The 270112-nt window shown below is 45.8% G+C and overlaps 1 long non-coding RNA gene across 2 annotated transcripts; it reads right to left on the bottom strand.

Annotated features, from left to right (window-relative positions):
* Window positions 1-27887: 27887 nt before the first annotated feature.
* On the bottom strand, window positions 27888-263160 carry LOC144668715 (uncharacterized). 2 transcript variants are annotated; one of them, XR_013573544.1, is made up of 3 exons: window positions 263084-263160; window positions 28978-29109; window positions 27888-28168 (listed from the first exon to the last, which is right to left on the bottom strand). It is a non-coding gene; the product is annotated as an uncharacterized LOC144668715 (long non-coding RNA). The 2 variants fall into 2 exon arrangements; XR_013573543.1 differs by lacking the exon at window positions 263084-263160 and adding an exon at window positions 75508-75593.
* Between the last annotated feature and the right edge of the window lie 6952 nt (window positions 263161-270112).

Genomic DNA, 270112 nt, shown 5'->3' with positions numbered 1-270112 from the left:
GTACCCCTCCTCCCAGCCTGCTTCCTGGGGCTCTGTCAAACCCCTGGTCAGAGTTAATGTTAAAGTTGATGACCATTCATCAGAAGTGGAAGATGTTAGAGCTTTAAGAATAAAGGGGATGGTCTGTGATAAAGGGGGAATCAGTTCCCCATCCTCCACCCAGTCGCATATCTCTCCTATAGTTCCCTTCTCCACCTCCTTTCTCCTGGCTCCACACCAGCTTGAAATCTGTTTGACATCTGACCTGTTCTAGTTCTGATTGGAGGACACTGACCTAAAGCCCTAAATGTGTCTCTCTCGGTCCACAGAGGCTGCCTGACCTGCTGAGTAATTCCAGAACTTTCTGTTTTTATGCTAATTGATGGGGTGAAATTTTGGTTGGGTGGCCGGGTGGACACGCGCCCAACCCGCTCGAGTGTGAAATGACGAGCGTAGACGCTGGCCGGGCGTGCGGACGCCAACGCACAGCTCCGTGATAGTGCGGTTAGAGGATGTGCCCCGCAGTTGGCAGTGTGCCCGCTGACAGTTAAAAGGCCTGTTAAGGCCGTTAAATAATCAATTAAGCTCAATTTCTCGCTGCCGGTTCCAACCTAACGGTTGTCCGGCAAGCGAAAAGGCCAAGCGGCCTTGACATTTTTTTTGCAAACCTCATCCACGGGCGGGACGAGGTTTCCGAAAGCCAATAAAAATAAACTAGATGTTTCACTATTGAATTAATAACATGTCCCTGTTCACGCGACAGAGTCAGAGTCACACGAGGGGACGTGTTTTATTACATTTTTATTTTCTTTTTCTCATACATCTCTTCGTCTCCCTGAGGCAGCTCCGTTCCCCAGGGAGATTTGGCAGTGCTCGCTCGCACTGGGCCGGCGCTCGCTCCTCCCGCCTCCCACACAGACAGCGCTCGGTGCTGCTGCTCGCGTTTCACGCTGGGCGGGTCTTAATTGGCCCACCGGTGTGAAATCGCGGTGTGGTACCGATCACGGGCAGGGGTCAGCTCCCCGACCACCCACGTCCACCCCCGTCCACCCCCGACCACCCCCGTCCACCCCCGACCACCCCCGTCCACCCCCGTCCACCCCCGACCACCCCTGTCCACCCCCCGACCACACCCGACCACCCCCCGTCCACCCCCGACCACCCCCCGCCCCATATGGGTTTGCCCATATTTACTTACCCTCGCCCTCTGTAATGACGATTTGCAGAAACGGGTAGACCTGATCGAGGTGTACAAGATTATGAGGGGCATGGACAGGGTGGATAGGGAGCAGCTGTTCCCCTTAGTTGAAGGGTCAGTCACAAGGGGACATAAGTTCAAGGTGAGGGGCAGCAGGTTTAGGGGGGATGTGAGGAAAAACTTTTTTACCCAGAGGCTGGTGACGGTCTGGAATGCACTGCCTGGGAGGGTGGTGGAGGCGGGTTGCCTCACATCCTTTAACAAGCACCTGGATGAGCACTTGGCACATCATAACATTCAAGGCTATGGGCCAAGTGCTGGTAAATGGGATTAGGTAGGTAGGTCAGGTGTTTCTCACGTGTCGGTGCAGACTCGATGGGCCGAAGGGCCTCTTCTGCACTGTGTGATTCTGTGATTCTATGAAATCTTCCTCCAAATCCTTCGCTGTCCCCTCAGCCTGTACTGCTTCCTCTGCAAATACACCAATCTTGTGTAGATTCTCAGAGCTTGTAGAATTGACAGGGGTCCAAGCCTTGACTCCCACCCCCCACCCCTGCAGAACTCCACTCAACGCCTTTCCCCTGCCCTTCAATCCACCCCACGCTTGTTTCCTATTCGTCAGCCAAATTCATTTCCAGTCCGGTAAGCTTAATTCCCAGGGCTTTCAGTTTAATTAGAAGTCTTTCATGCAGAACCTGGTCAAAAGCCATTTCGGGTCTGCAGAGTTTGCTGGCTCTCTATTTCTGAGAATTGCTGGTTGCAGGAATGATGTCTGTCTGCAGTCAATGGCGCTCACCTACTGTAAATGCCACTCAGCTTTGCTAAGTTGAGTAACAATGTCACATCTGTCGGCCGCTCATTTAATATTTCTTATTCTCCTCCTCAGTTAAATGCTTTCAGGTCTTTGGGTGCAGAGATTTCCGGCTTCTAAGCTAAAAAATATTGTAGCTCGTAAAAAACATACGGAGTGAGCATCAGAGATATGTCGTGGTTTCTCAAGTCTATCCTGATGTTGGCAACCGTGCTGTGCTTTGGCACAATGATTATGTGCTACAACCTCCGAGCTCCTCAGTGTCGGATTTGTGGGGCACCCCAAGGAGGTGCTGGGGAATCCCCATTGGAGGTTCCCAGGTAAGGATTTGCACAGCAATTGCCCAGAAATGCACACTTCCTCTGGACTATTGCCCTGCACTGGGAACCATTTGAAAATGTGATTTAAATCGCAAACTTAGGATGGTTTTGACTTTGTACACAAATAGTTACCCAGAAAAAGTTGGAAGAATTAAAAACCTCTTCTAACTTCTGGAAAGACCAAGACCAACACCCCAACAACACTCTCCGCACCCCCTGACTCACTCTCAACCCCTGACTAACCCCACCCCCCCCCCATGGTATTCTCCACCCCCCCGACCCCCCATGGGAATCCCAACCCCCTGTGGGCCCACAGGCCCCCCCATTACAGCCTGACCCTGCCCCCCATACCCTACCCGTCTCAACCCACCCCATTGCCGGTCTGACCCCCTCAATTGATCCCAGCGTCTTCCCCTGAGGTCCGACCCATCTCCCATCCCCAATCCTCAAACCCCACCCCTCCCGAGGTCTGACCCATCTCCCAACCCCAATCCCCAACCCCCACCCCTCCCGAGGTCTGACCCATCTCCCAACCCCAATCCCCAAACCCCACACCTCCTGAGGTCTGACCCATCTCCCAACCCCAATCCCCAAACCCCACCCCTCCCGAGGTCCAACCCAACCCCCAACCCCAATTCCCAACCCCCACCCCTCCCGAGGTCTGACCCATCTCCCAACCCCAATCCCCAAACCCCACACCTCCTGAGGTCTGACCCATCTCCCAACCCCAATCCCCAACCCCCACCCCTCCCGAGGTCTGACCCATCTCCCAACCCCAATCCCCAAACCCCACCCCTCCCGAGGTCCAACCCAACCCCCAACCCCAATTCCCAACCCCCACCCCTCCCGAGGTCTGACCCATCTCCCAACCCCAATCCCCAAACCCCACACCTCCTGAGGTCTGACCCATCTCCCAACCCCAATCCCCAACCCCCACCCCTCCCGAGGTCTGACCCATCTCCCAACCCCAATCCCCAAACCCCACACCTCCTGAGGTCCGACCCACCACCCAACCCCAATCCACAAACCCCACCCATCCCGAGGTCCAACCCAACCCCCAACCCCAATTCCCAACCCCCACCCCTCCCGAGGTCCAACCCATTCCTCAACCCCCACCCACTCCGAGGTCCGACCCCTCTACCCAAACCCCCACCTGAAGGCCCAACTGCCCCGGCCTCTGACCCTCCCCCTCCAACACCCTCCACCCTCCCCCAGAAGTCTGAGTGGCGACTTCACCAATTTCTAGAGTAACTCTTTGGCTGTTCCACATCGTTACTTTAGGAACAGTGGTATTTTATGTATTGATAAGAAGGACTTCACCAGTAGAGTGTTACAACCACAGGGTGCTGTCTGCCAGCTGGAAAATGATCAGCCCAGTTTCGATTGAACTCTCCAAGCATGAATTAATGGAGAAATATTTAACAGGGAGCTGGGCAATTGGGAGTAATTGCTTTACTCTTTTGGGGAAAAAAAGTATTTACATAGTGACTTTCATGGTGTCAGTCCCAAAGCACTTAACGGCTGATGAAGCAATTTGGAAGTATAGTCACTGTTATAATGCAGGCAGTTTGCACACCACAAGCTCCCACAAACAGCAATGTGATAATTGTTGTGTTATGGGTTTGTTTGATATCTCAATGATAAGATCTTGAGACTTGTATATTTAAACATGAGCCTTTTATTGTTAATCTTTAACTATTTACATATCCCAGTTAATGTCATGCATGGTGCTGCTTTCTCTATGCAGGCTGCTTCTAGAGTGTTCTTTCTAGACTGTTCTCTCAGTCTATTACCATGTGACTCTATAGATCATACCATGGGTGGTGCTATTCTCCTGCCCCACATTAACCCTTGCTCTGCCGAGAACCTTTACATTACAGTGGCCTGCAGGCACACGCAACATCATACAGCGTCCCCCTTTCTTCTCAAAAGAATAGAGTATAGCAATACAACATTTACTGGCCATCCCTTCTACCCCACCTCATGTAAATTCAGATGGTCTTGAGGCTTGACAGTTCTTTGACATCTCGCTGTGTCACGTTTGGAGGAATGGCAGCAGCTCTATACGTTTCTGGCACTTGATTGCCTCCCTTTGATTCACTTTTTGCATTCCCTTGAGTTGCATTTCTCTTTATTAACCACCTATCCACTTTTTTCAGACACTGTGGGTTTGTCCCGTTCCTTCCGAAGGGAATGTGTTCGTTCCTAGATCGGGCTTAAATTCTCTTTTTCCGTGGTGGTGGCCATTTTCTTGCTGGACCTAAACGTTTGACAAATGGAACCTTCATTTCCACTTCTTTCACACCTTCAGCCAAACATGTGTTTGCTGTTTGATTTTCAAATCATTTTGCAAGCTTATGAATCTTTTCATTCAGCTCACAACGACACTGAGTTGTCTTTTTCTTCTTTGCCTGTAGCTTGGGAGGTTCTCCGGCTTTTCCTTTCAATGCCTCCTCATTTTCATCCAGTTGCTTCTTCAGCTCTTCGGTCTGTTTCCTGTAGCTTTTGGCTTTCTCCTGGATTACAGAACATTGCTGAGTTTTCTCTGCCAACTGGTTCTTTAGTTTGTTCAGAATGACATTAAATTCATTTTGCTTCTTTTCATAACTTTCCAGAAGAATAAACTTTGTCCTGAGGGAACCTTGTATTGTGTAAAGAACCTTCAACAGATTTTCCTTTTCTTTGTCAAGCTTGCTTGCTTCATTTTGAGTTTTCCTGTAATTCAATAGAATCTCCTCAAGTTTCTTCCACTGTTCATCTATTCTGTTGATTAAGACAGTAATCATTTCTTCACATTGCTGAATGGTTACGCATTGCTTTTGCATTTGATCTTGAAGGGCAATCAACCGGTCTTTCAACTGTTTATTTCCTTATTGGCCTCTTACCAACTCACTCTGGGCTTTAGAGCATCATTTTGTTCCTATTGATAGTTCCAATGCAGCTGTCTCTGAAATAATCTTCAACGTCCTTTTCAGCTTTTGCTTTTCCATGGCTACATATTGATTCTTCAAGGAGTCTTTGAGGGTTGCAACTTTGTGTGCCTTTTCTGTGTGATGTTTTGCTTGGCAGTACATTTGGTTGAGTTTTCCAAACTCCTGCTTTGATTTGCCAACTGTGGACTGGGGGTCATTGTTGCCTCCTGGTACCTTTGTGTCATCTCTGAAATTTGTTTGTTCAGATCTTGAACAGCTTGGCTCATTGAAGACTTCAATTTATTGTGCTTTTTCAAAGGTATATACTCAGCTTGAATCTTGCGCTTCAAGCCTACCAGTTCAGCTCTGATGCAAACATTTTCCTGTAGGACAGCTTCATTTTGAAAAAGCTCTATTTTTAAGCTGCTTCTCAGCCATTTCACTTTTCTGCACTAAACACTTCAGCTCATGCATTTCATTGCATTGACATGGTCAGCAACCATCTTGTGGTTTATTTGAATATTGTCTCTTTCACTCTGGGGTCTTCTGTCCCCCTTTCACTGGGGCCTTTCGTTGCCCTCTCCCTGAGGTATTCTTGTTGTCCCCTCTCTGGGGTCTTTGTGTTGCCCTCTCTCTGGGGTCCCGTATTGCCCTTGGTGCTTTATTGGAGATGTGCTAGAATTTCTTTGAGGATCTGTGCTGTCTACAACTCGGAGCTTAAAATAGCAAAGTCTTTTAATATATCACTAAATGTTGTTAAGTATTGATCTATACATTGACTGTGGACTACTTCACCGGAAAATGAAGCAAACAGGAATAAAAACTTATCAACCTGTACTTCTGATTTCTTATTTAATCCTGTAATCCTCCTGTAAATTAAAAAATTGTCTTCTCCAAGGCTTCCACTGTTGTGTCTGGTTTAGCTGTTTCCTTATCCAAAATGCATCTGGCTCTTTGAATTTTTCTCTCCGTGGCTGTTTTTCTTTTTGTAGCAGTTACAGCTTTAAATGTCATTGCCCCTTTAAAGCTCGCTGTGCAGTAACTGCTTTTTTCACTCAGGCTGCCTCCAGCTGTCAATTTTCCTGCACTTTTTCGGGTTCGACAGGCTTCTTGTGATTGTGGCTGGTTTTTAAAAAAACTTTTTAAAGAAAATACTGCAGCAGTTTCTGCCTCTTTTTCTTTTTCTTTAACTCTTCAGGAACTTTTAAAACAGCAGCAATTCGTTCCTCTGTACAAGAAGCCAGGGGGACCTGAGTGAAAAGGGATCCCTTTCTCTTAAACTCTACAGGCTTTTTCCTTTTTTATTGCTATGTTCTGCAGGTTTTTCTCTTAACTCTGACAGCTGATTTTTATTTAACTTATTTCTTTTAACTTCAGAGCGGCATGGCCACCACTGTTGTAATCTACTGAGCCGCTGGGATTGTTGTGTACTCTATAATGTAGGTACAGCTTCTATTTTGTAATTTTTGCTTACCATCTTGTGAACTAACCAGGTTCTTTGACTCTGCATCACTCAGGGCCTTGCAATTTTTGTATTTTTGCTCACCATCTTGTGAACTGACCAGTCTTATTTTTGAAGAATTGCTGCTGTGTAAATGTTGATGTATATTTACTGGTATTTGTGATGGAATGAAACATTTCCAAATCCTTCCCACTTGCTCCTATCATTCCCCACTGTCTTCAGATCAGCTAAGAGAAGGGTGTGTTTGAATATGTGTATCACTCATGCAGTTTTGTATTTTTGCTCACCATATTGTGAATTGACCAGCATTCCTCATACTGCAGGGTCTTGCAACTTTTTGTGTTTTTGCTCACCAGTCATTGTGATCCGACCATTTTTTTTTTTTCTTTTTTACTCTGTGTCTCTCAGGGGTTTGCAATGGACTTCCACTCACTCTGGTAGATTCTTCAACTGCAAAGTCTGTATTGAAGCTTCTTCAAGAGTTTCTTCAATTTTTCTTCTTAGGCGCATGTCGCTCTGGTCAGGCTTCAGAGTTTTTCATATCTTGGGATTCTCTCCTGGGCTTATCATTTAAATGCCACCTTTCATATCACCACTGGTCACCATGTTGTGTTATGGGTTCATTTGATGTCTCAATGTTGAGATCTTGAGACTTGTATGTTTAAACATGAACCGTTTATTGATAATCTTAAACTATGTACAGATCCCAGTTAATGTCATATATGGTGCTGCTAACTCCATGTAGGCTTTTTCTAGAGTGTTCTTTCTAGACTGTTCTCTCAGCCTATTACCATGTTACTCTATACATCATACCATGTGCAGTGCTATTTTCCAGTCCTATGTTAACCCTTGCTCTGCCATGAACCGTTACATGACAATGGCATGCAGGCACACACAATGACTAGATAATTTGTTTTAGTGATGTCAAGTGAGGGGATAAATATTGTCTGGGACATTGGGGGAACTCCCCTATTCAATAAGATCCCATGACACTATTTAGGAGAGGAGAACCTGGTCATTATTACGTTGTTATTTGTGGGAGTTTGCTGTGCGCAAATTGGCCACCCGGTTTTCAAAATACACCATTGGCTGCAAAGCACTTTGAGTCATCTGGTGGTCATGAAAAGTGCTATATAAATGCAAGTCCTTCTTTTTGCTTTATTTTTTAGACCCCTGATATTAGGCTTCAGACTCATGGGTCTTTACTCCCTCCAGAATTGGAATATCTCTCGATTTTTGGCTACTAGAACTGACTGCTGAAGTTAAGGCGCAGTCTGAACATTTTGCGTTCCTGATCGATCAGTGACAGAGCCGGACGTACCATTACCTCGTCGGTATTTACAGTACGATGCTGAGTCGGTTATTTCAACCCGCTTGTCCTCACCTTGCTTTTACACCTGATGGTTACTGGTTATGAAAACACGGCAACCCCATGGAGAGAATTTTTGTGTCACTGCACTCTGAGAAACGGAGACCACAATTATGCGACCGATGAAGTATTGATGGAATACCGAGGCGCCATTCATTTCAATTTTCATCCTTCCAGCAGAACCATCACCTTGAACCCCGTAAATCAGGATCAGATGATACAATTGGAACTCTGATGCCATGCTCCTCTGCCCGCTTAACTCTTGCCAGTTCTCACTCCTGCCCACCAACCATGGACAGGCTGGTCAGGAGTCAGGTTTATCCAGCAACAATCAATGTGATCCTTCACTGAAGTTAAGGGAAAGGTTGAATGAAGCTTTAGGAGATATTTTGATAGCAAGCCCTCTGGCGCATCTTAAAGGCATTCAAAATTAATGTGGTTACTGCTGGAGATTCTACATCATGTTGTTTGCTGTTCTACAGTGCTGGTTCCTTTTATTCCTGATCCTAATACTCCTGCCCTTTCGATGCCTCTCGACACCCCCCCGTGATTAGCTACCTCACCTGATCTCCTGCCTATCGGCCAGTTGATGGGGAGCATGTTTTGCCCTGCTCACATTGTAATGAGGACCCGGGGCTAAAGTTGATTAGGTCCCACACTGATTCCAACTGGGCGTGTAAACTCAGCGCACCTGATTTACCTGCAACACATGAGTCGTTCCCCTCTCTGCCACACCATGAATTCTTCTGCCCCCTCCAACAACTCACTGCTTGTTGCTTGGAGATTTAAGCAGGGTTTCTTATATAACACGGACACTACAAATGGCATCTTCCCATGGCACAGCACTGACACAGTCACTGTGAACATTCTGCTACATAGGGACAGCACTTCTTTAAAGAAATAAGATGTGAAACGGTTTGCCTATTTTTGGGTGATGTGAAAGATTCTGGGGAGGTAGTTCTCCTTGTGCTCTGGTCAACAATCTCTCCTCAACCAGAATCAACCCGAGAGAGATTAGCCAGCACAAAGTGGGTTACCAAACCTGCTTACGCAACAACAGTCATTATACTTCACAGTAAGTCAAGGTAGGTGAAGGGTTTTCCAGCTGCAACTGAGAGAAGTGATCAATTAAAGTCTTTCAAGTGCATTTTATCCAAAAGGCAAACTCTCCTCAGCTTGGCTTTCTGCAACTTTTATTTTCCTCCATGCATTGTTTAATCAAGACAAGGAGTTGTTGGCTTCAAAGAGACGGCTGCGTGATGTGGGAGTTTGTGTCTGGCTGTCTGACATGTGCAGTGAGTACAATGCCAGGGAAGCTCTCTCATGTTGAAGGCAATGTAGCAGTGTAGGTGGCCCCAAGGAGGGCAGCAGCAGTCTCTGCTTCCCAACACCACACCTTCACTGCCCTCTGTACCGTGCCACTGTTTGGATATGTAACCAGGCAACAGGCTGAACAAACAGTGCACCTGGCAGTTTTAAACAGGAAACGTCTACACATGAAACGTTAAAAAGCTTGACTCATTCACACACAGGCAGACTTGGCCAAGCTGACAACTGGTGCTGACCCACGAAGCCTCTGACTGGGGGCGAGCTGGCTTCACGGGCGTCACTCCAATCGAGGGTCACCCTGACATTTGACCAAAGATGAACCCAGCCCCCCCCTGATTTATCCTGGATTGGTGTCTGTCAGCGTGCACTGATACACGGTCTGCCTGAGCAAGCTTAGCAAAGTTAATTCTTCACAGTGAGTTGTGTATGTGCTTTCCCTGACTCGCTCCCTGTGCTGTGACTGTGGCAGGTGGCAAGACCTCCAGGTACATGTGCTGCAGGGAGCTGGGGGCTGACAGACAGCGGGCACGTGCCCGACCCGCTCAAGGGTAAAATGGCGTGAGGTGACGTCGGGTAAGCGTTCCGACATTGTCACGCACTTGCGCGATAATTCAGTTGGCGGGCACGTGCTGGAGTGCACCCTCTGACAATTAAAAGGCCTATTAGCAATGTCATTGAATTAAATTTTTCGCTGCCCGTCCGACCTTACGGTTGGCGGGTGGGCGAAAAGGCCAAGCGGCCTTTGCATTTTTTGTGCCACTTCATTCACGGGCGGGATGAGGTTTCAATCTGTCCTTAAAAATTTCATCCTAATTTCTAACCTGACAGAGTCACACGAGCAAGGACATGTTTGTTCATACATTTTTAAAAATCTTTATTTTTAATTTTCGAAACTCTTCGTCTCCCCCGAGGCGACTCAGGGAAGCTTTTCCTGCGCGAACTTCTTGCGCTTTCGCCCTCCCCGACATGGGCGGCGCTGAGCGCCGCTGTGCACGCTTCACGCTGGGCAGGCCTTAACCGGCCAGCACGAAATCGCGGTCCGGCCCCGATATCGGGTGGCGGCCTGCTTCCCGAATGCCCCCCACCCCCCAGCCAAGCCCGCCTGACCCGTGGGCTCCTTTGTCCCCCCTTCTCCCATCCCCCAATCACACAACAAAATTGCTCTGCAAAAGAACCTCAGCTGCCCCCCTGTCTGAAGGAAGGGAAAATGTGGCCTTTTCCTTCCATTGTCCTCCTCCTGCAGCCTCAGAGTGAAGCCAGCACACGCTAGTCTCGTGGGTGACATTTCTTTAGAGCATTGGAAGCACTCGGGGCGCGGAGCTAAAGACAGATATATATTTCAACCGTGTTTATAAATAGCAATCAGCTCTTAAATGAGCCGGGCATTCCACAAAACCTCCACTTTTTGCATCCAAAGTGATTTAATTTTATCGCAGCTGCCAGTCTCTTAAAGGGGCAACACCCTTAGGGAACTCCAGTCCTGTGTGGCAGAAAACCCACGATGACACCATTCCTTTAAGTGAGCTTTGTTATGGCTAAGGGAGGAGGGGGAATATATGACCCCACCCCCCCCACCACCCCCCACCCATGATATCACCCCGAGTCTGACTGTAAGAGGTTTTCTTCTGAATTGAGAAGGATGAAGGTATTCACTCAATGTCTGTGTTTAACCGTTTAATACTGATTGCAGAGAAACGGGTCTTGGCAGGCTTTCTTGAGTTTCAAGATAAAAAGTGGTAAAAGTCCACCTTGGTAAAGATAGCAAAATATTTCAAAAGGTTATCCCGCGTGTCTCAACCTTTCGCAACGCACAGACAAACCCACACAAGTATGTAAAATTCACATGTCAACCTGTCATCGGTTACTTGCTTAGCCAAATTAAAGTTCAATGCTCAAAGGTAAAAAAAATGAGAATTCACTGTTTATGAGTCCTTTGCTGGTCACTGTGACTGTGGCAGAAGTTATTCCAGGTTCCCTTTAGATTCCAAGAGTTGAGTTGAAGCCCATGTGACTGCAATTGATGAAGACAATTTCCTTTTAAAAAACATAATCTGTCTCTTCCAGAAGTCGATGATTTTTGCACCTGAGGCTCCTTTCGATGGAAATTCACAATCTTTGTGCTGCATTTTTCAAACTGTAAGAGATAAGGCCTTGACTTGAGAGAAGATGGAGGGTATTACTGCCCCTGTGCCCCTGTCTTTAGCAGTTAGAGTTTTCAAAATAGTTGCTTCAGTCACATGATCTCTCTCCCTCTCCCCATAACAATTTCAGAGGGGTTTGTTTATCTGATATCTAAACCAGCAGTTGCTTTTGTTTCATGGCACTAGACGACTAAACTCTGTAATGTTCCAACCATTAACCCCCCCAAATGAGTCATTATCCATCTTGATCAGATAGGAAAACATCTTTCATTTAATTATGGTTTGAGCAGAATTTCTGACTCTGCTGGAGAGGTGGTCTTACAGATGCAATTGTTATATTCAGTATATTTCAGTAAATCTTTTTGAAGTGATTCTTGACATCCTCAGGTGTGAAATTCCAGAGATGGACATGTTGTGGGGTGTCTGAATTGTATTCTACATTGGAACTTTCCAGAAGCTGCTCAACTTGCGATACCAGATCTCAGGTGACTTGTGGCAGCCATCTTTAGTTGGTGACTTTTCTTATTTTTAAAAAGTCCTTTTGAAACAGTTCAACATATGTTTGGTCAGCTGATGAAATTACAGGCTGATACTACAAGTCACATCAACGTGATATCTTTCAACCACAGTTTATAAAAAAGGAATAGAAAGCCCGAGGGAAGCTGCAGCGAAGTGTTTACATAATGGTTTCATATGGAGGAGTGGGATTGCTGATAACCTGAGTTGGCAGTTATGTTTTCAGCATGGCAGTCCTCTGCTTGAACTATGGCAGTTAGTAGGGTTTAGGATATGTCAATGGGGTTGGGGGGGTCGCTAGGTGGGGGTCACTAGGTGAGGTTGGGGTGGCATAGTGCTAATGCCAAATGTCATCCTCGCCAATGAGGATGCAAAGGCCAATGGGATACCAACAGTGGTGTCACCTCATGTTAATGGTTACACCTTCTAATCAAGGTGTTCAAAACTCATGCAATATGGACACCAGGACATAAGCCTACACAGAACAGCGCAGGGGCTGTGAATGGACCGGGTAACAGCAGGGTATCGGCCTGCCAATGACAGGGCCAATGGGTCGTGCCAGATGCTGCTTCACTTCCATAGAATGAAGCAGTCACATCTAAGGAAAATAATCCATTGTTAATGGTTCAGCATGTAGGGTCAGTGTGTGGCTGAGCAATGATGCACCCTAAATTTAACTATTTTAGTGAAAAGCACATGAAACCCCACATGCAGTTTTCTTCCCAATGATTGCAATACCAATGGAAATGACCCAGGCAGGAATTTTCCTGTGGGATTCCTCATCCCTGCAGTCAGTCAGGAGCAGAGTGTGGGAAACAACACTCCCCTGTGACTTCCCCCTGATTGGCCTATTATTGGCAAGATGGTGGGCTCACCATCTAATTAAGGATGGTAGGTGGGCTCTCGAACCTGAAGGGCCAATCAGAGGCCTGTCAGCTTGAAAGCAGCAGCAAGATGCTTTGGAAGGTAACTAACTGAGAGGGGGCTTCAAAATGGAGGTGGCCATTCTCCAACGTTTTTCAAGTGTAAATTTAAAAAAAGTGGCTTTTGCAGCCAGGCCCCTGCTTTGGTGTGTGTGTGTTGGGAGGAGGGGGGGCGGGGGGGTGCTGCGGGGAGTCTTCTGCAGGGTGGCCTGTGGAAGTTGCTTAACCAGGCTGTCAGGGAGGGCCTCTAATCCTGCCTGGAGTACAGGCCTGCTCGTCTGGTGTTAGGAGGCTGCCTCCAGGCAGCTAAACCCTTCCCTGACACCTATGGGAACCTGAAGGACAACTGGAAAGCCCTAGTCAATCTCCTTTAATTGGCCTTAAGCGACCCTTATCAAACCTGATCGCAAACTCACTGGGGTTGGGAATAGAACTGGAGAAATGTCACACTGGCCACATTCCCGCCCCACCCCCTCCTCCCCAATTTTGTTTTTCTCCTCGTTGAGTTTACAGAAGTCGTGCAAAGGCCCAGCCTGACCCAGCAGACAATACCTTCAAGCAGCAACAACAGCCTCTCCAGATCCCAAAGGAAAAGCCTACATGGGGTGGCAGACAAAATGGACAATGACGATGATGACCAAGAGGCTGCGAGGCGTGGTGAGAACCCATTCCACACTGTCCAGATCACAGAACACAGAATGACAACAGTGGAGAATTTCTCCAGATTGGGGAACCTGCTGAGCATTTCGATGTGACCATCAAGTTATCAGATTTGCATCGAACCCGGCAGTCGTATCCCGGAGCCTTTACTTGTAGATGCTGCAGCCTCAGCGGTGCGCTCTTTAATGGCTTCCCCCAAATCATATCTCCTAGCCTGTGGGTGGTTTCTAGGACAAATCTCCTGCTGAATCAGTGGGTGTGAAAATACATAATTCCATGACATGGAATTATCCTGACAACAGGAGGGCCTGAGGCAATCCGGGTCCAGTGATTTACCAGTTGATCCAACACCTCCACAAAGACATTTAGGGGTTATTTTGACTTTGGCAGATGGAGTAAAACATCCAACAGCAATTCAGTGGCCTGGTATAAATCTCTCCCAATTTTCCCCTTCCTTCAGTATCTGGAAAAGAAAGGAACAGCTTTTCATTCATTCACAGGGTGCGTGCATCACTGGCATAGGCAACATCTCTTGCCCATCTCTAATTGCCATTAACTGAGCACTTCCTTGGCCATTATCAAGAACAGTTCAAAGTCAACCACATTGGTGTGAGTCTGGAATCACATAAAGACCAGACCAGGAAAGGACAGCAGCTTTCCTTCCCTATAGAGCATGAGCAAAGCAGGTTTTTTTTTAATGACATTCTGGTAGCTACACAATTACTGACACTAGCTTTTTATTCTAAATGTAGTTATTAACCAAATTTATGTCCCTCAGCTGCCATCTAGAAGGACAAGGGCAGCAGATACATTGGAACACCACCACCTGCAAGTTCCTCTCCAAGCCACTCACCATCCTGACTTGGAAATATATCACCTTCCCTTCACCGACACTGTGTCAATATCCTGGAACTCCTTCCCTAACAGCACTGTGGGTGTACCTGCACCACATGGACTGCAGCTGTTTAAGAGGCCAGCTCACCACCACCTTCTCAAGGGCCATTAGGGATGGGCAATAAATGCTGGCCTAGCCAGTGACATTCACATCCCATGAATGAATAAAAAATCTGAGATTTAAACTCATATCTCATACATCATTAGGCTGTGCTCTGGGTTATTAACCACTATGCTACACTGGCTTGCTTTTAATGCAATTCAATAATCCCTGCTACAAACAACACATGGATGGACATCTAATGGGGATCAGATCAGGCTGAGCAATGATGGCTGCCATGGATGAATAGCTTGCCAGCTGACACCATCCAGGGACACCATTTTAAAAATTCATTCATGGGATGTGGGCTTCGCTGGCTAGGCCAGCATTTATTGCCCATCCCTAGTTGCCCTTGAGAAGGTGGTGGTGAGCTGCCTTCTTGAACTGCTGCAGTCCATGTGGTGTAGGTACACCCACAGTGCTGTTAGGGAGGGAGTTCCAGGATTTTGACCCAGCGACAGTGAAGGAATGGCGATATATTTCCAAGTCAGGATGGTGAGTGGCTTGGATGGGAACTTCCAGGTGATGGTGTTCCCATGTGTCTGCTGCCCTTGTCCTTCTAGATGGTAGTGGTTGTGGGTTTGAAAGGTGCTGTCGAAGGAGCCTTGGTGAATTCCTGCAGTGCATCTTGTAGATGGTACACACTGCTGCTACTGTGCATCGGTGGTGGAGGGAGCGAATGTTTGTGGATGGGGTGCCAATCAAGTGGGCTGCTTTGTCCTGGATGGTGTCAAACTTCTTGAGTGTTGTGGGAGCTGCACTCATCCAGGCAAGTGGAGAGTATTCCATCCCACTCCTGACTTGTGCCTTGTAGATGGTGGACAGGCTTTGGGGAGTCAGGAGGTGGGTTGCTCCTCATTGAACGGTGACCATTTAGACAAGTTAGCGGTGCCCGTTAAATGACACTCCAGCAGGATTCAAGATCGTTATAAAGTGAGCAGAGAAAATTGTGGGGAAAAAAATAGCAATAACTGTGTTAAAGTGTGCCAAGTCATTCACAGAGTGATGTTGACCTTTAATTCATACCAGGTGCAATAGGGCAAAGCAAGAAAAGGCACGTTTCTGTTTTTTTTAAAAAAACCATCTCGTCTACTCATTCCAGAATTGACTGAACGCCTTCCCTTTGTGACTCATTTATTTTCTCTTCTTCTCCCTAACACCCAGGTTTCTTAAGCAAAAACAAACTGCCCTTCATCAAAAATGGCCCTCAGGAGGACTTCACTGTTCTAGTGTTCCTAACGGAGCCAGAACTTTAGGGGAACTTGCTAAGAAAGTGTCTCATGTTCAAATGGAGCAGTGGTCTGTAAAGGGCAGTGTGTGCAGGTTTGGAAGGAATTTTGTTCCACAGCTGCCAGTTAGGCCCCTCATTTGGAAAATTATTAATAATCTGTTCTGAGCTAAATCCATGGGTCTTCTCATTCTCAAGGTGTTGACACATTTCGAGGCTGTTGCCGTGGGCTGCGAGCTGCTACTGAGTGATTTGTGGTGCAGGTCACAGAACAAATGGTATAAGGTAAGATCAGGGCACAGAGGTAGACAACTGCTGAAAGTTCCTTTGGGAAACCGATTTCTAATGACTTCCTCTGAACAAGGGCCATCCTGCTGATTGATGGGCAAATGGACTGTCCAGTGTGAAAGTAGATCAGGTTGGTCACAAGTTTCTTGATTCCTGGTTGGTGCTGAGTTAGCTTTTGGAGATGGCACGGCTGCTACACTTGTGCTCAGTACCCTTAGCTGTGGAAGGCAGAGGGGATTTAAAAAGAAATCAATAGATCCAGGCAGGGTGGGGGTTAGGGAGTGTCCCATTTGTGGTACCTATCCAGTCACTGCACATACACAGTATATAAATGCACTATATACAAATTTTATCAAATCAACCCTACTCAAAACAGTGACACCATTATTTCTTTCCAATTGTTTCTCCCAATCTTTCAATATTTAAAAATATCAAATCTTGGCTACTATAATTTCTTTATAATCCCATCTCTGTTGCCCATTTCATCAGAAGATTGGAATAAAGGGAAGACTCAGTTGCCTGGTTGATACTCCAGTGCAGTTCAGAGCACAGAGTGCAGCACTGTCAGAAGCACAGAGTGCAGCACTGTCAGAAGCACAGAGTGCAGCACTGTCAGAGCACAGAGTGCAGCACTGTCAGAGCACAGAGTGCAGCACTGTCAGAAGCACAGAGTGCAGCACTGTCAGAGCACAGAGTGCAGCACTGTCAGAGCACAGAGTGCAGCACTGTCAGAGCACAGAGTGCAGCACTGTCAGAAGCACAGAGTGCAGCACTGTCAGAAGCACAGAGTGCAGCACTGTCAGAAGCACAGAGTGCAGCACTGTCAGAGCACAGAGTGCAGCACTGTCAGAAGCACAGAGTGCAGCACTGTCAGAAGCACAGAGTGCAGCACTGTCAGAAGCACAGAGTGCAGCACTGTCAGAAGCACAGAGTGCAGCACTGTCAGAAGCACAGAGTGCAGCACTGTCAGAAACACAGAGTGCAGCACTGTCAGAAACACAGAGTGCAGCACTGTCAGAAGCACAGAGTGCAGCACTGTCAGAAGCACAGAGTGCAGCACTGTCAGAAGCACAGAGTGCAGCACTGTCAGAGCACAGAGTGCAGCACTGTCAGAAGCACAGAGTGCAGCACTGTCAGAAGCACAGAGTGCAGCACTGTCAGAAGCACAGAGTGCAGCACTGTCAGAAGCACAGAGTGCAGCACTGTCAGAAACACAGAGTGCAGCACTGTCAGAAGCACAGAGTGCAGCACTGTCAGAAGCACAGAGTGCAGCACTGTCAGAGCACAGAGTGCAGCACTGTCAGAAACACAGAGTGCAGCACTGTCAGAAACACAGAGTGCAGCACTGTCAGAAGCACAGAGTGCAGCACTGTCAGAGCACAGAGTGCAGCACTGTCAGAAGCACAGAGTGCAGCACTGTCAGAAGCACAGAGTGCAGCACTGTCAGAAGCACAGAGTGCAGCACTGTCAGAAGCACAGAGTGCAGCACTGTCAGAAGCACAGAGTGCAGCACTGTCAGAAGCACTGTCCTTCAGGCTTTATTGGGACTCATGCCGGCAGTTACTGGCTGTTCAGATCAATGTTGCTGATCCCTGGATACCAGTTGAAGAGCAGCATGTCTATTGGTTCCTGGAGAACATTCCTTCTTCAGCTAATTGTGGCAACAATTCCATTGCCTAATCCTCCATGATTTTGTCCTTGCTATGTCCATAATCTTTTCAAGACCTACAACCCCCATGGCCTTTGGGCTCCTTGAATTCTGGTCTCTTGCGCACTCCCTGTTTTAATCGCTTCGCCATTGGTGGCTGTGCTTTCAGCTGCCCAAATCTAAGCCACTGCTTCCCAAAATTTTCCCACTGGGACCCTAATTTTAAGCTTTGAAGTTGCTGTAACCCCCTCAGTGGGAGCTCACTGAAATGTATAAAATTCCGACAGGGATGGACAGACTGGATGCAGGGATGATGTTTCCTCTGGTTCAGGGGTCTAGAACAAGGGGTCACGGTCTCAGGATGCGGGGTAGACCACTTAGGACCGAGATGAGGAGAAACTTCTTCACTCAGAGGGTGGCCTAACCCGTGGAATTCTCTACCACAGAGGGCTGTGGAGGCCAGATCACTGAATGTATTTAAGAAGGAAATAGATAGCTTTCTGGACTGTAAAGGTGTGAAGGGGAATGGGGGAGAGCGGGGGAGCATGGTGTTGAGTTAGAGGATCAGCCATGATCATATTGAATGGAGGAGCAGGCTCAAAGGGCCGAATGGCCCCTAATTTCTATGTTTTTATATGAGAGCGGGTTGGCTGGTGAGAAGAGTTTTTAATCCGCGCATATTTTAAAAAACTTACCTTTTCAGTTGGCTTTCTGGAACAGGAATCAGGCCTCAAGGATTGGCCAAGTAGGCCACACCTGCCATTAAAATAAACGCGGGGATTTAAAGGAGCCTTGCAGCTGCTAACATTCAGTCAGGTCTCTGCGATAGCCATTGCTGCTGCAGAGTTCGTGACCCCAGAATTAAATCTCGTGACCCCGCTGGGGGTCGTGGCCTCCAGTTTGAGAAGCCCTGTCCTAAGCTCTAGAATTCCCTCCCCAAACCCATCTACCTCTTTAAGGTAATCCTTAAAACCTATATCTTTGGCCAAGCGTTTGGTCATCTGCCCTAATTTATCCCTGTGCGGCTTGGTGTCAATTTTTGCCTAATAATGGTCCTGTGGAGTGCCTTGTGCTGTTTTTACTGTATTAAAGGCGCCACCTAAGTTGTTGTTGTTTCTGTTTGGGGGACAGCGTTGTGCGCAGAATCGCCGGCAGATTCGCCTACAGAAATCGTTCCGCTTCTAAATAAATCATGGAGTGCCCGACAACACTAGGCTTTCTTGCCACATCAAATTCAGCCTCTGGTTCTACAACATCAATGGGAGGGAAACACTTCTGGAAACATCGCCTGCATTGTGAAGGCTGGAGAGGGCAGTGAGAGGGCGAAAGCTTTTTCTCCTCACCTTGGAGAGGGCTGATGTTTGAAGCATTACTTAGGACGGCGAGGACCAAGGGTTTGACACAGTTAAAATGCCTGCAGAATGGTTTGAAATGCAATGGAGACAACCAATTCACAGGAGGGGAGAGGCTGGCTAGAAATAAAGTGCACTCAGGTTCAAACCTGCCCAGATAAAGCTGCAATATGGTACAGCTTTGAACAGCATTTCTAATGGAGAATTACTCACCAATCCTTTTAGCCACAACACTTCTGCTGCCAGTGAATGCCCAGTCGACCATCAGTTCTGGCATGGATGGCAGGAGCAGCAGACAGTACGCCCGCCAACAGTGTATACGCTCCTTAATTGCCAACTTGCAAGCGATGAAATTGCAGCAAATATCACAATGATCAGCGTTTAAGGGTTGATGAAGACACAAAGCAAAAAAAAAAACTTGATTCCAATCCAGAATTCTGAACCACACCCTCCCAGTTTAGGTTAAGATTCAAGCACGATATTTGCAGTACACTTACCCACGCTTGGAAAAGGCGCTTGCCTTGTTCCAGATTTTTAGAATATTGTGGGAGGAAAAGGTCACCTCTGAGTCATCGAAATGGTTTACAACAGAGACACACACACACAGTCAAGGACATGATGGAGTGATCCACTGAGGCGTTACTGTGTAAAACACAGGCCCTACAGCTGTAAACACTAATCAAATCTAAACATATCTGAAAATCAGAAGAAATATTCTGGGTTTATTTTAGGATAAATACACTATAAATACTGGAGACTCTTCAATACGTGCTGTCTGTTTTCACCAGGTCAAAAATCTAATTGTAAAGGAATGAATACTGAATGCTGTAAATCCCGATTGATCAAATGCTGAACAAACATGGCAAATAATTCATTTACAGTTTGATATTTTTCTTAAACCTGCAGTTTCCATAAACAACTGTCTTAGGAGCTAAGACTGGCATCTTAATTCTTTGCTGTGTAGGGGCTAACATAGTGTCTATTCAATTGACCCTGAATTTCAGTAAATCAGAAATGAAGGATGCACAGCCTAATCATCGCAACCTGTCTTTTCATTTTACAAATACTGGCTGATGTGTGTGTGTGTTTGTGTTTGTGTGTGTGTGTGTGTGTGTGTGTATTTTATTGGCATTTCCCCATTTGTATAAATTTTACCTACAACTAAATTCAGATAAATTGTCTTAACCTGCACACCTGGTTTAGTAGTGTGTTTTTTCTCACCTCTTCAATGCAGCTAACCATGTGTCTTGGTCCTCCACCTAACAATTATACGCCTGAGTAAGAGAAGCAGACACAAACCCCATATCAACACTGCTGGCAGAAACTATGGGCTGGATCTTACCCTCACCCCAGGGGCAGGTTGGTAGGTGGGAGTGGGGGGGGAATGGGGGAGAGGTGGCAGTGTGGGGCCCTAAAATTGCATGCCATGTCATGGGCGCCATTCCCAATCAGTCAATCGCTGCTAAGGGCCTCCTCCTACTGGAAAATTGCATGCAATAATTCCTGCTGCAATAACAAGTGTTTGTGATGATGGGCTGTCCTGACAAAGATGGGTCTACTTCCCCGCACACTGCGGCACACAGGCAATAATGATCTTAACACAGCAATAATTTTAGTAAATTTTCTCAAGGACAACGGACTAAACTGATTCAGAAACAAAGGGCAGGATTTTGCCCTTGGCGGGGGGTGGGTGGGGGAGGTCGAGAAGCTGATCGCTGCCCGCGATCGGGACAGAACCACGATTTCATGCCAGCGGGCCCATGAAGGCCTGCCCAGCATGAAACGCGAGTGGCAGCGCTGAGCGCTGAGCGCTGCCTGTGCGGGGGGTGAGGGGTAGCGGGCCGAGGGTGAATTTCGCGCATCAAGCGGGTGAGCGCTTCATAATCTCCCTGAGGCACAGAGCCGCCTCGGGGAGATGAAGAGATATGAAAGAAAAACAATAATAAAAATGTAATGAAACACGTCCCCTCATGTGGCTGTTGCCTGAGCAGGGACATGTTACTAATGAAAGATTAAGGTTTGTGTTTTATTTTTATTTGCTTTTGGAAACCTCATCCCGCCCGTGGATGAGGTTTCCAAAGCAATGCAGAGGCCGCTTGGCCTTCTCGCCGGCCCGCCAACCCGTTAGGTTGGAGGGGCAGCGAAACATTTAATTAACAGGCCCTTGAGTGGCCAGCGGGCACACTGCTGGCTCCAGTGAGCACCCGCCGACCGAGCTGTCGCGTGACCGCGCGTTGATGTCAGCGCGCTCAGCCAACATCAACGTGCGTCATTTCACACTCGGGCAGGGCGGGCGCATGGCCGCTTGCCGAGCGGAACCTTCTGCCCAAAGGATCCATGGGAAACACTTCAACTGAAGGTGGAAGATACGCCTGGTTCCTTCCCTGTCCTTTGCCCTCCCTCCTGCCCAACGTTCACAGGTCAAATGACCGGATCACTCACAGCTCATGTGGATTAAAGCTGAAGGAACCACATTTTCTGTAAACAGGTCTAGGAATGAGATTTTCTCATCCCCAGTTTCCAATTTCTATCCATTTTGTGTACTCTTGGCCCCTTTACACTGGGGAGCTGCCCAAGACCACGAGAATTCTAGTACAAAGTGTGACTGAATGTTCCGCATGTGATAAAGCTGACAGAAATACTTAAACATAACCAGGCTAGTCCATTTTATGCTTTCAATGAGCGTAGACAAAGATGAGAACCTGAAGCAATATTGATATTTTTTTCTCCGCACACTGACATCTTCGATATTTGACACATATTTAACATCCACCACCATATCAATAATGGCACAAAGTGTCGGCACTGTCACATTATCCATCAGCAGTACTTTAATCTGCCAACTTGCTTAGTGTTATTGTAGGCAGTACAGAAGAAGCTTCCTAATTGATTTTTTAAAAAATTCTTCAAACCAAAAGGAGCACCACAGAGTTTCAAATCAAAATGGATTTCAAATTTATTACATAATGGCATTCCTGCTCTGAAAAACAATATGGATTTTCTGTCACTCTTGCAATGGGGAGGAGGAACCAAGTGCCTTATGCAGACTGGAATATCAAGTAACTGCTTAGAATTAATGCACTGGGGATTTCAAAAGCAAATGGTACCAAAGACAGACTCCACTGGCTGCTGATGAGTGAAAAAAACAATCAGGTATTGGTGGCGGAATCTAATTGAAAGGTAGAAACAGAGAGCAATACCTTTCTCATTTATTCCCTACCAGATATCTTAAACATGTTAATAATCTCTTTAACAAATCGCTTTTAATGAGCTTAGGTCGCTCTCTGTTAACGAGTGGCCAATTTTCGCTTCCACATTACATCCTCAACAGCCGGCAGATTGCTAAATATTTCATTAGCATCCAAAAGCTCTAACGATGTTTAACCCTTCCCTCCCTGGAAAGTAACAAACCCCAACCACAGCTCTTGGGGCTGGAATCTTAGGGGGAAATGGGGCAAATCACCCTTTGTTCTCAGCAGAATAAGATCGTCCGGAGAGATGAATAGAATTTGTTTTGGGCAAATGTAAGTTTCTTTAGTCAAACTGGTAGCTCATGACAACGAGAAACGTAGAATTATCTATTGCTCTATATGTTCAAGTGCGAATTTGAAAAGTCACATTGTTAGTCTTAACACGGTGCTGATATTCATATATCTATCAGCCAATGCACAGGTTTCACCAGGGCCACTTTAAGTCATTCCTTTCACAGCTTATAGTGAAATAAACATCTGCAGTATTTACTTCATACCAGGGTAAATTGACTGCATCATCACACATGAACACAAGAGTAAGGAGCCGGAGTAGGCCATTCGGCCTTTTGTGCTTGCCCTGCCATTTGATAAGATCACGATTGATCTGATAGTGGCTTCAACTCCATTTTCCAGTCCATCCCCCATAACACTTGACTCCTTTGTTGATCAAAAATCTAAGTCAGCCTTGAATATTTTCAATGACCCAGCCTCCATTGCTCTCTAGAGAAGGGAATTCCACAGACTAATGACACTCTGAACAAAAACATTTCTCCTTATCTCAGCCTTTAAAAGGGAGATCCCTAATTTTTAAACTGTGCCCCCCCCTTTCTAAACTCCCCCACAAGGGGAAACAGCCTCTCAGCATCCACCCTGTTAGATCCCCTCATTCTAAATTCTAATGGGCATAGGGTCAACCTGCTCAACCTCTCCTCATAAGATAACCCCTCGTTCCAGTCAAATAAACCTCCTCTGAATTGCTTCTAAAGCAATGATGTCCTTTCTTAAATAAGGAGACCAAACTGTACACAGTATTCCAGACGCAGTTTAACTAAAGTCCTGTACAACTGTAGCATCACTTCCCCACTTTTATACTGATCCCCCTTTGCAATAAACATCAACACTCCGTTTGCCTTTCTAATCACCGGTTGTACTTGCATTCCAACTCTTTGTGAGGCATGTAACAGGACACCCAGATCCCTCTGTAACCACAGAGCTCTGCAGCCTCCCTCCATTTAAATAATCTATTGCTTTGCAATTCTCCCTGCCAAAGTGGACATTTTCACATTTTCCCACATTATGCACATTATGAGCGGAATATTGCGCTCGTTGGGTGGGTGTGCACCCAGCCCGAACGAGTGTAAAATAATGCGCTATGATGTCGGGGCGAGCGTCCCGACGCCATCGCGCACTCGGGCGATATTTCGGTCAGCAGGTGGGCGCAGGAGTCAGCTACGCGCTCGCCGACAATTAAGGCTCTTAACGAAGTAATTGACTCAAATTTTTCACTGCCTGTCCAGCCATTCGGTTGGTGGGCGGGCAAGAAGACCAAAAGACCAAGTGACCTTTGCATTTTTGGCGAAACCTCATCCACGGGCGGGATGAGCTTTCGACCAGTGATTAAAACAGAAAATCTTTTTGCGCTCACCTCCAACATGTCCCTGCTCATCTGACAGAGTCATATGTTTTTAAAACAATTTTAATATCTTATTTGGAAAATCTTCAACTCACTGAGGCAGCTCGGTGCCTCAGGGAACTTTTACTGCGCGCACTCGCGCACATGCGCTAATTTCGGCGCTCGTCCTCCTCCCGCCCTCATCCCGACAGCGCTGAGTGCTGCAGCGCACGCTCCACACTGGCTGCCCGTTAATTGGCCAGCCAGCATGAAACCGCAGGCCGGGGCCCGATCACCGGGAAATCCTGGCCTACATTTAGGGGGAGGTGGTGGCGTAGTGGCATTATTACAGTGGCATTATCACCAGACTAGCAGTCCAGAGACCCAGAGTGACACTCTGAGGATCTGGGTTCAAATCCCACCACAGAGATGGTGAAATTTGAATTAAAGGAAATCTGGAATTAAAAGTCCAAGGATGAACATGAAAACTTGTTGTAAAAACCCATCTGGTTCACTGATGCCCTTTAGGGAAGGAAATCTGCTGTCCTTTCCTGGTCTGGCCCACCAGGTTGTCTCAGAAGTGGCCTAGTGAGCCACTCAGTTCTCAAGGGCAGTTAGGGACAGGTGATAAACACTGGCCTAGCCATCCCATGAACCAATTTTTAAAAAAATACACCATTTGCCAAATTTTTGTCCACTCACTTAACCTATCCAAATCGCTTTGTAGATTCTTTGGGCAGAATTTTCTGCTCTGGTGGTGGGAGAGGAAAACCCGGCCCTTTATGTCCTCTTGACAACTTACTTTCCTCCTATTTTTGTGTCACCAGCAAATTTAGCTCCATTACGTTTGGTCTCTTCATCCAACTCATTGATATGGATTGTTGAGGCCTGATCCCTGTGGCACTCCACTAGTTACAGCTTGCCAACCTGAAAATGACTCAGTTACCCTTGCTCTCAGCGTCCTGTTAGCTAACCAACCATCTATCCACATTAAGTTCATAATAAACAAGAATAGACATGAGTCAGTGAAGTGAATTCATTGCATCATATGATGTGTTATTAAAATAAGTGTCCCTTGCAATGACACTAGGAGGAGCCTAGATTTGATCCCTAGTCTCTGTAGAGTATCTTAACGAGGATTATTACGTTCTCAGTTGTGCTATAATTAGCTTCAAAACAGACCACATGGGACTGAAGTGACCTACGGTTCTCATTCATGATCAGTCTCTGGTTGACCCGTCAGGAAAGTGTCCACATGTGGATGTAAATAGGTCTATAAAGGCAAAACTGGAGAGGATTGTTATTCCCCAAAATGAGTGCAGAATATTAGAGGGTAAATATAGTTTAATGGCACTTCCTCCTAGTGCAAATACGAAATCAGAGTCACCTTGATCGCCTCACACAACATCCTAGCACTGGGATCCGTTTCATTGGCTTTAAAGTGACGTGACTGAGGTTTTAGAAGTGATAAGTGGGGATAGATTCTGTTTGAGTGGATGAGTTACACAAGACAGACAAGGATAGGTGAACGAGGGGCCACCAGCGTTAGTCATGATAACATGGAGTTAGGTTAAATATCAGGAAGTATTTCTTTTCACAGAAAGCCAATGACCTTTGGAGTCAATTACCAGAATGAGTGGTCAGTATAGATTCACTGCAGACCATCAGTAGGTAGCTGGATGAGTGCATGGTCGAGGACATATCAAGTTATGGAAGGTGGTTGTAGTTTTTCTCATGAGTTACTGCAATTACTGCCTGCAGATTCCTTCAGGAAGTGTTGGACGATGGGGTAAGGGGCAGGGAGGTTGTTAGATCAGAGGGGAATTTCCCAGATTTTCAGAGGAGATTGTGTGATGGTGGTAATGGTGCATGCAGGCTGTACGCTTGTAGATCTTTTCCCATCCTTTTCCACAGGGCTTTAGACCAAAGTCTTCTGATGATTTGGTATCCACTTGGTGTAGGACTCCACCTGAGAGGGAAAGAGGCGTAGGAGAGAGTGGCAGAAGAACTGATAGAGATTTGACCTCTTTGATGTTTGGCCACTGAAGAGTCAGGTACAAAAGCCTAGGCTGGGGTTTTCTGGCTCCCGCTGTGTTGGAACCTGATCCAGCGGACGTGGTGGGACAACAAAAAGTCCCATTGACTTTCATTGAGACTGGAAAATCCCGGCCCTAATTTTGTTTTAAGATCCGCGCCCCCCGTGCTATCCCATTTGAATCCCCATCTCTCCCGAAGGTCTCTATTTGCCACCTCTGGGACAGGGCACCATTACTTCATTCAACAGGTAATTCTTAGATAAAACCAGAAAATGCTGAAAATACTTAGCAAGTCTGGCCACATTTGTGGAGAGAGAAACAGAGGGCGGAATTTAAAGTAGGTGGGGAGCTGGCAAGGCCTTTGCGTCGTCTCTTTTTGGGAAGGCCTGTGCATTAAGTGCCAACTGGGCATCAGTGGGCCTTCCCCAGGATTAAGGGTGCCAGGGGCGGAGGTTCAGCCCCCAAGAATGGGCCAGCTAGAGATTGGCAGGTCTTTCATTGCTCGGCAGCACCACTGTGGAGCTGGTGGCTGGGAAAGGTAGTGCAGCCATCCGAGCCTCAGCAGCTCTGAGGAACCCTGGCCACAGGTGAGTGGTGGTGAGAGGGGTTTGCGGGGGAGGAGGCGGTTGGGAGCAAGGGCAGGGGGGTTGGCTCTGAGTGGGCCCTGTCTCCTTGATAGTGTGTCCCTTGATCGGGCACCCAGTGCCTTTGAATGTGGGACCAGGAGGCCGACCAACAACCCTGGCAAGATTTGGTGTTTGGACTTCCCGCACGGTGAGTCCCCCACCCATCACTGGGTGAATATCAGGAGCAGTAGAATGAGGCCCTTTTGTGGCCATTAATTGCCCACTTAAGGGCCTCAATTGGCAGGGCTGGGTGGGGGGGAGGAAGGTTGTCCACGGGCCTTTCTGCCCCAAACTTAATTGGGGCAGAGGCAGAAGGAGGGGTGTTGTCCCCATGTGCCAACCCCCTGCCTGATTAAATGTCCCCCCTGCCACAGTGGAGGGCATTAGATTCTGCCCAGAGTCAATGCTTCAGGTCTGTGACCTTTCGTCACGACTGGGAAAAGTTGGAGATAAAGTCGGTTTTAAGCAAGTGAAAGTGGTGGGGGAGGGAGGCTGAGAAAAAGAACACGAGTGAAGATCTGTGTTGAAGAGGATGAAGGGCAGGAGAGATTCAATGACAAAGGTGTAAGGTCAAAGGGAATGGTAACGGGACAAGGAAAGGAACTAAAGCTGTGTCTAGAGGAGGTGTGAATGGCCGAATCCGGAATAGTTACTGTCTGAACACAAAGGAAAGACCGTGGTTGGATTTTCATCCTCAAGGCAGGTAACAGGAGTTAGGAAAATTCCCAGCTCACCCCATCCACCTTGAGAGTAAGTGTCAGGAAAGATGGGATTTTCATTGTGGGGGGTGGGGGCAGATGCAGGTTGTAGTCGGGCCAGGCGACACTGGAAAAATCCAAAGGCGACTCAGGGGCGACTGAGTGCTGGGGTGGGCTGTTTAAAACGCCTGCCCTGCTGCTGTGGGATTTTCCCCCAGTTATAATGAGAAAAGTAAAGCCCTCTAGCCCTTCACCCATCCCATGCCCCATCCATGCCACTTCATGCCCCTCCACCCACCCCTTATGGTCCCTTTTGCACCCAATGCCAAGGTATGCCCCCCAACCACCCATGGCCTCCTCATGCCACCCCCCCCTCCCCCTGCTAGGTTATGGTAGTTACATGCCCATTCACCTACTATACACTGTGTAGCAGTGAACCCTATAGTGACAATAGGATATGTAAAAATGCTTTAAGAACATTAATTGATAAATTTTCACTTTCTTAAAAAAAAATCTTTTTTTATTACAGGCAAACAAAAGCGTCAATAATCCAGACGCTTTAAAGTATCAATAGCTGAAACTGCAAGCACTTGAAGTCTATTTATTTTGTGTAAATAGACATTGTGAAATTGGCAGCCTAGATCAGACCAGCCCACACCCTTAAAAAGGAACTCCTGAAAATCAGAAACCCTGGGGAATGGGGTCAGGAATCCTGGAATGCCGTCCAGGCTGCCATTTTCACCCCTGCATGAGTCTCTCCGCAACGCCTTGAAAATCCAGCCCAATAAGAAAGAAACAAAAGACAAAGACCAAACCTGCAAACAAAATGGGGCAGAGATTACAATCTAAAATTGTTGAACTCAATGTTGAGACGAGAAGACTATAAAATGCCCAGTTGAAAGGTGAGGTGCTATTCCTCGAGTTAGTGTTCAGGTTTATTGGATCACTGCAGCCACACACCATCCTGACTACATCGCCATTCCTCCACTGTCGCTGGGTCAAAATCCTGGAACTCCGTCTCTAACAGCACTGTGGGTGTACCTACACCACATGGACTGCAGCGGTTCAAGAAGGCAGCTCACCACCACCTTCTCAAGGGGCAATTAGGGATGGGCAGTAAATGTGGGCTTAGCTAGTGATGCTCACATCGCATAAATGAATAACAAAAAAAATACTGAAATACCGGTCCGAAAGACTGCGCAGCTTTAACATGGAACAAGGTAAAGCTTAAGATGAGGCCTTACTGTACTGAGGCCCCGCCTACTCTTTCAGGTGGCCATAAAAGATCCCTGTTTTGAAAATGAGCACGGGAGTTCTCCACAGTGTTATGGCCAATATTTACCCCTCACTCAACATCACTGAAACGTATTACCCGGTCATTATCACGTTGCTGTTTGTGGGATCCTACTGTGTGCACATTGGCTGCTTTGTTTCCTATATTACACCAGTGGCTGTACCTCAAGAAAGCACTTCACTGGCTGCAAAGTGCTTTGGGATGCCCTGAGATTATGAAAGAGGCTAAATAAATGCCGTTTATTTATTTTGTTCCTTCCTTCTGTAGGCTACTGGGAGAACTTATACTCTTAGCAAGTAAAACAATAGAAGCGCAGGGTGGCATTTCTACCAGTCATGAATAATCACATCTTCTCCAGTTCTCTCCAAAGTGGCAATTTGCTGATCAGCAAAGTTTGGTGAACAGTGCAGGAATACTAAACGTGTCACACTCAGCTGCTGGAGATGGTTTCTGTAACCTCGCCTGAAGAGAAAAAACAATCTATAAATATTAAGTGCAAGAAAAAAGTAATCAGGATAATGTTTTTTTTGTGTGGGAGAAACCTTTCCCTGGCTGCAGGACAGCCCCTGTGAACAGAATGTGAAAACAATGAAATGAACTGGATCCTTCACCCTATCAATTTCAATCCTGAATTGGTGACACATTTTGGCCGTGGTGTTCCTCAGACAAAGGGGAACGGGCTCCCGATAGAAATGGAAAAGAGTGCGAGCACCGCTTGGCAGCAAGTGCTGCAATTTTGTGGGGATCTCCACACAAACACCGGAGCATCAACATGAACGTGAGGCACATCTTTGTCTGGAATATATGTTGCAGCAAGGTGACAATAACTGGGAGGAAACATTATTACTCCCGACAACTTCAGAAAAGACAAAAGTGGTCTTGATATTCATCGTCGAGGTCGATTGAAATTTCTCCTCCTTGTTTTCAAATCCCTCATTGGCCTCACCTCTCCCTATCTCCATAACCTACTCCAGCCCTACAACCCTCTGAGATCTCTGCACCCCCTCCAATTCAGGCCTCCAGCGCACACCCCTTATTGCTCCACTATTGATGGCCATGCCTTCAGCTGCCTAAACTCTGGAATTCCCTCCCTAAACCACACTGCCTCGCTGCCTCCTTTAAGATACTTTTTAATACCTTTTAAGCATTTTGTTGCCTGTTCTGGGGTCTCCTTTTGTGGTTTGGTATCAGATTTTGGTTTGATGATGCTCCTAAGAAGCACCTTAAAGGTTAAAAGAGGCGTGATGGGAAATGCCGGTTGTTGTTGAGACGGGACAGAAGAGCTGAGTCCACAGGAATTGCATCCAGACGAGCTCTCCACAGGCTGTGAGGCTGTAGGTGAGAGTCTGGGCCCTGGGAGTTGATTCGTGGCAACAGGGTCCTGCCTCTGCAAATGGAAATGGGATTTTTGCCTTGTTGTGGAATGGACGGGTGAAGCTGCCAGTGAAATCCCGGCAGTATAGTTGCATGGCTGCTGTCTGTAATATCACCATTACTTTACTACATTGCTGTACAAGATATGTATCATCGAGTCAATCCCCTAAAGTGAGAGCTGCTGTCAACCCGAACTCTCATTGTGTGTGTGGCTGCCTGTAAGGCCCATTCAATAACCCATGGATCAGTTTTTTTGGAAAGGAATTGTACAGTTTGCTGAAAGAATCCATTTGCAATGTCTGCGTCCTGACTGTAAATGTGGATGACTACACAGAGGCATTCCAGCGACAGCGTTTCACCACATCTCAGTGAGAAGGAATTTGCATTTATATAATGGCCTTCACAAACCTCGGGATGTTTCATTCCACTTTGTATATCCCATGAAATCGTTTTGTGGCGTCATCACTGTTCCAGCGCCAGGAAATGTGGCCTCCAATTTATGCACAGCAAGCTCCCACAAACAACAAAGCGATAATGACCAGCAAAGCTGTTTTCTGTGATGTGTGGCCTGTTGAGAGGGATAAATAGTGGTTAGGGCACTAGGGATAACTCGCCTGCTCTTCTTCACAAAGTGCTGTGGGCTCTTTTATGTCCACCTGTGAGGGCAGATAGAGCTTCAGTTTAATGTCGCATCCAAAGTTCTGCACCTCCAGAAGTGCAGCACTGCCTCAGTGTCACACTGGAGAGGCAGCATTAACTCATGTGCTTCCTTTAACAGCACCTTCCAAACCCACAACCACTACCAATTAGAAGGACAGCAGATACATGGGAACATCACCACCTGCAAGTTCCCCACCCAGCCACTCACCATCCTAACTTGGAAATATATCACCGTTCCTTCACCGTCGCTGGGTCAAAATCCTGGAACTCCCTCCCTAACAGCGCTGTGGGTGTACCTACACAGGGACTGCAGCGGCTCAAGAAGGCAGCTCACCACCACCTTCTCAAAGTGGTGGCCTAGCCAGCGACACCCACATCCTGTGAATGGAGAGGTCACAGGGTGGGACTGGAACCCTTGGCCCTCATGATGCAGAGGTGACAGTGCTGCCACTCAGCCATGACCACTGTCAAAAACACAGCGTTGCATCTGACTTGGCTTTCACCAGCTGATAGCATTTACTGCCCCCCACATGGCCAAATCAGCCAATGAAGGAATGGGTCCGATTCATGTCGATGTAAATTTCATGGCTGTTTTTCCAGGTCGGGGCAGGTTTGAGCCAGTCAGCCATATTGCAATGCTTTGCATGAGACCCGTGCTCTATCTTATCTCTTGGAAGTTGCAAAATGTGACACATTCAATGAATTGATACATCAGTGCTGCTATGTAAATAAGCATGGCAGTCATTTTGCACATAGGGACCCTGCCAGCCCCACTAGCCCACAGCCCACAGACCCTCCCACCCTCCACCTCACCTCACCAGCCCACTGGAGAAATGCACAACCTGACAAGGTATTGTGTCCTAGGGGTCAGGAATGACACTGGACACTAAAGGCATCAAGGGGTATGGGGAGAGCGTGGGAGTCTGGCATTGAGGTAGAATATCAGCCATGATCATATTGAATGGCAGAGCAGGCTCGAGGGGCCTGCTCCTATTATTTTGTGTTTCTATGACACAACTTACAACCCCGGCCTGTGTCCATTCAGCTGCAGTCACAATGTGGGGGTTCATAACCATTAGTCTGGGGAGTGGAGGGACAGTGGTTGCTGAAATTAACCAATTACTATGTCGACTGAGGACAGTAATAGGCCTGCCTGTGATGCTGCACACTGTTGAATAGCATGTTTATGGTCACAGTTGAAGTTCATATCTTAAAAAAAGGTTACCCGGGTAACACACATCCTGTGTGAAATCCTATCCACACCGTTAATATTTGCAGGACATTGTAGGAGATAACAGAGGAAAACTAAATGCATAAAAAGGAAAATCCACCCAACAGATACTCACTCAACATATGCACATATTAATGATCAGAATGGCTGCCAAACTATAGACACAACTTCAAAATGTTAGTCGTATTAAAAGGTGGAACGTCAGTCACTTCCTGTTCTTTTTGGACTGGGCAATTTACAGGCAACTTTCAGTTGCAAACCTCCCTGAACCCAGCAGTATTTAAACCCTGATTGACCACAATCCCCCTTAAAGGGACAAGCCTGAGTCTGTAAGGCCAGACCTTGCCAGCAGAATGAACAATTGCAATCAAGTCCCTTCCGTTATAAAGCATGGTGTTATCCACCTGAAAGCGATCAGGAGACCCGGTAACGTGCTTCCAAGCACTCCCGAGACAGCTTGGCCATCACTCGAAGAGCGCTGACGATTGTTGTTAGTGTGGACCTCTCGCCTATTTGTAGTAGAGCTGATCTGGAGACAACTTTCTAAGTGGACACATTAGGTTTATTTACAAAACAGCCAGCAGTAACTCCACGTGAGCTTTCAACTCCATCTCTACCTCTACACGGCCTGAGGAGGTAACCCGCGCTGCTGACACATTGGTTTACACAGATCACGTGACCTTACATAACAGGACTATTCTTAAAGGTACAGTCCAACATTTAACAAAACCCGTAATTACTACAACAGTGTACCCAGTGATCGAGGACGGCCGCTCTTGTCAGCTTATAGTGAAGAAACTGTTGCATTTTAAAGCACACCTGCTCAAGACACTTACACGATATAGGGATGTAACTCCGCATCGGAAACACTCATGATTACATAATGATACTTGGCAAACTATAGGAGGGCAATCAGCAGGTTTCACCTGAGTCATTTTTAGACAATTGCCCTCACTGGGAGATGTATTTCCACCAAAAGACCTTTCGTTCAGTTCGACTCATTCACTTTGGTTTTTGCCAAGGGCCTTAGGTTAAATCTACCTTAACAATATCATTATTAAGTCGGCAATTACACCCAAATTTGACTAGCAGAAGGACAAAACGGAACAGGTGCCGTGAGAAAATTTGCTGTACATCGATGCTCTGAATCACAGGCTCCACATGAAGTTTCAAATAAGAGGCAGTCATAAAACTGGGACCCCGTCATCCATTAAATTGTAACAGATAGAATATGGTGCAGCAGCGAGGCTGATACTGAGTATTCCCTGTCTCTGCGCAAAGATTCCTCCTCCAGCACCAAATGCCAAATGTTCCCTGAGTTTTAATTAAATCTTGCTGTTGACATTTTGTTATCTGCTGTTTGTGGTTGCTTTATATGTAGCCTGTGGTGACTATGTAAACCCAGCCCCACTGACAAGGTGCTGAATGTAATCTGCAAGCATGTAATTAAAAATACAAGTGGATAATGAAAAATCTATATAAACAGGCTAATGCTTACAATTGTTCTCATAGTATAGAGTTATGGACCAGGAGCTGTCATGAATGACCACTCCATTCCCTGGAACAAGATAATATTACTATTTGAAGAATGAACACTGCTCTCATTATTTCCTGTAGATATTGTAGCTTAGAAGGGTTAGAATTATATAAAGCAGAGATCAGGTCTTCATTCCATTAAGATAGAAAATGAAACGGCGACATTAACATGCTTGTGAGTGGAATTGGCTTTCAGCTCTTTTGACAAAACTCCACCTTGATGTTTCCTGCCGAATTGTTTGGGTTGGATTCTCATCCTCATGTTCACATCCCTCCATTGTCTCGCCCCTCTCTATCTTTGTAAAATCCTCCAGCCCCACAATCCTCAGATATCTGCACTCATCTCATTCTGGCCTCTTGTGCATCCCCGATTTTAATCGCTCCACCATTGGTGGCCGTGCCTTCAATTGCCCAGGCTCCAAGCTCTGGGGCACACTCCCTACACCCCTCTGCCTCTCTGCCTCCCTTTCCTCCTTTAAGATGCTCCTTAAAACCTACCTGTTTGACCAGTTGACCTATTACCTTGTGGCACGGTGTCATGCTTTGTCTTATCGTGCTCCTGTGAAATGCCTTGGCACTTTTTATTATATTTTTATAGCACCAATTTAATGTAAGTTGTTGTTGGTGCTATGCCATTAAATTGTTCTGATTTATTTACCTTCCCATGCGATTTAGTCTGACTTCTCCTGTCTAGTGGGACACAGTGATTGTGCTGCATAATTCACACAATTACACTACTATAAACACACACATGTGTGGAGAGCATACTCTCCCTTGTACTCGCATAAACCTTGAGCTCAGGCTCGAGCAACTGAAGGCAGTTCCTAGACGTCCAGGGCATGAGGAGCATCCTGGCACTCCCACAGGCATAGCAGGATATGGGTGTTCATCTGTCCCATCATTTTCCTTAAAAAAAACCCCATTCGAGCAAATTCAGTTCTATATTCACTGAGCTTGAGGAGCTATTGGAGTTTCTGGCAGGCATACAAGAGTCTAGAAATTTCCTTGAGTTTCAGAAGATGCTCACCCTGCACCTACAAAGGGTTCAGGAGTATAGTAAGGCCATCTGGTGGAGTGTGAAGAGGTAAGCGAGATGCAAGAACCCTTTGGGGAGCACAGCACTCTCAAAACAATCGAATACCAATGAGAGTGATGACACCTCGGGGGATTTAGAGAGAACCTGAGGGGCAAATGACTGCACAGGAGGACACAGAAATATTTTCCTTGTGATTGGACATTAGGCCTTCATGCATTGTGTCATGACAGTGGATCACAGCCCAAATTCTTATAGGCATATTGAACTTTTTGAGGAAGTCATATATGTTTTTTAAAAAGGGTGTACAAGCAAAAGCTGGCTGAGACCGTAAAGTAAACACTTTCTGGCAAATTCCTATGTGGATTACACTTGACAAACTAGCCCAGAGGACATGGGAATGTCGCACCTGAAGGATGTCAAGACCTACTTCAAACAGAAACACTTGAAAGGGAGAGATGCAATGCAAAAGGCTGAACTCTAATCTCCTGTGGTTATGGAGACAATGGAGACCGATTACCACATCTCAGCAGAAAACGCCTCCTGCTGAGTTATATCTCAGAATGTGGAAATGATCCGAGTTGAGAGGAAGCAGATACTGGGTGAAAGACTTGCTTGGTTTTCCATTCTAGGGATACACAAGAAAAGGGGTTTAAAAAGCCAGTTGCAAACCTGATCAGTGTGTTCTAGTTCTGGTATGCTAGTTCTGGTATGTTCTATGTTCTAGTTCTGGTATGCTAGTTCTGGTATGTTCTATGTTCTAGTTCTGGTATGCTGGTTCTTGTGCGCTAGTGTGTGCTGTGAAGGTCACCGCAGAAGAACAGCAACTAGGCATCCCCACAGCTGGCAGGTAAAAAAATCTCTTCTCTCTCTGTCGCTGGAAGCAAGTCACAAATCACAAGTCACAAGTCAGCAAAGCCACAATCAAAAAGGAAACAGGACAACTCCTTCAGCTAACCTGCAGAACCAAGTGTCTCCAAACCAACTGCTCAACTGCCAAAGACAGCTCTACCAGAATCACCCACCTCCATGGCCACAACGTTTTACCATCTACTCCTCACTGACAAACCAAAGACTGATTTGTGTATTTTTATTTAGCTTTTATTTTTTGACTCAACTTCTCATTTCTAATCTGTATGTATGTGTATTGCGCTTTTATTATTTTTCTTGGATTTTTAGTAACGAATAAACCTACTCTTTCTTTGACTCGAGAAAGTCTGGTTAAATTGGCTCCTTATAAATACAATTAGACTGGGAAAAGGTATCCAGGAGGGAAGGGGTGCTTTTTAAATTAGCCTTTTAAATTGAAGTAACTGAGGTGGTTGAATAAAAAAGGGGAGCCAGTTCATCCCTCCTCACCTGGGAGCAGAACAATCTGGAGGACCTCACCCAGGGACCAACCATAACAATTTTCATGCCCAGTAAAGGTGATTCATATTCATAAAGTTATACTTGGTCTGTGCTCAAATGGAAGCTTCTGGGACTGCCTTTTAGTTGTTTAAAATGGACACTGATGAAATGTTAAAATGGCTGCCAAAGGGGTCAGCTGACCTTTGTCTACTCAACACAGGTAATCAACTTCTAGAAAGTTATGAACTGAATAACCATGGGTGGAGGCCTCCTCCTGAAATGGACATAACCTTCAAAAACAGCTCCTCTGACATGTCCTCCTTCTTCCTTAACCGAGGTTTTCCATCCACGGTCGTTGACAGGGCCCTCAACCATGTCCGGCCCATATCCCGCGTATCCTCCCTCACGCCTTCTCCTCCTTCCCAGAAACATGATAGGGTCCCCCTTGTCCTCACTTATCACCCCACCAGCCTCCGCATTCAAAGGATCATCCTCCGCCATTTCCGCCAACTCCAGCATGATGCCACCACCAAACACATCTTCCCTTCACCCCCCCTGACGGCATTCCGTAGGGATCGTTCCCTCCGGGACACCCTGGTCCACTCCTCCATCACCCCCAACTCCTCAACCCCCACTTATGGCACCTCCCCATGCCCACACAGAAGATGCAACACCTGCCCCTTCACTTCCTCTCTCCTCACCGTCCAAGGGCCCAAACACTCCTTTCAAGTGAAGCAGCATTTCACTTGCATTTCCCCTAACTTAGTCTACTGCATTCGTTGCTCCCAATGCGGTCTCCTCTACATTGGAGAGACCAAATGCAAACTGGGTGACCGTTTTGCGGAACACCTGCGGTCTGTCCGCAAGAAAGACCCAAACCTCCCTGTCGCTTGCCATTTTAACACTCCACCCTGTTCTCTTGCCAACATGTCTGTCCTTGGCTTGCTGCATTGTTCCAGTGAAGCCCAACGCAAACTGGAGGAACAGCACCTCATCTTCCGACTAGGCACTTTACAGCCCTCCGGGCTGAATATTGAATTCAACAACTTTAGATCTTAAACTCCCCCTCCCCCCATCCCCACCCCGTTTCTTTCCCCCCCCGCTTTTTTTTCAATAGTTTATATAGATTCTTCTTTCCCCACCTATTTCCATTATTTTTAAATCTAAAACTAAAACCTTTAGTCTTTCCACCCCACCCCCACTAGAGCTGTACTTTGAATATCCTGTCTTCCATTCTTAATTAGCACTTTTCTCAGACGAATACCACCACCTTCAACACCTCTTTGACCCTTTTGTCTGTGACATCTTTTGATTATCTGCTCATCTCCACAATCACACCACACCCTCAATGTGTCTCTCCCCCACCCCCCCACCACCCACCTTAAACCAATTTATATTTCTCCCTTCTTCTAACTATGCTCCAGTTCTGCCGAAGGGCCATGAAGGCTCGAAACGTTAACTGATTTCTTCTCCACCGATGCTGCCAGACTTGCTGAGTTTTTCCAGGTAATTCTGTTTTTATCTCAACACAAATGTTGTCTGTGGAATTCATACTTGCCTTTGTTTAAAGCTTACTCAAAACACAGAGTCAGTGGACTCCTAGACTCTATGTCTTAAGGTATACGGTTCAACAAAGGAAAGCTGACAAGACCAGTTATCCACCAGTTAAGCATGAAAGGCCACCATCTATCTCCTATTGTATATTAATGGCCTTTTAGCTTGAAGCAATTCTGGGTGGACAGTGGCCATTGACCATGTGACTGAAACTGACTTCTGATACAGAGATCTTTTACTATTCCAAGACTGAGAAGAGACTGGGGCAGGCTGCAGAAGAACACCGACAAGACAACGGCTGTAGAGAAAGGCTGTACCATCTTTGCCTTTTAATGCCCATCAATCATCAACCTGTCTGAGAACCAGATTTTAAAATATCTGCAAATCACCAAGCATCCAAATACTAAACCTGTTTCAGTGTCAAAATTCACCTTGAGAACCAACCTCCTAGATATTCAACCACAAGAAACCTCGCAACTTGCTGTGATCCTTTCATTTTACAAGAACTCACTTCAACTTTAAATCATCGAAACTATTCACGAAACCAAAGTACTGCCACATGGGAGACCGGAAATCGTAAATCAGAGACTGAATTAACTGTAATCTGTAAAAGTGCACTTTCTTTATCTGTATCTGATTTTTGTGTTTATGTATGTGTTTGTGTGTGTGTGTATACGGCCGTATGTGTGACATTGTGTTAATTTGGGTTAAGCATGTGAGAATAAATAAACTTATTTATTTTAAACTCACAAAAGCTTTCTGCTGAAATATTTAATTGGAATACCAACTCTAAGGGTAAGAAGAGTCACACCTCTTTCCATACAAAACATACCGACTATGGTCAGTAAGAAACAAAATACATTCCGTCCGTAACAATAGTGTCCCTGATCACAGGAGGGGACTGGCTGACCTATTTCCAAGCTGCCCTCCAACTTCTCAAGAGGCACGGTTAACCTTTGCGTATGCCACCTTTCACCTCTCACTTATTGCTTTTGTGTCCTAAAGGTCCTGCATTTAAGAATCTGCTTTGTAAAACAAACATCAGAACAGTGGAACACCGAAAGGTAAGCAAGGTCCTGTAAAAGTGAAAGACATTGGATAAATATAACAAAACATCATTAAGTAGATTGCAAAACTGCCTCGTGAATGCAGTGGCCTAGAAATTTGCTCCCACAGCTCCCACTTAGTAAGCACTAAATGCCTAAATCTCCTGATATAAGAGGCAGGCACCACACATTCACTGTGAACTGGAAATGTGCTACCCGCAAGGATGGGTATTGGAAAGATGTTTCCTCTTAGTTTTGGGGGAGGACTAGAACTAGGGGGCACTGTTTAAAAAATAAGGTCTCTCCCAATTAAGATGGAGACGAGGAGGATTTTCTTCTCTGAGGGTTATTAGTCCGTGGAATCCTCTTCCCCAGAAAGAAATGGAGGCTGGGTCATTGAATTTATTCAAGGCTGAGTTAGATAGGTTCTTAATAGACGAGGGGGTCAAGGGTTAGGGAGGCAGACAGGAAAGTGGAGTTGAGGCCACAATCAGATCGGCCATGATCTTATCAAATGGCTGAACAGGCTCAAAGGGCCGAACGGCCTATCCCTGCTCCTAAGTCCTATGTTCCTATGCAATATTGATGTACGCAGATGCACTGGTGACTGGACTATACTAGCAGTGCAATACATGTGTAGAGTATCAGCAGAAATTGGCAGAGATATTGACGAGCACTTCAGTTCCCAATTTAGTAAAGAGAAGGGTGGCATGGAGCAGGTTAAATTCTGAACAAACGGTAAAAGTGAGATGAGAGATGTGAAAATAATTAAAAGGAAATGATTTGGGAAATGAGTTAAACCGGAGAAAAACAAATGGCCAGGAGCTGATGGGGTACAGGTCATCAACGTTCTCCTCAGGAATATTCCTTTACATTATTTCTTGCCTTGAATATAACTAAGAAAGGATATAAAAAACAAAGATAAACCTTTGTGCCCAAATGTACGATCTACAAGATAAAAACGAGCAACTGAAAGGAACAGTTATAAGAGTACAACCACTAAAGTACTGCAAATCAATCTTCAAGCAAAACTCTTAAGAAAACAGGCCAAATAGCTTCAAACTTGTCCTTGAAAATGTAAGAGGATCTGACATTATCTGATACAGCAGTTTAATTAGCTGGACATAGGCAGAAGGTACTTTTTTGGTCTAATAGAGGAATGGGATAATCAAATTCAGTGTATTATCACAATAGACATTGCGTGCTAAATGGATTTGTTTTGTAGCAGCGGACTACATTACTAGGGGCAAAATAAATCACATTGTTGAACATTACATTAGTATATGGAAAAGCTGATTAATATTATCTATAAATGAGCATCAGTTATGCTTCTGAACCTGAGTAAGAAATGCTATCCGATGACAAGCATTAAGGTTTGGCCTTTTCACAGATATTACTCGGGTAGTGGAAATTGTGAATCTGTGTATTTCCTTTCAAGACCTAAAATTTCAAACATCGCTGTTTTTCTTGTTGGAGGTCCTCCATTTTTGGAATGCCTGGGATTTTTCCAAGTTGGCAGGATCAGCCTCTGACAAAACAAGAGATAAATGAATAGTCAACTTGGACTTGCAAACCCTAATCTCCAAAAGATCCTAACATTGAACAAAGACAAATGAGTATCCAAGGGGGTTCCTACATAGAGATAAAAGCAAAAAACTGTAGATGCTGGAAATCCAAAACAAAAATAAAAATACCTGGAAAAACTCAGCAGGTCTGACAGCATCTGCGGAGAGGAACACAGTTAACGTTTCGAGTCCGAATGACTCTTCAACAGAACTAAGGAAAAATAGAAAAGAGGTGAAATATAAGCTGGTTTATGGGGAGGGGGTTTTGGACAGGTAGAGCTGGATAGAGGGCCAGTGATAGGTGGAGATAGCCAAAAGATGTCATAGACAAAAGGACAAAGTGGTGTTGGAGGTGGTGATATTATCTAAGAAATGTGCTAATGGTGACATTAAGGGTAGAAAGCAGGATGAGCAAGGTACAGATAGCCCTAGTGGGGGTGGGATGGGGGGAAGGGATTGAAATAGGCTAAAAGGTAGAGATAAAACAATGGATGGAAATACATTTAAAATAATGGAAATAGGTGGGAAAAGAAAAATCTATACAAATTATTGGAAAAAGGGGGGATCGGAAAGGGGGTGGGAATGGAGGAGAGAGTTCATGATCTAAAATTGTTGAACTCAATATTCAGTCCAGAAGGCTGTAAAGTGCCTAGTCGGAAGATGAGGTGCTGTTCCTCCAGTTTGCGTTGAGCTTCACTGGAACATTGCAGCAGGCCAAGGACGGACATGTGGGCAAGAGAGCAGGGTGGAGTGTTGAAATGGCAAGCGACAGGGAGGTCTGGGTAATGCTTGCGGACAGAATGCCCTCGGTCTCTCCAGAGCCTTATAAAGCCTCAGCAGCACATCCCTGCTTTTATATTCTATTCCTCTAGAAATAAATGCCAACATTGCATTTGCCTTCCTAACTACTGACTCAACCTGCAAGTTAACCTTAAGAGAATCCTTCCCCCCACCCCACCCTCACTAGGGCTATCTGTACCTTGCTCGTCCTGCTTTCTACCCTTAATGTCACCTATTACCACATTCCTTAGATAATATCACCACCTCCAACACCTCTTTGTCCTTTTGTCTGTGACATCTTTTGGTTATCTCCAGCTATCACTGGCCCTCTATCCAGCTCTACTTGTCCCACCCCCCCTTAAACCAGCTTATATTTCACCTCTTTTCTATTTTTCCTTAGTTCTGTTGAAGAGTCATACGGACTCGAAACGTTAACTGTGTTCCTCTCCGCAGATGCTGTCAGACCTGCTGAGTTTTTCCATCTATTTTTATTTTTATTTTGGGGTTCCTACATAGTCCGACAACTTGCCCTAAATTAGGTGAATGAAGATGGACAAAAAGTTCCTCCAGTTAAATATTGGGAAGACTGAAGCCGTTGGGCGGATTCATCCCAGGTTTGTACAAAGTGCGGTAGTGGGCGGGAAAAAAATCGCTTTGCCCGTCGGCCGCAATAGCGGGTTTTTGTGCAGTACCATCCCATTCCCGCCTCATTAATTATACAGCCACAGGAAACATGCCGCCTCACTGGTGGGCGGTCTCCGATTTGCCCACCACACCGTTACCTCACCGCCTCCTTGCGCGGGGTGCCATATTTAACCTGCAGCCGCGCACACCTTTCTCAATGTTGGCAGCCCAGGACTCCTCTGGTGAAGACATGGCCCCAAAAGCCAAGAATAGTGCAGTCTCCCCACCCCCATTCAGTGACGTATCCACGGGTTGCCTTTTGGATGCCATGTAGGCCTGCCATGATGTCCTCTAGCCCTGCTCCGGCCGCAGGAGGCCCATCACTCCAGCTTGGGAGGAGGTGGCAGAGGTGATCAGTGCCAATGCTGCACTCAAGAGGTCAGCTGTCCAGTGCAGAAACCGGATGAATGATCTTATTCATGCCGCCAGGGTAAGGCAACCTTTTCATCACTCTAAACTCACACACTCATAAGGACATCACACAGTCACTGGCATCAAGGGACATCACCACTCACTCTCTCACACACACACCCTTACATCTCCATCTGGCCTCATCTCCTCTGGAGGCTGCCTCCTCAGCCCTCACCATCTTGAAGCCACTTGCACAGGTCAACATGTGCCCCTCCACACATACCCCGGGATACCCCCCTTCTCCAGCACAGCCCTCACCCTGCAGCCTCTTCCCTTGCCTGAGGCCACTTCTCCCCCTTCCCCAAGCAAGCCCCAGCCCTGCAGCCATTGAAAAGCCACCTACATATGGCTGGTCTGGTAGATAGAGAACTGCCCATGAGACCCCCTAAAAGTGATGTGGTACTGCCAGTGAAGCCTGGCGCTGATGACTGCGAGTGCTGCCCGAAGCGAGGTAGGCAAACAAACCTCGAAGTTGCCAGTGAAGTGCAGTCTGCCAGGCCCACATTGCTTATGTACAGTTGTGAAACATGCTGTTGTGCCCAGATGATCCAGTGTGGGGGGATTATGCCAGTGAACAAGGCTTATAATTCGATGCAGATGTATTAAAATGACGTTTCTGGCGTCTGGTCTTGGGAAACATGGCCTGTCATTGCTGGGTGGAGCGGACGATCACAAACTGGTTTCACGACGGTATGATATGAAACCGATTTTTTGCCTTCTCGCCTCATTGTCCGCACAAGCCAATGGGGCTGGAAAATTCTGGCCATTGTTTTCAGTCCCTGTTCCATATTCCATTCCTAGCCACTAACTCCATCCCTGTCCCTGAGATTAAGCCAGTGCCTTCACAATCTTGGTGTCACATTAGATTCCTCGATGAGTTTTGACTATATGCATGTCATGAATAAAACGGCCTTTTTCCACCTCTGTAATATTGCCCACGTGAACTGTCTCACCTGATGCTGAAACCCTCATTCAGCCCTTTGTTAACTCCAGACTCAACTATTCCAACACATCCCTGGCTGCTCTCCGACATTCTACCCTCTGTAAACTTGAGGCCATTCAAAACTCTGCGGCCCATACCAAGTCTCACTCTCCTGTCACCCCTGTGCTCGCTGCTCTATATTGGTTCCTGGTAAAGCAATGCTTTGATTTTAAAATTCTAATCCTTGTTGTCAGATCCCTCCATGACCCCACCCCTCCCTATCTCTGCAACCTTCTCCAGCTCCACAACCTTCCAATATCCCAGCGCTCCCCTAATGCTGGCCTCTTGTTCACCCCCAGTTATAATCACTCCACCATTGGTGGCTGTGCTTTCAGTTGCCTAGGCCCCAAGCTCCGGAATATCCCCTCTACATCTCTCTGCCTCTTTACCTCGCTTTCCTCCCTTAAGACATTCCTTAAATCCTACCTTTTTGGCCAAGTTTTTGGTCATCTGCCCTAATGCCCTCTAATGTGGCTCAGTGTCACGCTTTATTTTATAATGAGCCTTTAGAATGTTTGACTAGGTCGAATGGTGCTATGTAAATGAATTGTTGTTGTTGTTGGAGGCAGCTATTGCCACCTGGAGCAAACTGGTATTTAAAAAGGAAGGAGCTTGCATTTATCCAACAGCTTATTACGCACATCAAAGCACTTTAACACCAATAGATTACTTTCGATGTAAAATTATTGTAGTTTTGTAGGAAAACGTAATAGTCAATTTATACACAGAAAGATTGCAAAAAAACATCCGTTGGTTGAGGGATAAATGTTGCCAGGAAAACTCCCCTGCTCTTCTTTGTATAGTCCTTGGGATATTTAACCTCTTGCTGAACATGTAGATGGGCCTCAGTTTAACATCTCATCCAAAAGAAGTCCCCACTATAGTGTTACAATCATCAGAGTATTCAGTATAATGTTATATTCACTAAGGTGGTACACTCACATGTAGTAATGTACTCACTATAATGTTGTTCACACTCTAATGCTCTCGACTACACCACACATCAGGTCAAATTCACTGATTTCAAAGTCCTACTGGGGAACTGCTCCCGATGGGAGGGCAGATCAGTGAATCAATGCTACGTTGTTGTAGCCCTGTCTCTCTGGCCTTTGCTGACATTCCCCGCTGAGTGTGAGATTGATGAATTTACCACACTGTTTACAGCAAATAGAGCATCTCCAGAACTGACCGTTGATGCAGTGTTGCAGAGACAGCTCTGTTTATAGTGCAGGATGGCTTCTACAGAAGCAGGCTCCACGTTATGGCCAAGCTTTTAAGCACACGTTTCTCCCGAAGCTGTAACTATCTTGGCCAAGGGTCCTCGTTCCCTGATAGCCAGACACAGTGGCACTTTCCAGCAGGGGTCACTGGATAGCAATGACGAACAGGATTCCTGGATGGTTGTTCCCTTCCTTGACCAGGGTTCCCAACTCTCTGGATTGCCCTGAAGGCTGGAACCCCCCCCAAGAATTAAAGTTCAATCTCCAGGGCACCGCTCTCAGCAACACTGGGGAAAATCAGAGTGGCATTAAAAAAATGGTATTTTAAAAAAAAAATTTATTTGAATACTTTTGTTCATTAGTTACAAGATATGGGAAATAAAGACTGTCTGACTGACAATTAAGAGTCATCAGTTGGGTAAGCGGCCCTTACTAAGCAATAACCTGCTCACTGACACTCAGTTTAGGTTCCACCAGGGCCTCTCAGCTCCTGACCTCATTACAGCCTTGGTTCAATCATGGACAAAAGGGCTGAACTCCAGAGGTGAGGTGAGAGTGACTGCCCTTGATATCATATTTGACTGAGTGTGGCATCAAGGAGCCCTAGCAAAACTGGAGTCAATGGGAATCTGGGAAAACTCTCCACTGGTTGGAGTCATACCTAGCACAAGGGAAAATACTGTGGTTGTTGGAGGTCAGTCATCTCAGTCGCAAGACATCACTGCAGGAATTCCTCAGATACTGAAGCAGTCCATGTCCAAATGCAGCAAGGCCTAGACAATATCTGACTTGGGCTGACAAGTGGCAAGTAACATTCGCACCACACAAGTGCCAGGTAATGACCATATCCAACAAGAGAAGATCTAACCATCTCCTCATGACATTCAATGGCATTACCATCACTGAATCTCCCACTATCAGCACCCTGGAGGTAACCATTGACCAGAAACCAAACTGGACCAGCCATATAAATACTGTGGCTACAAGAGCAGGTCAGGGACTGGAAATTCTTCAGGCAGTAACTCACCTCCTGACTCCCCAAAGCCTGTCCACCATCCACAAGGCACAAATCAGGAGTGTGATGGAATATTCCCCACTTGTCTGGATGAGTGCAGCTCCAACAACACTCAAGAAGCTTGACACCATCCAGGACAAAGCAGCCCGCTTGACTGGCACCCCATCCACAAACATTCACTCCCTCCACCACCGACGCACAGTAGCAGCAGTGTATACCATCTACAATAAACTCACCAAGGCTCCTTAGACAGCACTTTCCAAACCCACGACCTCTACCATCTAGAAGGGCAAGGGCAGCAGATAGATGGGAACACTACTGCCACCTGCAAGGGCTCCTCCAAGCCACTCACCATCCTGACTTGGACCATATCATCATTCACTGGGTTAAATCCTGGAACTCCCTCCCTAACAGTGCTGTGGGTATACCTACACCACATGGACTGCAGCGGTTCAAGAAGGCAGCTCACCACCAGCTTCTCAAGGGCAATTAGGGATGGGTAATAAATGCTGGCCCAGCCAGTGAAGCCCACATCCCACGAACTAATAGAAAAAAAGAAAAAAAATGTAGTGGCCCGAAAGAAACTGCAAGAATTTCACAGGCAGCCTTATGGCTGAATGATAGAATTTAACCTCATCGCATCCAAGGCCTAATCACTGGGACATCAGAACGAGGGCTGACTCAACTTGGCTGACATTGTGCAAAGAAACCTGAATGTGGGAATGTATTCCTCCAATAAGTACTTTGCAAACCAAGTGTAGAGTGGTTTCAGCAGCCCTTCTGGTAAATGCAAACTCTTGAACATTCGAATGATGGGAATACTGGAAGAATTTTTACAATTCAGAAGGATGAGGCAACAGTGCAGCCCAATTTAAAGCTACAGCTTCCTGAGACCTTCCAATTCGGATCTCTCGAGATCCCTGGCTTTCATCGCTCCACCACTGGCGGCCGTGCCTTCAGCTGCTGTGACCCTAAGCTCCGGAATCCCCTCCCTAAACCTTTCTGCCTCTCTACCTCCCCCTTCTCCTTGAAAACGCTCCTGAAAATCTACCTCTTTGACCAAGCTTTGACTTAAGCCCTGCCTTAATATCCCTTTATGAGGCCCAGTGTCAAGTTTTGTTTGGTAACGCTCCTGGGACATGGTACAATGTTAAAGGCACTGCATAAATGCAAGTTGTTGTTGTAAATTCTTGAAAATCCAATGGAAATAATGGTGGGGCAATTCTGGCCATCCAGAAAGAGGAGGGAGCCTGATTCAAAGGTCAATGAATGGCGGACGTCCTGTGATGTGAACCCAGCGGCGGGTTCATCCAGGCAGGACAATCCAGGAAGATGTCGGGGTTTGATGTCCGGCCTGTACTTGTGTCAGCTTATTTCAGTCAGGCCGGAGGGAGGGATGTGATCCCGTTGGTCTCAGTATGCCAGGCCAGGGAAGGGCAAAAGAGATCCCCAGGTTTGTACCTCTGACCATTGTGCAGTAACTCCTGCTGGAACACAAGGGAGTGCGAACATTGGCTGAGGCAGAGTTTTATCAAATTCAAATTTCACCATCTACCATGGTGGGATTGGAACCAGAGCATTACCTTGACTCACTAGAATATCAGTCTAAGCAACAATCCCACTATGCCACGGACTCCCCATTACCCTCTAAAATGCTGCATTCCAGCACAATGGTGATACTGTCTCTGCTTAGCGGGTGTACACACTCTGCTGCCTTAGCTCTTAGCCGATACGCAAGCCTTTCATCATGTTTTTATGTCTGGTGTTATTGAACTGAAAGAAATATGCAGTATTCATTAGCCCTTCATGTGCCAATGTGCGTGGTTTTACAAATTGTTAGATCCTGAGAGCAGATTCAACGCATTTTCCTTTAGTTCCCAACAATCTTCTACTTCGAATAGATTTTTTTTTTTATTTTAGAGACACCCCATGTAAAATTCAAAAGGATTGCACTCTTTCCTTTCAAGGCAATTTATAAAAACAAGCTTCACAGGAGCAGCAAAGTCATCTCTACCATCCCACAACCCCTGTAACAAGCTTGTGTATTATAAGAAATAAGAGCAGAAAAGGATGGAAATACTCAGCAGGTCAGGGAGAGTCTGTGGAAACAGATTTAATGGCCGGAATCGCCCATTCTGGAGTCTAAGTTCAGTGGCAGGCGCGAAGGTAAAGGTGATTTCTGCTCGGGTGGGGAGGGGGCTGTGCGTCCGTGAGGAGCTCGCCGATTCTTGTGGCGAGGGCAGACAGGAAGCCACCATCCCTGCCGTTACTTCTTGGGGTCGTAGGTCAGGGCGCCATATTGAAAGGGCACTTGGACAGCCAGCACTATCCCTTTCCACCTTTGCCTGGACACTGTCCCACCTTTCCCCGCCAACCCTTCCTTGGTCAGCCTCCACCCAACATGCACAGCCGCCATTGGGTGGAATTTTACCATCCCCCACCGAAGGCAATGGCATTTAGAATCGCTTGCTGCATCTTACAGCCCCACCCCCTCTGTCACGGAGCTGTGAAATTCCAGTCATTAACTCTTTCTGCTGCACAATGGCACAACAATGGGGTCTAGAACCCCCTTAGCCCATTATCACTGTTACATTGGAAAGTTCACTTTGATACAGGAGAGAGCTACCCCAAGATATTCATTTGTGGCTCGGTTGGCTGAGCATTGAATGCTCATGTCCCTGTGGTCCTCAGGGTACATTAAATGCAGGCGTACTGAAGGATTACTACATTACATGAGGTGCTGTCTTTTATTTGAGACATTGCAGTTTCCATGGCACCATTGGAAGAGGAGAAGAGTTCGCCTCTCACCTCACCAATATTTAATAAGGGATGTTCAATAGATGCATATGGATTTTTTTCAACAGTGTGTCTCCCAAGAAACTTATTGGAGAATAAAAAACTAGCCATAAAGTTGAAGGGGAAACCTCAGAGTGTGAATAGATGTTACTTGATTTGACAGGAAGAATTGCGTTCATGGATTCTGGTCAAGATCGGAATTGGAGAGCCCCAGGGCCCTTCTTTGGATATTTAAAATCAATGATTTGGGTGCAGAATATTAGAACACTTAGGGAGGAGGATGAAGGTGCAAATATTCAACTCCCAAACAGAAAATGACAGCAGCATTTGTGGTTTGCAAACAGGGATATTGCTGAGGACAGTAATCGGACTGGGTTCAGTTTTGGTGCAGCGGGTCTCAAGCATTGGCTGGTGTTTACAGACACCCCCTGAAGAAGGCGATGCAGCAGCAACTCACTGTTACTCACGGACGAAGCCGACCTCGGCAGGAGCACGCCACATCTGTGCAGTTGTGAGTGTGAATTTCTCATTTCTTGCTGGCAGGGAGCTGAATTTGGAGGGGGGCGAGCGGGGGCAGGGCCTGCTCACCGAGGTGTAAGACGACGCTGGGCGACATCGGGCGTGTGTCCTGACGTCACCGCGCGGCATTTGGATTTTCAGTTCGCCGGACTGTCAAAGGCCTATTTAGGCCATTTAAATCTCAATTAAAGTTATTAACTGAGCTGCCCGACCAACCTTAAGGTTGATGGGGGGCAGGTGAAGAGCCCAGGCGGCCTTCGCATTTTTCACGAAACCTCATCCACGGGCGGGATGGGGTTTCATGAAGGGCCTATAACTTAAATACATTTTTTCATGAATGTTCCTTGACATGTCCCAGCTCATGTGACACATGAAGGGATATGTCTTAAAATATTTTCTTTTCTTTATTTAAAATTTTAAACCTTAAACTAACCTCCCTGAGGTGCCTCTGTGCCTCAGGGAGATTCCTGCGCTCGTTTGCGCGCACGTGTGAAAGAGCGCACTCCTGACTCAGGGAATCCCCTCCCCTCCAGCCCGCACAGGGAAGCGCTCAGCACTTCTGGGCGAGCGTCACGCTGGGTGGGCCTTAACTGGCCCGCCCACGTAAAATGGCGGCGCGGCCCCGATCGGGAGGGGGGCGCCGATCAGGTTCACAGCTGCCTCCGCACAACCCCCTCGACAGGGGGAAGACTCTCCCCTTAATTCCGGTGAGGTGGCCCTTTAAGAAGCATGCACGACTTGCTAATGGATGCGAAGGGGCTTCCCCGCATTGTTGGTCCGAAAGCTCGAGTGGTCTTGAAAGTCCCAAGAACGTAATCGCTAAAATCCATCCCATCGCCGGGAAGCTGATTTTTGCCTCAAGCCGAATTGAGGTCCCCCCCCGCCCCCCCTGCCCGCCAAGCTCCCCACTGCTGGTGGGACCGGAAGATTCCGCCCCATGTCACAGGTCAATAATCTTTCATCCGAACTGGGGAGTAATATCTAAACCAAACGCCTGCAGCATCTCGAATTCTGATGCTAAGTCATTAACCAGAAACGTTGGGCTGGATTCCCCCCCACCTCCCCCCAACTCCCCCCGGGAATTGTGACTGTTTCCAGATCCGGTTAGTGCACCACCCGCCCCCGCGGTGAAACACTCCGTCTTTGGGATTTCCCACGGAGGTGCCCCTTTAACCAGCACGGAGACAGGTTTCCCTGTCCGGTCACAGGTGGGAGGTGGGCTCTCAAAGCCGGGGAGCCAGTCAGAGGCCTTGCAGCTGGGAGAAGCAGCGACCTGCGATTAGTGCTAACTATCGGAGAGGGCGCTTTGTCCGTCCTCAGCCAAACCCTAGCCTTCTCAGCGACGGGTCTCCTTTAAGTAAAATATGCTTCCTCAAGCCGCCGCTGTGGGAGCGGGAAGCCTGACCAGGGGACAGCCTGTGGCTATTCTCACACACAGGCAGGCACGTCTGGGGTGCTGGCCTTGGCCTTGGCCTGGCCTTGCTGCTGCTCGGTGTCCACCTCCTGCTGCATCAGGAAACTTTAGACGGTCTGGAAAATTCCAGTCGGCAACCATTCGTCGCCATTTAACAATGTTAATCGCCCCCACCCCCCGCCCCCCACCTCATGGGGGCAGGTAGCACTGCCAGCTGCAAACCAGCCTTGGCAAAAAATGGGCAGGATCAGGAGACTGGCGCACTGGTCAGTGCCCCTAGAGAGGGACTGGACTTCCCCAGGGGAGGGATTGTCTGACTTAAAAGGCAAGGGTGGTGTTGAAGAAGGCGGCTCACTCCTTCTCGAGGGCACTTAGGGATGGTCAATAAACGGTGACCTTGCCAGTGAAGCCCACATCGCGTGAATGCCTTATTTTTTTAAAAATTGTCGCGCTATTCTCACCGACATCACACTGGGATTTTCCAGCCCCACCCACCACCGGGATTGTCCAATCCCGCTAAAAAGAAAAATCAATGGACCTGTGGCCTGGCCGGAAAATCTAAGCCATGGACTTGTGTTGCTGCAGTGATTACCATACAAGGGCTATCATTCCCTTTTGAACAGCGTGCATTTAGCTCATCCTGGTGTGTTTCCAACTCTTGAAAAGATTGTGCAATATTCTAGTTAGCAGTTGCCCTGCTTCTAAATCAGCCCAAGTACAAGAAGATTGATGGTTCACAAATTGTATATTTATGGAACTGATTTACAATTCCAGCCAGCCACTGGTAAACAAATGAAGCTGAAGCTTAAAATGTTAGCCCATTATTGCATGCAACACCAGATTTATGTTTCTAATATTACAAAATTATAGCCTTCCTTTGATAATAGCTGTGTTAACAACAAAAAATGAAGAAGATGACAATAAATATGTTTCCTCTTTTGTCTGGTCTGCAGTCATTAAAATTAGATTAGCAGGATAAGGACAGGAACAATCCTTAAACTGTTTGCAAACCTAATGTGAAATGCCCAGCCTTGCAAATTATCATGTCTAATCACAAATACATGCTTCGCTGCTCCAGTAATTGTAGTTTTATTAGTCACATTCTTGTTGTGTCCTCATTAGCAGATAAAGCAATGGAAACGTGGGGATCACTGCAGTAACGGAGAGTCAGCAGTCGGCATTGTTGTGATGTGTTGCACATTCTCAATCCTCTTTGCTCAGTGCTACATATCACTGCAGGAGAAATAAAATACACACCCACACGTACACACACACTCACACACATACGCACCACACACACAGAAACACACACACACACAACACAAACACATACAGAACACACGCACATACACACACACACACACACAGAAACACATACACACACACACACACATGTGTGCAAAAACATACACACACAGAAACATACACACAGAAACACACACACACACATGTGTGCAAAAACATGCACACACAGAAACATACACACAGAAACACACACACACAACACAAACACACACAGAAACACATGCACATACACACACGCACACACAGAAACACACACGCATGCACACACACAGAAACACACGCACACACACACACAGAAACACACGCACACACGCACACACAGAAACACATGCACACACTCACACACAGAAACACACGCACACACTCACACACAGAAACACACGCACACACACACACAGAAACACACACGCATGCACACACACAGAAACACACACACACACACACACAGAAACACACACGCATGCACACACACAGAAACACACGCACACACTCAGAAACACACGCACATACTCACACACAGAAACACACACACACTCACACACAAACACCCACACACACACACAGAAACACACACGCATGCACACACACAGAAACACACGCACACACACACACAGAAACACACACACACGCACAGAAACACACACACACACACACACACACACAGAAACACACGCACACACACACAGAAACACACGCACACACACACACACAGAAACACACATGCATGCACACACACAGAAACACACACACGCACTCACACACAGAAACACACACACACACATGCACAGAAACACACACATGCACACATGCACAGAAACACACACATGCACTCACACACAGAAACACACACACACACGCGCACAGAAACACACACACATACACACGCACAGAAACACACACAAACACACTCACACACAGAAACAAACGCACACAGAACACACACACACAGAAACACACACACACACACGCACAGAAACACACACACACACACTCACACAGAAACACACACACGCACAGAAACACACGCACACACACACACAGAAACACACACACTCACACACAGAAACACACGCACACTCACACACAGAAACACACGCACACGCACACACACACACACAGAAACACACACAGACACACACACACACAGAAAGACATACACACACACACAGAAACACACGCACACACACAGAAACACATACGCACACACATAAACACACACACTCACACACAGAAACACACACACACACACAGAAACACACGCACACACTCACACACAGAAACACACACACACACAGAAACACACACTCACACACAGAAACAGACACACACGCACAGAAACACACACACACTCACACACAGAATCACACACACACACACAGAAACACACGCACACACACACGCACAGAAACTCACACACACACACACATACAGAAACACACACGCACAGAAACACACACACACACGCACAGAAACACACACACACACAGAAACACACACTCACACACAGAAACACACACACACGCACAGAAACACACACACGCTCACACACAGAAACACACACACACACACAGAAACACACACACACACACGCACAGAAACACACACACACACACACAGAAACACACACGCACAGAAACACACACACACACGTACAGAAACACACACACACAGAAACACACACACATGCACACACACAGAAACACACGCACATACACACACACACACAGAAACACATACACACACACACACATGTGTGCAAAAACATACACACACAGAAACATACACACAGAAACACACACACACACATGTGTGCAAAAACATGCACACACAGAAACATACACACAGAAACACACACGCACAACACAAACACACACAGAAACACATGCACATACACACACGCACACACAGAAACACACACGCATGCACACACACAGAAACACACGCACACACTCACACACAGAAACACACGCACACACGCACACACAGAAACACATGCACACACTCACACACAGAAACACACGCACACACTCACACACAGAAACACACGCACACACACACACAGAAACACACACGCATGCACACACACAGAAACACACACGCATGCACACACACAGAAACACACACGCATGCACACACACAGAAACACACGCACACACTCAGAAATACATGCACATACTCACACACAGAAACACACACACACTCACACACAAACACCCACACACACACACAGAAACACACACGCATGCACACACACAGAAACACACGCACACACACACACAGAAACACACACACACGCACAGAAACACACACACACACACACAGAAACACACGCACACACACACAGAAACACACACACACACACACACAGAAACACACATGCATGCACACACACAGAAACACACGCACACACACACACACACACAGAAACACACACACGCACTCACACACAGAAACACACACACACACATATGCACAGAAACACACACATGCACACATGCACAGAAACACACACATGCACTCACACACAGAAACACACACACACACGCGCACAGAAACACACACACATACACACGCACAGAAACACACACAAACACACTCACACACAGAAACACACGCACACAGAACACACACACACAGAAACACACACACACACGCACAGAAACACACACACACACACTCACACAGAAACACACACACGCACAGAAACACACGCACACACACACACAGAAACACACACACTCACACACAGAAACACACGCACACTCACACACAGAAACACATGCACACGCACACACACACACACACACACAGAAACACACACAGACACACACACAGAAAGACATACACACTCACACACAGAAACACACGCACACACACAGAAACACACACGCACACACATAAACACACACACTCACACACAGAAACACCCACACACACAGAAACACACGCACACACTCACACACAGAAACACACACACACACAGAAACACACACTCACACACAGAAACACACACACACACACAGAAACACACGCACACACACGCACAGAAACACACACACACTCACACACAGAAACACACACACACACACACAGAAACACACGCACACACACACGCACAGAAACACACACACACACACACACAGAAACACACACGCACAGAAACACACACACACGCACAGAAACACACACACACAGAAACACACACACATGCACACACATAGAAACACACGCACACACACTCACACAGAAACACACACGCATGCACACACACAGAAACACACGCACACACACACAGAAACACACACACACACTCACACACAGAAACACACGCACACACACAGAAACACACGCGCATGCACACACACAGAAACACACGCACACACACACACAGAAACACACACACACACGCACAGAAGCACACACACACACTCACACACAGAAACACACGCATACACACAAACACACACACACACACACAGAAACACACACGCATGCACACACACACACACAGAAATACACACACGCACTCACACAGAAACACACACAGAAACACACGCACAGAAACACACGCACACACACGCGCACAGAAACACACACACATACACACGCACAGAAACACACAGAAACACACGCACACACAGAAACACACGCACACACACACACAGAAACACACACGCATGCACACACACAGAAACACACACACACTCACAGAAACACACACACACACGCGCGCACAGAAACACACACACACACACGCACAAAAACACACACACACATACACACGCACAGAAACACAAGCACAGAAACACACACACAAACGCACAGAAACACACACACACACACACACAGAAACACACACACACAGACACACGCACAGAAACACACGCACACAGACACGCACAGAAACACACACACACATACACACGCACACACACACACGCACACACACACACGCACAGAAACACACGTATACACACACACTCACACACAGAAACACACACACGCACAGAAACACACGCACACACACACGCACAGAAACACACACACACACGCACAGAAACACACACACACATACACACACAGAAACACACACACACACACACGCACAGAAACACACACACACATACACACGCACAGAAACACATGCACACACACATGCACAGAAACACACACACTCACACACAGAAACACACACACACACACAGAAACACACACACTCACATACAGAAACACACACACGCACAGAAACACACGCACACACACACGCACAGAAACACACACACACACGCACAGAAACACACACACACATACACACACAGAAACACACACACACACACACGCACAGAAACACACACACACACACACACACAGAAACACATGCACACACACATGCACAGAAACACACACACTCACACACAGAAACACACACACACACACAGAAACACACGCACACACACTCACACACAGAAACACACACACTCACGCACTGAAACACACACACACATACACACGCACAGAAACACACGCACAGAAACACACACACGCACGCATGGAACCACGCACACACACACACACAGAAACACACACACATACACACGCACAGAAACACACACACACACACACGCACAGAAACACACACACACACGCATAGAAACACGCACACACACACGCACAGAAACAGACACACACACGCAGAAACACACACACACACACGCACAGAAACACACACACACACAGAAACACGCACACACATGCACAGAAACACACACAGAAACACACACTCACACACAGAAACACACACACACACAGAAACACACACACACACACAGAAACACACACACACAGAAACACACACACACACACACTTACACACAGAAACACACGCACACACACACACAGAAACACACACACACACACACACAGAAACACACACACACAGAAACACACACTCACACACAGAAACACACACACACACACACACAGAAACACACACACACACACACACAGAAACACACACACACAGAAACACACACTCACACACAGAAACACACACACACACAGAAACACACACACACAGAAACACACACTCACACACAGAAACACACACACACACACACTCACACACAGAAACACACACACACACACAAAAACACACGCACACACACACGCACAGAAACACACACACGCACAGAAACACACACACGCACAGAAACACACACACACACACACAGAAACACACACACACACAGAAACACACACTCACACAGAAACACACTCACACACACACAGAAACATACACACACTCTCACACAGAAACACACACACACACACAGAAACAAACACACTCACATACAGAAACACACACACACTATCACACAGAAACACACACACACGCACAGAAACACACACACTCACACACAGAAACACACGCACACTCACACACAGAAACACACGCACACACACACTCAAACACAGAAACACACTCACACACTCACACACAGAAACACACACACCCACACGCACAGAAACACACGCACACACATGCACAGAAACACACACACACACACAGAAACACACACACACACAGAATCTCACACACACACACACACAGAAACACACGCACACACACTCACAGAAACACACGCACACACATACACACACAGAAACACACGCACACACACACTCACACACAGAAACACACACACACACACACACACACACACAGAAACACACACACACACAAAAAAAAACTCACACACAGAAACACACACACACACACACACAGAAACACACACACACACACACACAGAAACACACACACACACACACAGAAACACACACACACACAGAAACACACACACACAGAAACACACACACACACACACACACACAGAAACACACACACACACACACAGAAACACACACACACACAGAAACACACACACACACAGAATCTCACACACACACACACACAGAAACACACGCACACACACTCACAGAAACACACGCACACACACACACACACACAGAATCTCACACACACACACACACAGAAACACACGCACACACACTCACAGAAACACACACACACACACACACACACAGAAACACACGCACACACACACTCACACACAGAAACACACGCACACACACACACACACAGAAACACACACACACAGAAACACACTCACACACAGAAACACACACACACAGAAACACACACACACACACACACAGAAACACACGCACACACACTCACAGAAACACACACACACACACACACACACAGAAACACACACACACACACACACACAGAAACACACGCACACACACTCACAGAAACACACGCACACACACACACACACAGAAACACACGCACACACACACTCACACACAGAAACACACGCACACACACACACACAGAAACACACACACACACAGAAACACACACACACACAGATACACACTCACACACAGAAACACACACACACACACACACAGAAACACACACACACACACACATGCACAGAAACACACACACACACACGCACAGAAACACACACACACACAGAAACACACACACACAGAAACACACACACACACAGAAACACACAGAAACACACACACAAACACAGAAACACACACACACACACAGAAACACACACACACACTCACACACAGAAACACACGCACACGCACAGAAACACACACACACATCCACACGCACAGAAACACACGCACACACACACACACAGAAACACACACACACATACACACACACACACATACACACACGCACAGAAACACACGCACACACAAACAGAAACACACGCACACACATACGCACAGAAACACACGCACACACACACGCACAGAAACACACACACACACACACACAGAAATACACACACACACACAGAAACACACGTACACACACACACAGAAACACACGCACACACACTCAAACACAGAAACACACACACACACACAGAAACACACACACACACAGAAACACACGCACACACACTCACAGAAACACACACACACACACAGAAACACACGCACACACACACACACACAGAAACACACGCACACACACGTGCACAAAAACACACACACACATACACACGCACAGAAGCACACACACACGCACAGAAACACATACACACATACACACACAGAAACTCACGCACACACACGCACAAAAATACACACACACAAACTCACACACTGAAACACACGCACACACACACACAGAAACACACGCACACACCCACTCAAACACAGAAACACACACACACACAGACAGAAACACACGCACACACACTCACACACAGAAACACACTCACACACAGAAACACACTCACACACAGAAACACACGCGCACACACACACACAGAAACACACACACACACACAGACAGAAACACACACACACATACACACGCACAGAAACACACGCACAGAAACACACACACACACGCATCGAACCAGGCACACACACAGACACAGAAACACACACACATACACACGCACAGAAACACACACACACACGCACAGAAACACACACACACACGCATAGAAACACGCACACACACACGCACAGAAACAGACACACACACGCAGAAACACACACACACACACGCACAGAAACACACACACACACAGAAACACGCACACACATGCACAGAAACACACACAGAAACACACACTCACACACAGAAACACACACACACACAGAAACACACACACACACACAGAAACACACACACACAGAAACACACACACACATACACACACAGAAGCACACCCGCACACAAGCACAGAAACACACACACACACTCACACACAGAAACACACACAGAAACACACACACACGCACAGAAACACACACACACATACACACGCACAGAAACACACGCACACAGACACGCACAGAAACACACGCACACACACCAGAAACACACATACACACATGCACAGAAACACACACACACATACACACACAGAAACACACACAGACACACACGCACAGAAACACACGCACACACACGCACAGAAACACACACACACACTCACACACAGAAACACACACACACACACACGCACAGAAACACACGCACACACACACCCAGAAACACACACACACACAGAAACACACACACACACACACGCACAGAAACACACGCACACACACACCCAGAAACACACACACACACTCACACACAGAAACACACGCACACACACACGCACAGAAACACACACACACATATACACACAGAAACACACACACACACGCACAGAAACACACACACACATACACACGCACAGAAACACACACACACAAACAGAAACACACGCACACACACACGCACAGAAACACACGCACAGAAACACACACACACACACACACACAGAAATACACACACACACACTCACACACAGAAACACACGCACACACACACACACACAGAAACACACGCACACACACACTCAAACACAGAAACACACACACACACTCACACACAGAAACACACACACCCACACGCACAGAAACACACGCACACACACTCTCAGAAACACACACACACACACTCAAACACAGAAACACACACACACACTCCCACACAGAAACACACACGCCCACACGCACAGAAACACACGCACACACACACACACAGAAACACACGCACACACACACTTACACACAGAAACACACGCACACACACACACAGAAACACACACACACACAGAAACACACACACACAGAAACACACACTCACACACAGAAACACACACACACATACACACACACAGAAACACACACACACACACACAAAAACACACGCACACACACGCACAGAAACACACACACGCACAGAAACACACACACACACAGAAACACACACAGAAACACACACACACGCACAGAAACACACACTCACACAGAAACACACTCACACACACACAGAAACATACACACACTCTCACACAGAAACACACACACACACACACAGAAACACACACACTCACATACAGAAACACACACACACTCTCACACAGAAACACACACACACGCACAGAAACACACACACTCACACACAGAAACACACACACACACACACACACAGAAACACACACACACACTCACACACAGAAACACACGCACACTCACACACAGAAACACATGCACACACACACTCAAACACAGAAACACACTCACACACTCACACACAGAAACACACACACCCACACGCACAGAAACACACGCACACACATGCACAGAAACACACACACACACACAGAAACACACACACACACAGAATCTCACACACACACACACACACGGAAACACACGCACACACACTCACAGAAACACACGCACACACATACACACACAGAAACACACGCACACACACACTCACACACAGAAACACACACACACACACACACACAGAAACACACACACACACAAAAAAAAACTCACACACAGAAACACACACACACACACACACAGAAACACACACACACACACACACAGAAACACACACACACACACAGAAACACACACACACACACACTTACACACAGAAACACACGCACACACACAGAAACACACACACACACACACAGAAACACACACACACACAGAAACACACACACACACACTTACACACAGAAACACACGCACACACACACACAGAAACACACACACACACACACAGAAACACACACACACAGAAACACACACTCACACACAGAAACACACACACACACACACTCACACACAGAAACACACACACACACACAAAAACACACGCACACACACGCACAGAAACACACACACGCACAGAAACACACACACGCACAGAAACACACACACACACACACAGAAACACACACACACACAGAAACACACACTCACACAGAAACACACTCACACACACACAGAAACATACACACACTCTCACACAGAAACACACACAGAAACACACACACTCACATACAGAAACACACACACACTCTCACACAGAAACACACACACACGCACAGAAACACACACACTCACACACAGAAACACACACACGCACACACACACACACAGAAACACACACACACACTCACACACAGAAACACACGCACACTCACACACAGAAACACACGCACACACACACTCAAACACAGAAACACACTCACACACTCACACACAGAAACACACACACCCACACGCACAGAAACACACGCACACACATGCACAGAAACACACACACACACACACAGAAACACACACACACAGAAACACACACACACACAGGCACAGAAACACACACACACACACAGAAACACACACACACACAGAATCTCACACACACACACACACACAGAAACACACGCACACACACTCACAGAAACACACGCACACACATACACACACAGAAACACACGCACACACACACTCACACACAGAAACACACACACACACACACACACACAGAAACACACACACAAAAAAGAAACTCACACACAGAAACACACACACACACACACAGAAACACACACACACACAGAAACACACACACACACACACAGAAACACACACACACACAGAAACACACACACACAGAAACACACACACACACACACACACACAGAAACACACACACACACACACAGAAACACACACACACACAGAAACACACACACACACACACAGAAACACACACACACACAGAAACACACACACACACAGAATCTCACACACACACACACACAGAAACACACGCACACACACTCACAGAAACACACACACACACAGAAACACACACACACAGAATCTCACACACACACACACACACAGAAACACACGCACACACACTCACAGAAACACACGCACACACACACACACACAGAAACACACGCACACACACACTCACACACAGAAACACACGCACACACACACACACACACACAGAAACACACACACACACACACACACACACAGAAACACACACACACACACACATGCACAGAAACACACACACACTCACACACAGAAACACACGCACACGCACAGAAACACACACACACATACACACGCACAGAAACACACGCACACACACACACACAGAAACACACACACACATACACACACACACACATACACACACGCACAGAAACACACGCACACACAAACAGAAACACACGCACACACATACGCACAGAAACACACGCACACACACACGCACAGAAACACACACACACACACACAGAAATACACACACACACACACAGAAACACACGTACACACACACACAGAAACACACGCACACACACTCAAACACAGAAACACACACACACACACAGAAACACACACACACACAGAAACACACGCACACACACTCACAGAAACACACACACACACACACAGAAACACACGCACACACACACACACAGAAACACACGCACACACACGTGCACAGAAACACACACACACATACACACACACAGAAGCACACACACACGCACAGAAACACATACACACATACACACACAGAAACTCACGCACACACACACGCACAGAAATACACACACACAAACTCACACACTGAAACACACGCACACACACACACAGAAACACACGCACACACCCACTCAAACACAGAAACACACACACACACAGACAGAAACACACGCACACACACTCACACACAGAAACACACACACACAGAAACACACTCACACACAGAAACACACGCGCACACACACACACAGAAACACACACACATACACACGCACAGAAACACACGCACAGAAACACACACACACACGCATAGAACCACGCACACACACAGACACAGAAACATACACACATACACACGCACAGAAACACACACACACACACGCACAGAAACACACACACACACGCATAGAAACACGCACACACACACGCACAGAAACAGACACACACACGCAGAAACACACACACACACACGCACAGAAACACACACACACACAGAAACACGCACACACATGCACAGAAACACACACAGAAACACACACTCACACACAGAAACACACACACACACACAGAAACACACACACACAGAAACACACACACACATACACACACAGAAGCACACCCGCACACAAGCACAGAAACACACACACACATACACACGCACAGAAACACACGCACACACTCACACACAGAAACACACACACACAGAAACACACACACACACACGCACAGAAACACACACACACATACACACGCACAGAAACACACGCACACAGACACGCACAGAAACACACGCACACACACCAGAAACACACACACACACATGCACAGAAACACACACACACATACACACACAGAAACACACACAGACACACACGCACAGAAACACACGCACACACACACGCACAGAAACACACACACACACTCACACACAGAAACACACACACACACACACGCACAGAAACACACGCACACACACACCCAGAAACACACACACACACAGAAACACACACACACACACACACGCACAGAAACACACGCACACACACACCCAGAAACACACACACACACTCACACACAGAAACACACGCACACACACACGCACAGAAACACACACACACATATACACACAGAAACACACACACACACGCACAGAAACACACACACACATACACACGCACAGAAACACACACACACAAACAGAAACACACGCACACACACACGCACAGAAACACACGCACAGAAACACACACACACAGAAATACACACACACACACTCACACACAGAAACACACGCACACACACACACAGAAACACACGCACACACACACTCAAACACAGAAACACACACACACACTCACACACAGAAACACACACACCCACACGCACAGAAACACACGTACACACACTCTCAGAAACACACACACACACACTCAAACACAGAAACACACACACACACTCCCACACAGAAACACACACGCCCACACGCACAGAAACACACGCACACACACACACAGAAACACACGCACACACACACTTACACACAGAAACACACGCACACACACACACAGAAACACACACACACACAGAAACACACACACACACACAGAAACACACACTCACACACAGAAACACACACACACATACACTCACACACAGAAACACACACACACACACACAAAAACACACGCACACACACGCACAGAAACACACACACGCACAGAAACACACACACGCACAGAAACACACACACATACACACACACACACACAGAAACACACACACACGCACAGAAACACACACTCACACAGAAACACACTCACACACACACAGAAACATACACATACTCTCACACAGAAACACACACACACACACAGAAACACACACACTCACATACAGAAACACACACACACTCTCACACAGAAACACACACACACGCACAGAAACACACACACTCACACACAGAAACACACACACTCACACACAGAAACACACGCGCACACACACACACACAGAAACACACACACACACAGAAACACACGCACACACACACGCACAGAAGCACACACACACGCACAGAAACACATACACACATACACACACAGAAACTCACGCACACACACACGCACAGAAATACACACACACAAACTCACACACTGAAACACACGCACACACACACACAGAAACACACGCACACACCCACTCAAACACAGAAACACACACACACACAGACAGAAACACACGCACACACACTCACACACAGAAACACACACACACAGAAACACACTCACACACAGAAACACACGCGCACACACACACACAGAAACACACACACATACACACGCACAGAAACACACGCACAGAAACACACACACACACGCATAGAACCACGCACACACACAGACACAGAAACACACACACATACACACGCACAGAAACACACACACACACACGCACAGAAACACACACACGCATAGAAACACGCACACACACACGCACAGAAACAGACACACACACGCAGAAACACACACACACACACACGCACAGAAACACACACACACACGCAGAAACACACACACACATGCACAGAAACACACACAGAAACACACACTCACACACAGAAACACACACACACACAGAAACACACACACACACACAGAAACACACACACACAGAAACACACACACACATACACACACAGAAGCACACCCGCACACAAGCACAGAAACACACACACACATACACACGCACAGAAACACACGCACACACTCACACACAGAAACACACACACACACACACACAGAAACACACACACACACACGCACAGAAACACACACACACATACACACGCACAGAAACACACGCACACAGACACGCACAGAAACACACGCACACACACCAGAAACACACACACACACATGCACAGAAACACACACACACATACACACACAGAAACACACACAGACACACACGCACAGAAACACACGCACACACACACGCACAGAAACACACACACACACTCACACACAGAAACACACACACACACACACGCACAGAAACACACGCACACACACACCCAGAAACACACACACACACAGAAACACACACACACACACACACGCACAGAAACACACGCACACACACACCCAGAAACACACACACACACTCACACACAGAAACACACGCACACACACACGCACAGAAACGCACACACACAGAAACACACACACACACGCACAGAAACACACACACACATACACACGCACAGAAACACACACACACAAACAGAAACACACGCACACACACACGCACAGAAACACACGCACAGAAACACACACACACACACACACACAGAAATACACACACACACACTCACACACAGAAACACACGCACACACACACACACAGAAACACACGCACACACACACTCAAACACAGAAACACACACACACACTCACACACAGAAACACACACACCCACACGCACAGAAACACACGTACACACACTCTCAGAAACACACACACACACACTCAAACACAGAAACACACACACACACTCCCACACAGAAACACACACGCCCACACGCACAGAAACACACGCACACACACACACAGAAACACACGCACACACACACTTACACACAGAAACACACGCACACACACACACAGAAACACACACACACACAGAAACACACACACACACACAGAAACACACACTCACACACAGAAACACACACACACATACACTCACACACAGAAACACACACACACACACACAAAAACACACGCACACACACGCACAGAAACACACACACGCACAGAAACACACACACGCACAGAAACACACACACACACACACACACACACAGAAACACACACACACGCACAGAAACACACACTCACACAGAAACACACTCACACACACACAGAAACATACACATACTCTCACACAGAAACACACACACACACACAGAAACACACACACTCACATACAGAAACACACACACACTCTCACACAGAAACACACACACACGCACAGAAACACACACACTCACACACAGAAACACACACACTCACACACAGAAACACACGCACACACACACACACAGAAACACACACACACACAGAAACACACGCACACACACACGCACAGAAGCACACACACACGCACAGAAACACATACACACATACACACACAGAAACTCACGCACACACACACGCACAGAAATACACACACACAAACTCACACACTGAAACACACGCACACACACACACAGAAACACACGCACACACCCACTCAAACACAGAAACACACACACACACAGACAGAAACACACGCACACACACTCACACACAGAAACACACACACACAGAAACACACTCACACACAGAAACACACGCGCACACACACACACAGAAACACACACACATACACACGCACAGAAACACACGCACAGAAACACACACACACACGCATAGAACCACGCACACACACAGACACAGAAACACACACACATACACACGCACAGAAACACACACACACACACGCACAGAAACACACACACGCATAGAAACACGCACACACACACGCACAGAAACAGACACACACACGCAGAAACACACACACACACACACGCACAGAAACACACACACACACGCAGAAACACACACACACATGCACAGAAACACACACAGAAACACACACTCACACACAGAAACACACACACACACAGAAACACACACACACACACAGAAACACACACACACAGAAACACACACACACATACACACACAGAAGCACACCCGCACACAAGCACAGAAACACACACACACATACACACGCACAGAAACACACGCACACACTCACACACAGAAACACACACACACACACACACAGAAACACACACACACACACGCACAGAAACACACACACACATACACACGCACAGAAACACACGCACACAGACACGCACAGAAACACACGCACACACACCAGAAACACACACACACACATGCACAGAAACACACACACACATACACACACAGAAACACACACAGACACACACGCACAGAAACACACGCACACACACACGCACAGAAACACACACACACACTCACACACAGAAACACACACACACACACACGCACAGAAACACACGCACACACACACCCAGAAACACACACACACACAGAAACACACGCGCACACACACACACAGAAACACACACACATACACACGCACAGAAACACACGCACAGAAACACACACACACACGCATAGAACCACGCACACACACAGACACAGAAACATACACACATACACACGCACAGAAACACACACACACACACGCACAGAAACACACACACACACGCATAGAAACACGCACACACACACGCACAGAAACAGACACACACACGCAGAAACACACACACACACACGCACAGAAACACACACACACACAGAAACACGCACACACATGCACAGAAACACACACAGAAACACACACTCACACACAGAAACACACACACACACACAGAAACACACACACACAGAAACACACACACACATACACACACAGAAGCACACCCGCACACAAGCACAGAAACACACACACACATACACACGCACAGAAACACACGCACACACTCACACACAGAAACACACACACACAGAAACACACACACACACACGCACAGAAACACACACACACATACACACGCACAGAAACACACGCACACAGACACGCACAGAAACACACGCACACACACCAGAAACACACACACACACATGCACAGAAACACACACACACATACACACACAGAAACACACACAGACACACACGCACAGAAACACACGCACACACACACGCACAGAAACACACACACACACTCACACACAGAAACACACACACACACACACGCACAGAAACACACGCACACACACACCCAGAAACACACACACACACAGAAACACACACACACACACACACGCACAGAAACACACGCACACACACACCCAGAAACACACACACACACTCACACACAGAAACACACGCACACACACACGCACAGAAACACACACACACATATACACACAGAAACACACACACACACGCACAGAAACACACACACACATACACACGCACAGAAACACACACACACAAACAGAAACACACGCACACACACACGCACAGAAACACACGCACAGAAACACACACACACAGAAATACACACACACACACTCACACACAGAAACACACGCACACACACACACAGAAACACACGCACACACACACTCAAACACAGAAACACACACACACACTCACACACAGAAACACACACACCCACACGCACAGAAACACACGTACACACACTCTCAGAAACACACACACACACACTCAAACACAGAAACACACACACACACTCCCACACAGAAACACACACGCCCACACGCACAGAAACACACGCACACACACACACAGAAACACACGCACACACACACTTACACACAGAAACACACGCACACACACACACAGAAACACACACACACACAGAAACACACACACACACACAGAAACACACACTCACACACAGAAACACACGCACACATACACTCACACACAGAAACACACACACACACACACAAAAACACACGCACACACACGCACAGAAACACACACACGCACAGAAACACACACACGCACAGAAACACACACACATACACACACACACACACAGAAACACACACACACGCACAGAAACACACACTCACACAGAAACACACTCACACACACACAGAAACATACACATACTCTCACACAGAAACACACACACACACACAGAAACACACACACTCACATACAGAAACACACACACACTCTCACACAGAAACACACACACACGCACAGAAACACACACACTCACACACAGAAACACACACACTCACACACAGAAACACACGCACACACACACACACACAGAAACACACACACACACAGAAACACACGCACACACACACGCACAGAAGCACACACACACGCACAGAAACACATACACACATACACACACAGAAACTCACGCACACACACACGCACAGAAATACACACACACAAACTCACACACTGAAACACACGCACACACACACACAGAAACACACGCACACACCCACTCAAACACAGAAACACACACACACACAGACAGAAACACACGCACACACACTCACACACAGAAACACACACACACAGAAACACACTCACACACAGAAACACACGCGCACACACACACACAGAAACACACACACATACACACGCACAGAAACACACGCACAGAAACACACACACACACGCATAGAACCACGCACACACACAGACACAGAAACACACACACATACACACGCACAGAAACACACACACACACACGCACAGAAACACACACACGCATAGAAACACGCACACACACACGCACAGAAACAGACACACACACGCAGAAACACACACACACACACACGCACAGAAACACACACACACACGCAGAAACACACACACACATGCACAGAAACACACACAGAAACACACACTCACACACAGAAACACACACACACACAGAAACACACACACACACACAGAAACACACACACACAGAAACACACACACACATACACACACAGAAGCACACCCGCACACAAGCACAGAAACACACACACACATACACACGCACAGAAACACACGCACACACTCACACACAGAAACACACACACACACACACACAGAAACACACACACACACACGCACAGAAACACACACACACATACACACGCACAGAAACACACGCACACAGACACGCACAGAAACACACGCACACACACCAGAAACACACACACACACATGCACAGAAACACACACACACATACACACACAGAAACACACACAGACACACACGCACAGAAACACACGCACACACACACGCACAGAAACACACACACACACTCACACACAGAAACACACACACACACACACGCACAGAAACACACGCACACACACACCCAGAAACACACACACACACAGAAACACACACACACACACACACGCACAGAAACACACGCACACACACACCCAGAAACACACACACACACTCACACACAGAAACACACGCACACACACACGCACAGAAACGCACACACACAGAAACACACACACACACGCACAGAAACACACACACACATACACACGCACAGAAACACACACACACAAACAGAAACACACGCACACACACACGCACAGAAACACACGCACAGAAACACACACACACACACACACACAGAAATACACACACACACACTCACACACAGAAACACACGCACACACACACACACAGAAACACACGCACACACACACTCAAACACAGAAACACACACACACACTCACACACAGAAACACACACACCCACACGCACAGAAACACACGTACACACACTCTCAGAAACACACACACACACACTCAAACACAGAAACACACACACACACTCCCACACAGAAACACACACGCCCACACGCACAGAAACACACGCACACACACACACAGAAACACACGCACACACACACTTACACACAGAAACACACGCACACACACACACAGAAACACACACACACACAGAAACACACACACACACACAGAAACACACACTCACACACAGAAACACACACACACATACACTCACACACAGAAACACACACACACACACACAAAAACACACGCACACACACGCACAGAAACACACACACGCACAGAAACACACACACGCACAGAAACACACACACACACACACACACACACAGAAACACACACACACGCACAGAAACACACACTCACACAGAAACACACTCACACACACACAGAAACATACACATACTCTCACACAGAAACACACACACACACACAGAAACACACACACTCACATACAGAAACACACACACACTCTCACACAGAAACACACACACACGCACAGAAACACACACACTCACACACAGAAACACACACACTCACACACAGAAACACACGCACACACACACACACAGAAACACACACACACACAGAAACACACGCACACACACACGCACAGAAGCACACACACACGCACAGAAACACATACACACATACACACACAGAAACTCACGCACACACACACGCACAGAAATACACACACACAAACTCACACACTGAAACACACGCACACACACACACAGAAACACACGCACACACCCACTCAAACACAGAAACACACACACACACAGACAGAAACACACGCACACACACTCACACACAGAAACACACACACACAGAAACACACTCACACACAGAAACACACGCGCACACACACACACAGAAACACACACACATACACACGCACAGAAACACACACACACACACGCACAGAAACACACACACACACGCATAGAAACACGCACACACACACGCACAGAAACAGACACACACACGCAGAAACACACACACACACACACGCACAGAAACACACACACACACAGAAACACACGCACACACACACGCACAGAAACACACACACACACACACACACAGAAACACGCACACGCACACAGAAACTCACACACACACCCACGCACAGAAACACACACACGCACAGAAACACACTCACACACACGCACAGAAACACACACACACACACCGAAATACACGCACACACTCACACATAGAAACACACACACACACGCACTCACAGAAACACACGCACACACTCACACACAGAAACACAGACACACACACACAGAAACACACACACACACACGCACAGAAACACACACACACACACACACACAGAAACACACACACACACTGACACACAGAAACACACGCACACTCACACACAGAAACACACGCACACACACACTCAAACACAGAAACACACTCACACACTCACACACAGAAACACACACACCCACACACACAGAAACACACGCACACACACGCACAGAAACACACACACACACACACACAGAAACACACACACACAGAAACACACACACACACACAGGCACAGAAACACACACACACAGAAACACACACACACACAGAATCTCACACACACACACACAGAAACACACGCACACACACTCACAGAAACACACGCACACACACACACACACAGAAACACACACACACACACACTCACACACAGAAACACACACACACACACACACACAGAAACACACACACACACACAGAAACACACTCACACACAGAAACACACACACACACACACACACACAGAAACACACACACACACACACACAGAAACACACACACACACACACACACACAGAAACACACACACAGAAACACACTCACACACAGAAACACACACACACACACACACACACACACAGAAACACACACACACACACACAGAAACACACACACACACAGAAACACACACACACACAGAATCTCGCACACACACACACACACAGAAACACATGCACACACACTCACAGAAACACACGCACACACACACACACACACAGAAACACACACACACACAGAAACACACACACACACAGAAACACACTCACACACAGAAACACACACACACACACACACACAGAAACACACACACACACACACATGCACAGAAACACACACACACACGCACAGAAACACACACACACAGAAACACACACACACACAGAAACACACACACACACAGAAACACACACACACACACAGAAACACACACACACACTCACACACAGAAACACACGCACACGCACAGAAACACACACACACATACACACGCACAGAAACACACGCACACACACACACACAGAAACACACACACACATACACACACACACACATACACACACGCACAGAAACACATGCACACACAAACAGAAACACACGCACACACATACGCACAGAAACACACGCACACACACACGCACAGAAACACACACACACACACACACACAGAAATACACACACACACACAGAAACACACGTACACACACACACAGAAACACACGCACACACACTCAAACACAGAAACACACACACACACACAGAAACACACACACGCACAGAAACACGCACACACACTCACAGAAACACACACACACACACAGAAACACACGCACACACACACACACACACAGAAACACACGCACACACACGCGCACAGTAACACACACACACATACACACGCACAGAAGCACACACACACGCACAGAAACACACACACACATACACACACAGAAACTCACGCACACACACACGCACAGAAATACACACACACAAACTCACACACTGAAACACAAGCACACACACACACAGAAACACACGCACACACCCACTCAAACACAGAAACACACACACACACAGACAGAAACACACGCACACACACTCACACACAGAAACACACTCACACACTGAAACACACTCACACAGAAACACACGCGCACACACACACACACAGAAACACACACACACAGAAACACACACACACACAGAAACACACGCACACACACACGCACAGAAACACACACACACATGCAGAGAAACACACACACACACTCTCACACAGAAACACACACACACACACAGAAACACACGCGCACTCACACGCACAGAAACACACACACACACTCACACACAGAAACACATACACACAGAAACACACACACACACACAGAAACACACACACACACACACACACACACAGAATCACACGCACACACGCACGCACAGAAACACACACACACACACACACAGAAACACACACACACACACAGAAACACACGCACACAGAAACACACACATGCACAGAAACACACACACACACACAGAAACACACACACACACACAGAAACACACGCACGCACACACACAGAAACACACACACACACACACACACAGAAACACACGCACACACACGCACAGAATCACACACACACACTCACACACAGAAACACACACACACACACAGAAACACATGCACACGCACACAGAAACACACACACATACGCACAGAAACACACACACACACGCACAGAAACACACACACACGCACAGAAACACACACACACACACAGAAACACACGCACACACTCACACACAGAAACACACACACACACACTCACAGAAACACACGCACACACTCACACACAGAAACACAGAAACACACACACACACAGAAATACACACACACACGCACAGAAACACACACACACACACAGAAACACACACACACACTCTCACACACAGAAACACACGCACACACACACACAGAAACACACACACACACAGAAACACACTCGCACACACACACACACAGAAACACACACACACACAGAAACACACGCAAACACACACGCATAGAAACACACACACACACACACAGAAACACACACACACACACACACACAGAAACACACGCACACACACAGGCACAGAAACATACACACACACACACACAGAAACACACACACACGCACAGAAACACACACACACACACAGAAACACACGCACACACACACGCACAGAAACAGACACACACACACAGAAACACACGCACACACTCACACACAGAAACACACGCACACACTCACACACAGAAACACACACACACAGAAACACACACACACAGAAACACACACACACACACAGAAACACACGCACACACACAGAAACACACACACACACGCACACACTCACACACACACACACACAGAAACACACACACACACACGCACACACGCACACATACACACACAGAAACACACACACACACACACACACAGAAACACACACACACACACACACGCACATGCAGAAAACCCACTTGGAACAATATCTCCTATTCATTTGAGCTGTCTTGAGCTGCTCCCAGCTCTCTCCTTGCCAGCAAGAACTAACTCAGTGTATCGGTTCCCCTTGCAAGCTGTCAAGACATCTGGGACTGCACACTGAAGATGGCAGCTTTGTTTTGGGTGCCTTTGAAATGCTGCAGTCAACCAAATGTCAGTAATGTAGACTTATATTTGGCACCTCTTTCCCAGTTCTCAGTTGCCAGCTCGCCAGACATCGGGCACTTATTTTTTAATTAATGTCAAACGAATTGCAGTTGGAGAGGGGAGAAAATTTGCATTGATTTTGATTCAATGAAGGAGAAGCATTATAGAATATAGAAAACACACTCTGTAACACTGCCTTTGACAGTCAGACAAGGAGTGTATTATTGAGTCTGCCATGTTATAGAAATCACGTTTTATGTAGTTTTTCTTATTAGTGCAGTAACCATAGATAGTGCATTACATCACAGGCTGTACAATACAATGGGGTTTAGTTAATAGAAATGTCTCTAAGATCTCACATTCCCCTTATTTAAAACCTGTCCCCATAGAAACCTTCTCCAAGCACTGTAGTATAAAATATTGTGGCTAAGGTGAACTCTAGAATACTGCACTTAAGATCAAAATTACTACCATAATATTGACCAAACATCATTTAAAAGAGTCTTAATAACATTAATCCTAACAATGTTCCTATTACCAAATGTCACTTGTTTAGAAATCATTAAAACATTTGAAATAACAAAATTAAAGCAAGGAAATTTCAACAGGGTCAACATTTTAATTCCGAATTTGACCCCAGATTTCATGTCACTTCTGCCAATCTCTTGGAGAGAGGGGATTATTTTCGAAATAAAACAATCATTAAAATATCATTCGAGTAGACTTCCCCATGAGGAATTAGAGTAGATTCAAGAGGGTCTATTCAATTAACATGAAATTCAACTTCCGTTTGTGGTAATGTTTTAACATCTTTCTTATAATGAAAGCGCAAGTAAGTACTTCATTAAGTTTCACAATGAATTCTTCAATCAGAACTTTTAAAAAGCTAACTGCTGGGGTTGGCTAGAACACCCCAGCCTCCACCTTCTCCCGCCCCAGTGATTTATTTGGCTAAGAAGTGAGTTGCTGAGATGAAGAGGATAACTTCTATTTATGTCTTCCCATTAATGTAGAAAAAAAAACTCTCCACAAGGCAAAGTAAGGTTTGATTATTCTTTCATGGGATGTAGGTGTTGCTGGCTGGCCACCTGGTTACCCACCCCTAATTGCCCTTGAGAAAGTGGTGGTGGTGGTGGCGGGGAGTGGCTTGCTAGGCCATTTAAGAGTCGACCACATTGCTGTGGGTCTAGAGTCACATATAGGCCAGGCCAGGTAAGGGTGGCAGATTTCCTTCCCTAAAAGGGCATTAGTGAACCAGATGGGCTTTTATATCAATCAGCAATGGTTTCATGGGCATCATCAGGTCTGCATGTCCAGAATTTTATTGATTGCAAATTTCACCACCTGCCATGGTGGGATTTGAACCTGGGCCCCTAAAGCATTAAACTGGGTCTCTGGAATACCAACCTAGCAACAACCCCACTATGCCACCACCTCCTCATTACTCTCAGCACTACCACATTACAGCACAATGGCGATATTGTCTCTGCTTAGAGCAACTACACACTCCACTGCCTCAGCACTTATGCAATCCACAAGCTGAGGATGTGGTATTCCCCAGGATGGCGCAGTATCATTCTGACATTTATTGTTTAGCCTCATATGTGGAGAATAATCATTTAGCCAATGTTCCAAAGGGCTGTGGCACCTGTGAACTGGAACATGGAGTTACGAGGAGTCTTCAGGAAAGGGCAAGGCAAGAGCAAACAAAGGGCAGGGATAGAACGAAGGAGAGAAGCAGTCTGACAGTTTAATTGGGAGGCCACCTGTGGTAAAATCGCCAAGTGCGAGCTTGGGACACACTTTTTTGCTCTAAATCAGGGTTCCGTGCAGCGTAATAAAATTCATCCCCTAGAATCCAGTGCTCCAACCCACCGAGATCACATTGAAGAAGTTGATTTTAAGAGCCCAAGGGAGGCTAAAGCATTGGGATGGACTGTGGGGAGGTGACACCTGCAATTATAACTGTCTGAATGGTCATTATATTGGGAAATGTGATTTTCACAGCCCTTTTTGTAAAATTCTGAAGTAAATAACTGCACATTGTGCCTGTCTACAGTTACAGAATTGTAATCTCTCTGGAGAGAAGCGACCTGTCTGGAGAAAATGGAAACCGGCTTGAGAGGGAACAGTTTTAATGAAATTGCTGATCTGTATCTCAGTTTAGAGTTTCTGCTTTTTGATCTTTTTAAAAAGTACACGTGAGGCTTTAGAAAACCAAATACCTTCCTTTCAGATTAAAGGAGTGGTGGGGAGGAGAAACAGCACAGAATAATCTAACCAAGTGTTCATTGAGACATTAATCTCATGCAGGGAGCAATTTTCAATCAAGGTGACAGAAATATTTGAAAAATCAGGCATGGGGCATCTAGAAAAACTCAAAAACATATGAAATAAGAGCAGGAGTGGGCCATTCAGCCCCTCGATCCTGCCCCACCTTTCCATGAGATCGTGGTTGGTTATCGACAGTCACCTTCTTCCACTATAATATTCCATATTCCATAATACCTCAACATCCAAAAATCTAGCAGCCTCCGTCTTGAATATATTCAGCGACTGAACATCCACAGCTCTCTGGGGTGGAGGATTCCAAAGGATCACAACACTCTCAGTTAAGAAATTTCTCCTCATCTCAGCCCTAAAGGGCTGGCACTTTATTCGAAGAATGTGACCCCTATTTCTAGATTCCCCAGCCAGGGGAAACATCCTCCCAGCATCCACACCGTCAAGGATTTTATACGTTTCATGAGATCACCTCTCATTCTTCTACATTCTGGGGATTATAGGCCTAGTCTACTCAACCTTTCCTCATAGGTCAATCCTCTCAACCAAGGAATCAGTCTACTGTGCTTTTTCCAATGTAAGCATATCCTTCTTTGTGTACTTTACTCCATGTGGGGTCTCAGAGGTGGTATGGGAGTGAAACAATGAACTGAGAATAGAGGAGAAGAAGAGAAAGACAGGCTTGCTTTTGTATGGCATCTTTCATGACTCTAGGGTGCCCCAAAAAGTCATTACAGCCAATGAATTACTTTCAAACTGTTGTAACGTGGAGAAAGGGGAAAATGTGTTTGATGGAGGGGGTGGGAGGATGGTGGGTTGGACAGTGGTATGGCCTCATTCTAGCGCCATGTTTTAAAACTAGTACCCAAAAAAGGCACAAAATCTGGAGTTGCGCCGAATGCAATTTGCACCTAAAATGTCACCACCTTTTGTATGGGCTCTGCCTGTATCCGGTGAATGATACTGGAGAAAACCAATGCAATCAGATGGAAACTCCATACTCCTCACTAATTCAATTGAGTCTTTTTATTTCCAAATCTCTCCACCCATGCTCTTGGTTCTCTGTCTGCTTAGAACTCCATAAAAACTGACTTGGCACAGATGTCATTTGAAACTAACAATTCATGACGTCTCCATTAATTTTATAAAGTCAGACGCGATGCCAATGCAGATGGCTTCAAAATCTCTTACTGAACTGGTAGCTGAGAGAGATCTAGTGCTTGTGGCAGATGAAGAAATCCAGCAAATATTCCTTTGTACACTGACGATGCAGTGAATATCTGCAAGTAGCTGGAAAGCCTGCTCATCATGAATCATGAGAGTTTGTGGGTTAAGCAATGCCTTTTCTATAAGTTACATCTCTGCCTGTATGTCAGGCTCCAGACAGCACTGAATCTGTGATCTAAGGGAAAGCAATTATAATTAGTTGGTATTGGCATCACTGCCATTTTAAGAATAACAATTTCTATTGCTCCTGTGTGCTGGCTATAATGTATGTTGGAGGTGTCAGGAGTGTAGTAGGGGAGGAGTAAGGCCAACATACAGTCTAATCTGGTATGTTCATGTTCCTCTGTCTCTTCCAGTTTTGAGGAGTTGGGGTTATTGGAGGCGGGGGATGGATTGTGGTGGGGTGCAGGCAGTACACATGCTACTGGTAACAGAAATGGATCTGTGCTTCCCTCATCACCTGGAGAGGTGATCCCAGTACATCATTTCCTGGACTTCAGACTATGTGTCAGTTTGATAGATTCACTGCACAGCCCAGTGTGGAACTACTCTGATAAAGCACAAAGACTCAGGACCTGTGCTGGGTGGGCTGCTCTCAAACCTTGTACACTAGGAGCACTGGGTTCGATCTCCATGCTGCTGGGTTAAGTAGAAGAGGGGTTCCTCTTCTCAATCCAATCGGATGAAGCCCTGCTCTGGGTGAACATCAGCTCGGGGCAGGAATGAGGTTGATTATGATGCAGCTAAACAGCCCTCCAAGGCTCACTGCCCGAATGTGGGCAATGCAAAATGGTCCCTTTGTGAGATGCCAGAGAGCAACCAACATTTGGGAACAGTTCCTCAACATGAGATTGCAACCTTAGGAGAGGAGGAGCGGAAACTGGGGGCAGAACCAAAAAAATAAAGATCCAAAACTGTCACATCTGTTGGGAAAGAAAGCTTGGATTTACTTTAAAATAATTGGGTTACTGCTGGTATTAATATAACAACACTTGGCAGTTCTAAGTATAACAATCTGAGAGTCAATGATATAATCCTTCAGTGTTAAGCCACGATGGGTAGTCACTCTATCCGATCTAGGACGTGGTTTGGGAACTACACCAGCACTAGCGTCTGTACAATCTGTTGTAATAATTTTCTTCTGTGAATCATTGCATGCAGCACCTATTCGAAGCAACCAGATACTGGTAAGGAAATACAAGATTGTAACCTCAACTCAGTGCGCATGACATTCACAAAGCCAACCTCTCTGATTAACCTTGGTTCTGTGTTAGGACTCTCGCCTCCAAGTCAGTTCGAGTATAAGCCACAGCCGAGAGGTTGAAGCACGTAATCCAGGCTGACATCTCAGTGCGGTACTGAGGGACTGCTGCACTGTCAGGAATACAGTCTTTCAGATGTGACGCTAAACTGAATTGCAGTCCGGTGGACATAAATTACCTTTGGCATTGTTTGTAAAGTCGAGGAATTCCTCTGGTGTCCTGACCAATATTTAAAGAAAGAAAATTTGAATATTGCTGAAGAGAGATATGTTGCCAAAGCCTTTTGTCTTGCTGAGCAATTCTGAATGTGCTAATAGCCAACTAAAGACCAATTTAAGATAATCAGTTGAACTCAGAACATGGTTCATTTGCCTTGCTAGAAGTGACAAGCTTTCATACGCAAGGACCCGTTCTCTGCAAACAAAAGGAATATGTTCAAGCCTTGTGCCTTTTTTGAATTACCTGGGAACTTGGGAGCCTTTCGTTCCCCATTGCTTTCTCAATGGCAAAGCCTCAGCCAATCAGAGTTGACTTCCCAACCAATCAGCACCCGTTTCACCTGCAGTATAAATTGCTGTGATCGTTTAAAATTTGGCTTTCCTGCTTTTGTCCTGATGAGTGCAAGACAAAAAGCTTTGGCAACATGTCTCTCTTTTCGGCAATATTAAATTAAAATTTGCATTTTTATAGTGCCTGTCACAAATTCCCATAGCGCTTTACAGCTGAAGAAGTCCTTTTGAAGTGTGCTCACTGTTATAGTTGATAAAAACAGATTATCTGGTCATTTGTCTTGTTATAGTTTGTGGGATCTTGCAATGCTCAAACTGACTTCTACACTGAAGATGCTTCAAAAATGCTTCATTGTCTGTAAAACTCATTGGGGTGTCCAGAGGTCACAAAAGGCGCTTTACAAATGCAAGTTTTTTTCATTATGATGGAGCCTTGTGACTCCCTCCTTTTGTCTATTTATGAAGCATGGCAGGAGGCATTACATCAGCAATAGGATCAGACTATCACCCTGTGGTGACTAATTAGGCTGCACAGCGTGCAGGGGAAATGAAAAAGTCTCTGATTTTTTTTCCTCTGGTTAAAAGCCTGGAAATTAAACTCAGCAGATTAAATACTGATGTTCCCAGACCCTGGTCAAAAGGGTCTGGTGCCTTGCGTTGATGCTGGCCCAGTCATGCTGAAGGCCTGTTGACATCCAAGGGACCGAGCGGACATGTCGCTAGAAACAAGGGCATCCATTTTACTGCAGAAGCCCCTGTTTATCGCACAACCCATCGTCTGCTGGAAGTCTCCTGTTACGTTGTTGGGTTTCTGACCCACTCAACTCATTTTCACATGAGGCCCCCTGTGCGTTTCGACATGTGGCCCCTCCGATCTGTGAAAAATGTTTGTTTTAAAACCCATTTCCTACTTTGGGCTACAGAACATGCGCTTTGACAACACGTCAACAAATTCGCAGCTCACATCACATCACTGAGCCAAGAGAATATAGGCATCAAGGATCAGGCCCACCAGCTATTGGTTCTCCCTCAACCATCAATTTTGCTTATTTGTACTCAAGGTGCTAGATGACTGTACAGAGACAATATCTGCATCACTGCCACATTAGGCAGGCTGGGGGTAGGTATTAGTTATAGATTTACACCTTGTCCTCACAACTCCAACTTCAGAGCTGCATTCTCTACTCAATGATAACACCTCTATTTCCCATATTTTAATTATCCTATGTGTGAACCTGTCTCCTTCTGCATGTGTCAGTACATTTATGCACGTGTTAGTGTGTGTCTGAGTGCATGGATGTGTTTGCGAGTGTGTGTGTGCATATTTATGTATGTGTGAGTGCGTGTGTGAGTGTGTGTGTGTATATGAGTTTGTGAAGGCAAGTATGTATATGTGAGTACGTGTGAGTGTATGATTGTGAGTATGGGAGCGTCTGTATGAGTGTGTGCGTATATGTATTTGTGTGTATGTATGTGTGTACACATATGTGTGTGTCTGTGTGGGTTTTTTTATTCATTCACGGGATTTAGGCTTCGCTGTCTAGGCCAGCATTTATTGCCCATTCCTAGTTGCCCTTGAGAAGGTGGTGGTGAGCTGCCTTCTTGAACCATGTGGTGTAGGTACACCCACAGTGCTGTTAGGGAGTTCCAGGATTTTGACCAGGTGACAGTGAAGGAACGGCGATATATTTCAAAGTCAGGATGGTGAGTGACTTGGAAGGGAACTTCCAGGTGGTGGTGTTCCCGTACATTTCCTCCCCTTGTCCTTCTAGATGGTAGTGACCATGGGTTTGGAAGGTGCTGTCGAAGGACCTTTGGTGAATTCCTGCAGTGCGTCTCGTAGATGGTACACACTGCTGCTACTGTGCATCGGTGGTGGAGGGAGTGAATGTTTGTGGATGTGGTGCCAATCAAGTGGGCTGCTTTGTCCTGGACAGTGTCAAACTTCTTGAGTGTTGTTGGAGCTGCACTTATCCAGACAAGTGGGGAGTATTCCATCACACTCCTGACTTGTGTCTTGTAGATGGTGGACAGGCTTTGGGGAGGCAGGAGGTGAGTTACTTGTGGCAGGATTCCTAGCCTCTGACCTGCTACCTGTGACCGTAGCCACAGCAGTTATATGGCTAGTCCAGTTCAGTTTCTGGTCAACACCCCAGGGTGTTGATAGTGGGGGATTCAGTGATGGTAATGCCATTGAACATCAAGGAGCGATGGTAGATTCTCCCTTATTGGAGATGGCCATTGCCTAGCACTTGTGCGGCACAAATGTTACTTGCCACTTGTCAGCCCAAGCCTGGATACTGTCCAGGTCTTGCTGCATTTGGACATGGACTGCTTTAGTATCTGAGGAGTCACGAATGGTGCTGAACATTGTGCAATCATCAGCAAACATCCCCACTTCTGACCTTATGATAGAAGGAAGGTCATTGATGAAGCAGCTGAAGATGGTTGGGCCGAGGACACTACCCTGAGGAACTCCTGCAGTGATGTCCTGGAGCTTAGATGATTGACCTCCAACAACCACAACCATCTTCCTTCGTGCTACGTATGACTCCAACCAGAGGAGAGCTTTCCCCCTGATTCCCATTGACTCCAGTTTTTCTAGGGCTCCTTGATGCCACACTCGGTCAAATGCTGCCTTGATATCAAAGACAGTCACTGTCACCTCACCTCAGGAGTTCAGCTCTTTTGTCCGTGTTTGAACCAAGGATGTAATGAGGTCAGAAGCTGAGTGGTCCTGGCAGAACCCAAACTGGGTGTCAGTGAGCAGGTTATTGCTAAGCAAGCGTCATTTGATAGCACTGTTGATGACCTCTTCCATTACTTTACTGATGATTGAGAGTAGACTGATGGGGTGGTAATTGGCCAGGTTGGATTTGTCCTGCTTTTTGTGTACAGGACATACCTGGGCAATTTTCCACATAGCCAGGTAGACGCCAGTGTTGTAGCTGTAGTGGAACAGCTTGGCTAGGGGTGCTGCAAGCTCTGGAGCACAAGTCTTCAGTACTATTGCCGGAATATTGTCAGGGCCCATAGCCTTTGCACTATCCAGCGCCATCAGCAATTTCTTGATATCACGTGGAGTGATTCAAATTGGCTGAAGCTTGGCACCTATGACGTTGGGGACCTCCAGAGGAGGCCGAGATGGATCATCAACTCGGTACTTTTGGTTGAACATTGTAGCAAATGTTTCAGATTTATCTTTTGCACTGATGTGCTGGGCTCCTCCATCATTGAGGATGGGGATATTTGGGGAGCTTCTCCCTTCAGTGAATTGTTTAATTGTCCACCATCATTCACGACTAGATGTGGCAGGACTGCAGAGCTTAGATCTGATCCGTTGGTTGTAGGATCGCTTAGCTCTATCTATCACTTGCTGCTTATGCTGTTTGGCAGGCAAGTAGTCCTGTGTTATAGCTTCACTGGGTTGACACCTCATTTTTAGGTATGCCTGGTGCTGCTCCTAGCATGCTGTCCTGCACTCATCATTGAACCAGGGTTGATCCCCTGGCTTGATGTTAATGGTAGAGCGAGGGATATGCTGGGCCATGAAGTACAATTCTGCTGCTGCTGATGGCCCACAGCGCCTCATTGACGCCCAGTCTTGAGTTGCTAGATCTGTTCGAAATCTATCCCATTTAGCACAGTGGAGGGTATTCTCAGTGTGAAAGCGGGCATTCATCTTCACAACAACTGTGTGGTGGTTATACCTACCGATACTGTCATGGACAGATGCATCTGCGGCAGGCAGGTTGGTGAGGATGAGGTCAAGTATGTTTTTCCTTCATGTTTTCCTTCTTCACCTGCCGCTGACCCAGTCTAGCAGCTATGTCCTTTAGGACTCAGCCAGCGCAGTCAGTAGTAGTGCTTCTGAGCCACTCTTGGTGATGGACAGTGAAGTCCCATACACAGAGTACCTTCGGGGCCCTTGCCCTTGCCACCCTCAGTGCTTCCTCCAAGTGGTGTTCAACATGGAGGAGCACTGATTCATCAGCTGAGGGAGGGCGGTACGTGGTAATCAGCAGGAGGTTTCCTTGCCCATGTTTGGCCTGATGCCATGAGACTATGCGGGGTCCCGAGTCAATGTTGAGGACTTCCAAGGGTGACTCCCTCCCGAGTGTATATCACTATGCCGCCACCTCTGCTGGGTATGTCCTGTCCATCCAATCACATGTAGGCCAGACCAAGTAAGGGCAACAGATCAGTGAACCAGATGGGTATTTTTTAGAACAATCGGCAATAGTTTCATGGTCATCATTAGTTTTTAATTCCAGATTTTTATTGAATTCAAATTCCACCATCTGAGACAGTCAGGGAAGCAGCAATTAACCCAAAATAAAAACGGAATTTGGAGGCATCCATGCAAGTAAACTTCAGAAATGCAAAGCTCTTGAAGATTTTTCAAAGTGTGACCTTCCAACAAGCTCCGAAGTGAAGATTATGGGCTGAATGTTCACTCCAGAGTCGGAGGCACAGAGTTGGGAGAATTCCCAACTCCACAAAACCCGACTTGGGAGAAAGTGCCCCGGGTATTTGGATTTTTGTTCTGGGGTGGGAGGTGGGTGTGGGCTGGAGTCGGGCCAGCCAACCCTGGAAACAGTGCAGAGCAGCCACAGGGGTTGTCAGGAGCCAAGGCCGGTTAGTTAAAAAGGCCCACCTCAGTCCATCCAGTTTTAATAAAAAGAGTGAAGCCCTCTCGCCCTCACATCCTCTCACTCCTCACACACTCTCAATGCCCCATCTATGCCCACTCATGCCCCCCTACCATCCTCATGGCTCCTCGTACCCTCCATGTCAACCTATGTCCCTCTATCCACACCCCGCCATGGCTCTATTTGGCCCCTATGCCATCTTAGTGCCAACCCTTGTCCCCACCCACTACCTTTTGCCCTTGCATCCTCCATATCAACTCACTTAGTATCCACCACAGACAGACCTCAGGTGCAATGAAATAAAGTAAAGTTCTAAGTATCTACTGATGCCTTCATTATTTAAAAAAAGTCATTTATAAAAAAAATTCAGTCCATTTAAATTCCTTCAAGCACTTAATCCCTTATAAAACAAACATTTCTTTCAAGCACTTAACTTCTTATTAAAACAAATATTTGTGTTCATAGCCCCACATCAAAGACTTTATAAATACTTGGAGGATCTGTCAATGCTGTGAACCTACAGCACCCCACACCCCACCACTGTGATAATGATAGGTCATGGAATCAGTCAGGCAGCACTAATCCTATAATGATAATCCTCAGGCTTATGTCAACAGACAGCTAGTGAAATTGCAAACACTGATTTTATTTCAACTGCAGGATTTTTTTTTAAATTAAAGAGCTTGGAGATTTAAATACCTTGACAGCTTGATGGTTCCACTGAGATTATCCACTTTCATGATTCCTTTTAATAATCCCAAAGGGCTACCTGGACCTCACCATAAAGGGTACCCTAACTCTTCAAATAAATGCGACAGCTTTAGGCCTTTTGCTGAAATGACTAAAGCCCACGAGTAATGTTTTGGACATCCCACTAACAAAAATTGCGCCTGTTTGAAAGTAGCAGCACTTTCACACGTGCAGCTGCCTCCTCCAACCACCGAGGTGCAAATTACAACTTGCCCCCGCTCCCCCCGCCAGTGTAAAAGGTGGGTGCCCGGGTTGGGGGGTGGGGGGTGGGTTGGGGTGGGGCGGGACTTCCAGGACTGGGGTTCCAGCACCATTTTGGCCCAGGCCTTCCAGGGTTGTGCAAACCCAGGCCCGATCTCTTAAAACATTTCAAATCCACAGATCTAGCTGATCTTGCATTTTGCCTCTGCCTATGAATTCCCTGGGCTGAACACCAGGACAGCGATCGACTGTTCCGAGCGCGAATTTTGCTTTAAATAAGCTCGCAGCCTTCTTCCTCCCCAGGCCCACACCATCTCTGAGGGGAACGCTGACAGTTATCGAAGGGAGAAAAAACAGGAGGCTCCTCACAAACCACTACGATGGGAAGTAGCTGCTGCTGTCCACACTTCATTCAGATCAACCAGACGGGTCTCAAAAACAACGAAGCAGTGAATCCAGGTACGACATGAAGTATCTCAGCCCTCCTGCCAGACATTAAAAGAAACCATTGTAACTGAACTCCAGCAGAATGTAACACAAGCCCTGTGATCTCCAGGCATTGTTGGCAGGGTCTGAATGTAGGTGCAATACCAAAATATTGTTGAAAGGAAATTCTTTCCACAGCCAACTTGATCGTACCTGCGTACATATTTCACATTCATCGCCACTGCCACTCATGCAGGGAGAAAATAAAGACAAGGGAGTCCTGGTGTTGGAGTGCATTGGAGTACCACCTCATTGTATTGAATGCGGGCTTTATGTCTGCTGTGTTTCATGTAGAAATTGCCTGTTCGTGGCTGAGCATGAGGTGAAGACAAGGGCTCAGAGTTTCCAATAGGTTGTGTTGGTTTTAATTCAGTGCAATTCTCCAGACGCCAGCTGAACCGGCGCAAATGATGGCGGAATTTCAGTACAAATTACACCCACAGCAAATAGAGTACCCGCAGTTTTCGTTTTGTCCTAGTTTAAAAAGCTGGGTGCTGACCCTGCCCACCCGAGAATGATTAATCACCCGGGCAAGTTTCCTGCTAACTGCACCTGTATGTAGGCCTTCTGAGAGCACTTTTAAAATTCAACTATTTTTTGGCACAAGGGCACTTTTTGAAAAAACATTTGAATATTAATTGTTTTTTTCAATTTACTGAGAATCTGACTACTCTACACCAATCTAATTAGCGAATAGTTCTGTATAGTTTTTACAAAGTTGGTTTCAGTTATTTCAGATTGGGTTACTCACAAGTAGTAGACCAGACACTCTGATCAACAATAGCTTTTTTTTCTGATAAACATGTTTTCAGCTGTGTTCATTAAACTGCACCAAAGTTATTACTCTTAAATCTATCAAAGAATATTTTTAAAGCAAATTTAAAAAAAAAAAACGATTACGCTCTAAAGTTCTGCCTGGTTGCTCTGGTTGATGACAGATTTTGCCTTGGGCTGTATGCTAATGAGTTTGAGTGGAAAAAAACACCTCAAAACAGACGCAATTTTGGGTGCAATCTGTGCCCAGGTCGGCGATTGCGTATGTCTTCAAGAGCGAGTCAAAAACTCTCACACAATGGCCGGTAAACACATTCAGAAGGAAGAAGAAAAATGCCAGGCATCATTGCTTACACTCACAGGTTAATTGTAAAGAGTGATGTGCAGCCAAACTGATCCAATATCATCTCCCCATCTTAATCAGTGCCATGTAGCACTTCAATTCATGTTATCGATCCATCACCGAGCTATAAATCAGAGAAATTTGCCACACAGAAGAAGGCCAGTCTGCCCGTACCGTTTGTTCAAACCTTTTGGTCAGGCAATCAAAGATGAATCTCTCTGGCCTGCTCTAATGCCCATAGCTCTGCATCTTCCTCAACATCTAAAATTGATTAATAGAAGATGAGACAACTGCTCCCTGTGGCAAAACGTTCCATATTTCAACAGTTCTCTGCCTAGAGGGGTTTCTCTTAACCATTTTCCCTTTCCATGCAGAGAGTTGTTAGGGCATATAAGGCCTAACCGTAAACAGTGATGGAAGAAAATCCTCAAGAGGGTTGATAGCAGAACTTGATAAATATTTGAAAGCAAAACATTTAGAAGGCTATGGAGAAACGGCAAGGGCTTAGTGGATAGTTACTTCAGAGAACCAGCGCAAATATGATGGGCTGAGTGGTCTCATTCCATGCTGTACAATACCATGAATCCCTGGTCGGTGAATTGGTAACATAGAGACACAATTCAGGATTGGAATAAAGAAGGAGGTTAAAGAGATTTTTCTTCTCTTATTAGAAATACTGTACCTCAGGTAACTATTGAAAAAAAAAATAACTATTGAAACAAAGACAATGTCAACTTTTTGGGAAGGACTAAATTCTTGAAGAAGAAAAATAAAAAGCCTGGAGAAGTGGAATTATAATCGGCTGTTCTAGCTTGGGAGGAGGAATGTGGTGGGAGGAGGGGATGGGAAGAGTGTTGAAGATGGGGGAGTGGGAAGCAGGGTGGGGGAGGAGTGATCGGATGTGAGTTGAGGGTTGGGAAGGGGGCTTACCAAGTGGGAGTGGAAGGGGTTAGGGTGGAGATGAAGAGTGGTGGATAGGTGGGAAGGGGACAGGAGAGGGTGGCTGGGAAATGGGATGGCTGGGGGAGGCGGGAGACATGGCAATTGGGTGGGGGTATGAGAAGTGGGTGGTTTGGGAAGATGAGAACTGGGAAGGGGGGTTGGAGGGGAAGGGAGGCGGAAAGGGAGTGAGGAGCCTTGCCCATCAGCAACACGGAGCAGAGACGCGGATGCGCGTGTACCTGGGAAGCCCCGTTGATGGTGAGACTCCACACTGGCAGCGCAAAATTAGAAAATGATTCCTTAAAAGTCAATTGTGGTTTGAAAGCTAAGCTGTTCCTGCATTGTCAAATACCATTAGCCATCATCCAACATAAACCTTGGGGATGTGGCCGCTCTTGCACCAGCGTGAGAATAATAATTGTGCAAATATGTGTGAAAAGGAACGGCTTGAGTCCCTGGAGTGCACTATATGGGCCCAGCTCTGTAACTAACGAATACAATGAGGCTGCTTCAGATGAATAAAGAGGCAACACCAGCAAAAGAAGTCCGGTCATCTCATCGACACTGGAACCATAAACTTTAGGTGCACAAATGCAATTAAATTTTAGAGACAGTCAAACACCTAATAAGTAGATACAACAATCAGAAAGGAAACATCAGTCTATCATTGGGTATGTTTTGCTCCTGAGAAAGTCATCAGAATTCACTCTGCAGACCTAATAAATAATGAATCATTCACACAAGTATAGGTTCAATGTCTTCTTTGCAGTTAGACTAAATCTTAATGTTGAAATATTTCAGCACAAGCTCCTTTCTGTTTTTTTTTGAGTTCCTGGATCTGTCCATCCTCCGCTCCCCAAGTTAACCCTTTCACACATCACTTCTGTTCTCAATTACCTCATGAACAAAGGAATCAATGTGACTGCTCGAGCTACTCTTACATTGACCCACCAGAGCACATTCTTCAATGAGATCAAGAGGATTCTTCTTCCACACTAGCTTTTCAACCCTCCACCAGATTTAGTGGTTTTGATGAGTGGACCTCTTAGTGATGATCATATAAAAAAGATAGTTTAGCTGAACATTCAAATTCCCCTTAGTTTGGAATGTGAGTTATCAACCTGTCCAATATTTTTGCTTTTTCTTCTTCAAGGTGCTGACCCCTTACTGTGATGCAGTTTTATGGATGTTGCTCTCCTTTCAGTATGTCACCCACTAGCCATATTCAATGGTGGGCTTTGGTAGTGTGTGTCAGGGCTATTGAACTGTCGGAGGACTCACCACCAATCCTTATTCAAAAGGCTACGCGTGCATTCCCAGCAGACGCTGGGGATATAAGGAGTGGCAACTGTGACCAATTCTTCCCTTTCTAACCCAAAGACCACGGAGGCCAAGTCACAAACCCCTCCAACCCAAGTCCAGTGTCCGCAACTCAACACTAACCAGGGTCGAAGATGGGAATGTCCCGGTCTCAGTTTGAATACTCAATGGACCAACTCACTGAGACACTGAAGAAAATCGTGTCCTGATTCTTTATCTGATTTTACATTATCCAAATGCAAATATCCCCACTGGTGCAAGGCTTAAGTCCCTGTTAATTCAGTTTGCAAACTGCAAACCCAAACAGCACAAAACTCCACCATATAACTCAATGCAGGAACTGATCCTCTCCAACAGCACAAAGTCAATCAATTGATTATTTTTAATGAAAACATTAATTCCGAGAATACTTGGAGATTTCTGGGTGTTACTGTGTCAAGTTAAATTATGTTTTCTAATCAGTGCAGAGCAGTTCTTTTGCAACATCCCCCATGAGCTATTGGCTGAAATTGCTGCAAAAAAGATGCTAGGTAGAGACCATTGTTTAGATTAAGGACTGGCAAGAATCCTATCGCCCCTGCTATTCAACAAAACTATATGCACGTAAACCGAATCCAATCCCAACATAACACCCAACCACTTCCCTGTGGACTTGAACACAAACTCTAGGTTGACACACCATTGCAGCACTGAGGGAGCACTGCACTGTCAGAGGTGCCACCTTTTGGATAAGATGTTAAACCATCTCCAGTCGGCATAAGGCAGTGCTTTGAAGAAGAGGAGGGGAGTTACTCCCAGTGGCCTGGCCAATGTTTATTCCTGAATCAATGCCATTAAAACAGATTATCCAATCATTATCACATTGCTGCTGGTGGGAGCTTGCTGTGTACAAATTGGCTTCCACGTTGCTAACAGTGACTATACTTTGAAGATAGTTCTCTGGCGGTAAAGCATTTTGGATGCCTATACAAACATATGAACAAGGAGCAGGAGTAGGCCATTCAGCCCCTCGAGACTGGTCTGTGATTTAATAAGATCATGACTGACCTGATAGTAACCTGAAATCTGCATCCTACCTACTCCTGATAACCTATCACCCTCTTGCTTACCAAGAATCTATCCACCTCTGCCTTAAAAATATTCAAAGACCCTGCTTCCACTGTCCTTTTAGCAAGAGAGTTCCAAAGATTCATGACCCTCTGAGTGAAAATCTTTTGCCTCATCTCTGTTTTAAATGGGCGACCCCTTATTTATAAACAGTGACCCCTGGTTCTAGTTTCTCCCACCAGAGGAAACATCCTCTCCACATCCACCCTGTCAAGCCCCCTCAGGATCTTATTGTCAAGAAGGTTACAATAATGTCAATAATGTTATTGGAAATTATTTCAAAACAGAGTTTAGTGGTGCCTGTGTCTATGCATGTGTGTGAGTTAATTGGATTAAAGCCAGCTGGTCCAGAGGCTTTGATGTACAGAAGAGAAGTAGGTTTGAAATGGTAATTAGATAAACATAGGGAGGTGATGTGTAAAAGGGGCAATTTGCATTTTAAAATAGACCATTCGAAAGAGCAGGTGAAATATTACACCAAACCAAGTGAAGCTCAGAAACAATGTGTTTATTTTTTTAAAAGCTTACCAGTAAAATGGGTATTATGAAAGGGTTTTATTGTTAGAAGGTTTAAAGTTAAAAAAATCCTTGTGACAATGAGAACTTTCATTCAAAGAGGAAAATATGTATAAAGGGAGAGTAGGCTGTTGGTAAAAGGAGGAGGGATTCTAGGATCTAAAGGCTCCAGCCTGTAAGCCTCAAGTCTGTCTGCAAGGACCCAGAGCTGAAAGAAACTCATTTTGAATGCCACTGTCCAAGGTGTGCTTTGCCAGGGGTCTGGTTAAATCTATGTGCTTTACTGTTGCTTTACCTGGGGTCTAACTGAGAGTCAGATTAATTAGGGGATTTTTGTAGTTATTGTAGTGGTAATTTTGTAGATGTATGTATGTGCTTACAATCTTTCTTGTATTAATAAATGTTTAATTTAGTTTTATAAAAAACTCTTGAGACTCAGTGGTCTTATTACTACTGAATTCAAAGCCTGCGTCTCGAAACATATAAATTGCAAAAATGGGTTATGACAGTTGTTTCAAGTTTCCCTCTGGGATTTGAGAACCTCAGCCTTTACCAATGGCTGTGTCATAATATCATATGTTTCAATCAAGTCGCCTCTTACTCTTCTAAACTCCAGCGGATACGAGCCTAACCTGTCTAACCTTTCCTTATAAGACAACCCACCCATTCCAGGTATTAGTCTGGTAAACCTTCGCTGAACTGCTCCCAATGCATTTACATCCTTTCGTAAATAAGGACCGTACACCCTGAAATCCTAAATGATACTGTAGAAATGCAGTCTTTCTTCTTGTACAGTTCCACTTGTTTACCTCTTCCATATTAACAAGGTGCCAGTTCACTGTTTCTGCATCCAAGACCTGGTAGCTGCCTGGGTGTGATGTGGTTAACAAGTTGAGATGACATCTTAAACCACAAGAGCAGGTTTTGAGGCAGTTTATAACAGCCACCTGAAGCTTCAGTTAAGATTACAGGCTGTAACTCACCCTAGTGACTCTTTTCATGTACATTCCCCACCACTTAAAACCTTCATGTTTAAAACCAAAGAATGATGGCCATTATTGATTTCAAAGTTGCCGGTTATAAAACTCTGTTTATTTGGTGCTAACTGACCAAGAGAGACTCTATTACCATTCCAATGAATTTGTGCCTTTTTCCAATAGCTTAGATGAAATCATTTGTTAAGTCTTTGCTGTCTGCAATAAAGTTAGGAATGTTCCAATGTACCATCATCTAAAACAGAATCATACAGCACAGAAGGAGGCCATTTGGTCCATTATGTCTGTGCCAGCTCACTCAAAGGGCCATCAATTCATCCCGTGCCACCTTTCTCCACAGCCCTGCAAATTATTGTTCTTTTAAAAATATATATCCTATTCCCATGAGCTCATGTGCTCTCATTCGGGTACTGGCAGGCTGAGGTTTTACACTTTCTTGTTTTTCTTGAGGATTCAGCTATCTTCATCACATGCTGCAAAGCGTGAATTTTAACCGTGCTGTCTGGTAACTGTAATTAAGGTGGCTTTTAAGTTATACCAGTCTACTGTGTAGTGGTGCACAAACTCATCTGTAATAAACCATGAGGGCTGTACTAAGAAATTCATGGGATAATATTCAGTTCTTTTGTATCCGTCCTTTTCGGTGACACTGGCCTGCTGATTTACAGCATGCTCCACATAGTGAAGATGCAAGAATATCCACACAACAATCCCCACAGGCTCTGGTGTATGAATCTAGATGGGGTGTGTCTCTGGTGTGGGGCTTTTAACTCTGAACTTTCTGATTCAGAATGGCTGAACAAGCTGAGACTAATCGTTGGTTACTGAAATGTAGCAGGTCCAGAGCAATTTATTAGCCTCTGCTTCGTTGGAATTTTTAAAAAATGAATGTAAACTGGTAGATTATTGCTTCTGAAATCACTGTCATAGTAGCTGTTCTCTTCGGTTATTACAGACTCTGTGGCTGACTGGCAAGGAAGTATTCAATGAACGGCATGACACTAGGAAGTTCTGAGGAACAAAGGGACCTTGGCGTGTGTGTCCATAGATCTCTGAAGGCGGAGGGGTATGTTAGTGGGGTGGTGAAAAAGGCATACTGGACACTTGCCTTTATCAATCGAGTCATAGATTACAAAAGTAGGGAGGTCATGTTGGAGTTGTATAGAACCTTGGTGAGGCCACAGCTGGAGTACTATGTGCAGTTCTGGTCGCCACATTATAGGAAGGATGTGATTGCACTGGAGGGGGTGCAGAGGAGATTCACCAGGATGTTGCTTGGGATGAAACATTTAAGTTATGAAGTGAGGTTGGATAGACTTGGGTTGTTTTTGTTGGAGCAGAGAAGACTGAGAGGTGACCTGATCGAGGTGTACAAGATTATGAGGGGAATGGACAGGGTGGATAGGGAGCAGCTGTTCCCCTTAGTTGAAGGGTCAGTCACGAGAGGACATAAGTTCAAGGTGAGGGGCAGGAGGTTTAGGGGGGATGTGAGGAAAAACCTTTTTACCCAGAGGGTGGTGACAGTCTGGAATGCACTGCCTGGGAGGGTGGTGGAGGCAGATTGCCTCACATCCTTTAAAAAGTACCTGGATGAGCACTTGGCATGTCATAATATTCAAGGCTATGGGTCAAGTGCTGGTAAATGGGATTAGGTAGGTAGGTCAGGTGTTTCTCACGTGTCAGTGCAGACGCGATGGGCCGAAGGATTCTGTGACTCTGTGACTTGTAGGAACAAAAGTCGGCCATTCAACCTTTTAGCGTTCAGTTAGATCCTGGCAGACCCGAGCCTCAACTCCATTTACCCACTTTGGTTCCTCATAACCTTCCCTAATAAAAAAAAATCCATCAGTCTCAGAGTTGGAATTTTTAATTGACCCAGTCACAGTGGCCTTTGGATGTTATGCTTCAACAAACATTAGTAAGGGAGGAGCTAGGAAATCATATTGTGTGGCCATTTAGACACGTTATATCAAATAATATTCAGCCTGGGGTGAATTATGCACTGAAACAAAATCCTACAGCTCTGGCAACTTACATAAATCTCCTCAGCTTGCTCCCTTAATTTATACTGCATTTGGACTGTGATTTTCTCTATAACGTGACACTGAGACTCAGTCTGTTCGAATTCTTGAAGAATGGCCCAGTACATACTGTACATCGCAACCAGCCCTCTTGCAACACCGATAGCATTGCCAAGACAACCAGCACACTCACAGTGTCCTGATGTGTACTCGGTTATTCCTCCAGTTTCCCTGGGAGTGAGCTTTTATGCTCTTTCAAGCGAGGGATGACACGGGCAGGCAACGGGACATTAACCCACTTTCACCAAGAGCTCAGTGGTGGGGCTGGACCGCAGTTTGGAGGCAGATTAAAGTTCCTGACGAAAGGTCGTTGACCTGAAAGTTTAACTCTGTTTCTCTCTTATCCGACACTGCCAGTATTGACAGTTGTTTTCCAGCATTTTCTGTTTTTTTTTCATCGGATTTATGTCATCAGCAGTATTTTGGTTTTGCTGAGAAGCTCTTAATGTAGTGTCTCAAAATAATGTGCATCGACCCCCACCCCCAGCCTAGGAGACATACCCCCCCCGGCAGCTCTGTTCCACAGCAGATCATTCCTGTTGCGTGAAGCCTCCTGTGATTGCCACGCAGCTTTGTGGCTTTGGTCTTGCAGGAACTTGGGTGGGGGGTGGAGGTGGGGTGGTAACTTGGTTTCAAATTCATTTCACCAAGGGACCTTACAAAATGCATAGCAGTAACCTGGGTTGGATTGAACGTCAGTTCCCAGAGGTGGAAGGGTAACTTGCTGACCCGCTGCAGCCGCCTTTAAATCTGTTCGAAATGTGAGAAACTTTTAATTGTTGGGAGGAGGATAAAGGCAACACTGTGAGATAACTCAAGGAATGAGTCTTCAGTGCACCGAGTCACAGATGCAGCACTGTTCCATTTAAACCCAGCCTCATTATATATTTACAAAGAAGGTGTTGCCTTTAAAAACGGTGAAAAACAGCAGCTGGCCACCAGCCAAGGGATGTGCTGAGATCAAGCAGCCTCTTGGCCTCCTCCAGTGTTCATACTGTGCTGCCACTAAACTCAAGTCAGCAGGGAGCCTCCTGATTCACACTGCAAAGCCCAATGCTGGTAAAGAAGTACTTGTATCTAAATAGCGCCTCTCATGACTTCAGGCCGTCCCTAAGCAGTTGCACTTTACAACCAATGAAATGCTTTTAAAGTGCGGTCGCTCTTCTAATTTCGGAAACACATTGATGGAGCTTTGCATTGTATCATTATTGTGACAGACTCCTGCTCCCAATCTCGGCTCAGCTGTCACAGAGTGAATCCTGCAGCTAATTTTAAACACAGCGACCTCTCACAAGCACCAACGTGACCATCGCCAAATAATTGGTTTGAGCTTTGGACAATTTTGGACAACTTCTATAACAAGCTTCCGATCCACAATGCTGAGGAATAAATACTGTTCAGGGCATCAGGGAGAACTGCCCCTGCTCTGGAGGCAGGGCCTTGGTTTTAACAATGGCAACTTGCATTTATATAGCACCTTTAACAGAATATGAATCATTGCACAAGAGCATTATTAGACCAAACTGACACTGAGCCACATAAAGAACAGTCAGTACTGGGAGCCCAAAGGTTGGTCAGAAAGGTAGGGCTTAAGGAGCAGGAGCTTTCAGAGCTAGAATACAGAGTTTTAGATGAGCTGAAGTTTACAGAGTGCACAAGGTTTGAGGCCAGTTGCAGGATCATGAGAATAGTTGATCTCGAAGTGGCAGCAGCATGAATGATGGCTTCAGCAGCTGAGGTATCCTCACTTCTCATTCGAAAGTGCTTTCAACAGTGCCGCACTCTACCTGTACGGCACTGGAGGAGTCAGCGTAGAATAAGGGGACGAGACTCGCCCCCATGGCCTTCTGACCCAGTGGCGAGATCTTTACCAATAAGGCCAACAGCTGGTCTGTGCGCTTGTCGATTCCACCCAGCACCATCTTGAATATTCAGTGCATTGCTTTGGAATCTGCAAGGGTATCATAAAATCCTGGGGTGCTATCTGTAACCTGCTTCAGATGTGGGAGCGTTCCTCACAGTCCTCGCAATGGGCTCATGCTTGTTGCATGTAGCAGCTCTGAAAACTGACACCCAATTTAGAAAGCTGAACAATGTAGCATCATAGACGTACAGAGCACCCTAGAATACCCCCCATAGACATACAGAGCACCCTAGAATACTCCCCATAGACATACAAAGCACCCTAGAATACTCCCCATAGACATACAGAGCACCCTAGAATACTCCCCATAGACATACAGAGCACCCTAGAATACTCCCCATGGACATACAGAGCACCCTAGAATACTCCCCATAGACATACAGAGCACCCTAGAATACTCCCCATGGACATACAGAGCACCCTAGAATACTCCCCATAGACATACAGAGCACCCTAGAATACTCCCCATGGACATAGAGCACCCTAGAATACTCCCCATAGACATACAGAGCACCCTAGAATACTCCCCATAGACATACAGAGCACCCTAGAATACTCCCCATGTACATACAGAGCACCCTAGAATACTCCCCATAGACATACAGAGCACCCTAGAATACTCCCCATAGACATACAGAGCACCCTAGAATACTCCCCATAGACATACAGAGCACCCTAGAATACTCCCCATAGACATAGAGCACCCTAGAATACTCCCCATAGACATAGAGCACCCTAGAATACTCCCCTAGGAACTGTGGGGTAGGTTCTCGAATTCCCACCCAAAGCATGACTGGTGTTGTGGAGCGGAAGCTTGTCCAAAGTTTAATTTTTATTGATTTCAATGGAGTAAAAATCAGTTGGTGGATGTGGAAAGGGGTTTCTATAACCAGCATCCAATTGGCAATGCCAGTTTTAGAGCCAGGAGTGGCACAAGTTGAAATTCTATCCCAGTGTTCTCCTTATCACGAACATTCAAACACTTCAGTTCTCCAAAGGTTTTAACGTTTCTTTTTCTCTTCTATTTGAATTCTTGGCTGGGGTTCCTCGTTTTTAGACCATAAGACCATAAAACATAGGAGCAGAAATTAGGCCATTCGGCCCATCGAGTCTGCTCCGCCATTCAATCATGGCTGGTAAGTTTCTCAACCCCATTCTCCCGCCATCTCCCTGTGACCTTTGATCCCCTTACCAATCAAGAACCTTTTCTTTCGTTGTTTTCAGAACAAGGGGGGTGGAGCCATGTACACAAACAGGGAGAACAAGACCTCGACAAGAGGGACACGAGCTGGTCATCGGTTTGTCACAGCTGCAATGGCACACCTCCACCACCAGATGGAGCATTGTAAGATCCAGAGAGTTCAGGTACCCATACCTGTTCCCATACCTGTTCCCACACATATTAAATACACTCTGAGGGAAGTTCCTTTTTGCATGAAATTACATAGATTATACAGCACAGAAATAGGCCATTTGGCCCCACTCATCTGTACTGTACTGATTTATACATCACTTAAGTCTTCACCCATACTAAATATATCAGTTTTTCAGTAAATCTTTCTAGCCCTTTTTCTCTCATGTACTCATCTAGTTTCCCCCCCCCAAAAGCATCTAAACTGTTCATCTCAACCAGTTTCTGTGTTAACAAGTCCCACATTCTATCCACTCTCTGAGCTAAGAATATTTTCTTATTTGAATTTATGAGGCCTAGTTTTGGATTCTCCCACAAGTAGAAAGTAGCCCCTCCACATCAAACTTCTCCAATCCATTCGCAACTTTAAAGACCTACATCAGGTCACCTCTGGGTCCTCGACAGTTTTTTTTTCCATCATTCTTTCACGGGATGTAGATGTGGCTGACAAGGCCAGCATTTGTTGCCCATCCCTAATTGCCCTTGAATTAAGAGTCAACCACATAGCTGTGGGTCTGGAGTCACATGTAGGCCAGACCAGGTAAGGATGGCAGATTTGCTTCCCTAAAAAGACATTAGCAAACCAAATGGGTTTTTAATGACAGTTGTCATGATCACCATTACTGAGACGAGCTTTGTATTCCAGGTTTTAAATTCCATCAACTGCTATAGTGGGATTGGAACCCATGTCCCCGTAGCATTAGCCAGGCTACTGGATTACTAGTTCAGTGACATTACCACTATGCGACCATCACCCTGTAAACTGAAAGATGAAAAGCCCCAGCCTGTTCAAACTTTCCTGATAGTTGTAATCTCTCAGTTCTGGCATCATCCTTTCTCCACTTTCTCCAGACACTTTATGTCGAACGTTATGGACACCAGACAGTGTGCATATTGTCCTGACTCTGCATGGGTAACAGCATGGCGCGTTCACTAGTATTTATTGAGTTGCACAAATCAGGAAAATGTGAAATATGTGCATGTTCGTTGCTATGTAGGTGCAGCAAGCCTGCCGTAGTGGCTTTATACAAATTTCCTCTAACTGTCGGTCATGATTTGCTGCAAACCAGGGCCTTTTGTCAGCTGAAATGTTGCTGCTATAACGTTGCATAATGTCCTGCAACGAGCTTAAAATCCCGACTGTTTAATGTAAAGGGAGCCAAGTGGTAGAGCACAGAAATAAATAAAGAACCTGCATTGATATTGAAACTTCTAAGACCTCAAGATGTCGCAAGAGGCTTTATAGCCAATTTGTGGTGTAGGGGAAGGCGGCAGCCAATTTGGGCTTGAACATCAACGTGATAATGACCAGATAATCGGTTTACGGTCTTGTGGCGCAGAGGGTGGTGTCCCTACCTCTAAGCCAGAGGCTCTGGATTCAAGGCCCACTTTGGGACTTGATGGCCAAGAGAGGTGTGTTTATAACATGGCCAAGCAGGTTAGCCTATAAATGCTCCTAACGTATGCCAATGGCAGGTGGTAAGAGTGAGGGAGATTCCTGGTCAGCTATGTGATGGAAAGAAGATTGGAGCCTGTACCATCGCTATCCATAGCTCCTGACTACAACATGCATGTTGCCACAGCAACTTGGACCCCCCCTGAGTGAACTGTAACACACCAGGTTGTGTCGCTAGTGGGATCAATGTTGGCCAGAACACTGGGGACAACTTCAACAGAGCATGACTGCTGAGCTAAACTCTACTTCCATGAGGACATCACTTCCCTGATAACAGGAATCCCCTGATTAGGTGTGGGTGAGAAAAGTGGGAAACTCTTCATGGATAACAATGGGAAACCATCAGTTCCATTCCTTTGTGCTTGACATGAGTAATTTGCCTGCTTGTGGCTCAAATTAAATGAATGCATTTACCTTGCCTCAACCTACTGCCCTGCAATGTGCTGCAGAGGTTGTAAGGGTATAGATTGAAAATGTGCAATATTCTTACATATTTTTCTGGTGCTGTTTCAAAACGTGGCCATTTTGGGCATCTTTGAGTGAATGAATTCAATACTCCCCAGACTGAGTTTAGCCTTGATCTATTCCATTGTAACCTAGCGCAAGTAGACCGTGGGTACTGCAAGCAGCAGATAAGCTCCAACTGTGCCTCAGCTGTATCTCACCTATACTCAGCTGATAACAAAGCTACGATGACAGAGCCTGGGTTACAAAGCCAGCCTGTTATAACACTTTCACTTATCCTGTTCCTCGTATCACTGAATCTGCTGCTCACAACCTTCCACTCAATGAGACAGATTATGCGAGGTATTCTGAAAATCCATTAAAAAAAAAACATTGGCTACAGTAGGACAGGTTAGATAGAGTTTTCTTTGCCTTGTTGTCATGAGGTTTCGCTCTTTACAGCATGCGGACTGTGGAAATGGCGCGGACAATCAATGGAATGCACTCCAGCATTCAACAGCGCCTCCCAGCCCTCAACCCTTAACATCACGAAGAACAAGTGCAGCAGTGTCACAACAACACCATGACCATCAACCTTCCCTCTTGGTCACACAGCCTCTTGCCTTCTATCATACTGGGACTTCCTACTGAACACGATCGTGACAGCATCGTTACCACAAAGACTGCAGCAATTCAAGAAGGCACTTGCCAATTCCTCCTCAATGTAATTTGGGATGGGCGATGAATGAGGCAATGCCAGTGTCAGTAGGCCCTGGGTTCAAGTCCCACTCCAAAGACTGCAGCAGACAACTAAGGCTGAGATTGATTGCCCTGCAGTGACAATTTTCAGATGAGACGCTAAACCGAGGCCCTGCCTGCTCCCCCTGGTGAAGGACACAGTGACAGTAATAGGAAAAGAACAGGTTGTCCTGGCCAATACTTATTCCACAAGCAACATCACCCAAGCAGATTCTCTGGTCATTTATCTCATGGTGGTTTGTGGGATCGCAATGTGTGCAAATTGGCTGCCACGTTTGTCTACGTTACAACAGTGACTTAAACTGAAAAGTAAGGAATTGACAGAGAAGGGTTTTGGGACATTTGGAAGTCATGAAAGGTGCTATATAAATGTACATTCTCTCTTTATCTAAGGGGTATGGATCCATGTTGGGGAGGGTAACAGCTTTCTGGAACTTTGCCTGGTGCTACCATTTGTCATTTGTCCTGTATGAGTTTAGGCAGCAAGTGTTGGCACACCATGGGAGCATCGCAACCAAATGCAATCTAGTTCTCTTCTAACATTGATGTATGTACATTTTCCAGCAACAATTGATGCATGGCAAGTAGGGATGCAAACACAGCTGCTTTTTTCTCACCCTAGCACAGGACACTGAGGTTAATACCCCTAGTACTCCCTGTCTACTCCCTAAGCAGCAAAGTCAGCCCGCATCAGATATTATGCCCATCCTTTCCTATTGGGTATAAGTGTCAAACTAAACTGCTAGAATAGTTAACCAGTATGTCTTATGCATAAAGAAGCATTAAAATGAAGAACAGTTGCATCATCAGCATGCAGCTATTTTCCTTTATGTTACAATCATCTAACGAAGGGGGGCTCTCCTCATTTGATCGCAACAGTTTTTTTTTAAAAAAGGATATGCTTGCTAATTCGGTGAATGTTTAACTGTTTATGTGCTGTGACTATAAAAGGCACAAACAGACAGGTTTCCTTGAATTTTTCTTCAAAGAGAATAGGATTCATTATACTTAACCTGGTCTAAGATAAATAATTAAATAAAACACACCTACTTTCACACACACACACACTCGAAGTTCACACAAATATATTAGAGTGGGAGCATAGATTAAGCAATTTAAAGCTTAGTAAAGTTAAGGGCGTATACGGTTCTTGCAGGCTGGGGACCATGGCTGCCTCCAGGCTGAACCTGGTGGTCCTGCTCAGTCAGCGTTGAGGCAATTTAAAGATGCTGACGGACGATTTATCTGTTCAGCTAAAGATAGCAGCTGTGGGGTTGAGTTCTTTTTAAAATCTCTGACTGTGGTACATGGAGAGTCAAAAACAGCAGAGAGGGTGTGCAACTTGCAAGTTGTCTACAGAAAGAGAGAGTGTTCTTGCTTCTTCAGGTCTCATTTGCTTGTGATGATCTGCAGGGAAATAGGTGCTTAAACACACAAATGATTAACTGGCTTGTCTCATGACCCCTTCTCTCCTCAAGTTCCCAATAACTCAAATATGGTCGTGGCTAGTGTATTCCAGTTGTAACTTGATAGAATCATGGCTAGGAATTCCTCTCTCATCGTCCTTTGTCTGATGTTCTGTAATTACATCTAATGCTGGTTTGCCCCACCCAGTTGAGTGCCCAGGTGATTGCCTGGATGCTTTGCTAATGAGTAGATATGGCTTATTCACATTCCCATAAAGTAATTGTCTTTGATGGGCTCTTGCAGATGGTTAGGCTCCACTTAATGGCCTTGGAATTGTAGAGGGGATAGTGATACAAATGTGCAACCATCTTTAACTGTGATTTCAAGCCCTTGGAATGTGGGTTCAGTTTTTTAAAACATTTAATTAATGGCTTCCAGCCAGTAACTTTGTAAAGTCATCTTTTCATAAAGCATGTTTTCATAACATTTACAATTATTGGACATCCCACCCCAGGGGCTTGAGTACAAAAATCAAGGCTGATGCTTCAGTGCTGTACAGTGCTGTCATTTGGATGAGATGTTAAATCAAGTTTCTATCTGCCTGTTCAGGTGGATGTAAAAGATCACGTGGTACTATTTCAAAGGAGAGTGGGGAAGTTTCCCCGGTGTCCTGACCAATATTAATCCTTTAATCAGTATCACAAAAACAGATCATCTGGTCATTGTCACATTGCTGTTTGTGGGAGCTTGCTGTGCACAAATTGGCTGTTGCATTTCCGATATTACAACAGTGGCTACACTTCAAAAAGTACATCTTTAGCTGTAAGCACTTAAAGACATCCAGTGGTCATGAAAAGTGCCACATAAGTACTAGTCTTTCTTTTCCTCTTTCAATCTGCGAATCACACGAATGTGATTCACCTTGACAGGAACAGATTGCACAGTTAGATATTGCTTGGACATCACTTACACATGGGTTACATCCGGTTGATCTCGTGTTCTGAAGCTGCCAAGGCTCAGGTTAACTGTGGTTTGTTGAAACCTGTTAAAAAATCTTCGGTATTCCTACAACAGGAACAGATCAAGCAGGGGAGATCGGAATGATACGTAAGCTTGAAGAATGTACAAACACTTGAGGGTAAGCTCAGAAATATCAGCCAACAGTCTCGCTTCTGCTTGCCATCCAGTGACCCCTGCAGAAGCACGTGCATGCAGACAATGGAAAGGGTGGGGGATAGCGGGGGTGTGGAGTAACAGGAACAAATTTGCCTGGGATAAGGCCCCCATATAGAATTGACAGCGAAGACTCACACGTGATGTATAAGAAAACAGGAGGGATGCCAGTATCTGTGAACGGGTACCCAACAAAACCAACATCTGTGAAAGGGTGCCCTACAATACCAGTATCTGTGAAAGGGTGCCCTACAAAACCAACATCTGTGAAAGGGTGCCCTACAATACCAGTATCTGTCAAAGGGAGCCCTGCAATACCAGTATCTGTGAAAGGGTACCCTACAATACCAGTATCTGTGAAAGGGTGACGTGCAATACCAGTATCTGTGAAAGGGTCCCCTACAATACCAGTATCTGTGAAAGGGTGTCCTACTATACAAGTATCTGTGAAAGGGTGTCCTAATATACAAGTACCTGTGAAAGGGTGTCCTACAATACCAGTATCTGTGAAAGGGTGCCCTACTATACAAGTACCTGTGAAAGGGTGTCCTACAATACCAGTATCTGTGAAAGGGTGCCCAACTATACCAGTACCTGTGAAAGGGTCCCCTAGAATACCAGTATCTGTGAAAGGGTGTCCTACTACACCAGTATCTGTGAAAGGGTGCCCTACTATAACAGTATCTGTGAAAGGGTGTCCTACAATACCAGTATCTGTGAAAGGGTGCCCTACTATAACAGTATCTGTGAAAGGGTGCCCCACAATACCAGTATCTGTGAAAGGGTGCCCGACAATACCAGTATCTGAGAAAGGGTGCCCTACTATAACAATATCTGTGAAAGGGTGCCCTACTATAACAGTATCTGTGAAAGGGTGCCCAACAATACCAATATCTGTGAAAGGGTGCCCGACAATACCAGTATCTCTGAAAGGGTGCCCTACTATAACAGTATCTGTGAAAGGGTGCCCTACTATAACAGTATCTGTGAAAGAGTGCCCTACATTACCAGTATCTGTGAAAGGGTGCCCTACAATACCAGTATCTGTGAAAGGGTGCCCTACTATAACAGTATCTGCGAAAGAGTGCCCTACTATACCAGTATCTGTAAAAGGGTACCCTATACGAGTATCTGTGAAAGGGTGCCCAAATTTACCAGTGTCTGTGACAGGGTGCCCAACAATACCAGTATCTGTGAAAGGGTGCCCTACTATACCAGTATCAGTGAAAGGGTGCCCTACAATACCAGTATCTGTGAAAGGGTGCCCTATTATACCAGTATCGGTGAAAGGGTGCCCTACTCTACCAGTATCTGTGAAAGGGTGCCCTACAATACCAGTATCTGTGAAAGGGTGCCCTACTCTACCAGTATCTGTGAAAGGGTACCCTAAAAAACCAACATCTGTGAAAGGGTGCCCTCCAATACCAGTATCTGTGAAAGGGAGCCCTGCAATACCAGTATCTGTGAAAGGGTGACGTGCAATACCAGTATCTGTGAAAGGGTGCCCTAGAATATCAATATCTGTGAAAGGGGGCCCTACAATACCAGTATCTGTGAAAGGGTCCCCTACAATACCAGTATCTGTGAAAGGGTGTCCTACTATGCAAGTACCTGTGAAAGGTTGTCCTACAATACCAGTATTTGTGAAAGGGTGTCCTACTATACCAGTACCTGTGAAAGGGTCCCCTACAATACCAGTATCTGTGAAAGGGTGCCCTACCATAACAGTATCTGTGAAAGGGTGTCCTACATTACCAGTATCTGTGAAAGGGTGCCCTACTATAACAGTATCTGTGAAAGTGTGCCCTACTATAACAGTATCTGTGAAAGGGTGCCCTGAAATACCAGTATCTGTGAAAGGGTGCCCTACAAAACCAACATCTGTGAAAGAGTGCCCTACTATACCAGTATCTGTGAAAGGGTAACCTACTATACCAGTATCTGCGAAAGGGTGCCCTACAATACCAATATCTGTGAAAGAGTGCCCTACTATACCAGTATCTGGGAAAGGGTACCATACTTTACCAGTATCTGTGAAAGGGTGACCTACAATACCAGTATCTGTGAAAGGGTGCCCTACTTTACCAGTATCTGTGAAAGGGTGCCCTACTATACCAGTATCTGTGAAAGGGTGCCCTACTATACCAGTATCTGTGAAAAGGTGCCCTACTTTACCAGTATCAGTGAAAGGGTGCCCTACTTTACCAGTATCAGTGAAAGGGTGCCCTACTATACCAGTATCTGTGAAAGGGTGCCCTACTTTACCAGTATCTGTGAAAGGGTGCCCTACTATACCAGTATCTGTGAAAGGGTGCCCTACTATACCAGTATCTGTGAAAGGGTGCCCTACTATACCAGTATCTGTGAAAGGGTGCCCTACTTTACCAGTATCTGTGAAAGGGTGCCCTACTATACCAGTATCTGTGAAAGGATGCCCGACTTTACCAGTATATGTGAATGGGTGCCCTACAATACCAGTATCTGTGAAAGGGTGCACTACTATACCAGTATCTGTGAAAGGGTGCACTACAATACCAGTATCTGTCAAAGGGTGCCCTACAATACCAGTATCTGTGAAAGGGTGTCCTACTTTACCAGTGTCTGTGAAAGGGTGCACTCCAATACCAGTATCTGTCAAAGGGTGCCCTACAATACCAGAATCTGTGACAAGGTGCACTACTATACCAGTATCTGTGAAAGGGTGCCCTACTATACCAGTATCTGTGAAAAGGTGCACTATTTTAACAGTATCTGTGAAAGGGTGCCCTATTATACCAGTATCTGTGAAAGGGTGCCCTACTATACCAGTATCTGTGAAAGGTGCCCTACAATACCAGTATCTGTGAAAGGTTGCCCAACTTTACCAGTATCTGTGAATGGGTGCCCTACATTAGCAGTATCTGTGAAAGGGTGTCCTCCTTTACCAGTGTCAGTGAAAGGGTGCCCTACTTTACCAGTATCTGTGAATGGGTGCCCTACAATAACAGTATCTGTGAAAGGGTGCCCTACAATACACGTTTCTGTGAAAGGGTGCCCTATTATACCGGTATCTGTGAAAGGGTGTCCTATTATACAACTATCTGTGAAAGGGTGCCCTACTTTACCATTATCAGTGAAAGGGTGCCCTACAAAACCAGTATCTGTGAAAGGGTGCCCTACAATACCAGTATCTGTGAAAGGGTGCCCTACAATACCAGTATCTGTGAAAGGGTGCCCTACAATACCAATATCTGTGAAAGGGTGCTCTACAATACCAGTATCTGTGAAAGGGTGCCCAACAATATCAGTATGTGTGAAAGGGTGCCCTACTATACCAGTATCTGTGAAAGGGTGTCCTACAAAACCAACAACTGTGAAAGGGTGCCCTACAATACCAGTATCTGTGAAATGGTGCCCTACTATACCAGTATCTGTGAAAGGGTGCCCTACTATACCAGTATCTGTGAAAGGGTGACATAGAAAACCAACATCTGTGAAAGGGTGCCCTACAATACCAGTATCTGTGAAAGGGTGCCCTACAAAACCAACATCTGTGAAAGCGAGCCCTACTTTACCAGTATCTGTGAATGGTTGCCCTACTTTAACAGTATCTGTGAATGGGTGCCCTACAATAACAGTATCTGTGAAAGGGGGCCCTACAATACCAGTATCTGTGAAAGGGTGCCCTACTATACCAGTATCTGTGAAAGGGTGCCCGATTATACAAGTATCTGTGAAAGGGTGCCCTACAATACCAGTATATGTGAAAGGGTGCCCTACTATACCAGTATCTGTGAAAGGGTGCCCTACTTTACCAATATCTGTGAAAGGGTGCCCTACGTTACCAGTATCTGTGAAAGGGTGCCCTACAATACCAGTATCTGTGAAAGGGTGCCCTACAATACCAGTATCTGTGAAAGGGTGCCCTACTATACCAGAATTTGGGAAAGGGTGCCCTACTATACCAGTATCTGTGAAAGGGTGCCCTACAAAACCAAAATCCGTGAAAGGGTGCCTTACAATACCAGTATCTGTGAAAGGGTGTCCTACAAGATCAATATCTGTGAAAGGGTGCCCTACAATACCAGTATCTGTGAAAGGGTGCCCTACAAGATCAATATCTGTGAAAGATTGCCCTACAATACCTGTATCTGTGAAAGAGTGCCCTACAAGATCAATATCTGTGAAAGGGTGCCCTACAATACCAGTATTTGTGAATGGGTGCCCTACAATAACAGTATCTGTAAAAGGGTGCCCTACAATACCAGTATCTGTGAATGGGTGCCCTACAATGCCAGTATCTGTGAAAGGGTGCCCTACTATACTAGAATCTGTCAAAGGGTGCCGGACAAAACCAACATCTGTGAAAGGGTGCCCTACAATACCAGTATCTGTGAAAGGGTGCCCTACAATACCAGTATCTGTGAAAGGGTGCCCCACTATACCAGTATCTTTGAAAGGGTGCCCTTCTATACCAGTATCTGTGAAAGGGTGCCCTACTTTACCAGTATCTGTGAAAGGATGCCCTTCTATACCAGTATCTGTGAAAGGGTGCCCTACTATACCAGTATTTGTGAAAGGGCGCCATGCTTTACCAGTATCTGTGAAAGGGTGCACTACTTTACCAGTGTCTGTCAAAGGGTGCCCTACAATACCAGTAGCTGTGAAAGGGTGCCCTACTATACCAGTATCTATGAAAGGGTGCCCAACTTTACAAGTATCTGTGAAAGGGTGCCCTGCAATAACAGTATCAGTGAAAGGGTGCCCTACAATACCAGTATCTGTGAAAGGGTGCCCTACTATAACAGTATCTGTGAAAGGGTGCCCTTCTATACCAGTATCTGTGAAAGGGTGCCTACTTTACCAGTATCTGTGAAAGGGTGCCCTACTATACCAGTATCTGTGAAAGGGTGCCCTACAATACCAGTATCTGTGAAAGGGTGCCCTACTTTACCAGTATCTGTGAAAGGGTGCCCTACTTTACCAGTATCGGTGAAAGGGTGCCCTACAATACCAGTAGCTGTGAAAGGGTGCCCTAATATACCAGTATCTGTGAAAGGGTCCCCTACTATACCAGTATCTGTGAAAGGGTGCCCTAGTTTACCATTATCGGTGAAAGGGTGCCCTACAATACCAGTAGCTGTGAAAGGGTGCCCTAATATTCCAGTATCTGTGAAAGGGTGCACTACTATACCAGTATCTGTGAAAGGGTGCCCTACTATACCAGTATCTATGAATGGGTGCCTTACTTTACCAGTATCTGTGAAAGGGTGCCCTACTATACCAGTATCTATGAAAGGGTGCCCAACTTTACCAGTATATGTGAAAGGGTGCCCTACAATAACAGTATCAGTGAAAGGGTGCCCTACAATACCAGTATCTGTGAAAGGGTGCCCTATCATACCAGTATCTGTGAAAGGCTGCCCTACAATAACAATATCTGTGAAAGGGTGCCCTACAATAACAGTATCTGTGAAAGGTTGCCCTACAATACCAGTATCTGTGAAAGGGTGCCCTAACCTACCAGTATCTGTGAAAGGATGCCCTACTCTACATTATCTGTGAAAGGGTGCCCTACTATACCAGTATCTCTGAAAGGGTGCCCAACAATACCAGTATCTATGAAAGGGTGCCCTACAATACCAGTATCTGTGAAAGGGTGCCCTACTTTACCAGAATCTGTGGAAGGGTGCCCTACTTTACCAGTATCTGTGAAAGGGTGCCCTATTATACAAGGGTCTGTGAAAGTGTGCCCTACTATACCAGTATCTGTGAAAGGGTGCCCTACTTTACCAGTATCTGTGAAAGGGTGCCCTACTTTACCAGAATCTGTGGAAGGGTGCCCTACTTTACCAGTATCTGTGAAAGGGTGCCCTATTATACAAGGGTCTGTGAAAGGGTGCCCTACTATACCAGTATCTGTGAAAGGGTGCCCTACTTTACCAGTATCTGTGAAAGGGTGCCCTACTTTACCAGTATCTGTGAAAAGGTGCCCTACTACACCAGTATCTGTGAAAGGGTGCCCTACTTTACCAGTATCTGTGAAAGGGTGCCCTACAATACCAGTATCTGTGAAAGGGTGACCTACTCTTCCAGTATCTGTGAAAGGGTGCCCTACTATACCAGTATCTGTGAAAGGGTGCCCTACTTTACCAGTATCTGTGAAAGGGTGCCCTAACCTACCAGTATCTGTGAAAGGATGCCCTACTATACCAGTACCTCTGAAAGGGTGCCCAACAATACCAGTATCTATGAAAGGGTGCCCTACAATACCAGTATCTGTGAAAGGGTGCCCTACTTTACCAGAATCTGTGGAAGGGTGCCCTAATCTACCAGTATCTGTGAAAGGGTGCCCTACTCTACCAGTATCTGTGAAAGGGTGCCCTACTCTACCAGCATCTGTGAAAGGGTGCCCTACTATACCAGTATCTGTGAAAGGGTGGCCTACAATACCACTATCTGTGAAAGGGTGCCCTACAATACCAGTATCTGTGAAAGAGTGCCCTATTATACCAGTATCTGTGAAAGGGTGCCCTACTCTACCAGTATCTGTGAAAGGGTGCCCTACTTTACCAGTATCTGTGAAAGGGTGCCCTACAATACCAGTATCTGTGAAAGGGTGCCCTACTTTAGCAGTATCTGTGAAAGGGTGCCCTACTCTACCAGTATCTGTGAAAGGGTGACCTACTCTTCCAGTATCTGTGAAAGGGTGCCCTACTATACCAGTATCTGTGAAAGGGTGCCCTACTTTACCAGTATCTGTCAAAGGGTGCCCTAACCTACCAGTATCTGTGAAAGGGTGCCCTACTATACCAGTATCTGTGAAAGGGTGGCCTACAATACCAGTATCTGTGAAAGGGTGCCCTACAATACCAGTATCTGTGAAAGGGTGCCCTATTATACCAGTATCTGTGAAAGGGTGCCCTACTCTACCAGTATCTGTGAAAGGGTGCCCTACTCTTCCAGTATCTGTGAAAGGGTGCCCTACTATACCAGTATATGTGAAAGGGTCCCCTACTTTACCAGTATCTGTGAAAGGGTGCCCTACTCTACCAGTATCTGTGAAAGGGTGCCCTACCATACCAGTATCTGTGAAAGGGTGCCCTACAATACCAGTATCTGTGAAAAGGTGCCCTACAATACCAGTATCTGTGAAAGGGTGCACTATTATACCAGTATCTGTGAAAGGGTGCCCTACTCTACCAGTATCTGTGAAAGGGTGCCCTACTCTACCAGTATCTCTGAAAGGTTGCCCTACAATACCAGTATCTGTGAAAGGGTGCCCTACTTTACCAGTATCTGTGAAAGGGTGCCCTGCTCTACCAGAATCTGTGCAAGGGTGCCCTACAAAACCAAAAGCTGTGAAAGGGTGCCCTACAATACCAATATCTGTGAAAGGGTGCCCTACAATACCAGTATCTGTGAAAGGGTGCTCTACAATACCAGTATCTGTGAAAGGGTGCCCAACAATACGAGTATGTGTGAAAGGGTGCCCTACTATACCAGAATCTGTGAAAGGGTGCCCTACAAAACCAACATCTGTGAAAGGGTGCCCTACAATACCAGTATCTGTGAAAGCGTTCCCTACTATACCATTATCTGTGAAAGGGTGCCCTACAATACCAGTACCTGTGAAAGGGTGCCCTACTATACCAGTATCTGTGAAAGGGTGCCCTACAATACCAACATCTGTGAAAGGGTGCCCTACAATACCAGTATCTGTGAAAGGCTGCCCTACAAAACCAACATCTGTGAAAGCGTGCCCTACTTTACCAGTATCTGTGAATGGTTGCCCTACTTTACCAGTATCTGTGAATGGGTGCTCTACAATAACGGTATCTGTGAAAGGATGCCCTACAATACCAGAATCTGTTGAAAGGGTGCCCGATTATACAAGTATCTGTGAAAGGGTGCCCAACAATACCAGTATCTGTGAAAGGGTGCCCTACTATACCAGTATCTGTTGAAAGGGTGCCCGATTATTCAAGTATCTGTGAAAGGGTGCCCTACAATACCAGTATCTGTGAAAGAGTGCCCTACTATACCAGTATCTGTGAAACGGTGCCCTACTATACCACTATCTGTAAAAGTGTGCCCTACTATACCAGTATCTGTTGAAATGGTGCCCGATTATACAAGTATCTGTGAAAGGGTGCCCTACAATACCAGTATCTGTGAAAGAGTGCCCTACTATACCAGTATCTGTGAAAGGGTGCCCTACTTTACAATTATCTGTGAAAGGGTGCCCTACAATACCAGTATATGTGAATTGGTGCCCTACAATAGCAGGATCTGTGAATGGGTGCCCTACAATAGCAGTATCTGTGCAAGGGTGCCCTACAATACCAGTATTTGTGAAAGGGTACCCTACAATACCAGTATCTGTGAAAGGGTGCCCTACTTTACCAGTATCTGTAAAAGGGTGCCCTACAAAACCACGATCTGTGAAAGGGTGCCCTACAATTCCAGAATCTGTGAAAGGGTGCCCTACTATACCAGTATCTGTTAAAGGGTGCCCTATACCAGTAGCTGTGAAAGGGTGCTCTACTATCCCAGTATCTGTGAAAGGGTGCCCTACTCTACCAGTATCTGTGAAAGGGTGCCCTAAACCAGTATCTGTGAAAGAGTGCCCAACTATACCAGTATCTGTGAAAGGGTGCCCTACTATACCAGTATCTGTGAAAGGGTGCCACACAATATCAATATCTGTGAAAGGGTGCCCTACAATACCAGTATCTGTGAAAGGGTGCCCTATAATACCAGGATCTGTGAAAGGGTGTCCTATTATACCAGTATCTGTGAAAGGGTGCCCTATTATACAAGTGTCTGTGAAATGGTGCCCTACTATACCAGGATCTGTGAAAGGGTGCCCTACTATACCAGTATCTGTGAAAGGGTGCCCTACTATACCAGTATCTGTGAAAGGGTGCCCTACTATACCAGTATCGGTGAAAGGATGCCCTACTTTGCCAGTATCTGTGAAAGGGTGCCCTAATTTACCAGTATCTGTGAAAGGGTGCCCTACTCTACCAGTATCTGTGAAAGGGTGCCCTACTATACCAGTATCTCTGAAAGGGTGCACTACAATACCAGTATCTGTGAAAGGGTGTCCTACGATACCAGTATCTGTGAAAGGGTGCCCTACTTTTCCAGTATCTGTGAAAGGGTGCCCTAATCTACCAGTATCTGTGAAAGGGTGCCCTACTATACCAGTATCTGTGAAAGAGTGCCCTACTTTACCAGTATCTGTGAAAGGGTGCCCTAATCTACCAGTATCTGTGAAAGGGTGCCCTACTCTACCAGTATCTGTGAAAGGGTGCCCTACTATACCAGTATCTCTGAAAGGGTGCCCTACAATACCAGTATCTGTGAAAGGGTGCCCTAATCTACCAGTATCTGTGAAAGGGTGCCCTACTCTACCAGTATCTGTGAAAGGGTGCCCTACTTTACCAGTATCTCTGAAAGGGTGCCCTACAATACCAGTATCTGTGAAAGGGTGCCCTACTTTACCAGTATCTGTGAAAGGGTGACCTACTCAATCAGATTCTGTGAAAGGGTGACCTACTCTTCCAGTATCTGTGAAAGGTTGCCCTACTATACCAGTATCGGTGAAAGGATGCCCTACTTTACCAGTATCTGTGAAAGGGTGCCCTAATCTACCAGTATCTGTGAAAGGGTGCCCTACTCTACCAGTATCTGTGAAAGGGTGCCCTACTGTACCAGTATCTCTGAAAGGGTGCCCTACAATACCAGAATCTGTGAAAGGGTGCCCTACGCTACCAGTATCTGTGAAAGCGTGCCCTACAATACCAGTATCTGTGAAAGGGTGCCCTACAATACCAGTGTCTGTGAAAGGATGCCCGATTATACCAGTATCTGTGAAAGGGTGCCCTACTCTACCGGTATCTTTGAAAGGGTGCCCAACCCTACCAGTATCTGTGAAAGAGTGCCCTACAATACCAGTATCTGTGAAAGGGTGCCCATACTTAAACAGTATCTGTGAAAGGGTGCCCTACTCTACCAGTATCTGTGAATGGGTGCCCTACAAAACCAACAGCTGTGAAAGGGTTCCCTTCAATACCAGTTTCTGTGAAAGGGTGCCCTACAATACCAGTATCTGTGAAAGAGTGCCCTACAATAACAGTATCTGTGAAAGGGTGCCCTACAATACCAGTATCTGTGAAAGGGTGCCCTGCAATACCAGTATTTGAGAAAGGGTGCCCACCAATACCAGTATTTGTGAAAGGGTGCCCTACAATATCAATATCTGTGAAAGGGTGCCCTACAATACCAGTATATGTGAATGGGTGCCCTACAATAGCAGTATCTGTGAAAGAGTGCCTAACAATACCAGTATTTGTGAAAGGGTGCCCTACTATTCCAGTATTTGTGAAAGGGTGCCCTACTATACCAGTATTTGTGAAAGGGTGCCCTACTATACCAGTATCTGTGAAAGGGTGCACTACAATACCAGTATCTGTGAAAGGGTGCCCTACTTTACCAGTATCTGTGAAACGGTGCCCTACTATACCAGTATTTGTGAAAGGGTGCCCTACTATACCAGTATTTGTGAAAGGGTGCCCTACAATACCAGTATCTGTGAAAGGGTGCCCTACTTTACCAGTATCTGTGAAAGGGTGCCCTACTATACCAGTATTTGTGAAAGGTTGCCCTACTATACCAGTATCTGTGAAAGGGTGCCCTACAATACCAGTATTTGTGAAATGGTGCCCTACTATACAAGTATCTGTGAAATGGTGCCCTACTTACCAGTATCTGTGAAAGGGTGCCCTACAAAACCACTATCTGTGAAAGGGTGCCCTACAATTCCGGTATCTGTGAAAGGATGCCCTACTATACCAGGATCTGTGAAAGGGTGCCCTACTATACCAGTATCTGTGAAAGGGTGCCCTACTTTACCAGTGTCTGTTAAATGGTGCCCAACATAACCAGTATCTGTGAAAGGGTGCCCTACAATACCAGTATCTGTGAAAGAGTGCCCTACAATATCAATATCTGTGAAAGGGAGCCCTACAATACCAGTATCTGTGAAAGGGTGCCCTACAATAACAGTATCTGTGAAATGGTGCCCTACAATACACGTTTCTGTGAAAGGGTGCCCTATTATACAAGTATCTGTGAAAGGGTGCCCTACTATACCAGTATCTGTGAAAGGGTGCCCTATTATACAACTCTCTGTGAAAGGGTGCCCTACTATACCAGTATCTGTGAAAGGGTGCCCTACTTTACCATTATCTGTGAAAGGGTGCCCTACAAAACCAGTATCTGTGAAAGGGTGCCCTACAATACCAGTATCTGTGAAAGTGTGCCCGTCAATACCAGTATCTGTAAAAGGGTGCCCTACAATACCAGTATCTGTGAAAGGGTGCTCTACAATACCAGTACCTGTGAAAGGGTGCCCTGCAATACCAGTATCTGTGAAAGGGTGCCCTACTATACCAGTATCTGTGAAAGGGTGCCCTACAGTACCAGTATCTGTGAAAGGGTGCTCTACAATACCAGTATCTGTGAAAGGGTGCCCTACTATACCAGTATCTGTGAAAGGGTGCTCTAATATACCTGTATCTGTGAAAGGGTGCCCTACAAAACCAACATCTGTGAAAGGGTGCACTACAATACCAGTATCTGTGAAAGGGTGCCCTACAATACCAGTATCTGTGAAAGGGTGCCCTACTAAACCAGTATCTGTGAAAGAGTGCCCTACTTTACCAGTATCTGTGAAAGGGTGCCCTACAAAACCAACATCTGTGAAAGGGTACCCTACAATACCAGTATCTGTGAAAGAGTGCACTACAATATCAATATCTGTGAAAGGGAGCCCTACAATACCATTATCTGTGAAAGGGTGCCCTACTAAACCAGTATCTGTGAAAGAGTGCCCTACAATACCAGTATCTGTGAAAGGGTGCCCTACAAAACCAACATCTGTGAAAGGGTGCCCTACAATACCAGTAACTTTGAAAGGGTGCCCTACAAAACCAACATCTGTGAAAGGGTGCCCTACAATACCAGTATCTGTGAAAGGGTGTCCTACTATACAAGTATCTGTGAAAGGGTGTCCTAATATACAAGTACCTGTGAAAGGGTGTCCTACAATACCAGTATCTATGAAAGGGTGCCCTACTATACAAGTACCTGTGAAAGGGTGTCCTACAATACCAGTATCTGTGAAAGGGTGCCCAACTATACCAGTACCTGTGAAAGGGTCCCCTAGAATACCAGTATCTGTGAAAGGGTGTCCTACTACACCAGTATCTGTGAAAGGGTGCCCTACTATAACAGTAACTGTGAAAGGGTGTCCTACAATACCAGTATCTGTGAAAGGGTGCCCTACTATAACAGTATCTGTGAAAGGGTGCCCCACAATACCAGTATCTGTGAAAGGGTGCCCGACAATACCAGTATCTGAGAACGGGTGCCCTACTATAACAATATCTGTGAAAGGGTGCCCTACTATAACAGTATCTGTGAAAGGGTGCCCAACAATACCAATATCTGTGAAAGGGTGCCCGACAATACCAGTATCTCTGAAAGGGTGCCCTACTATAACAGTATCTGTGAAAGGGTGCCCTACTATAACAGTATCTGTGAAAGAGTGCCCTACATTACCAGTATCTGTGAAAGGGTGCCCTACAATACCAGTATCTGTGAAAGGGTGCCCTACTATAACAGTATCTGCGAAAGAGTGCCCTACTATACCAGTATCTGTAAAAGGGTACCCTATACGAGTATCTGTGAAAGGGTGCCCAAATTTACCAGTGTCTGTGACAGGGTGCCCAACAATACCAGTATCTGTGAAAGAGTGCCCTACTATACCAGTATCAGTGAAAGGGTGCCCTACAATACCAGTATCTGTGAAAGGGTGCCCTATTATACCAGTATCGGTGAAAGGGTGCCCTACTCTACCAGTATCTGTGAAAGGGTGCCCTACAATACCAGTATCTGTGAAAGGGTGCCCTACTCTACCAGTATCTGTGAAAGGGTACCCTAAAAAACCAACATCTGTGAAAGGGTGCCCTCCAATACCAGTATCTGTGAAAGGGAGCCCTGCAATACCAGTATCTGTGAAAGGGTGACGTGCAATACCAGTATCTGTGAAAGGGTGCCCTAGAATATCAATATCTGTGAAAGGGGGCCCTACAATACCAGTATCTGTGAAAGGGTCCCCTACAATACCAGTATCTGTGAAAGGGTGTCCTACTATGCAAGTACCTGTGAAAGGTTGTCCTACAATACCAGTATTTGTGAAAGGGTGTCCTACTATACCAGTACCTGTGAAAGGGTCCCCTACAATACCAGTATCTGTGAAAGGGTGCCCTACCATAACAGTATCTGTGAAAGGGTGTCCTACATTACCAGTATCTGTGAAAGGGTGCCCTACTATAACAGTATCTGTGAAAGTGTGCCCTACTATAACAGTATCTGTGAAAGGGTGCCCTGAAATACCAGTATCTGTGAAAGGGTGCCCTACAAAACCAACATCTGTGAAAGAGTGCCCTACTATACCAGTATCTGTGAAAGGGTAACCTACTATACCAGTATCTGCGAAAGGGTGCCCTACAATACCAATATCTGTGAAAGAGTGCCCTACTATACCAGTATCTGGGAAAGGGTACCATACTTTACCAGTATCTGTGAAAGGGTGACCTACAATACCAGTATCTGTGAAAGGGTGCCCTACTTTACCAGTATCTGTGAAAGGGTGCCCTACTATACCAGTATCTGTGAAAGGGTGCCCTACTATACCAGTATCTGTGAAAAGGTGCCCTACTTTACCAGTATCAGTGAAAGGGTGCCCTACTTTACCAGTATCAGTGAAAGGGTGCCCTACTATACCAGTATCTGTGAAAGGGTGCCCTACTTTACCAGTATCTGTGAAAGGGTGCCCTACTATACCAGTATCTGTGAAAGGGTGCCCTACTATACCAGTATCTGTGAAAGGGTGCCCTACTATACCAGTATCTGTGAAAGGGTGCCCTACTTTACCAGTATCTGTGAAAGGGTGCCCTACTATACCAGTATCTGTGAAAGGATGCCCGACTTTACCAGTATATGTGAATGGGTGCCCTACAATACCAGTATCTGTGAAAGGGTGCACTACTATACCAGTATCTGTGAAAGGGTGCACTACAATACCAGTATCTGTCAAAGGGTGCCCTACAATACCAGTATCTGTGAAAGGGTGTCCTACTTTACCAGTGTCTGTGAAAGGGTGCACTCCAATACCAGTATCTGTCAAAGGGTGCCCTACAATACCAGAATCTGTGACAAGGTGCACTACTATACCAGTATCTGTGAAAGGGTGCCCTACTATACCAGTATCTGTGAAAAGGTGCACTATTTTAACAGTATCTGTGAAAGGGTGCCCTATTATACCAGTATCTGTGAAAGGGTGCCCTACTATATCAGTATCTGTGAAAGGTGCCCTACAATACCAGTATCTGTGAAAGGTTGCCCAACTTTACCAGTATCTGTGAATGGGTGCCCTACATTAGCAGTATCTGTGAAAGGGTGTCCTCCTTTACCAGTGTCAGTGAAAGGGTGCCCTACTTTACCAGTATCTGTGAATGGGTGCCCTACAATAACAGTATCTGTGAAAGGGTGCCCTACAATACACGTTTCTGTGAAAGGGTGCCCTATTATACCGGTATCTGTGAAAGGGTGTCCTATTATACAACTATCTGTGAAAGGGTGCCCTACTTTACCATTATCAGTGAAAGGGTGCCCTACAAAACCAGTATCTGTGAAAGGGTGCCCTACAATACCAGTATCTGTGAAAGGGTGCCCTACAATACCAGTATCTGTGAAAGGGTGCCCTACAATACCAATATCTGTGAAAGGGTGCTCTACAATACCAGTATCTGTGAAAGGGTGCCCAACAATATCAGTATGTGTGAAAGGGTGCCCTACTATACCAGTATCTGTGAAAGGGTGTCCTACAAAACCAACAACTGTGAAAGGGTGCCCTACAATACCAGTATCTGTGAAATGGTGCCCTACTATACCAGTATCTGTGAAAGGGTGCCCTACTATACCAGTATCTGTGAAAGGGTGACATAGAAAACCAACATCTGTGAAAGGGTGCCCTACAATACCAGTATCTGTGAAAGGGTGCCCTACAAAACCAACATCTGTGAAAGCGAGCCCTACTTTACCAGTATCTGTGAATGGTTGCCCTACTTTAACAGTATCTGTGAATGGGTGCCCTACAATAACAGTATCTGTGAAAGGGGGCCCTACAATACCAGTATCTGTGAAAGGGTGCCCTACTATACCAGTATCTGTGAAAGGGTGCCCGATTATACAAGTATCTGTGAAAGGGTGCCCTACAATACCAGTATATGTGAAAGGGTGCCCTACTATACCAGTATCTGTGAAAGGGTGCCCTACTTTACCAATATCTGTGAAAGGGTGCCCTACGTTACCAGTATCTGTGAAAGGGTGCCCTACAATACCAGTATCTGTGAAAGGGTGCCCTACAATACCAGTATCTGTGAAAGGGTGCCCTACTATACCAGAATTTGGGAAAGGGTGCCCTACTATACCAGTATCTGTGAAAGGGTGCCCTACAAAACCAAAATCCGTGAAAGGGTGCCCTACAATACCAGTATCTGTGAAAGGGTGTCCTACAAGATCAATATCTGTGAAAGGGTGCCCTACAATACCAGTATCTGTGAAAGGGTGCCCTACAAGATCAATATCTGTGAAAGATTGCCCTACAATACCTGTATCTGTGAAAGAGTGCCCTACAAGATCAATATCTGTGAAAGGGTGCCCTACAATACCAGTATTTGTGAATGGGTGCCCTACAATAACAGTATCTGTAAAAGGGTGCCCTACAATACCAGTATCTGTGAATGGGTGCCCTACAATGCCAGTATCTGTGAAAGGGTGCCCTACTATACTAGAATCTGTCAAAGGGTGCTGGACAAAACCAACATCTGTGAAAGGGTGCCCTACAATACCAGTATCTGTGAAAGGGTGCCCTACAATACCAGTATCTGTGAAAGGGTGCCCCACTATACCAGTATCTTTGAAAGGGTGCCCTTCTATACCAGTATCTGTGAAAGGGTGCCCTACTTTACCAGTATCTGTGAAAGGATGCCCTTCTATACCAGTATCTGTGAAAGGGTGCCCTACTATACCAGTATTTGTGAAAGGGCGCCATGCTTTACCAGTATCTGTGAAAGGGTGCACTACTTTACCAGTGTCTGTCAAAGGGTGCCCTACAATACCAGTAGCTGTGAAAGGGTGCCCTACTATACCAGTATCTATGAAAGGGTGCCCAACTTTACAAGTATCTGTGAAAGGGTGCCCTGCAATAACAGTATCAGTGAAAGGGTGCCCTACAATACCAGTATCTGTGAAAGGGTGCCCTACTATAACAGTATCTGTGAAAGGGTGCCCTTCTATACCAGTATCTGTGAAAGGGTGCCTACTTTACCAGTATCTGTGAAAGGGTGCCCTACTATACCAGTATCTGTGAAAGGGTGCCCTACAATACCAGTATCTGTGAAAGGGTGCCCTACTTTACCAGTATCTGTGAAAGGGTGCCCTACTTTACCAGTATCGGTGAAAGGGTGCCCTACAATACCAGTAGCTGTGAAAGGGTGCCCTAATATACCAGTATCTGTGAAAGGGTCCCCTACTATACCAGTATCTGTGAAAGGGTGCCCTAGTTTACCATTATCGGTGAAAGGGTGCCCTACAATACCAGTAGCTGTGAAAGGGTGCCCTAATATTCCAGTATCTGTGAAAGGGTGCACTACTATACCAGTATCTGTGAAAGGGTGCCCTACTATACCAGTATCTATGAATGGGTGCCTTACTTTACCAGTATCTGTGAAAGGGTGCCCTACTATACCAGTATCTATGAAAGGGTGCCCAACTTTACCAGTATATGTGAAAGGGTGCCCTACAATAACAGTATCAGTGAAAGGGTGCCCTACAATACCAGTATCTGTGAAAGGGTGCCCTATCATACCAGTATCTGTGAAAGGCTGCCCTACAATAACAATATCTGTGAAAGGGTGCCCTACAATAACAGTATCTGTGAAAGGTTGCCCTACAATACCAGTATCTGTGAAAGGGTGCCCTAACCTACCAGTATCTGTGAAAGGATGCCCTACTCTACATTATCTGTGAAAGGGTGCCCTACTATACCAGTATCTCTGAAAGGGTGCCCAACAATACCAGTATCTATGAAAGGGTGCCCTACAATACCAGTATCTGTGAAAGGGTGCCCTACTTTACCAGAATCTGTGGAAGGGTGCCCTACTTTACCAGTATCTGTGAAAGGGTGCCCTATTATACAAGGGTCTGTGAAAGTGTGCCCTACTATACCAGTATCTGTGAAAGGGTGCCCTACTTTACCAGTATCTGTGAAAGGGTGCCCTACTTTACCAGAATCTGTGGAAGCGTGCCCTACTTTACCAGTATCTGTGAAAGGGTGCCCTATTATACAAGGGTCTGTGAAAGGGTGCCCTACTATACCAGTATCTGTGAAAGGGTGCCCTACTTTACCAGTATCTGTGAAAAGGTGCCCTACTACACCAGTATCTGTGAAAGGGTGCCCTACTTTACCAGTATCTGTGAAAGGGTGCCCTACAATACCAGTATCTGTGAAAGGGTGACCTACTCTTCCAGTATCTGTGAAAGGGTGCCCTACTATAACAGTATCTGTGAAAGGGTGCCCTACTTTACCAGTATCTGTGAAAGGGTGCCCTAACCTACCAGTATCTGTGAAAGGATGCCCTACTATACCAGTACCTCTGAAAGGGTGCCCAACAATACCAGTATCTATGAAAGGGTGCCCTACAATACCAGTATCTGTGAAAGGGTGCCCTACTTTACCAGAATCTGTGGAAGGGTGCCCTAATCTACCAGTATCTGTGAAAGGGTGCCCTACTCTACCAGTATCTGTGAAAGGGTGCCCTACTCTACCAGCATCTGTGAAAGGGTGCCCTACTATACCAGTATCTGTGAAAGGGTGGCCTACAATACCACTATCTGTGAAAGGGTGCCCTACAATACCAGTATCTGTGAAAGGGTGCCCTATTATACCAGTATCTGTGAAAGGGTGCCCTACTCTACCAGTATCTGTGAAAGGGTGCCCTACTTTACCAGTATCTGTGAAAGGGTGCCCTACAATACCAGTATCTGTGAAAGGGTGCCCTACTTTAGCAGTATCTGTGAAAGGGTGCCCTACTCTACCAGTATCTGTGAAAGGGTGACCTACTCTTCCAGTATCTGTGAAAGGGTGCCCTACTATACCAGTATCTGTGAAAGGGTGCCCTACTTTACCAGTATCTGTCAAAGGGTGCCCTAACCTACCAGTATCTGTGAAAGGGTGCCCTACTATACCAGTATCTGTGAAAGGGTGGCCTACAATACCAGTATCTGTGAAAGGGTGCCCTACAATACCAGTATCTGTGAAAGGGTGCCCTATTATACCAGTATCTGTGAAAGGGTGCCCTACTCTACCAGTATCTGTGAAAGGGTGCCCTACTCTTCCAGTATCTGTGAAAGGGTGCCCTACTATACCAGTATATGTGAAAGGGTCCCCTACTTTACCAGTATCTGTGAAAGGGTGCCCTACTCTACCAGTATCTGTGAAAGGGTGCCCTACCATACCAGTATCTGTGAAAGGGTGCCCTACAATACCAGTATCTGTGAAAAGGTGCCCTACAATACCAGTATCTGTGAAAGGGTGCACTATTATACCAGTATCTGTGAAAGGGTGCCCTACTCTACCAGTATCTGTGAAAGGGTGCCCTACTCTACCAGTATCTCTGAAAGGTTGCCCTACAATACCAGTATCTGTGAAAGGGTGCCCTACTTTACCAGTATCTGTGAAAGGGTGCCCTGCTCTACCAGAATCTGTGAAAGGGTGCCCTACAAAACCAAAAGCAGTGAAAGGGTGCCCTACAATACCAATATCTGTGAAAGGGTGCCCTACAATACCAGTATCTGTGAAAGGGTGCTCTACAATACCAGTATCTGTGAAAGGGTGCCCAACAATACGAGTATGTGTGAAAGGGTGCCCTACTATACCAGAATCTGTGAAAGGGTGCCCTACAAAACCAACATCTGTGAAAGGGTGCCCTACAATACCAGTATCTGTGAAAGCGTTCCCTACTATACCATTATCTGTGAAAGGGTGCCCTACAATACCAGTACCTGTGAAAGGGTGCCCTACTATACCAGTATCTGTGAAAGGGTGCCCTACAATACCAACATCTGTGAAAGGGTGCCCTACAATACCAGTATCTGTGAAAGGCTGCCCTACAAAACCAACATCTGTGAAAGCGTGCCCTACTTTACCAGTATCTGTGAATGGTTGCCCTACTTTACCAGTATCTGTGAATGGGTGCTCTACAATAACGGTATCTGTGAAAGGATGCCCTACAATACCAGAATCTGTTGAAAGGGTGCCCGATTATACAAGTATCTGTGAAAGGGTGCCCAACAATACCAGTATCTGTGAAAGGGTGCCCTACTATACCAGTATCTGTTGAAAGGGTGCCCGATTATTCAAGTATCTGTGAAAGGGTGCCCTACAATACCAGTATCTGTGAAAGAGTGCCCTACTATACCAGTATCTGTGAAAGGGTGCCCTACTATACCACTATCTGTAAAAGTGTGCCCTACTATACCAGTATCTGTTGAAATGGTGCCCGATTATACAAGTATCTGTGAAAGGGTGCCCTACAATACCAGTATCTGTGAAAGAGTGCCCTACTATACCAGTATCTGTGAAAGGGTGCTCTACTTTACAATTATCTGTGAAAGGGTGCCCTACAATACCAGTATATGTGAATTGGTGCCCTACAATAGCAGGATCTGTGAATGGGTGCCCTACAATAGCAGTATCTGTGCAAGGGTGCCCTACAATACCAGTATTTGTGAAAGGGTACCCTACAATACCAGTATCTGTGAAAGGGTGCCCTACTTTACCAGTATCTGTAAAAGGGTGCCCTACAAAACCACGATCTGTGAAAGGGTGCCCTACAATTCCAGAATCTGTGAAAGGGTGCCCTACTATACCAGTATCTGTTAAAGGGTGCCCTATACCAGTATCTGTGAAAGGGTGCTCTACTATCCCAGTATCTGTGAAAGGGTGCCCTACTCTACCAGTATCTGTGAAAGGGTGCCCTAAACCAGTATCTGTGAAAGAGTGCCCAACTATACCAGTATCTGTGAAAGGGTGCCCTACTATACCAGTATCTGTGAAAGGGTGCCACACAATATCAATATCTGTGAAAGGGTGCCCTACAATACCAGTATCTGTGAAAGGGTGCCCTATAATACCAGGATCTGTGAAAGGGTGTCCTATTATACCAGTATCTGTGAAAGGGTGCCCTATTATACAAGTGTCTGTGAAATGGTGCCCTACTATACCAGGATCTGTGAAAGGGTGCCCTACTATACCAGTATCTGTGAAAGGGTGCCCTACTATACCAGTATCTGTGAAAGGGTGCCCTACTATACCAGTATCGGTGAAAGGATGCCCTACTTTGCCAGTATCTGTGAAAGGGTGCCCTAATTTACCAGTATCTGTGAAAGGGTGCCCTACTCTACCAGTATCTGTGAAAGGGTGCCCTACTATACCAGTATCTCTGAAAGGGTGCACTACAATACCAGTATCTGTGAAAGGGTGTCCTACGATACCAGTATCTGTGAAAGGGTGCCCTACTTTTCCAGTATCTGTGAAAGGGTGCCCTAATCTACCAGTATCTGTGAAAGGGTGCCCTACTATACCAGTATCTGTGAAAGAGTGCCCTACTTTACCAGTATCTGTGAAAGGGTGCCCTAATCTACCAGTATCTGTGAAAGGGTGCCCTACTCTACCAGTATCTGTGAAAGGGTGCCCTACTATACCAGTATCTCTGAAAGGGTGCCCTACAATACCAGTATCTGTGAAAGGGTGCCCTAATCTACCAGTATCTGTGAAAGGGTGCCCTACTCTACCAGTATCTGTGAAAGGGTGCCCTACTTTACCAGTATCTCTGAAAGGGTGCCCTACAATACCAGTATCTGTGAAAGGGTGCCCTACTTTACCAGTATCTGTGAAAGGGTGACCTACTCAATCAGATTCTGTGAAAGGGTGACCTACTCTTCCAGTATCTGTGAAAGGTTGCCCTACTATACCAGTATCGGTGAAAGGATGCCCTACTTTACCAGTATCTGTGAAAGGGTGCCCTAATCTACCAGTATCTGTGAAAGGGTGCCCTACTCTACCAGTATCTGTGAAAGGGTGCCCTACTATACCAGTATCTCTGAAAGGGTGCCCTACAATACCAAAATCTGTGAAAGGGTGCCCTACGCTACCAGTATCTGTGAAAGCGTGCCCTACAATACCAGTATCTGTGAAAGGGTGCCCTACAATGCCAGTGTCTGTGAAAGGATGCCCGATTATACCAGTATCTGTGAAAGGGTGCCCTACTCTACCGGTATCTTTGAAAGGGTGCCCAACCCTACCAGTATCTGTGAAAGAGTGCCCTACAATACCAGTATCTGTGAAAGGGTGCCCATACTTAAACAGTATCTGTGAAAGGGTGCCCTACTCTACCAGTATCTGTGAATGGGTGCCCTACAAAACCAACAGCTGTGAAAGGGTTCCCTTCAATACCAGTTTCTGTGAAAGGGTGCCCTACAATACCAGTATCTGTGAAAGAGTGCCCTACAATAACAGTATCTGTGAAAGGGTGCCCTACAATACCAGTATCTGTGAAAGGGTGCCCTGCAATACCAGTATTTGAGAAAGGGTGCCCACCAATACCAGTATTTGTGAAAGGGTGCCCTACAATATCAATATCTGTGAAAGGGTGCCCTACAATACCAGTATATGTGAATGGGTGCCCTACAATAGCAGTATCTGTGAAAGAGTGCCTAACAATACCAGTATTTGTGAAAGGGTGCCCTACTATTCCAGTATTTGTGAAAGGGTGCCCTACTATACCAGTATTTGTGAAAGGGTGCCCTACTATACCAGTATCTGTGAAAGGGTGCACTACAATACCAGTATCTGTGAAAGGGTGCCCTACTTTACCAGTATCTGTGAAACGGTGCCCTACTATACCAGTATTTGTGAAAGGGTGCCCTACTATACCAGTATTTGTGAAAGGGTGCCCTACAATACCAGTATCTGTGAAAGGGTGCCCTACTTTACCAGTATCTGTGAAAGGGTGCCCTACTATACCAGTATTTGTGAAAGGTTGCCCTACTATACCAGTATCTGTGAAAGGGTGCCCTACAATACCAGTATTTGTGAAATGGTGCCCTACTATACAAGTATCTGTGAAATGGTGCCCTACTTACCAGTATCTGTGAAAGGGTGCCCTACAAAACCACTATCTGTGAAAGGGTGCCCTACAATTCCGGTATCTGTGAAAGGATGCCCTACTATACCAGGATCTGTGAAAGGGTGCCCTACTATACCAGTATCTGTGAAAGGGTGCCCTACTTTACCAGTGTCTGTTAAATGGTGCCCAACATAACCAGTATCTGTGAAAGGGTGCCCTACAATACCAGTATCTGTGAAAGAGTGCCCTACAATATCAATATCTGTGAAAGGGAGCCCTACAATACCAGTATCTGTGAAAGGGTGCCCTACAATAACAGTATCTGTGAAATGGTGCCCTACAATACACGTTTCTGTGAAAGGGTGCCCTATTATACAAGTATCTGTGAAAGGGTGCCCTACTATACCAGTATCTGTGAAAGGGTGCCCTATTATACAACTCTCTGTGAAAGGGTGCCCTACTATACCAGTATCTGTGAAAGGGTGCCCTACTTTACCATTATCTGTGAAAGGGTGCCCTACAAAACCAGTATCTGTGAAAGGGTGCCCTACAATACCAGTATCTGTGAAAGTGTGCCCGTCAATACCAGTATCTGTAAAAGGGTGCCCTACAATACCAGTATCTGTGAAAGGGTGCTCTACAATACCAGTACCTGTGAAAGGGTGCCCTGCAATACCAGTATCTGTGAAAGGGTGCCCTACTATACCAGTATCTGTGAAAGGGTGCCCTACAGTACCAGTATCTGTGAAAGGGTGCTCTACAATACCAGTATCTGTGAAAGGGTGCCCTACTATACCAGTATCTGTGAAAGGGTGCTCTAATATACCTGTATCTGTGAAAGGGTGCCCTACAAAACCAACATCTGTGAAAGGGTGCACTACAATACCAGTATCTGTGAAAGGGTGCCCTACAATACCAGTATCTGTGAAAGGGTGCCCTACTAAACCAGTATCTGTGAAAGAGTGCCCTACTTTACCAGTATCTGTGAAAGGGTGCCCTACAAAACCAACATCTGTGAAAGGGTACCCTACAATACCAGTATCTGTGAAAGAGTGCACTACAATATCAATATCTGTGAAAGGGAGCCCTACAATACCATTATCTGTGAAAGGGTGCCCTACTAAACCAGTATCTGTGAAAGAGTGCCCTACAATACCAGTATCTGTGAAAGGGTGCCCTACAAAACCAACATCTGTGAAAGGGTGCCCTACAATACCAGTAACTTTGAAAGGGTGCCCTACAAAACCAACATCTGTGAAAGGGTGCCCTACAATACCAGTATCTGTGAAAGGGAACTCTACTTTACCATTATCTGTGAAAGGGTGCCCTACAATACCATTATCTGTGAAAGGGTGCCCTACAATACCAGTATATGTGAAAGGGTGCCCTACAAAACCAGTATCTGTGAAAGGGTGCCCTACAAAACCAACATCTGTGAAAGCGTGCCCTACTTTACCAGTATCTGTGAAAGGGTGCCCTACTTTACCAGAATATGTGAAAGGGTCCCCTACTATATCAGTATCTGTGAAAGGGTGTCCTACTTTACCAGTATCTGTGAAAGGGTGCCCTACAATACCAGTATCTGTGAAAGGGTGCCCTACTTTACCAGTATCTGTGAAAGGGTGCCCTACTATACCAGTATTTGTGAAAGGTTGCCCTACTATACCAGTATCTGTGAAAGGGTGCCCTACAATACCAGTATTTGTGAAATGGTGCCCTACTATACAAGTATCTGTGAAATGGTGCCCTACTTACCAGTATCTGTGAAAGGGTGCCCTACAAAACCACTATCTGTGAAAGGGTGCCCTACAATTCCGGTATCTGTGAAAGGATGCCCTACTATACCAGGATCTGTGAAAGGGTGCCCTACTATACCAGTATCTGTGAAAGGGTGCCCTACTTTACCAGTGTCTGTTAAATGGTGCCCAACATAACCAGTATCTGTGAAAGGGTGCCCTACAATACCAGTATCTGTGAAAGAGTGCCCTACAATATCAATATCTGTGAAAGGGAGCCCTACAATACCAGTATCTGTGAAAGGGTGCCCTACAATAACAGTATCTGTGAAATGGTGCCCTACAATACACGTTTCTGTGAAAGGGTGCCCTATTATACAAGTATCTGTGAAAGGGTGCCCTACTATACCAGTATCTGTGAAAGGGTGCCCTATTATACAACTCTCTGTGAAAGGGTGCCCTACTATACCAGTATCTGTGAAAGGGTGCCCTACTTTACCATTATCTGTGAAAGGGTGCCCTACAAAACCAGTATCTGTGAAAGGGTGCCCTACAATACCAGTATCTGTGAAAGTGTGCCCGTCAATACCAGTATCTGTAAAAGGGTGCCCTACAATACCAGTATCTGTGAAAGGGTGCTCTACAATACCAGTACCTGTGAAAGGGTGCCCTGCAATACCAGTATCTGTGAAAGGGTGCCCTACTATACCAGTATCTGTGAAAGGGTGCCCTACAGTACCAGTATCTGTGAAAGGGTGCTCTACAATACCAGTATCTGTGAAAGGGTGCCCTACTATACCAGTATCTGTGAAAGGGTGCTCTAATATACCTGTATCTGTGAAAGGGTGCCCTACAAAACCAACATCTGTGAAAGGGTGCACTACAATACCAGTATCTGTGAAAGGGTGCCCTACAATACCAGTATCTGTGAAAGGGTGCCCTACTAAACCAGTATCTGTGAAAGAGTGCCCTACTTTACCAGTATCTGTGAAAGGGTGCCCTACAAAACCAACATCTGTGAAAGGGTACCCTACAATACCAGTATCTGTGAAAGAGTGCACTACAATATCAATATCTGTGAAAGGGAGCCCTACAATACCATTATCTGTGAAAGGGTGCCCTACTAAACCAGTATCTGTGAAAGAGTGCCCTACAATACCAGTATCTGTGAAAGGGTGCCCTACAAAACCAACATCTGTGAAAGGGTGCCCTACAATACCTGTATCTGTGAAAGGGTGCCCTACAAAACCAACATCTGTGAAAGGGTGCACTACAATACCAGTATCTGTGAAAGGGTGCCCTACAATACCAGTATCTGTGAAAGGGTGCCCTACTAAACCAGTATCTGTGAAAGAGTGCCCTACTTTACCAGTATCTGTGAAAGGGTGCCCTACAAAACCAACATCTGTGAAAGGGTACCCTACAATACCAGTATCTGTGAAAGAGTGCACTACAATATCAATATCTGTGAAAGGGAGCCCTACAATACCATTATCTGTGAAAGGGTGCCCTACTAAACCAGTATCTGTGAAAGAGTGCCCTACAATACCAGTATCTGTGAAAGGGTGCCCTACAAAACCAACATCTGTGAAAGGGTGCCCTACAATACCAGTAACTTTGAAAGGGTGCCCTACAAAACCAACATCTGTGAAAGGGTGCCCTACATTACCAGTATCTGTGAAAGGGTGCACTTTTTTATCAGAATCTGTGAAAGGGTGCCCTACAATACCACCATCTGTGAGAGGTTGCCCTACTTTACGAGTATCTGTGAATGGGTGCCCAACAATACCAGTATCTGTGATAGGTTGTCCTCCTTTACCAGTGTCTGTGAAAGGGTGCCCTACTTTACCAGTATCTGTGAATGGGTGCCCTACAATAACAGTATCTGTGAAAGGGTGCCCTACAATACACGTTTCTGTGAAAGGGTGCCCTATTATACAAGTATCTGTGAAAGGGTGCCCTACTATACCAGTATCAGTGAAAGGGTGCCCTATTATAATACACGTTGTGAAAGGGTGCCCTACTATACCAGTATCTGTGAATGGGTGCCCTACTTTACCATTATCTGTGAAAGGGTGCCCTACAAAACCAGTATCTGTGAAAGAGTGCCCTACAATACCAGTATCTGTGAAAGGGTACCCGACAATACCAGTATCTGTGAAAGGGTGCCCTAAAATACCAGTATCTGTGAAAGGGTGCTCTACAATACCAGTATCTGTGAAAGGGTGCCCTACAATACCAGTAATTGTGAAAGGGTGCCCTACGATACCAGTATCTGTGAAAGGGTGCCCTACAATTCCAGTATCTGTGAAAGGGTGCCCTACAATTCCAGTATCTGTGAAAGGGTGCTCTACAAAACCAACATCTGTGAAAGGATGCCCTACAATACCAGTATCTGTTAAAGGGTGCCCTACAATATCAATATCTGTGAAAGGGTGCCCTACTTTACCAGTATCTGTGTAAGGGTGCCCTACAAAAACAACATCTGTGAAAGCGTGCCCTACTTTACCAGTATCTGTGAATGGGTGCCCTACTTTACCAGTATCTGTGAATGGGTGCCCTACAATACCAGTATCTGTGATAGGGTGCCCTACAATACCAGTGTCTGTGAAAGGGTGCCCTACTATCCCAGTATCTGTGAAAGAGTGCCCTACTATACCAGTATCTGTGAAAGGGAGCCCTACAATACCAGTATCAGTGAGAGGGTGCCCTACCATATCAATATCTGTGAAAGGGTGCCCTACAATACCAGTATCTGTGAAAGAGTGCCCTTCAAGATCAATATCAGTGAAAGGGTGCCCTTCTATACCAGTATATGTGAATGGGTGCCCTACAATACCACTATCTGTGAAAGGGTGCCCTACTTTACCAGTATCTGTGAATGGGTGCCCTACTATACCAGTATCTGTGAAAGGGTTCCCTACCATGCCAGTATCTATGAAAGGGTGCCCTACTTTACCAGTATCTGTGAAAGGGTGCCCTACAATACCAGTATCTGTGAAAGGGTGCCCTACTATTCCAGTATCTGTGAAAGGGTGCCCAACACTTCCACTATCTGTGAAAGGGTGCCCTACTATACCAGTATCTGTGAAAGGGTGCCCAACTTTACCAGTATCAGTGAAAGGGTGCCCTACTCTACCAGTATCTGTGAATGGGTGCCCTACTCTACCAGTATCTGTGAAAGGGTGCCCTACTATACCAGTATCTGTGAAAGGGTGCCCTACAATACCAGTATCTATGAAAGGGTGCCCTACAATACCAGTATCTGTGAAAGGGTGCACTACTTTACCAGTATCTGTGAAAGGGTGCGCTACTATACCACTATCTATGAAAGGGGGCCCTACTCTACAAGTATCTGTGAAAGGGTGCCCTACAATACCAGTATATATGAATGGGTGCCCTACACTAACAGTATCCGTGAAAGGGTGCCCTACAAAACCAACATCTGTGAAAGGGTGCCCTACTTTACCAGTATAAATGTGAAACTGTGCCCTGCAATACGAGTATTTGTGAAAGGGTGCCCTACTTTACCAGTATCTGCGAAAGGGTACCCTACAATACCAGTATCTGTAAAAGGGTACCCTATACCAGTATTTGTGCCCAAATTTACCAGTGTCTGTGACAGGGTGCCCAACAATATCAGTGTCTGTGAAAGGGTGCCCTACAATACCAGTATCTGTGAAAGTGTGTCCTACTATACCATTATCTCTGAAAGGGTGCCCTACAATACCAGTATCTGTGAAAGGGTGCCCTATTATACCAGTATCTGTGAAAGGGTGCACTAATTTTCCAGTATCTGTGAAAGGGTGCCCTACAATACCAGTATCTGTGAATGAGTGCCCGACAATATCAATATCTGTGAAGGGAGCCCTACAATACCAGTATCTGTGAAGGGAGCCCTACACTACCAGTATCTGCGAAAGGGTGCCCGACAATACCAGTATCTGTGAAAGAGTGCCCTACAAAACCAACATCTGTGAAAGGGTGCTCTACTTTACCAGTATAAATGTGAAAGGGTGCCCTACTATACCAGTTTCTGTGAAAGGGTGCCCTACTATATCAGTATCTGTGAAAGGGTGCCCTACTTTACCAGTATCTGTGAAAGGGTGCCCTCCTTTACCAGTATCTGTGAAAAGGTGCCCTACTATAACAGTATCTGTGAACGTGTGCCCCACCATACCAGTATCTGTGAAAGGGTGCCCTACTTTACCAGTATCTGTGAAAGGGTGCCCTACTTTACCAGTATCTGTGAAAGGGTGCCCTACTATACCAGTATGTGTGAAAGGGTGCCCTACTTTACCAGTATCTGTGAAAGTGTGCCCTACAAAACCAGTATCTGTGAAAGGGTGACCTACAATACCAGTATCTGTGAAAGGATGCCCTACAATACCAGTATCTGTCAAAGGGTGCCCTACAATACCAGTATCTGTGAAAGGGTGCCCTACTATAACAGTATCTGTGAAAGCGTGCCCTACTATACCAGTATCTGTGAAAGGGTGCCCTATACCAGTGTCTGTGAAAGGGTGCCCTACTATACCAGTATCTGAGAAAGGGTGCCCTACTATACCAGTATCTCTGAAAGGGTGCCTACTTTACCAGTGTCTGTAAATGGGTGCCCTACTTTACCAGTATCTGTGAAAGGGTGCCCTACAATACCAGTATCTGTGAAACGGTGCCCTACTATTCCAACATCTGTGAAAGCGTGCCCTACTATACCAGTGTCTGTGAAAGGGTGCCCTACAAAACTAACATCTGTGAAAGGGTGCCCTACAATACCAGTATCTTTCAAAGGATGCCCTACAATACCAGTATCTGTGAAAGGGTGCCCTGCAAGACCACCATCTGTGATAGGGTGCCCGACAATACCAGTATCTGTGAATGGGTGCCCTACTTTACCAGTATCTGTTGAAAGGGTGCCCTACTATACCAGTATCTGTGAAAGGGTGCCCTACAAAACCAACATCTGTGAAAGGGTGCCCTACAATACCAGTATCTGTGAAAGGGTGACCTATAATACCAGTATCTGTGAAAGGGTGCCCTACAATATCAATATCTGTGAAAGGGTGCCCTATAATAACAAGATCTGTGAAAGGGTGCTCTACTTTACCAGTATAAATGTGAAAGGGTGCCCTACTATACCAGTTTCTGTGAAAGGGTGCCCTACTTTACCAGTATCTGTGAAAGGGTGCCCTACTTTACCAGTATCTGTGAAAGGGTGCCCTACTATACCAGTATGTGTGAAAGGGTTCCCTACTTTACCAGTATCTGTGAAAGTGTGCCCTACTTTACCAGTATCTGTGAAAGGGTGCCCTACTATACCAGTATCTGTGAAAGGGTGCCCTACTTTACCAGTATCTGTGAAAAGGTGCCCTACTATACCAGTATCGGTGAAAGGGTGCCCTACTTTACCAGTATCTGTGAAAGGGTGCCCTACTTTACCAGTATCAGTGAAAGGGTGCCCTACAATACCAGTATGTGTGAAAGGGTTCCCTACTTTACCAGTATCTGTGAAAGTGTGCCCTACAAAACCAGTATCTGTGAAAGGGTGACCTACAATACCAGTATCTGTGAAAGGGTGCCCTACAAAGCAGTATCTGTGAAAGGGTGCCCTACAATACCAGTATCTGTGAAAGGGTGCCCTACTATAACAGTATCTGTGAAAGGGTGCCCTACTATACCAGTATCTGTGAAAGGGTGCGCTACAATATCAATATCTGTGAATGGGTGCCCTACAATACCAGTATCTGTGAAAGGGTGCCCAACAATACCAGTATCCGTGAAAGGGTGCCCTTCTATACCAGTATCTGTGACAGGGTGCCCTACTTTACCAGTGTCTGTGAAAGCGTGTCCTACTATACCAGTATCTGTGTAAGGGTGCCCTACTTTACCAGTATCTGTGAAAGGGTGCCCTCCTGTACCAGTGTCTGTGAAATGGTGCCCTACAATAACAATATCTGTGAAAGGGTGCCCTACAATACCAGTATACGTGAAAGGTTGCCCTACTATACCAGTATCAGTGAAAGGGTGCCCTACTATACCAGTATCTGTGAAAGGGTGCTCTACAATACCAGTATCTGTGAAAGGGTGCCCTACAATACCAGTAATTGTGAAAGGGTGCCCTACGATACCAGTATCTGTGAAAGGGTGCCCTACAATTCCAGTATCTGTGAAAGGGTGCCCTACAATTCCAGTATCTGTGAAAGGGTGCTCTACAAAACCAACATCTGTGAAAGGATGCCCTACAATACCAGTATCTGTTAAAGGGTGCCCTACAATATCAATATCTGTGAAAGGGTGCCCTACTTTACCAGTATCTGTGTAAGGGTGCCCTACAAAAACAACATCTGTGAAAGCGTGCCCTACTTTACCAGTATCTGTGAATGGGTGCCCTACTTTACCAGTATCTGTGAATGGGTGCCCTACAATACCAGTATCTGTGATAGGGTGCCCTACAATACCAGTGTCTGTGAAAGGGTGCCCTACTATCCCAGTATCTGTGAAAGAGTGCCCTACTATACCAGTATCTGTGAAAGGGAGCCCTACAATACCAGTATCAGTGAGAGGGTGCCCTACCATATCAATATCTGTGAAAGGGTGCCCTACAATACCAGTATCTGTGAAAGAGTGCCCTTCAAGATCAATATCAGTGAAAGGGTGCCCTTCTATACCAGTATATGTGAATGGGTGCCCTACAATACCACTATCTGTGAAAGGGTGCCCTACTTTACCAGTATCTGTGAATGGGTGCCCTACTATACCAGTATCTGTGAAAGGGTTCCCTACCATGCCAGTATCTATGAAAGGGTGCCCTACTTTACCAGTATCTGTGAAAGGGTGCCCTACAATACCAGTATCTGTGAAAGGGTGCCCTACTATTCCAGTATCTGTGAAAGGGTGCCCAACACTTCCACTATCTGTGAAAGGGTGCCCTACTATACCAGTATCTGTGAAAGGGTGCCCAACTTTACCAGTATCAGTGAAAGGGTGCCCTACTCTACCAGTATCTGTGAATGGGTGCCCTACTCTACCAGTATCTGTGAAAGGGTGCCCTACTATACCAGTATCTGTGAAAGGGTGCCCTACAATACCAGTATCTATGAAAGGGTGCCCTACAATACCAGTATCTGTGAAAGGGTGCACTACTTTACCAGTATCTGTGAAAGGGTGCGCTACTATACCACTATCTATGAAAGGGGGCCCTACTCTACAAGTATCTGTGAAAGGGTGCCCTACAATACCAGTATATATGAATGGGTGCCCTACACTAACAGTATCCGTGAAAGGGTGCCCTACAAAACCAACATCTGTGAAAGGGTGCCCTACTTTACCAGTATAAATGTGAAACTGTGCCCTGCAATACGAGTATTTGTGAAAGGGTGCCCTACTTTACCAGTATCTGCGAAAGGGTACCCTACAATACCAGTATCTGTAAAAGGGTACCCTATACCAGTATTTGTGCCCAAATTTACCAGTGTCTGTGACAGGGTGCCCAACAATATCAGTGTCTGTGAAAGGGTGCCCTACAATACCAGTATCTGTGAAAGTGTGTCCTACTATACCATTATCTCTGAAAGGGTGCCCTACAATACCAGTATCTGTGAAAGGGTGCCCTATTATACCAGTATCTGTGAAAGGGTGCACTAATTTTCCAGTATCTGTGAAAGGGTGCCCTACAATACCAGTATCTGTGAATGAGTGCCCGACAATATCAATATCTGTGAAGGGAGCCCTACAATACCAGTATCTGTGAAGGGAGCCCTACACTACCAGTATCTGCGAAAGGGTGCCCGACAATACCAGTATCTGTGAAAGAGTGCCCTACAAAACCAACATCTGTGAAAGGGTGCTCTACTTTACCAGTATAAATGTGAAAGGGTGCCCTACTATACCAGTTTCTGTGAAAGGGTGCCCTACTATATCAGTATCTGTGAAAGGGTGCCCTACTTTACCAGTATCTGTGAAAGGGTGCCCTCCTTTACCAGTATCTGTGAAAAGGTGCCCTACTATAACAGTATCTGTGAACGTGTGCCCCACCATACCAGTATCTGTGAAAGGGTGCCCTACTTTACCAGTATCTGTGAAAGGGTGCCCTACTTTACCAGTATCTGTGAAAGGGTGCCCTACTATACCAGTATGTGTGAAAGGGTGCCCTACTTTACCAGTATCTGTGAAAGTGTGCCCTACAAAACCAGTATCTGTGAAAGGGTGACCTACAATACCAGTATCTGTGAAAGGATGCCCTACAATACCAGTATCTGTCAAAGGGTGCCCTACAATACCAGTATCTGTGAAAGGGTGCCCTACTATAACAGTATCTGTGAAAGCGTGCCCTACTATACCAGTATCTGTGAAAGGGTGCCCTATACCAGTGTCTGTGAAAGGGTGCCCTACTATACCAGTATCTGAGAAAGGGTGCCCTACTATACCAGTATCTCTGAAAGGGTGCCTACTTTACCAGTGTCTGTAAATGGGTGCCCTACTTTACCAGTATCTGTGAAAGGGTGCCCTACAATACCAGTATCTGTGAAACGGTGCCCTACTATTCCAACATCTGTGAAAGCGTGCCCTACTATACCAGTGTCTGTGAAAGGGTGCCCTACAAAACTAACATCTGTGAAAGGGTGCCCTACAATACCAGTATCTTTCAAAGGATGCCCTACAATACCAGTATCTGTGAAAGGGTGCCCTGCAAGACCACCATCTGTGATAGGGTGCCCGACAATACCAGTATCTGTGAATGGGTGCCCTACTTTACCAGTATCTGTTGAAAGGGTGCCCTACTATACCAGTATCTGTGAAAGGGTGCCCTACAAAACCAACATCTGTGAAAGGGTGCCCTACAATACCAGTATCTGTGAAAGGGTGACCTATAATACCAGTATCTGTGAAAGGGTGCCCTACAATATCAATATCTGTGAAAGGGTGCCCTATAATAACAAGATCTGTGAAAGGGTGCTCTACTTTACCAGTATAAATGTGAAAGGGTGCCCTACTATACCAGTTTCTGTGAAAGGGTGCCCTACTTTACCAGTATCTGTGAAAGGGTGCCCTACTTTACCAGTATCTGTGAAAGGGTGCCCTACTATACCAGTATGTGTGAAAGGGTTCCCTACTTTACCAGTATCTGTGAAAGTGTGCCCTACTTTACCAGTATCTGTGAAAGGGTGCCCTACTATACCAGTATCTGTGAAAGGGTGCCCTACTTTACCAGTATCTGTGAAAAGGTGCCCTACTATACCAGTATCGGTGAAAGGGTGCCCTACTTTACCAGTATCTGTGAAAGGGTGCCCTACTTTACCAGTATCAGTGAAAGGGTGCCCTACAATACCAGTATGTGTGAAAGGGTTCCCTACTTTACCAGTATCTGTGAAAGTGTGCCCTACAAAACCAGTATCTGTGAAAGGGTGACCTACAATACCAGTATCTGTGAAAGGGTGCCCTACAAAGCAGTATCTGTGAAAGGGTACCCTACAATACCAGTATCTGTGAAAGGGTGCCCTACTATAACAGTATCTGTGAAAGGGTGCCCTACTATACCAGTATCTGTGAAAGGGTGCGCTACAATATCAATATCTGTGAATGGGTGCCCTACAATACCAGTATCTGTGACAGGGTGCCCTACTTTACCAGTGTCTGTGAAAGCGTGTCCTACTATACCAGTATCTGTGTAAGGGTGCCCTACTTTACCAGTATCTGTGAAAGGGTGCCCTCCTGTACCAGTGTCTGTGAAATGGTGCCCTACAATAACAATATCTGTGAAAGGGTGCCCTACAATACCAGTATACGTGAAAGGTTGCCCTACTATACCAGTATCAGTGAAAGGGTGCCCTACTATACCAGTATCTGTGAAAGGGTGCGCTACAATATCAATATCTGTGAATGGGTGCCCTACAATACCAGTATCTGTGAAAGGGTGCCCAACAATACCAGTATCCGTGAAAGGGTGCCCTTCTATACCAGTATCTGTGACAGGGTGCCCTACTTTACCAGTGTCTGCGAAAGCGTGTCCTACTATACCAGTATCTGTGTAAGGGTGCCCTACTTTACCAGTATCTGTGAAAGGGTGCCCTCCTGTACCAGTGTCTGTGAAATGGTGCCCTACAATAACAATATCTGTGAAAGGGTGCCCTACAATACCAGTATACGTGAAAGGTTGCCCTACTATACCAGTATCTGTGAAAGGGTGCCCTACTTTACCAGTGTCTGTGAAATGGTGCCCTACTATACCAGTATCTGTGAAAGGGTGCCCTACTTTACCAGAATCTGTGAAAGGGTACCCTACTAACCAGTATCGGTCAAAGGGTGCCCAACTATACCAGTATCTGTGAAACGGTGCACTACTTTACCATTATCGGTGAAAGGGTGCCCTACAATACCAGTATCTATGAAAGGGTCCCCTACTATACCAGTATCTATGAAAGGGTGCCCTAATATACCAGTATCTGTGAAAGGGTCCCCTACTATACCAGTATCTATGAAAGGGTCCCCTACTATAGCAGTATCTATGAAAGGGTGCCCTACAATACCAGTATCTGTGAAAGGGTGCCCTTCAATACCAGTAGCTGTGAAAAGGTCCCCTACTATACCAGTATCTATGAAAGGGTGCCCTACTTTACCAGTATCTGTGAAAGTGTGCCCTACTATACCAGTATCTGTGAAAGCGTGCCCTACTATACCAGTATCTGTGAAAGTGTGCCCTACTTTACCAGAATCTGTGAAAGGGTGCCCTGCAATACCAGTATCTGTGAAAGGGTGCCCTACTATACCAGTATCTGTGAAAGGGTGCCCTAATATACCAGTATCTGTGAAAGGGTCCCCTACTATACCAGTATCTGTGAAAGGGTGCCCTACTTTACCAGTATCTGTGAAAGGGTGCCCTACTATACCAGTATCTATGAATGGGTGCCCTACTTTACCAGTATCTGTGAACGGGTGCCCTACAATACCAGTAACTGTGCAAGGGTGCCCTACTTTACCAGTATCTGTGAAAGGGTGCCATACAATACCAGTATCTGTGACATGGTGCCCTACAATACCAGTATCTGTGAAAGGGTGCCCTACTACACCAGTATCTCTGAAAGGGTGCCCTACAATACCAGTATCTGTGAAAGGGTCCCCTACAATACCTGTATCTGTGAAAGGGTACCCTATACCAGTATCTGTGAAAGGGTGCCCTACTATACCAGTATCAGTGAAAGAGTGCCCTACTTTACCAGTGTCTGTGACAGCGTGCCCTACTTTACCAATATCTGTGAAAGTCTTCCCTACAATACCAGTATCTATGACAGGGTGCCCTACTATACCAGTATCTGTGAAAGGATGCCCTACTATACCAGTATCTGTGAAAGGGTTCCCTACTTTGCCAGTATCTGTGAAAGGGTGCCCTCCAATACCAGTATCTATGACAGGGAGCCCTATTTTACCAGTATCTGTGAAAGGGAGCCCTACTTTACCAGTATCTGTGAATGGGTGCCCTACTTTACCAGTATCTGTGAAAGGGTGCCCTACTTTACCAGTATCTGTGAAAGGGTGCCCTACAATACCAGTATCTATGACAGGGTGCCCTACTTTACCAGTATCTGTGAAAGGGAGCCCTACTTTACCAGTATCTGTGAATGGGTGCCCTACTTTATCAGTATCTGTGAAAGGGTGCCCTACTTTACCAGTATCTGTGAAAGGGTGCCCTACTGTACCAGTATCTGTGAAAGGGTGCCCTACTTTACCAGTATCTGTGAATGGGGGCCCTACTATACCAGTATCTGTGAAAGGGTGCCCTACTTTACCAGTATCTGTGAAAGGCTGCCTTACTATACCAGCATCTGTGAAAGGGTGCCCTACAATTCCAGTATCTGTGAAAGGGTGCCCTACTTTACCAGTATCTATGAAAGGGTGCCCTACAATACCAGTATCTGAGAAAGGGTGCCCTACTACACCAGTATCTGTGAAAGGGTGCCCTACTATACCAGTATCTGTGAAAGGGTGCCCTACAATAGCAGTATCCGTGAAAGGTTGCCCTACTATACCAGTATCTGTGAAAGGGTGCCCTACTTTACCAGTGTCTGTGAAATGGTGCCCTACTATACCAGTATCTGTGAAAGGGTGCCCTGCAATACCAGTATCTGTGAAAGTGTGCCCTACTATACCAGTATCGATCAAAGGGTGCCCAACTATACCAGTATCTGTGAAAGGGTGCCCTACTTTACCATTATCGGTGAAAGGGTGCCCTACAATACCAGGATCTATGAAAGGGTGCCCTAATATACCAGTATCTATGAAAGGGTCCCCTACTATACCCGTATCTATGAAAGGGTGCCCTACAATACCAGTATCTATGAAAGGGTGCCCTACTTTACCAGTATTTGTGAACGGGTGCCCTACAATACCAGTAACTGTGAAAGGGTGCCCTACTTTACCAGTATGTGTGAAAGGGTGCCCTACAATACCAGTATCTGTGAAATCGTGCCCTACAATAGCAGTATCTGTGAAAGGGTACCCTGTACCAGTATCTGTGAAAGGGTGCCCTACTATACCAGTGTCAGTGAAAGAGTGCCCTACTATACCAGTATCACTGAAAGAGTGCCCTACTATACCAGTATCAGTGAAAGAGTGCCCTACTATACCAGTATCTGTGAAAGGGTGCCCTACTATACCAGTATCTGTGAAAGGGTGCCCTACAATACCAATATCTGTGAAAGGGTGCCCTACTATACCAGTATCAGTTAAAGAGTGCCCTACTATACCAGTATCTGTGAAAGGGTGCCCTACTTTACCAGTATCTGTGAAAGGGTGCCCTACAATACCAGAATCTACGAAAGGATGCCCTACTATACCAGTATCTGTGAAAGGCTGACCTACTTTACCAGTATCTATGAAAGGGTGCCCTACTTTACCAGTATCTGTGAAAGGTTGCCCTACTTTACCAGTATCTGTGAAATGGTGCCCTACAATACCAGTATCTGTGAAAGGGTGCCCTACTACACCAGTATCTGTGAAAGGGTGCCCTACTATACCAGTATCTGTGAAAGGGTGCCCTACTTTACCAGTATCTGTGAAAGGGTGCCCTACTATACCTGTATCTGTGAAAGGGTGCCCTACTTTACCAGTATCTGTGAAAAGGTGCCCTACAATTCCAGTACCTGTGAAAGGGTGCCCTACTTTACTCGTGTCTGTGAAAGGGTGCCCTATACCAATATCTGTGAAAGGGTGCCCTACTATACCAGTATCTGTGAAAGGGTGCCCTACTTTACCAGTATCTGTGAAAGGGTGCCCTACTTTATTAGTGTCTGTGAATGGGTGCCCTATACCAGTATCTGTGAAACGCGGCCCTACAATACCAGTATCTGTGAAAGGGTGCCCTACAATACCAGTATTTGTGAAAGGGTGCCCTACAATACCAGTATCTGTGAAAGGGTGCCCTTCAATACCAGTATCTGTGAAAGGGTGCCCTACAATATCAATACCTGTGAAAGGGTGCCCTACCATACCAGTGTCTGTGAAAGGGTGCCCTACTATACCAGTATCTGTGAAAGGATGCCCTACCACACCAGTGTCTGTGAAAGGGTGCGCTACAATACCAGTGTCTGTGAAAGGGTGCCCTACTTTACCAGTATCTGTGAAAGGGTGCCCTACAATACCAGTATCTGTGAAATCGTGCCCTACAATAGCAGTATCTGTGAAAGGGTACCCTGTACCAGTATCTGTGAAAGGGTGCCCTACTATACCAGTATCTGTGAAAGGGTGCCATACAATACCAGTATCTGTGACATGGTGCCCTACAATACCAGTATCTGTGAAAGGGTGCCCTACTACACCAGTATCTCTGAAAGGGTGCCCTACAATACCAGTATCTGTGAAAGGGTCCCCTACAATACCTGTATCTGTGAAAGGGTACCCTATACCAGTATCTGTGAAAGGGTGCCCTACTATACCAGTATCAGTGAAAGAGTGCCCTACTTTACCAGTGTCTGTGACAGCGTGCCCTACTTTACCAATATCTGTGAAAGTCTTCCCTACAATACCAGTATCTATGACAGGGTGCCCTACTATACCAGTATCTGTGAAAGGATGCCCTACTATACCAGTATCTGTGAAAGGGTTCCCTACTTTGCCAGTGTCTGTGAAAGGGTGCCCTCCAATACCAGTATCTATGACAGGGAGCCCTATTTTACCAGTATCTGTGAAAGGGAGCCCTACTTTACCAGTATCTGTGAATGGGTGCCCTACTTTACCAGTATCTGTGAAAGGGTGCCCTACTTTACCAGTATCTGTGAAAGGGTGCCCTACAATACCAGTATCTATGACAGGGTGCCCTACTTTACCAGTATCTGTGAAAGGGAGCCCTACTTTACCAGTATCTGTGAATGGGTGCCCTACTTCATCAGTATCTGTGAAAGGGTGCCCTACTTTACCAGTATCTGTGAAAGGGTGCCCTACTGTACCAGTATCTGTGAAAGGGTGCCCTGCTTTACCAGTATCTGTGAATGGGGGCCCTACTATACCAGTATCTGTGAAAGGGTGCCCTACTTTACCAGTATCTGTGAAAGGCTGCCTTACTATACCAGCATCTGTGAAAGGGTGCCCTACAATTCCAGTATCTGTGAAAGGGTGCCCTACTTTACCAGTATCTATGAAAGGGTGCCCTACAATACCAGTATCTGTGAAAGGGTGCCCTACTACACCAGTATCTGTGAAAGGGTGCCCTACTATACCAGTATCTGTGAAAGGGTGCCCTACAATAGCAGTATCCGTGAAAGGTTGCCCTACTATACCAGTATCGATCAAAGGGTGCCCAACTATACCAGTATCTGTGAAAGGGTGCCCTACTTTACCATTATCGGTGAAAGGGTGCCCTACAATACCAGGATCTATGAAAGGGTGCCCTAATATACCAGTATCTATGAAAGGGTCCCCTACTATACCCGTATCTATGAAAGGGTGCCCTACAATACCAGTATCTATGAAAGGGTGCCCTACTTTACCAGTATCTGTGAACGGGTGCCCTACAATACCAGTAACTGTGAAAGGGTGCCCTACTTTACCAGTATCTGTGAAAGGGTGCCCTACTTTACCAGTATCTGTGAAAGGGTGCCCTACAATAGCAGTATCTGTGAAATCGTGCCCTACAATAGCAGTATCTGTGAAAGGGTGCCCTACTATACCAGTATCAGTGAAAGAGTGCCCTACTATACCAGTATCACTGAAAGAGTGCCCTACTATACCAGTATCAGTGAAAGAGTGCCCTACTATACCAGTATCTTTGAAAGGGTGCCCTACTATACCAGTATCTGTGAAAGGGTGCCCTACAATACCAATATCTGTGAAAGGGTGCCCTACTATACCAGTATCAGTTAAAGAGTGCCCTACTATACCAGTATCTGTGAAAGGGTGCCCTACTTTACCAGTATCTGTGAAAGGGTGCCCTACAATACCAGAATCTACGAAAGGATGCCCTACTATACCAGTATCTGTGAAAGGCTGACCTACTTTACCAGTATCTGTGAAAGGGTGCCCTACTTTACCAGTATCTGTGAAAGGTTGCCCTACTTTACCAGTATCTGTGAAATGGTGCCCTACAATACCAGTATCTGTGAAAGGGTGCCCTACTTTACCAGTATCTGTGAAAGGGTGCCCTACTATACCTGTATCTGTGAAAGGGTGCCCTACTTTACCAGTATCTGTGAAAAGGTGCCCTACAATTCCAGTACCTGTGAAAGGGTGCCCTACTTTACTCGTGTCTGTGAAAGGGTACCCTATACCAATATCTGTGAAAGGGTGCCCTACTATACCAGTATCTGTGAAAGGGTGCCCTACTTTACCAGTATCTGTGAAAGGGTGCCCTACTTTACTAGTGTCTGTGAATGGGTGCCCTATACCAGTATCTGTGAAAGGCGGCCCTACAATACCAGTATCTGTGAAAGGGTGCCCTACAATACCAGTATTTGTGAAAGGGTGCCCTACAATACCAGTATCTGTGAAAGGGTGCCCTTCAATACCAGTATCTGTGAAAGGGTGCCCTACAATATCAATACCTGTGAAAGGGTGCCCTACCATACCAGTGTCTGTGAAAGGGTGCCCTACTATACCAGTATCTGTGAAAGGATGCCCTACCACACCAGTGTCTGTGAAAGGGTGCGCTACAATACCAGTGTCTGTGAAAGGGTGCCCTACTTTACCAGTATCTGTGAAAGGGTGCCCTACAATACCAGTATCTGTGAAATCGTGCCCTACAATAGCAGTATCTGTGAAAGGGTACCCTGTACCAGTATCTGTGAAAGGGTGCCCTACTATACCAGTATCAGTGAAAGAGTGCCCTACTATACCAGTATCACTGAAAGAGTGCCCTACTATACCAGTATCAGTGAAAGAGTGCCCTACTATACCAGTATCTGTGAAAGGGTGCCCTACTATACCAGTATCTGTGAAAGGGTGCCCTACAATACCAGTATCTGTGAAAGGGTGCCCTACTATACCAGTATCAGTGAAAGAGTGCCCTACTATACCAGTATCTGTGAAAGGGTGCCCTACTTTACCAGTATCTGTGAAAGGGTGCCCTACAATACCAGAATCTACGAAAGGATGCCCTACTATACCAGTATCTGTGAAAGGCTGACCTACTTTACCAGTATCTATGAAAGGGTGCCCTACTTTACCAGTATCTGTGAAAGGTTGCCCTACTTTACCAGTATCTGTGAAATGGTGCCCCACAATACCAGTATCTGTGAAAGGGTGCCCTACTATACCAGTATCTGTGAAAGGGTGCCCTACTATACCAGTATCTGTGAAAGGGTGCCCTACTTTACCAGTATCTGTGAAAGGGTGCCCTACTATACCTGTATCTGTGAAAGGGTGCCCTACTTTACCAGTATCTGTGAAAGGGTGCCCTACAATACCAGTATCTGTGAAAAGGTGCCCTACAATTCCAGTACCTGTGAAAGGGTGCCCTACTTTACTAGTGTCTGTGAAAGGGTGCCCTATACCAATATCTGTGAAAGGGTGCCCTACTATACCAGTATCTGTGAAAGGGTGCCCTACTTTACCAGTATCTGTGAAAGGGTGCCCTACTTTACTAGTGTCTGTGAATGGGTGCCCTATACCAGTATCTGTGAAAGGGGGCCCTACAATACCAGTATCTGTGAAAGGGTGCCCTACAATACCAGTATTTGTGAAAGGGTGCCCTACAATACCAGTATATGTGAAAGGGTGCCCTTCAATACCAGTATCTGTGAAAGGGTGCCCTACAATATCAATACCTGTGAAAGGGTGCCCTACCATACCAGTGTCTGTGAAAGGGTGCCCTACTATACCAGTATCTGTGAAAGGATGCCCTACCACACCAGTGTCTGTGAAAGGGTGCGCTACAATACCAGTGTCTGTGAAAGGGTGCCCTACTTTACCAGTATCTGTGAAAGGGTGCCCTACTATACCAGTATCTGTGAAAGGGTGCCCTACCATACCAGTGCCTGTGAAAGGGTACCCTACTATGCCAGTATCTGTGAAAGGGTGCCCTACAATACCAGTATCTGTGAAAGGGTGCCCTACTTTACCAATATCTGTGAATGGGTGCCCTACAATACCAGTATCAGTGAAAGAGTGCCCTTCAATACCAGTATCTGTGAAAGGGTGCCCTACAATACCAGTATCTGTGAAAGTTTGCCCTACTATACCAGTATCTGTGAAAGGGTGCCCTACAATACCAGTATCTGTGAAAGGGTGCCCTACTTTACCAGTATCTGTGAAAGGGTGCCCTACCATACCAGTGCCTGTGATAGGGTACCCTACTATGCCAGTATCTGTGAAAGGGTGCCCTACTTTACCAGTATCTGTGAAAGGGTACCCTACAATACCAGTATCTGTGCAAGGGTGCCCTATACCAGTATCTGTGAAAGAGTGCCCTATACCAGTACCTTCAGGCAAGAAACGGACAGAATGCTGTTGTTAGAAAATGGGAGAAAAACTCTGATTTCCATTATATTTGGTGCCATGGACTTGACCGTGTGATGGGTTAACACAGCTCTGCAAAGCAACATCCAGCTTTCATCTGACATTTTGAAGTTATAAGTGGTGGGTTATTTGCATTTTCAGTCTCAATTCTGTGCGTTTACTTCAAGTGTTAACAGATGGATTAACACAAGATGTGTGTGTGTGCGTGTGTATACTATTTTGATTACGTTTGTATATATGGGTGATGTACACTTGCCTCCAAACTAATGGGAGTTTGGATTTGACAGATTATGGTCTCGCGATTCAGGAGCCATTCATCAATCCTTTAATTTGGGCCCAGACCAATGTTGGTGCCAACAACTGGTTTCACTGCTTGGCTTTGCCGAGCGCAGACTAAACTCATCAGCTCCTTGCATGTTTAGAGCCCTCACATAAATTAAACTGCACCATTCATGTCACAGACAATACAGAGTATTGTCCTCCAGAGGATTCCTGTGGAGTGCTGGTGGAGGGGGAGGGGTGGGTGGAGAGACAGGAATGTTTTAATTGCTTACTCTCAAGTGTCAGCCTTTTAAGTGCACTGTTTTTCAGCCCATTGGTTGCAGACCCAGCTGATGGTATTTGGGATTTGTAAATAGCCAATGATTTCCCAGATGACTAAAAGCTTAAGGGACATCCTGTAAAGTAAAAGAGCCTTAATGTTGGCATAAGGCAAATGACAGCGTACAGACCTTTGTTTTTATCCTTAGAAGCTGGTGGTTACAGTGCAAACTGTAATTTCTCAGGGAATACTTGAGCTAAAGTTAATGCTTTGTGCTATTGTATAAAATAACAGGGATTGAACATTTGTAGGCACTAATCAATATTTTACAGCAACCATCCACAGTTCAGGCAAATGCACTGAACAGGGGAATAGAATAACATATGATGAATTTATAATTATGAAAGTTAAGTAGGTTACATTTTAACTGCAAGGCTATTTTTCCCTTTAATTTTGGTGACAGACATCTCTGTCTCTTCTTGGACAGGAAGAGAAAGAAAGATTTGCATTTATACAGTGCCTTTCATAACCTCACGACATCGAAAAGCACTTTAGAGTCAATAATAACAAAAAGCTAAAAGCTACTGCGGATGCTGGAAATCCAAAACAAAAACAGAATTACCTGGAAAAACTCAGCAGGTCTGTATATATGGGTGACAGACGGATATATGAGTCCAGGAGGACTCGAAACGTCAACTGTTTTCTTCTCCACCGATGCTGCCAGACCTGCCGAGTTTTTCCAGGTAATTCTGTTTTTACTTTAGAGTCAATGATGTATGAAGTGTCGTCATTGTTTTAATGTAGAGGATGCAGCAGCCAATTTGTGTACAGTGAGCTCCCACAAACAATGCTGCTACAGATAAGCAGATAATCTATTTTTGTAATGTTGATCGAAGGATAAATACCAGTCAGGATACATAGGACTTAGGAGTAGGAGTAGGCCATTCAGCCCTTCGAGCCTGCTCTGCCATTCAATAAGTTAATGGCTGATCTGGTTGTGATCTCAACTTCACTTTCCTGCCTGCTCCCCTTAACCCTTGACTCCCTTGTCTATCAAAAATCTGTCTAACTCAGCCTTGAATAAATTCAATGACCCAGCCTCCACTGATCTCCGGGGAAGGGAATTCCATATTATAACGACCCTTTGAGAGAGAAAAAAACTTCTCCTCATCTCCGTCTTAAGCAGTAGACCTCTTATTCTTAAACAGTGTCCCCTGCTTTTAGACTCTCCCATGACTGGAAACATCCTCCCGGTATCTACCCTCTCAAACCCCGTCACAATCCTGCATATTTCGATAAGATCACCTCTCAGTCTTCTAAACTCCAATGGGTACAGGCCCAACTTGTTCATGCTTTCTTCATAAGATAAGACCCTCACCCCTGGAATTAGCCGAGTGAACTTTCTCTGAACGATTTCTAACGCAATTATATCTTTTTATAATAAGGAAACCAAAACTGTACACTGTATTCCAGATGTGGTATCACCAAGACCCTGTACAGTAGCAGTAAAACTTCCCTACTTTTATATTCCATTCGTCTTGCAACAAGCGCCAACATTCCATTTTGCCTTCCTGATCACTTGCTCTACCTGCATATTAACTTTTTGTGATTCATGTACCCAGCCTGTGGCGGCATGGAATCTTTTATGCCCACCTGTCATGAAAACATAAAAATTTTCACAATATTATTGTAAAAGTAGGTTAATAGGTGGGTTTGGATTAGTTTCTCGGTGTGAGGTTGTGTGTGTGTGTATGGGTTTTAATTGAATTGCAGACAGCTAGTCTGGAGCTTTTGAGTGATCAAAAGGGAAGCTAGGTTTGAAACGCTAAATACGTAAATGTGGCTGAAGTTTTAGAATGTGAGGTGTGAGGAACATTTGCATTTTTAGATAAACCAGAGTCGTGAATTTCAAAGAGATGATAAGCTGTTACACCAAGCCAACAGAGGCTAAGCCAAACAGTGTGTTTATTTTTCCCAAAGATTACTGATAATATGAGTGCTATGGAAGATTTATATAATGAGAAAGTAAAGTCGCAAAGACATGTTGGGACAATGGAATTTGCATTAAAAAGGGAGAAACCTGTATAAAGGAGGTGAGGTTATATGTAAGGAGAAGGCATTCTAAGATCTAACAGTGTGAAAAGCCTCCAGCCTCTATGCATCAAGCTGCTATCTACAGGAACTGAAGCTAAGAAACCTCACTGTGAATATCTCTGTCCAGGGTGTGTGCTTTGCCTGGGTCTGTTCAAATCCATGTTGTTTTACTGTTGCCCTAATGAAGGTGTAACTGGGAGTCAGATTAATCAGGGAAGCTAGGAGTTATCAAAGTGATAATTTGTAGACTGATATATGTGCTTAAAATCATTTATTTTATTAATAAATGTTTAATTTAGTTTTGTAAAAAAACCTCTAAGGCTCAGTGCGCTTACGACTAAATTCAGGGCACACATCTCGAAATTAAAAATACAAATTGCAGAAACAGTTGTGGCAGCTGTTTCAAGTTTCCCTCAGGGATTTGAGCAGCTCAGCATTTACCATCTGCTGTGCCATAACACCACCTCAGGGGTCAGATGTGGCCTCAGTTCATCACCAACAATATAGAACTCCCTCAGTACCACACTGAAACGTCAGCCTAGATTTTGCACTCAAGTCTCTGGAGTGAGCTTTGAACCCCCAGCCTCCTGGTGTCAGGAAGTGAGAGTGGTATCAACAGAGTCATGGCTGACACTTGGAAACAACAAAGGTTAAATGTCACACAAAGGCTCCTTGAACTCCAAGGAGCAACTCTTGCAAGAAAGCACATTACCATTAACCACGCCAAGCACTTCCAATTGGTTTTCCTTTCATTTTGAATTCGAAGAGCCTGATTTTGGTGAGTTGATTCCTGGTTGTTTTGCCTCAAAATCTGATTTCCGCAGATTAATCTAATAACAAACTAATAACATTGAAGCAGAGACTCAAGTTCCTGAAGTCCCAATCCAACTCAATATAAAAGCAGCTTGAGGCTGAATTAGATGGTTTTAAGGTGTGGACCTAAACAGGCAAAAGTTGTGTGCAATATCTTACTATTCATTAGATTTGGCCCCCAACTATCTAAATGGAGAGATATCCTATGTTGGCTTCAGACTCAATCACACACTTCACCCAGTTTAGTTTGCTTTTTGAATGTTTTCATTGTGACTTAAGGTGCCTCCTGAACCCTTGCTCAGTCACATAGCGGATTACATAGGATTTATGTAGGGTATACAGTACAGGAACAAGGCGATTCAGCCCCACCAGCCCATGCCAATGTTTAATGCTCCACCTCTAGCTTCCTCCTATCTTTTCTCTACTGAATCTATCATTGTAACCATCTATTCCCTTCCCCGTCATGGGCTAGCTTGTCGGCTTCCCCTGAAATGTATCTAGACTATTCACTTTACCCACTCCCTGTGGCAGTGAGCTCCACAAGGAATTCCTTCTGAATTCCCTATTGGATTTCTTGGTGACTCTCTCATATTGATGGCCTGTAGTTATGCTCTTCCCCACAAGTGGAAATCTTCTCTCTGTATCCATTCTGTTCAAATGCGGAATTGTGACAATCTCATATTGGCGTTTTGGAATACCTAACTTGACCCCCTCCAAAGTGTTGCACCCTGCACTTTCATCAATGGCTTCAGCTTCTAAAAATGTGACAAAGTACAATTTCTTCAAGTTTGGGTACCAGGTATTCAAGTCTACCACATTTCTACAGCGACAGTTTTTGCTAATTGCGTTTCTGAAAATATTCGAGAACGGTAATTACTTCTCAATTCTGCAGCCCGACGAGAAATCACTCGCCAGATGTTATCTTTTCGCCTCCCTCCTCTTTGCTTTCCCTTTAGGCTACAGGGTGCGTACGATGTTGTGAAGAATGCAGTTGTGGAAGTGCCCCTCATACAGGAAGCCTTTTACTCTCTACCCCTGCATCAAAATGCTGCTGATGACAAAGCTAAACAGCTCCCATATCAGTGCGATTCGGGTGCCTGGGTGGCTAGTTTGGCTCGGTCTGGATGTGGGGTTGCCAACTCTCCGGGATTGTCCTGGAGTCTCCAGCAATGAATCTCCTGAATACTGAGTGAACCCAGGACATAAATCATCGGGAGATTCCTTTTTATTTTTAAAAAAAACTTACTTTTTATTTTCTTAGCTTATCAATTATGAAAATAATGAAGAAAGGTTAAAAAAAATTTGCTCATCAGAATGATTGGATGTGGGAGGCTAGCTGACAAAACCTCCAGGAATAGGTTCAACTAGAGTTGGCAACTGCAGCTGTAGGTGACATGACAATCCGATCAAATCAGAAATGTATGTTACCGGGCAGGATTTTGCCCTTGGTGGGGGGACTACGCGATGACGTTGGGACGCGCGCCATGTTACGCTTGGCTGGGTCGGGTGTGTGCCCACCCCACCGAGCTCAATATTCTGCCCACTGTTTCTGGTTTGTTTCAAGCTTCCCCAGACATCAGAAAAGGTCTTTCACCCAACTTCATCCATAGATTACTGTCTATGAAGAGAATTGTGCTTGTGCATAGTCACATCCAGAGTGTCCTGGCGATTGCTAAATTTAGCCTACAGCATAAGTGGGTTGATTCAGAAGTTGTTCAGCAATACAGGGGCAATGGACCTCAATTCCCATGGGAACACATATTTCCCATCTTTGCTGTATTTGTGTTAATTAATGATGGATGTCCATTAGGTATCGTGCAATGAACTCATGGCGAAACTGGATCCGAGGCTACTGAGCTTATTTAACTTTTAAACCTTAAAAGACATAAGAGAGACAACCTTAGCGTCATCCATCATGTTTACCTTTGACTTGAGGAGAAAGAAGAATAGCCCAAGTGCATCATGTCAGACTGTTTGCTGGGCACTCCGGGGAACAAAGAGTATTAATGACTACAGATCTTCTTTATCTGGACCTTGAAAACATTCCATATCTATACTATGTCATGGTGTGTGTTTTGTACATTGCAAGGGTTAAGCAAGTCTTAGCAGGAAGTTCAATAAAAACTTGGAAGTGGGAAAAATATCAATTGATATCAGGGCAGTGTAGGGGAATGGGTGTGGATTTCTCCAAAGTGGAGTTAGACTGACAATTGGGATAGGCTGAATGGCCTCCTTCTGTGCATGATTCTATAAATAGACTGAGTCACGTGACCAGCGTTCAGGGTACAGGTAACTATCAATGGAAATGAATGAATGACATTGTTATCCAGCAAGTTACAATAATAATGGTTAGTTTTGGATTCATGGACTACGTTCTGAAAAGGCAAATACTCCAAATTCTGGACTTTGAAATAAAAAAGCTAATCTGCATCTCTAGGGGTCCAGGTAGTCAGTGGGTTGGGTATGTAGCCTTCATCAAACCTTTAAAAGCAGAGACAGGCGGGAATATAAATGGGAACAGAAAAGAACCAGGGAAGGGAAAACCCATTTTTTGATTTCTGATCAAGGTTAGAACCCAGAAATACCAGCCAATAATTAAAATTTATTGTCTGTCCCATCTCCACCATTTGAGTGACCTGACACAAACACAGCGATGATCAATATCATTAAAATGGTGCCAGCACTCATGATCCCTGGTGACCTGAGGTCAAGCAAGGTACCACAGAAATCCCCCCACTCCCATTTTTTTTCGCATAAGGATATCCTTCATAGCTGCCTGCTCCATTCACACTTATTTCTTCACTTGGGAAGGTGGATGGTTAGGGACATTGTCAAACCAAGACCAGCTATGTGATTAGCTGCTGAAAGATACAATTCTGTGCATCCAAAGTGGTTTCATCAACTTCAGTTCATTGTACCTCTCATCAGTACTGTACTGCTCATCAGTAAAGTACTTCAATTCACAGCGCCGTGGAAAGCGGATTACATCGAGCAAAAACATGACTTTACCTGATGATCGAGAGGCAACAACATATTTCTCCAGGAGTACAGGAACAGTGACGGCCAGTTAACCTCTCAAAGCCTGGTCTGCCGTTTAATGTGATTGTGGATGATCTGTGAAACTCCATATATCTGGCTTTGTCCAATATCTCCCAATATTTTTGGTTAACAGAAATCTATCAATCTCAGTTGTAAATTTAACAATTGACTTCACATCAATTACCATTTGTGGAAGAGAGTGCTGGCCTTCTACCACCCTTTGTGTGTAGAAATGTTTCTTAATTTCACCATTGAAAGGCCTGACTCCAATATTTAGACCATATCCCCAAGCCTAGATTTCCCAACCAGCAGAGATAGTTTCTATCGTCCCTATCAGTTACCCCTTAATATTTTAACAGCTTCAATCAAATCACCCCTTAATCTCCTAAATTAGGGAACACAACCCTAGTTTGTGCAATTTGATTGAAAACCTACACTTGAGTTGCCAAATATGAATATAGCACCAATCAAAACACAAAATATTGTAAATAGACAATACCCCACAGATCTAAGCTGTATTATTGGCTGTTTTGTTGTTCAGTTTAAGAGGCTTCTGAACAAAATCTATCAGTTGACTCAAGTACCCAATCTAATTAATCTATGAGATAAATAAATGCAGCTGTAATATAATGGTGCGAACTGAAATGAAAGTTGCTGTAACCCCAGAGGCTGCCCTCTTGTCAGAGGGAGACGACTGGTGGTGAGTTTAACCTGAGGGTCACCGGACCTCAGGCGAGGGGTGAGGTTGAGAAGGCCTCATGGACGACCTCTGCCGGTATGGGGATTGAACCCATACTGTTCGCATCACTCTGTTGACAAGCTAAGGTTTGCCTTGTGCAGGTGACAAGAGTTATTTTCATTGAAACGCACTGGGAATTGGGCCAGACCCTGGTAGCATGAAGATCAAAGGCATGTGATGAGGACTCTGCAGGAGGGGGCAGCTACAGGCATTTTCCAAAGCTAAGGTATAAACGTTCTGCAGGGGAATTGAAAGAAAGAGCTTGCATTCATCTAGCCTCTCTTAGGACCGCGGGATGTCACAAAGCTCTTCAGAGCCAGAGAAGCGCTTTTGAAATGCAGTTACTGTTGCAATGTAGCCGCCAATTTGCAAGTTCCCACAAAATGAGATAAATGACCAGATAATATGTTCTTTGTTGGTGTAGGGTGAGGGCTGAATGTTGGCTGAGGGATAAACCAAGCAAACCCAGCAGCCAATCTGCATGCAACAAAGTGGCTGAAAGATACACTTTGACCAAGACACCAGCTTTGCATGAATATGCCACAAGCTTTGAATGTGCAATGAGCAGGCAGATTGGGCTTCATTTTAATACAGCACACCCTCTTACTGCACCAAGACTATGTGCTCAAACTTGCTAGAGTGGGAACCCAACTCATGATCTACTGCCCCAGAGGTATGAGCCCTCCCAGTGAGCTAAGCTGACATCTAACTGAGGACACGTTTTTACTTTAATATCTTGTCTTTTGATTCATCACTAAAACCATCTATTTTCGCCTCCTTAATAATGTTTGACTCTGCCCTGCCTCAACTCATCTGCTGCTGAAACACTCATCCCTGGTGTTGTTGCCTCTAGACTCAAGTATTCCAGCAAACTCCTGGCCTGCCTCCCAGGCTCTGTCCTCTGTAAACTTGAGATCATCCAAAATGTTGTTGCCCATCTCCTAATTCGCAACAACCCATCACTCCTGTGCTCACTGACCTACCTTGGCTCCCGATTAAGCAACAACTTGATTTTAAAATTCTCATCCTGTTTTCAAATCCTCCACAGCCTCGCCCCGTCCGTGTCTCTATAATTCTCCCCCACCAAAGTCGCATAGCTCTATGAGATATCTATGCTCATCTGTTTCTGGCATCCTGAGCATCCCTGTTTTTCATCATTCCACCATCTGTGGTTCTGCCTTCAGCTGCCAAAAGCCCATCTCTAGATTGTCTCCCTAAACTGCTTCACCTCACTACCTCTCTCTCCTCCTTTAAGACCCTCCTTAAAACCAACCTCTTTGACCAAGCTTGTGTCCATCTGCCCTAATATCTCCTTATGTTGTTAATACGCAGCAGATGATATGTGCCAGGTGGATTGAATCCACGAAGGAAACTCGATCTCACTATCACAACGGTTTTGCAATTTGTATTTATTTCAAGATACGTCCCCTGAATTCCGTAGTCACAAGTCCACCAAGACTTTAGAGACTTTTTTAAAAACTAAAATTAAAATATTTATTCACAAAAGAAAAGATTTCAAGCATATGCATAGAACTACAAATTACTACTATAATAACTCCTAAAATCCATACTTAACCTGATTCCCAGTTACACCCTGTTTAAGGCAACAGTCCAAATATAGATATTCTAGATTTTAAACAGATTCAGAAAATTAACACAATACCTTTGGCAGTGGAATTCAAAATGTCTCTCTCCAGCTTCTGTTTCTGTAGACAGCAGGTTTATGCACAAATGCTGGCAGCTTCACACACTTCTGTTAGGTCTTACAATGTCTTCTCCTGACACATGGGGCAGAACTTTGCCCTTGGTGGGCAGGCTCTGCGGGGTTGGTCAGGGGCAGTTGGGAAGCTGACTGCTGTCCGCGATCGGTACCGCACTGCGATTTCATGCTGCTGGGTCAATTAAGGCGCGAAACGCAAGCGGCAGTGCTGAGCGCTGCTTGTGCGGGCGAGGGGGGGTGGTGGCGTGGGGAGTGCGAGCTGGCCAAGTGCAAACTTCACACATGTGCATGAGCGAGCGCTGCATCATCTCCCTGAGGCACGGCGCTACTTCAGGGAGATGGAGAGATATAAAAAAATTAATAATAAAGAAAATAAAAATGTAATAACTTTGTCACATGAGCGGGGACATGTTATTAGTGAAAAGTTAAAGTTTTTATTTTATTTTTATTTGCTTTTGGAAACCTCATCCCAGCCATTGATGAGGTTTCCAAAGAAATGCAGAGGCCGCATGGCCTTTTCGCCTGCCCGCCTTCAGTTAGTCTGGACGGGCAGCAAAAAATTTAGTTAATTAATAACTTAGTGGCCTTAACAGGCCTTTTAATTGCCGGCGGGCGCGCTGCTGGCTCTGCTGCATGCCCGCCGACCGAACTATCGTGCGACTGCGCGCTGACATCAGCACGCTTGGCCAACGTCACCGCTCATCATCTCACACTTGAGTGGGTCAGGTGTGCGCCCGCTCACAGAGTGAGAATTTCTGCCCATAGCCTTATTCTCCTTTATATAGGTTTCTCCCTTTTAATATGTAAATTCCATTGTTTCCATATGTCTTTGAAACTTTACCTTTCTTATACCATAAATCTTTTCATGTTGCTACTATTCTCATTAACCTCTTTGAAATTCAAATCCCCCTTCATCTATCTGAAAATGCAAATTCCCTTTGTACCTCACATGGTAAGACGCCAACCATGTTTGCTCATTAGCATGTTAAAGACACTTCTACACCTTACTTCTTTTGATAACTTCAACTTGCAGTCTGTCTAGCTACAAAATGTATTTAAACCACACAGACAGTCAGAACAACACAAATCCCCATAAACCTAACTTACAATAAACCAAAAAAAATTATGAAAGTTATTATACTCTCATGGCAATGTGGCTGGGTGTCAAATATTGCTTTATAACGCACTTTGGCTGTTTTATTACATTAAAGGTACTATATAAATGCAAGTTGTTGTTATTGGTCAATGATTCCTTCTCTCCTAAACATGGTCCTGTTCCACCAGCACCAACAGCCCTCTTACGCCTTACCTGAATGGTTATGCTTTAAACATTAGCCTATACACTGAGAGCGGGAACGTTGTATAAAATCATGTGCACATTAACACGTTGACATGGGGCCTCATTTCTTTTTAAACTGTCCTCCATTTTAGTCATTGAAATCTGAATAATAACCTGAACTATTTGTAAAAACAAAAAGCTCTTAAGATCATTAGGAATAGGAGCAGGAGTAGGCCATTTGGCCCATCGAGTCTGCTCTGCCATTCAATATGATCATGGCTGATCTAACTATGGCCTTAACCTTGATTCCCCTTGTCCATCAAAAATCGGTTTAACTCAGTCTTGAACGTATTCAAAATTTATCCCCCAACCAGCTGAAAATAGAAGAATCTAAGACGTGGGATGCGCTGCCTGAAGGTGTGACGGAGGCAGATTCAAGTGTAGCTTTTAAAAGGGAATTGGACCTCTCCTTAAAACAGGGGGAGAAAACATTGCGGGGCCATTGGAAAAGAATGGGGGATGGGACTTATCGGATAGCTCTTTCAGGGAGTCAGCACGGCACAACAGATCTATTGGCCTCCATCTATTCGGTACAATTTTATGAAAACCCTACTTATAAAAATGCAGTAAGCTGTCTTTGTGAAGTGACCAACATGCTCCTCTCAGTAAACCACACAGGTGATCATGGAGACTTCCTTCAGATTGATATTGGGAAGAATTTTCTGCCTGACGAGCGGGCAGTGTGGGAGTGGGCGCAGGAGGGCGGGGACCTGATTGCCGCCCGCGATAGGGTCTGTGCCGCCATTTTACACGGGCGGGCCAATTAAGGCCCACCCAGTGTGAATCGCGGCTCCCGAGGTCAGCGGGAGTGGGCGGGGGGTGGTGGGACTGAATGACCGCTGGGCCCAATGGTGACCCGGCCGCCTGTTTAAAAAAAGCTGCTGTAGCCTTTCAAAGGCTGTGAATCCCGGCCAGTGGAAGGGCTGCCCCCAGCGCTGCTGGTGAGCAGGCCAGGCAGGAGGGTAGGGCAGGGGGGCACTGTGCCCCTCGTTTCTCAGACGATTGCCTTGCTGCCCTCCTCGAGGAGGTGGGAGGTGTTCGTACCCCAGGACGGGAGGAGGAGGCCCCTCCCCACTCCACTCGACCAAACGTGCCTGGAAGGAGGTGGTGGAGATAGTGAGCTCCTGTGACGTGGTGCGTTGCACCTGGATCCAGTGCCGCAAGCGTTTCAACAGCCTTTTGCGCTCAGGAAGGGCGAGTACCATGTTGGCATTTATCACTTAACCCAGCAGGTAGGCTTTCCCCCTGGCTGTTCTCTCTCTCTCTCTCCCCCCCCACCCCCACAACTCTGAGTGCAGTTCCTGCATTGAATCATTGATGGCATGTGACCTTTGCTGGGTAGGCCAGCAGATATTGCCCATGCTGAGGTCACCCTGAGAGGGTGGTGATTAGATGGGTTCTGCACCCACAGCATGTGGTACAGTGACACTCATATTACTGTTTGAGGGCAACCTGGAGGATCTGCACCTGGGCGCAGTGCTGGAACTGCAAAACATGTCAAAGTCAGGGTGCTGACATGCTGGGAGGGGAGCTTCCAGGTGGCTGGGCACCAATCCATCTGCTGGCCTTTGCATTCCCCGTGCTTGTGCCTCCTTACCTTGCAAGGTTGGACTGTGTGGTGCCAAATGTGATGTAGGCAGCATTTAGCCAAAGGGGGGGACAGGCCTGGCATCTTTGTGTGAGTGTGCGGCAGCTGCGGGGTGAGGAGGCACTGGAGCCCTGCAATGTGCCGCTCTGGCACCTTCTGCGGCCCCTTCCGCCTTGGACTTCCTGTTGGCCCTGCGCCCCTTGTGCCTGTACCTCTTCTCCCAAAGGTGGCTTCCCTGGAGGCTGAATGTGCACTCCTGGCCTCCTCCCCCTTCTGGCCCTCACTTCCCCCTCAGAGGAGGTGCCTCCAGTGGAGAGCACAACTCCCATTCCCAGGCTAAGGGAAGGCTTCCTGAAACCTGCAGGCCCGAAAAAGGATCGTCACTGTAGAGTGCTGACCTGAAGGTTGAGAGTCCTGTCCAAGCAGCTGGTATGTGTTTAGAAGTATTTCTGCTCATACAGGCAAGTATCAGTAACTGTCCAAATTAAATATCTGACTGAGCACATTCGCAATCCCACTGACCCCTCCTATCCCGCCCGTGGATGAGGTTTATACAAATGTGTCCTGCCCGTTTCGCCCGTGTGATGACCTGAAGATTGCACGGGCCCCAAAAAATCACCGTCAGTTGGTACCTCAAGTGGCCCGTTAATTAATGGCGGGCATACATCAGAGATCATCGCGCGCCCGCGCACCGAAATATCGCAATGGCGCGTGGTGACATTGGGACGCTCGCCCGACATCACCGCGTGTCATTTTACATGACGACATGTGGGTCCCACCCCCACACGCCATCGGGAAAATTCTGCCCACTGAGTTTGACTACAATTACTGCATTTCAAAGTTATTGACTCAAAGCGTATGGAACAGTTTGTGTCACTTCACTGAAACAAAAAAATACATTAAAAAACTATTAAAGCAAGTCTTTCCTTAATTATAACTAGGCTATAATAATTGTTTAGTATTTTTCATTGTAGTGATAATATAGTAGGGTAAATCAGCCCTCTGGAGCGGACATCAAGAATTTTGGGAGCAGAGGTTAATAGGTCCCATATGAGCTTTCACTCTGTAAGGTTTCATCTCCCTTCCCTCTGCGTTGGGAGCACAATTCATAAAATTGATCCTTGTATTTCAATCGCTTTGATCTGGAATATATTCACTGGTACATGTGGGACATTTTCTCCAATATTTGCTGCATGTTTTCTTTTGTACCAACCACAGGCCCTATGGTATAATCTGCACTCAGACCAAGCATCTTTCCTTTAACACTTCAATGGTTCTAGATCGTTGCAAACCCACCAGAACTAACTGTTTGCGCTGGCTCGGTAACCAGAGGCTGTGAATCTAAGATGATTGTCAAAAAGATCCAGGGGGGGGAAATGAGGAGGATTTTCTTTTAATCAAGAGCCGCAATATGCTGCCTGAAAGGGTGGTGGGAGCAGACTTAATGATAACTTCCACAAGGGATAAATACTTGAGAAGGAGAAATTTGCAGGGCTATGCAGGAGATTGCGATGAATCGGAAAATTCTTGCAAATGCCAGAGCAGGCATGATGGGCCAAATGGCCTCCTTCACTGCTGTATGATTGTCTGACTGGATTTCACAGGGGTGGGGGATGGGGATTACACCCCCCCTCTCCCCACCCCCCTCCGACCCCCCACCTGTTGCAAGAGTCAGTTGGCTGCCAACGGACCTAAAATAAAGCCCGCCTCACAACCTTAAAATGCTGCCGGTGAGCTAAACAAGCAGAGAGTGGGATGTCTGCCCCTCACTGGGAGGGAGTCCTGTCCTCGAGAGCCACCAGCTAACCTGGCCGCTCTAACAGTCCCAGCAGCACCACAACCCAGTGGTGGGCACGGCGGAGACCACACGCAGGCTCCGGCAGAACGTCGAATATCTTGACTATAAACGGGGAGGGGTCAAGCCACCGAGGGAGGGAGGGAGGTGAGGGGGCTGCAGGTGGTGGAGGGTCAGGGTTGGGTTTTGGAGAGGCTTCTCAGGGAGGAACAAAGTGGGGGGGGGGGTAAATATCTTAGAGAGGGTGCCCCTGATGGGCACAAGGCACCCCGCCACTCCCCACCTTGAAAAACATTCCCCCCCCCTCCACTTTCCTTCCCACCATTTTACAACTTGTGTTTAAAGGTGGTCTGTACACTCCCGCCTGCCTGCCCATGACAGCTGTGTTATGGCGTGGGGCTGGTGTAATACTTGGGTCAGTTGGCTTGGTAACTAAGTTAATTATTTTAAAATTAGCCAAGTTTATTATTTGTTTAAAAATGGCAGGTGGGCTGCCAATCCCGGCGCCTGCCAACCTACCGTATTGTGCAGGACACCTCGGGGGCGTGCAGGTAAGTGATGGGGTTGCCATCCCTCATATTTTACATGCCCCCCACCCGCCGCTGAATACCCCAACCACCGATACAAAAACCATTCCAGTAATTGCTGTAAACAGGAGGTGGAGGGGAGTGAGGAACTTGGTGAAATTGCAATCACTAGGGGAAGAATTTTCCGCCTGTCGGGGGGAAGTTTAGGAGTGGGCGCATGCAGGTGCGCCTCTGATTGGCACCCCCAATGGGGGACGCGCTGCCATTTTATGTGGGCGGGCCTTAATTGGCGTGACGTCTGCCAGGAAGCCCTATGCCCTCCCTGTGCGGGCGGGGGTGGGGTGGGGGGGAGGATTCCCTCAGCTGGGAGTGGGCTCTTTCAGGCATGTGCGCGAATGAGCGCACTCACCTCCCTGAGGCTAAGCGCTGCCTCAGGGAGATCGGCGCCAAATTTAAAAATGATCAATGGACAAAAATAAAATTTCCCTGACATGTCCCCTCATGTGACACTGTCGCATGAGTTCAGACCATGTCCGTCACTTTCATTCAAACTTTTATTAACTTTTTAAAAACCCTCATGAAACCTCATCCCGCCCGTGGATGAGGTTTGGTGCTTTTTCTAATGCTCGCCAGGGCTCCCGGCCTGCCTGCCAACCTTAAGGTTGGACGGGCAGGTCCATTAATTAGTTTAACGACTTTGTCAATGGCCTGAATTGGCCATTGACAGGTCGGCGGGTGCACAGCTGATTCTGTTGTGCCCCCCGCCAACCTGAAAATTGAAATGGGGCGAGGTGACCTCAGGAGTTCTGCCCGAGGTCATCCCGCGTCATTTTATGCGTTGGCGAGTGGGCCCCGCCCCCCCGCTCACCGACTAGGAAATCCTGGCCATAAAGAGGCTGCAGACAGGTATAGGTGGGTTGAGTGAGTGGGCAAAAATATGGCTGATGGAGTATGGTGTGGGAAAATGTGAAGTTGTTCACTTTGGCAGGAAGAACAAAAAAGCAGAGTATTATTTAAATGGAGAACAGTTGCAGAATTCTGAGCTGCAGAGGGATCTGGGTGTTCAAGTGCACGAGTCACAAAAAGTTAGTCTGCAGGTACAGCAAGTAATTAAGAAGGCTAATGGAATGGAATCCTTTATTATGGGAGGAATTGAACATAAAAGTAAGGATGTTATGCTTCAGTTATACGGGGCATTGGTGAGACTGCACCTCAAATATTGTTTGCAGTTTTGGTCTCCTTATTTAAGGAAGGATGTAAATGCATTGGAGGTGGTTCGGAGGAGGTTTACTAGATTGATACCTGGAATGAATGGGTTGTCTTATAAAGAAAGGTTAGACAGACTGGGCTTGTTTCCACTGGAGTTTAGAAGAGTGAGGGGTGATTTGATTGAAGTATACAAGATCCTGAACGGCCTAGACAAGGTGGACGTGGAAAGGATGTTTCCTCTTGTGGGTGAGTCCAGAACCAGGGGGTGCTGTTTTAAAATTAGGGGTCACCCTTTTAGGGCAGAGATGAGGAGAAATTTTTTTCTCTCTGAGGGTTGGAACTCTGCCTCAGAAGGTGGTGGAGGCGGGGTCATTGAATATTTTTAAGATGGAGGTAGGTGGATTCTTGTGGGGCAAGGGAATCAAAGGTTATCGGGGGTAGATAGGAATGTGGAATTCAAAATACAAACAGATCAGCCATGGTCTTAATGAATGGCGGAGGGGGCTCGAGGGGCCAAATGGCCTACTTCTGCCCCTATTTTGTATGTTCATATGTATGTTCACATGAAAACATGCCTAGTGGTGATGGGGTGGAGACGTTGTGAAATCCTATGATTCAACTAGTGTTTAACTCCAAGTCTCAGTCATGTATTACACTGCAGCTACAGATGTATAGCTACTCAAATATTAATGTCCCTCTTTAGTTTCAAGTTTAATCCATTATCTTGCAGCCTCCTCCTCTTTCTGTTATTATTGTATTTTATCCCTCAGTTCCTCTTCTCAACTTGCCTTGAGTGTTTGAGGATTTTCTGGTGTTGGTGTTCACCTTACCTCCACATTTAATGTTCAAATTTCTCTCAATTTCTTCCAGCTGGTCCTATTGATTCAGTTCCTACCCGCGCCCCGATAATCCCGTGGATTGGCAGCACAGTCAATAGGCACAGCGGCAGCTGCAGGAGTACAGTGTGAAGCTGATGGGCATGGATTCGGGTCCACTCGTTCTGTCGGGGGGGTCCCAGCGAGCGATGTTTCTTTCTGAAGACTGGAGGACCACAAAACAGCAAATGGCAAGAGGGTGGTAATGAGAGGCTTTCGGGCGGGAGAAAGCCAGTGTTTCTTTAAGCTAAAACACAACACTGCGGCTGCCGTAAACCTGAAATAAAAACAGAAAATGCCGGGAACTTTCAGCAGGCCGGGCAGCGTCTGTGTGGAGCGGAACAGAGTTAATCAGAACCGATAAAAATGAGAAGGGTACCAGGTTTTAAGCAATCGCAGAGGCAAGGGAAACAGGGTGGGGGTGGGGGTGCAGGAGGCATTTGATAGCTTCGAAGGCAGAGAAGATTAAATGACAAAAGGGATGAGGGGTCAAGGCAAACAGAGATAGTAATGGGGTGATTAAGGAAACAAAGGATGGGTCTAGAGGAGGTGTAACTGGTCACAGCAGAATCGCCACCAACAGTTGAAGGCACACATTATGATCTGAATTTGTTGAACTCAATGTTCAATCCATCAGGCTTTTCAACAGTGCCTATTCCTTTGCTTTTCACCCTATGACAAGCTAAAAGTGCGTCACTGGGATGTTCCAAACTTGTTCAGTGCAGCAACTGTCTGAAGAACCTCTTAGTTACCAGTCTATAAAGAATATTGTTTAATGCTTGGATCTGCTCAGTCACAAACAAATTCATTTGGAGGGACCAGCATTTCCTTCCTCAAGCATGCGTAATGTCACTGCGATGGGTGTATTTTGCTCTGTTTTTCTGGGAGTACGGGTCTCCCAAGTCTACCTAGCTATAGGATGACTTTTAGTTTTTTTCCTGCAGGTTTCCCACATGCAGTGCTGTAGTGCATTGAAAATTGCATTGTGCATTTTGTCCATGTAAGGCTGCCATACACATATATGAGCAGAGGGAGTCTAGAAGGAGAATAAAGAAATCTTTGTTTTAATCGTGTTGTATTATGGGTTCTTTAGATGTCTCAATGATGAGATCTTGAGACTTGTACATTTAAACATGGACCCTTTATTTTTAACTATTTGACGATTTACAGATCCTGGTTACTGTCATGCCTGGTGCCATTACCTCCATGCAAGCTGGTTCCAGTGTTCTTTCTAAACTATTGTCTCAGTCTATCACCATGTGACCCTATACATCATACCATGGGTGGTGCTATTCTCCAGTCCCACATTAACCATTGCTCTGCTGAGCACCTTTACAGTACAGTGGCCTGCAGGCACATACAACATCATAGAACATAATAGCACATGCAGTTCTGAGTCTGAATGCTTCTTATTGAATCTTACCCAAGAACTTCACAAGTACAGTAAAGGCACTTAACCCCCTCTTACCTCCTTTTACCTGTTGGGTTTTTCAAAGCTTGGGAACTTGTTGAAAATAGATTAAAAATAAAGAAAAGTTGTAAAAATGAAAGCACACAATCTCCTTAAAAGCTTTTACTAAATTACCTGCCTCCTGAGAGCAGATCGGTTGCCTGCTGGTAAAACCGGAAGTGGCCTGCATGGACTTGGGTTGGAGTTGTTTGATATTTTGTTAATTTTAACTTCTCACCTGATCCAAAACCAGCCAGTCTCGAGGATTAAGCACGATGCATGAGTGAGATTTTACAGGAGCTGACAAATAAGGATATCTACTCTGGTGTTTACACCTGGAAGTTCTCCTCCAAGCCACTCATCATCCTCATTTGGAAATATATCGCTGTTCCTTCACTGTCGCTGGGTCAAAATCCTGGAACTCCCTTCCTAACAGCGCTGTGGGTGTACCTACACCACATGGACTGCAGCGGTTCAAGAAGGCAGCTCACCACCACCTTCTTAAGGGCAACTAGGGATGGGCAATAAATGCTGGCCCAGCCAGCGAAGCCCACATCCCATGAATGAATGTTAAAAAAAGTGACCTGTGGAGCTTTTCTTCCATTCTGAGCTGACAATGCTCAGTCCAGTTTGGTCAGTTTCCCCAGTCCCAGTCTAACTGCCAGTCAGACAAGGAGTGAGGAGAGCGTATATGATTGTCATGAGACATACTTTCAGCTGTAATGGCTACAAGGGCAGCTGACTACATAGAAAGTGCTTTGAAGCCAAATCGAACTGGGCTGACTCAAGAAAAAGAGCTCAATGGAATCATCAGTGTTTTGGCTCATCACAACCCCAGGTTCAGCAATTCCCAACTCCAGTTCCTTTTGCACTACTCTTACTCCATCGACCCACCCACACTTGCATCAGTGCAACTGCTGTGGAACTACAAGACTTAGAACGGATAGCACAGGAACAGGCCATTGGGCTGTGTCAGTTTGTTCCATGATTACTTTTGGAAGCATCGCTCTCTCTAATAACACAGCAAAATGGATAAGTTGCACAAAAACCCAACCCCCCATTTCCCCCCCTGCTCCCACCCCTCCCCAGCAAGATAGATATTGGTGTCCAGGCCCCTCTTTGCTTGAATATGGGTTAATCCATTCTTTCTCATTTACCTTTATTGGGGGGGGGGGGTGGTGCAGGGAGTGGGGGTAGGTTCTTGGAATTTTAAAGCTTAACATGACCTTTTCCATTTCCTCTTCTTGCAGGTCCCTCACCAACATTCCCTCCAGCTGCTTTAGTCCAGTGGATGTTTTCTACAAGTCCCATCAATGGGGTCTCCATTTGTTTCTGACATATTTATAAATCCCCTACAAAACACATCATTTTCCTGCCCTACTAAGGGGGATAAAGTTTATTTAGGTGCGCTGATGTGATTCAGTTTATCAGCTCAGAATGGCTTTTACCTCTTTGAGTAAGAAAGGGTCTAACATGGCCCACATGAAGCAGGTAGCCTTGACAACCCTCTGCTCAGGAAGTAAGTGCTGAAGTTGGGGGCTCGGTCTCAGAGAAGCTTGATGGCCCATTCCTGAGCTATCCTGGAGTCCGCAGTTTCTGAAGTGCCCACATTCTTATTCAGTGGTGGAATTCAACTGGAGTGACATCAAAGCAAAAAAAAGCCACAGAAACAAAATGGCTGTGCTCCCACTTGCACAGTTCATTTCACTTCGTGTCTATTCTGTCAGCTCTCCTGATTGACTCACACCATTCACCCACAGCACATAACAGCCGAATGAAAGCAGGCTTTGCAGAGTAGGACACAACAATCAATGCAGACTGCAGTCATTAAGCCGAAGAGACTGTAGAAAGTTTTTTTAAAAGTCGCAGGAAATAGGAATAAATCAACAGCAAGTGCCGATTGCCAGCTTCCACTGCATTTCGCTTTTCGGATTTCAGTTTAGATTCTATTGATTTTAACATCACTTTGATCTGAAAGAGCAGAAAACAAGGCTTGGGTTTTTTTTTACCCTGTTTTCTCATTGTTCACAGTACAGCTTCAACTGTCACCTCTCTTTTATTGAATTACCGAGCCCCAGTATTTGAGAGTTGCTTCTCCCTTGAAGCCAGTGTGGGGGGAATCTGACAGGGTTATGGGTCTGCCATAGGGTGATTGATGCTATAGCACTGAAAAGAAAGACTTGCATTTAAACAGAACCTTTTACGACCTAAAAGATACCTTTGCAGCCAATGAAGTACTTTGGAGCGTAGGCACTGTTGTTATGTAGAAAACATAGCGTCCAAAATGCACTCAGCAAGCTCCTACAAACAGCAATGAAATGATCGCTTTAATTGTGTGATGTTAGTTGAGGGTTTAGTATTGGCCAGGGCACTTGCAATCAGTGCCCCGCTCTTTGTCAAATAGCATTCACAGTCTCAAGTTAACCTCTCAGCTGAAAGGTACCCCCAATAGTGTAGCATATCAGTCTAGTTTTTGTGCTCAGGTTTCTGAGCTGGGACTTGGACCCATGACCTTCTATCAGCTGAGTCACAATTGACACCAATGGAAAGGAAGTGAAGGGGCCCCACAGTCCCCAGTGGTGCTCAGGGCTAAATCGTGAGCCGGAGACAACAACTGTGCAGCAACTTTATGGAGATGTGTGGCCACCTGTCTAACTCTGTTTATTCTTTGGGCAGTTACACTCCAGAGATAAAGTATTATTTGGAACTCAGTTGTAACAGGACATGGAGAAACTCTTGTAGCCTCGATCTGGTTCTGCAGTGTGTATCTGCTCTCCATTACATCTGAAAACTCTCTTCTTTACCCAGCTGGTAACACATGTGAGTCAGAAGCTCCTTCTTTAGAGATAAATAGCAGGTAAAATTCAATCAAAACCCAACGCTGTGCCAGGCAAGAACTGTACTGCTGCTTTTCAGATGAGACATTATGCAGAATGCTTTGGAGATGCAAAGCTAATCCTCTGATCTGTGTTTTTTTAATTTTTTCATGGGATGTGGGCGTCGCTGGCTAGGCCAGCATTTATTACCCATCCCTAATTGCCCTTGAGAAGGTGGTGGTGAGCTGTCTTCTTGAACCGCTGCAGTCCATGTGATGTAGGTTCACCCATAGTGCTGTTAGGGAGGGAGTTCCAGGATTTTGACCCAGCAACAGTGAAGGAACAGTGATATATTTCTAAGTCAGGATGGTGAGTGGCTTGAGGAGGAATTTGCACGTAGTGGTGTTCCCATGTGTCTGCTGCCCTTGTCCTTCTAGATGGTAGGGGTCATGGGTTCGTAAGGTTTTGGATCAAAGAAGGTTGGTGAATTGCTGCTGTGCATCTTGCACATAGTATACACTGCTGCCACTGTACGTCGGTGGTGGAGGGAGTGGATGTTTAAGGTGGTGACCAAGCTTTGTCTTGGATGGTGTTGAGTTTCTTGAGTGTTGTCGGAGCCACATTCATCCAGGCATGCGGAGAGTATTCCATCACACTCTCATCTTGTGCCTTGCTGACAGTGGACAGGCTTTGGGAAGTCAGGAGGTGAGTTAAACTTGCCCCAGAATTTCCAGCCTCTGACCCGCCCTTGTAGCTATAGTATTTATGTGGCTAGTCCAGTTCAGTTTCTGGTCAATGGTAACCCCCAGGATGTTAGTTACCTGGAGGATTCAGTGATGGTAATGCCATTGAATGTCAAAGGGTGCTGGTTAGATTCTCTCTTGTTGGAGATGTTCATTGTCTGGCACTTGTGTAGTATGAATGTCAATGTGTTTGCTCTGAGTGGACTCTACACACTTCCACACGGCTCTCGCTTTGTACAACTTGCCTCTTCATCCTTCCAGCTTTGAAACTGGGAGCAACTTCCAAATTTCTGACCAGTTACAACATTCCATTTCCAAAGCCCATTGGATGTCCAAACAGTGGAAATTGATGAGTCATAAAGACATGCGGATTATTTCTGAGAATACAGTGAACTCATCCATGACATTTTATCACTTACAGCTGTTTTAAAAGCTCTAGTGCCGTGGCAATAGCAGACTGACACAAAATGATGGCGTGCCAAGGGATGGTTGCTATGGAGAGAGGAGATGATATAGCTTTAATGCTCCATTCCTGTTGAGTTCCCAATTTCAGCAGCCTTGCCATGTATAGGAGAAGGAGGGCACCTTGTACTTGGGAGCTCTTAAAGGAGTCGCCTGTTTGATAACATTTTAAATTTGATCCTCATCCAATGTTCTCTTTGCAGGTGAAGTAATAACTTTATCATCAGTGAGAATTGCATGAAATCACTCACAGCTGGACCAGAGAATCATTATCCTTGCCGCCCATTATCATAGCTTAATGCTGCTGGGAAGATGCTGTCTGGGTCAATGTGCCACTCAATGTGGCATTCAGTCCTCCAGATTAGTAAAATCCCGGGGTTAATCCCTAACCTTTGCAATTTTGGATGCTCTCAGCTGGGACACTCAGAGTCGCTACAGTTACACTCAGTCTCCCTGCGAGGGTAGGAAGAAATAATTCAATGTTTCCGTTCCCGACTGTCTTCTAGTTACCCATTCTGAGCTACCACATGGAATAAAATAATTACACTGCGCAGCATGGAAGGAGGCCATTCAGCCCTTCGAGCATATCTACGCCAGCTCTCTGAAAACACGTACCATTCTTTTGTCTTTTCCACATACCATTGCAATTTTATTCTTCAAAGAGTCAATCACTTTCCTTTTAAGTTATTTTGTAAGCTGCTTTCACCCCTGTTTTGAGTAGGGCATTTTATGTCTTAGCAACTCTGCATAAAATAAAATTTCTCAAAACCTCTCCCTTTCCTCTCTTTGTGATCTTTTTTCCTTGTTTGTCTTTAGGATGTGTGTGTGTGTGTAACAGGCAAAGCCAGCATTTATTGCCCATCCTACATTGCCCTGGGTGATGATGAGCCATCTTCTTGAACTCCTGCAGTCCACGTGGCGTGGGTTTCACTGACAGTGCTTTTTCCTGTAGTGGTTTGATACAAACTGAGTGACCTGCCAACACCACTTCAAAGAGTAGCTAAGAGTCAACCAAAGTGCTGTGGATCTGGGGTCACATGTAGGCCAGACCAGGTAAGGATGGCAGATTTCCTCCTCTGAAAGGCATTGATGAATCAGATAGGCTTTTAACAATAATCATGATCATTATTAATGAGACAAGCATTTTATCACAGATTTATTAATTAATTGAATTTAAATTCGGCCTAGCTGCTGTGAGATTTGAATTTACGTCGCCAGATCATTAGTCTAGGCCTCTAGATTACGTGTCTAGCAATGTTGCTGTGCTGCACTACCAGCCCCTTACATTTCTGCTTTCTGGTTATTGACCAGAGGATTTAGTTTTTCTCAATTTTACTTGTAAAAATTCCTCATCCTTTCAAATATCTCCCATTCTTGACCTTCAGTGTTTAAGAAAAAAGAGCCCCAGTTTTTTTTTTGTCATGGCCTGGGCTCACCTTCGTTTACACTGAGCGGAGACAAGGAGGAGCAGGGTTGGGAATGCCCCTCCATCCTGCTGTCCTTATATCCACTGCTGAAGCTCACACACAAAGGGAGGAGATAGCAAAGATTGGTTAGTGCCTGTACAACCGTACCTCAGCATGAGTCAATGCTTTCAGAAGAGGAGGCGAGAAAATATTGGAGAGGAAGTTTGACTAACCACAAAATTATACATGGCAGCTTACAACCTCCCTTATTAAACATTCATCAATGAAATTTTGAAGTTACTCCTTTTTCTTTGATACATTGAACCATTCCCGTGTAGGACAACATTTCAGCTTTGGAATGCTGAATGTGATGGGGTAACATCAAAGAGAGTTTAGAGTTCAATGCTGCTACAGCAGCTGATCTGTTCACTATGTAGCTTCATCACATGGGAGCTGAGAGAAACACTTGAGCTCTGCCTCAATCATGTAATCTTTCCCAGAGGGTCCCTACACCCACAGAGCCTAGGCTATCAGCTGCAGGGCACGTTCCCTCTCTCACCCACCCCTTTTCCGTTTACAATACCAACATAGGTTGGAACATTCCGTGGGCCCGGGCGCCCTATAACTCAAGGGACCTCGGGTTACAAGATAATGCCATTATCCTGGACAACTGGTACAGATGACCGGCAAGATAATCCATAGAGGGTAGGGACATTATTTCAGGATCAGATCAAATAGCCCAGGTTAGAGCAGCTTTCACAGCACCTTTACACACTTACCCAAATCGGCAAGTCTTCAAAGAGAAAGTCAGGCCAGCTCACTCCGATAGTGAAGAGAGGTCGAAGAATTTTCATGTCAAAAATATTAGTTCTATCCCAGCATGGCACTGCAGCTGCTGACTGTGTATTCTTTTTAAAACTTCACAATTAAAGAGCTAGCAAAGTTTAACAGCGACTGTAAGATGAGTTGTGCTACGGGCTCTTTTATTATTTAATACATTTGCTTCACTGTTAAAGACTAAGACAAAGTCTGTTGCAGTGTTATCCTTTCAAAAACTGGGGAGTAAATCTTGACTTTCTGCGCAACAGTGAGTTGGCATCTCATCTAACCTCTCTTCCTACTTATATATTCATTCACTTCGATGGAGAGGTGGAAAGGGGGAAACTAGGTAAGTACACGAGGGGAAAAGGAATAGAGGATATGCTGATTGAAAAAAGGAAAGGAATTACATTTATATAGCGCCTTTCACAACCATTGGCTTTACAGCTGATTAAGAACTTCTGAAATGTAGTCACTGTTTTAATTTAGGGATCACAGTAGCCAATTTGTACACGGCAATTTTCACACACAGTAATGTGTTAACAGTTAGGTACTCTGTTTTTGTGGTGTTGTTTAAGGGATAAATATTGGCCAGGACAACTGGGGAGAACTCCCCTGCTCTTCTCTGAAATAGTGCCATAGGATCTTTTACACATGAGATGACAAACGGGTCTCAATTTAATGCCTTATCCAAAAGACAGCAGCTCTGACAGTGAAGCATTCTCTCAGTACTACGCTGAAGAATTAGCCTGGGCATTTTCACCCAAGTCCTGGTGTGGGACTTGAACCCACAATCTCCTAACTCAGGCACATGGGGTGCTACCAACTGAAGCATAGCAGACACCATAGTTTCAGCATCTCGATGACACCTTAGCTGAAGCAGAGTGGGAGGAGCATAAATGGCGACAGAGCAATCAGGCCGAATGGCCTGACCTGAAGTGTAAGAGGCCGGTAGATTGAACTGTCTGTCTCTTGGTGGATAAGGCTCCGCTCCAGGAGCCTTGCATTGTAAGATTTTCTCTTGAGTTTCTGATCACAGGCTTTGTCTGATTGTTGGAAAGATCTGTGTGGGCTAACAGAATAAGAACCAGCTGCAGCCAGAAAATTGCTGTCGCTCATCACGCCTTGCTGTCTGTCAGTCAGTGCTGTGGCTTTGTCTTTTGGTTGACATGGGAATTCATCTAACATAACACTTCCAAGAACAATAAATTGTAGAGTACCACAGTGCAGAAGGAGGCCATTCTGCCCATTGAGCCTGTGCTGGCTCTTTCGAATAGCAGTCCAGTTAATCCCACCCCCTGCAATCTTCCCTCCTTCAAGTATTTATCAAATTCCCTTCTGGGAGTGCCGATGGAATCTATTTCCACCACCTTATCCGGCAGTGCATTCCAAATCTGAACCACGCATTGTCTAAACCATGTCACATCTGATTTGTTTTCCACTCGCCTTCAATCTGTGCCCCCTTGGTTATCACCCGGTCAGCCAAGTCATTGACAATTGGAAATAGATTCATGATTCAGCAAGAGAACCTATCTTCCATGATGGCGTTTGGAGCAAAGCTGGCAACAGCAGACGTGCAGCTCCCTGATGTTGGCTGCCACCGATCTTGGGGACGGGATCATTTAAATAGTCAGAGTGAACCTTCCATATCTATAGAGGCATACCCACTCCGCATCAGCCATAATCTCACGGAATGACAGCAGAACAGGCTCTAAAGGCTACACAGGCTATCCCTGTTCGTGCATTCCCATAGAGTGGCATCAGATTGGAAAGGCGCCCTGCTAATGGGGAAGAGCGCAGATAAAGCAATCAGCAGTTTTTTTGAAAGCAAATGACAGTTGCTTAAGAACAAATCACTCCCCCTCTGTGATCGATGAACCTCGGCAGCAAACTTTCTTTTGAGCCCTTAATAAGGCCCAGTCAGTATTGGACGTAGCTGGAGTAGGTCCTGCTGGGCTTATTGTGGGTGTAACGTCTGGGAACACCCTTAACCACACACCCAAAGCAATATTTTGACATGGGGAGAGGGTAGTGACTCGCCTGTGCCCCTCCTACCTGAAATTTGGGCTGGTTTTTACAAGGGGCAGAATGTCAAATCATGGGCTCCCCAGTGGTGATTCAACTGACTTCTGTTGGATAATTTTGCATTTAACTGAAACTAGACTGACATTTCCAGTCAACGTTGGGGGAGAGTTACGTCACTGGGAGTCATGTCCTTCAAGTAAGACACTAAACCAAAGGCCTATCTGTTTGCTCAAGTAGGTGATGTAAAGAAGGATAGAAGCTCCTCTGATGTGTTCCAGCCAATAGTTTTCCATCCAACAATAACACCCAAACAGATTAACTGGGCATTCCATCATTGCTGTTTATGGGACGTTGCTGTGTAATCTTTGAATGTTACATGGAATGACAGAATAGCAAATACAGCAGGAGGTGATTATTCAGCACACCGAATTTGCGTCAGGTCTTTCTAAGAACAGGAAATACAGGACTGAAGGTGTTGTATCTGAATGCACGCAGTATACGAAATAAGGTAAATGAGCTTGTGGCGCAGATTGAAATTGGCAGGTATGATGTGGTGGGCATCACGGAGACAAGGGGATCAGGACTGGGAGCTAAATATCCAAGGATATACATCCTATCGAAAAGGATAGCAAGAAACGACGTAGGGTCAGATGATGTAGAATCTGTGTGGGTAGAGTTGAGGAACCGCAAAGGTAAAAAAACCATAATGGGAGTTATGTACAGGCCTCCGAACAGTAGTCAGGATGTGGGGCACAAGATACACCAGGAGATAGAAAAGGCGTGTAAGAAAGGCAAGGTTACAGTGATCATGGGGGATTTCAATATGCAGGTAGACTGGGAAAATCAGGTTGGCAGTCAATCCCAAGAAAAGGAATTTGTGGAATGTCTACGAGATGGCTTTTTGGAGCAGCTTGTGGTGGAGCCCACTAGGGAACAGGCAATTCTAGATTTATTGATGTATAATGAGGCAGATTTGATAAGGGAGCTTAAGGTGAAGGGACCCTTAGGAGGAAGTGACCATAATATGATAGAATTTACCCTGCAATTTGAGAGGAAAAAGCTGGAATCAGATGTAATGGTATTACAGTTGAATAAAGGCAACTACAGAGGCATGAGGGAGGAGCTGGCCAGAATTGACTGGGAGATGAGCCTAGCAGGAAAGACAGTGGAACAGCAATGGCAGGAGTTTCTGGGAGTAATTTGGAAGACACAGCAAAAATTCATCCCTAGGAAGAAGAAGCATACTAAAGGGAGGACGAGGCAACCATGGCTGACAAGGGAAGTCAGGGACAGCATAAAAGCTAAAGAGAAAGCATACAATGCGGCGAAGAGCAGTGGGAAACCAGGGGATTGGGAAGCCTACAAAGACCAACAGAGAACAACTAAAAAAGAAATAAGGAGGGAGAAGATTAAATATGAGGGTAAACTAGCCAGTAATATAAAAGAAGATTGCAAGAGTTTTTTTAGATATATAAAGGGTAAGAGAGAGGTAAAAGTGGACATTGGGCCGCTGGAAAATGATGCTGGAGAAGTAGTAGTGGGGAACAAAGAAATGGCGGAGGAACTGAATAGGTACTTTGCGTCAGTCTTCACGGTGGAAGACACGAGTAACATCCCCAAAGTTCAAGAGAGTCGGGGGGCAGAGGTGAGTATGGTGGCCATTACCATGGAGAAGGTGCTAGGAAAACTGAAAAGTCTGAAGGTGGATAAATCACCTGGGCCAGATGGATTACACCCTAGAGTTCTGAAGGAGATAGCTGAAGAGATAGTGGAGGCGTTAGTGGTGATCTTTCAGGAATCACTGGAGTCAGGGAGGGTCCCAGAGGACTGGAAAATCGCTAATGTAACCCCCCTGTTTAAGAAGGGAGTGAGGCAAAAGACGGGAAATTACAGGCCAATTAGCCTGACCTCAGTCGTTGGTAAGATTTCAGAGTCCATTATTAAGGATGAGATTTCAGAATACTTGGAAGTCCATGGTAAAATAGGGCAAAGTCAGCATGGTTTCATCAAGGGGAGGTCATGCCTGACAAATCTGTTAGAATTCTTTGAGGAGGTAACGAGTAGGTTAGACAAAGGAGAGCCAATGGATGTTATCTACTTGGACTTCCAGAAGGCCTTTGACAAGGTGCCACACAGGAGGCTGCTCAGTAAGATAAGAGCCCATGGTGTTAGAGGCAAGGTACTAGCATGGATAGAAGATTGGCTGTCTGGCAGGAGGCAGAGAGTGGGGATAAGGGGGTCCATCTCAGGATGGTGGCCGGTGACTGGTGGAGTTCCGCAGGGGTCAGTGTTGGGACCACAACTTTTCACTTTATACATTAATGATCTAGATGAAGGAACTGAGGGCATCCTGGCTAAGTTTGCAGATGATACAAAGATACGTGGAGGGACAGGTAGTATTGAGGAGGCGGGGAGGCTGCAGAAGGATTTGGACAGGTTAGGAGAATGGGCAAAGAAGTGGCAGATGGAATACGACGTGGGGAAGTGTGAGGTCATGCACTTTGGCAGAAAGAATAGAGGCGTAGACTATTTTCTAAATGGGGAGAGAATTCAGAAATCTGGAGTGCAAAGGGACTTGGGAGTCCTAGTCCAGGATTCTCTTAAGGTTAACTTGCAGGTTGAGTCGGTAGTTAGAAAGGTAAATGCAATGTTGGCATTTATTTCGAGAGGACTAGAATATAAAAGCAGGGATGTGCTGCTGAGGCTTTATAAGGCTCTGGTCAGACCACATTTAGAATATTGTGAGCAATTTTGGGCCCCGTATCTCAGGAAGGATGTTCTGGCCCTGGAGAGGGTCCAGAGGAGGTTCACGAGAATGATCCCAGGAATGAAAGACTTAACATATGAGGAACGTTTGAGGACTCTGGGTCTATACTCGATGGAGTTTAGAAGGATGAGGGGGGATCTGATTGAAACTTACAGAATACTGAAAGGCCTGGATAGAGTGGACGTGGGGAAGATGTTTCCATTAGTAGGAGAGACTGGGACCCGAGGGCACAACCTCAGAGTAAAGGGAAGACCTTTTAGAACAGAGATGAGGAGAAACTTTTTTAGCCAGAGAGTGGTGAATCTATGGAATTCATTGCCACAGAAGGCTGTGGAGGCCAGGTCATTGAGTGTATTTAAGACCGAGATAGATAGGTTCTTGATTGGTAAGGGGATCAAAGGTCACGGGGAGAAGGCGGGAGAATGGGGTTGAGAAACTTATCAGCCATGATTGAATGGTGGAGCAGACTCGATGGGCCGAATGGACTAATTTCTGCTCCTATGCCTTATGGTCTTATGGTCTCTTAACAATCCAGTTAGTCCCACTTGCCCCGCTTGTTCCCCATGTCCAGGCAAAACTCTCTCCTTCATGTCGTTATCCAATTCCCTTTTGTTGACTTTACAGCAGTCATTTCAAAATGTTTAGATATTAAGTGTTTTGAGATGTTTGAGAGGTGTGATATAACAGCACATAATTAAAAACCTTTCTTTGAATTTACATAGTTTACATAGATACTTAATACGTGCAAGCAAGCATGTGTACATCTGTAACACACAGTCACGCACTCACAAACACAGACTCACACACACACAGACTCACACATAGACAGATACTCACACTCATACCCAGACTCTCAACACACATGCATGCACAAACACACATACACAGAGTCACACACACAGACTCTAAACATGTGCGCACACACACACACACACATAGAGTCACACACAGAGTCACACTCACACTCACACACACACACACATACAGAGTCACACACACACACTCACACACACACTCACATACACACACAGGACATCAGAAACTCACCAAGGCTCCTTAGACAGCACCTTCCAAACCCATGACTGCTACCATCCAGAAGGACAAGTGCAGCAGACACATGGGAACACCACCACCTGGAAGTTCCTCTCCAAGCCACTCACCATCCTGACTTGGAAATATATCACTGTTCCTTCACTGTCGCTGGGTCAAAACCCTGGAACTCCCTCCTTAACATCACTGTGGGTATACCTACACCAGATGGACTCCAGCTGTTCAAGAAGGCAGCTCACCACCACCTTCTCAAGGGCAACTAGGGATGGGTAATAAATGCTGGCCCAGCCAGTGATGCCCACATCCCATGAATTAATAAGAAAAACATACACACAGACTCCCACACACACACGCAGACTTACACAGACACACACACCGACTCATACACACAGGGGTTCATGCACACACACAGACTAACACTCAGACACACACACACACACACAGACTAACACTCAGACACACACACACACACACACAGACTAACACTCAGGCACACACACACACACACAGACTAACGCTCAGACACACACACACACACACAGAGCGCAGAATCATCCCAGATTTGCACCAAGTGCGGTAGTGGACAGAAAAATGGACGTTTTACCCGCCAGCCACAATGGCAGGTTTTGGCACCGTCTTTGTCCCATTCCAGGCACGTCCTGCCTCATTAATAATGCATTCCCAGGGAACATGCCGGATCACTGGTGGGGTGGCCTCTGACTCTGATTCACCCATCCTGCCGTCACCACAGGCCCTCAGTAATCCGGGCGCCATGTTTAAAGGGAGCCCCGTGCACAGAGCCAGCTCTCTCTGAGGGATCAGAAGCTGTTGGAAAGTCACGGCTGATAAAGGGAGGAAACACGCTGCCCCCCGGGTTTAGCGACACCTCTCTTGGGTGCCTCCTGGGTGCAGTGGAGGCTCCACTGTGAAGCCCCCTACCCCGGCTCTGGGCCTTCCAGATTCTGTCCCGATTAAGACCCATGGATGTCTTTCACACCCCTCTGCCAATTGGGGCCTTAAGTGGGTAATTAATGCCCACTTAAGCGCCTCATATTGCCGCCACTGGGACCCACCCAGCAGCAGGACGGGTGAGCTGCCCAAATAGCAAATCCTGTTGGAGGCGCTAGTGGACATCTGCAGTGGAGGTGGGGGGTCCCCTCATTTAAAGGCACTCAGTGCCTGATCGAGGGTCTGGCATCGGGAAGGGAGGTCATCCCCCTGAGAGTCATCCCCCTGCCTTTGTTGCCGGCCACTTCCCCCCAACTCCCTGAGAACCCCCATCCTGCGACCTCCATCCCGCCACCACTCACCTGTGCTCTGGTTCCCTCAGTGACCCTGGGCCTCTGGAGGATGCATTACCAGCAGCTACCACCACTCCTCCGACAGCGCTGTCGAGCAATGCACAGTAGCCAGGCTCTGATTGGCTGGCAGGTCTCAGGGGGGGTCCTTGATCCCAGGGAAGGCCTGCTGCTGCCCAATTTCAGTGGCCTTTCCCAAATGGAGACGATGCAGGGCTCTTACTGGCTCTCCAGCCAACAGGAGGATCCCCGCCACCTCCATTAAATACCACCCTTAGACTCACCGATTTACACAAACATACTAACTGTGCACACATACAAACTCACACATTCATGCTTTAATTAGTTTGTGCAATTTTCAGTTGACAGGAACACAATTAGAACCGGTTTCAATGTTTCACTTTCACCTTTGACACTGCCTCAGTCTGAATGGCCTCGAACTATAGGAAGTTTTCTTCCATTCCCTGAGATGGTTTAGGACGTGTGTTCATCCCAGTTTCCTCCAGTCACCTCCCACTTCTCTGAAAAGTGCACTTAATCAATAAATCAACAGGGACAGATCTCTTGCAGACCTTAGGTTGTAATCTATTTGGAAGACAGTACATAAAATTGACACGTTAGATTATGGCTAGGTGCTAAAGAAGTCTCCAATTGGCTGATAACTGCTGTCAGAGCCGGTGACAGATGAACATCTTTGCTGAGTCTCAGAACATCCCATTGTTCCATCTCAGAGGCATTGCTGTAAAATCAAGAGAATTGCGGACTGCAACAGAAAATAAATTAAAACTAGACAAACAGGTTGATCCTAATCTGTCTAAACTCTACAATCTCAGACGCTCTCAGACTTTTCCCCGACACTCACTGGTTATCCTGGGACAGCGTCTGCACGTCCTGCACGTAGAATTTGCTTTAAAAAAATGATCAGCAATTGCAGTTCAGTAGCTTGTGGTTTTGAGACATCTGTGCAAAGCTGTGACTCTTGGCATATTCCGTTTCCTACCCAAGTATTTCAAATCTCAAAATTCATGAAAACCATCCCTCTATCAAGCCATCTTCTGAAAACGCTGTAACATGGTGGTTAGCAATTGCATATTATCTTGTATTTACAGCCAAGAGGCAGGCCATTCAACTCAACAGGTCATCATTGGTGTTTTTCCTCCATACTAACTTGTTCCCACCCTTCTATGTCTACCCCCTGTCAACCTATTCTTCTATTCCTCTCTCCCCAAGGTGTTTATTGCGATTTCCCTTTAAATGCATCCATGATAGTTGCTTTTGGTAGCGAGTTCCACATTCTAATTGCTCTCTGGGGAAAGAAGCTGCTCCTGAATTTCCTATTAGTTTCAGCCTCCTCCCTGTCCTGATGACTCATGTGGGGATATCATTTTGTAAGTAGCATCAGCCTTCTGGGACCTTTCCTAAGACACTGTTCTTGACTCACAAGCTTGATGGTGAGTGTTGTCAGGCTGGGGTACCCGAGCCTATTCTGTTATCACAAGAGCATTTCCAGCAAGGCTCACCATGGATACCCAAGAGGAACGCTGTGGCCTATACTTTCCCCTTTTCCCTCCCACGGGCGCTGTGTATTTTTGGAGGGCTTTGCTGGGTGTAGGACACATTGAAGAAGCCCATCACCCAGCGACGGGCAGCTTGCAGCACATGTTCGCTGTCAGCTGCTGCAAGTGGGGAAGAGCATAACTAGAGACCATCAATATAAGACAGTCACCAAGAAATCCAATAGGGAATTCACGTCTTCACCCAAAGGGTGGTGAGAATGCAAAACTCACTACCACAGGGAATGGTTGAAGTAAATAGTCTTGATGCACATAAGGGGAAAGGATATGAGGGAGAAGGGAATAGAGGGTTTCAATGATAAATTTATATGAGGAAAGATGGGAGGAGGCGCGCGTGAAGCATAAACAACGGCATGGATTGGTTGGGCTGAATGGCCTATCTCTGTCTGTATATCCTATGTAAGCTCTCACTATCCAGCTTGGGGAGGCAGTGGTGTAGTGATATTGTCACTGGACCAGTATTCCAGAGACCCAGCATTTTGCTTTAGGGACCTGGGTTCAAATCCCACCACTTGATTGGTACCACATCCACAAACATTCACTCCCTCAACCACTGATGCACAGTAGCAGCAGTGTGTACCATCTACAAGATGCACTGCACGAATTCACCAAGGCTCCTTAGACAGCTCCTTCCAAACCCATGACCACTACCACTACCACCTAGAAGGACAAGGGCAGCAGATATATGGGAACACCACTACCTGGAAGGTCCCCTCCAAGCCACTCACCACCCTGACTTGGAAATATATCGCCGTTCCTTCTCTGTCGCTGGGTCAAAATCCTGGAACTCCCTCCCTAACAGCACTGTGGGTGTATCTACACCACATGGACTGCAGCAGTTCAAGAATGCAGCTCACCACCACCTTCTCAAGGGCAACTCGGGATGGGCAATAAATGCTGGCCCAGCCAGCGAAGCCCACATCCCGTGAATGAATTAAAAAAAACCAGCAGATGGTGAAATTTGAATTCAATAAAAATCTGCAATTAAGAGTCTGATGACGACCATGAAACCATCTCCGATTGTTTTAAAGACTCACCTGGTTCACTAATGCCCTTTAGGGAAGGAAATCTGCTGCCCTTACCTGGTCTGGCCTACACATGACTCCAGACCCACAGCAATGTGGTTGACTCTTAAATGCCCTCTGAGCAAGGGGCAATTAGGGATGGGCAATAAATGCTGGCCCAGCCAGCGACACCCAATGAACAAATGAACAGAAAGTACAGTGTTCAGCAGTGCAAAGGGTTACCAGCAGAGCCTTGTTGTACCCACTCTGCTGTGCTAGAAAAGGAAGTACGTGCATCAAAGGCTAATTGCTGAAATCTATTGATTCAAGTGTCTTTTTAAAGAATCTATTAACATTCTTTACAAATATTTATCAAATTACATACAGTATCCATTTACCACATTAATCAACTTCACGATCAACAGCATCTTCTGTGTTCCTTTTCCACTAAAGGTTACAGATGAGAGAATTTCATTAAAGAACTCATCTGCTTATCTCTGTGTTGTAATTACAGCAAATCAAGTAAAGATGAAGAAAAGAATAAATTGCCAGCCCTACCAGGATTAAAAAAACATTTGCTGATGAACATTAACAATTGCAAGGCTGTTTTATTGTTCAAGGCTCTTGTTAACAATTTCATTAGACTGTCAGGAGAGTCTGAAAATAAGAAGCGGTTTTGTACGTGGGACATGAACACAGGGGGACTGGGGAGACAGAAGGGATTTTGCGCATTTTTGTTCAGATTTGAAAAATCAGGAGTCAAACAGCAATGTAACCTCAGTAGAAACACCGTCACTCACAGGAGCCAGTGCAGCACCAGGAAACACAGGCTGGGGAAGAGCTTAGTTTGGTAACTCAAGAGTTCAATTCTCAGCTTGGTCACGTCGCGGCCTCGTTGCTGGCCTAACAACCCGGCAGTCGAGGGTTCAAATCCCACTGTTGCAAGTTGTGATGTCGGGTAGCACGAGAGAAAATGGCCGTGGAATCTACCGGATGGACATAAAAAAACAAACTAATGCCCTTTGGGGAGAGAAAACTGCCCCATATGCTTGATATAGCCTCCATGTGACTCCAGTCCTGAGTTATGGGGTCAACTCTCAACACTCCTGGCAAGGGTTACTAGGTTGTCAGGGCAACTAGGCATGAACAAGAATTGGGGCCTTGCCTGCACCACCACATCCACATCCTAAGAATTAAAAACAAAGCTGAAGGTTCATGTCATAGAAATAGCCCATCACTTAAAGGAGCTTTCTTCAGGTCAGTTCCAAGTTGGAATACTATGGGGAGTATTAGCCTTGTCTTCTGTTGTGTATAAGAGACAGTAAAAGAACAGGGATTCGAGACTGTTGTGTGTTTCCCAATGGCTCAACAGGTCATGTGACCTGGACAAAATGGCCTCCTACAGGTTTCAACACCGCTTGAACTGCTCCTCCTGTAAGCCAAGGAGAAACCATTTATTGAGGGCGGTTTCTGTGCTGCTAGAGATGTGACCGCTGCCACTTTTATATTGCTTGGATCTTGGGTCTACCGGCGGCAGAGTGGGGGTGGTCGGGGGGTGGTCGGGGGGTGGTGGGGGTGTTAGGTTGTGAAGCACTGGTGGCCATTGCCACTGGGGCCCCTCCTGTTTTCCATGGAGTGCCGATAAAGGAGGGCATCCCATGGGGACCCTGCTGAGAGGCTACCAGGTTTCACTGGGCAGTCTTCCCATTCAGCAACGAGTGCTCCCAATGTGGGCAAAATGCCCGCTGGGTTGGGAAGCAGCCATTAATTGGCCACCTAAGTGGCTCAATTGGCCTCTCGGCGGGCATCCAAACTGCCGACTTTCCCGCCACGGGCAATACCGGCCTGGTGGTGGAAAGACGTTGGACCCCCCACCCTCTCGATGCTGTCATTCACCATTTTGCCAGTCCTCCATCCTCCTAGCCCCTCCCCAAAAGACCCAGAGAATTCAGCCCATTAACTCTGTTTCTCTCTCCCTGATGCTAGCAGACATGCTGAGTATTTCTATCGTTTCCTGTTCTTTATTTCAGATTTCCAGCATTCGCGGTATTTTGCTTTTGTCCAATGCCCCAATTCAATGTAACGGTTGGCCAGGAAATCTCTCCAGACCGTTATACGTTCCTTTTGTATTTTACAGTCTTTGCTTTGTGGAAATGACTGGATAAGGTGGGATATTTTGCTCCAATTGGTGATTGCTCCAATTATCAGGCCTCTATTATACACTGAGAACAGAAAAGAATTATTATTTTTAAGTCCTTGCCACAGGCAAAACTTAGAACCCAGGTTTGTGGGGTTTGATAAGTTATTATTCAACATAGAAGAACAGTAACTAGAGCATGGATTCGGGACGAGTCTTCCTGATAAAAGTAGACACAATTCAGATAGGGTCACGTCCTGTGCACATGTACCTATGTCAACAGCGGGTGCATTCTTTATGTTCAAATGTATTCCACAAAAACGTTCATGCAGCGTATCTGCAGAAACTGCTGTTATTCTACATATATCTTTTATAACACAAACATTGTTTAGAATAAGAAATCTCCAATGGCCAGATTTTAAACTGACAGCCCAGTGTGGAACTGGGACACACAGCGGAAGAAAATCCCACATATGACCCATGCTGAGTTTAGCTGTTTTTATGCCACAGCTACTTATTTGTTGACTGCTAGATTAAGCGTGGCATTAAGCCATTACTTTGGTGAATACTGTAGCCAGTTGTTTGTGTGACTCTACACTGCTATTCCAATAGGCACAGGACTCTGGTCTTCAACTGTTTGCTTATGTGCTGGTACAAATGTTTCGGAGCAGGCGTACTTAGCACACCTATATCCAATTTAGCCTCATTTACCCCACTTTTCAACAAGAGTTCTCCCAAACGCAGCACCAAAACACTGTTCTTTGTCTTTCTGCATGTGCCCTTAACTTAAAAGAAATACATCAGTTTTGTTTGCAGTGTATAGAAGTCTCATAACTGGAACACCTACCTCAGAGGGGTGTGGCTGCTCAGCCGTTGAGTGTATTTAAGGCTGAGATCGATAGATTTTGGGATATGGCGATAGAGCGGGAAAGTAAATCAGCCATGATCACACTGAATAGCGGTGCAGGCTCAAGGGGCCATGTGGTCTATTCCTGCTCCTATTTCTTATGTTCAGGAGGAAAACATTTAAGAAGCTGTTGTCGTTTGCCCAACTTGCCCCTCTTTTGCCCAATGTTGTTTAGGACTATGTCCAGAGGCAAACTCACTTTATACTTTTTACAAATAGCAGGCATCAGGGGAAAATTGTGCTCCCAATTGTATTGTCATCACAATTAGAATCTCCTGATTCTAATTTTTTTTTATTCATTTGAGACACATTGAGTCTGCATCCAACGCACAAGAAATGCAGGTTAACCTTTTTAATAGTATTTCCTTTCATTCTGAAATCTCTCAGGACAGAGAATTCCTCACAGTTTGAGAAACCCATGAGTATTTAGTGCATGTTGCTGCTTGTTGGGCTGCTCTGTGGCAGAACATCATTAGTGCTGTTTGGAATCAAGAGTAAGTTCAGAAGGAAGGATTTGGGCAATTCATAATTCATAATGACACCAGTTAATCAGGGTTAACCCTTACTTTGATGGCCAAAATAGAATTTTTAGAAGGTGTGAACAAGTCTTTGCTCTGGTGAAGCTTTATAGTTCAAAACCGAGAGGAACTTGCCTCATAGTTCACTCAGTAAGTACATGGTGTCATACTAAGCTGGTCAGATCAAGAAGGTGCCAGGTTTGATTCTGGGTGTGCACGCAGTTAACCCATTATCATCTGAGACAGTAGCACTGGCTACTCCAACTGACTTCTGCCCTAGAAAGGGGTAAACAAAATATTAGTTGGTGGTTCTATCCCTGTCTGCTTCAGCTGGAGATAGGTGGTTGGTTTGGTTCATCAAAAAATCTTCATGGTGACAGGTGTTGAATTGTGATGATGACACAGGTAAAACAAGTAATCATAATTTATGACATAGTTATAGATAATCATTAAAATGAAGTATAAAATAATAACAAGGATTGCGCAATTATGAACATTTCATTATACAAATAATTACAATGCATTGTTAAATGTAGGTCTCCTTAATTTACAGAATAAGCATGAGAGGTCAACTGCGCTCTGCATTTTGTATTGAAGTCCATAGATCATATGAGTTTGTTAAATTCTCAATCATTTACATACTATTTATGAGTTTTATAAAGTAGGGGTTTCATTCAATATCTTATTTGTGGAATGTTGTCTTTTCCCCTTAATTCCATCGCATATTCACTTTCATGTGGTTGTGGCAAAAGATAATGGCAATGGGAAGTGGGACTCAAGAGTCAAGTAGCTCAGTTAGTAGCGCTTTCAACTCTGAGCCACGAGATGGTGGGTTCTAATCCCATTCCAGGCTTTAAGTGCAAAAATCTGGGCTGATACTCCAGTGCAACATGAGGGAGTGCTGCTCTGTTAGAGCTGCCAACTACCCACTTAAGTGGATATAAAAGGTCCAAAGGCGCTATTTTGAAGATGAGCAGGCAAGTTAATCCCAGTGCTTTAAACAATATTTATTCCTCAACCAACATCACAAAAGCAGATTATCTTGTCATTATCACATTGCTGTTTGTGGGAGCTGCTGTGTGCGAATTGGCTGCCACATATCCTACATTAAAAAGGTGAATACATTTCAAAAATACTCTATTGGCCGTAAAGCGCTTTGGGACATCTCGGGGTTATGAAAGGCGCGACTTAAATGCAAGTCTTTATTTTTTTCTTGTAAATGTTGAAAAGTTGGTTATGTGAGGTTGTTTGAGCTCTGGTTGTGATGCTCTTCACAATTGAATAACTGCAGACATTGGGTTCACACATGAAGAATAGCCACTTGGGCAGGGACTCAGGATGCTACCAGGGCCTTTGCAGGTACTCTCTCTCACCTGAAATGGTGTCTGGGGTGACGGCAGAGAAGAGAGATCCAAACAGTTGACTTCTGCATCCCCGAGGGCCTCGATTAACATTATTGATCCATTTGCTGCAGGCATATGAAGTTGCAGCATAAGTTCTAAAGCAAACAATGATTGAAATACCTTTATCATCTGATACAGCAACAAATTGCATTCAAACGGCACTTTTAGTGTAGTGTAACAAAATGTCCTGCGGTGCCTCTCAGATTAACAAAATTAGGGAAATGGAGTTCAAGCCAAAGAGGGAGGTTTGAAGGGTTGAGGGGAAACTTCGCACTTTGAGAAGGTTTGCGAAGTCTGGAGCCAGATGGAAGGAGTTTCCGGGAGCCGGGTTGAGGCTGCTGAGGGGCTCCGCCACGAATTGAGGATGAAGGGAAGGGGACATGTACTGAAGCCAGGATTGTGGAGAGGGATTGTTAAGAAGGCATAGAATTGGGTGAGGGTTTTTCTAAAAGAAATCCATCCAAGTGTCTTTTTGAGCGTCACAGCGACTTTGCATCCTGAAAATTATTGGGCAGAATTTTACGGCTGGGGTGGGGCCGGAAAATGTGGCGATCCCGTTCGGCAGGACTGGGAAAATCCCACTGGCAGGAGGGGCCATAAAGTTCCATCCATTGTCTCCCCACATTAACAGGAGTAGGACTGGCACAAAATTGCTGCCAAAGACGATTAAAAAAAGGCTTAAAAACATTTGGGAGCAATTCATCTCACGCTGGGATGAGACTCCTTAGCTTCAGTGTTCCCTTCCTGGGCCTCCAGGCTTCAGTGTCATGTCAGAGCCATAAATCACATCATTAACAGGGTTCTTACAACATGAATTACCAGCCTGAATGGCTGCAGCAAGATCGATGTGCATGAGTAGTGTAAATCTAGCAATTTCACGACACTCGATTGATTTCAATGGGGACGTCCTCGATGAGGTTGTAAATGTTTCAGTTCTGCCAAGGCTAATGGCGGAAAATTATCCACGGGATCAGAACTCCAGGTGCATTCCTTCTTTGCTGCACACTGCTGTGAATTTTTACCAGGCTAATGATGATGAGCGCTTGTTAATTTGCCAGTCCACTCGTGCATCTCGTGTTCATCTACAAAACTTGGCTGCATTATGAAAATATTGCCCTCTTCCCCCCTTGTTGTTTAGCACTTACAGGAAATAATCTAGTTAGAGCTGCACCGATTGTGGGTACCCCATGCTTAGCGTTTTGCCAATTGTTGCTTCCTACATAGTTAAACAAGGAATGTCATAATTAATCACCTTTTAAGAATGCCTCCACCTCACCGAAATGAATAGGGGAATTCAGCACACTGGTGCATTGAGTAGAAAGAGCAAGTAAGACAGCATGAAGCTTGGGGAGAACAAGAGAAGAAAGTTCAGGGGCAGGATAATCTTCTCTATGAGTCTTTATGACTCTATAATATTGTTAAACTGAAGAATAATGAGAAAGGGTTTAAAATTCACCCTCTAGATCTGAGCATTCATCTGCCTAACTTCAGCTGCAAACACATTTTAAAAATGAGGTTTGTACTGAATAAGGAATAATGTCAAAGTCAGTTTTGAAGTCTATTTTTTTTTTAAATTTAAGCTGCAGCTGGCACACAGAACTGTGAACCCTCTTCAACCATTCTCAGAAGTTAATTGTGGCTGTTCAATTATCTGTTTTTGTAAAGCCTGGCTGAATTAAGACTAGATGAAACTTGGTTTAATTAACACAGGGGATTAGTGCTGGATAATTGGGAGGAAAGTATACATAGAGAGCAAATAACTGTAAAATACCCAATGGACAAGAGTGACATCAAGTATTAAGGCTCCATGATGATATTAAAAAAAGACATCCCAGGACTGAACGAACCTTGGCTTAAATTTTTGCCTGTAACTGAGAGCCAATGCAAATAATCTTTTCTTCCAATTTTCTCTCATCTCTTGAAGCCAGTGACTTGTGCTGCACCATGTTTCCATAATGACTGGCAGTCCCCCAATTCAATGTCTAAACAGCCATTTCTCATATGTTTTCACTGAGGAAATGTTTGCGTGCTATGCGACCATGCTGCTGGGGCAGAGTTCAATCCTCTCCTCATCCAAGGTTCTCACATACACAGGGATCTCTGGATCGTGTCCAGGTTTATGACTGTATCTATTTATCTACACCCAATAAACAGGCTGATTCTTGCATCCTTACTGCTACACTGGCTGAGGTCAGGTAACAACACACCAAGAAGTGAATCTAATGCCTCTTTTGCCCCATAAAGCCTGGTGAAATATTTATCCATCATGTCTTCACCATCACTTGTAAATTATATCTGAAAGGATTCATTAACCGCTCTCTCCATTTAATTTATTGTTTCTTTCATTTTTAAGCAAAAGATGACAATCTAGAGAAATGAAAACCTTTACACTTACCTGGGCCAAGCACAACATAGTAAAAGGAATGCAAGGCTTCCTCCACAGCATGGCTTGACTGAATCTCAGAAGAGCAACAAGGGCAACTTTTCAGTTTCCCCCACTGGCCAATCTTGTGGCCTTTGTGACTAATTTGTTTGTACCTAAATTTCCACTATAAGTGAGGCATGTTAACTAATATGACCTCAGTGATGTTGGCTACCTATATTGATTGCATACAATTCAATAATGCAACATCATCCTGAACTCAGCATTACAATGTGCATGTGTGATCACAACAGCATACAAAATATACATGCTTGTGAATTTGAGGTGCTATGAACATTGATTTTAAGATGGTTATGTTTTAAAATGTCTCCTTTAACTTAAGGTGAAAAAATGTTCTGGATAGGGGATGGTGGTCATCTATAATCTCTTCCTGGAGACAGGCCCACGTGATCTGGTTGTCATGGGGAAAGAAACCCAAACTGAAAGCTATTGAAAGTCAAATGGCACTTGTCACATCTTGACACCGAAAATGGGGCAGCTGATTTTTGGAGACAGAGACACAGTTAGAGAGAGAGAGAGGAACAACACAGCTACTGCTGTGAAGAGCAGGATGAGCTGTTTAAAAATAGGAAGACAGAACAGACGGGACTTTTGGAGATTTAAGGAACAAGGAGTTTCCAAGGTGGGCCTTGCAGGTGAAAATCAGTTCTGGAATACTTGGGCTGAGTGGAACAATTTTTGAAGAACACTAGAAGATTTGTCCAGGCCTGGCAGGGGGAAGTGAGCCTGAATGATCTGTTTGAGAATGTGTTACACATAACTACTGTCCTTGGTTGTCAATCTGAAAGATTGGTTGAGCAATGTTAACGGTTCTAATGCTAAATTAGGACATTGAACTCTGGGAACTATAATGGTTCCAAATGTCAGTAAGGGTTTAACATGACATTGTTTCTTTTCTGGGTCACCATTTTGGTAATTAAGACATAATGAAAGTCACTATGGACTTCATAATTCTGCCCTGGCATTCTCTTAGCATTACTAGGGCAGGGAGGATGAAGCTTTTTGCCAAATTACATACGGTATGGTGATACACTGTAGATTGACATCAGCTAAGGGTTCTAGAGTTGACAGGGCTTTTTTATCCCATCTGCCTGGTCTGGATATGAACCCAGCCTCCAAATGTGAAAAGGTCATTTTCTAATTCATTGATCATAAAAATCAATACTGGCACTCCAATGAATTACTGAGGAGGTGCTGCATTGGTGGAGGTGCTGTTTTAATGTGAAACCAACCTGCCCTCTCAGGTGGACATGTACGGTCCCATGACATTATTTTGAAGAAGACCAGTTATCTCTGGTGCCCTGGTCTAAATTTATCCCTCAACCAACATCAAACAATAGGGGCCACACTTCAAAAAAACTGTTTAATTGACTGTAAAGCTTTGAGATGCCCTGTGGTCATGAAATCATGCTATAAATGCAAGTCTTCCTTTCCTTTTTCAAATTAAATCCCTATTAAGTATTTCATACGTCCATTATATCAAGATTTGGGATATAACCACATCTCAATATTCATCACGGGTTTTTATTCTATTTTGTTAGTTGGCACAAACACAAGTTCATATTGGGCAGGACTTTTCAGTCCATGTGAGAGGGTGGGCGCTACACGCCGACGCTTGAAATGATGCACGATGATGTCGGGGGCGTGCGTCCCGATGTCATCGCCCAGTCCCGTGATATTTCGTTCAGTGGGTGCACACTGTGGCTACGCACCCGCTGATATGTAAACGGCCAACTAAGACCATTGAGGAAGTAATTGATGTAATTGTTAACGCTACCTGTCCAACCTTACGGTGGGCAGCAGGCAGGCAAAAAGGCCAAGTGGCCTTCGCGTTTTTTTTAGGAAACCTCATCCATGAGCGGGATGAGGTTTCCTAAAGCTTTTATTAAATAAATTTTTTTAAATCCTAAATATGAAACATGTCCCATCTCATGTGACACAATGAAGCTTTGCATAGATCCTCGACCAAACCACATCAAGCTTGAGAAAGTTACTCACTTCCTCTCGGTAGCTGAGCGATACTTGCTAAATTGTCAAGACTTTAAAGAATATTTTGAAATGTGTCGTCTAGTGATGCCTCTTTGGCACGGTCCCCATCCATCCTTCAGACACTGTAAAACTGAAGCTTTTTACAACCTCAGAAGATCAGCTTCTGGTTTAAAGCTTTAAGTTGCAATTTGTTCATGGTATTGATTAGGTCACATATGCAGAGCGTGCCAAATTCTCTTTGGAAAAAGCTAAGATAGAAAGAAGCCGTAGTTTGACAGGCAGCACCTTGGAGGTCCAATAGACTGCGCTAAGGCATGGCAGGATACTCGATTGCACTGAGAATCCTTTATATTATTGATCGGCATTAGTGCAGAGACCAAAGGTAAGGGAAATAAAATGCTTTGTAAATGTCTGCATAAGATCCTCAGGGCCTGAGTTTTCAGCTCGGTGGGCAGGTGCAATTGGCAGGCCAGGATTGGCTGGGAAATAGACCGCCCAACGCAATCAGTCCCTGCCCGCGATTTCACGCGGCCAATGGAATACTTCATAGGGATTTAATTCGATATCGCGGTTAGGGACCAATTGCATTCGGCTGCGATTTCACTCTGGCTGACCATTCATTCTCCGGCCAGTGTGAAGCGTGTGCTGAAAAGCTCAGCGCTGCCAGGGTGGAGAGGCGGGAGGAGGGCGGGCGATGATGTCAGCACGGGCGCGGGAAATGCGCTGAGAGAAAGCTCCCTGAAGGCAGAGAGCTGAAAACCATGAAATAAAGTTTTGAACATCAGAAGAAGAAATCTCCAAGCATCACAGTCAGGCATCTGAACATACAGATGATAAAAACGCTGTCCACAGGTTTTAATTTTAATTTTATTTAATAACGGAAACCTCATCCCGCCCTTGGATGCGGTTCGATGAAAAATGCAAAGTTCGCCTGGCTGATTCACCTGTCCGCCTACCATAAGCTTGGATGGGGCCACAAGACATCGGAGACAATTGCGCCATTAATGGGCTTAATTGTCCTTTTAATTGTCGGCGGGCGGGGTTCCAACTTTTGCGGCACGCCCGCCAAGTGAAATATCGCGTGGGATGACATCGGGGCTCTCGCATGGTTTTTACGCCCGATTGGGTCGGGCACGCACCCTCCCACAGGACGTAAGACTGACCCAGGTCACCGCATTGTCCTTATTTCTCTCGGTTCATCAATTTGAAACCTTGCATTCGACATCGATTCAGTAATCAAACTAGTCTGAACAGGTCTTTACTGAGCTTTTGAGTATTGCTTTTTGAGTATTAGCACTGAATTCCAAAAACACCAAACTGATTTCTGTTCATCATCAATCAGCCAAGTCTCATGTCAACAGTTTGAGAGCTGGAACCCGGTCACAAATGTCAAGTAATGGCTTTGTTTTCTCTACACAAATGATCATCAGTTGTCATCGAAAGAACTTTGAAATGGTTCTGTCCCCGGAATGATTGTTTACTCATGTTCAGTACTACTGTGACATACTGAATTTTTATGCATTTTAAGCCAATTGCTTTGTTTCTTATTCATTTCCAGGACATGACCTTCGTTGGCAAGCACCCCAGCACTTGTTTTACTTCCTTCGTTGCCCTGAGATGATAATAGCACAACTGAGGGCAAATAAGTCTCAACCATGTTGTGGGACTAGAGTCATATAGAAGTGGGTAAGTCACAGGATTTCTTCCCTGAAGGGAATTAGTAAACCAGTTGGGTTTTTAGGGCAGCCTGGCAGATTCATGAGCATTTGTATTGGTACTAGCTTCTATTTCATTTAAAAATGAATTAAAATTCTCAAACTGCTATCGTGAAATTTGAGCTCAGGTTCTCCGGACTATTAGTCCAGATCTCTGGACAAATAAATCGGTTTATCTCTCCACAGTTGCTGCCAGGTCTGCTGAGTATTTGTCTGCTTTTTGTTTCAGTTTTCTAGCATCTGCAATATTTTGCTTTTTTTTCTTGCCGTCTGGATAGAGTAGTGCTTTCCTTGGGGAAGAGAAGGTTGAAAGGAGATTTGATGGAGGTATCCAAAATCATGAGGGATTTGGACAGAGTAGGTAGGCAGAAACCATTCCCATTGATGGAAGGATCAAGGACAAGAGGGCACAGATTTAAGAAGCTTTGGAGACATGAGGAGAAGCTTTTTCACGCAGTGAGTGGTTGGGATCTGGAATGCACTGCCTGAGAATGTGGTGGAGGCAGGTTCAAATGAAGCATTTGGAAGGGAATCGGATTATTGTCTGAAAAGGAAGAATGTGCGGTGTTATGGGGTGAAGGTGGGAGAGTGGCACTGGAGGAATTGCTCATTCGGAGAGCTGGCGCAGACACAATGGGCTGAATGGCCTCCTTCTGTGTTATAACCATCCTGTGATTCATTCTGAGCAACAATCTAAAAAACATGCAAACTCAATGAAGGATGCTACATATGAGTCCACTTTCAGGGGATGGGGTGGCACCAGTGTAATAAGCACATCTATAAGGCAAAATCTCAGAATTTTCAAAACCATGACACTTTAAGTCAGTGTCAGTGGATTATAAACAGCTCAAAAAAGATGAGTTGGCGCTACTGATAAGACCACAATGACCTGTCACAATAATCGGTCCAATTACCCATCACATCACAAAGTGACCTAAAGCATAATCTGAACAGTTAAACGGATTTTAGGATTTTGATAACCAAAATTTAGTTTCGCAGCTTTGTAAATACAGGAGTAGCTTCTTAAAGATCCCATGGCTCTACTCAAAGAAGAGGAAAGATTTATCACATTGCTCTGGCCAACATTTCTCCTCAATTAGCTCAACCGAATGCCCAGTTGTCTTACCACTGTGTCAAAACATTGAATAGTCAATGCTCACTCCAGAGTATTTCAGTGTATTACTGAGGGAGTACTACTGGGCGCCTCATCCTTCAGGAATCTTTGAAACTACAGCCCCCATTATGTTCAGATGAATGATAAAGATCCCATGGACCAATTTTTAGCCCTTAAGGCATTTGTAAGAAACACCTTTGTCCAATATTTTAATTGAGGCACAATCCTTTTAATTTAGACTCTTAGTTCAAGAGTTAATTTCTGAGGAAAATCTCAGAGGCAACAGAGCATATGCAGCAAGAAAATAAAGGGGACATCATGTGCACATTTGAAAACAACAGAATTTGGGTTTTCACTGCTCCAGGAGTCACGAGATGAGGGCCCACCAATGCCTTAAGTTTAAAATTCTCATCCAAGTGTTCAAATCCCTCCAGACCCTCATCCCTCCCCACCTGTGTAAACCCCTCCATCCCCACAACCTTTTGAGAACTCTGTTCTCCCAACTCTGGCATCTCCTGTATCCTTGTTACCCTTTGTCCCATCTTTGCCTTCAGATGTCTGGGTCCTAAGCTCTATAATCCCCTCAGAGACTCCCTACCTCTCTCCTCCTCCAAGGCAATTATTAACACCTACCTAAGCTTTTGGTTACCGGTCCTAATGTCTCCTTTTCTGACTCAGTGGTAGTTTTTGACGGATTGGGATGTTTTCCTGTATGAAAGGCACTACAGAAATGCAATGCGTTGCTGTTCTATATTAAAAAGTGGTGTTGTTAGCAGGGGACCCAGTGTACCTGTGAGCAATGGCACTCACTCAGTGGGAGAGGACTTTTTCCTCGACACTCAAACAGACACAACATTTCCTAGCAACTGCTGTAATCTGCATGCTCCCAAATTTTTGCTGTTTGTAATAGGAACATAGGAGTAGGCCATTCGGCCCATTGAGCCTGTTCCACCATTCCAACAGATCATGGCTGATCATCTAGCTCCTCACCATTTTTCTCCACTATCCCCATATCCCTTATGTCATTAGAATTCAGAAATCTATCGATTGCTGTCTTGAACGTACTCAATGACTGAGCTTCCACAGCCCTTTGGGGTAGAGAATTCCAAAGATTCATCACCCTCTGACTGAAGAAATTCCTCCTCATCTCAGTCTCAAATGGCCTTAATACTTGTTAAAGAACAGCTCTGCTGCCACAATCTTATTCCATGTTGTCCTGTGTTTTTAAAATGTGTAAATCTGTAACAACCTGCAGCTTCTTTTTGTCTCTGGGCAGCTACTCGGATGGGTTTAGTGTCCAGGTTGTGGCCTTTATAGAATTTAAACCAGCCTCATGGTTGTCTGGGTGTGAGCGGTGGTCATGCAAAGAAACCTATACCCACCAACATCTTCCTCCCATTTATCTTCAGTCTGTGCAGTCACACAGAACTCTTGTGCTTAAAAGGCAGCAGTTTGTTATTGGCTGATTATAGTGTGTTAAATATTTTGGTATCCAGAATACACACTACCTGCTTAAGCTATTCCAATGTAAACCGATTTTATGTGGGGAACAAGGGTTACTCAAAACTGGCGCATTTTTTTACAGAACGTACAGTGACTGGGATCCAGTCCACGAAGATAATGTTGCTATGTCTGAAATATAAGAAATGTCGGCTTTTTGGCAGTCTTGCTATTCCTACTGACTCACCAAGTGATTGCTATGCAGTTAATTAAGTATCAGCAGCACACACGCATATTCATTTTATTGATGTCATGCAATTAATTAAATATCGGTGGAAAATATTTGCAGATTAGCTCCTAACTTTTTTCTTTGAAAAGATAATGACCTGTTAGCATTCGGAGCTGGCAGTCTCCTCTCTGCTATGTCAGTGGAGCCAGCACATCCAGTCCAATTCCTCCAGCTCACCACAACCCTGACCTCTTCCACTTACTGAATATATACAGTTGCTCATGCATTAACAGCTTATAAAATCCCCAAAGGTCATCTCCACAGCAACCTGCAGGTCTTTAACAACCCTGACAGTTCAACGATTTTGTTTTGGTTTGAAAGTGAAGGAATAATGCTTCTTTATTTTTGGGGGGGGACAGATATGCTATTCATTATCTCATTCTTGGAACACCCCTAGAGACAGAGAGGCACAGCCAGCAGAGGCAAGGATGTGCACCAGCACAAAGAGCAGTATAGAAACTGAGCGTGCTCTGAATACAGCCGCAGTTCTCCACCGTTTCCCCTCCTCTCTCCTTTTATCTCACGCTCCAACTGATCGAGTAGTTTTTCTACCTATACCGCCTCATGTAGATCTCTGGGATAAATTGCAAAAAAAAAAAACAATAAGCCACCAGCTCTGCCACAATGAAGGGTGGATACATGCGAGCAGCTCGGCTGGTTAATGGTGGCGCTTGAATGACAAGCACATTTATTAACCTCGGGAGCCGTGCTTTGCAGAGCCCCCACACAGCAGCCATCTGCAAGTCGGAGCGACGCGGAGATGCGAGAAAGGCCCTTTTCAGCCAGACGCTGCTCGGCTCCCGGCAGGGCAGCCAACACATTGCTCTCTGCCGAGAACACAAGGCCCGTTAGCACCCACTGTAGCAGCCTAATTCAGAGCATGGCCCCCCCGGGAAATGTACACACCCCGGGTTCCAGCCTCCACTCTGTTCACTCACATGCAAGGAGGGGAGTGGAGGCACTCCCCTGAATGTGTCCCCCCCACACAAGCTGACCTACTCAGCCAATAAATTACACCAAAAAAATCTTTCTAAGAGACGTTCAACCATCTACCAGAGGTAATAGCAAATATTTATTTATTTTTACACATGACGACAGTGCAGCTCGTCCAAGAGAGAATCACATTGGCACTTGATGCATACAAGTCCCTTTGCTGCACCTTAAATAATGAGCCAATATCTTCAAGCCTTCAAAACAAGGCCATTTGGAGTGCTGACAAATGAGAGGAACATGCCACAAATGACTCCAAATGGAGGTGGAGGAAACCAGGGTGGAAAAGAATGGTAACTGTGGGGGGGGTGGAGGGATTTTCCCCTTGGTGTAACTGGGAACCCCATCGAAGCCTTGCCATTATCATGTAAATTGAGGCTAACCCTGGAAAATATACCTGGGATCGGTAGTCAAGTTAGGTGTTTTTCTGCGTCACGTCAGGTTTAGACCAAAGCTGAAAATCCAAGCGAATGTGCAACAATGACAAAATAAATTCAATAGAGATTAAGCAGAGACCAGCAATTTTTGCAAATGTACAGTAAAACTGCCACCTTAGACAAAAACAGAATTACCTGGAAAAACTCAGCAGGTCTGGCAGCATCGGCGGAGAAGAAAAGAGTTGACGTTTCGAGTCCTCATGACCCTTCAACAGAACTGAGTAATATTAGGAGAGGGGTGAAATATAAGCTGGTTTAAGGTGGGGGGGTGGGGGGGGAGAGAAGTTGTGGGGGGGTGGTTGTAGGGACAAGCAAGCAGTGATAGGAGCAGAGAATCAAAAGATGTCACAGACAAAAGAGCAAAGACGTGTAAAAGGTGGTGATATTATCTAAGAGAATGTGCTAATTAAGAATGGATGGCAGGACACTCAAGGTACAGCTCTAGTGGGGGTGGGTGGAGAGACTGACAGTTATAGATTTAAAAATAATGGAAATAGGTGGATAAAGAAAAAGCTATATAAATTATTGGCAAAAACAAAAGGGAGGGGGAAGAAACAGAAAGGGGGTGGGGTTGGAGGAGGGAGTTCAAGATCTAAAGTTGTTGAATTCAATATTCAGTCCGGAAGGCTGTAAAGTGCCTAGTCGGAAGATGAGGTGCTGTTCCTCCAGTTTGCGTTGGGCTTCACTGGAACAATGCAGCAAGCCAAGGACAGACATGTGGGCAAGAGAGCAGGGTGGAGTGTTAAAATGGCAAGCGACAGGGAGGTTTGGGTCTTTCTTGCGGACAGACCGCAGGTGTTCTGCAAAGCGGTCGCCCAGTTTGCGTTTTGTCTCTCCAATATAGAGGAGACCGCATTGGGAGCAACGAATGCAGTAGACTAAGTTAGGGGAAATGCAAGTGAAATGCTGCTTCACTTGAAAGGAGTGTTTGGGCCCTTGGACAGTGAGGAGAGAGGAAGTGAAGGGGCAGGTGTTGCATCTTCTGCGTGGGCATGGGGAGGTGCCATAGGTGGGGGTTGAGGAGTAGCGGGTGATGGAGGAGTGGACCAGGGTGTCCCGGAGGGAACGATCCCTACGGAATGCCGCCAGGGGGGTAAAGGGAAGATGTGTTTGGTGGTGGCATCATGCTGGAGTTGGCGGAAATGGCGGAGGATAATCCTTTGAATGCGGAGGCTGGTGGGGTGATAAGTGAGGACAAGGGGGACCCTATCATGTTTCTGGGAGGGAGGAGAAGGCGTGAAGGTGGATGCGCGGGAGATGGGCCGGACACGGTTGAGGGCCCTGTCAACCACCGTGGGTGGAAAACCTAGGTTAAGGAAGAAGGAGGACATGTCAGAGGAACTGTTTTTGAAGGTAGCGTCATCAGAACAGATGCGACGGAGGCGAAGGAACTGAGAGAATGGGATGGAGTCCTTACAGGAAGCAGGGTGTGAGGAGCTGTAGTCGAGGTAGCTGTGGGAGTCGGTAGGCTTGTAATGGATATTGGTGGACAGTCTATCACCAGAAATTGAGACAGAGAGGTCAAGGAAGGGAAGGGAAGTGTCAGAGATGGACCATGTGAAAATGATGGAGGGGTAGAAATTGGAAACAAAATTAATAAATTTTTCCAGGTCCCGACGAGAGCATGAAGCCACCTTGGAGCTGTGTAATACCACCACATCTCCTGTGGAGAGAGAAATAGAGTTAACGTTTCGAGTCCGTATGACTCTTCTTCAGAGCTCTGAAGAACAGAAGTGAACTCGAAATGTTAACTCTGTTTCTCTCTCCACAGATGCTGCCGGACCTGCTGAGTTCTTCCAGCACTTTCTGTTTTTCATTTTAGATTTCCAGCATCCGCAGTATTTTGCTTTTGTATTCCCACCACATCTTCCCCTTTCTCGTAAACTCTCTAAACCTCACAAGCACATAACACCAAGTATAGTGCCCGGAATGACAGATGGCACAAGCACAGACATCAGAAAGACAAATGACATAAGATGCAGCCATCTATTGCCTTTAGTTTCACTTTAACTCCAAAGGAATTGGAAGCATATTTTCACGAAATGCCTGTTTTACCAGTGAATCAGCCTCAAGAATTCCAACTGACACAATAATAGGATTCAGTCTCTATGTTTCAAATTAGTGTCAACTAGTTGTGAATTCTGAGACTGTGAAAAGCTTCACAGTGCTGGAGGTAATTTCCTGTTATAGATTCTATGCAGGGAGAGAAAGGTGTCTTCATTAAGTGCAAGATATACTATTTTATACCATCTGCTGTTTATTCACCTGGATATATGTGCAAAACCATCTGTGGAAATCTGATTCTTTGTCTGATCAGAGAGTATACTCAGTGTCGTGTCGCTACTGTACAGTACTCGGTCCCAATCATGGGCTTCCCAACTCTTTACCCAGATACAGGGCAGGAAAAGGTACACGTTAAATCATATAATGTACAACGCCTGCTTGTGGGAGCAGCTTGTGATGTTGAAACTGAGAAGCCCCTTGCATTAAGTGGCAGTACTTCAAATGTAATTAATTGCTTCAAAAAGAGGTCACTGTTATTAGAGTGATGTCAATTAAGTAAGATTGTATGGATCGTATAGAAAGAGGTCACTGTTATTTTGTGGATAGAGTGATGTCAATTGAGTAAGATTGTATGGATCGCATAGATGCAGTTAGGGGAGGTGAGATAAGCATATGAGGGAGAAGGGAAGAGAGATTTGTAGTGAGAGAGTTAGTGAGGACGGCTGGGAGGAGACTATGCCAGCGTGGGCTAGGTGGATGGGATGGCCAACGTCCACTAGAGGCTGGATTGAGACTGCCCACGCTCATGTCATTTAGGATCCTGAAGAGGAGCAGCAATATGAAATTTCCACCACTTCAGTCTGGGATGGATTTGAACTCTGGCCCCAGGGGGTAAAGCCAGATCCTGCCTTGCTCAACCACCTCAGTCTCCCGCGGGACTTTTAGAAAACCTTATTCAATCAGCAGCAAAAATTGGATTGGGAGCAACAGCGTGGCATCAAGTTGTACTTATTAAAGGCAATCCCTCATAAACAGAAGACAACATGGATCTAAAAAAAGTGCACAGGCTTTGTTGAACTGAAACTCATTTCACCATTTAGATAAACATCATAATCAGATAAACCACAAAGTGACACCTGCACAACCACCACATATTATTCCTGTCTATGTAGTTACAGTATTGATCCTGCCCATTCTTTCAGTGAAACTGAAAATTCGATGTCTATGTAGAGAGCTATTGATCCCATCCAGTCTCCCGCAGCAGCTGAAAATTCAATCCATATTTTGTTAAAACACAGACACCCAAACAAAAAGGAAAACAAAAAAAAAAGGGGGTTGCCTGTTAGCCGTGAAAGATTGCAAATTAAATTGAGGAACTGGCTCAGAAATCATTATCTATTCCCCCAATTGCTTTTCTCGCAACTTCTCTCCTGTGCATAAGGTGAAAAATCGCAAAGGCCACAGGATCAAAAAGGTTGCCGAGCCTTTGAATACTCAAAATGTTCAACAAATGATTTAATGTGTTATGGAATTTATGCAAGTCTTGCGATGGTTGGGGTCAACGTTTTAATATTTCTGATAATTAAAGGACTGCAGTATTTTCTTATATAAAGAGATGCCGTGATGAGGGAGGACTGGGAGTCAGTGCCGGCCACTGAGGATAGCGATGGAGGGAAAGGGCTAGGAACTTGGTCCGGGATGAGATTTGGCCTGTGGAATTTTGGATTAACCGGAGGGTGGAGGATGGGATCTGCCAAGCAGAGCATTGGAATGTCTGAGTCTGGGGGCAGAATTGAGAATTTCAGCGGCGAATGGGTTGAGGTCGGGGAAGAGGTGGGTCGTGTTATGGATGTGTGGCAGGTCTTTGCAATGAAGAGGATAAGGGGTCAGAAGCTTAGCTCCGGGTTGAATAGAATATTGATGTTGCAAGCAATCTGATTGAGCCTGAAACAGTGACCAGGCAGGAAGACGGAGTCAAGGGGAAGATTGTGGAGCTTGTTGTGAGGGCCAGAGAGGATGGCTTCAATTTTCCAATTGAGGAAATTGTATCTCATTGAAGACAAGCAATCTGACAACACAGAGGCCACAGCAGTTTGAAGAGAGGTTGGCAGAGAGGTAGAGCTGGGTGTTGTTAGTAAGTGTATTGAAGGTGACCTCATGCCTGTGGATAATGTTCGAAAATAACAGATGCTTAGATCTGTACAGTCCCTACCACTAGCTAAAGAGTTCAGCTGAGTTTTACATGCCATAAGATCATGACTTACGATGTAACATTTGCCTCACAGCCTTGCAGCACATTCCCAACCAGCTGTTCTTTGTATATCTTTGACAGGAGAAATCGATGTTAACAGCAGACGCTTGAATTACACATGGTTCCAGATAGAACAGTGATGCCATCCATTGAGCCTTATCACTGACTGCCCATGCTGCTGTGTAGCTGCACATATTCTGCCACTTTCATAATGCCAACTGTATTTGTAAAGCTTCCTGTCCATGCCAATTGTCCCTGCTTTACCAAAGGGCTCACCATGCCTGCTCCGTCAAGTGTGCTGTAAGGCCCACCTCTCTACCTCTCCAACAGCTGGGAAAGGTTTCCACAGCTGGTAGATGCAATGTGTAGATGAACAGGAGAGGACAATAGCTGATTAACATCAACCAGTCAGGTTTGGTTTATTCTTTCATGGGATGTGGGTGTCGCTGGCAAGGCCAGCATTTGTTGCCCATCCGTAATTGCCCTTGAACTGAGTGGTTTGCTAGGCCATTGCAGAGGGGCAGTTAAGAGTCAACCACATTACTGTGGGTCTGGAGTCACATGTAGGCCAGAACAGGTAAGGATGGCAGATTTCCTTCCCTAAAGGAACCAAATGGGTTTTTACGACAATTGATGATAGTTTCACAGTCACCATCACTGAGATTAACTTTACATCCCAGTTTTATTATTTGAATTCAAATTCCACCAGCTGTCAAGAACCCCTGTCCCCAGAGCATTAGCCTGGGCCTCTGGATTACTAGCCCAGTGACATTACCACTACACCACCATCTCCCTAAGGTTGCTTTTGGCCTGTATTCTGCAGACAAAACTGGGTCAAGTATAATGAAGAGAGTGAGCATAACTCCCTCCTGGGCTAATGCTCTGGGGACATGGGTTCAAATCCCACCGTGGAATTTGAATTTAATTAATAAAGCTGGAATATAGGGCAGAATTTTGAGTTCGGTGGGTGGGCACAATCGGTAGGCCTGGGACCGGTGGGGAAAGGTGCTGCTGCCCGCGGTTGGCTCCCCGATGGGCCAATTAAGGCCCACCCAGCGTGAACGGCGGCTCCCCAATGGTCGGGAAGGGGTGGGCGGGGGAGGGGACCTGTCGGCCATTGGGTCCAATGATGAACCCGGCAGCCGGTTTAAAACCGGCACAGCCACAGCCAGGCCCTGGAAGGCTGCCAGCGATGAAGGCATCTTCAGTGTTATCAGCAGGAGATTAAAAATTATGGATTCAAATGCGGCTGCAGACGCCAGGCGGGTGGGCAGGTCGGGTGGGCACTCGGTGCCCCGGTTTTCTGCTGAGCGCCTCGCGGTCCTCCTGGAGGAGGTGGCTGCCAGGAGGGACACCCTTGCCCCCAGGGATGGAATGAGGAGGCAGCCGCACCTCACAGAAAGAGCTTGGGAGGAGGTGGCAGTGCTGGTCAGCAGCCATGATGTTGTGTGGTGTACCTGGGTCCAGTGCCACAAGAGGTTCAACGGCTGCTGCACTCAGGAAGGGTGAGTACTGCGTTGGTGTGGATCGGTGTGTTGAAGCGTTAAGGGCTGGCCGTTCCCCCATGGAGATCCGGGGTATTAGAGTCTGAGTCCCAACTGTCAATGATGCCGGAGCTGGCCAAGCGGGTGAGCCCTGGCTTCTTGGACCGAGTGCCTTGCGGCTCGAGGGCCACGATTCGGATGTGCCCTGGGAGGGGCTCCTCAGCTGGGGTTGGCCAGGCTGCAATGGCGCTGCAGGTAGGGAGTGGACTAATCAATGCTCCTCTGTCCTTTCAGGAGAAGATGGCCCATAACAACATTGAAAGGTCGCGAACAGGCAGAGGCCCTGCTAACCTCCTAATCCTAGTCAGATACAAGCAGGATGCCTTGGAGCTGAAGAGGCATCATGCACCTCAGACAACTGGCCACGGAGAGGCTGGGGTGTCAGGTGAAGGTCAGAGTGCAGTGCACAGAGGTGAGAGTTTCGGATGGTGCAAACATTCTAGTGTAGTCTCTTCATTGATGGGAGCCTCGAACCTGGAGTCCCCATTGATCATGCCATCAAAGGCAATGGCACCATGGTGCAGAACTCCATGTCACCAGGGTGCCTGGCACGCACAGTGACAGTGTGGTGACTTTAACTAATGACATGTCATTGTCCTCCCTTAGGTTTGCCACCATGCACCCAATCGCAGGACCCCGTAGACCCACCCCTGATGCCAGAGGACTGCCAGGCTCCAGATGCACCTGCATCACACCCGCTGTCTGAACCAGGCACCATCGCAGATACCAGCACCTCGGTGGGCGAAAGATCTTCGGCTAGAACATCAGTGCAGAGCGGTGAGGGCACGTCACACTCGCTTGAGGTGCAGGCGGAGGCAGAGTGTGCCCAGGGCACTGGCAGTCGGAGGACTGCTGGAGACCAGGATGATGCTGAGTTGAAGGCTGATCCTGAGCCTTGGAGTCGTCCATTAGGCAGCAGATGCTGGATGTCCAGCGAGATGTGCGGGAGGATCTGACGGAGATCCATGCATGCCATAGTCTCCGTTACAGAGGAGTCCATGTGGAGTGTGAGCACTGCGTTGACTCTCATGGCTGAGTGCACTGTGTCCTCTGTTGAGAGAGTGGCGACTCTCATGGAGTAGCAGCTCCAGGGACAGAATGAGGGGTTCCTGGGGTTGCGCTCGGACCTGCAAGCCCTCACACAGGCACTGAGCTCAGTTGGTCAGTGCCAGTGTGGGAGACGGGTGAGGCACTCAGTATCCTAGCTAGGTGCTTGTCCATCAATGTTGAGCAGGGAGGTCCAAAGTGACCCTCACATTGGTGCATGTGCTGCCTATCATCTCTGCGGGCTCCTCTCAGGACGCTCTGGATGACGACAGCAGCTTCTCTGCCCCTCTGCCAGTGACTGTGACATCTGATGAGGCTGCAGTGACTGGGGAGATGCCAGCGGTGGCACTGGCCACTCCCCCCCAGGCGGGGTCAGCACAGGCTCCACTGGCCAGAGGATGACCGCCAAGGTCATCAAGGCCAACAGGAGAACAGAGTTAGCAGGCTGTCTCCAAGGCTGATGAGGGGGGGCATCAAGACGTAGCCCTCGCAATTGTAAGTTTAAGGCACCATGAGCACAAGATGGACTTGTCACAGGCGACCTTCTGTTGTGCAATATTTTGTTTATATATTTTACTGGTCTGGGGTTTAAAGATCAGAGAAGATTCTGCTCATTTGTTTTGACTGCCAACGTGAGATAAATTTTCTTTCATCATAACGGCCTGAGTATGTTTCGCCTTTTTTATTGAATGTGGTGCAGGGGACGCCAGTGTGTAATGCTGGGCGTGGGTGACTCGAAACCTTATTGCACAGACACTGAGTGGACTTTGGGGTCAAAGGAAAGGGTCATTTCTGACATCCAGGATGGAGGTGGCAGCCCTGGCATGAGGTGGTAGCGGTTATTTGGCAGCCTAGCTGAAGGAACGTTGGATCAAGGTGTCCCTGGTGTCCCTGCCCCCCTGAAGGATACAGAGGTCTGGCTCCACATCCTCAGCATTCTCCTCACCGTGCTCCTCTTCTAACTCACCACTGGATTCATCATCTTTGGCCTGTGGAGCTGCGCCAAGATCCTCTTCCTCCAGTGGGTCCCCCCTTGCCAGTGCCAGATTGTGGAGAGTGCACCATGCAACCACTATCAGTGACACCCACTCTGGGGGGTATTGTAGTTCTCCCCCTGAACGGTCCAGGCATCGGAAGCGCATCTTTATAAGTCCTATGGTTCTCTCTATCACCGCTCTTGTGGAGGCATGGTACCTATTATACCGCTGCTCTGCCTCTGTTCCTGGGTGGCGGAGATTTCAAGGGATAGCCTTTGTCACCCAGCAGCCATCCATCCAGTCGGGCTGGAGCACTGAAGAGCCTCAGCACCTGGGAGAGTCTCAGGATGTAGGCGTCATGGGAGCTGCCAGGGTACCTTGCACAGACTTGCAGAATCTGCATCCTGTGGTCACACACTATCTGCACGTTCACGGAGTGGAATCACTTCCTGTTGGCGAAGGCACCGGGCTGACCTGCTGGTGCCTTGATGGCCACATGTGTGCAGGCGATTGCCCCCTGGATGTGGGAGAACCCAGCAATCACTGCAAAGCCCCTGGATCGCTCAGCCTGGCTGGCCTCATCCATACGGTAAAGAATAACGGTCAGTACCTGTCTGGGCAGAGCTTCTGTCACCAGCTTGACGCAACTGTGGACAGCTGATTGGGAGACTCCACACAGATCCCCCACTGACCCCTGGAAAGAACCAGAGGCATAGAGGTTGAGGGTCACTGTGACCTTCAGAGACACTGGCATGGGGTGTCCATCCGCACAGTCGGAGCTGATCTCAGGCCCAATCATCTGACAAATGGAGGTCACTGTCTCCCTTGAGAGGCGGAGCCTCCTTCAGCATTACACCTTGGACATATTGAGGTAGCTGCATCACCACCTGTAAACCCTGGCAGCAGGATAGTGGCATCTTCTGCAGCCCCTTCCGGCTTGGACTACCTGCTGACCCTGTGCCCCTTTAGCCTGCGCCTCTCCTCCCACAGGTCGCTCCCCTGCAAACTGCACTGGGACACCCGGCCTCCTCTCCCTTCTGCCCCTCTCTTCCTCCTCAGAGGAGGTACCTCCAGTGGAGACCACAATCCCCATCACCAGGGTAACGGAAGGCTGTCTGATACCTGGAAGGGTCCATCCGGTCTGTATCCTCCGGGGTCCTTGGAGACACCAAGGAGACCTGAAATGAAGCTTGGGAATACTAACAATGAAGGCCCAAACAGAGATGAAGCTGCCAAATACCAATAAGTCACCAGCAGCAAACTATCTACCAAACTCCACAGTACTCACACTGGCGATGCTGCTGACCCTTTTTATCCCACCAGTGGATGAGGTTTTTGAAATTGCCCATTTTGCCCATACAATGAGTGCAAAATTGCACGGACAGTGAAAAATCGGGGTCAATTTCCTTTTTAATGGCCTTAACCGGCCTCTTAATTAATGGCGGGTGTGGCTCTGGCTCTTGTGTGTGTCTGATGACTGAAATATCGCGCAAGTGCATGATGACATTGGGACGCCTGCCTGATGTCATCACGCGCTACTTTACACTCGAGCGGGTTGGGCGCACGCCTGCACACTCAGCTAAACATTCTGCCCATAAAGTTAGTCTCAGTGATGGTGACTGTGACAGCTATGATTGATCATTGTAAAACCCATCTGGTTCACTAATGTCCTTAGGGAAGGAAATCTGCCATCCTTAGCTGGCCTGGCCTACATGTGACTCCAGACTCACAGTAATGTCCCCCTTAACTGCCCTCTGCAATGGCCTAGCAAGCCATTCAGTTCAAGGGCAATTAGGGATGGGTAGCAAATGCTGGCCTTGCCAGCGATGCCCACATCCCATGAAAGAATAAACCAAACCTGACTGGTTGATGTTAATCAGCTATTTCCCTCTCCTGTTCATCTACACATTGCATCCACCAGCTGTGGAAACCTTTCCCAGTTGTTAGAGAGGTAGAGAGGTGGGCCTTACAGCACACTTGATGGAGCAGGCATGGTGAGACCTTTGGTAAAGCAGGGACAATTGGCATGGACAGGAAGCTTTACAAAGACAGTTGGCATTATGCAAGTGGCAGAATATGTGCAGCCACACAGCAGCATGGGCAGTCAGTGATAAGGCTCAATGGATGGCATCACTGCGGCATCCCGTGCCATTCAGGTTATGAACAACTATATAAGTATTTCATCTGTTTCATGATAAAACTAGTCTTACCACAACACAGTACACGATCATCATCAACTTCAAAGTGATTATCTCATTTATGCAGCATTGCATGACACCTCTTATTCAAATGGCCCGTTGAATACACAAGCACCCAAGTGAGTGAGTGAAGAAACATCTGCATGTTTGGGAAATGTGCTTGCTCCGATTCTCTTTATTGTGTCACTGAGACTGACGTGTGGTTTATTAATACGGAGGCAAACCACAAGCAACATGAATTTCTGTCATGACTGTTGCTAGAACACAGTTTAATAGGAAAAATGTCAGACTTTTGAAGACAATGCTGTTCTTCCTAATAGCAGCTGCTTTTGATCTTCAACTTGGTGCCAAGCAGGATTTGGTAATGTGAAACAACCTGCAAGGTTCATGGTGCTAAAACAAAATAAAACGTTTGTTGGAGATTATTTCGACACAATCACTTAACCAATCATTTATCCCCGCTACTGACTGCCTACATGGTTTTTTTTCTCAGTGAAAGAAACATATCATTATATTGTACAGCAAAAGATATTAATTATTCTTGTCAACATACCCAATGCTTTAAGGAAAGAAACAACTTGGATTTATATAGCGTCTTTCACAACCTCAGGACGATCCAAAGGGTGTCACGGCCAACAAAGTACTTTGAAGTCACTGTTGTAATGTAGGGAAATGCAGCAGTCAGTTTGAGTAAAACAACCAACCGCAACAGCAATTTGATAATGACCAACAACAACAACTTGTACTTATATACTGCCTTTAACTTAATAAAATATCCCAAGCCACATTGGAAGATATTAGATCAAATGACCAAAGTCTTGGTCAAAGAGGCAGGTTTTAAGGAGCATCTTAAAGGAGGAAAGTGAGGTGGTGAGGTGGACAAGTGTAGGGAGAGTATTCCAGAGCCTGGGGCCTTGGCAGCTGAAGGCACAGCCAACAAAGGGTGAGCAATCGAAATTGGGGCTGCTCGAAGAGGCCAGAATAAGATGATTGCGAATATCAGGAGATTTGAGGGACTGGAGTAGATGATAGAGAAATGGAGGGGTGAAGCCATGGCATTTTAAAATTGAAATGTTACTTGACCGAGAGCCAATGTAGGTCAGTGTGCACAGGGTGATAAGTGAATGGGACTTGGTGTGAGTAAGGACATGGGCAGCAGAGCTTTAGATGATCTCAGGTTTATGGAGGATGGAATGTGGGGAACCCGCCAGGAGTGCTTTGGAATAATAAAGTCTAGAAGTAACAAAGGGATGAATGAGAGTTTCAATAGCAGATGAGCTGAGAGTGGCAAAGCCTGGCAATGTTGCTGGAAATAGGCGTAGTTACTGATGGCGTGAATATGATGTTGGAAACTTATCTTGGCTCACATATGACAACAACATTGTGAACAAACTGATTTAGTCTCAGATTGTTGTCAGGGAGAGGGATGGAGTCAGAGGATATGGGAACAGAGTATTGAGTGGGAACAAAGAACAATGGCATCAGTCTTCCCAATATTTAAATGGAAATTTCTGCTCATCCAGTACTGGATGTCAGATAAGCAGTCTGATAATTTAGCAATATTGTTGGAGTCAAGAGAGGTGATGGTGAGGAGGAGCTGGGTATTACCAGTGAGCATGTGAAAATTAACACTGTGCTTTTGGATGATGTTGCTTAGAGGCAGCAAGATGAGAAATAGGAGGGGGCCACTGGTAGAAACTTGGGGCAGGGGCACCAGAGGTAATGGTGCAGGAGCAGAAGGGGGTGCCATTGCAAGTAACTCTCTGGCTACAATTAGACAGATAAAAATAAAAGCAAGTGAGAGCTGTCCCAACTGGATGACACTGGCGAGGTATCGGAGGTGGATGGTGTGTGGCCAATCATATCAAAGGCTGCTGACAGCTGAAAGAGGATTCGGAGGGATGGTTTACCTTAGTCATCGTCACATTGGATGTCATTTGTGACTTTGATCCGTTTGAGTAGTGTGGCAGGGCAGAAACCTGATTGGAGGGATTCAAACATGGGACCAGATAAACTATTTAATGACGTTGTTTAAAGGATAATTAATGGCCACGACACCTGGATGGACTTCACCGCTCTTCTTTGAAATAGTGACACGATCTTTATGAGGGTAGATATGGCCTTGGTTTAATGAAGGATGGCTCCTCTGAGGCAACAGCACTGCCTATCAGCCTAGACCTTGTGATTCATTCTCTGGAGTAGGTCTGGAACTCACAAACTTCTGACTCAGGAGCAAGAGTTTCACCACTGAGCCAAGGCTAAGTGTGCAACAGTAAAGTTGACACCATTTTGCAAATCCAAAAAAAATCAAGGACCTACAAAATTCCAATTCGGCAAAACTCAGAGTGGCTTCAAGAAAACTACATGTCTTCAAACTGAAGGTAAGTGACACCTGAGAGATCAAGTGTGGCTGGATGGATTATCTGAAAATTGGGCCAATATTGGAGATATGCTGGAGGTATAAATTCATGAGAAAACAAGACAGCCCGAGAAACCAACTTTGCCCAGCAAAAAAACCAAGAACAGATGGATGGTAAACTCTATGCTGTCACGATACAAAACATTTTGGTCAATTATTTCCTGTTTCCTGACACATGATGTCAACCAAGTTTATTGAAGACTGCAATGCCTCATAAGTGATTGAATCATATTGAAAAGGTAGGGTTACATTGGCCCTTTTGATGGTGCAAAAACATGAGATACCAATCCCACATTGTCAGTGATGGTAACTGTTCAGTCTTGTTGTTTGTCAACCGATCATGGCCTGATTCAAGCACTCCTATGAATCATTTCATTTCATATCATATTTTGTGTGGGTGACACCCTACTGAGATAATAAGGAAGCTCACACGCCAATCCCCTGGAAAGACACATTTAATGAATTCTACAATACTGTAGACAAAACACAGTCAATGTTACAATGGAGAAATCCATCTCTCACTCAATTGCTTCTTAAAAGAAAGGCTTGAAAGACTTGCATTTATAAAGCTTCCTTCATTATCTCAAGACAATGTCCTGAGGCATTTTACAACTAACAAAGTACTTTTTTTTGAAGTGTAGTCACTGTTGTACAACTTGCATTTATAGAGCACCTTTAACATGATAAAATGTCCCAAGGTGCTTCACAGAAGTGTTAGAAAGCAAAATTTGGCACAAAGCCATATAAGGAGATATTAGGTCAGATGGTCAAAAAGCTTAGCTATGGCAGAGTGGAGGCGATGGTGTCGTGGTATTGTCACTGGACTAGTAATCCAGAGTCCCAGGGTAATGCTCTGGGGACCCAGGTTTGAATCCCCCCCCACATAGGAAATTAAAAGTCCATGATGACCATGAAATGATTGTTGTAAAAACCCACCTGGTTCACTAATATCCTTTAGGAAAAGAAATCTGCTGTCCTATATATGGCTGCAGACCCACAGTGATGTGTCCTCTAAACAAGGACAGTTAGGGAGGATGGGCCAGTGATGCCCACACCCCATGAATGAATTACCAAAAGGAGATAGGTTTTGTGGAAGTTGGAGCGGTGTTGGAGGGAATTCTAGAACCGAGGGCCTTGGCATCTGAAGACACAGCCACCAATGGTGGAGCATTTAAAATCAGGGATGTTCAAGCGGCAGAATTAGAGGAGGGTTGTGGGGGTTGAAGGAGATTACAGGGATGGGGAGGGGAAAGGCACTTGAAAACAAGGATGTGCATTTTAAAATCAAGACGTTGTTTGACGTAGGTCAGTGAGCACCTGGGTCATAGCAGTGAGGACTTCATCACGAGCGGTGAATGAATATGGTGACAGAAAGAGAGTTGTTGGCTAGAGTGAAGATCTGTAGATTTGAAACATTCCAAGAAGAACAGAAACAAATCTGAAGAGTGAATGTCTTCATCTTGTGCACATGTCGGAAAGAAACATGAGATTCAGAACACAGGACAATGGGCTGAGATGAGAATGTGTAATTGCTCATTCTTAAGTGTTAAAGAAGCTGCATACTCCACTATCAAATTACTGATAGATTCCCTAATTCTGTTGCTATGCCCACCATCACCCTTCCTGACATCAAGATTGGACATATGCCAGAACACAACCATGGGTAGCTGGGGTGAGAAGGCACAGGATAGCAATCAGAAATTCTGTTGATTTTATTCCGCCAAAGTCCAAGACCCCGTGTCTAATTGCTTCACTACATCAGTGCACTAGCTGCCGAAGAATATATTTAACTGAATTCTGGAACAATAGTCTCTGCATATGATCATTATGTTAAATTAATCATTAATGACCTGTTGCCTACAGAATAAAGCAGAATATGAAAACATGAGATCTTAGTGAAACACTTCTCTGTTTGAGGTAGGCATTGATGACCTCGCGAAATCCAAATCAAGTGAGGCACTGACAGTTTAAATACAGGTTGCTTTTCTCACCCTTTCATGAGCTGACACTGGGTGCTGAGAGGCAATCCACCTAGATCTAGAACTGCTATCAAATTAAAATCAATATTGCACAATATTACAACACTTGTGTTCTCTCAGTAACTACCTCGGTTTTTATTATTCACCTCCTCTACTGCGAAGCGATAACACACTTTGGCTGTGTGGAAGGTAAGCACCAACAGCTGATGAATACTGACGCGCAGGATTGGAATAAGCACAATCAGGTGTGGCTGGCATTCAAGGTGGTTTGCTTTCCACAAGTGCTTCATTGAAAGAGAGAGAGAGGGAGAGAGAGAAAAAGATATGATGAAATGATAAAAAGATTAGTAAGGAAACATCCGCTTGTAATTTTCCCTTGTGTCCTAGACCATCCATTGGTACATCAGCCTCCTGCTTGCACAGGGAACTCAAAGTATAATATAATAACCCTAGGTTAGAAAACTGATCATCTACAATCTTCACTATCAAAGCTCATTTGATTAGTTTCAAAATGTGTAAAATTCCTCTATACCCTACAGGGGTTTTGAATTGAAAATGGTGCTGAATATTTTAACAGGAGCGAGTTGCTTATCCTATAGTTGTATGTTTGGCTCTTTGAATTCACGGAGACACAGAAAGTACAGCACAGGTCATGACTGTGCTCACACCTGACTCCAAAATAAAACAGGCTAGTTTAAGCTTACTTCCCCACACTACTTAAATTTTGTTCAAGAATGAATCTAATTCCCTGTTAAATATTTTGGTTGATCCTGCATTAAATCCAGTTGGTGCAAGTCTTGTAGAGAAAATTAGAAGGAAAGATGTTCACACAGAGATTTGTTAGGAGACTGAGTGCTCTATTAAGAAAGCCCTAATAACATAATTTAAAAGGACACTGGATAAATATCTGAAAGGGTAAAGAATTGATATCAGAGTAGATAGCGCCAGTTGAAGAGTGACACCACCGCAGGTTTGATGGTCCAAGCTTTGTAAAATTAGAATTTCCATTGTGATTGTTCCAAACTCTCTAGGGACTGATAATGTTTAAATAGAAATTTGAACTTCCACTTAACAGCTGAAAAGGCTGGCATGACAAGATTTCATGTTTTAAGACTTTTACTGCAATTAAATGTCTAAAAGCACTATTGACTAAACACTATTTACTTTCTCTGGGCAACTGATACTTTAAACCGCAGGGAAGAATATTCCCCTTTTACCCTTATCACCCATCGCACTCTCCACAGAATTACAGTCCTTATAGCAAAGAGTCCGCAGTTGCTCCCAATTTCCTATCGGTTCCCAAGCCTCCCATCTCACTGAGTAGTAACTTTGAGTAACTGTCTCCAGGTGTTTCCTTCAATTTTTGGAGAGATCCTTAAATCCACCACCAGCAGTAAAGATTGTTCCAATGATTCTTCTTCCCCCCAAGCCATGCCCTCTCATGGAACCCTCAGAAGGCTGCAGGCAGAAGGCAGAAGGATTGACCAGAGACCATTACCCTCCTGTATCTGGCTGTGGGAGCTTGCAAAGCCAAGTAACCTTTTCTCTCAGCAGAGTACTGCTGTCTGTGATACTCGTTGATTTGGGGAGAAGCCTGGAACCCGATGAAATGATTTGGGGATTTTATCTACAGGTACTATCTAAATGCCAGTTGTCATTGTTGTGGCTGATACAAACACTTTATTGTGGAGGTGGCCGCGCAGCCCATATGCCACTTGTGCTCAGGCAGGGGACTGTTAGCCACCTGCTCACCAGCTTGTTCTATCTTACAGCCAGGCTGGGTCTCCCCCAAGGTCACACAAATGTTTATTTTCCGCAGGAATCTGGAAGACCGGCAATGGGGCATCGTCAAGGTTCGATGCAATGACTGAAGAACGCTTGCTAAAGAATGTGAAGGTTAATAGCAGATTCTCCAAACACTTCACTCCACAGGATGAGTCACTTCTACCAGCTCTCAGTGATTTGTGTCCCACTTCTGAAGCATTTTTTGCTGACCTTGCCAGGTCAAACGTAAGCTGTGGAGTTCTCGACTGTAACTGCTGCAGCACTGGAAATACCTTATATTCTATTCAGCTAAGACATTGACAGGGACACCAAAGTGCCACTTGTATTCCAAAGGAGGGGGGCAGGCTGTTTAAGTAGCAGGCTATGTTTAATGGAAGTCTCCCCTGTCCACTGCCACCATTCATTATGAAGGAAAGGATGCTGCACAAGTCTGCGCTGGTGTCAGATATTCATTTATAGTTCAGATTGGCACTGTTAATAGCTGTTTACTTTATTGTAGACCTGTCATGCTCCCAATAAATTGTATTCTGGTAGGAGGTGGGCGTGAGAGCCTCTTCTCTCTTATCACCCTCAGTGCCCTTGTCACTTCAACTCTCAACATGTTTCTGTCAGTTCAAGGTTCATGTATGGGAAAGGATGGGTGAGTACCTCACTAATGTAGCCTCTGTTGAACTATTCGATTAGATCTCATGGTAAGCCCAGGCTGCATCTAAGGTTATCAATTTTTTCTTTGCCGCAGCCTCATAGATCAATTAATCAATGGGCAGATAAATCATTACAGCACCATCCTGTTCATATATATTTCAAAACACACTGCCCCTATGCCTGATTGCTTGTATTTCTCAAAGATTAGTTTTGAATCTTTACAGCAGATTTATGTTGCTGACTATATCCTTTACAGCTTCATAACAGCCGAGATCAATGTATTCAATCCCAGTGAGATTACCTGCACAGCAATGCTTTGTTAGGAGAGAATACAAAGGGATATTGGGAGCACCTCGTATTCAGAGTCATACTAATTCAATCCTTCAAATTTCCCAGTGGTGCTTCATCATGATTTCAAAATGTGACAACGCCATTGTTATACAACTTATTTAGTGAACACAGTTACTAAGGAAATGATTTGGGGATTTTATACAATTGAAAAGATAGTCACTGCACTTTACTTTTAAGAGCTCAAGCCCAAAACTGACATGTAAAAAAAAAGTAAGTGGACATAAACCTAAGGTGGCATATTTAAAGGAGGAATCTGCCTTTCATATGCTGAGAAAGTAATTTATTTATTTACGCCACCCAAAAGATGTGGTTATGCAGCAAGAGTGTTAACCCATTTTCAGTATTTATTTTTGAGGGGGACAGAGTTCAAAGTTGAAAGTCATGAGGGGGGAAACATCTTTCTCTTTGCTCCGTGACAAATCATCTGCTTGTTCTGTATAACCGGGCTTTTTAACTCCCTATAGAGGAACCCTGTCGTTGACGACAAAAAGGAAACACACCTTCTGTTTAATGCGATGCACAGTATGTAGCACAGGCTCACGTGTGGGAGCATTAACAGCTTATTGTGTTGGGTCGCATAGTTAGATGGAGGTTGGACTACAGCCCCAATAACAAAGCAACAATTCAACATTAGGGTCAGCGAAAAGAAACAGAAGAGCAAAGAGCATTGCAATGGTCAAAACCGTGAATGAATTACTTTCATAAATTCATGGAGAGGTACGCAATATTATTTATAATATAAATTCATAGATTTCCCACTAGAGTACTCACAGTGAGTTAAAGGTTTTGCTGTTATGGGGTGTGTATACGTCGTGAATGATACATTTGGATCATTGATACACTGAATGAATTTAAGAAACAAATCCATGTGATGTGCTGAGGGACAGTGTCATTTTTTCAATGGTTCCTGGAAAATGAAGAAACAAACTGATTGCTCACTTTGTCATGTCTTTAATTTTCTAATCTCCATACACTTTTTTGTGAGATTACTTTGATGAAATTAATTTTTCTTGGAGGGATTTGGAATTGGTGAATAGGTGACAAAGGTATTGATAAGGTTTGCAGCGGTGGTGAGCTGTGCTCAGGGGAGGAGTCCTTCAGTTCAATTTGGTTTTAATAGAAATCAAAATCGCGCAGGTCGCATAACAGGCGAGCAATCTGCTCCCTTTGTTCACGTCAAAGTGGTGAGGGTGGCGATCACCCCTCAGGATTTGGAAATGAAAGGCCGACAAGGGTAGGGCTGACAGAGGGGTCAAACCTGATGCAGGATAGGAAGCATATGATTAAATTTTGGATGAGTTTGAGTTTGTTAAGTTATGAGAAAGAAAGAATGGAAGAAAGAAAATTTATATAACATTTTTCAGCTTCTCTGTCTATCTGAAACCACTTTACAATGAATTATGTATTTGTGAAGTGTGGTCACTGTTGTAATGTAGGAAGGGCTAATGGACCACTAAGGTTGCATATCATTTGGTTCAGCCTGATTGAGGAGACAAGATCAGAGGTAGGGATGCAGAATTTTTGACAGGAGCCATGCTGGATAGCTACAGGCTTACCACCATCAATATAATAAAAATTCTGGCTCATGTAGCTTTAGCTAGCAAATATAGAGATTGCAGAAATATCACATGGAGATTCCTCTTCTTCTTCAGTTCTCTGCCTGAAGGCAGGTCCTTGGCAATTATTCAGTGAACCATGGCAATGTTCTGTGATTTTTTTTATTGAGGGGTAGGGTGCAGAAGCAGGCCCTGAGTCTGCCTTAGCCAAGGAACGGGGAATTCGAACCATGCGCTGTTGGCATTAACCTGATAGCCCTCCAGCCAGCTGAGCTAACCAACCCTCACTCCCCCTGAGCAGATTACCAACTTTAAATAAAATACCTCCAAGAGAAATTGATGGCATTACATTAATTTCACAAAAAAATATACGGGAATTAAAAAATACAGACATGTCAAAGAGAACTATTGCCCTGTTCATTTTTAAGGTCACTGTGGTTCTAAAAATAAACTATTTCCATTCCTTTAAGGGCTTTGAAAATGCATCTTAACTATGTTGGCATATTATTGCATTCCTAGCAGTGCATTCATATACCTGTCCGCTTTTAACCAACTCTACTCAGATATGAGGTCCCTTTGTTCCATAAGGAGGTCAGTGTCCTTTAAAGCTGCATTTATATTGCTCCCTTAGCATCAGCAAAGCAGTTTCATTTTCCACTGACCCAAGGAAGTTGTATTTTAAGCTTGAATCAGGCCCAAGCTAAGTTTTGGTGTGGGTGGCATGCTTTCTCTTGGTTCTTTGTACTATGCTATAATTGCAGTTTAACAGCATCCTTAAATACTCATCTCATCTAACGCAGAGGACATCCATTCTTTCTTTAGATTACCTCTGTCCTCTATAAGTAGGGTTGCCAACCCTGCTGGATTGGCCTGGAGCCCTCAGGAATGGAAGAATGATCTGTGGGACATTGTGTAAGCAAACCTGGAGAAAAGTTATTGGGGGGGTAGGGGGGTCGGAAGGGTGGGGGGGTGGGGGGGCATTAAAAATATATATATTCTCTTGGAAAAATTCTGTTTATTAGTTGTAAAAAATATTAGAGATGGGGAAATGAGACTATTCAACTTGATGGTAAAGCATCATCCAATTGGATAACAAAGGCCTGAATTTTCACAACAGTGGAGAGACTTATCCAAAATGGCAGCAGAGGCCTGCCTCCAGATGTCCCATCCCCGAACTTGGCACCCACCATTTTCATTGGGCGGGGGTTGGGGGGTGGATGCAGCGGGGTGGGGGCGGGGGGAGAGGGCTGGGGTTCGAATTGGGGCATTTTGTAATTTGCACATCTGTGGCTCATGGAGGCAGCTGCACATGCTAAAGTACAGCTGCCTTCAGTCAGGTCCAATTTTTGCTAGTGGGATGTCCAAAACATGGCTTATGTATGTCAGGCCTATCAAGAGAAAGTCTAAAGTTGGCAGATTGCTTTGGAGAAGTAGGCCCTTTTGGGGAGGTCCAGGGATGCCTTTGGGAGAGGCAATATGCCCTTTGGGAGAGGTGAAGAGTCATTTGGGACTGTTAAAGTTAGACATGAATGTGCATAAAAAGTGTATAAACCCATTGGAACTGTCAAGATGTCAAGGGAACTTTCAAAACTTATTGGAACTGTCAAGCTGTCAAGGAATTTAAATCTCCTGCCCTTTAATGTTTTTTAAAAAGCTGTCCGCAGGTTTAAAAGGTGATTGCTATTTTGCTCTACCAGTTTACATAAGCCTGGGAGTTATCATTATAGGATTAGTGCTGCATGTCTGATTTCACAACCTAACTTTAGCACAGTGGGGTGCCTGCCAGTTCACAGTTTGATTGACAGCTCCAAGTGGCAGTAATGTCTTTGATGTGGTGCTGTGAATACAAATGCTTGTTGTTATAAAGGATTAAGTGATTGAGGAAATTTAAATGTGGTGAATGTGCATTTTTCAATGTGTGTTTTTTTAAATAGTAATTCATCAATAGACACATAACTTTATTTTGTTTCCTCTCTGCATGGGTCCTGAGGTCTGCCCAAGGGCAAAGGGTGGTGGGTGGGGGGGCTTGAGTTGGCACAAGTTGCCACAAAGTTGGCATTGAGCTTATAAAGGGCTATGAGGGTGGGTGGAGGGGCATAGATTGGCATGGAGGGCATGCAGGGCCATGGGGGTTGGAGGCATGAGGTGGCATGAGTTGGCATGGATGGGAATAGGAGTGTGTGGGATGTGTTGGGGTGTGACGGGGTGCAGGCTCTTTTTTTCTTCATTTTTCTTTTGCAGCTGGGACAAAGTACTGGGTCACTGAGGTCAGCCTTTCACCCTGCCCGCCTCCACACCTGGCAGCCCCTGTGCTGCCTCTGAACTGCTTCTAGGGGCAGTAGGCATGACTCCTGTTAATACCCACCCACCTCAAGGAATTATGACCATCCAGGGCATTTTCTCTTGAGTTGGGTTTGCGAAGCTGGGAATTTCCTGACTCTGCGCTCTGGACCCGGGAGCGAAAATTCAGGTCTAAGGCTTTTCACTTTCCAATTAGCATGCGGAGGTGGTGCCCCATGAGGATATTAAGTTATACCGATAGGGTAGTGAGAGAGAAATTACTTGCGCTGGTTGAGGAGTCTGGGACTAAGGAACATTGTCTAAAAATTAGAGCCATACTTGTCAGGAGTGAAGTTGAAAAAAAAACTCTTTAACATATAAAAAGTGGTAGAAGTTTGGAACTCATTTCTACAAACGACAATTGATGCAAATCAATTGTTAATTTTAAATCAGAGATTGATAATTTTTGGTTAACTAAAGTTATTAAGGGATATGGGGCAAAGACGAGTATATGGAGTTAGATCACAGAATGGCCTCAACTATTTACAATTTATATAAAGGATTTGGATGAAGAGACTGAAGATATGGTTGTTAAATTTTCTGATGATACAAAGAGAGGTAGGAAAGTAAGTTGTGAAGAGGAAATAAGGAGGCTACAGAGGGACATAGCGAATGGGCAAGGACCTGGAAAATGGAGGAAAATGTGGGAAAATGTGAAATTGCTCCATTTTGTCAGGAAGAATAAAAAAGAAGCATATTATCTAAATGGTGAGAGGCTGCAGAGCTCTGAGATTCTGCGGTATCTGTGTGTCCTAGTGCATGAATTGCAAAAGACTGGTACGCAGGTACAGCAAGTAATTAGGAAAGTGAATAGAATGTTATCATTTATTGTAAGGGGAATTGAATATAAATGTGGAGTGGTTATGCTTCAGTTGTACAGGACACAGGTAAGACTACATCTGGAGTACTGTGTACGGTATTGGTCTCCTTATTTAAGGAAGGATGTAAATGCATTAGGAACAGTTCACAGAAGGTCTACTAATTGATACCTGGAATCGGCAGGTTGTCTTATGAGGAAAGGTTGGACAGGCTAGGCTTGTATCCACTGGAGTTTAGAAGAGTAAGAGGTGACTTGATTGAAACATATGAGATCCTGAGGGGTCTTGATAGGGTGGATGTGGAGGTGATGTTTCCTCTTGTGGGAGAATCTAGAACTAGGGGTCACTGTTTAAAAATAAAGGGTTGCCCATTTAAGACAGAGATGAGAAGAAATTTTTTCTCTCAGAGGCTAGTGAGTCTTTGGAACTCTCTTCCTCAAAAGGCAGTGGAAGCAGAGTCTTTGAATGTTTTCAAGGCAGAGTGAGATAGATTCTTGATAAACAAGGGAGTGAAGGGTTATCAAGGGGTAGGTGAGAGGTTACAGTTAGATCAGCCATGATAGTATTGAAGGGCAGAGCAGGCTTGAAGGGCCGAGTGGTCTACTCCTGCTCCCAACTCATATATTTGTATGTTTGAATGCAAACATAATCTTGTTGAATGGCAGAACAGGCTCGAGGGCTAAATGGTCAACTCCTGTTCCTATGTTCCTAGGCTGGCCATGCTAGGCGATGTGCTGAAACCTCCGGGAATACACACAACCAGTGTTGGCAACGCTGTATATAAGACACCTTCTCGTATATATTCATTTTATTATAATAATTGTCTCATTCCATCAGTGAAAATGTATTTAATGTGATCTCCTGTTACTTTGGATAAACTTATGTTTGATCTTCTTACCAAACTTAGACTCCTGTGCAGTTGACTGAGAGAAAGAAGGAATGGAACCTAGATGTATAGTTGCTCAAATTAATCATATAGAGAATGCTTACATCCTGACAGGGTGTATCCATTTGAGGCCAAGAAGAGTATCCCTCAAAATATGATAAATTTTATCCTTAAGACTTAAATCAAAAGCAAGGAAACAATTATTAGTGTTGTCGAATACATGGCATGGGTCTTACTTCCATAGACCGTACAATTGAAATTAGCCACGATCTACATCGTGAATGGAAATAATTTTAACATCCTGTAATGACCTCACCTCTGACTCAATGTCCCAGTGCAGGATTTAAGTACATAATCAAGGCTGACACTTAAGGGCAGGATTGAGAGAATACGATTTTGTTGGAGATGTCACCTTTTGGATGAGATGTTAAACTGAAATGTTGCCTGCCTGTTCTGCTAAATATTAAAATCCGATGGCATTGGCATTCTCCCAGCATCCTGGCCAACATTTACCCCACAATTAACACCACTCAAAGCAAATTAAACAATCAGTTATTTCATTGCTGTTTGTGGCATTGTTCTGTGTACATATTGATTGCTATATTAGCTGACATAACAACTCATAGCAACTCTTTGGAAGTAATCATTCATTCGCTGTAAAGTGCCTTGAGATAGAAGTAAAGAAAAATTTACATTTATATAGTGACTTTCACAACCACAGGATGTGCCAACACACTTTACAGCCAATGAAGTATTTATGAAACGTAATTACTGTTGTAATGTAGGAAACGCAGCAACCAATTTGCGCTTAGTAAGCTCCCAATGTGATAATAACCAGGCAATTTGCTTTTGTGATGTTGATTGAGGGATAAATATCAGCCAGGGCTCTGGGGAGAATCCCTGTGCTCTTCTCTGATATAGTGTCGTGGGATCTTTTTACATCCAGCTGAGAGGACAGTCGGGAGACTCGGTTTAATATCCCATTCGAAGGATGACACCTCTGACAGTGCAGCACCCCTTCAGAACAGCACTGGAGCGTCTGCCTTGATTTGCGTGCTCAAGTGCTAGCGTGGGGCTTGAACCCACAACCTTGTAACTCGGAGTCAACACTATTACCAACTGAGTCCCAGCTGATGCTAAAATGTGAAACGTCCAATGCAAATACAAATTATTTATTTGCCTCTCGTGGTGTATTCTATTCACAACAGTTATACACTTGATTTTTCTCATTGCGCATTATTATTCAGCAGGCTCTTCAATTAATTGACTATGCCCTAGTGGGGAACACTTGGTGCCGGGTAATTGTGATATTACTGTGATGTGGTTACCTGTGAACTTGTTGCTGCATACTGGAAGCTTGTAATTCAGCAGCGAAGGCCAAATTGTTTTAAACCTATTTGTAATACCAGCTGAATATGATCAAAAGTTCAAGGCATTCTAAAGCTTTAGATGTTTGACAGGATAAAAATATTAATCACTAGGGGTTATGGCAGCTCTAATTTGAATGTTAGAAGTTGCAAAGGATGTCAATGGGAGACGTTTGTTTTAAATGCAACACTTTCATTGTTCAGGTTCTACCTAAGGGAGAAGAGAGTGCTAATTATTAATTACATAGGTGGTTGGGTTATGATGTGTTAACCACCTATGAGTAGCGATTATTTTTATCATCACCATAGGTAGTTGTCACTTAACTGGTGGTATCATGTAACATATTCCAGGAACCACCCACTGAGTATTCCTGCATTAATGGATGCACAGAGGGACTTTAAAAACAAATAAAAGGGCAATTTTCTATCTAACTCTTGAGCAGTAACACAAAACACGATGTAATAAAGTAGGCATGGTGGGTGTAATCAGCTTTAATTCTATACTGTGGCAGGGACGCCTAAGGCTACACATGCTGTAGTTGTGAACTATTTTGCCTTTCATGTTCATGAATGAAAAAGCAAAGCACCCTATTGGAGGTGCAATGTTATTATAATTATACATCAGTCGATGCAAGCAGCAGTATTTGGTTGGAGATTGGTACATTGTTATAATAAGATCCCTATCCTTATGTTCCCTGTTTACTAACCTTGATGAGGAAGTAAACTTGGGCATAAAGCAGGAAATCTTAGCTAATGAAGCAGGATATCTTAGCTATTCTCCATGTCCGGGAAGTGCTCGGTTTCATGCCAATTTTGCACAGGTTGGGTGTTTTGAAGCGTTTGAATTCTGGACAAATCCATTTCCTTCTGACGCACCAGCCACTTTGAAGCAAATCTCACACCTGCAATGGAGTCATGGGCAGAATTTTTCACCCTGTCGTGTGGGCGTGTGCCAGACACGCTCAAGTGTAAAGTAACGGGCGATGACATTGGGCGAGCGTCTAGACGTCATCCCGCACTCGCACAATATTCCGGCCAGCGGGCGCGTGCTAAAGGTGTGAGCACGCCCGCTGACAATTAAGAGGTTTATTAAGTCCATTAATGGCGCAATTAACAGGGATTTTTCACTGCCCGTCCAACCTTACTGTTGGCAGGTGGGCAAATCGGACAGGCGGACTTTGCATTTTTCAGGAAATATCATCCAAGGAGGGGGGGGATGAGGTTTCCATCATTAATTTAAGAACAAATGTTTAGACAGGATTTTCATGTTGTATATGTTGTGGTGATTGTTTCTGATGCTCCCGGGTCCACTGATTGTGCCCACCCGCCAAGCTAAAAATTCAGGCCATTGTGTGGTTTTTTTTTGCATGTGTGTGGCTACTGATAACGCACTGGAGATGAGTTGGATTTGTTATCTGTCATGCAAGGGACTGTCTTGTCTGTGTTTTCTTTTTATCTCTTCCCTGGTGGTTTAGTGGGTATCCATGGTTCAATCAACTTTCTTGGCACTTTATAGACAAATATGCCCATCCATTTTAGTGGGGGGCATACTCAACAGCTGGTGGCCTGATGGATCTAGTGTGTCACATTTCCCCAGCAATTTACTGTTTGATTCTTCTAGGGCTTAGTGTAATAAACTTGGAGTGCAGGGCGGGTTTCTTGTAAGGAACAGTAAGCTTTATTTACAGACTCCAGATGAGGCTACATGCTTGTACCAAGACCAAGGCTAAGAAGCTCCGCCCCTAAGATTCCCAGCACTTAGGGCTGATTCGTCTGTACAGTCACATGATCCCTATAACAGTAAGAAATGGTTTAACTTACAATTACTACAGCTTAGGGTGACAGTGTCAAGATCCTGAGTGAGGTAGAGATGGGAGGGTCATCTTGGACTGAGGTAAAAGTGCATAGAGGCTGGTTGAAGAGAGCTTAAGAGCTATCAACTTCGGCATGGAGGGGAGCCTACTGAAACCAGCATCAATCCCCTGGTGTTAATTGAAAGCAATATTTTAAGCAAATAAATTATAATTTGTACACAGAAGCTCATCATTCATTGTAAAAGGGTGATCTGAGTGCATACTTGGCAGTATGATGGCACAAGGTGTGAGCCAGTACTGTCACATGGGTACTGCGCTCACGAACAGCATGGCCTGTTTTATCTTGCTGAGTGGGAGTGACTCGAGGTGAGGGGGTAACAGAAGCCAGTGCTGGGCCAGAACCATTACAAAGCTAAGCCTAGGAAGCTTTGTTCCTGCAGAGAATCGAAGTAAAAGAAACTTTGATTTTAGTCTAAGCTGACCTTTTACAAAATGAAACCGTTGTGTGAATTTGAGAGAGTTTATATAGGACTTTTTAGCTGGTATGAAACAGGATTTTCAGCGGGCTTGATGGAGGCCTCAGTGTGCTTTCCTCTCCTGCACTCGCTCAGTACCCTGTGGCACTGCGCTGTCCACTTTCGGTGATGTCACCTCCGCCATCTCCTGGAGAGTGTCCAGCCAGAGTTGTAAACCCTAAGAGAGCTTTAATGAGCCAAGCGATCTTTTCTTGATCCTGATTTTTGTCTATCTGTACGAGCGTAGTGTTCCTTATCTCACAGCAACACAGGGTCATGACCTGCAGCTTTTCATAAGGGCTTCTATCACCATTGAGGTACTCAGGAAATGTGCCTGCGCTCCCGGTGGGATCTGTGGGATGGTTCATCGCGTTTGCATACGGGGTTTCAGAAAAGTATAACTATGCCTCAGACCTGGCTTTAGGTCATGCAAATTTCAGGGTCTGAAATTCCACATCTGAATGGTCCTCATGATGATAAGTTGTTTGCTTGTGAGTTTCTGACAGGTACTGGCTTCTTTGAAGTCCCACCCAATGGCCAGGATTTCACAGCCCTGCCGAGGTCTGTCTCTCCTCCCGGTAGATGCGGCGAGACATTTAAATCTCCATTCAATTCAGCAGGACTGTAATATCTCGCCGTGTGGGAGTGGCCATAAATCCTGGCCATCCCTTCCCGATGTTCCCGTGATTGTCTTTGTAGCTGCACCAACTGATTGAGGACCGAGTCGAGAGGCTTGTCATCTGGCTCGGAGTCAGCAGTTTCCTCGCCTCCAGCAGTCCCCCGAGTGCCGGTGACCAAGGATGTCCCTGCCTCCACCTGCTGTGGAACAGATTGTGCGCTGTGCTCACCAGATTGTGATCCCGAGGCTGCTCTACATCTGGGTCCCGCCAAGGTGTGTGTCGCTGCGCTGTAGAGGGTTTGGGTGAGCGCCGTGACAGCTCTTCAAAGGTGCTGCCCTCAGGGTCCTCATCTGAGGTGCCCTCAGTGCTGGAGTTGGGGTCACAGTTGCCTGAGGCAGATGTGCCTAAGACAGAAAGTGGAGATTGTTAGCGCTTGGCAGCCACGTTACATACAGAACAGTGGACTCAGAGCAGCATTGACAGAGGGATGATGTGGTGCAGGATCCTCACATGGATGCTTGCCTGCGACCTCACCATCACCACAGGAACGGTCCATGTCCTGTCCAGCCAGCTCCAATGTGCGACTCTCGGACGGAGTGAGGGCCTCGATGTCTGGTTCTTCATCGCTGGACTAGGACCTCTCCTGGTGATTGTGTGCGATCTTGCCCTGCATAAAGACAGACAGAGAGTGCGTGAGCAAGGCACATTCCAGGCCAAGTGAGAAGGATGCCAGGCGTGCGTGTGTGCTGAGCAGAGCCATGGGCGGGATGAGGAGGTGATCTCCAGAGGAGTTGGAGATGTGAGGGAGTGTGTGCAAGAGTGAGTGGTGATGTCCTTTGAGCTGGTAGTGAGTGAGATGCCTGTGAATATGTGATGGGCTTGTGAGTAGATGACTTTAGAGTGCTGAGATGACTGACTAACCCTGGTGGCACAGGTGAGATCATTCATCTATTTTCTGCCGACCTCTTGTGTGCAGCATTGGCATGACCACCTCTGCCACCGCCTCCCAAGCTGGAGTGGTGACCCTGATGGGCCTCCTGCGGCCAGAGTGAGGGTAGAGGACATCACAGCCGGACTCCAGAGCACCCAAAAGGCATTCCGGGGCTGCGTCACTGAACCAGGGGACTGCACTCTTCTTGGCCTTCCGGGCCATGTCTTCACTGGAGCAGTCACTGGGCTACAAGCATTGAGAAGTGTGCGCGCGGCTGCAGTTTAAAGATGGCGCCCAGAGTGAGGAGGTGGCGAGGTAATGGCGTGGCGGGCAAATCGGAGGCTACCTGACAGCGAGACAGCGTGTTTCCTGTGGCTGTATAACTTATGAGGTGGGAACGGAATGATACGGAGTGAAAACCCACCATTGCGGCCGGCAGGTAAAACGTCATTTCTCACGCCCGCTGCCGCACTTAGTGCAAATCTGGGATGATTCCACCTCATATGGGCATGAGTTAACAGTTTCAGGAGGGGAGGGAAGAGGGGAAAAGGGGAACAGCAAAAATAGTACCAGTAAAGCCTGTTCCGAAATGTAGCAGGACAGTCTTAATAATTAGGACCCATCATTTTACAATAAGTTTCATGTGTTCAAAAAAATGTTAATAGTCCCTTTTAATGGATGCAATTAGCTAAAGATTTTTGTTTCATCAGATTGGTTTAATTACTTTGCAATTAAAATTGCCTACAGTGGAAGAATACAATGAGCAGTTTCTAACAGATTTCCCAGGATAGTTCTCGTTAAGTCAGACTGTACGGCTTACAGTACAAAAGGCTTGTTGAGCTTTTTAGGATAAATTCGGATTAAGCCAGTGATAACCTCAACCAACTTTAATCCTGAATGCTTTGCAATGGTGTTTTCACATAAGTTTTTTCACTCCAAACCCTCCTCACTCCAAATTTTAGTAAGTCCATTTTCCTAATTGTCTTTATTTTCTTATTGTCTGGCAGCTTCTGACTGGGAGCAGCTACATTTTATTTCAGAAGCCTTACTGCAAGTTTAATTTGGCCTGTTTAGGTTCAACCAAAAAGACTCTATGGAGTACCCATTGCTGCATCCAATTGGTTCTTAATTAGGTGCACCACCTCTGGGCCCAGAAGCTCCGGGTCCAAGTCTGACTTCAGGACTTGATCCAAGGAAGGTGGGTTCATAATGTAGCCAAACAGGTTAATTAACAGCCTGTACATCCTTCCAATACGCCTGATGGCAGGTGGTAACAGTCGGAGAGTTTCCTGGTCAGCCATACTGCAGAAGGCAATGGCAAACCACCTCAGTACTTTGCCAAGCATAATCATGGACCAATCCAATGGAAGTCCATGGTTGCCAATACTCTATCTGGGGATCCATTCCAAATGTTGTCAAGAACTTTGACATTAGTCTTAAATTTACCTCGTGGCAGTTTGCACTGTTGTCCCCTTTTCCAACTCTCAGTTTATTAATATCCCTGCAGAATGATACATGAATCAAAGGCTCTCAACCCTGATCAGTTTGCTGAGTGGCTGAGCCCTCTGTCTAGGCTTACTGTTTGTCTTTTCAAGCTGTATTGAGCGAATGAACTTCTTGAAGAAGTGAAACCAAGACATTCCTGTCAACTGAAAGGGGAACCTGGAGGACAAGCACAAAGCAAGGTTTTTTTCTCCACAGCCTCCTCAAACACCTCTTGCCCTCTCCCCACCCACCCTCATCTCTAATGCCAAGTGCAAAAAGCTGATGGGTCTCATTGACTCCAAAGTTCAGTCACCAACAGTACCTTCCAATCTCCTGACCTCTACTAATAGAAGGTCAAGGGCAGCAGACGCATGGGAACACCACCGCCTGCAAGTTCCCCTCCAAGTCTCATAGCACCCTGGCTTGCAACCATATTGCTGTCCCTTCCCTTGTCGCTGGGTCAAAACCCTGGAACTCTCTCTGTAACTGCGCTGCAGAGGGTCCAAGAAGTTGACTCACCACCACCTTCTCAAGGGCAATTAGGGATGGATAGCAAATGCTGGCCTAGCCAGTGATGCCCTTATTCCTGAAAAAGACTCCCAAACCCACAACTTCAATGAACTAGTAGGACAAGGGCAGATGGTGCTTGGGAACAATACCAGCTCTAAGTTCCCTCAAAGTCACACACCAATCCTGATTTGGAAATATATCGCTGCTCCTTCACTGTCACTAGGCCAAAAACTTGGAACTCCTTCCCTAACAGCACTGTGGATCTACCCAACATCACATGGATTGCAGGGGTTCAAGTAGGTGGCTCACCACTGCCTTCAACGGCAACTAGGGCTGGGCAATAATGTCAGACTTGCCAGTGATGCTCACATCTGGCATATGAATAAGTAAAAAGTCATAGCTTGTCATTGCAGCTGTTTTTACCATTACTTCCCCTTTCTCTACTCCAAACACTCCATAGTTCCACACGCTCTCTACCTCTGACCCCCATCATTTTGTAGTTTCTTCTCTCTTTACTCGTTCCCCCTTTCATACCCTCTCTTTGCTCTGTTCCTTCATTAGACCCACTTGATTTTCTCCCCAATCAGCTCCAGGTCGCCCCTGGCAACCACCCCGGCTGTCATTGTAAATGTTCCTTTTTTCAAACTAATGTTGTCCTTTCATCCTCAAAAGACCCACCTTTAACCCATATGATCTCGCCAACTACCGCCCCACCTCCAAAAACCCTTTCCTATCTAAGGTTCTGCCTGCTCTGTGTCTGCCACTCTCTCGCTTTGATTCCGCACTTTAAAATTCCAATTTACAATGAGAAAAAAGTGAGTTTTTGAAGAAGTGGCGATATTACTAGTTTGAACTCCCTGTTAACATCCCTTCAGTGATATTTCCATTGTCCTCACAGCTGGTAGCTGGTCAAAGCCTCGCCTCCCCCATCCCCTGCCACTTTCTCACCTGCATGTAGTCTCTTGGTGATATAAAATGTCGGCACAGTTCAGCTTTCACACGTACACTAATAATTCTCAGCTCTACCTCGTCCGCCATTTCCCGTGAACGTTCCCCCAGCACCTCCCCCCATGCTGACCGATCGTCTGGCCGCAGCATCCTGGATGAGCCAGTGATTTCATTCCTCTCTTCAGCACTTTGCCTAGACTGAATCGGACTGTGTGTAAGCTCAGTATCATCCTCAGCCTCTAGCTAAGTCTTACCCAGCACCAAGTCTGACTACTGAAGCCCTTCCACCACATGGCTTGCCTGCCCCTACCTGAGCCCCCTTGCTATGGAATCGTTATTTAACCGTGTATTTCTCACCTCCACACTTCATTATTCCAGTGACCGCCCTCCCCCGACCTTTCGCCTTTCACAAACCTCACCTTGTCTAACTCGCAGCCACAGCCTGGTCTTTGGTGATCTGTATTGGCTCCCTCGCTTGGAACACATTAAGCCTCCTACCTCAACCTTCAAATCCCACCACAGCCTTGGACCACCTCTGTCACTTCCTTCAGCCTTAGAACTTGTCTCTCTGACAGACCTTTTTACTGCTTCCCTGTTATTTCTTTTATCCCACGTTGCTTCAGCGACTTTGACTTCACCTTTCCACTTCTTTCCTCCTTTAAAAGCATCCTCAGAACCCACCTATTGATCCAAAATATTTGTCACCCCTCCAAATCTTGCTGTAGGTGGTGCAGCATCACGTTGTGAAGGAATGCAGCTATAAATACAAAGTTATAATCGTAACCAGCTATAAATAAGGAGTTATAAGATTGAAAAGAGTGATTCTCCTATGAAGTAAGGATTAAAAATTAAAAGCAGAGCTCATCTGCTGGACAAAGGTTTAAAAGTTTATAAACATGACTGAGCATTATGCTTTGCTCAAGGACAACAACATCCTGTGGCATTGCCTCTAACACAAGGCAACTCTGAAAAGACAGGAACTGGCCTTTACGACGCCTCAGCAAGGTATTGGTAAATTGTAAGATACTACAATCTAACAATGGATCACTTTAAGGGTGACCTTAAATAACCTATTAATTGAATCCTGGAAACTGGGGGTGTTGCAAGGAAGTGACCACTTTTCAGTATCTTGTTTGATTGAAGGATGTTGACTAAAAATGAAGGGTGTTGATGAATAATAGAGGAAGTTGTCCAGCATGTGTACTCAACAAGCTTCCTGCTGCTTTAGTTCTTTTAGGATGTAACTATTGAAACTGCAAAGTCAGATTTTTAGATTTGTTGGATTCACTCCTGTGTCTCTGAAGGTAAAGGAAGCTGCTGCAGTGTAGTGATGATAGCTCTCCCTTAATTGGGATAAAGGTATCTTGCTAGACTTGGTAGCTTTCTACTTGGTGATTTAAGGTAAGTACTACTTTAAGTATAGATGGATGTCTTAAATATCTTTCTGTATCATTAATAAAACTTGGATTCTCTATTAAAAACAAGGTTATACTTACTTTCCTAGAACTGTCAATGTTGCGATTACCATCAAAAGTGAATTGCATGTTCAGTTCTTTAATAAATGTTTATATAATTTAGAAAATATATTGTTTCATGTAGTCTTCTGTATCCAAACTCAAGAACCCATCTCCGTATACTCTGTGTGGAGTGTACATTGTTGAGGAGAGATGCCTGGAGACTTATAATTTCTGAATTGTTATAATCTGTCTTAAAAAGGCTATCTGGAGGATAGTACTATTCTCTGGTGGTTCCTTTCCTTCAGGAAGAGTTAGATCAGTTTATCAGACCCATTTAAGTGTCTGTGAGGCCTGTCTTTCTCAACCTTGAGTGAAAATGGTCATCTGAGGAGTATGCCTGATCCCGAATAGTCCCAAAAAACGGCTAGGATTATAATCCACTTCACCTTTTCCCATCCATTGATCTCTGTGCAGTGCTCTGGGAATGTTTTTGAATGCACATTCTGTCTGTTTACTCAGTAATTGATAGACACCCATGATTAAATGGCCCAGCTACCCCCAGCATCTCTGTTCTCACTAGAAGAGTAGGTCTTTGGAGGAGGGGTGCTAGAGTTGTGGAACTGCACGCAAGCATGAACCAGAACCTTCAGGAGAGGATTGGGAAAACCTTCTCTCCACTTGGGGAAAGCACAGCGGAAGTGGAATGTGGTTAGCTCCTTCAGAGCGTTCACCTGAGTGTGAAGGGCTGAATGGCCTCCTTCAGTGCTGTAAAATGTTTTACTGATACAAATGATCACCAGAACAGTGACCAGTGCAATCGAACTAAGGCCAGGGCTTTTTGTTTGAGATCAGGACCCCAATGTCAGGAACAAACCTGGGTACTGACCTTGTAATAGTCAGTCAACACAATAATGGCAGGACTGGCCATTTGGTGACTGGGGAGGGGGGCGGGGGGGGTGCATGCTTCTCAACAATCATGGCTGACAGTCTCTTGAAGCTGGAGGGCCAATAAAGAGGCCTTCCAGCACTGAAGAAACTGCAGCCTGACATTGCAGGTAAGGGACAGAGAGAGGCCACCTCCATCTTGAGACAACCTGTCCGCATCTTTTTACAAAGCGGAGAAAATAAATGGCCACAGGTGCCAGGCCACCACTGTGGAGGGGCCAGGTGGGAATGGTGACTGCAGTGGGGTAGCCTCAAGGTGATCCTAGAATGATGGTGCCCCCAGTCTGTTGGCAGGAGGCTGCCTCCAGGCATCAGCTCTGCTCGTAACCACCGCAGGGGGCTGGGAGGTAGTGCCCACAGGATGACTGGAAAATTCTTCGTCAGCCTCTAATCAAGGACCTTAATTGATTTGAATAAACTACCCGCCACTTGTGGGCTGGGTAGCCATCCCACTCCCAATAGGAACGCCAGGAAAATAATCGGGAGTCAAGGCTGTGGTGTGAAACAAGCCTACTGGCTGGCATCAGGAAGTTCCATACCCGCCTGCTTCCTTCCCCACCCCCATATTGACACCAAAATCCTGCCCTGAATTTTGGAATGCTTCATCTCTGATAGTTTTCTAGCCAATAAACAAGCATTCAAAGAAAAAAAAACACACCATTTTTAAAAATAATTTGCTCCTGGGTCCTCCTTACAAGATTGTTCGGGAGGTGAATCTTTAATACTGGAGATTCCAGAACAATCCTCGAGTTTTGGCACTCTTAGGTGTAAAGTTGCCATAAAAATGACTGTAGGTTTTCGTTCCCATTTCTGACTGGAAGGTATTGAATGTTCTTTATCATTTGCACATCTACAGCAGACCAAAAGTAACCAAGAATAGGCGCCTGGATAATGAGCACAGGATCACCAGCCTATTTAAATGAAGCTCATGAATAAATATGTGAACGAGCTGGAAGGTGTCAGTTAATAAACTGAATGAAAATACACTCAAGTCAGACAAAAAGGCCAGATAAAAATAATCCCATCGAGAGAAAAACTCACAAATCCCAGAAGCACCGACTGACCCAGAGGACACCAGGATATAACTCGGAGCGGGTTTTAAAGGCAAGGAATCAATTAAATGATCCAGTTGAGCACAGGTAGGAGCCAATCTGATCAATTATTTAAATAACAATCCAATTAAATTGAATTGAATAATTAATGACTCAGGCTACAGGACAGAAAGACTCAAGCAGATCAGTGAGGGACATTGCAGTTGGAAAGTAAATACTCCTAAGTAAAAATAGCTCAATTTTAGCAGGTATTTAGTGTTCTGTACATAAAATCAGGGCAGAATTTGTTATAATGGCTCATGGAGCAAAACTTCTCTGAGCAGAAGCCAGCATTAACAACACTCACAGCATCATGAATGATTCATTGGCTTTATACTACTGTTCTAATGTACACAATTCACCACAATGAAAATTAAATCCATTCCCCTGCACAACATCTCCCTGTTATCGTGTTGAAATGTAACATCAATAAAAGTTAACAAAACCATGATTATTGGCTCTTCGGCGATAAGCGCACTGGACACCACATATTTAACCTGGCAGTCCGAGGAGTGCGATCATGGCATTCACTCTCACTTTAACTTTTTTGAGCATGTCAGCTGTGGCTCAGTTGGCAGTGCACTCACCTCAGAGTTGACAAGCTTTCAGGCTCAAGTCCCACTCTAGGGCTTGAATACAATAAACCTAGTGCAGTACTGTAGGGCTGCTGCACTGTTGGAGGTGTTGAGTTTCAGGTGAGACATTCATTCGAAGCCCTGGTTGGATGGATGTAAAAGAACGTGGCACTATTTTGATGAAGAACAGGGGAGTTATCCCCGGTGTCCCTGCCAATATTTATCCCTCAATCAACATGACAAAAACAGATTATCTGGGCCTTGTCACATTGCTGTTTATGGGAGTTTCCTGTAAACATATTGGCTGCCATGTTCCCTACATTAACTACACTTCAAAGGTACTTTCTTGGCTGTAAAATGCTATATAACTGCAAGTCTTTCTTTTCTTTCTCTTGCTCCTTGCCCCTTCCCATCGGCAGCGCCTGAACCCAGCCAGTAATACAGGCCGAGATCAGTAAGGCACCATTCACGTGAGGGACCCCATGCATTGGGTTGCAAACCTTACAGGATTGTTATGGAAACTCTAAGAGTCAAAGATTAATCTCCAGGGCCCTGGTGAGGACATCTCAGGGGAAAAATCATTGGGACATTAAAAAAGAAAGAATTGTTTTATTTCATTTTCTTTGAACATTGCCACCAACAGCAACCCAACTCTAATTGACCTGAAAAAGTCCAATTCCTAACTCTTAGCTATTTTGGTCCCAAAGCGGTAGTTTCGGTTAGCAGCAGAATAATACCTAGTCTGTCAATATAAAACTGCCTATTTCCCTACCTACTGTGAGCAACACCAAGGAAACTGAACTGGTAGGCAATGAAAGGCGCTATCATCAACATGCAATGACATGCTACCACTAACTGCTCTTTGAAAATGGGAGCCCGATACAAAAAAAAACTAAAAAGCACGTTTCATTGAAAAGATTTCAGGATAGCTAAGGCCTTATGCCTGTCAGATTGCGTGGGCAGCGAATCATTCTCCTAATGATTAGCCAATAATTTGTGAGAATTGTATTTTTTTTAATTTCATATTGTAATGATGTTACACCTCCCACAACACATAAGGAAATGCCGCGGATTCACTCTATTCAGCTGAGGTGAATAATTTGTCGGATAATGTTTCTTTTTCTGCTTAATAGATTGAAATGCACGCTATAAAAAAGAAGCAATGAAGCAATTAAAACAAAATAGATGCACCCATGGTGATACTAAACTTTGCAGTTATCTAATAATTATCAGAAGCTTGATGGGTACGGCCATACACATGAAATTTCACATGGACATGCTCTAAATCAAGGCTCTTGTTCGAGGCTCCAGTTGTGGCTGTAGCAGGTAACATGACTTGATGATAGTCTCCCTGGTGAAGTGAAGGCACCTCATGCATTTCCCCTCAGTGAAGTTTAAGCAGGAGTAGTGTTGTATTGTTATATTATTCCAATGTGATTTAGGAACTATATGTTCATGTGTATCTATACATAAGTATCTAGTGTGCCACATTGCCCTCTACCGCACTATAGACAGGGTACCAAGCACATGGTGTGATCTGAGAAGTACGTTCGAAATAAGCTCCAGCATTTGTGTCTAAAAGTGTGATTATTTTGATCTTCTAGAACACACAAAACATAACAAGTTCTCTCCGCTATGGGTATGGTCTCCTGTGCAGTTCCTTCCTCCTCTCTCTTCTCCCAGCTGCTCACACTCTTTCATGCCTTATTGGTTGCTCCTTCATTTACCACATCCTTAAAGGTGGATCTGTCAGATCGTCACTGCAGGGAAACTGTTTTGACAAAGTCACCCCAGCACAACAACAACCTCTCAGCCTAAGTCACAAATCAGTTGTAGCATGCAAGTCATACACCATTCTGACTTGGGCAAGTATCACATTCCTTCATCAGTACAGTTCAAAATCCTGGAACTCCCTGCCAAACAGCACTGTGGTGACCCTCCCCCAGCAGCCATTCAGGAAGGGAACTCACCACCACCTGCTCTGGCTGAGAACTGAATTTATCCAGCCATAATCTAACCATGTCGAAACCATCTACCTGGGATACACTGGCCATGACCATATTTGGGGGTTGGGCAGTTGATGAGAGAGAGAGAGAGAGGTCATGTGACAAGCCAGCCAGCTCTCTTTCGTGTTTTAAGAAACTGTTGGCTCCAAGCCTGAGACAGAAGAAGCTGAAAAGATGCTGAAGCAGCAAGTCCCATGTGTGGGTCTCCCTCTCTCTCCACCTATCTTGTAAGCTCGAATCAGTGCCTAGCTTGCACATGGATAAAATGCACAGGGCAACTTATGGTGGTAACAGGGCATAAGAAACCTTCAGCGTTAGTATTTAAAGGACTCATCCACCATATAAAGTTTAGTGGCTAGTTTATCCCTTTAGGCTTCTGGTTAACTTCTTGGCTTTTTGATTATCTAATCATTCACAGAAGCTTGAACCCTGTCTGCTGTTTGGCTATTCACGTGCCACAGGCAGAGATTTTTAAAGAGCATAATTCAGTAGTTGCTGTCTCCAGAAGAACAGACAAATGGTTCATCTACATCATTAAACTGCCTCCATGCTGAAACCACAAGACCACCAAACCAGGCTGGAACTATCCAAGTCATCAATCTACAAGACCCATATATCTTCAACTTTTATCAACCATCAAAAAGCCACTTTAATCTGGCCTCCCATTCAGTAACTCATTGGACAGATCAATTTCACAACAGTGCAGAAGGAGGCCATTCGGCCCATCGAGTCTGCACTGGCTCTCTGAAAGAGCATTCTACCTAGTCCCACTCCCCTGTAACTTTGCACCTTCTCTCTTTTCAGATAGCAATCCAATTCCCTTTTGAATACCTCGATTGAAGCAACCCCCACCACCCTCTCAACAAGTTTGTTCCAGACAACAACCACCCTCTGGGTGAAAAAAAATTCCCTCACATCACATTTACTCATTTTGCCAATTATTCTGAATTTGTGACCTCTAGTTCTTGATGCTATTTTGAGTTGGAACAGCTTCTCACTATTTACTCTGTCCACACCCTCAGGATCTTAAATACCTTGATCAAGTCTCCTCTCAGCCTTCTATTCTCCAAGGAAAACAGTCCCAACCTCTTCAACCTATCCTCATAGCTACAGTTCTTTATCCCTGGAATCATTCTTGTGAATCTCCTCTGTACTCTCTCCAATGCCTTTGCTTCCTTCCTCAAGTATGATGCCCAGAACTGGACGCAGGTGAGGCCTAACTAGTATCTTACAGAAGTTCAACATGACCACCTCACTCTTGTACTCAATACCTCTATTAATAAAGCCTAAGATACTATATGCTTTATTGACTGCTCTCTCAACATGCTATGACACCTACTTAAATATGATAACAAGGTCTTTGAATGATTCTAGTGTGCCCCCTGGACATCTATGACCAAACCTGATCCAATGTGGCAGGTGGCACACTTACAGTGCGGAAAGGGCAGTGCCCACCATATTGAACTCTTAGGTGCCTATTTTATATCTTTAAAACAGGCGGAATGGAATGGGACTTCTAGGCCCTTTAACGCACTCTCGAAGAAACAGAAAAATACCATCTGGCTGATTTTCACCCTGTCCACTCCCGAATAATTGGTTTAATTGGTGTTTTAGTCAATGAAAACTAATTAATTAAAGTTGGGAGTGTGGAAAATGGAAATGTGCAGTAATTACCACAAGTATTACATTACTGTCAGTAGATCACAGTATGCAGTAAAATTACCATTCACTGTGTGACCCAGGGAAAAGAAATACGATCTAAATGAGTGTTGGCTACTGCAATACTCCTGAGAGAATATAACCTTGTTTTCTTCATCCTCACTAACATCGCCCCACCTCAGAACATAGGAACTCTCTGTGCAATCCTAATAACAAACAACAGAGTTTAATCAGTGCTAAAGTATTTCTAACACAGTCAGGTGCACTGCATTCCACAGGGATCATTCCCTCCGGGACACCCTGGTCCACTCCTCCATCACCCCCTACACCTCAACCCCCTCCCACGGCACCTTCCCATGCAACCACAGAAGGTGCAACACCTGCCCCTTTACTTCCCCTCTCCTCACAGTCCAAGGGCCCAAACACTCCTTTCAAGTGAAGCAGAATTTCACTTGCACTTCCCTCAATTTAGTCTACTGCATTCGCTGCTCCCAATGTGGTTTCCTCTACATTGGAGACCAAACGCAGACTGGGTGACTGCTTTGCAGAACACCTTCGGTCTGTCCGCAAGCATGACCCAGACCTCCCTGTCGCTTGCCATTTCAACACTCCACCCTGCTCTCTTGACCACATGTCCGTCCTTGGCCTACTGCATTGTTCCAGTGAAGCTCAACGCAAACTGGAAGAACAGCACCTCATCTTCCGACTAGGCACTTTACAGCCTTCCGGGCTGAATATTGAGTTCAACAATTTTAGATCATGAACTCTCTCCTCCATCCCCAGCCCCTTTCCGATCCCCCTTTTTTCCAATAATTTATATAGATTTTTCTTTTCCCACCTATTTCCATTATTTTTAAATGTATTTCCATCCATTGTTTTATCTCTACCTTTTAGCCTATTTCGATCCCTTCCCACAACCCCACCCCCACTAGGGCTATCTGTACCTTGCTCATCCTGCTTTCTACCCTTAATGTCACCTATTACAACATTCCTTAGATAATATCACCACCTTCAACACCTTTTTGTTCTTTTGTCTGTGACATCTTTTGGCTATTTCCACCTATCACTGGCCCTCTATCCAGCTCTATCTGTCCCACCCTCCCTTAAACCAGCTTATATTTCATCTCTTTTCTATTTTTCCTTAGTTCTGTTGAAGAGCCATACGGACTTGAAACATTAACTGTATTCCTCTCCGCAGATGCTGTCAGACCTGTTGAGTTTTTCCAGGTATTTTCATTTTTGTTTTGGATTTCCAGCATCTACACTTTTTTACTTTTATCAGAAGAGTGGCTTATCCTGGCGACATGGAGGATATCATTCATTCCCTTTTGGCACTAGGTGGCTGTCCTCTTTTGCAAGGCATTGGCACTGACCACCACTGGCACCACCTCTCAAGCCAGATTGGTGATGTTGCTGCTGCTCCTGGGGCCAGAGCGGGGGTAGACCATAAGACCATAAGACATAGGAGCAGAAATTAGGCCATTCGGCCCATCGAGTCTGTTCCGCCATTCAATCATGGCTGATAAATTTCTCAACCCCATTCTCCCGCCTTCTCCCCGTAACCTTTGATCTCCTTACCAATCAAGAACCTATCTATATTGGACTTAAATACACTCAATGACCTGGCCTCCACAGCCTTCTGTGGCAATGAATTCCATAGATTCACCACTCTCTGGCTAAAGAAGTTTCTCCTCATCTCTGTTCTAAAAGGTCTTCCCTTTACTCTCAGGCTGTGCCCTCGGGTCCTAGTCTCTCCTACTAATGGCAACATCTTCCCCACATCCACTCTATCCAGGCCTTTCAGTATTCTGTAAGTTTCAATCAGATCCCCCCTCATCCTTCTAAACTCCATCGAGTTTAGACCCAGAGTCCTCAATCGTTCCTCATATGTTAAGCCTTTCATTCCTGGGATCATTCTCGTGAACCTCCTCTGGACCCTCTCCAGGGCCAGCACATCCTTCCTGAGATACGGGGCCCAGAATTGCTCACAATATTCTAAATGTGGTCTGACCAGAGCCTTATAAAGCCTCAGCAGCACATCCCTGCTTTTATATTCTAGTCCTCTCGAAATAAATGCCAACATTACATTTGCCTTCCTAACTACCGACTCAACCTGCAGGTTAACCGTAAGAGAATCCTGGACTAGGACTCCCAAGTCCCTTTGCACTCCAGATTTCTGAATTCTCTCCCCATTTAGAAAATAGTCTATGCCTCTATTCTTCCTACCAAAGTGCATGACCTCACACTTCCCCACGTTGTATTAGAGGACATCACAGCAGGCATCCAAAGGCATTCCAGGAGTGTGTCACTGAATCGGGGGCTGTAGTCTTTGGGGCCATGTTTTCTGTGCAGCACCTCTGGGCTGGAAGCACTGAGAGGTGTGTGTGTGTGGCTGCACTTTAAACATGGCGCCCGGTTGAGTAAGTGGCATGGAGGTCATCCACCAGCAAAACTGCATGTTTCCCGATGATGCATGACTAATGAGGCGGGATTGGGACAATACAGTGTGAAAAGTTGCCAGTACGGCCGGTGGGTAAAACATTCTTTTTCCCGTCCACTATCGCACTTAGTGCAAATCTGGACAATTCCACCCTGTGCCTTTCTGTAGTGTCTGTTTACTTTGCTCTGACTCAACACCCAGGCTTAACCAATCAAGCACAGTGAGCATAGATCAGTTATCAGGCTCTCATAATCAAACACAGAGCAACTGAACAATTGAACACTACAAGACCCACAGCAATATGGTTGACTCTTAACTACTTTCTCAAATGGCCTAGCAAGCCATTCAATTTATCAAAGGGTTGCAGAGAAATGCACTGTGGGTGTGCCTACACCACAGAGACTGCAGCGATTCAGGAAAGCTGTCCTCACCCCATCCATGGCACCACTCACCACCTACACATGCCAGGCACACTTATCTTCTGGCCTGGCAGGCGTCCTGTATATCTATCTGTATTCATGCAGGACAAGCTGGCACACAACAAGAGGGAGAGGTCGGAGACTGGTGGAGGAATGCCTGAAATCAAGCTCCTCACGGACTTTGAAAACAGAGCCATCCAACTGGCCATCTGTACCATTCCTGTACTGATGGTGAGGTCAGTGGTGCTCAACCAAGTGAGGATCTAGGAATGTAGCATCCATCAGACAACCATCCTGTGAGTGATGTGTCCTGTTTCAAGGGCTGCTGCCATGCATTAATTATCTCTCCTTATTTTCGCAGGTACATCTGGGAAACAGCCAAGGAAGTCCATGAGCCAAGTCCTCGACTCAAGCCCTGAAGACGCCTCAGAAGATGAATCTGCTGAAACCCTCATTGAAGACCCACCACAGCACTCACCCAGACCCTCCACCAGCGCAGAGACACACATCTCGGGGGGACCTAGCTTTAGAGTATCCTCAGGGTCACAATCAGGTGAGCACATCGCACTGTCTGATCCACAGAAATCAGAGGCAGGGACTTCCCAGGTTTCCGGCACCCGAAGGACTGCTGGAGACCAGAAATCCGAGATGATGATGAGTTTCTGGTCCCCGTCTTATCTAGAGCTGCAAAGGCAAGCTGGGGAACATCAGGAAGGGATGTCCGCTGCACTCCCTAGATTACAAGGCACAATGGAGCAGTCTGTTCACCTTCAGTCTGAGGTGATAGCGCCGGCCTAACAACACACCTAGGTCAACACTGGTATGATGGCGGCCACCATGGAGGCCTTGGTCCAGGACATCTCCTTACCATCTCACCAGCATCTGTGTCCTGTGATAGTGTGGTCATGAAGGGTTCAGCCCACGAAGGATACCATAGGATCAGGAGAAGTTAAAGTTTCCCTGCTGTATCTCCTTGGTATGACCTTGTTCACAGAGCTCAAGCGAGGTGCCATCAGCCAGACAGGAGTCAGACATTATCCCCTTTCCCTTTAAAAGATATTCTGAATTTTGCTTCCACTGCTGCTTCTGATGTCTTCCTAACCTCCTGTACAAATAACTCTCTTAGCCTCTGTTCTTTTACAATGATCTTAAATTGATGCCATCTAGCTACCCACTCACCAACCAGTGGAAATATTTTTTTCAAATTTACTTTATCAAATCCTCTCATTATTTTGAACACCTTTGTCACATCTTCAGTTGATCACCTTTGTTGTGACAGACTGCATAATTTCTTTAGTTTTCCCTAATAGCTTTCCAACTCTGATATCATTTGGTGAGTCTCTTTTGCACTCTCTCCACAGCCTTGACATCTTCCCCAAAGGTACAAAAATCTGTGGGAGCACCTTCAACATGTGGGCTCCAGTAGCTCAGGACAGTGGCTCACTACCACCTTAAGGGTAATTATGGATAGGCAATAAATGTTGGCCTCTCCAGCGTTGCCCACATCCCATGAATGAATAAGAAAGATATAAATTAACATTTTATGATGGGGCCATAAAGTAATTTGTCGAAGAAATTGCACTGCCAAAGTTAAGAGCAGTTAAAAGCTTTTTACATGGCTGGTCGGTCTCTCAAGAAATGCAGCAAATTTTAATTATTTAACTCTTTGTTTTAAGATTATTTTTGCACAATAGTTTTTGGAAAAACCTCCAGAGACTGGAGACATCATTGAGGAATAACTTAATTGGCTGCAGACATTGATATTAATACACGGACATTACAGCAATCTTGTATTACCAGTCAGGCACTTGGTGGGAGTGCAAATTGGACACAGAGCCACAACACTGGCACAAGGGCTCTCCCACCTTCACATACTCATCGAGCAAGGCTTCCCATGGGAATCAGTGAATTAACAAAAAGTGACCGACATAGCTCCACTGCTCTCGAAATGAGACCTGGGGCAGAATTTTCACTGGGTGGGCGGGCGCCTGACCCGCTCGAGCGTGAAATGAAGCGCATTGAGTGTCCTGACGTCAACACGCGCTGGCGCAATAGTTCGGTTGGCGGGTGCGCGCGGGAATCAGCAGCGTGCCTGCCGACAATTAAAAGGCCTGTTAAGGCCATTAAAGTACCCATTAAGTTCAATTTTTCTCTGCCCGTCCAACCTTATGGTTGGTGGGGCAGGCGAAAAGGCCAAGTAGCTTTTGCGTTTTTTTTTGGAAACCTCATCCACGGGTGGGATGAGGCTTCCGAAAGCAAATAAAAATAAAATAAAAGTTTTAAAATTTAATTAGTAACATGTCACTGTTCATGTGACTGAGTCGCCATGAGGGGACACGTTTTATAACATTTTACAATTCTTTATTTTTTTTTAAACTCCTCATCTCCCTGAGGTCGCTCTGTGCCTCAGGGAGGTTCTGGGGCGTGCACCTCTGTGCATGCGTGAAGTTAGTGCTCACCTCGCTCGCCCTCCTCCCCCCGCCCGCACAGGCAGCGCTGCCGCTTGCATTTCACGCTGGGCGGACCTTAATTGGCCCGCCCAGCGTGAAATCGCCTTCCGGCCTCAATCGCGGACAGCGGTCAGCTTCCTGCCCTCCCCCCGCCCTCCACCACCCAGCCCGCTCGACAAGGGCTAAATCCTGACTCTGAGCTGAAATGGCTCTGAAGGAGACGATGTCGGATTTCTTCGCAAGTTCCCGCAGGATGGCTTGGTTCAGTTTGTTTGGTTAAGTTGAGCTGTTTGCTTAAGACAAAACACGTGCAGAGGCATGAAAGATGCAGAGGTGTCACTATTTTAGAAGACAGGTGTACTTCCCAAGTGGCTGTTTCCCTGTGTTGGAGCATCAGCATCAAAAACCTTTCTCTTCGAAGTGAGGCTCTCTTTTAAAGTACTTTTCTCCCCATCCACTTTCTCGGCTCAGTCTTAGCTCAGTGAGCAGCATTCCCGTTCCTGATTCAGGAGATTCCAGGCCCACTCCGTGTACTTGGACATGTAACCCAGGCTGACACTTTAGTCGTGCAGTGATGACGGAGTGCCGCACAGCTAGAGGTGTCATCGTCGGCACGAGACGTTAAACCGAGATTCCATTTGCTCCTTCGGGTGGGTGTAAAAAAAATCCTACTCGACAAAAAGCAGGAGTGTTCTCCCGGGTGTCCTGACCACTGGCTATCCCTCAACGAGCACATTTGCGGCCGGATAGCTGCATGGGCTGGGAATTGAACAGTTCCCCTGGGATTCCGTTTGTGCTGTGCTTTGCCAGCTCACCTAGACAGAGTTCAATATGGGGGAAATGTGGGGCCGTCCACCTGAGATCTTAAGAATGACATATTTTTGAAATGATGAGAAGCCAGGAACTGTGGAGGAACAGAGAGGTTCGGGGCTCCATATACAGCATTTGCTCAAATCCGGTAGACAGGTACAAAAAAATTCTTTAAAATGTTAAAGGGATATTAGCTTTTATTACAAGCAGCCTGGAATACAAAGGATTGGAAATTATACTACAGCTGTAGAGACCACATCGGGAGTAACTGCTTCAGTTCTCAACATCAGGCTTCAGCAATGATATAATTGTCTTGGTGAATTACCAGAATTACACCTAAATTATGAGGACAGGTTGCAGAGATTAGGCTGGTATTCCTTGCGTACAGACGATTAAGCAGTGATCGAATTGAGGCGTTTAAAATAATTAAAGGGTGATAGGGTTGCTAAGAGAAAAATGATTCCCTCTGGTGGGGAGAGTCCAGAACAAGGGGTGAGGGAGGGGCATAACCTAAAAGTTAGAGTTGGACCAATCAGGGGTGATGTCAGAAAGCACTTCCTCACCCAAAGAGCCATTGGGAATCTGGAGCTCTCTCCCGCAGAGAGCTGTGGAGTCTGGGATGAGCGGAAATTTCAAAACTGAGACTGATAGATTTTTGTTAGGTAGGGTATTCCAGGATATGGAAGCAAGGTGGGTAAATGGAATTATGATAACCAGATCAGCCATGATCCAATTGAATGGTGGAACAGGATCGAGGGGCTGAATGGCCTGTGTTACGATGTTCCTAATTTCTATTCCATTCTGCAGAGTTTATGTACGGTTATCAAGTTCAACTTCTGTTTAGCAGATACTCAGATATTGGAGCTGAGATACAAGCCTGAAGTACAAGGGGACCTAATAGTTACATCACACTTTAATCATATCAGCTAATGTTAATTAATATTCTAATATGTTTTACCCTGGAATACAGGAGTTTGAACATAAAAGCAATTGATTGTGCCTGAGGCTTTGACCTGCTATCTCTCCTGTCTGTTACTTTAAAATGTAGAGATGATTCATTTATTAGCACAAGGAAGTGTGTTTCCCAGAGAAGTTACTACAAGTTAATGGCGCTGTTTCTTTAGTACGTGTAATGGCTGAAGATGATGAGGAGAAAGAACAATTGCTTCGTTCATCACAGTGACTCACTCACTAACTGTACTGATACGTTAATGTGCGAGAAGGGGGTTGATGAGTGTCACCCTAAGATCAATGTGTAGCACTCTCACCTCTGAGTCAGACGGTTATGGATTCAAGCCCCAGTTCAGACACATGCTCACATAATTTTAGGCTGATACTCCCAGTCCAGTCCTGAGGGGGTGCTGCATTGTCAGACGGTGAGTACTGAGGGAGTGCTGTCCTGTCAGAGGGGTAGCACTGAGTGAGTACTGTCCTATCAGAGGTGCAGTACTGAGTGAGCACTGTCCTATCAGAGGTGCAGTGCTGAGTGAGCACTGTCCTATCAGAGGTGCCGTACTGAGTGAGCACTGTCCTATCAGAGGGGCAGTGCTGGATGAGTGCTGCCCTGTCAGAGGGGCAGTACAGAGGGAGTACTGTCCTGTCTGAGGTGCAGTACTGAGGGAGTGCTGCCCTGTCTGAGGTGCAGTACTGAGGGAGTGCTGCCCTGTCAGAGGGGCAGTACTGAGGGAATGCTGCCCTGTCAGAGGGGCAGTACTGAGGGAATGCTGCCCTGTCAGAGGGGCAGTACTGAGGGAGTGCTGTCTTGCCAGAGGGGCAGTACTGAGGGAGTGCTGCCCTGTCAGAGGGGCAGTACTGAGGGAGTGCTGCCCTGTCAGAGGGGCAGTACTGAGGGAGTGCTGCCCTGTCAGAGGGGCAGGACTGAGGGAGTGCTGTCCTGTCAGAGGGGCAGTACTGAGGGAGTGCTGTACTGTCAGAGGTGCAGTACTGAGGGAGTACTGTCCTGTCAAAGGGGCAGTACTGAGGGAGTGTTGTCCTGTCAGAGGAGCAGTACTGAGGGAGTACTGCCCTGTCTGAGGTGCAGTACTGAGGGAGTGCTGCCCTGTCTGAGGTGCAGTGCTGAGGGAGTACTGTCCTGTCAGAGGGGCAGTACTGAGGGAGTATTGTCCTGTCAAAAGGGCAGTACTGAGGGAGTGCTGCCCTGTCAGAGGGGCAGTACTGAGGGAGTTCTGTCTTGTCAGAGGGGCAGTATTGAGGGAGTGCTGCCCTGTCTGAGGTGCAGTACTGAGGGAGTGCTGTCCTGTCGAGGGGCAGGACTGAGGGAGTGCTGTCCTGTCAGAGGGGCAGTACTGAGGGAGTGCTGCCCTGTCAGAGGGGCAGTACTGAGGGAGTACTGCACTGTCAGAGGGGCAGTACTGAGGGAGTACTGCACTGTCAGAGGGGCAGTACTGAAGGAGTACTGCACTGCCAGACACGCTATCCTGCTGATGAAATCATACACTAAGGTCTTTTTTCTCCCTCTCAGGTGCATGTATTCAAAGAGCAGGGTGAGTTCTCCCTGGCGTCGTGGACAATATTGAGACCTCGGGCAACATTGACAAACACTAGATTATCCGGCTACACTCTGAATGCTGGATTTCTACATTACAACAGTGGCTGCGCTACAAAAATACTTCGGTAAAGGCAAAATACTGCAGATGCTGGAAATCTGAAACAAAAACAAAAAATGCTGGAAAAACTCAGCAGGTCTAACAGTGTCTGTGGAGAGAAAAACAGAGTTAACGTTTTGGGTCCGTATGACTCTTCTTCAGAGTTAAAGGGAAGTAAAAATGTGGTGAAATTTATACCGTTTAAGGAAGGTGGGACAGTTGAAGCTGGAGAGAAGGCCAGCGATAGGTGGAGGCAAAGGAGAGATTGTGAAAGATGTCATAAACAGAAGGCCAAAGGGTTGTTAATGGTGGTGGTTCTGGCTATATGGTGACATTAAGAGTAGAAAGCAGAATGTGATAATGGCCGGGCCAGGGTAAGTGCTCTGGATAGTGACAGATGGACCTGGTGGGGGTGGAGTGGGGGGAGGGGACAGTGGAGGGAAAAAAGATCAAAAAGGCTAAAAGCTGGGGATAAAACAATGACTCAAAATGGAAATAAATTTTTAAAATAATAATAATGAAAATAAGTGGGAAAATAAATAAATAAAAATTTAACATTTAAATAAAAAAATAAATATGAATATAAAGAAAAGGGGGGTTGGGATCAAAAAGGGAGTGGGGATGGAGGAGAGAGTTCATGGTCTAAACTTGCAAAACTCAATATTCAGCCCGGAAGGCTGTAAAGTGCCGAGTCGGAAGATGAGGTGCTGTTCCTCCAGTTTGCGTTGAGCTTCACTGGAACATTGCAGCCAGGCCAAGGACGGACATGTGGGCATGAGAGCAGGGTGGAGTGTTGAAATGGCAAGTGACAGGGAGGTCTGGGTCATGCTTGCGGACAGACTGAAGGTGTTCAGCGTTTCACTTGCACTTCCCTCAATTTAGTCTACTGCATTCGCTGCTCCCAATACAGTTTCCTCTACATTGGAGAGACCAAATGCAGACTGGGTGACCACGTTGCCAAATCCAGCTCCCAGTGTTTACACAGCCAAATCCAGCTCCCAGTGTTTACACAGCCAAATCCAGCTCCCAGTGTTTACACAGCCAAATCCAGCTCCCAGTGTTTACACAGCCAAATCCAGCTCCCAGTGTTTACACAGCCAAATCCAGCTCCCAGTGTTTACACAGCCAAATCCAGCTCCCAGTGTTTACACAGCCAAATCCAGCTCCCAGTGTTTACACAGCCAAATCCAGCTACCAGTGTTTACACAGCCAAATCCAGTTCCCAATGTTTACACAGCCAAATCCAGCTCCCAGTGTTTACACAGCCAAATCCAGCTCCCAGTGTTTACACAGCCAAATCCAGCTCCCAGTGTTTAAACGGCCAAATCCAGCACCCAGTGTTTACACAGCCAAATCCAGCTCCCAGTGTTTACACAGCCAAATCCAGTTCCCAATGTTTACACAGCCAAATCCAGCTCCCAGTGTTTACACAGCCAAATCCAGCTCCCAGTGTTTACACAGCTAAATCCAGTTCCCAATGTTTACACAGCCAAATCCAGCTCCCAGTGTTTACACAGCCAAATCCAGTTCCCAATGTTTACACAGCCAAATCCAGCTCCCAGTGTTTACACAGCCAAATCCAGCAAACAGAGCAAACTGAGAGAGGAGTAAAGGAACATTGATGGATATATCTGTATCTGTGAGGAACATCAGTTAGATATGGCCATAGAACTTACTGCACAGAAACAGGCCATTTGGCCCAGCGGGTGTACGCTGATCGTTATGACTGGATGAGCAGAAATTTGTTCCAACTCGGAGGACCGAAGCATTTGCAATGTCTCGGTTTTAAAATTCACATCTTTGTTTTCAAATCCCTTGCGGCCTTGACCCTCCTTCATCTCTATAATCTCCTCCAGTCCCATTACCTTCCGAGATATCTACGCTCCGCTAATTCGGACTTCTTCAGTTCCCCGATTCTAAGTGCTCTACCATTGGTAATGGTGCCCTCAGGCTCACAGGTCCCAAGCTCTGGAATTCCCTCTCGAAATCTCTCCACCTCTCTGCCCTCCTTTGAGACAAACCTTAAAACCTACCTTGTTGACCAAGCATTTGTCCACCTCTCCTAATATCCCCTTACGTACTTCAGTGTCAAATGTTGTTTGAGAGTGCAACCCTGAGCACCTTGGGACATTTCATTGCATTAAAGCGCTACATAGATACAAGTTGTTGTTATGCTCTACACAAGTCTCCTGTCACTCTCCCCCATCTCACCACATCACCATAACCTTCCTTTCATTTCTATACCATGTCCTTATTTGTTAGGTACAGTCCAGAAAAGCCTTTCTATTACATCTTTCACAACCTCAAGATCTCACAACGTGCTTCACAGCCATTTAAGTGCTTTTGGAAGTACAGATGAAAGTTAATCTGCAGTGTCAGTAAAATGGAGAGGCACAAGCATTGGTTCCAACCCTGCTTGCCCAATGGGGACAAAGTGGGCGCTGGTTAAAATGACAGTCCGGTCCTACACTTCACTCTCTTGTACCCAGCACGTTCCTACCTACCCCCCCAATGCCATTTTACCCATTTCCACCCGCCTTGAGCCCATTACCAAAGGCAGAGGCCGCACTGATATCCAAATATCAGGGCAGCTTGATACAATTTGGACACTGACGGAATTTTAACTGCCAATCACGGCAGTCCCTCCCAATGACATTATAACATCTGCCGGTGAGCAGCGTCTAGGCCAGAAGAGGCCGCCTGACCGCACAACTCCTGCCCGAAGTTAAAACCCAGGCCACGGGAAAGATTGTGATTGAGAGGGAGGATGAAGGGAAGAAGTAAGTGGAAGAACGCTCATCACCTGCCAAATCTTTACTGGCCACAGTCCAGCCCTTGCAATGGAGGTTGGTTTAATCCTGGGGTTGTGTGGAACCATTGCCCCCAGCCAAAATTTCTTGGAAATGAACTTTGACCTCAGTGCCTAGAAGCAATACCTTTTCAGCAACTGTAGAATTTTGTTCTACTGTAAATGGCCAGGTGGTGAAGGATAGAACTGGGGCCAAACTTTACACACTTGCGATCTTGTATTTACAGAGACCCAGGCAACACACCTCACCCAAAAACCACAGTTTCAGACCCTTGGAGCACACGTGGCTCCCCAATTAATGCCCATCACCTGAATGCAATTAAGCACCCGATTGCTATACAATTAACGTTGTGTGAATCGGTTAATAGTCACCATGTTTGCAGTTATGATCGTACCGGATTAAACATAGTTTAATATTGTCTCAGGGCAGGAATGGTAGATGTTATACTCAGGATGTTACTTATCTTACAAGTTAAATAGAACCATGAACTACATCATGTGATGAATACCAACAGTATAGCACAAATATTAATTTCACAGGAAACATCTGTGGTGGACCAATTACCCTGGATAAATAATTCTCATGGAGTAAAATCCTCCAAAGTCTGGTGATGTTGGAATCAATATTAATGTCCTCACTGACTCAATAAATTTACTTCATGGAAACATTTTGTAACTTCTGTAATTTGTAATTTTGTGCTTGAAATGGAAAAGTGAGGACTTGTAAGCTTAAATTAACCACGGTAAATAATTTATGACATCCTATAACTGCCTGTTTTAAAATAGGTCACTCTATCATTCTCTGTTTGCCTTAACCTCCATGAACAAGTGCCAGGCAATGACCATCTTCAACAAGAGAGAATCTAACCATTGCCCTTTGACATTCAATGGCATTACCATCACTGAATCCCCCATAATCAATATCCTGGGGCTTACTTTTGATGAGGAACTGAACAGGACTAGCCATATAAATACTGTGGCTAAAGAGCAGGTCAGAGGCTAGGAATCCTGCAGTGAGTAACTTACCTCCTGACTCCCCAAAGTCTGTCCACCATCTACAAGGCACAAATCAGGAGTGTGATGGAATACTCCCCACTTGCCTGGATGAGTGCAGCTCCCACAACACTCAAGAAGCTTGACACCATCCAAGACAAAGCAGTCTGCTTGATTGGCACCCCTTCCATAAACATTCACTCCCTCCACCACTGACGCATAGTGGCAGCAGTGTGTACCATCTACAAGATGCACTGTAGGAACTCAGTAAGTCTCCTCAGACAGCACCTTCCAAACCCACGACCACTACCATCTAGAATGACAAGGGCAGCAGAGACATGGGAACACCACCACCTGCAAGTTCCCCTCCAAATCACTCACCACCCCGACTTGGAAATATATCGCCATTCCTTCACTGTCGCTGGGTCAAAATCCTGGAACTCCCTTCCTAATAGCACCGTGGATGTACCTACACCACATGGACTGCAGCGGTTCAAGAAGGCAGCTCACCCCCACCCTATCAAGGGCAGTTAGAGATGTGCCCAGCCAGCGATGCCCAGATCCCATGAATGAATAAAATAAAAATGAACAACATATTCAGCCCTCATGTCTTAAAGCAATTCAGCTGAAGGTACAATAACTGTCGAAAACAAGATTTTAAAAAGAGAGCAATGGTTTAAAAGCCATTATAAAAAAACAGATTCTAGCACAAAATGACCTACAGTATGTGACAAAGCAAATCTCAGTTATGCCTAGGCATGTGACTGGATAGCACTAAAATGTGGTTTCTTGCAAGAATTCACTGCTTGTGCAGACCTTAACCCACTGAAGACAAGCAGTTGCTTGGGAGAGCGCAACAAGACAGTAATTCAATTGAATGGTTTATGAATGTCGACTGTACCCCAAGAGTAAATCACTGCCTGTGACACAGCTTTCTGTTATTTTTTATAATACAGTCTGTGAAGGTTCGTTTTTCCCAAAAGCTCATTTCTGACCTATGAGCAGCATACACGGCAATAGAAGGTGCTGTGATCCAGGTGATAACATCAAACAGCAGCAAGGGTGAAGCTGCAGACAAAACACGTTACACAGGATCTTGTGCCTTCAGCACTCTCCATCGAAATATGAATTAGGCATGGTGGGGCTAGAAGTGTCTTGGCAATGTTATCGTACCAACGCTTGCTATGATTGCATCAAGTTCCTCTCACGTCTATTTTAATGGGCTTTTCCACCAGATTAAAATGAATGGGACTTGACCTTTATTAGAGTGGTGGAGAGAGGAACTGATAACAGATAGGTTAAACATGCGTTATTACGTCTTGAATATATTGTGCAGGGTGTATCGCGAGCAGCACTGAACCTGACACGGGGCAGAATGTTTAGTTTGGCGGGTACGCACACGGCCCGATCGGATGCGAAATCGCGCGAGACGACATCGGGCGAGCGTCCCAACGCCATTCCGCGCTCACGTGACATTTCGTTTGGCGGGCGCACGGGAAAATCGGAAGCGCGCCCACCGACAATTAAGAGGCCAATTAAGGTCATTAAAGTTGCAATTGTCTTTAATTTTACGTTGACCGTCCGGCCTTTACAGATGGCGGGCGGGCAAATCAGCCAGGCGGCCTTTGCCTTTCTCTTCAAACCTCATCCACGAGTGGGATGAGGCTTCCGCGATGAAACAAAATATAAATAAAACTCTGTGCCCAGCGTTTCCAGCAGCTAAATTTTCAGGTGATGTGTAGTGATGCACGGACACTTTCTTTCAGCTTCCGGAACCTTTGTTTTGGATTTTTCAGGCCTTCAGCTCCCTGAGGCAGCTCTCTGCCTCCTGTGGAGCTTTCATTCAGTGCTCTGCCCGCACCGACGTCAGCGCCCGCCCTCCTCCCGCCCCGCCCCCACCCCCCGGCAGTGCTGAGCATTCCGACACTCGCTGCTCGCTGGCCAGCCGTTAATTGGCCAGCGTGAAAGCACAGTCGGCGGCCCTTTCCCCGGCTGACCCCATACCCGCCAATCGTGCCCACCCGCCAACCTGAAAATTCTGCCCCATGGGGGGATAAATAGTTTTGCTTAAACCACGTCTGAATTTGACTGTTGCTGAGACTGAAGACAAGAAATCTCAGTTTCACGAGGCGTGGGAGCTAAAGAGACCCTCAATGTTTGAGGCTGAATCAGGCTGTTCACAGCCTTGATTTGACTCCTGGGTTAAGCTCCCAACTCCACCCATACTTTCACCATCCCGAGCATTTTTTTAATAACCTCTTTGTGAAGTCAGTCCAGCTTCTTGCATTGATTGCAAACATGTCCTGGGTACTATTCTGAGCCACACAGCCCTGAAACATTGCTAAACCAAGAGCAGAACGCAAAGGTCAAAGCACAATACTGCGGATGCTGGAAATCTGAAACAAAAACAGAAAATTGCTGGAAAAACTCGGCAGGTCTGGCAGCGTCTGTGGAGAGAGAGAAACAGTTAACGTTTCGAGTCCGTATGACCCTTCTTCAGAGCAGAATGCAAACCTTTGAGAGCCAAGAAAGAGGCAGCATTGTGTGCAATGGAATACTGTCGTGGAGGGTGGAGGTGCCTGGGCTGGGCTGGGCTGGGGGGAGGGGGTTGGTGGTGGGGAGATTATTGTTGTTGACCGTATCCCACACGCCCGGAGTGTGTAAATAGCCAGAGCCGAATGCAGCCTCAGACAACCTGTCCCGACACAATCCACACAGATTGATGTTTGCTGCTGAAGCAGTGGAATGTGAAAGATCTCTGCGTGTGCTGTTAAAGGGACACTGTCACAGAGATGCTGAAGTGGCAAAGGTGCATCATGATACAACCAGCTCCCTGTGCAAAGTCTGCTGCAGAGTTGCCACCAGAGAACACACCAAACTCACTCTGTGCTCCAGCTACACCTGTTGCGTCAATGCAGAATTTCAATCCACTCCTGTTACAGATGTGACTGCAAAATGCACAGAGATCTAGATTATGTTTATGGGAGTATCTTCCTTTGGAATCTCTTTTGTCTGCTGCTTAGCAAAAGCATTAACCAGTTAATTTTAAATAGCTTAAGGCTATAAGAAATGTTGTACAGAAGATAATTCCATAGATAAACTTTCACGGTGGCTTTAAAAGGTGTTTCCCCAAAGTCGCCTTTGAACAATGCATGTGTGTTTGTGTATGTGTGCATGTGTGTGTGTGTGTGTGTGTGCATGTGTGCATGCGTGTGTGTGTGTGTGTATATGTGTATGTGCATGTCTGGGCACGTGCATGTGCATGTGTGTGTGCTTGCGTGCGTGCGTGTGTTTGTGTGCATGTCTTTGTGTGCATGTGTGTGCGTGTGCATGCGCATGTGTGTGCTTCTGCGTTTGCATGCACGTGTATATGTGCGTGCGTGGCATCTGTGTGTGTATGTCTGCGTGTGTGTGTGTGTGCATCGTGCATATGTGTGCATGTGTGTGCGTGTGCGTGCATATGTGTGCGTGCGTGAGTGCGCGTATGTGTATGTCTGCATGCGTGTGTGTGCATGAGCAGGTGTGTGCATCTGCAGGTGTGTGTGTGTGTGTGTGTGTATTGTGTATTTTCTTACCCATGGAGTGAGAAATTCATTTTAAAAAACTTAGCAGCAAAACCATTTTAATTTAAACATAAAAAGGTTAGTTTATTTCACCCTATTGCTCTGGAAGTTACCCAAGAAAAGATAAAGGGTAGAATTTTCCGTGCCTGCTGGTGACGGGCATGATTGGTGGCCTGAGTGGACAATATGGTGAGGAGGCCAAAAATTAGTTTCACTACATCGTGCAACCAGTTTGCAATCGCCTGCTCTGCCCCGTCAACAGCAGGCCGCATTTCCTGCCCTCGGAGGTTGGGAACCTCACTGTAGTGCATCTGAAAATCATTATAAACCCATCCCACTGGATCAATCCACCCACACTGGATCATCCACCCACACTGGATCATCCACCCACACTGGATCATCCACCCACACTGGATCATCCACCCACACTGGATCATCCACCCACACTGGATCATCTACCCACACTGGATATTCCCCCTACACTGGATCATCCACCCAAACTGGATCATCCACCCACACTGGATCATCCCCCCACACTGGATCATCCACCCACACTGGATCATCCCCCCACACTGGATCATCCACCCACACTGGATCATCCACCCACACTGGATCATCCACCCACACTGGATCATCCACCCACACTGGATCATCCACCCAAACTGGATCATCCACCCACACTGGATCATCCCCCCACACTGGATCAGCCTCCCACACTGGATCATCCACCCACACTGGATCAGCCTCCCACACTGGATCATCCACCCACACTGGATCATCCACCCACACTGGATCATCCACCCAAACTGGATCATCCACCCACACTGGATCATCCACCCACACTGGATCATCCCCCCACACTGGATCAGCCTCCCACACTGGATCATCCACCCACACTGGATCATCCACCCACACTGGATCATCCACCCAAACTGGATCATCCACCCACACTGGATCATCCACCCAAACTGGATCATCCACCCACACTGGATCATCTACCCCAACTGGATCATCCACCCAAACTGGATCATCCACCCACACTGGATCATCCACCCACACTGGATCATCCACCCACACTGGATCATCCACCCACACTGGATCATCCACCCACACTGGATCATCCACCCACACTGGATCATCCACCCACACTGGATCATCCACCCAAACTGGATCATCCACCCACACTGGATCATCTACCCCAACTGGATCATCCACCCAAACTGGATCATCCACCCAAACTGGATCATCCACCCACACTGGATATTCCCCCACACTGGATCATCCACCCACACTGGATCATCCACCCACACTGGATCATCTACCCCAACTGGATCATCCACCCACACTGGATCATCCACCCAAACTGGATCATCCACCCACGTCGGCGGGAAAACATGCCAGTGCAGAACACATCTTGACGAGTGTGATGTATAGAAGTGGGGACTTACCGCCAGGGCCTTGCCCACATTGCAGACAATCTGGGGAGCAGGAGATACTGGAGCCTGACACCAACTGCAGACTGGAGGAAGGTCCATCGCGTGCTGGGTGGATTCTCATGGGCGTGGTTCTGCTGCGAAGCAGCTCACGGGATGTGGAGAGTCACCATTGAGGGTCTGCTCACAATGGATTATGGTGGAGTGGGTGGAGAGGAAGGTCCAACTGTGTTTGGGAGAGGAAAATGTACCGGGGCTGGGAGAGGAAGGTTTAGGGTTGACTGGGAGAGAAAGAGGTGACAAAGTGGGTGAGGCTGGGAGGGGGTGGGGGACAGTGTTGAGGGAGTTTGGGAGGGGGGGATGGTATCAGGCAGTAGTTTGGGAGGAGAAGGGACTACGGAAGGAGGAGAGGGTAACAGGGAGAAGTTGGCAATTGGGGAGATAGGTGTAAGGGAGGGGGGTGGAGTGTGCATGGGAAGAAGTTCGGGGCAGGGAAGGAGTCCAGACAGGGGAAGGAGTCCAGGGGGAGGAAGGAGTCCAGGGGTGTAAGGAGTCTGGGGGGTAGGAAGAGTGCAGGGAGGGGAAGGAGTCCAGGGGGAGGAAGGAGTAAGGCTGGAGGAAGAAGTAAAGGTGGCTGAAGGAGTCAGGAAGCAGGAAAGATTAAGGGAGTGAGTCTGGGTGCGGGAAGGAGTTCCGGGGGTGGTGGGGGGGGGGGGGGGGGGTGGTGCGGTGCGGAGTTTCAAGGTGGGGGGCAGGAGTTCCAAGGGAGGAAGGAGTCTGGAGGGGGTGTGTCCAGGTGAATGTGCAAGGGAGGGATCTGATGAGTCAATGACTGCCTCCTCGGGAGTGAACTGAGGGTGGGTGTGGGTCAAGGGAATGGTGAGAATGATCGAGGGCAGGGTGAGGCGGTAGGGTGGGAGGGTGAGGGTGTGATTGTATCAGTGGAAGGGACGGCGAGGCTGGGGTCTTGGAGGCAGACATGGACCCTGGGGATGGGAAGGAGTCGGTCGGGGAGGTTAATGTGGTTGGGGGTGGGGTTTTTGGGAAGGAAGGGAATGTGCACATTCACTAGAATATCCCCAAAGGAAAAGGGTTGTGGCTGGTAGGTCACGGAAGGAGGTGGAATGTGATGCAGGGGGCTCGACAGTGATGGGAGACAGGAAATGGGTGACTGGTGGAGGGAAAGGACGGGGAGTGCAAGACAAACTGTAGCAGTACCATGCTCACGAACTCGAAAGTGAAACGGGAGTCGTTTGGGCTGAGATCGGGTGCTACATGGGAGCGTGACCAGTGGGTGGGCGGAGATACGGGTCAGCTCAGATGGACAACTGACAGAGAACCCAGCAGCAGCATTGGAAATGCTCGGGACAGTGAGATGAGTGAGATGGAGGAAGGACCCGTGTGCGTGGGTGAGGCTCGCACGAGGCTCCGAAAGACCCTGTCACACACACACTTCTCCCTCCACAATCACTCGTGGTCTGACTGTGTGGAACTGACCTGATAGTGTTGGGGGTGGGGGTGGGGTGGGGGTGTGTGGGGGTGGGGGGGGGGCGGGTGGGGGTGGGGTGGGGGTGTGTGGGGGTGGGGTGGGGGTGTGTGGGGGTGGGGGGGGGGGCGGGGGTGTGTGGGGGTGGGGGGGGCGGGTGGGGGTGGGGTGGGGGTGTGTGGGGGTGGGGTGGGGGTGTGTGGGGGTGGGGGGGGGGCGGGTGATGGGGGGGTGTGTGGGGGTGGGGTGGGGGTGTGTGGGGGTGGGGTGGGGGTGTGTGGGGGTGGGGTGGGGGTGTGTGGGGGTGGGGTGGGGGTGTGTGGGGGTGGGGTGGGGGTGTGTGGGGGTGGGGTGGGGGTGGGGGGGGGGTGGGGGTGTGTGGGGGTGGGGGGGGGCGGGTGGGGGTGGGGTGGGGGTGTGTGGGGGTGGGGTGGGGGTGTGTGGGGGTGGGGTGGGGGTGTGTGGGGGTGGGGTGGGGGTGTGTGGGGGTGGGGTGGGGGTGGGGGGGGGTGGGGGTGTGTGGGGGTGGGGGGGGGGAGCGGGTGGGGGTGGGGTGGGGGTGTGTGGGGGTGGGGTGGGGGTGTGTGGGGGTGGGGGGGGGCGGGTGATGGGGGGGTGTGTGGGGGTGGGGTGGGGGTGTGTGGGGGTGGGGTGGGGGTGTGTGGGGGTGGGGTGGGGGTGTGTGGGGGTGGGGTGGGGGTGTGTGGGGGTGGGGTGGGGGTGTGTGGGGGTGGGGTGGGGGTGTGTGGGGGTGGGGTGGGGGTGTGTGGGGGTGGGGGGGGGTGTGTGGGGGTGGGGGGAGGTGTGTGGGGGTGGGGGGGGGGCGGGTGATGGGGGGTGTGTGGGGGGGGTGCGGGTGGGGGTGGGGTGGGGGTGTGTGGGGGTGGGTGATGGGGGGGTGGGTGGGGGGGGGCGGGGTGGGGGTGTGTGGGGGTGTGTGGGGGTGGGGGTGGGGGGGGGGCGGGTGGAGAGGATGCAGTGGGAGGATTCGCGAAGCCTGTCAGTGAAGCTGAAAGACACCATTACACATTATTCAGTGAAAGTGAATATATTCCAGATTGTTAATTGACAAAATGTGTTCGCCTCTGCAACCACTTGTGATCAGAATTTCTTAACTTTTGAACGCCTTGGACTTCTAGGTGCTGCCCTGACATCCTCTGCCGGGTGGAGACAGCCTGTGCAATGGTCGGCCCTGTTGCCTCTGGTGCCTTCAGCATCGATCCTCTGGACAGCCGAGGCCTTGGGGGCTCTGGCTTGCTTTGGCTCTCCTCCAGCTGTTCCTTCCGTGGTGACAGAGGATGATGTTGAGGGGGGGGTGGTCACAGGCAAAGGGGACTTGGAGGGAGAGGACAGTCTTTGCGATTCCTTAGTGGATGATCCAGGAGTGTTCAGCTGCTGCTCCTCCTCCCTTTGGGTGCCTGAGAGCCCTGGCCTGACTTCTTGAGGGGAAGGAGCACCTGGGGAACTCACCCGTGGCTACCACAATGGTGTGCAAGTCCGCACTCACCTCCGCATCCTGCTCGACCAGGGTCTCCATGGCGTCCGCTATCCTCCCCATGGAGACCTCCATACTCACATGTGGGCACCATTTCATCAGAGAGCAGGCGGACGCACTCCTCTGATTCGCGTGCCACTCTGTTGAGGGCTTCCAACAGCTCTGTGTGATGTTCCCCACCCTCTGCTGACTCTCCACGATGAGTTGTGAGGCCAAGTCCAGAGGCTCATCATCTGACTCGGACCTCACAGATCCCTCTTCTCCAGCAGTCCTCCGAGTGCCGGGGAGCTCGGCTGAACCTGCCTCCTCCTTCTGTGGACACGTGTCTGCTCTATGAACCCGAGCCTGCTCTAGATCGAGGTCCCACCGAGGTGTGTGTCTCTGTGCTAGTGGAGGGTGTGGGTAAGCTCTGTGATGGGTCTGCCACGCTGCTTATTTCCAGCTCTTTAATGGAGAAGGTATCCTCTTGGTTGGAGATGAGGATGTGGATGGAGCTGAGGGACTGGCTGGCTGAGGGTGTCGGTCACTTGGCAGAGCTCCCTGTGAACTAAAGTAGAGATAATTAGTGCATGGCAGCAGAGTCAAAAGCAGGAGAGAGAGCACTCACAGTTGCGTTGAGAGAGGGATGATGTGATGTGGGATCCTCAGGTGGGTGTTTGCCGCCGACCTCACCGTCACCACAGGCAGGGTCCACATCCTCACCTGTCAGCGCGATGGCACACTCCTCAAAGTGAGTGAGAGCCTAATGTGGGCCACTCCACCCCCTGGTCTGGGACCTCTCCCTGCTGTTGTGAGCCAGCTTCTCCTGCATAGAAACAGATGGAGAGAGTGTGAGCAGGACACATGGCACTGAGGGGAATGTTTGTGTGGTGAGCGGAGCCAAGTTCAGGATGAGGATGTGAGCTCCAGAGGATATGAGCCTGATGGAGATGTGAGGGTGTGTGTGATAGTTAGTGGTGTTGTCCCTTGAGGTGTGAGATCCCTGTGGATATGTGAGGGGTTTGTGAGTGTGTGAGTTGAAGGTGATGAGAAGAGTGGTTTACCCTGGCAGAACGGATGAGACCATTTATCCTGTTGCGGCACTGGGTGTCTGCCCACTTTTGCAGGGCGTTGGCACTGATCACCTGCTGCCACCACCTCCCGTGCTGGATTAGTGATGTTTCTGCCCCTCCTGTAGCCAGAGCGGGGGTAGAGGGCATCACTGTGGGCTTCCACTGTGTCCAAAAGGGGCATGAGGGACGTATCATTGAACCAGGGGGCTGCAGACATCTGGCCTTTTGGGGTCATGTCTTCCATGCAGCAGCCCAGGGTTGGGACAACTGAGAGGTGTGCGCGCGGCTGCACTTTAAACATGGCGCCCGGCCTGATGACGCGGTGAAGTGATGGTGAGTGAGAGCCCACCCACCATGGAAACGGCATGTTTCCCGGGAATACATAACTAATGTGGCAGGATTGGGAGGTTATGGCATGAAAAGCAGCCATAGCGTCTGGTGGGTAAAGCATCCTTTTCCTGCCCGCTACCGCACTTAGGGCAAATCTGGGACGATTCCGCCTGAAGTTACTAACACATCGACACGCACTAAATTCAAGTTAAAAATGAGGGTTAAACAATATTTATAAACGTAAATCAAGATTTCTTCATCATTGGTGCAGGCCTGATATATTTTGAAGCTGAGGTGTTGCATTGTCTGGAGTGAAGGTCTTGAGGCTGTCATGTTATTTCTGCAGCTCCGATGGCTTCCACTGTCAAATTGCCAGAGATTGCCGAGGAGATTCTTTAGATCTTTTTCACGGAGGTGCAGTGGTGCCCCTTTTTTTGTCTGGTTGTTTTGCAGCAGTTCAATGGCTCTGCTTGTCTGTCCCTCTCTGCCTGTGTTGAAGCCCTTATCTACTGCGCCCGAGTTATTTCTTTTCCCCTCAGCTTCCCACCCTTTTCAATGCTTTTTGCAGGAGCTACCACTGTTATCATGTGACCTGTACCAAATGCCAAGTCACCTCCCAAATACGGCATCAACACTTTAAACAGTCCTTCTCCCACCTGTGGTTCTCAGCTATTGTCCCTGCCAAGGAACAGTTTACATTCTTAGAGTGAGGCATCCACAAACCTTTGCTATCGCCTGGAAGAGACCACAGTAAACCAGAATTAAATTAAGGATTGTCTTTTGAGCCCTTGGCAGAGAAAATCCAGTCTGAAATCCACAATTCTGTCTGGGAGCTTGGAGCCATTTGAAACAGTCTTTAAACTCAGTCCAAATGTATCTAGTTTGCATTGTTCTAAAAATTACCCTCAAGCCAAGTTTTTTTTTAAATGTAACCTCTAAAACAGTTTTTCTACAAATTTGTAATAGCATAACTGTGCACCATAACAAAAGATAAAAAGAAAGACTTGCATTTCTGTACTGCCTTTCACAACTTGTCGCCAATGACATTTGAGGTGTAGTTTTGATTTCGTAATCTAGGAACTGCAACAGGCAATTTGTGCACAGCCAGCTCCCACAAACAACCATGTGATAATGAGACGTCATCATATATACTTGTATAAAAGTCGGTCTCATGATTCCTGGCCTAAAAAAGCATAATTTTTCATATACCTTGTGTAAAAGTCGACGAGAGTTTATCAGGTGTCAAAACCCAAAAGTTTCAGAACGGAAGTATAATCCTTGAGATGCTAATGATTCGATCTCATTGTAAATGTATAGTGAAAATGAGCTCTGGTAAATAATGCATTTGTGTGTACTGGAAGCTGCATATATTAGTCCACGGGGCCCTGTTCTTTGCAGACAGAAAGAATGTACACACATTGCACCTGTTTCAGCTAAACAAAATGGAGTGACAGCCATTCACTGACTCATTCCTCAGGGGAATACCTTGAATAATCAGGGTCAAGCTGCCTGGTTTAAATTTCAGACAATGCTTGGCAGTTAACTGTCAGTCACCATCAGTGGTGCATTCTCCATGGCAATGCCACTTGCCAACCAATCATCACTCTCTTCACATACTGTATAAATTGTTGTTTTCCCCCTCATATTCGTATTCTTGCAAGTGTCCTGATGAGTGTAAGATAAAACGCTTAGACATGTCTCTTATTTCAGCAATACTCAAATGTTAGCTAATTAATAGGGATGAAATGTATATGGTTTGCATTGTTATAAAAGTAATACATGTTAGAGAATTAATATGAATTCTTCAGTGTTGTTGGTTTTTACTTATTGCATTGTGACAGTCTTTTTCAGACCTCACTTGGGTCCAAATCAAACATGGATGTTACCCGTCAAAAACATTACCTGTGTATAAGTTGACCCCATGAATTTTGGCCTAAAAAATTGGTCTCAAAAGTCCGGCTTTTACACGCATACATACAACATTTTCAGTAATGTTGATTTGAGGGATAGATATTGATCAGGACACCAGGGATAACCCCCCTGCTCTTCTTCAAGATAGCGTCGTGGGATCTCTTATGTCCACCTGAGATGGAAGTTGGAGGGGGGTGGGTCCTTGTTTAATGTCTCATCTGAAAGATGTAGGCATCTGACAGTGTAGCATTCCCTCAGTAGTGCACAGGGTGTGTCAGCCTAAATTTTTGTGCTTAAGCCTCTGGAGTGGGTCTTGAGCCCACAGAGTTTTGTTACCAGGATGGAAGGGGCAATGAAAATTGGTGAAGTTGCATGGTGTATATGCGGAGTCAAGATAATCCCTTTTGTCCTGCCACCCAAATTCAAAATGACTCCCAATAGAGGAATGGCTAAACTAGTCGGTGAACATTAATTGAAAGCTACATAGGCCGACACTGAGGATCAGTCAGTGTGATTCGAGCTATTTACTCACATGGACGGTAAATACATGTTTGGTCTGGATGGCCTATTTTCATTTTATAAATTCTATGTATTATTCTAGATATTAACAACATTCACTCAGCACTCACTGTCATTTTGGCTGGGGCTTTCTCAAGGGTGGCCCACACATCACCCTATTCCTTGGAGATCTTTATATTTAATGTGCCAATCAGGGTCCTATGACCTTTATACGACCTTGCTGCAATTTTTGAACACTCCTCTTGGCCTCATAAGGGCCATCCAATCCCCTGCTTAGCCCATGTCCGCCCTGTCCCTATGATTGCCTCCCCCTGTCCACAGATTTCCCTTCTCCCCCCACCCCCTTCACTCAGACACTGGCTGAGTGCTGAAATCTCACTGAGGCTCAGCTGTTGACATGAGCCGGGATTTTCACTGAGGGCGGAGGGGAGGGCAGCATGATCAACACACCCTGTCACCAGGCCAAAGTGGCAATCAGACCCTTTAAGTCACCTTATAGAATGAAAACCTACTTCTCTACTGGGCCACCTGCTCTTTTTAAGGGAATCGCAATTACGCAGTGAAGTCACTAATAAAACAATTTTGGAAAAGGGCTTTTGTGTGATGATGTTAGCAATGAAATGATGACATCACACCATCAATCTTGGCTGTTCCGGCATAATATCCAATTTTAAATGCTAATGATGTACCCACTTCCTGCCAAAAACACACTGCAATAGTTTGCCTGATTGCGGGAATGTGGTTTGCAGTGGCAGAGTTTGGAGAGTAACTTTTGCTGCTGATTCTTCCTCACTATTCTGGATTACCCTGGGCAGCATTCTGCAATAACTTCTAGCACAAGGCATTCTGGAAAAATAGGTGCAATTTAATCCACTTTCATTTCCGTTGGCCGGGTGTTGACGTGGACAATGTTGCACAATGCAGACCCAAACTTCGGAGCATTTATTTTTTTCCCCATATAAATCTAAATTATCTGATGACTTTAAGAAGGAATCCATCACCCTCTATGCAGCTAAGTTATAAAAAAAAGCTTATTGACAGCATATTGGATGGAAGGTGCAGATAGTGACTTCATACCTTTCAGTTATAATACATGATGCCATTGATCTCCTGAATCCATACCTCGTCAATAAGACTTTTGTATTTTAATAGAGCTGGTTCATTCTGGACAGCATATAAGAGGGTCCATTTCTACATGGATTATGACCACACTGCACTGAGGCTCAGCTGTATCATCTCAGATCAATGACTGAGCTGTGGTCTTGGTGGGGGGGCAGGCAAAGAGCCCAGGCGGCCTTCGCATTTTTCATGGAACCTCATCCACGGGCAGGATGAGGATTCATGAAGGGTTTACAAATTAAATAAAGTTTTTCATTAAAGTTCATTGACATGGCCCAGCTCATACAGGAGGGGACATGCCTTAAATTTTTTTTTCTCTTTATTAAAATTTTTGGAACCGAAATTAACCTGAGGGAGATCTCTGCACTCTTTCGTGGGCGTGCGTGTGAAGGAGCACAGGCCCCGACTCAGGGAACCACCACCATCCCCCCTCCCCACCGCCTGCACAGGGAGCGCTCAGCGCTTCTGGGCGTGTGTCACGTAAAATGACGGTGCTGACCTGATCGGGGGCGCCGGTCAAGTCTGCGTCTGCCCGCTCCTGCCCCTGCACAACCCCCCCAATGGGGGGAAAGTTCTACCCCCAATTCCTGGATTATTAAACCAGGCCATTGCAGCTATTACACCATCAAGCTAACACTTACTGTTGTTGTCAGCATTAAGTTTTAGCCAGCAGCAATTTCTGAGCTCTCAGTGATAGCTGAAAACATAACAGCAGTTTATTTCTAAGTATTTACCTCCTAAATGATCTGAATGCTATTTGCTGCACCCACACACGACTAGCCTCCATCGATTGAAACTGGTATCTGGTGCCAACAATGCCATTTTTGTAGTCTTTTCTGATTTGTGCAATACCGTCTTTCTCCATTCGCCATCTCCGGATGGCTAAGAACTGAGCAGTAAATGGTAGTGAGATAGTTAGTGAGTGGGGCACAATAATTGTTCACTGAGTTAACTTTTGACATTCTAAGAGTTAGATTATTTGCAGGATATTGTTACAGGATAACCCAAAAATGAACTGACATCTTTTTCCCATGTAGGGTATTACAGAAAATTGCCAATGTTTGTGGGTTATCACTGGACCTGTCTGTGCCAACTTTGAAAGCAACAATTTGGCAGGTGGTGGTATGATGCTCATCTCACGTTGGTTCAGTCCAGTGTGGTTACTTGCAGTTTCCGTGCCAATCCCGTTAGTTATATTTCACTCAGAAAAGTAAACAGACTTTAATGACTTTAATGAAGCATTTTTAGCAAGCACCAGAATTTGTTTTCTTTTTTCCTTCTTCTGATTGGAGAAGGAGCTATAATTAAGCAAAGTATGCCTCAGATGATATCCTTACTCAAGTTGATGCGCATCCAAAGCAGGACACAATGGGCTGGATTTAATGGAGGTGTCGGGGGTCTCGCCCACTGGCCGGAGACCCGGCAGGTGCCCCCGTGTCGCCTCTTTTCGGGAAGGTCCGCCACATCATGTGCCATTCGGGCATTTAACCGGGCAGTGGTGGGCCTTTCCCTGGGATGAAGGAGCCCAGGGGTGGAAGTCCTGCCAGCCAAAGAGCTACCAGCCAATTAGAGGCCAGGGTTTGCTCCCTACATGGCAACTGCCCCTCGCCACAGGCTTATTCAGGGTGGAAGCGGAAAGGGGGCGGGGCCCTCACCCGCCCACCTACCTCCCGCCACCAAACTCACCACAGAGGAGGACATTAAACTCTGCCTAATGTTATGGTGACTGAGCACAGAATGCAATGCTCAAGACAACATAAAGGGTCAATTTTCCATGGCTTCTCGCTGGCAGTGTCAGCAACTAAGGAATTAAGTAAGGAATCCCAACCAAAATGAAGGAGAAGGTAACCACATGGGTGGAGGAGCAGAGGGTCACGAAGTGGGATTCAAGGAGGTTTCTTGGAATGGGAAGATATGACTGAGTGGTAATTCCGCAAGGGTCTGCATGGTGCAACATTGCCCACTTCAACATCCGGCCGACAGAAATGAGAGTGGATTAAATTGCACCCCGATGAGCTACTGTAAGATATTTTTGCAGGGTCTGCTCTTGTTACCATGTGAATGATCTGGAGTTAAGAACTGAGAAAGCAACATCAAATTTTTCTCAGGACATCAAAATGCAGGCACGACGCAAAAATCTAATGAAAATTGTGAAAGAATTTCATATGGACAAAAATAGGTCACACACACAAATGTCGAAAAATGTGAAGTGATACATTTATGAGAAAAGAAGGACACCTAAAATGGTGAAAAGTTAAATGCAGTAGACGAGCAGAGTGACCTTGGTTTGCAAATGGACAAGCAATTAAAGGTAGACGCACAAGTTGATAAGGCCATTAAAAGAAAATAAATGGAATTTTTGTTTGTATCTCGAGGCATAAAAACAAGGAGGCAATGTTGAACTAGTATAAGACCTATACTGGTAAAAGGCTGCAGTTGGAGTATTGGGTAAAGCTTTCACCATCTCATTATCGAAAGCTGACAAAAGCAATTGGAACAGTGGAGTCTAAGTTACTAACAGAATTAATAAAGGGGAGTTGGATTTTCGGAAGGCTTTTGATAAAGTTCCCCACAGGAGGCAATATACTGGGGTGGATTAAGGATTGGTTAACAGGCAGAAAACAGAGGATAGGAATAAACGGGTCATTCTCACGTTGGCAGACTTTGACTAGTGGGATACCACAAGGATCAGTACTTGGCCCCCAGCTATATCAATGATTTGGATGTGGGGACCAAACGTTACATTTCCAAGCTCGTGGATGATACAAAGCTAGTTGGGAATGTGTGTTGCGAGGAAGATGCAAAGGGGATTTGAACAGACTTAGTGAGTGGGTAAGAATATGGCAGATGGAATATAATGTGGAAAATGTGAGTTTATCAACTTTGTAGGAGTGGAAGATGTGTAGAGTATTTCTTAAATGGTAAGAGATTAGAAATTGCAGATGCACAAATGTGTCCGCACCAATATGTCGCTGAAGGCTAACATGCAGTTGCAGCAAACAATTAGGAAGGCTAATGATATATTAGCCTTTATTGCAAGAGGATTTGAGTACAGGGGTAGCAAAATCTTGCTTACTGCACCTGGAGTACTGTGTGCAGTTTCAGTCCCCTTACCTTAGGAAGGATATTATTGCCATAGAGGGAGTGCAACGAAGGTTCACCAGACTTGTTCCCGGGATGGCGGGACTGGCCTATGACGAGAGATTGGGGAAACTGGGCCTGTATTCTGTGAAGGTTTGAAGAATGAGAGGTGGCCTCATTGAAACCTACAAAATACTTAAAGGGATAGACAGGGTAGATGTAGGTAAGACATTTCCCCTGGTTGAGGAGTCTAGAACCAAGGGATGCAATTTCAAAATAAAACAAAATGTGGCTGGTACAGAGCAGTGGAAGTACTGTATAAACAGCACAATAGTAGAACAATATAAGCAAAATTGAAAGGGAAGGGGAGAATTAGAACAGTGTGGTGGGGGTGGGGGGGGGAGGTGTACAAAATTTGGAAATCTTTTTAACAAAATGCATCTCAACTCATGAGCAGCCTTTGCCAAGGATAAAGGGCGAGGGATTCAAAAGCAAATAACAAAAATAAAGGAAAACGAATGTGTAGTTTGAGCTGACTGGGCCTGTCACTTGCAGTGTTCTTGTGTAGGCATCTTAATATCTGCCTTCTGATACTATTGGCAATTGTTTCTCCAATTTCACACTTTTCATGTGTCAAACCTTTCCGGAAATAGATTTCTCCTCTTGCAAGCGCACTTTGTACACATTGGCTGCCGTGTTTACTCACAAGTGTCTGCACTTCCAAAATAAATTCCGATGAATAGGAAGCACTTTGGAATGTCCGGAGATATGAAAAGGGGCCACCCTAACTGCAAACTCTATCACTGCTAGTTCAGATTAACATAACCACTCTCTTTCCTATTATGTTGGAGATGAATGTAAGTTCGATTCCTGAATACCAAACTTGGGCAGAATCACTTGATTGATGACTGAGGATTGCTAGCTTCAAACAACAGCACCATTAACATAGTAAAGCCTCCCAAGTTTCTTCACAGGAGCGATTATGAAACAAAATCTGACAGCCCCAGATACAATTATTTACTAATGAAATAGAAAACTCAAAGCATCAAAGAGGAACAACAACGTTTAGTAATTTCAATTAGACCTACTTTTGGCTTGGGTTTGATGGAAATATCACTTTGTTCATTCTGTTAGGCATTTTTGTAAGTCCCTCCTTGTAGTCTCATCTCTCCTCAGCTACCTTGGTCCTGATGGACAGTGGAAGACACAACTTAACCTTCACAAATAAAAGGGCTTATGTTAGATCATAAAATGTATCAGTGGGGCCATTAGCCACGATATTTTTTACATTGTAAATTCTGGATACCTGCCAATGAAAAATGCCAAGGACATGATTTCAGCTGCATATCAGAAGGAGAATCAATGTTGAGAGCGTGTGTTGCTTGTTATTCACTCAGGTTGGAGATTCGTGCTCTGAACAATTCAAAAATAAAAACACTTGAATATATAATGAATCATCAAGCATTCTCCACTACGTGGAGTAAACCTACTATGAGGGTCAATGGGGAAGCATTAAACGGGAATACAAATTTTATTTTACATAAACTATGTCAAATTCTTTTGTCACAAACACTTGTCCTGACAGATGTGCAACTCCATGTTGTGGAGGAACGCAATGTCTGACATTATCATTTCACTCCTCGTCTCCAGGAGGGGGGGTTTTGTTACTTCATTGTTCCTCTGCAGTGCATCCTGACGATGACCTCACCGCAATGAGTTTATGACCTGTGGAGGTGCTCCACCACTTACCGCAGGACTATGCCTCTTGTCTCATAAATAAAACCAGCATCTATTATTATTTTTGTCTGAGCTGGGGTGGCTATTTCTCTTGCGAGCGAATTGTCCAATTTCTTTTTCTGTTTCAAACAGGGTGGGGGCTCCGCTTTAATACGAAAGGAAAACAAATGAGCGGCGTTTCACTGGGCCCTGGTCTTATAAAGGTCCAAGCACTTTGTCTTGTGTCCTTTACGGAATCCAGTGACAGTTTGGATAACATTTCACAGGAGCTCTCCTACCACTTCAGAGTGTGAGATCAATGATGCATGCATTGCAATATCCACAGCATGTTTATCGGGGAATAGGGAGCTTGATTTGGAACAGATTATTTGTAAATCAATTCCATCCTTCAATAAATAATTTCACTATTTTAAATGCATTACCTTCTGCTGTGTCAGTGCTCTTTGTTCAATATTTAGACTGCCGAGAATCTTGAAAATGCATTTGAATGCTACAGCAGAACAGCAGAAATACATCACCAGCAGCATGGAGGGTTTAGTAATAGGTTATTACACAGCACATGGCTCTGGGATCACCAACTCAAGGACACAGTTAAGTGACAAATCTCAGCAGTGCTTTTAGAGCACAAAACCAGGTATTGTGGTTAAAAGTACAGGTGCAAACAGAACTCAGCACCAGCCTTTCTTCTCTTTGAACCATACACTTCATTATTAAATTATAGCAGTTAGAGCTGCATCTCTAGAATGCCATACAGATGTAATAGATGCACTGTCAGCCATAGTAATGCATTTTCTTTTACATCACCTGGAAAGTGGAATGTATTACCTCAGCTTGCTTCAGTCTATTCTGAGTAGGAAGATGTCACTATGATAAACCTGAGGTTTGTCACACTGCAGAGTTTAACACAGCACTCTGTCTTGCAAGAGAAGATCAGTAAGCGCTATTTTTATCTTACAACTTTCAAAAACATTCAACCAGCAACTGGTTCCCTGAATACCAGTTGGGGTCATTGACAACTGCTGGTGTGACATTCAGCTATCGATATCGGGAAAGTGCCAGATTTCATTTGCAATCCATGCTGGATTTGTTTTCCTAAGCAGGGAGCTCGAAGAGTCTGCAACTGGTGTCTTGTACCTAAGCGAGGGCAGGAGGATCACAGAAATCCACCCAGGTCTTCTATCCGTGTTAAGTGCCAGGGACACATACTGGAAAGTAGATCTGCCAGCATTGGGTGTGGGGTTACAATTAGGCTTAGCACTCGTGCCCCCAGGTGAAATGGCGTGCCGACGTATTGCCAAGGCTAGTAACGATGGTGCTAGCATCCATGGAATGGCCTAACCAAGGGGTACCAACCTCAGGAGAGGACGCAAGACGACAGGGAAAGAATTAATCCTCATTTTGAAATTAACATTTGGATCAGCTGCTCAAGCCCTGACAGACTGTTCTGCATTTCCACAAGTCAGACTAAGCCAGCCTGTGGAACATGAGAAATAATGCTGCAAATAAAACAGCTTAATAACTAGGAACGACCCACCGAACTATTACTAACAAGCACTTGTCCTGTCGACAGATGAAAGGAAATGACTTGGCAAAGCCCTTCAAGGCATGAATCACATTTCAGGGGCGAGAAGTTTCACATTTTAGAAAATCAATCCAACAAGAGGAAATAAGTGAAATAAATGATACCCTCGACAACAAAAACAAAAAAATGCTGGAAAAACTCAGCAGGTCTGACAGCATCAGTGGAGAGAGAAACGGAGATAACCTCTCGGGACTCCCTACCGACTCGAAACGTTATCTCTGTCTCTCTCTCTCCACAGATGCTGTCAGATCTGCTGAGTTTCTCCAGCATTTTTTTGTTTTTGTTTCAGATTTCCAGCATCCGCAGTATTTTGCCTTTATTTTAATGATATCCTCGAGCTGGTTAGGTATAGTTCATGGGCATCTAAAAACCTTAACAATAAGAGGCCCCGACAATTTTGTAGTTTTCGATGGAGCAATCCACACGATCTCCAAAGTACAAAAAAGATAAAAGTAGCACAACTGTCGGGAAGCTGCAGCATTCGAATAAAATTAACATCTGGAAGGGAGACTGGCCGAGCTTTTCAACCTCAGAGGGGGATCCAGTCTGGTAAATTTTCAGATAGGACAAGTGGTGCAACATTGTACCCCATGAGGCAGAATATGATACTCAGTGTGCAGGTGCATGCCCAACACGCCAGAGCATAAAATGACGCGCGATATTTCAATCGGCGGGCGCATGCTGGAGTCGATAATTAAAAGGCCTATTAAGGCCCTTAACAAGCTAATTGAATTCAATTCTATGCTACCTGTCCAACCTAATGGTTGTCGGGCAGGCAAAAAGGCCAAGCGGCCTTTACATTTTTTTAGGAAACCTCATCCACTAGCGGGACAGGGTTTCCTAAAGCAAATAAACATTAAGTAAAAACTTTATTTCGGAATTAAAAACATGTCCCATCTCATGTGACAGGGGACATGTTTTATTTTCTTTATTATTATTTTTTTAAACAGCGCTTCATCTCCCCGATGCAGCTCCATGCCTCAGGGAGATTGAAGCGCTCTTTCGTGTGCGTGTGCGAACTGGGCATTAGGCCCGGCTCTCCTTCGCCCCATCTCCCCACCCCCCCAACCGTCTGCACAGGCAGTGCTCAGCGCTGCCGCTCGCGATCCACATGGGGCGGGCCTTAATTGGCCCACCCCTGGGTAATCGCGGGGTGGAGCCGATGGCGGGTGGCAGTTGGCTGCCCGACCACCCTTGCCCGCACCCACCCAGCACCCCCACCAAGGGCAAAATCCTGCCCCATCATTCACCCAGCAAAAACATTATTCAACTATAATGTAGGCTATCAAGACACACAAATAATACACTGCTAGTGATATTAAAAACAACATGCTAACTTTTCTACATATTAAGAATTCCATAAAAGGCCTGTAAGCAAGATTAAACAACAACTTTTTAACATGTAAGTTACCTGTTATGATCAGGTGAGGTGTGTTACCATGGCTCGTCTCTGTTCTCACTCTTCGTTTGACTGCAACAGGTTTTCTAAAAAAGGATATGCTTGCCAATTCAGTGAGTATTTAACTGTTTACATGCTGTGACTGTAAAAAAACACCAGCAGACAGGTTTTCTTGAGTTTTTTTGAAAAGGAATAGTATTTATTTTCTCTTAACCGGGTCTAAGCAAAATAATAGAAATGCTCCAACTCGCACACATTCGAAGTTCACTCACACGCACAACAATAACTTACAGGGTGGAAAGATAGATTAAGTGAGATTTTAAAGTTCAGTAAAGATTAAAGTGACACAGTTCTCATCAGTTGAGGATCCAGGCTGAGATTGGTGGTCCTTCTGCTTTTGCTGTCAAGGTGTTTAAAGATTTATATGGATGATTTATCTCTTCTTCTTATACAGCAGATGCTGAGACTTATGGAAGGGGTATAAGGTCTCCAGGCAACCTGAACCTTTGAATTCAAGGACTTGAAGGGGGAGATAGGTTAGTGATAATGCAGTAATGACAATGTAAGTGTATGATAGCAATAACAATGTAGGACATAAAGTAAACTTTAGTCACTCAAAATGCATTGCGTGAAGACTTGGAGGGGGTGGAGTAGTATTAGGGTCTGGCACATATAGGGTTAACATGGGACTGAGTACAGTACTGCTCACACAGTGATGTGAGTGAGCACATAACTTGCACCCAGGGTCAGTCTAGTGTTGCACAGAGCTGGGTGTACCAGCAAGCATGGAGAAAGCTCTTAGCCTGTACCCTTAACTGTATGTTTTTTAATAGCTCTAAGAGTCAATAAAGACTTACAGTTAATCTACATATGACTATGAAGAGTCCTTCACACCTACCAAACTGTAATCAACACCCTACAACAGTTGGCTCCACTTAATGGATTTGGAATTTATCATGCGCTGTGATGCAAATTTTCAGGTTTCTTAGAAGCTGGGGGTTCATGTTACTAGAATGTGGCTTCAGTCTTTTTAGGATCCGATTGGTGGTTTCCAGCCAGTAAATTTATTAAGTAATTTTTCATAAAGTTTGACTTTGTAACATAACATAGAATCTGAAGTGTTGTGTATATAACCCTCACAGCTACTCCACAAATAGCTTTAAAAAGAGCCTCCTGCCTATTTAACCTCGGTCTCAACTCCACTGTTTTCCTATTACACCACCCAGCTATTTTTAAAATGAACCCAGTTCCTGATCTCAACCAAACCCCCTATTAAACTGTCCCAGGTGTTGATCACCACCTTCAATATGGGAATACACCAGCCTTTTTTCCAATTTATTAGACTGTCACTGCTCAATTGCTCTCTCAATTTGCATATCAATGCCTCACGATTCTCTGTTGCTGTTTCTCTAAGTAGCCTGGGTTTGGTTTATCCTCCCTGGAGATTTATTGATTTTCAACTCATGCAGTGAATCTCAAACTACTCTCTTATTAATGTCAAATAATAGGAACACATCCAGTCTGAGATTGAGGTTGGTCAATGTATTGTCATGACCTCTCTGTTCAAAGCAAATTCAGAAATGGCTACAATTCATTGTTCTTTGCCATGAATATGTCCCAACATAGAAAGAGGATAAAACAGCTTTAAAAACACTCTATAAAACATTGCTTCAGCTTCAACAGTGTAATGTATTCATTTGTGGGCACCACACTTTAGGAAAGATGTGATTAGAGAGGGTGAAGAAAAGATTCATGAGAACAGCTCTAGGCATTTTAGTTACACCCTACATAGTTTTTTTCAAAGATTTAAAGGGAAGGAGTTTTAAAAGCCTTGACAGTTTGACAGTTGCTTTTGCCACTTTTGACAGTTCCTCTTGACAGCTCCCTTGACAGCTCCTAAGAGTTTATACACTTTTTATGCACATTCATATCCACCTTTAACAAACCCCAATGGCACCTTACCTCTTCCAAATGGCACCTTACTTCTCTCAAAGGACAGTTTACCTCTCCCAAAGGGCACTTGACCTCCCCCAACATGTCCCGGGACCATATCCAAAAGGGTACCCTCCCTCTCCAAAAGGATACCCCACCACTCCAAAGGAAAGTTTAGACCCGCTCCTATGCAGTCTAATCTGCACATGTCATGTTCTCATTCATGGCTAACAAAAACCAGATATACTGGAGGCAGCTGCTGCTTTATATGGGCAGCTGCCTCTGTGAAATACGCGTGTGTAAACCTCGATCCGGCCCCATTCTCACCCCCGTGGAAACGGTAGGTGAGGTGTTTGGGGACGGGACTTCTGTATTTCGGTCTCTCCTGTAATTTCCACTGTTGCGAAAATTCAGACCAAAATGTTGGAACTACTCAGCAGGGCTGGCATCATCTGTGAAGAGATTGATTACCTTTCATTGATGGCCTTCATTTCAGATTTCCAGCATCTGCAGTATTTTGCTTATGGTTTCTTCATAACGTTGCTGTAACACTGTCCCAACATGAATAATCACCACCCTCCTGGTCCCAGCACTCGCTTTAGCCTCTATTCAATCAAGGCGGATCTGGCTTCAGGTAAGCACGCTTCCCATTCTGTTCATACTCCCAATGTGACATGGGTGACTCTCAATTCACTTTCATTGAGTTTCCCACAAGAACTATGAGGAACAGCTTATTTACACTGCGAGTGGTAATGGTCTGGAACTCGCTGCCTACGAGGGTGGTGGGAGCGGAGACAATCAATAATTTCAAAAAAGAATTACAGTGCAGCAGAGATAGAGCGGAAGAATGGGACTGACTGAATTACTCTCCAGACAGCCAGCATGGACTCAATGGGCTGAAGGGCCTCTTGCTGTGCTGTAATGACTCAATGACTCGATGGCTCTAACCATTATTTCTACAAATCTCTAGCCCTGACCATTAAACCCAACTGTTTCATCTATCTTCATATATGTACTGTGCTCCACAACCCTGTCAAACTTATTGGCACGGGACAAGTCTTTGAGTGTCTTTTCTAGTGTAGTTTCAATCATCTCAGCCCCAGAGTGTAGCCAGGTAATTCATTCACAGCTCGATCTGGTTTCAGTGGGGAAGGAAGAGGTTTGCACTACATGTAGTCATGGGAAGAGAGACAGCAAAAGACCAACACATCCAGTCTGAGATTGAGGTTGGCCAATGCATTGTCATGACTTCTCTGTTCAAAACAAATTCAAAAATGGCTACAATTCATTGTTCTTTGCCATGCATATGTCCCAACATAGAAAGTGGATCAAAGTTGATCAACAGCCTGTCCCATCCAAAAGTAATGGAGTCAACACACATCACCCTCCTCCTTTCCCCAGCCACCCGCCCACTACTCCCACACCCACCTCAGAGTTGTAATCCTCTCCTGGGATAAGGCGATTCTT

Source organism: Cetorhinus maximus, chromosome 27, assembly GCF_964194155.1.
Source record: "Cetorhinus maximus chromosome 27, sCetMax3.hap1.1, whole genome shotgun sequence".
Taxonomy (NCBI): Eukaryota; Metazoa; Chordata; class Chondrichthyes; order Lamniformes; family Cetorhinidae; genus Cetorhinus; species Cetorhinus maximus.
Note: the sequence above shows the minus strand (reverse complement) of the source record. Positions and strands in the feature narration are given on the sequence as shown.